Source organism: Caloenas nicobarica, chromosome 5, assembly GCF_036013445.1.
Source record: "Caloenas nicobarica isolate bCalNic1 chromosome 5, bCalNic1.hap1, whole genome shotgun sequence".
Lineage (NCBI taxonomy): Eukaryota > Metazoa > Chordata > Aves > Columbiformes > Columbidae > Caloenas > Caloenas nicobarica.
In genome coordinates, this window is record NC_088249.1 from 18,330,257 (window position 1) to 18,557,550 (window position 227,294).

At 38.4% G+C, this 227,294-nt stretch overlaps 2 protein-coding genes across 8 annotated transcripts; one reads left to right on the forward strand and one right to left on the reverse strand.

Annotated features, from left to right (window-relative positions):
• Positions 1 to 45,577: 45,577 nt before the first annotated feature.
• TTC8 (tetratricopeptide repeat domain 8) lies at positions 45,578 to 88,568 on the reverse strand. 2 transcript variants are annotated; one of them, XM_065635531.1, is made up of 15 exons: positions 88,336 to 88,568; positions 80,200 to 80,229; positions 75,658 to 75,778; positions 73,368 to 73,431; positions 73,054 to 73,213; positions 70,796 to 70,885; positions 67,002 to 67,046; positions 60,355 to 60,440; positions 58,723 to 58,810; positions 54,523 to 54,633; positions 52,374 to 52,513; positions 50,923 to 51,097; positions 49,474 to 49,596; positions 47,904 to 47,987; positions 45,578 to 46,257 (listed from the first exon to the last, which is right to left on the reverse strand). In XM_065635531.1, exons 1-15 carry the CDS (start codon positions 88,453 to 88,455, stop codon positions 46,141 to 46,143), a joined length of 1,554 nt encoding a protein of 517 aa, XP_065491603.1. In that variant the 5' UTR covers positions 88,456 to 88,568; the 3' UTR covers positions 45,578 to 46,140. The 2 variants fall into 2 exon arrangements, with proteins under 2 accessions (XP_065491603.1, XP_065491604.1); XM_065635532.1 differs by lacking the exon at positions 67,002 to 67,046.
• Positions 88,569 to 103,551: 14,983 nt separating this feature from the next.
• Positions 103,552 to 219,177, forward strand: EML5 (EMAP like 5). Of its 6 annotated transcripts, none has more exons than XM_065635382.1 (44): positions 103,552 to 103,748; positions 126,511 to 126,670; positions 130,302 to 130,400; positions 130,976 to 131,044; positions 133,670 to 133,855; positions 141,535 to 141,670; positions 145,606 to 145,807; positions 146,899 to 147,036; positions 147,797 to 148,053; positions 150,729 to 150,941; positions 152,744 to 152,911; positions 157,926 to 158,032; positions 158,416 to 158,534; positions 164,956 to 165,142; positions 166,984 to 167,089; positions 168,288 to 168,381; positions 170,295 to 170,395; positions 172,159 to 172,361; positions 173,449 to 173,560; positions 174,581 to 174,708; positions 175,448 to 175,589; positions 177,382 to 177,534; positions 178,381 to 178,512; positions 179,532 to 179,620; positions 180,451 to 180,627; positions 181,536 to 181,737; positions 183,344 to 183,470; positions 185,066 to 185,080; positions 192,084 to 192,092; positions 199,298 to 199,376; positions 200,508 to 200,637; positions 201,313 to 201,427; positions 205,877 to 205,881; positions 206,256 to 206,429; positions 207,875 to 208,083; positions 210,005 to 210,162; positions 212,475 to 212,589; positions 213,014 to 213,202; positions 213,385 to 213,557; positions 214,818 to 214,980; positions 215,767 to 215,870; positions 217,548 to 217,701; positions 218,532 to 218,632; positions 218,957 to 219,177. In XM_065635382.1, exons 1-44 carry the CDS (start codon positions 103,552 to 103,554, stop codon positions 218,991 to 218,993), a joined length of 5,934 nt encoding a protein of 1,977 aa, XP_065491454.1. In that variant the 3' UTR covers positions 218,994 to 219,177. The 6 variants fall into 6 exon arrangements, with proteins under 6 accessions (XP_065491454.1, XP_065491453.1, XP_065491452.1 ...); XM_065635381.1 differs by lacking the exon at positions 205,877 to 205,881 and adding an exon at positions 203,503 to 203,523 and having other exon boundaries at positions 201,313 to 201,411; XM_065635380.1 differs by lacking the exons at positions 192,084 to 192,092; positions 205,877 to 205,881 and adding an exon at positions 203,503 to 203,523 and having other exon boundaries at positions 201,313 to 201,411.
• The last annotated feature ends 8,117 nt before the right edge of the window (positions 219,178 to 227,294 follow it).

Genomic DNA, 227,294 nt, shown 5'->3' on the forward strand with positions numbered 1-227,294 from the left:
TGCAGTATTTTAATATTTCACTGTTCAGAATTAAGAAGGCTTATGAGATCTTGGATCATTTATTGGTATTCAGCATGGAGTTTCATTATTCCGGGGTGGATTATGGAGACACAAACTGTTATTCTAAGGGCTTCTTTGCAAGTGAGTAACGACGTCTTATCAGGGGCATTTTATGTAGCTGTACAGTGTGTTTAAAATAATACAATGCGGGGTGTGCGGTGGACAAGATACCAACATTTGTTTTATTTGTATTCTAGGACACAAGGGTATTAAGGAGAAATGAAATGGCAGCTGCAGCTGTTGTAGGCATTCCCCAGAGGGATAGCGCTAATAGGATATATATCTTCATCCACAGCTGAGTTAATTTTGAAAGCAGAGGATGAAAACTGAACCTAACCACATACGACAAAATCTTGGATAATGGGAGTGGGGAGAAAGTGGCCGCCCTCACTAATCTGTGACATCATTGTGATAAAAAAGGAAAATTTTCAACTAGAAATCCTAAAAGAAAAGGTTTTGTGAGGCAGCTGAAGTCTTAGTCCTTTTGAAAAAAAGAACACTTTGGGGAACTGTATGTCTAATGGATGGTGCTTAAAATCTTCTGCAAATGCTGTATATCTAGAGTACTGAAAAAGATTGCTCAAAACCAGAATAACTTTAAATCTTTTTTTAGGCCAGGCATTAAAGGCTGTATTTATGTTTATGCAGTAGACGAAATATGGTGATGGAAATACAAAGCCACAAAGTCTACGAGAGAAATTCAGCTTTTAGTCAGGCCCTAGCTTAATTCCAGCTAGATTTATATTCTGCATTTCTTCTAAAATGGTATCATTTTTTAAAAATGGAGCTGAATGTAGCTTTTCATTTTGTCTTTGAGAAGCTTTCAGCCTGTCTCTTAGATCTCGGGGTTTATTTCTCTCTGGAAATTAGCCAGTCACAATACTGTGGAGAAAAATGCCTCAGACCTTTATTTAATCTTGACTACCCAACCCAAAGAGCATGATTCACAGTAAAATGTCCTCACGTGCCATGATTTCTCCCCTACACACTGGTGGACTTGAACGTCTTAAAGCTGTGTCTTTGCTGACCATTCTCAAAAAAGAAAAATCTCCCAGAGGGGCAGATTCACAAGCAGTGTTGATGGCAGGGGTATTACATGGGCAAAGACTCTGATTTACCTCTTGGTAAGTTAATATTACACAGAACAGGTCTAGAAAAAGCATATCTCTCTACAGCCTGGCTCTCTGAGGCATAGTGGGCCTAACGCGCCGTTCTGTTTCCTGAGTGCTTTTTTTAAACAGACTGATACTTGAGGAGTACAGCAGCCTCATCCTCTAAGGTTTCTTGCTAAAGGATTTCCTTTTTATCTTCGTGGTCTGCCCCTATAAATGTATGGAAATGCATGTTATCAATGCTTGGGCCTTTACACAGAGCTGTCAAAGCAGTCTGAGGCAGAGTCTAAGCAACAGATGTGTTTCTAGAATCAAATGCTAGTTGATCATGTGAAATATCATCCTGCCTCAGTCATTACAGAGTTGTGCATGTGTCTCCAACCCAGTTTTAGGCTTTTTGAGGAGCTCGTGCAGGAAAACAGAGGTCTGTCTGAACTCTGTCCAACCCATGTATTCACGGTTGGTCTGACGCTATGGGAAAATATTATGTAACAATATGGATATGCCATGTTAAGTGTACCAAGACAATAGCAAGGACCTCATAGGAATGTCCTTTTATAGTGTAAGCGTCCTTGTCACTTCTGAGTGTGTCACAGCAGTGTAGGGTGCTTTGGAAAACAGGCTGCCAAGGCTTGGTTGTAGGACTCTTCAAATCTGTGAATACTTTCTTACCGCTTTTCCTTTTTTTTTTTTTTACATTGTTTAGCTCATGAGATATGCTTATAAAATTAAATGTCAGATGGCATATTTAATACGACTGAATTTGGTCAAAGGTGCTAGCTGTGCTCTCTCTACTATTCTTTACGTGCCTTGTTTTTTCTAGTTCCCACCATACCAGGATTTTCTTCCCAGCTTGTGTGTCATTAAGGACGACTGTCGCTTGCCCTTTCTCTGGTGCCACATCTGAGCAGGAGCACGGGCAGATTTGCATGTGTTCACAATTCTGTTGTGTTCACAGTTCCAGGTGAGGCCCCACTCCCTGGGTTCAGCATGGTGAGTGAATAGGTCTGTGTCATTTATATTAAAATAGGAGGTTGGGTCAAACTACAAAAGTCAAATTTGGTGTTTCAAACACCCATTAGCTGCTAAGATTCCGAAATTTCTCCTATTATGAACACTGAGGTTATTCATATTTTGTAAAATTTGAGTCTATTTTAGGGTCTACTTTTTCAGAATTTGCTGGTCTATAATACCATTAAAATTTGGGAAGCTGCTTATTTAAGTTTATTTTGTGCTAATTTTGGCTCAAACTAGAAGGAAAATATCTACCCATTTAAACCAATTACACCTAATAAAATCATTATTAGGCATAATAGAACATAAAATCAATTATGTTAATACGTAGAGCTTTTGAAAGTGATAAAAAGTCTTTGTTCTATACAATATATAATCTCAGTAGTGTACAAGAGTAAAGAAATCCTCTTTGTAAGGTTTAAAAGTATTCAAAGCAATAATTTTTTACGTCTTTTATGAGAAGTAGAGCAAGAATATAAGCTTTCACCTTTTAAGATAGCAACTGTTCATTTGCTGTGGTGAAGAAAAAATGTTTACTCATGCTCACTTGATCAAACTATTGTTTTTTGGTTTTTAATTTCCTTTTTCTGAAGCACACAGAATGGGTTGCATTGATTCAGTGGCCCTTTGGAGCTGTTTTCTTCTTCTGTTTAGTCCCTATGGAAGTAGTGTAGAAGCTGTTGCTAAGAGCTTGTGGAAACATAGGTGATGGTAGATTCTTTACTATTATCTAGGAAGCTCATATTTTCCTTGTTTTGATTCTGGGGACATACCATGTTTGTTAATAGGAAAGGTCTTCATGAATATAAACATTTTTCGTTTGTTTTATCTCTTCATCATTGTCACTTTCCCCATCAGTATAATTAGTTCTACTAATTACAATATAATTAGTTATACTAAGTTACATGTTAAACTCATGTATATTACCAACTGTTCTGCAGAAAAAAACAGAAAAGTGGTTTTCCTTCAGAGTAACCTCTGAAGATCTGAGGCAATATTCTGATGGATCAGCAGCTGCATAGCGGGACTTATCCAACGGAGAGCAGAGGGGTTTGTTTCTGATTTCACTGAGGGATGCTCGGTGCTGTTCCGCACCATGGAAATGCTTGTCTCAGTCCCTGCAGTGAAGCAGTGAAGGATGAGGTTGTGTAAGCGGCACAGATTATCTCTCCATCGGAGTGTGAGGTTGACTTTTTCAAGCCCAGTGCTCAAAGGCTGCAGTAGCTTGCTGTCAGCACTGGCTTCTGCAGAAATACTTAGCATTGCACAGGCAAACCCTCCCCCACATACACGCTTTCCAAGGTAACCACTTGTCTTTCTGCAGCTAAATCAAAGCTCTTTGCAGGGCAAGAAGGCAAACTGAGAGAAACAACACAGAGAAAGCAGTCAGCAATCCTGTAACACTTTTCTTGGAATCTGTGCTAAATTGCCTCTTGAGTTTAATGGGGCCAAGTCTGGGTTCTAGATAGTAAGGGAATTGTGCCCAGATATCTGAATGTAAAACTTGTTGTACAGATGATACTAATTTGGGGGCAACATTTCTTATCATGCTGCAATCTCTTTTCTGAAGCCTGCCTGTAACCTGGACCATCACATTCCTACTTAAAAAGAAGAGTATTTCAAGACCAATTACTGATATAGCACCCTGCTTGGTTTGAGTTATTCTTATATTAATTCATTGTAAAGAGATAATGTGAGATCATATGAAACCTAGCCACTTTTAGCACCTCAGGTGCTTTTGCCTGTCCTGATGGTGCATCACAGGTAATTGATAGTGACACAGCAGCGCCTTTGAACTGGGAGTTGCTCGTTCAGGTTCGAGCACTTTCCAGGTAAGGAATCCTTTGATAAATCCCACTAGCCTTGCAAATAGTACTTTGAAGTACAATAATCCATTTTTTTCCCCTTTTGGAGAATGGAGGAACTGTCCTGCTACACCCGCCTTGCTTCGTGCCTGGTGCCACTCTGCCTGTGTCAAGCGCTCAACACTGCAAGACTGGAACCAAAGTAATCTATGACTTTGTAGGGTAGAGGAAGAAAACTAATGTGGCAGAGAGTGATTTGGGCCTGAATGTGATCAGTCCTCTGCTTTCCTCCAGTAATTGCTGAATAATTTGAGTAAAGGTTTTAAGACATGGGGTATATTTTTGTCATTGGGTTTTATAAAATAACATTTATGGTTAAAGCAGTCAAGAAGTACTGTAGTCAAAATTCCTCTGCTCTGCCACTGGCTACTTATGTGATGGTGAGCAACACACACACTGAATACTTCAGGTTATTCATAATAATTACTGTCTTGGGAATCAGGGCAGAATATGCTATAGCTTGGAAATTATTAAGAACCAGCACTACTGAAAACAAGAACTGGTTCTTTACTCAAACAACATGCCTAATGAAGTAATCTTCATATTTTGTTCTGTTTAAGGTGCTAGCTGTTCTTTAAGGGAAAAATATAAGGGAAAATATTATGAAACCCTGTAATCGTGCAGATTTGTTTCTCTAATATATTTTATGATAGTATAAAAACTTCTATCTGTAACTTCAGTAGCTAGAATTTATCTTTGAGCTCATGGCAGGGAGAAACAGTAGTAGGTAAGCACATCAGCTACCTATTTTATCTAGTGCTTTTTCTGTGAAAACTTTTTCAAATGACAGTAACCTAGCATTTGAGATAATGATTGCCTTACCAAATAGTGCAGCATCATGAGAAGTGATGTTTAGAACAAAATTGCTGACGCTGTGGATCAGTTGTCCACACTATACACCTTTCGGGGCATTGCGCTCCAGACTGTTTCTAGATTGGTGTTGAGAACTGAGTTCCCATTAGTGGTTTATCTAATGATCTTGCAGTTTGGTTTAATTTGCAAAGAATCCAGGTCGTGTGTGCCAAGAGAGCTTTCTGGTGCGACCCAACGCACAGTGAAGTGAACATTACTAGGAGTTAACTCCCATAGTGCCCTCCTGATCTGAACTTAAACACTTGTGTAGATACACCCTTTGGTTGATGCTGCATTTTCAATAAGTATTTCTGGCTTCTAGCCATTAGAGGACTGCGCCTTCTTTGCTAAGTGCAGAGGAAGTATCGCCAAAAACAGCCTCTGTACTTTAAACCTCCCCTAAGGCCTGTGAAGTAGAGGAAATCTGCATTTATCTGTGATCTCAGTTAATTCAAACAGCCGTGATTTGGAGCAAATTGTAATCACTCCTTCCTGTAATGAATGCAAATATTCAAATTGCCAGATGGATTTGAGTGAGTGACAGCCTAATTTGGGTTTACAAAATTAATAACAAAAAACTTAAACTGCAATATTTCAGCCCCTCATCTACAGTTAGAGTTAAAAATTAACAACATATGGACATTTTTGGAGGAATAAGAGACCTCAGACCACTATAGAGCATTTAGGCCATGGATTCCACCACACAGATCCTTAATATGGTGCGGTGGAAGAGAAGGTGTATGCTGTAATCAATCGTGTGCATGTATGTTCAGTGTTTATACAGTTTCCCCAAATGACCTTTGACTTCAATAGCCTTAATCAAAAATACCTGCCTGTAGACTAGTATTTATATTCAAAACTCAGCGATTCTCAGAGTGATAAATAACCAAGAGTATTGACCTTGGAGTATGAAGTCTGACCCATTCCTAGCAAGTGAAGCTATAGTTGTAATAAGCAAAATGTTTTGGGATTAGCTAGAAATCTGCACAAAATCCAATATTACTAGTGGCTTTACACCTTCTGCTTCATTCATCTGATTTGACAGAGGGTTTATTTTCATTGCAAAGATGTCATTTCTTAGCTGTTTCCATTACTGTGCCTGCTTTAGGTGGAAAATATAGGGTTTGCTGGAAATTCTTTATTTTCTCTGAGAATTATCACACTCCAAGTCTGCAGCAAGAACAAGGGAAACATTCGTATTCACTATGGGATGTCTTTTCTGGTGAAGTTCTTGTGTCATAAGGTGAGAGCTGGAGAAAACCACTACAGACAACAGGCTGTTGAATATCCACTGCATCTTGTTGCACTGCAGAGGAGCCAGTGGGGACTTCAGAGAACCACAGATATTTTTGCTAGCTTGGTAAAAGTATTTTTCTGAGATCAAACTTCAGACTGATCCATCCAAGTAGGACAAGGCAATGCAAAGAGTGCAGTGAGACAGATTGAATATGCAAAGGTTGGGGTTTTTTGCAAATCAAGTACCTGTATCATTAATCAAAGGCAGTAAGTACATCTTCAAGGTGCTGTCCATAAGAAAGCTGTATCTAAACACAATACTGATGTCTATAGGATGTAGCTGTGCGTAAAAAATGAAATAATCTCTCCAAATTGTCAAGTGATTCTTGTTTCACTCTTGGCCATATTAACAATACAGAAGGTGTAGGCTAGAGAAAACTGCTGTTTCTGGATCACCCTGATGTGCTTCTGAAGAGGGGGAGCTTTCTTTGGTAGAGATATTGTCGCATGCTTGTCTCAGCAGACTGTCTTTCAAGCCTCAGTGAGCCCTAAGGCCACTCAGCAGGAAGGTGGCTGATGATAAAGCACTGGTTTCTAAGGAGAGTATTCTTTCTTGCTATCTTAGCTGCACATATTAATTGTCCCACCATTACGGGAATAATTCACTGTGGATAATTCAGTTTCAGGTACTGTCTAGGTATAAAAGGTGGCCGATGTATATGTAAAGAGATCAAAATGTCTTCTGTGTTATAAGACAGTAGAAAGAAATAATGAGTCATTGTTTGTCTTTTCTGCTAAATATAAATTAAAGAACTCCTCCATACCAATAGACTTCTGATCATGGGGAGACACAGAGAATCAAACATCTTAGCCTCTTTCTTCCTTTCTTTCTTCCTCTTTCTGTCCTAGTTGTGCGGCACACCCTTCATGCCACGAGCTCCTTCAAGTCTTTGTAAAACAGCTATAAAAGTATTGCAGTATAACTTTGCTCATCAACAAAAATCCTCCTCATCAGATAAACTGCTGCCTTGAACCTCAATGACAGCCAGCATCCTTGGAGCATGGGGAGGGGATGAGAAAGGCAAGACTGCCAGGACATTGGCAAGAGAGAGGGAAGAGTCTTCCTATCATCTGCCACCCCCCCGCCTTGCTAGCTTTGCCCTCTTCCTGCTGCAGTACCCAGCTCTACTGCAGTTCACCCGACATGGGATGCACTGTCTTGAGAGCCCCATGTCCTGAGGTCACAGGAGGGACAGACACAAACCAAGAGCTTGTGGTGTGCCTCTGCTGTGCTTCTCAGGGATGGAAACTTTTGCCACTAGAACTTTTCTGTAATACAGCTGTGTTTCAGCATCCTCAGGACAGTGCAAGGAAACGTGAAAATGCATTGTCTATGACCATAACCAAAACACAGGTGTCAGAGTAATTCTTAAAAATGATACATTTCACTAAATGATATACTTCATTCTAAGAATGCCTTCAAATAAGGAGATGGTCACGTTCCTCTCGCAGCTCTCCCCAGTTTGCCCGCCCTCAGGTGCAGCAGCTCAGGCCCACGCTCCTGCTTGCCAGCCCTCTTCCCTGCTGCCCCCGCCCCAACCCTGGAAAAGGAGCAAAGAGGACAAATGGGCTCAGCAGCTCTACTTGTCAGCTGTTTCTCAGTTTCAATTTGGGAGGTAAGAGAAGGGCAGAGGAAGGGGAGCCCTTATAAATGGATTGTGGTTGGCAGTGCCTGGGCAGGTTCTGCCAGCTCTTCCTGGGCTTTCTATCTCAGTGGTGAAAAATTCCTGAAGGTCATTGGAAAGCTAAGCCTGCAAGGGCAGAGTTTTAGCTGTGAGGGTGCAAAATGGTATTTGTCCATCTTTGAGAACTTTGTACTTTGAGGACTGTGTTTTAAAAATCCCTTAATTTTGAAAAGCTATAAGTGTGATTCCTTCTGATACTGGGCATCTCCACCCATTTCTAAATAACTTTGGAGAAGTGAAGCAGTATGTTATGACTCCTTCTCCAAGGTTAGGGCAATTTGACCCTGATTATTCATTTTAATTTTTAACACCATTTGCTATGTATACTGCGATGCCAGTTCAGGTTCACCAGCTGTTTCCCACCCAATGAACTGTAAGTTTCCTGACGTGGAAACATCTGTACTCTCCTCTAATAGGAATCATCTAAAAGGCAAGGCCCACTCTTGGGAAGGCTTTTGATAATGCCCATTCTAGCAGTTGAGGGAATACTGAGAAAAGTAGTTAAGACTTATTAGTCTCAAAGTCTTTAATGATGAGGAATATCTATTCCCTGCATCCCTCTACAAACCTATCATAAACTGAAAATGAAGATGCAGTAACAGTTATTGACTGTTTCACTGCATAACTTAATGTAACTGAAAAAAATATACTTCAGACACTTGGAATAATAAAAAATGCATGCAATTTATTAGCTATTTCAATGAGTCATGTTGCTATGAGGGTTCTGGAAAGACACATAATGTCTTCTGATTTAAAATTAAGTGTATTATCATATATGAGGGCTTGTTAGTATCCATCAGCATAGGATTTCCTTTTCATAGAGCAATTTGAAATGTTGAATCTTCATAAATTATCTACAAGGTAGGCTGATATTGTCAGTTACTCTGAAAGAAGGGAAACCGAGGAGCAAGGGAGCCATACCACTTGTTCATTTGCTAAAGCCTGAAGAGAATGACAGCACTTCCGCTTGCCAGTCTTGTGCTTTGACCACATGCAATTCCAGAAAATTTAAAGGATTACTGTTTGTGATATAGCCCACTAGCATTAAAGCCTTGACCTGTTTCTCAGGTCCAGGAGGTATCGAGTTAGGGCATGGAAATTCACCTACCAGGTTTACTCGTGGTTGAAGACTTGTGAAGCAGTTGTGGATCAACTTCTAGACCACTTGTCATCCTCATTCTAGAGCAGGTGAAACCTCTGCCTTGTACTGATAATGCACAGTCCTGGCCCTCTGAAGCAGCCATGCTCTTTTCCCCGTGCAATGGTGATGGGTAATGAAGAGAAAGAAATGAAGAGGCATGTAAGTGCATAGCTCCATATTATCAAAGGATCAGCTTTGTCCTGACCTGATTTTGTAAGGAATAGTTTTCCAGGAAGATGGTGCCAGGGCAGAAACCATACTTGACTGAAGACTCCAGACCAGTACTTATGGTAAGAAGGCGAGCCTGCTCAGCAGGTCAGATCATGGGATTTTATTTGTTACCCAATCTATACATCATAAAATGCTCACCAGAAATTTGCTAGATTAATTAGTAACTCAAGATGAGGCTGAAATTCTGCTGCCCTTTCTCAGTTGACGGACTCATGAGTGTTTCCAAGCCGCCACATTTGGGTGTGCACCCTGACTGTGTCTCAGCACCACCTCCAAGTGATCTTTCCTGGTTGTTTACCAGCAGCCTTCCTCAGGATTTCTGGGCAGCTTCAGCTGCAATCAATCCTCACCACCCTGGGTGAGAGGCCAAGCACAGGTTCCCTTGATTTCACCAACTGCTCTTTTTAATGCCTTCCTCTTAACTATCCAGGTTTCCTAATAAAGTAAGTAGAAGGTGTGAAGGATCAAACCATCTGCACTTTACGCCCTAGAGGTGGAGCCTATGTTAAGAATCATGTGCTTGGCATTTGGGTTTAATTCCAAACAAATACAAATTGCAGCCCAAATGATGCTGATAAGGTCATCACCGCTCCAGAAGGATTCTTGCAGAGATGGTTCCATTGAGGTGGGTTTCTCACCTGTGGAGACTTAGTATGACTATGCTGTAATTAAGAGGACACCTGCTGATCCAATGCTTATGAAATATAGAAACCTTCCATGAAAACAAAATTAACATCCAGGCAGGTGATTTTCCTACTCATAGATATGTTCTTGCCAAGTGTTGTTGCAATGCAGTCTGGGCCAAGATTTCTTTTTCTACAGATAACTAGAAATTAATGGCAATTACATTCATAGGACTGAAGATAAAATTAGAAATTTAGAATATTTCATTTGAATAGATCCAGATCAAGGTCCAAATTCTTAGCTAATTTATGCAAGGTTAACTTTGAGATTTGTCCTTTTAATGACTGTTCATCTCTATTATCACTTAAACCAAAGTATATTAAGTTATCCTGTTATTTAAAAAAAATCACTTAATTGGATCCATGTATCATTGCTCATCTTTGAGCAGCATCACACCTGAGACAGGCTTATCACACACACAGACTCACGTTATATCCACTTGATCTCAGCTTCAGCTTTATTTTATCCTCTCTGATGATTCTGCTGGGTTTAACAATCTTTTTCTATTTATTTTTTGTTTGTTTTTAGAAATGAAAATCCATCTCCCAACAGAAACAGACAAATAAACAAAAAGCAACAGCAACAACAAAAACACCCAACAAACCAATGATGAAACAAACCACAAACCCCATCATTTGGATTTAGGAAATAGCTTGCTTGTTTAAAAGCAGGTCTAAAGGAAATGTCAGCATATTATAGTGAAGAGTGTTCCTGCGGTGATTTCAGTCTCATTATTCAATTATGTGTTTATATAAATGCCTTAATATGGATATGACATCTGCATAAATGGAAATAAATTAGGTGGAAATGTCAGGCCATCCATTTCATGTATAAATTTCTAATCTATTCAAAGACTCTTTCCCATTGGGTTCTTATCTTTTCAAGCTTTAGCTGCTGCCAAAGACATGGTGCAGCTTAACCGTTACAGATAAATCTGTATGTCCGTGGGTAGGATTCCATGCCCTAGACTTAGATTCCTAATGCCACTTGACATTTCCTAGGAAATGCTGCCCGACCTCCATTTGGCACTGCAGACATGGTGCATGTTTTCCAGGGTCTGTAGATGTTTAGGCAACTGAATCCAGTGCTTCAGATGCAGGACACAAAGAAGTGCTGTTCGCGCTAGAGCCCGTGAGGGATAGGCCCTGTTGAAGGTATGGTTAAAAAAAAATAAATAAAAGCAGCTTTGTAGTGGCATCTGAAATATCAAGGACGAGGAAAGCAATTCTACCGGAACCACACCTAAAACTGCAGGGGTGAGTCAAATTAAGAAATTAGGAGGGGTATAGGTCAGATAGCCCTGAATGAAACTGTTCTAGTTAGCAGAATCACCCTCTGTGCTGTTCCTGCCCCTGCTTTGGAAGGACTTACCTTCCTGCCATGCAAATGTCCAGCGACAGTAAGAGTGTTGGCTTCTCCATCAGAAAGGACTGATAGCTCTTCCCTTGTTCCCTACAGGGAGCGCTTTTTGCTACAGTACCAGTGAGGAGAAAGGAAATTTGATTAAACCCTGTATAATTTTCATTCTTTGAAATTATAGGCAGTAAACAAGGTCTGAATTGAGTTAATCCCTTCTCTGGATGTAGCTGTTATTTGATTTAGGAGAAACAGAAACTCTGCTTTGTAACAGACCAGCTGGGAAACCCAAACTGCTAATTTCATGTTTCATGAACAGCTATGTGCTCCCTGGTGCCTGAACCAAAGCTTTGTCTCTCAGAATCACATTTCCCAATGTGTTTGCCATACTGAGGTGTCATGGAAGGGAAATCTTGAACCATGAATAGTTACTGAATGACAGGGCAGGAAATGAACAATAGAAAAACATATAAAATATTATTTTTATCCTTAAACACAGGACATGCTGTGACTGTCATTCAGGCCCTTGTGAGGGACACTCAGATGTACTATTTACTGCTTATGTCATCTCTGGCTCTTCTCCATACTCAAATGATCCTGCTTAAACATTATGGTTCATATGCCAGTTAGTTCTTATACTTTACTTACCTGTCTTGAAGCAGTGTCAACTGACATTATGGATGAATAATGCAAGAAACTTAAAACTACGCCCTCTGGAAAACAAAACCAAACAAAACAAACACACAAAACCAAACCAACCAAACAAAAAACCCCAACACAAACCCAAACCAAACCAACAAAACAAAAACAAAAACTAAAAACAACTTTCCAAAGCAAGTAGGATGAATGACAGATAACAATGTTAAAATTTTTTTAAAGTAAGCCTGAAACCACCCCTGCATAAGCTTCCTTTAGCAAATCAGAACCTATGGTAGGATTATGAAAGCTAAGTTCTTAAAATTCAATTATTTCTGTTATTTGAGTAGAGGACATCAAAATGACTTGTTAAAAAGTTCAGGAAAGAAACTAGGGAAAAACTGACATTAACTTAGGTCTTCATGACTACACCCTTGTTCCAGGACAGAGAGCTAAACAGCATGGCAACTTGGTGGCTCGTACTTTTTGGCAGTATGTTGATGGCCATGGGCATTGTCCAAGAATCCTAATGCCCCCATAAGCCTCTACTTTATATGCACATTTCTAAATGTGAGTCCTGGTGGTAGAGGATGCATTCTGCCAGGTATCAGACTTCACCTTAAAAACTGCAAGTGCTGAATTCATTTCTTTGATCTTGCCTTGCCTGACATCCTTGCAACTCCAAATAATCTGGTATGTTGTGGTTATGTGTAGGAGGAGAAAAATGAGACTACATGAGTGGATAGGCCTTTTTGATCACTGTATTTCTGAACGCCAAGAGCAGCAAATACCTTCTTTGTACTATGCACAGTCCTGCCTTTGTGGAAAGGAGGAAAGAAGATTCACCACAGCACCCACTTTAAAAGCTAAGCTTACTTCACTGTCAAGAATATTAAATTCATGACAATGTTATACAATCACATTAAGAAAAATATTGTTCCTATTTCAAAGACTGTCTTATGAGAGGACCAATTGTAGAATCCTGCCTGTCCCTGCAAGAAGGCAGAAGCAAGGCGTTAGCTGCACTAGTAGCTGCCTGCACTCATCTTGCATCCCTCCTGCTCTCTAGGGGTTGGAGCAGCCAGCAGTGGGGACCGTGGCTTTGCTCTGCTCTGCAGGGACAGTGAGCATGATGTGCCCACCTGGAAAAGCCATACCAGTTTGTATTTATACTTCAGAGAGATCTTCTTTTTCACCACGAAATTTTGACCAGGTTGCCTGATGTCTAGAAGTCATGGAGAAAATGTCTTTCTTGTCCTGAATACATAAGACATGCACAGTAATGTGCACATGTTGGGCAGTTCTATGGGTGCTACACAAAAGCTTCCTTTTCCCTTTGCAACCCAGATGAAGTGTGATGCTATTTAGCATGGGCAAAGGAATAGAAAATGATGATCTAAAAATGATTTGTCTCGTCCTGGCAGGGCAATACTTAACACGGTTGTAGCTGCTTCCACCAGCATGGAGAGCTGTCTACAAAAGTTGATACCAAACATACACTGAGTAATTGCATTTGTCTTTCTGTTGTGTATTACAGAAAACGGATGTTGAAAACCTATGTAGTTTGAATGCCTTTCTAGTGGTGAATATGATCCTGGATATATGCCAGGCAGTAGTGGTTTTACTGGAATTTTCTACACATGATATGATTTTTGAGAGTCTCAATTTGAAGTCAGTGACTGAAGCTGTTGTCAGGTTCCTTAGTGTGTTTCTGGCACAGTGAAAGGAAGGAACAGTATTTATTATTGATACTTGAAAGATCAAGGCTTTCCGCATGTTTTGACAGTCTCTTTGTATCTCTTTGGTGATGATGGTAAAAAGCACTGATGTAGATGGAAGTTCCAGCAATAAATATCAAATGTTCTTTATACCTTGCCCAAAAGAGAAGGTGAGTTCTAATGTTTTTCTTGAGGCATGCGAAAAGCACTTCTGTACATCACTAGTACCCATCATCATAAAGCTGCAGCTTTAGGCAGTACTTTATTCCTGATTATAATAATTCAAAGCTACAAAAAGTCTTTTTAGACTCTCTGAGAACAGCAGCAAAAGCTCAGCAGGAGGAGTAGCTCTAGATGCCCTAGGGCTTTCTTTTGAGTGGGAAATCAAGAAAGGTGTCGTGTCCTGTGCTCTCTGCATTTGGTGATTTGCCTGACTTCGTGACATTGTCCAAGGGAAGAAGTATCAGCACTTTCCATCTGCAAGACAGCACTTAGGGAAATACCAGGGCTATTTTTTTTACCAATGAGATATCTGGGATACAAATTCTTCTGATACTTATCAGTAGTAATGGTATATTCCAGTGATTCCACAACCTTTCTTCTGCCTAATTAAATAGGCATAATTTCTAGTACATGCAGACCAATGTGGGATGGGCCTTGTACCTTTTTTGAAAAGATATGCATTTTGCTTGAGTTGCTTTGGTGAGGCACAGTGCTTGTGCTGTTGGGACAGTGCTGAAGCAGTACTGTCCACTTTGTTACCCTTCCACTCCTGCCTCTGGGCTATCAGAACAAATTGATCTAATCAGCTAGGAGGGGTGTTGGGCCAGAGCCTTCTGGGAGGAAATGCATCTGCTCTGGAGCTGATTTCTTGTGAAATTTGCTGAGTCTCTTAACTGTTTAAAGTGCTATAGTGCTAAAGTGCTAAAAGTGGCAGTTGAAGGACCTCTCCACACCCTTCTATGGAGTTACTGTGCTGGAAGCAATGATTTCATCACTTCAACGGACTTCATCTAAGCAAAAGCTGTTCTTTTTCTTGTGTGTGTTTGGGGATGAGAGCTGTTCTGTTTTTTTCTGTCTATATTAGAAGAGGGTCAAAGCCAAATGACTGAGACCTGCACTACCTATTGAGCATGTCAGGTTGCATGTGGCAGCATTTGGAACATGACCACATTGCATTCACCCTCTGAATACTCCTCACTGTGCTCTTCTTTCTGCCTAGAACCAGCTAGAGGTAAATTTTTTTCCTCAGGTATTTGTTTGGTTTATGATACTGAAGTTATGTGGACAGTTGCTGAAAATGGTTTATTAAATCTGATTGCAGTGGGGCAATGACGCAGGTCTGTGTCAATGAGATAATGTGTACACAGTGCAGCTGCGGTTCAGCAGTGGAACAACATCCCCAAAAGCTGGAAGCCTAGGTACTCTGTGTTCTCCAGAATTTAGTTGTACTCCATATTACAATACTGAAGAAAGTGTTATCATAAAAGTAGGACGTAATTCCACACTCTCATATTTTCCCTTTTCAAGGACATTACAGGTGCCTGCTCTGCAGTCCTAGTTAAAAAACTATATATATGCATGACACCCAGAGAGCGAGAGCCTCCATCTCTGGGATTTTCATCCACAAAATGCAATTGAATATGCTGGGATCCTATCTCATGTCCCTGACAGCTCCACAGGCTAGGGACAGAGAAACAAGAGCTTGTTATGGGGTTGTCTCATTAGAGCACTCTCTGTCTTGTGTTTCACGATTGGTGATTCATGAGGTCTCTCCTGGTGGCATGGTTCTAATCTAGGGGTTCTAGATAAAACTAAAAATACTGACCTTTGGACAACTCATCGTATGAATGTAGGTGATAATTTCCAGTGACATGGCAGTAATTTCTAGCCGCTTCTCTCATTTGGAAACAAAGCACACATATATACAAGGTATGCATTCTTATACGGCCACAAAAGCCTTCAGAAACATGCCCAATATGACAGCAGTATCCAATGTGTTAAAATGGTCTGAATGGAAAAACTATTTTCCTTCTTTTCCAGAACTTGGCACAGATCCTATTCCCTAGTCCATTAGTCACATCAGCGTGTGCTACACGATGTGACGTGATGTACCTTGAGTGCAACTGACACAGCATTGCTTGTCCCCACCGCAGAGAGGTACGTTGGACTTCTGGGCAGCAACTGCTGCAGTTCTAAACCCTCTCTGATATCTGCAGTAAGGCGAGTGACCCATGCTCTGAAGCATTTGCATTTAATAGAAAATTGTTCTCTTTGTGCCAGCTTGGGGAAAGGGTTTCCTTACAGGGCATCTCCACTGCCCTTGGGTCAGAAAGTCATGTTGTTCTGTCTGCTGATGGCTGACACTCAGCAGATGCTTCAAAGACAATGCAGCAGTGACTTGGAGGAGCCTGAGCATACTAGGGCATGTGCCAGGTCATTCCCACTGAATGAGGCAGTTATATTCCGCCACAACAATATTTAAATGGTAAGCATAAAACCAGAAGCCTCATGGGTATCCGCAGGTATTGAGAGTTCTGCACTGACTTTTTAAACAATAATGTTAAACCATTGCAGGAAATAAATGTTGTGAAAACTGTGCTAAGAGGGCACCTTTCAAAAATAAAAAGTTTGAGAAACTCTTTGAGATAATGAACTCTAGGTGATTAAACCAATGACCTTCAAGGTCACCAGCAGGATTGCAGCCATGCTCTCATTATTTTAGATTATCTTATAGTTTTGTAGATCAATAATTTTTAGATTGTACGTTTTTTCTTTTATGTCTTCGTCTTGTTTGATGGTGTCTAGGACCTTGCCAGAAATCAAAGGTAGATGTTGTTCAGATAGGCAACAGGGAAGATTGTGCTTGCCCTGATCATTATGAGGGTATTTCCAGACTCTGTAAAATTTATTATTCTCTAATGATAATATGGGTGCTGAAGTGGAAAAAATACCAAGGCCTGATCCAAATCCTTTTTGACTCCATTGATGTTAGTGAATTTCAAGTGAAGATACTAGATTGTGTGGTCAGGCTAGGGGCCTCCCCAGACCTGTCCACAGAATTAAAGCCCCTAGTAACTAGGTTAAGAAATTTTGATTCTTTTATTTTTTTCAAAAGCCTTGATGTTGTCATCTCAACCCAAACAGTGCCTGCCCAGTGTGGTAGCCTGATGGCATCAATTTCAAGCCTTGCTTCTTTTGCTTTGAGCTTCTTGGAAGTGTATTGGAGAGCAGATTGCATGCCTGCTGCCCACTGGAACCAGCACAGTAACAGGACAGATATTTCATGAGGCCACTTTATGAATAACTGCATCAATAACATTCTGCTATAATGAAGGCTCAGGCAATAAAAGAACAAGAGGAAGCACACTGCATAATACAGGAGTCAAATGAAATTCAAAGTGGAAAGCACAGAAACACATCATATGTTGGGATGTAGAGTTGCCTGTTTCCTCATCATATTTGACACTTTGTTAGGAAGGGTCCGTTTTTGTGTCCTAACTCCATCACATCCCCTGGGAAAGACCAAACATCTTGCCAGGTGGGTGTAGGCTAGGGGAGGGAATTGAGGCTTGGGTAAAAGTGGGCTAGACTGGAAAATTCAGAAAAAGTTGCTCTTGCTGTTCTCAGGCCCCACGTGTGTGCCTCTCTAGGCAGCGTGTATGACTTGCGGTGCAGATCCCTGCTGCCAGCCTTGGTTTTGTGCTCTGGGGCTGATGAGACAATGCTGGTATTTTCCTAATCACGAGCACTAGGTCTGGAGCAGAGTGAAGACTGAGCTAGCAAGCAGCTGGAGAGCTAGTGTCAGGCTGCTGGGGTGGCTATGGTGACTATTTTGCATTGAAGCATGAACTGGAGCATCACAGTGGGAAGCTGAAAGGGGACTGTGGCTGGAGAGAGACAGAAGGGAACTGAGGTATCTGGCCTGGACGTTGTGGGCTGACAGCTGGATGTGCACATCCTTCTGCGGGTCACTGATGGCCAAGTCAGAGGGTTTAAAAGGAAGATTAAGGTGAAGCCTCAGGCTCAATATTTCCTCTATTATATTTGTGAACTGGCTCTTCTTATCTCTGTTGTTTAAGTAACTGAGTGCCTGTGTTCTGTGCTGGAGTCAGGAGGGCCATGCGAGTCCAGACTTCTTTCTTGCCATGTTTAGAAGCAGCAACAACAGGAGCACTTGGGCTCAAACCAGTAATGCCACGGCTAAGTACCTCTGCTCCCCTGAGAGGGACTTGCAAGTATTCGATCCATCAGACAGACAAGTTGCAACAAGAAGGTAAAAACCCCCAGGATACTGAATTGCTCTGAAAGCCTGGGGAGACCTTGTGACTGAACGTGCATATAAAGCAGGGTAATGCTGCAGTCTCCATGGCATCATCTCAAAATTGTACAGTAATACTTTGAAACGTAATATAAATTCTAATTTTTCAGTCTTAACCCATCAAATCAGTTTTACTATAAATATCCACACTATCCAGTCTCTGGAAGAACTAAAGCTGACAGTTATTTTAAGGTTGCCCAATCAAAGAGCTAAAAATGCAGTTTATATTCCCTCCCAAAACACGCTCCTTCAATTCAGAGAACAGAATGATTCTGATTTTTATTTTAGGCAGGCAAAACCAAGGAAATATCAAGGTTATGGGAGGAACGTGATCTGTACTTCCTCATATATCTGGAATATGGCAGCCTTCATTTGCCCAGCATCTGAAAACACTAGGGCTTTGTAGACAGATACACAGACATGGTTCTTACCATGAGTAGCTACACTATAGATCAACTACAACTATTATATGAAGGAAGGGAAAAAATACATACAATAGCCTAGGTTAGAGTGAAGCATTAAGTTCCTTTAATAAACGTTCACTCAGAGGCTCTGAGCAGTGCCCTTTGCAGCCACTGACAAATTTAAATAGGCTTGTTTGTCAAAACCAAACAAGACACCATATAAGCATCTTGTGAGATAAGTTACCCATGCATTGTAATGAGCTGGCAGATCCTCCAAGAGTTTTACCCTGTCCAGCTATCTCAGTTTTGCTGTCTGACAGATGGAGACACGCGGACAGGACCCACCTCGCCCAAGGTGCTCGGCTTTGGCCCCAAAGCTTTGTAACTGCAGGAACCTCACTTTCTGAGCTAGGCACCTGCCCAGGCTGGGTTAGCTGAAATTCCTTCTCCAGCTGAGAATGTCTGGCTCTAAACCTCAGTGGAGTCTTCAGGGAGGGTGGAACTAGCATTTTCCGGTCCTTGCTTTCCTTACCAAGTCCTAGAAGCCATTTCTGCACGACCTTGTGGGAGTGGTCTCTATGAGTGCCCATGTGTACGGTTGGAGAAATAGTTACCAGAGAACAGGCGGGTGAAAAGAGGCAACTTCACACTGAGAGGTAATGTGTGAAAGCCTCCCAAGAACTGACAAGTCCTGCAGACTTATGGTACTGTTGAATCCACAAGAACCAATAAACTCAGGATATGAAAAGGCTGCTGAATCTGACCAAGGCCACCAGCACACACCAGCATCCACCGCGGTGTATAACTCGGACCACATCCAAGAAGGTGGTGGCTGCTAATGCAGACAACAGCTACAGGCTTAAATACACACCTGTTGAAACAAGGGACCCCAAGGCCTCTGCTGAACCAACTCATGCCTCCAGGTCTGAGGAACCAGCTGGGGTCAGCCCTCCAGCAGTTGCTCCAAGCAGGAAACCAGGAGCGTGTGTGCACACTCAAGGCAGTAATTGAATGTGCTCTGTGCTGATTGTCTGGTCTCCATAATAACATCTGTATTCCATTCAAAATAACATCTTAGTTGAGAAAAAGTGTTCTAATGAATATCAGTTGTGATCTGTGTCTCCACCTGACTTTATCCTGTTTGGGAAATTCACAGTAATCTTACAAGAGCTGCTGAAAAGTTATCAGTGGAAAACATGCCCTTATTCTTCTGTGTGAGATGTAATTATTATGCAAAGAGCTGTAACTCATTTTGAAGTTATTTGCATTTGTGGTGTAGCTCTACAGATGATGTTAGGTCTGAAATATTTTTCTTAATCATTGTAGACCAGATTTTCTAACCCTACTGCTATTTTTGCCCCTATGTGCAGGCCACGTGGATGTCTGAACCCTGGACTGCTCTTGCAGATTGGATGCTTTGAAGCCCAGATGAGAAAAGTTTTGGACAAGACATAAAGTGGTGTCCACCATAAGCGCAGTCTTTTCCTCTGACAGAAAGCAATGGGCTACAATCTGTCAGTCAGGCATGACAGCTCTGACCCATGCTAGAAGCATTAATTAAAAAAAAAAAGTATATATGCGTATACATATACTTGTGGTCTTGGCAAGTTCTTTATTATCCTCTGTAGCAGCAGATATATTGCAGCCAGCATTTCTTTAGAAAATGAGAGTATTATATTCTTTCCAATACCTGCAGAAACATTCAGGTGTCGCTAGCAGCTTTGCTGCTAATTATGCTTAAAACCAAAGTGAAATTAAATAAATAAAGTATGAGATAATTACAAGGTGCTGAGAATGTCAGATAAATAAGAGAATAATCAATAAACAAATATTTCTAACAACTGTTTCTGTGGAAACTAGAGACTCTGATGATGAAGCAGAGATACCAGCTCAGTGACTCAGGTGCTGGGCCTGAGCCAAAGATCTGCCGAGTACTCACCACTTGTTCCCAGGGCCGTCAGTGCATATAGGATTATGCCCATTTGCGGAGTGATGCATTGGAATGCTTGCAATTAAATGAGGAAGTTGGATTTGGCAAATGCTCATCTATATGACATGTTTGGATTCATCTGGTATGAGGCTGCAGCCGTCTCTGGATAAAACGTGGCATCCGAGTAAGAAAGAACAAGATATTATACAATAGTTTGAAGACAGCACGGGACTCATTGCCCAAAGTCAGGAACCCAGTGCCAGTTCTGATACCCAAGGGGATCCCCTTTGACCTCTAGCTGCTCTTGCAAAGGTTGAGGATTCTCCCAGAGGTCCCATGTTACATCTGCTAGCCCTGTGCAGATGTTTCAGCTGCCTTGTATGTACAGTCAACATACACTGGGCAAAGCTAAATGCCAGTAGTCATTTTTTGGTCAAGTATCTTTCCATCATACCCACGGTCCTGCTGGTTTGCATGTGGTCACTCCTTTGGCCTTGCGTGTCAGTCTCCTGCAGCTCTCAGGTGCTCAATGCAAGTCTGAAATTGCTCCATCATTATCCTTCTGGTAGGTTGGAGAGCCTCAGAAGAAACCTGTGTGCCCAAGCTCTGTACAAGAGTAACAGACTGCTCCACCTCCGCCAGCCGTGGTGCAGACAGCAGGAGCGCCTCTGAGCAATTAGGGCTCACTTGCCTCCTCTTGTCTGTGGCCACATAGCGCACCCATTGCAGCTGCCACCATCCCCCTCGTGTCTGCGGTTGCTTTGTAAACACAAGGTCCCTTTCCCTTCCAGGCTAGATTTGACTTGGGAAGGTCTCCCCAAGGTTGGGTTTTATCTGCGTTTTTGCCCCCTCGCTTCAGCTGGAGCGAGCGGGCTGCACCGGGAGCAGCGCTTGCTCCCTCCTGCACCCAGTGCCGGTCCCCGCTGTGACACACAGCCCGGGCTCTGCCCATCTCCGGGCCACCAGCACCACGTCCCCAGGCTGCGGGCAAGGACACTGCGGGGCTGCAATGCCAGCCTGGGCTGAAAGGTGAAGGACAGCCTGATAACGAGGAGGTCACCCATAGAAACTTGTGGGCAGCACAGGTGATAACCAGCAGCACTGGCTGATAGCTTCTGCCTGAGGAGGAGGAAGAAAGCTCATGTTATTGCATTTAAATGCGAGCCAAATGCTCACCCACAGTCATTTTCAGGCAGAAAATTTAGGTGTGGTCTTCAGTTTTTTCTATTTGTATCACAGATTGTGAATACATTATCCAGCTTGTCCCATTTTTTAGCTGTGACTGCCTATGTTTTCTGCACAGGCTCCTCCGTTTGCAGAGACTCCCGGTGCAGGTGTTATTCTCCCCAAAACCTGAGCTGATCAGGAGTTCCAGTCACATGCCTAATGATGGAAAAATTGAGGAATGTTAGAAAGTGGGAAGGTCACAGTTTCAAAACCAACTCCCTATCTCTCCTGCTTCTTATAAGCTCTCTTTTTAAAATCATTCTCTCCAGGGGCTCATTCTGCCTTGTTATTTATACAGCATCTGGTATTATCAAATACAACTGTGGAATCCTTGGCATTACTGTTGTATAAATACTTTTAAAAAATGTTCTTGATTTAGGAGAAACGAGATTATTTCTATTTATGTTCCAAGATCATTTCTCTGACATTTTGTATAATTAAAATACATATAGTGGAATCACAGGAATGCATCCAGGCAAGTTTAAACAATGATTAATTAGAAAAAAAAATACATTTTTATGCATTTCTATATAAAACATGAAAAAATGTGCAAAGAGCAAAGATGTTTCACAGCTCCAGAAATAATTACAAGTACATATTTTTCCTTAATCTTCAGGTCAGTCTGGAGCATTAATATGGTCAGTCAGAAAGTTCAGTTGATCAAAGCAAACCTTAGCTGCCAGTTTAACATTAAAAACTAAAACACAGTGTGTTGCTTTAAAATTAGCAGACACACCCTTGAGGTAAATACAAAATGCCACAGTTTCATACAGGACTGAGTTTAGTATGATAATAACATGAAATGCGCTGCAGAAAAACATAAATAACAATAAAAACATCAAAATAATTTTCTAAAAAGTGCTGCCTGTTCCGTGTTTATACATATTTTAGAGAGAGATTTATTGCTCGCAAAAGAAAAGCTGTGAAAATATATTCAGGCTTTTAGATGTTAAAAGCACTGTGGAGAATTCAAGGGAGACAAATACGTGCTTTTTTTTGTCAGGGAGGGTGGCTTTTTTAACGTATGATTTAGGAGCCTTGGAGAGCTGTTTATTTTAGGGCAAGTCAAGGACTGACTCATGGAGAGTAATTTTTTATTCTACTGTACTCCACTTCTCCCTGGGCAGACGCCAGGACCTGCAGGACTCTGTTTTCTGGCTGGGGCTGCTCACTGCGTGTTCCCCTCGTTACACAACCCAGCCCCAGCCCCACAGTATAAGGTGTCGCCCACCAGGGCAGTCGGTGGAGAGCAGCTTGTTTCATCAGGCTTCCTAAATAATTCATGTTGCCTAAACGCCACGAATCCTCGTTTCCAGACACGAGCCATTTCAAGCGACTCCTCTGGGCACGTTGTGGCGGCAGTGTCGGTGCAGGTGCAGCCCCCGCGTCCCTGTGCCCTCTCTGCTGAGCAGGGAGTGAGGAGCTGGCACTCTCTCCATCTCTCCTCATCCCTCCCTGCCACAACCACCCTCCTTCCGTTTGCAAAACCTCTGACACCTCACGAGCGCCCATCTCTGCTGTCTTGCAGCTACTGCCAAGTACCCATGCTGGCCTGGGGAGGGGGAGCAGCTTCACACCCACAGCGCCATGGGCAGCGCAAGAAATTCCTCTTGCTTCCAGATCTGTACAGGCTTTCCTGGTGAAATCAATGAATGCGCATTGACCCCAAGTTTCCTACAGATCCAGGACTTCTGGCTCAAGTGGGCTTTGCATTTTCGGTGTGCATGGTCCTGGACTGGGCTTTGGACTCTGGGAACAGCCTGGAGACAATTGGCTGTATTTGGATTTCCGTGTCTCTGGTGGCAATGCAGCATTTAAGTATTAGTTTGTTCTGCATGAATTTGCACAGGAGGCAAACACAGAGGTCAGACTCTGCCACGTTGAATCATGAGGGCCTCTTAGTTCTGCCTGCCTGCTGATCAAGGTTAATGAGAGCTGGCAAGCTCCAGAGGCCCAGATACACTGATTGCTTTAAAATCTTTCAAAGGCCACATTGACTATCATGAGTAGAATCAACTGCGCTGATCTCACTGGAGTTATGTTTGCTTGCCCCAGTTGTCAGTTTATCTATTAAAGAGATGAACCCGCTGCTGAAATAAATCATCTTTCTTAGGTCAATATTTATTTAAGCTGAAATTGCCCTGAAATGGGAATTGAAAGTATTTGAATAAACAGACCAATAGAACATCTGATTGAATTGTAGATTCTATATTGCACTTTCAACATCTGCAGTGCAAAGGAAGTTTTGAAATCGAACGAAATCTCATTCTTCCGTGGTTGATACCAGACATGCCTGTGACATGACTGAAGAGATGAATTGCCATTTCACACTAAAGATGTTGCAAAAAAATCTATCATTAAACAGAATTCTTGCTGCATTAAATAAGTCTGTGTAGCACCTTCACTTTGGCTCAGAGAGGCAACCCTGTGCTTCATGCTGAGCTGACCTTCTCAAGTCTGCATTACTGAGCTGCAGCCCGAGGCCCGTATTCTCACAAGAATGAAGGCAGCATTCAAGTTCAAGAGCACTGCCCCATGACCATTGCCTGTGTCCTACACACTCGAAAGTCACAAGCCTCTAAGCTCTTGCTACTAGAGATCTTGGTGTTCTGCTATTGCCCATGCCTGAAATAGCTTCCTTATTGCATGGCTGGACATCTCTATGATTATCTTGCACTTTGATCAGAAATCAGAATCTCTTCAGCTTAATTCCACAGTCACCATGTAAGCACAGCTAGCACAGGTAAGTGCTGTCCTGAGTTCAGAATAAAATTTAAATGTGATTTCATTTCAAACCAGTAATGGTGTTGCTGAGGGAAGAATAGAGAGAGATCCATCCACTTTTTCTAGAGACTGTAAAGACGAATTTAATATTGTCTGTGCTTTAAAAGAGCAAGTCCGCTGCCCGTTCTGAAAAAGATGGAGCAGATGTTGAAATCCAAAGTGGGTACTGAGCTTTGAATACCAGGCTTACACAGGCACTAGTCTCAGGTTACAGAGACATGCCTGCATTCGGGGGTGAAAACAGGATTTGTGACACCTCTTTTCAACATTTCTGCCTTAGAGGACTCCCTCCTCAGCCCGCTGTCTGGCAGGAATCCTGTTTGGAGGTGGTTCAGAGCCCCAGCGCACCCCAGCAGAGCCCATCTATGTAAAGCCAGTCAGGTCCTGCATCCAGAAGACGGGGAAAGTGGCAGCAAAAATACTGTGTGGGAATTCCCAGCATAGTGCCCAAGGGCCAGCCACGCTCATCCTGACACCAAGGCAGGGTGGGGGGATAATCGTCTGGGCTACCTGAGGCTACGAGGCGTATTTTCAGCTGCTGAGCAGAACTAGCAGCACCCAGTGCTGGCAGAGCAGCGATGCTCTGGGGAGGGGGTTCGTGCCGCTGGGTTAGCTGCTCAGCATCAGCCCGCTCCCCCAGCCTGGACACTGCGCCGCCTTTTGGCTATCAAATAGTGATCTAAAAGAAGGCATATGTAACCCAAACTGCCTCACAGCCCAGCATTCACAGACTTTGCCATCACAGCAAACGCTCTGTGGGGATGTTTTGTTAATGAGAGCTCGCGTGGGAGGGAAGAGGATAGCGCTCTGAACTCAGTGCTAATGCTTTTGATTGAGCATAATCCAGCTGAAGATCTTTTCAACACAGCAGAGTTCGGTGGAAGACTAGCTGAGTGTGCTGGTTCTGAGGGCGCTAATACAATTGTGTGATTAATTTATGTCTGTGCTTTTGTTTGCTCCGAAGGCTGTTTTCAGTGGAGACAGGCAGCATAATACAGTCAGTCAGTCCTGCAGTGCTCAGTGTCCTCTGACAGAGACGAGTGCTGGCCCCTGCGAGCTGTCTCCTTCACAGCAAGGATGAGTCACTGCCCAAGGGTGAACAGGGTGTGCTGTGATGACACTCGCCATTGAAAGACAGTGAGGTGGAACAAACCAGGTAATTTCTTAATAAATATTTATTTCAAGGAAACGTATTGAGCTTAATCCTTCTTCCACTGGTGTTAATGAAAGTTTTGCATTGACAAAAGGTACTGCAGCATTTGTGATGTATGTTGACATCTGTGGATGAAAGGTACTAAATAATAGCTAAGGATTATGTATTCCTCAGTGGGAACATGACCTAGCCCGCTGGATAAATTAACAAACACATTGTTATTTTAAGTATGGTAAACTGCTTCTGATGCTTCATGCTTAAATTTGATATGTAGACAAAAGGAAGCTGAGGATTTGGTTTATTTCATTTCATTTTATCAAAATTTCATACTGGTAAGTCTTGCTTGAAATATCTCCAAGTGCTTTCAGTTTTAAGCCATTAAAACTCCAAACAGAAACAAATATTTTAGCTCTGTTTCACAGCTGCAGAAATTGAAGTATGCAAAAAGTCGCCGAGACTTTAATGTTGTGGGATCTGTGAACTAAAGGCTGAACCCCTGACCATCACAGAGATACAGGAAGAAGTATTAAAACATTCTCATCATACAAAAACCTCAAAATAGTCTCATGGAAAGAAAGGTATCTTCCTGGTGTAAAAATGTCAGAAAGTAGATGTTATTTGGCTTTAGATATTTAATATTGGCCAAGAAAATTTACCATGCAGTCATTGTGGTGTATTTTATATTGTACCCTAAATCTCACTGTGAAAGCTACAAGTGTGGAAAGGCCCAGATGAGTTTCCCTGCTGTGTGGGATATACCTACCTGTTTCTGGGCATTTCACTGTTAATTTCTCAAAGGTTCTTTAAAAAGTTTTTCTCATTTCTCCTCTCAGCTGAGTTTGCCATTGGAGACACCGCCCAGCATCACCAGCAGGTGCCAAAGCCTGTCCTCACACTCCAGGCCCAATGCTGCAGGTCTGCTAAGTGCCACTGTAATTAAGTCAAAGACTTTTCTTTCTCTCTTCTTTTTTTTAGACCACTGAATTTATTTTAAGCACTTGTACAGTGGTCCTCACTGTGACACTGGAGAATTTTTAAATACTAAACCTGATCTCAAAACTGAAATGTCTAGAACCTGAAAGTGATATCTAGTGATAACACAAACTCGAAGTCTGTTTTCAAGCATTAGACTACATGGTACATAAATGGTTGGTGTTTGCTACTAAATGCTAGACAGCCTAGTATGGAATATTTATAGCAAATTACAAAATATATCATGGAAGTGCTTCTGTTTTCCAGGTGCAGCCTACACCCTTCCTGCAAAGGAAGCCCACAGAAATGACTAAAAGTGAAATTAGTTATCACCAGGCAACTTGTAGTGCTCCTGGATTAGTCTGGTATGGTACTTTCTGCACCTCCAGCAACTCCACAATTATTCTTCTGGACACGGAAAAAGTAAAGGTTAAAAGATCACTTTCCTGTGGATGACAGTTTCCTTCAGACCTGAAGAAGGGTGGGTTTTGTTTTGTTTTGGTTTTTTTCCTTCAAATTTAGTGATTTGTACCTGAAAAAGTTTAGCATCCTGCCTGCTGTTTCTGGAGTCCTGATCTGCACAAACTACTTGGATATCTATGCCATAAGATGCCAGGTTTTTAAAGGCTTTTTTCATAATGGTGTTATACACATTGGATGTCCAAGTAAACCTTGTGATATTTCTTGCCATCGTGTTTTCTGTTCCACCTGAAAATTGTTACTGTTTTCCTGTGAGAATGAGTTTTGGCATGATTGTGCTATCTATCACTATGTCTCTCAGTATGCCTTCCAATTTCAGTGACATTTGGCAGAGAGGTAATGGTCTGGAGGAGATGATGTTTTCACAATTCTTATAAACACAGGTGGTTCTCTGCAGGAGGCTGACTCTGAGTGCTTTGTCTAGGAAGGAGCTGGACCAGGAATCTCACTCACTATTAGACAGCAGAGGATTCAAGTGATAAAGTCTTTTTATATACCAATCATAGATGAAACTCGATAATTTATACCTTCTTCTATACAAAAACAATCACCTCAGAAAAAATATCCTTGGGAAATAAGGTCTGCCTAGCCCTGGTGCTCAGGGATCTGCTTGTTCCCTGCCTTTTTGAAAAGTTTTATCCACTTAGATGACTCATGGGGACACAGACTGTCTCTTAATAGATGTCCATACCTGGCACAGTGAGTACCAGTCTCAGCTGAGTCAAGGGCTCTTCCACAGCGTTGGCAATTATGCTCTAATGGAACCTGCTTGCTATGAAGCAATAACACTCAGATCAATCAGGTCGATCGCTACTCTTCATTTTCTTCTCCTAGATACAGATAACGGAGATTCTGCCTTTCATTATTTCTCCAGTATTAGTAAGAAGAATTATTTATTACCACAGGAAATGAAAAAGCCCAAGATGAGAATGAAATTCATTCCAACATAGTGGAAACTTTGATTCTTCTTTAAGCCTCTCATACTGGAGACCTAATGCTCAAAGAAGGGGTGAAGTCAGTGTCATGGGCTGGCAGTTCTAGTTTGTAACACATTTGCTTGGAGGTAAGGGAGTACAAAAAACAAGAGTGGAAGAAAACCAGGCATCTCTCTGTCCTCTCTTTACAGGAGAGGGTCATGCATTCCCAAATGCACATTGTCCTTATTCCACCATCATGGTCATCGGTGTCAAAAGCTTTTCTTGTCAAGTTTTTTTGTGCGTGTGCAAAGAGTGTCTGGCCACTGTAGCAGCATTTGCAGCTGCTGTCGCAGGCAGCACAGCTGGAGTTGCCTCCTGGAGGTCACAGCCTCTGGGTTGCTGCAGACAGCTCAGGCCCCACTGCTGGGGTGTTTCTTAGCTTTTAAACAGCTACTCAGATTGGCGTAGGGTATTTCTCTCTGAAGACAAATACAGAAGAGAGCAGTGCTTCCCTCCTCATGGCACAGCAGCTGGTGTGCAACTTGCTTCCCTGCCTCACGCTCTCTTTCTCCCTTTCCAAAATAACTGCCGACAGAAAGCAATTACTAATGCAATATTGTTGATAGGATGATCTCTGTGCTACTGACCTTTTCCTAGTCCTGAGAGACCAAACAGGCCTTTTGTCTCCTGCTTAGCCGCCAAATGCAACATCTGCTTGTGTGAGACCAGTCTCTCATCACTAGCCAATGATCCTCCTTCACCATTATACATAAAATCATAGAATCATAGAATGGTTTGGGTTGGAAGAGACCTTAAAGCTCATATAATTTCAACCCCGCTGCCATGGGCAGGGACATCTTCCACCAGACCAGGTTGCTCAAAGCCCCATCCAACATGGCCTCAAACACTTCCAGGGATGGGGCATCCGCAGCTTCTCTGGGCAGCCTGTTCCAGTGCCTCACCACCCTCATGGGGAAGAATTTCTCCCTTATATCTACTCTAAATCTACCCTCTTCCAGTTTAAAGCCATTACCTCTTGTCCTATCACTACATGTCCTTGTAAAATGTCCCTCTCCAGCTTTCTTGTAGGCCCCCTTTAGGTACTCAAAGGCTGTAAACAGGTCTCCCTGGAGCCTTGTCTTCTCCAGGCTGAACAACCCCAATTCTCTCATCCTTTTTTCATAGGAGAGGTGCTCCAGCCCTCTGATCATCTTCGTGGCCCTCTTCTGGACTCTGTCCAGCAGGTCCATGTCCCTCTTATGCTGGGAGCCGCAGATCTGGACACAAGACTCCAGACGGGGTCTCACAAGAATGGAGTAGAGGGGCAGAATCACCTCCCTTGACGTGCTCGTCATGCTTCTTTTCATGCAGCCCAGGATAGGGTTGGCTTTCTGGGCTGCAAGCACACATTGTCAGGCCATGTTGAGCTTCTCATCAACCAACACCCCCAAGTCCTTCTCCTCGGGGCTGCTCTCTATCCATTCTCTGCCCAGCCTGTATTTGTGCTTGGGGTTGCCCTGACCCATGTGCAGGGTCTTGCACTTGGCCTTGTTGAACTTCATGAATCACACAGGCCCGTGCCTCCAGCCTGTCAAGGTCCCTCTGGATGTCATCCCTTCCCTCCAGCATGTTGACCATCCCACACCTCTTGGTGTTGTTGGCAAACTTGATGAGGGTGCACTCAGTCCCGCTGTCCATGTCATATTACCTCTCTTTCCCTCTGTTCCCCTCCTCCACATCCACCCCTCCCTCAGCAGCTCCTTTCCCCACCCAGGCCCCGGCCGGTCTCTCCCCACACGTGCTCCAGCTCTCCCCTTCCTGGCCCAGCTACTTCTTCCCCCCGGGCTGGTGCTCAGTGTGGCGGCTGCTGTGACCTTTCAAGAGCGTGTAGAGCTGTGTGTGCCACGAAAACACGCTCCCTCCACGTGTTGGCACAGCCTCTCCTGAACTTCTGACCCTTGCTCAGGCTCTGCGGTTCCCCTGCAGAAACAATGGCCGGGTTATAGCCGGGGTTTAGTTACCAGAGGCTGCAGACTGCCAGGGAGCACAACGTTGCAGCTCTGATTACACTTATGTGGGAGAAAAATACTCTTAAGGCAGCAGCTGCCATTTTCGTATTGTTTGCATTTGTTTTCCAGGCTGTTTTTCCTCATCTTTGATGTGCAGGGGGTTTTTCTATTTTTTGTTTTAAGATAGCTGCTCAGGACCCAGCTGCAAAAGGCTACATCCCTTGTAGTGACACAGCGTAGTGCTCTCGGGGCTGCGTAAGTCCCTGTTACGGGAGAAGGTAAGGGGGAGCACAGAGAGGGGTGGCAGCAGTCTCCAAAAGGAGAGTGGGGAGGAGGCAGAAACAGCAAGTCCATTTGTCTAAACTGGAGACTTAACAAAAGAAATTATGCCTTCCCTGATTCCAGGCAGCAGAAGAAAAATCCTTCCCCAGTAAAAGGCTGCACAGGATACTGTCTGCTGCTTTTTTTCCTACTGGCAATTAAATGAAAGTGGCTTTTCAATGAGCTCCAGTGCGACCTTCAGTGCTCTTATCAGTGCTTTGCTTTTCTTATTTTCAGCATATAATTCTCCCACTGCAGTTGTGTGCTAAACAATTTATAAACCTCAAAGCCTTGCTTAGAAAACATTTTCAAAAGGGTTATCCTTTCACATAGTTTATTTGTAATACAATACTTTTCAGCTCCTGCCACCTCGACTTCCTCAACTGCCAGTCTCAACTTCCCTTCTCAATTCCAGCTCTTAACTGTATGTTCCACCATTTCTTGCACCCTTTACAATGTCCATGTTATTTAAGTGAAAAATAGTTAAGAAATGGATGGTGTGCTCTAAAATATGTTGCACTGAGTGTACTCATACCGCAGAAGGGTTGGTTAAATGGCAAAAGGGCCACCCCTCAGCCATTACTTCCCTTATCTACACCAGTCTCGCTCAGGAAACAAAAATTGGACTGGTATTTCTCTAGTATTACCTTGCTTTGAATTTGATCATAAGTTTGAGCTGCTCCTCACATCATCTTGAGCAAACTCTTGAAGTTTTGGTGTGCTCCCTTTTACCCTCTTCTCCTCGTTCTTTCTCTCTTTAACCAGTGCATTCATGGCGAGGCCGAAGCCCAGATAAGTTCTTTCTCACTCTTTAACCAGTGCATTCATGGCGAGGCCGAAGCCCAGATAAGGAGCCCCTCTGCATCAAAGTCCTTGGTGTAGACCAAACTGATAGTGAGACAGAGCTTGCGGTTTCTTCCTCTCCAATTTATATCCTTCCTGCAAGCATCAGTTTGAGTACGTCTGCCAATAACAGAAAGCTTTTTAAATTGCTTCTTGGACTCTGGCACTGCTTTGCTTAAAACCCATTCTTTCTTAGCTGTTGTAGATGCTGCCAGGTGCCCTTGGGTGTGATTTTGTTGTGCCCTTCAGGTCGTGCCCCTTTTTTCTATCTGTACCTAGAGCATTGCTGAGGAAGAAGAGCTGGCCTCCTTGCTCTGCGGAAATAGAAGTGGCAAGACTCAGCAACTCTCATGGTTGTCTAAGTTGTCTCTATCTGAGTAGCCTGGATGGAGAAAGGCTAACAGCAACAAGTATGCTGCAGAATTTGCTTCGGGAATGCCCTTAGTGAGTGCATCTTTGTGAGGAAGGCTAAACCCAAGGAAGGACACACACGCTTCTTACCGGGGTTTAAAGCCTGGGTGGCCACCAGCTTCCCCTGTTCTGTGCCAGGCACAGCAAGCCGTAGTGCCCACAGGCTCAATGGTATTTTGGTCTTCCCATGGGGCTGCCATTTGCCCTCAATGAGAGAACAGGTTCAGATTTCATTTGAAGCCAAATCCACAGGACGTCCCTTGCTGTTACAGAAAAGACAGAAAGCTCCAGAATATCTAGAATAACATAGATCCAAAGTGCTTTATATTTGCAGTTGCTTGATTTTGGAGGTGAGGCTGACTCAAGACTTCCTGTGCTTGACTTGGCGAATTCCACCAGCTTTTCCCAGCCGGGCTGTGCCTCATGCCTCAGCCTCTGAATATCCGAGTATTCGTCTGCTTCACTCCAGACATGTGACCCTGCAATGCAGATTATAGGTAGGATACATTGTTACTTTTTTCTTTCCTACCTGGTAAAATATTTTCCCTTTGTATAGTTCAGTGTTATCTAAATAGTTACTGTCTTTTTGTGTCATTTTGAAACACAGGTTGATTGTGCAGACAGTGCAGCACACAGCATTCAATGTTTAAACTTTCTATTTAGCTCCATCCAGACACCATGGCCTTGAAATGAATGTGTTACGTCACAGTAATAATCCGTTGCAGAGAAATAAGACTGTTTCTAGTTACTGGATTTAACAGATTATGTTCACAAAGTAGCTATTTGATTCTTTTCATTTCTTGTCATATCCTATTCTGTTTAAAACTTGATATCCTATTTTTTAACAGAACAGGTGCTACAACCCTAATGACTGAGACACAGTATCTAACTATCAAAAAAAAAAGTTTGCAGCTTATTGTCAGTTTTCATAAGACAATTTGCAGACAGAGCAGGAAAGTGCAGTCAGGTTCAGGAACCTGATGAAGAATACAGACAAATGTTAAATAAATTATTAGTTATGCATTATTAAAAATAACATTCACACTCGTATAGCTCCTCTCAGACAATGAACTCAAAGACATTTATAATTAATTTCACAACTCCATGTAGGTGAAGGGACTATGCCACGTTGTTTTTATGAGCAAAGAGCTGAGACATTGAGAAGTGAAGTGTTTTAAGTCATGTAGACCCCCCCCTGAATAGCAGCAGGGAGTTTTTCCCAAAGGGCACTCCACCAGGTAACTAAGGTGAGCAGGCATCCTGAATGGTTTTCCAGGTTTTAGGCTCCTGGATCTGGGACCGTCTGTCTGTCCTGGATGTGGCTGGAGTCTGGCCCATCAGATTTTCCCACTGACTCACTGATCCAGCATCCCTAACTCTGTGGGATATGGGCTGTTCAACTCAGCATCCTGAAACCCGGAGTCACCAAAAAGACATCTCACAGCGCAATGCTGTGACAGGGCGCTGAGGGCTCCTGTCACTGTTATTGAAGCCTGAAAAATTGTAACGCTGCACAGAAGAGGAAAAAAACAGCTACAACTCACAAATGCTGGTTTAACTCATGGATGGGGGAGCTGGGACTGGAAATTATCGTGCCACGTGCTGGTGGGAGGCAGCAGGGCGGTGCTTGTGAGGATAGCATTCCTCTGCTGCTGAACCCAATGAGAAAATGAAAATCCTACCCAAAATAATTTTCTAACATGGCATATTCCCCTCCTCCCGCCCCCCCCAAAAAAGCAATGACATTTGCTGGCACACTGACAATAACAGAAACATTACATAGAAACACAACCAAGTATTTAATCAGAGCTGAAGTCAACTGTGCAGCCCAGATTACTTCCACTGTTGTAGATGGCGTTGCAGCGGGTGCTATGGGAAGCAGTATTTTGGGAAACAGCATGGTTAGAGAACCTGAGCCCTGTGAACCCAGGACAGTGTGACTTGCCCTCCTTTCCCCAGTGCTGCTTGGATTTGCAAATGGCTGATGTTTCTTTTTCCCAGCTTTCAGCCTTATTTTATTACTCATTGGAAATTGAGTCGAATTGCACTGCACCTGTGGTGTCCTAAGACTGTATTCCTTATCAGGCAAAGGCAATCTCCCTGTAAAACAACACATATTTCCTTACATCACCATCCTTGCCCAGATGAAGGTATCTTCTGCACCTGCTCACCGCGCCACACAGGGAGCAGCAGTGAGATCCTGAAGGCAGAAAATTATATTATTCGTTCTGTTCTTTAAATGTGCATATTTTTCCCCTCCTTCTAAAATTCTGTTCATTATCTAGTCGTGTTTCAAAGAGGCAATGAATTTCTGCATTTAAAACACTTCCCCAGAAAGTGTTGGGCTTTCTTGGTAAAGAGACAGGTAGGAAGAACCTGTTCCATTTCAAATCTCTGAAAATAAAGCTCCTGGCACATTATTGTTGCTTCCTTCTTGATTACCTTTTATTTAAGGTGTTCCAGGGGTTTGTTGCATCTGTATCTGGCAAGAGATGCGTGCAAGCTGCCTCCAGCATTGGGCTGTGAAAGGTCCAGAGAGTGCCAGGGAAGAGAACAATCATGACGAGCACCCACCTTCTACTGGGGCTGGTGGGCTCCCTCCAGGACGTGCGATTTGTATGGTGGAAACAGGTGATTTGCTATTCAGATAGCGGCAGAAAGGCTGCCAGGACTCCAGCAGCTGATGGATGAAAGAACATACTGGTTCTCAGGAGGGTTTGTGTATTTTGTGATCTTGAGTTTTATCTGCACTAAAGATTCGGTTTCCATCCTCAAAGCGCCATCCTTTTCACAGGAAATATTATGTTAGCACTTGTTCTGCAGCCTTCTACTGACTTAAGGGATAAATACGCTGCAAGGATTGCTCATAAAATTGGCTATGTGAGGATTTAATGAATATTGGGATATTCTTAATGTGGTGAATAGCTGACTTTTATCTGTGTGTTTGTGAAAGAGCATGAAGAGAGGAAATCTGTGATGAGCAATTGCCATATTAATAATTTATTTGACATAAAACTGTTTTGTATCTTGACAAAAATCTCTTATCCCTATGAAAGCAGAAGTTCCTGAGGCAATGCAGTTTGCCTCTAGAGCAATAGGCTTTTTTCTTATCTTCTTTTCTCATTTTTGAATAACAATCTTATTTATTCTATTAGACTTCATCATTAATCACCTGTTAGGAGTTTTCTGAGTCTACCAGTAATTATTCTACCATAAAGCACTACACATTTCCAGAGTTAACAGTAGACTACATATTCCCTAATTTGTAATAAAAAATGTGTCAAGAAAACATTTATGTTTTTGTGAATAAATAGAATGGATGTAAGATCTGAACAACAGAATGATGTACAGGTCTGGGATTTTATTGCATTTTTACCACATGAAAAAATGACGTTAGGATTAGAAGGAAAATATTTTCTGAAAATAAGAAAAGGTTACCTCAACTTTTTTGTAGTTACAAGACATTATTCAAATGAGATATTTTTATACCCATTAGGGAGCCGTCCAGGGTTTATGCAGATTTGACATTTTCTTCTTTCTTCTCTATTTGTATGTGGAGCCCAGGGTGAACAGCCTACTTTTTGTTTGCTCTCTCTAAATATCTTTGTCTGGGAAGCTGTTGATTCAGGCCCTGTGAATAAATAAAATGAAGAGGACCTCCTGCATGATTTAAAAAGAAATGCTACTTTCTGAAACTCGGCTTGCCATTTGTGGTGTTAGCATTATCTTACTTAGACAAACAAACGGCCTATTCTCCCTCCTCACAAACTTATTGGCTTTTCACTTGCAGAAGCTGCAGCAAGTGAACTTTGCTGACATTAATGGGGGGTGACGGCGGGCGAGGGAAGATGCTGCCTTTGTCCGAGAGGAGGAGAAGCTCTGTGAGCCCAGCACGCCCGCAGCGCTCCGGCTGCCTGCACGGCTTTCATTCCCCAAGTGTTTGTGAGTGTTACTGAGGGAAATCAAAGACAAAATCCTTTAAGACTTCGGTCCTGTCACCCCCCTGCTCGCTGCCTCTCGTCGTCGCTTAAGGTGGACTGTTCACACAAAAAAAAGCAGTGCTCACCCAGTGCACAAATTGAAAAAGGGGGTCAGCCGATAGAAAATGCATTAATTCATAAAAATAATAGCAACAACAATTCTATTAGCCTAATTTTGCACATATGGAAATGGAGGCATGAAAAAGCACAATGTGCTGAAGCTGGGAGCAGCAGCTGGGGCTGGGGCATGGACGCTCCCCTTTCCAGGTCTCTCTTCTGACAACTAGACTACTTTGTGCCATCCCAGCAGGTGATTGCTACCCAATATCCTTTATTTAGCATGACTATAACCTGTCAAGAGAGCCTCACACAGCTCTTTGAGGTATCTGCACTGACTCTCAGCCATGTTTGCGCTGCCTTTTGAGGAGAAACCAGGCAGTTTGGATGAACGATCCTCAGCTGGCAGCTCAGTGACTGTGTTTGTATGATCTAGCTCACCCGAGGCCTTTTTTACATCCCATTGACATGTTGAAGGCCACCATGCTAGCTGCACCCTGTACCGGTGTTTTAGCTCCCATTTCTTTCAGACAGTCCAAGCCTAGAGGGGAAGGGAGGCAAAAGGACAAAATCATAGAGACAATATGTCATGCTCCTGTGCAATGATAGGAAAAGTTAGATAAGGAAAGACACTAGTTATTTTGAGGTCGAAGGTGCTAAGTGTACCAGAAAAAGTGCTAAGCGTGTTCAGCATCTGTTGCTCTGAGCAGGAGCAGAGACACTCAGCCTCTCCTAGATGACACCATCAGGATCACCCTGATTATGAAATCCATGCTCCTTGGCTGGCAAAATGTAAGGAGACATGAGGAGAGCTGTCAAATAAAAAGTGGAACAGACACTGTGGCTTCACCAGATATGGAAGAAGCCTGGGAAACTCTACATTTTTATTTGAATCATACATACAAATGTGCTCTGTGAAAAATGCTGCCCTATGGCTGCAAAAGCCGAATGAGACACTGGAGCTCCAGTCTCCAGGTCTCATGTGGGTTGTCAGGGCTCCCACGGTGGGTGGCTGCTCTGTCACCCCTCCCTCCCACTCCAGCAGAGTGATGGTGTGTGTGTGCAATGCGAGAGCAAACCATTAAACTGGGAATCTTCACCACAATAATGTTTCAACAATCTCTTCAGAGCTCCCTATTCTATTAGCTTTTTGCCAGCTAAGAAGGATGTGCAAGTGATGGGGAGGTGAGGCTGCTGATTTTTAGGTAGATCTGGAAGGACTCTTGTGTTGACTGTGTCCTCATTAATGCTCTTGAGGGGCACACTTCTGGCACATCAAAGTATTTAAAGAAGTGTCACTTCAGTGCTATTTAGCACACATTCAATACTTGAAATTAGAAAGAAACTTTCAAATCCTGTCTCTGATCCAGGAGTTATTTGATGGAGTAATGTTATCACCTGACTTCTGTTCAGATCTCTCTGCTATTTTACCTTTCTCCAGCATTATCCAGGAGTTTGGTCCTCACAGTTTCTTCTTCTTCTACATGGCCCATGTGTATCTGCTCCCAGCACACTCCATCCCTTTCATGCTCCAACCTGGTCCTGCCAGAGGGAACTCATTGCCACGTGGTGTCCAGCAAGTCTTATTGCTCTAGCAGGAGCCCGAAGTACCTGTCGGTGGGTCTGCAGCTTCCCATAGTCAAATGAACATTTGATAGAACATGGAAATGACTTGTGAGGGTGACACCTAACATGGTTATCAAGACCCTACCTGTGAAGTTGCCAGTCCTATGTCCTATTTTCAGTACATTCCTTTTCTTCCTTTATTCTCTCAGCTCTTTCCGATACTGTCTATGATCTTTGTCCCCCAGCACATCCACAGCACGGTGCCACCTAGGATCCCATCTCCCCAGCATCACTTCCTCCGCAGTTCTTAACTGCTTCTTGGTGTGATGCACTCCCTGACTGCCAGCTGGCTTGTGTCTGTCTGCCTGCTGTCACGCAGGGCTACATAAGCAAAGTTCTGGCTACTGGTGCGGACCTTTCACCTTATCTGGGTCCGTTCATGCTGAGTCCAGCACAGCAGGGCCCGTGATGACAGTGTGAGCTCACGCAGTAGGAGCACAGGGTCCCCTTGGACGATGTAAGCTCCGCTGTAGGGTACAGATACACAACCTTGTACTTGTCCATGGATATCCTGTGCCATCCAAAGCTGGCTGGCTGGCCACTGATAAGTCCAGCTTTCTGTTTGTGACATGTAGGGACACAAAGTGGAAAGCTGTGGCACAGTGCTGTAATGCACAGTGAACACGCACTGCAGAGGAGATGGGTCTGCAAGGTGTACAAATAGCATGTCTCGTGCTTAGCAGGGGCGATTCAGCAGGGTTGCTGTGAACATCTTGGGGAAGATTATTCTAAGCAATCTCTGTTGTCACCATACATTTTAGAAATCCCAGAGAGAGACTGAAAATGTTTTGGAGTTTCCAGTGTGTTAGAGCAGGAGGCAGTGGAGACAAATAAAAGTGAATACTGCTCATGTCTGCTGTTGTCATCTTCTCCTAAACCTCCAGAAAACAGGAAAAGGACATCAGATTAAATACAATTTATCAGGCTGGAAAAGGATTAAATTCCTGTTAGTCAGCATAATCAATTAAAGGAAATTTAGTTTTCTTTCCAAATACACGCACAGGACAAACCCAAAGCATCCAGCTGACAAGCCCAACCAAAATGGACTGTTCTGCATTTCTCTTCAAGCAAATGGCAAATCTGAACCACTTCCAGAGATATTGGTGGCTGCGTGGCAAAGCCGGCCTGACGTGGTCACAGCTCAAGCAGATGCAGCTGAAGCTTGTCCGAGGAATGCATGTCTCTGGGAAAAGCCAGGCTTACGCAGTCAGCAGCTGGAGGAGGAAAGGAATGCTTTTGGGGTTGTGTAGACCGAACTGCCTGGAAACAGAACATGAAGTCAAGGACAGTGCAAGTGCAGCATGGCAGGATGAACACATCCTGAGAGAAAAGATTAAATTAGGTCATAAAAACTAAGAAAAGAGGAGAAACCACACTTACTCTTTATTAGTGATTCCTGGGTTGCTCGGTAGCCCATGTCAGGTGTCTGAACCAGAGACAGATTTCACAGCCATCAGAATTATCCCTATTTTCAGCTCATTTTTAAGAAAAAAACCCTTATTTTTTGCAAGTCTTATCACAGAAACTAAAGGTATTATGTAAGTTGTCATGTGCCAGCCTGCTCCACTGGCAAAGCTGGGCTGTAACTGCCAGCAAAGTGTCACAGGTCCCTTTCGTTCCCTCACTGGTGGCAGGTGTGCCAGCCAAGGGAGGTGGCAAGCAGCTCCCCATCCTTTGGGAGCATTCGAACCCCTGGGGCACGCATGTCTTCTCAACAACTTTCTTTTAAAGGTAAGACAAATCTTAGAACAACATCCCGAGATGTCTGTTGAGGTTTTTATCAAGTGAATGTTTAGCTTTATCAAAACCTGACTGGAGGTGCTATATGAAGGTTATCCTTGTAAGAGAGCAGCTCTGACTGCGGTTGGGAGCACCACGGGGTGGCTGGTTTCTTCTTGTCCGGTCAGATTTACTCAGCCCGGGAGTGCTCTCATTTCCCAGCAGCCATGAAGGTCTGTCATATCTACTGTTTCTCTGATGTAAGCGATTTCATGACCTAAGTAGGGATGAAAACTGGTACAGAACCCTGAAATCAGGACTGATGAAAAAAGTTGCTCTACTGCAGGTGTAATCGACTGATGGGAAGCACAATCACTGACTACCTGCTGTGTATGTGCGTGGAAAGACCGTGAAAGAAGCACTCCCCTTTCTTGTACCTAGCTCCTTTGCTGCTGTTAAAACTAATTGTTGTAGTCAGCATGTCTCGTGATGTGAACTCCTGAAAGGACAGAAAAATGCTATGCCCGTGCCTAGCCCTGGCTTCCAGGTGTGCATGGCGGCAAAGACAAGAGCAGCACTGCTCCCAGCAGTGTGGCAGCATGGCGTTCCCCCGCGCTCTCTGAACCCCTTAAAGGCCCACAGGTTTATGGTAAACCACAAACTATTCGAGGCCTGTTAAACTACCTGCTGCGCTGTTTTAAACCTGAGCTAAAGCGGGGCTTTCAGAGAGGGAAGGATAATTTTTCTTCTGTACATCTTGGAGTCCCATGTAACAAGAGCATTTATTTTTCCTCAGGGTGCTTGAGCAGACTTGTATGGGTAAAGTTTTTCTGTTTGCACATGGTTATAAATGTTATTGTGCTGCAACATAACTTAATCTTGGAAAAGTCAGTTATGTTGCCAGGGGAAAATCTCCAAGAGACCCAGAGGTGCCTCTTAGTATAACATAAGAATATTATTTCCAATCCAAAAAGACAGTTTGCAGGTTTTCTCTTATCCTTCCTCGTTCAAGAGGTTTGTGCCTGAATTACCTCTGTTTGCCCGGATAGGATAGGTATTTAGCCAGAAATAAATTTACTTACAATGTATGTTACTTTACATTGTTTCGTTTGCTTATGTTGCAGCACAGTAGGGTGCACCAAGATAACATGAAATGGAGTTACAGGTGATGATGTGTCATGAGTGATGAGACATCCCAAGAAACAACTCTCCTTCCCCTTCAAAATCAAATAGCAGTCATTACTCAGTCTTTGTTTCAAGTTTAAGTTATCATCTAACAGGAAAGGCATCTGTTGTGGTGGTGTTGGGTTTTTGCTTTTAAATGCACGGGGGAAATCTGAAGCTTCAGCTGAGTTGGAACCACTTTCTGAAGTTGCTGAGTCTGTCTAACTTTTTCTTTAAAGATGATGTTGTATTCTGGCAGACAGTATCAGATTTGTCACATAATGCCAGGCGTTTGAAAGTTTCTGAGCTTTGCTTGTAATTGCTTAAAAATTATTCTGTTCGATGAATATATACACAAGTGCTAATAACGATAATAAAGATTATCATAGGTATGGCTGCAAAGTATAAATGACCTAAGTCATTTATAAGTTGCCACATAATGTTTATTTACCATTAATTTTCTATATTTTGCAAATATCATCTACCCTTGCAAAACAGGCTTGCCCATTCCACCCACCTTTCCCAGCGTTCAGTTACACTGGGGTCTAAGGAACTCTTGGAGAGTTATTTCCTTCACTGCCTACAGCTACTGCCTGATTTGAAGACGGGGCTACTTGTGGATATCTTGCACATTTGTAGTAGTGGTATCGCTGTATTACACTGCAGACATTTTTGTTATATGACCTTGGCATGGCTTGTGGTCCTCTGTGTATTAGCCTGCCTTCCCAGGATTTGTGTTGGATTTCAAATCTTGTGTTCATCCAAGTATCTACCATTTAATACCATAATAAATAAATGCTTGGTAATGACACAGCATGTTAAGCCTATCCCTTAGACACTGCAGGATTGCAGGCAGAAGTCAGAAGCTTTGAAAGTTTTCCTACTGGGCCTCCCACATCAGCATCTCTGGAAGAACCAACAATGACATCCCTAAAAACGAAGACAGATACATGCATCTGTTTTTGTTCTAACAATTAAAAAAATATCAGTGATTATACATTTTAGATGATCATGGCTTTATCTGAACCTTGAACTGTTGGCTTATGGTAATTCACAGGAATAAAAATAGCCTTGGGATGTGTTCCTAAATTAGCTTTTCTGTGGTATCTCATGTACAAATAGACCCAAGTCTCTTGACTGATGGTTTTATGACCCTTGGTTAGGATGTTGTAAATTTCTTGTATGTAAGGATTAGTTAGTTCATGTGTAATAGCTTTAAATGTACTTGGCATTATTATAGGCAAAATATGGAACTGATAGTAGCATAAAATAATACCAAAGCTAAAATGTAAATTTTTGGCAATTGCTTTATGGTTATTTAAACTGAATAAGCTAAAAATGAGATTAAATTGCTGGGGTGGTCTACTTGCTGGAACCAAGTGTCTGACTCATAAAGTTTGCCCTTTCCATAGTGCTGAGCAAGGTTTGAATCCTGCTGTTTCTTCTTGCATCCCATTTCTAATGGCTCCAAGACTTACCTTTGAAGCAATACAATCAGTTTAACTGGCAGAAGATGGGGAAATAAACAACATTTTTATGTGCTGATATATTCACATCACAATTAAACTTAATGCATTATGTGTTTGAAAGAGAGCTTTTTACTAGAAACTCATTGATTGGATCTCTTTTTGTTTGTTTTGGGTTTTTTTTTTTGTTTGGTTGGTTTTTGACATTTTATACAGATACAATATCTACTGGGGAGTCTTTTTCAGCTAAACCTTTATGATCCTTTTGTAAACCAAACATAAGAAGGGAGAAATCTGTGCACTAAGCAACTGCTGTAACTGACCAACAGTTAAATATAGCACACGTACAGATCATTCAGTTATTCAGCGTAATTCAGGATATGTTTACTTGATAGTTTTGTGATAAAAACTGCTTTATCTGGTGGCATATCTCCCAGATTTAACCTGCTTACAGATGCTTCTGAGCATTTGCTGTGCCTGAGCACTCCTAAACTCTGAAAACGTCAACAGGGAAATCAGTAACAACTGTTATACCAGCACAGGAATTCAAATGCTACTGGGGAGTGACTGGAGATACAAGTCTGTCTACGACTTGAAGATCAGGGTTCCTTGGCTTTTGCTTCATTCACCTCCTAAGGCACAAAGACTTTTGGTTTTATTTATAGAGAAAGTGGCATTTTGCATTTACATTTGCCATCTGCTTGCTTATTCCCAGTGATGGGTGGGATATCGGTAAACTACGACTCTGCGGGCAGCAGAGCCCAGCGGTGAGAGTCACAATGTGTGTACACACGGGCACCTGCCGGGAACTGGCAGTCTGCAGCAACCCTGAACTTTAAATAAATTCCAACAGGCAGAGAAAATTGTGCGAGCTGCCTCTTGTCCCAGCCCTCTGAGGAAAACTTGCCCTTTCCTTGAGTCCGATTCCACCGTGGCTTCGTGCCCCATGTTTTATATTGCTGTGTGCAATATAAAATGCTTCTCATCTGCAAACATGCTAAAATGGCAATTCTGAGGCTTCCTCTGGAGTAGGCGAGGAACAGGGTGGGGTCTCAGAAAGCCTTTTATTTGGGTTATTTAGCTTCTCGGTAGGCAGCTGCTTTTCCCTTGGACTTATCTTGAACTGTTTTTTGACCTGCATGTCAGACTGTTGAGTTCTGTCCTTGCTGAAGGGGCATCGCTGGTACCTGCCGGTGGGTTTTTCACAGCAACCACTTGCTGTTTGGAGTAAAACAACATGTCCTGGTTTAGACAAACAAGTTGGTGCAAAGGGTTCTTCTAACCTCTGTATTTCATGTTCTCTGTGGTAGGGAAACTGTGTATTTGGTCAAAAATAACTGGCACAGGTGCCAGAGACAGCTCTGGTGACAGAGGGAAAGTAGGTATTGCCTAAAGGAGGCAAAATGGCCATGGTCCTACCCAACTGTAGCAGATCCTCATGATGGTTCAGCTGCTGGTGTGGGGGTACAATGAGTACCCACTGGTTGGGGGGCAGGTGAACGGGGGAAGACATGAATGAACTTGAAATCTTCCATCAGGAAGAAGACAAACATACAGTAGTGAGAGTGACTAGATACAAAATCTTTCATGGAAGATGCTGTTGCTTTTTTGTACCAAAACTTCCAGGTGCTCTGGCAGGTAACAGCTAGTCAAGCACAAACCGGGTTCATTGAAAAGGGCTCCTGGCTTAGAATGTTTGGCCTATGTCATATATCAGAGATGAGGCTGAATGACCGAAACCTCTCTCCCTCTAGCCTGCAAAGATATGAGGAAATCAAATTAAAAAGCTGCCACCACCAGCAACAACAAAATGGCATTGTTGTCTGAATTCTTACAGAGACTGAACTGGCATCTCACAGCAAACTGCTCCTGTCCTGCCCAACAACATCTGAGGACGCTTTTTGCAGCCAATATGATCCACAACTCCTGAATGCGAATTCTGATTAACTGCAGCCACAGTTTTGTGGCTGGTGCTTGGCTATTAACATCTGGCAAAACAATCAAGATCCGTTACTAACCTAACCCTTCATTAGCAACTTTTAAATGGATTCATCCATCAGAAAGAGGCCTGGCCTGAAGACTGACTGCAATTGGTGATAACAGCCATAAACCGTACAGACCTTTCCTGCTGGGACATAGAACCTTCAAGATCTCCCAGCAATTTGCTTTGAGCTTCCTTCCAGGCAGCATTGTAGACACCATCTCGCCTGTGGATTAAAAAATTGTTCGTGCTGGTTTTTACTTGTATTTTATTTTCTGCTCACAAGGGGCTTTATAAATGCTGGCTGGACATAGTGGAGCTGTGCTGCAGGTTAGAGGAAAAACTATTTCTATGCTACAGAAACGCTGCTTGCAATATTAAGGTCACACTGTCCTAACATGATCCTACAGCAGAGATGAATACAGATTCCGATGCATCGTGTTGTGCTGTGTCGTCCCCAATTAACTGAAGGCGGTTTGCCCCAGGGCCTGACGATTCATCTGTTCCTGGGAGCTTGCATCAACATACAACAAAATTGAAAGATTCTTCAACAACAAACAGCCTGCTCATTCATCTGTTGTTTCATTGTGGTGCTGTTCTTGTTACCACATTTGATGCAATTTGTATGTGTGCTAGTCATAAAATAAATTAGTCGGACCCTTGCTTCGGGACACAAAAGGTCAACAAAGCAAATAGGTGCTGCTTTTTGGGGCAACCAATATGCGCCATGTAAGATAAATTTGGATGCTATTCATTAGGGAGCTAAAAAGGTTTTAATCCTTATTTAGAACTTTGCATGTTTGTGTGGGGTTTTTTTCAGCTTTTATAATTAATTTGCACAAGCATCTTGTGTAAAGGGTTCCTCACCATACATGAGCCTTCTCCCTTTCAACCTCCACACATCCCTCAATATTAAAAAAATAATCATGTCAGATCTGTGTTCTGAAGAGTACTGCTTGCTGAAAAGAATTATTCAGATCATTTACTTGAGCAGTGATCATAGTTAAGTGGGATCTTACAAGCACCTATGAGGAAATCTTGAGCTGCCACACTGGATTAGAAGCTGAAGTTGTATTACTTGTTTGTTCCAGTTCATGAAGAAATAATCTTGTTTACTATGCAATTTAAAAAATACTTTGAGTTAATAATGCAACATTCGAAAATTCTCAAGAGTTGTGTTTAAACTGCTAAGACAAACATTTTCTTTTCTGGTAGCTTCCAAAGTTACACGCTGTCAACTGGAAAGAAGTAAGTACAGCAGATCAAAGGATGGCACTTCCCTACAAATTCTTCCTTTTTAGCAGAAAGTAAAATGTTATTTAGGTAATGAAAACTACTGATAACTAAAGTTCTCCCTTAATTAGTTTGTGACGCATTTCCAGCAATGTAAAGATGTGGAAAAATAAAATTTCCATTAAAGATGCTACCTCTGTTCAGCCAATAATGCGTCTGCATTTCATGTGATGTGACACCAGCTGACGGTGTTTCTGTCACCAACCGGCTGCCCCGTGGCGGAGCCCATGGACACGCTGCTCTCAGCGCCCCAGCATCTGCCTTCACCAACAACAGTCATACAGAGATGAGGGTGGGCAAGTAATGCATAGTAAAGAGACATAATATTCATAAGCATGTTTAGGGTTGCTCCCTAAGCCAAGATAATCCCTGGATATATCAGAGAAACAAGAAAATATTCTAAAGGCCTGTTTCAGGATGTGCTGTTTCAGAGAGCCTTAACATCCCACATTTCTTAAAGGTCTTTTAAAAAGGTCAAATCGTGAAATCATGCAAATTTTTCCCTTTTAGTTAGAACAGAAAGATATATGAGAGAGAAAGTGTTTATTTATTATTAGCAATATTCTTGTGGTTAGGATGATCCAAATATTTATTTAGCAACAGCGTTTATGTGGCAGCACAGGTAACCACCCAGTCAATGCCTAGTTCTCAATTATCAGTACTGAACTCCACAAGCCTCTAAATATCCTTTTCCCTCACTGAGAACAGGAATAAACTCTCCCTCCCGGGCAGAGAGGAGCACACATATTTACGTTATTTTGTACCAGTTCTGTGGAGGCCTTCAAAACACGTTAAGATCGCTGACTCTATTTTTCACAGCAATAAGGATCTAATTACATAAACAAATGAGACAAACCATACAAACTGGAATTTATTGAATTCATACAGCACAAGGAATATAAGAACTTCTGTTTTACATATGTATTTTAATTTTTCTTTAGGTATTTCAGTTTTAAACCAACATTCAGTAAGAAAGTATACTAACAAAAGCCAAGTTTGAAGACCAGTTAGGAAGTACTCTTACTCTGTGTTACTTGACAGACTGTCACATACGAATATTTAAAACCACTTTTTTCTGCAGAAAAGTCAGAAAAAAATCCTTTAAAATGTTCATTAACATGAAATGGAGACTTACTTGCTTATATACCAGACAACTATTGCAAAGTTGTCATACTGGCAGTATCCTGCCATTCCTGTAATTTCTCACGTACGTAGTTACAACATGTGTTGTAGCTGCATTTTAATAAGTGATATATTTGAAGACGACACAAGCGAATTAGGACTGCTAAATCTTTCCAGCTACTCAAAGTAACACGGGCTTTGCCACAGGAATGCGTTAAGTATAGTTTATCTCCCTAGAGCTAGTGTTTTCAAAAAGATGTACGAGATGTTAGCTCTGGCTAACTGTTTTTACATAATAAAAATATGCTCATTAGAGCACAGCAAAGTGCTGTTTTAACTGTTTGATGAGTTGTTGTGTATCAACATGGCCTGGAAATGCTTCTTCTGACTTCTTAGCAGCTGCGTAACTCCTCTGAAAATCTCCAACCTGTAAGAAACACACAAACTAATTCTGTAAATCCAAGCACTGCAGTATTTGCATCATGTGTTCTGTGCAGTACTTTTCTGCCGCTCACAAATGTTTAAACTTAGCTGGTCCTGAGAGTGAAGAAATAAAACAGAGTCAGTGTGGAAGGTTTTGAACTCAGGGTTATGCCCCCCCTACCACAAAGGGACGAGAAGAAAAAGACAGCAATATGATTTTAATGAGAGAGATGCTTCAAAACACTAACTTTATATCCAATTCCACCTGACTTCTTGGAGAATGGACACGGTACATCATGCCCAGTGCTTGAAGTGAGGAGGAATAAAAAAATGGAAGATTTATTTTTAAACTCCATAGAAGTGCTGTTGTATATACAGGCAAAACACAGCCAGTCAGCCCTGTGTAAGAGCCGCAACTCCGTGGGGTTTCCTGCTTCCTCGCAGAGGGACACAGCAGTGTTGGGGAACTGATGAGGCTCCTCTGCTGCTTTTACAAGAATGTTTCCACATTGTTCCCTACTTAGGGAACTTTATTTTCTCCTAAATAGCCATCGTTTTTTGGAAGGAGGAAGTGTACGTAAGGAGAGCATTTCCGAAAGTGGGTTCAGCAAAAAAGAACCCAAACGTTAGGGAACACATCTAGTAAAAGTGACTGCTCCTGGGTGGAAAGGAAGCAGCTGAGGAAAGCAGGAGGCCTCTGGTGCCCATGCATCAATCAACACAGAGCTGCAGTGCAGCAGAATTCTCTGAAGGGGAAGAAACCATGGTCCTGGCCAGAGAAGTTATGTTTTGTAAACCATGGCCTTTAAACTTCATTTCAGGATTTCATTACCACGCTGCATCAACAGCCACCTGTCTTGTCCCACAACCTATGCAGGTTCTTTGTGCGAAAGATACGTAACAAGACATTTGCAGACTAGGATTTACTCCCTAATCAGTAAGTACAGAATGCAATTATTCAAAACCATCTTATGTTTCACAATGGAGAGGATACGCTTACAAATTAATAGGTTGTTCCCTCCTTGACGCATGTACTTTAGAATCTGTAGGAGTTGGGCTGCCCACACAACACAGACTCAAAACAGAATCTTGAAGGTGTAGGCACAGGCAAAGGAGCAATTTTTTCTTGTGAAAAATGTAAGGACTTGTACAAGTTTCTCCTCATTAACAGCAATGTTGAACACACTGTTAATTCAGTTTCCAAGACTCTCCATATGAAAGAAATTATTAACACACAAAATTCAAAGGTTGTAAAGCTGAAGAACAGACTTTCCTTTTGAGACCAGTAGGATCATGGGAGGAATAAATGATATTCTTTCTATAATTACTGATAAATTATATGATACTATTTCACTTCATATTCTGAAAAAACCAACAACTGTAAAGACTATAGACTGAATTGTTAATAGACTGTTCATCTTCTGGGCATTCGGAAAATTACGAAGTTACTTTATAGCTAGTTGGCTTCATTTATTTTTACACACAAAGCTTCTGGGTATTAAAATGAAAGTGTTACTTTAGTTTTCCTTGAGTTTATGCACTCTGGATTATTTTGTCTTACCTATTTGGTATTCTCAGTAATAACAATAAAAAGCCAACTGCCCCACCAAGGCTCAATTTTTAGATTACAAGAATAGGATAGTGCATTACCTTCTCTGAGAGTATTGCGAAATTGAAATGGGGCTCATACATATGAGGTGCTAAAGATGAAGCAGTCTGCAGAAAAGCTCTTGCCTGTGTAGAGAAAGGAAAAAAAATACAATGAAACCTGTGAGGGAAGGTAACAAGAATCTGAAGCAATTTTCATCATTCTTAGAAGAAATCATCCTGTGTTTTATTCATAAGGCCTAAGAAAGCCATTTTCAACTATGTATGAGTTACGCCAATACAAAATTAAGGTCAACTTGTGAATGCTTTCACTAAAAAATGGAGAACTTAGGGGGAAAAAACAAACGTATCTGTAAACTGCTTGGGAAGGCAGAGTTAAGAACTTATTAACACTCCCTAAATCTGACAACTCTGAGTACATGTAATAGTACTTACGAAATGGCATTGTGAAATAAAATAAACCCAAGATAAGCAAAATATCTTCATATTTTTTATTCTTCTGTGCATAATTGTATTGCCATGATGATCCTGATTTTTAATTATACATATGATAAAAGAAGAAAACAGAACATTTTAAGCTAAATCCTAAAACATACATGAAACAATTAATTATAATGGAAAGGTTCTGCAGTGCTAATTATTAGCAATCACAACCTCCACAACTGGACGTAAGTTCCATCTGGGAATGAAATGTCTGTAAATTTAATGATGACAAAACTGAAAATAAACCCAAAGTTTATTTGTCACTGGAAACATCTAGTACTGGGTTCATTTCAGTTCTTCCATGGTAATTGCTAGGTTATCTGAAAAAAAAAGTTAACTTTGAGAATTTGCTCTTAAAAAAGGTATTTACAAGTCCTTATATTGTATTGTAGCTCTCTGATATATACTTGAATCCACCAAAGTAGGCGTGCTCCCACAAGGATTAAAACAAACCCACAGTAGTTCAAACTGTCCAACAAATGCATATTAATTTTCCCTGCATGTGCATAAAAAATGAAAGCAATTAATCCACTGTGCATCTCAATTACACATCAAAGTCCAATACAACTCAGTATACTCACGGTAGGCAAGACAAACCACCAAGCTTATGGATGCAAAAGTATTTATCAAGAACCTGCTGCTTTGACACAAAACTCTAAAGCAAACTCCTTGACAAAAAAAATCTTTTAAGAGCTGATCTGATTTCTGTCTTCTGCCACCCAACAAAAGTACAGTATTTACATTTGTATATATACATTTATTTTTATATATACATTTATAAACTGAATATATAGTCAAAGTTGTAATTTAAGTGACAATTACAGAGTAGATGGGTTTTGTTTCAGGTATCAATTTGGAAAAATGATCTCAACAATCGCAAAGCCCCTGTAAACCTTGTTTGTCCTTGAGGAACCATTTGAATATGCCTCAGGATGAGCAGTTTAATGGGAGATGGCACAACAACGTGGAGGTTACGCAGGAACATGCATAAAACTTACCCGTGTTCTCGGCCTGTAACAGTAAGCTAGATGTTCATATGACGCCTCCACCTCAGGGAAATGATACATTTCTTAAGTAGGAAAGCGCCAAAGGGAGCAGCATTCTGCTTAGGCTGAGATTCAACACCAACCTGTTCAATGTGACCTTTTCGCATTTCCAGCACAGCCAAGTTGTTGTAAGCTTCTGCATAGTTGTTATTGTTGACTAACGTTAGCTTGAAACACTGGTAAGCCAGATTCAGGTCTCCTATCCCCTAAAAGTAAGATTGTACTTTAATTTGTGAAAAGATTGGAAACAACATGCATCTGTTTTGTTGTCTGGAGTATCTTTTCACCCATATGCACTACCATGGAATACGAATTACAATAAAAACAGGCTGATCAGAACCATATGTGCTTTCTTCCCAGACTCTCTCATTTGCTTCTTATTCTTCCTTCAGACAGAATTGTTTTTCTCCAGCACAGACTTCCATGCTCCAAGTGATATTCACTTCATTTAACTTTTAGATGACTAAAGTGTCATCTAAAGACTACGCTATCTGTTACCATCTATAGTGCAGTATGAAAAACAGAGATGTCTCCAGAAAAGTCATCTTGCCCCTGTCTCTACATAGATTAAAAGAAAAAAAAAATCACATATAAGCCTAGTCTTTAGAAGATAAAATTAAAGGGAGATGAATCTCTTTGTATAGAGCAGCTGACTACCCTTCAATGCTCTAGTGTTATGACCAACACTGACACAGCATCAGAATAAGCATTTAAAGTGACTATCACTAAAAAAACCATGCGCATCCGTTCAAATGTCAATGTTTTAGGCAGTATAAATTAATGTCCTTATCCTAGCTGCAGTATAATCAAGTTGAACAGTTCAGTTTCTTTCTGACCTAAGTTAAATCACAATCCGCATTTGAAGACAACTCACAGTAGAAAGCTGTCAACAACTTTATTCAGTAGCCTTATTCTGGGCATGCAGCTAAAGAGAAATCTAACACAACTTCCGGAAGAACATCTGCAAAAATGGGCGATGAACCCAAATTAGTGTGGAAATTTAGCAAACTTTACCACATAATTACACAATATTTCTGTAACTGCCTATAAGACAGAAGGACACGCCTTCTTAACTGTGACATACATAGTCCTTTAGTGTCTGCTACATGTTGCTAAATAGGAATTTTTATGACAACAGAGTTGTTCCAATGCTCCATGTAACACAAATAACAGCTCAGAGAAAAATATCTTTAATTAAGTTTTTTTGCCAGATTAGCTTCTATTGCAGCAAAGGCCTCCAAGGGCTGGTATGTGTTGCAATTTTTTTAGAAAGAAGGGAAGGTTGAAGATAGTGGAGAGGGAGCACCTTTTAGCAGGAGGAAGCTACTTTCTGTGAAGATGTACAGAATGTTTTTCTTTTGCCTCTTCTTCTCTATTGAAATGCAAATAAACCTTTAATCTGTACTGCACTTTATCCTGTACATTATCAGGTTTCATATTTCAAAGTAGGGCAATGACTCCTTTCTAGTTAATCTTTTTCCAGTTTTTGTAAAATTAGATTTATTCAGAAAGGTTGTTAATATTTTTCATACCACAGCCACGTGTCCCAAGTTGTACCACACATCTGCTGCCTCCTCCTCATTTTCAGCCAAAAACAGTGCACGTTCAAATGAAGATAGTGTCATATCATATTGCTGGGCATAGAAGCAACAGAGGCCCAGATTGTTAAAAAGCTGGCAGTTATGAACACCCATCTGCAGGAGCCGTCTAGATTGAAAGAAAATATTTGTTCAATTTATTTTTTTAATGAATTTCAAACAAGAGTTCTATTTTAAATGACAAAGTTCTCTCCTTTCTCCCTATTCTGAGAAAATGTAATAACCAAGCGTTATAGTCTTACACTTGGTAAAGGTTTCATGAAGGGCAGTGCAGGGTATTTTTCATTAGTAGAATCAAAGCTGTGCACAACAGTCATCATGTAAATTAGATAACTTCTGACTTTTTGACTGTGCCACATGACCTGACTTTACTGTAAGACAGAGCTGTACGCAGACCTTTGCCATTCCCTCTGTCCAGTTCCTTAACCTCAATCAAAGTGTAATTTGTTGCAGTTACTTTTAATGACTCTTCAGACTTCAATTTTTCGCTTCATTCCTGTCCTTCAGCACTGCTCTAATCACTACTATCACATCTAGTATGTGAATCTGCATTAATCTTACATTTGAAGCATAACTCAGATTTTTATTAGATTGATGTTGTTTAATGTGTCTCTTAGCATGAAGATGTTTTATAAAAATTCTGTTTATTAATATTTATAGGACAACCAGATATGCGAAGAGGGCCAGGAAAAAAAGAGGGCTGCTGTCTGCTGCACGACTAGGAGTTTCTGAACCTAAAGCATAAAAGAGCTCAGGTCCAAGAAAAATGAGATGGCAGTGCTTATCTTGACTTAATCTGCTCTTAGACTTAAGAAAATGAGTCAGGTTCCTTTGCACTCTAACTGTATTGAAATAAAAAGCAAGCAGCATTGTTTAACACTGTATTTTTATTGCTTTCAGTAAAACATGGGAGAACCCCAGCCAACATTCAAGTAAGGAATTTTGTGGTCACAACTGCTCATGACTTCAGGTGGAGTTTTCCAAAGCCTACTTTTTTCAAAGGGCTAAATAGGAATTCCATTTGCTTCCTGAATGCAACTGGAGCTGAGAGTAAGGCCCAGTGTTCTCAAACTGCCTCATGCTGTGAAAGATCATTTCTTGGTTTTTAAATCAAATAATAACTGTTCTGATAATCTTTGTTGATACTTGTACATACCCCACATGTAATGATGACAGGTTTTTCTGAGAGAGATATAATTATTACTGGCAGAGAAGATACGTACGTTGGTATGCTGATTTTACGGTGATATTCGTCCAAATGCTCAATCATCCACCCATGCCAGTGCCCTAATATTCTTTTTTTGCTATCAGCATTACAAAAATCAACCCTTTATATTACCGTCGCACACATTCAGTTCCCCCTCCCTCGCCACAAGTGTATATACCTATAAAACCGCAGAGCTATCTCAGGTTGGTCTGAATAAAAATGGTTACTGCCAATGCATGCAATGGCTTCCACATGAGTATTATCTTGTTTTAAGACGTCTTTATAGTACTCTGCAGCCGTGGAGATATTGTTCATTTCCTATACAATTGGAAAAAATTCAGATTAATTCTACTTTCTATCACCATTTTTTACCATAAAACTTATTAAAATGTCAATCTACTGAGTGCTTTATCTATGCCCTGTACAGCACTTAACGAGGATTACTTCTGTATAATCTTACAGTTCTCTGATCATACAATGCAACATCACCATTTGGAATCATCACAAGCGACACACATCCATGAGAAGAATGCATATTCTTTTATCGGTACTAACGGTACCTGCCATTACCTCTATGCCATAGCTACAAAGAGAGATTTATTTTTTATTTTTTAGAAACATAGACTGGTCAGAAGCTTAGCATCTGCAATGGGCATTTGCTACTTTTTGCACAATGCCTTGTGATGCACCGTATTGTGCCATCGGTTTCCCAGTATGGGAACATACGGTAGACTGATTTCTCCAGTCAATGTCTCATTTATTTTCAATGCCTTGTAAGTCAATTCATTAATTGCTCTGAACATGAACGAAAATATAATTGCATATGAAGAATTATTAGGTGCCTTTGAAAAGTGGAATAATGGATTTATTACCAAAACTTGACTAGCTAGGATATGCCAGTCAAGAGAACTCTATTGTATAAAAATATATGCTTGGATGTATGCTACTTGGAAGATGAATTAGGGTGAACTCATTGTTGTAAACAATGTCACACTGTTTCTGAGGAGTGCAAGTCACCAGAGGACTCTGCCCCATATCAGAAAAAAACAAATTAAAAGACCAAAACACTCTTCTGTGTTTAGAGAGGAATAATTTCTACCTGTGTGCTGTAGATACACTGTACTCTCAATGTGACTAAAGAATAAGCTTTTATTTAACCTCAGCAGCATATTTAGCCATGAAAAAATGTACTTCCTGTGATTAAAGTAAACAGTACTAAAGCAGTCCCTTTAAAAATATTTTTTTGTAAAACAAAAAAGGTCTACAACTGTTTATACTGTCAAAAGTTAATGACAGGAGAAAGCTCTGATTAAGATGCCTGATGCAAATATTCCACTTGTAAGTCTACGTAATGGGAACAGCCCTGTGCTGCAGTACAAATCTTTGCTAATAAAGCTACAATCCTGCACTCAGGTGTCAGTGCAAAACTAGATCCTGTCAACTATATGCTGCTCTTTAATAATTCCTTAAAGGGTTATGCAACATTATGTATGGTTCTGCAAAATAATATCCCTATTAAAAACTGTTTAACAATTCAGAAAGACAAGCTTCCAAAAATTATGCAGTTGTTTTCTTCCTAGCTGAAGGACAAAAAGGATTTAATATGAAAATGGATTAATGCTTAGGGGTTAGATGAGAATGATGAGAACAGGAAAGAATGCCAAGTATGAGCGTAGGCAAAAAAAAATAATGCATGACTTTGTTTAAAACATTTTTTCTGGAATACCATCATTACCAACTTTCAGTGAAAAAACAATATTTAGTCCACTGTTTGACATGAAAATATGCACTTTCAAAATACAAAATACTTGGTTACCAAGCTAAAATGAAACTTTTAAAAAACTAATCCTGCTTAAAATAACGTCTGCTTTCTAAACTAGGAAACATTCATGTTCCAACTGTTCTCGCAGCCTTAAGAAACTAACAGTAACACAGAGTGCAAATAAAGACAACACTGACAAGTAGACTATTTTGCTGTTTAATGCTACTAGCGGGCTGTCGGCGACTTGAGCAGTTTTAGTACGATGAAACACATACAAAGTAGACATAGCTACACGGACAACATCTGGACCACTTGACAATGTGGACTTGCTTCTGTGTGTCAAGGGTAAACAGGATCTCACTAGTGTGATTAACCATTTAAACAAATAAGGCTCCCCTGATACTACTTTGGTGTCTGTGTAATGTTTCCTGCTTTGCATTAGTGATAGTGAAAATTAGCATAGTTCATTTTTGATGACCTGACAGTTATGTTCAACTATTGGCTCTTTTTTCTTGCTCAGGCAGCTAACCGTGGCCACAATAAGGATTGTACAGTGGGTACATACCTCATAAATTCTGGCAATTCCGCAAATTAGAGTCACTTCTCCAGGAAATCGATCTAACCCTTGCTTGAAAAGGTTCAAAGCTGTAACAGGCTGATCCAAGCGCAAATACACCTAAGCAAATAAAAAGTGTACATAAATGTCAAGTGTCTGGCTTTTATACTTGTACTGCTGTTTAACAAGGGAGATAAATAAAAGGGATGACACCTCCCTTTATGCAGTAAACCATTAGCTGAGATGGTGAATAGCAGTGGGAAGATAATGGAGTGAATACTGAATAAATCTCTGCAAAGAAGATAAAATAGGCTAATTAAGATAATTAAATTTAAAATTAAATCTACACATTATTAATTCATCTGGACATTACTAATTAACAAAAAAGTATCTTGCTATTTATCATCGTACCAAAATAATACACTTTGACACTGGGGTGATCACCTTGAATATTTTCCCGTTTAATATATTTTTTAAAACTTACAGTTAGGCTTGAAAGAACTGGATCTTCAGCTTGATAGTGCTGGAATACCCAAATACTTTACTCAGTCAAATAAGACTGCACTGCACAGAGCAGCGACACTTCCAAATTTCCTCATTGCTCTGCCAACTTCCCTGTCATAAACAACAACATCCCACAACAGAAAACGGGCAGTTTGGTCTCTGTGATTTTGGCTTCTGTGTTGATTAGGACAATGTGTGATGTGGATAACGTTGTGTGAGAATTGGACACAGGACACCAACATGTTGATAGAGACCACTTCTGCAGTTGTCTGAAAACACAACTGTAAAGCCCTCCTTTGAGAAGTCAGATGGCTAAGAGTGATTAATCTGTCTCTTGCCAAGTGGAAAAATGTTTTGAGTACTCCTGTTAGAGAAATATTACATTAAATAGTGCTAATACCTGATATGACTAAAAAAAGGGAAAGAATCCGTGACTGGTATCCTGACACAAACATTTTGTGATGCAATGTAAGAAAAATACAAACGTTAACTGAACACATGAGAAACCTCCAAACACATTTTCTGCTTCTGCCCTTGAGCTTCATGGACTTTTGAGTACCAACAACCAAAATATCAGTTAAAGTCATAAGTTCTTTATTTGCATCCCTGTAGATATATACTGCTGTAGATATTTGCACAGAAATCCTTATTATGACCACTCAAGTGACATTCTTAATTGTCAAAGAGCTGCTGACTGTGAGTGCCTTGCTAGTAACGGGATTGCCAATTCAAGTTGATCACTGGCAAAAAAAAAAAAAAAAATAGGCAATTTTTCCAGTCATTTTCCTAATGTCACTTGCATTTCCTGTATTAAGCCAGAAAACAAATTCCATCTTGTAAAAAGCAATAAAAGAGCAATTGGTTCGGGTTTTTTGGGGGGCGTGGTACTTCATAGACTAGGACTGCACTAATGACACCACCAAGGAACATGCTTTAAATCAACAGTTTATTCCTAATGCACTCTATCTGGGAATATGTCTGTATCTAAAACAGACTTCAAGTAATTTGTTATAGGTTTTCGTTGGTAAACCATGCAGCAGTTTCTGGTAAATTTTATGTCTGCATTAAATTTTAAACTTTAAAAAATAGTCTCTGTTGTGATTGTCATCCTCCTTATTTTCTTCAAGTAACAGTTTTCTACAACTGAATTACTCTAAAGGGTTTCAGTGGAAAGTACACAGATGAAAGAGAATACGCGATAGCTGGTTATAACTTCTTAATTAAGAAGAACCTTGGCTGGTTGTTTTATTTCTAAGTATCACCTATGTTAGTGACTTACACAATTTGTCTTAAATATGGGTAGTAAACCAGTGCACACTGCCGTACCAAAAATAATTTCATATTTTATTTGTTTGAACTTAGAGAAAATTTTAATTTGCTGTTTTTCTGTTTTGTTTGCTTGCTTGTTTTTTGACCTGATCTAGCTATGAAGCACAGATATCTTCATATTCTTAGGGTAAAAACTGCAAAATATGGAGGACAGGAAACTTCCCTAGATCTGCTGCCTTTTTATCTGTTTATGAAGTATGTTTTCTGAGCATTATAACTCAAGTCTGCTCTATTGCTTCATCTGGAGGTTCACTCCAAGGATGAACTCGCCACAGATCCTCTGTGCAAATATTAGGCTAAGGCAACACAGCCACAGTACTAAACCACGTAATTCCCACATCCAGCAGCACATCATGCTGTCCAATGTCTCTGCAGATGGCAGAGCTGCTGCCCAGATGAGTGCCAAAAGAAATGAAAAGACAGATGGGACAACGTCCACCTACTTGCAGCTGCTTTAGGGAGATCTGCTCTTTAAGAGTATTACAGCTATAGCCATTATGTTTTAGATGCTAACCACAGAATGACTCCGTTTTCTTTTTGGTATCTCTTATCTCTGGTATAAATATCCTATTTCCAGCTCTTCTGGGTCTTGAAATACTGTGTAACTTCTCAGCAGCTACGATGTCTTTAAAGACTCTTTATGTTTTCAGTTTTCTTTTGGTCTTTTATCTTTACATAAACTACATTTCAAAGGAGAGTTAACTTTCAGGAAAATATTTTTGTAAAAAAGTATAGCTGTTGTAATAATGAATATAAACAGAAAAGTAATTGGTACTGTAGTAGCGGTCTGTTGGCACAGAACTTGATGCAATCCTATTATTTTTTTAATGGCTGCTTACCTCAAGCCTTATTTTTTCAGTACTGTCAGGTTGAGCTATATCTCAGCACCCTACTCTATTGCCTGTACACACACAGTCACTAAATCATGTTGCGCGATGCTTTATACTTGAGCGAGCTGGTCTATGGAGTGGGAAGTGGAAGTTCAAATGCAGCTCCCACTTGAGGTAGTAATGATGCGGGGGGATGCACATCTCCCGTAACAAATCACTGTTTGTTAATCCAGTTACTCTGCCAACTTAACTCTGTGTAGCTCATGTGTTTTGCAGAATGACTCCTGGTAGTGACAGAAATCTAAAACTGCTAAGCTCAGTTGAGTAAACTAACTCCAACTCCACAAGTCTGATGAGGAGTAGCTGAGGGAACTGGGGATGTTTAGCCTGGAGAAAAGGAGGCTGAGGGGAGACATTGCTGTCTACAACTACCTGAAAGGAGGTTGCAGCATGGAGGGGGTTGGTCTCTTCTCCCAAGTAGCAAGAGATAGGACAAGAGGAAATGGCCTCAAGTTGCACCGGGGGAAGTTTAGATTGGATGTTAGGACAAAATTCTTCATGGAAAGGGTTGTCAGGCATTGGAACAGGCTGCCCAGGGAAGTGGTGGAGTCACCATCCCTGGAGGTGTTTAAAAGGTGTTCAGACAAGGTTCTTAGGGACGTGGTTTAGTGCTAGTTAGGTTAGGTTATGGTTGGACTCGATCCTGAGGGTCTCTTCCAACTGAAGTGATTCTATGATTCCAACTGCTATAGTGAAGACAAGTCTCCAGATAGCAATGACGATAATTTAAATACTAAATGTAAAGGTAAAGCAAGTATCATAATATGAATATCTGAATTATCCACTAGTAGTGATGACTTCTGGATAGGCCTGTGATAGCTGGCTTAAAGGGAGCTGATCAAGAGCAACTGATTGATTTCATCTCTTTCTAGGACAAGAAGAAGAAAAATGCTGTTTTAGTTTCTCACAGGCCAACTCTTCTTGAATGTCTTGGAAAATGTTTAGAACCTGATGCGTACCCTGGTAAACAAGTAATTCTGAGGCTTAGCTGTGCCGCTTTTTCTTTCAAAGCCTTTAATGCCTTTATTTTGACAGAACATTCTCTATTTCAAGGTCTCCAATTGCTTCCTTTAAGCTCACTTTGTTTTGATTTTGCTTGTGAAACCAGGATTTTGAGCTTCACTCTTCACTTACTGATCTATTGCATTAGTTTCCTAGGAGACCATATATAGCTACATTGCTCTTCATACTGGATCTCCAATAACTGTTTAGCTGTATAATCCTCATTGGCCTTTAGAGCAAAGACTACAGTAATGTAGCAGATTTTTTGTGTGTGTGTGTGAAATCTGGAAGCTCTACATCTTTCTGTAAACTACAGACTTCAATTTCAACTGTTGGCATGTATTACCTCAGGTCTATACAGAGACCACACACTATTAAACTTAATGGTGTATCAAGCTCAATACCCAGCTATTCTGGTGTATGAACTTCTCAGGGATAGCCTGGAATTTCACTTCATTCTTAAACAAGCAAACCTATGACTTACTTTCGCCAAATACAAGATTGTGTCAACCATGTCCTGTTGCTTGAGAGCTGACTTAAATTGTTTCTCGGCTTCACGATATAATCCTAACCTAAAGAGACAACAGATAAATATAGAAGGTTTGTTGTGTGTGTTGTTTATTTGCTTTTTAAGCTTATTAAATGATGAAGCAGTGCAGACGAAAGCAAACATGAACTGCCCAAACTCTAAGGTTATATATTTGCATGCAGGTTAACAAAAAACATGCTGTTAAATATATTAAAGTTACAAAGACAACCATTCAAAACTATGAAAAAGGAAAATTCATGAAATCTTAATTTGGCTTCCTCTTGTACACGCAGCCTTTTGCTGCTAACTGAATAATGATGTACTCATTTTCACAGGACTCCTTCCTGCTCCTTGTGCAGAATGGACAGTAGAAAACAAGCAATTAAAGTCATGCCTCAACCTCTACCCACATGACCGAGCATTCATGGAAAATATCATGTTGATACCCTCCACTGTAAACAGACTCTGTTTCATCTCAAAAGCATTTGTTTTGCAGTATTACTGTAGAATATTTTGCAGTAATCTGTAAATGCTATATAGACTATAAGATTAAGAGAACTGCATCATTTCGACAACAGCAAAAAGGTTCACTTTCATCTTGAAAGAGATGAAGGACCTCTAAGCTCAAAAAAAATAAAAATCAGTCTAATCTTCTAAAGAATGTCAAATAAAGGTTAAGGATAGTAAAAAATTTCATTAGTTTGAGCATCTAAAAAGAAGCAATAGTTTCAAAGCAAGATACAACATGGAATTTTAAAGGGCTAACTGCCTTGTGTTATCAGCCTGTTCATACAATAATTGCTTATAGAATTGTAACGACTGCAGATGATGTTTCAGTTTTTTAACAGCCAATACAGTATCCATATGTTTTGCATCCGCGGGACAGACACATTATAAAGAACGAAAGTACTTGTTTGAATTATGGGAAGCAGGGTTGTATCAAGTGGAATTTCACCTGATTTGGTAGAACGAGCTGTTACAATCATGGCTAGATCCTCAGCAATCACTCTAAACTGCTTTCAACAAGCTGTCCTCCCCACTGCTGTCACTCCTTCCTCAGAGCAGCACAGCAGGGGTGTCGCTAAGTAATTTCTATCAGATGCTCGGGTACCGGGTGCCAGTGCCGACGCCTTGGCATCTTTGGAACTCATGCTTCCTGGGCAACGTACTGCTGCCAAGAAGTGTCTAATGTGAATAGTTCATTTTTCATTATTTCATCAATCTGAAGCCCTCATTGACAGTTAATTTCTGAAGCTAATATTGTAATGTTCCTTTTGTGTGGTCTGTTTTAACAATAGTTCTTTGCATTTATTTATCGACTTTTCAAACAATGACTTTGAAACACATTAACAAACGTGAAGACGCAACTGATTCAGTTACTTAAAGGTACTCAGAGTTGATGCCCTTACCTCAAGCAGTAGAACATCACGTCCTTTTATATCAAACAAGATTTAACTGTAAGCGCAGCGCTCTTCAGCTAAACGCTTACTGAACTATTTTTCAGTGTTTGGCATTGCACAGCACACCCAGCAGTTCAGGTCCTGCCCTCGTACTCACTGATCACAGAAGAAGTGAACAACAGCTTACCTGTAGTAACACTTTCCAATTTGGACTTTCCACCACCAGTCCTTGAATTGTGCGTGCTCAGTGGCAAGGGCTGCCAAATCTAGAGCCTTCCAAAACAAACCCATCATCTTAACATTAATACCTTCGATGTTTACACAAAGAAAAAGAACACAAAGTGAAAAACATAAAGATTTTCGTGAAGAGAAACTTTTGAACAAAAAGTCCCGGTAAACTTGAGGTGGGGCCAGTGCTTTATGTTTACTATTTTTATACCTTATTGCATAGAGTAGCTGAAAGGATAATTTGTCCCTATAAGAACACATAATCCAAATAGCTGCTAGTAATTCAGAGAGAAAAAATAAAATTTGATTAGACTCCTGAAGTGCTGTTTCAGAATATATAGAATATTTGTGTAAGCCGACACACTTTTTCTAAGCTTTCCATCCTTGTTCACTAAAAGCTGTTAAAAACAAGTAAAAATATACTAAAATAAAGACAACAGTTCAGCCGTTTTGAAATACTGTAGAAATTGTAATCTCACTGCTAATATCAGGCTGCCTCCGCTTCTGGGAACTCTCAGATGTGTACCATAAGAAATATTTCTTCCTTTTTTAAAAAGTCTGTGATGTAAATAATTGTTTTATGACAGATAGGAAAAACAGATAAATATTCTAAGAAACAGATAGCTGCTGAAGAGAGTAGAAGTCTAAAATCTCTTTTATCTGGTGTATTGGAAATGTAGGTATGCTAATCAATGTGCTACCATCAGCCACCATAGACAGAATCTGTGGCTTTGCAAGTTTTAGCTATAATTTCAACATTTCTGTCAAAACAGATGTGTGTTCTGTACCAAAGCCCACCAAATAAGCAATTATTAGTGTTCCTTTTTTTTAAATTCCATTTTGTCTCAGAACAAATCAAAGCCATGCTACGTTAGTTACTTATACTTTAGGGATATCATAAGAAATAGTCTAAAAAGTCTTAATGCTGTATTTATATAACAAAGAACTGACCTTTTGTTTTGTTTTTGTAAACATTTTGCAGATCACAGACACCAGAAACTAGCTATTACTTAGGAACAATGTGGAAAAGTTCTGTGCACTGGCCACTCAGTAGCAGAAGAACCAATAATTTCCAGGAAAAAAAATAATCTGGATACTTGAAATATTAGAAGGAACCTAATTTAGGGGGTTGATTCCTGTTCTTCCTGCTAGCAAAATGAGGCTGCAAGTAATCAATGGGTATAGCACAGAAAAGCCAGTGGAGCTACAGCAACTTGGACAAGTTGCTTTCTTTTGGCTCTGTGAGAAAGAATAATTTGTTTTCTATAGCAATTCAGGCTAAGAAGTTGAGTTGATGGTGTCCTTGAAGAGAAAGAGACAGCTGTCATTCCCTGCCCCTGTGACAGGAGACAGAAAACTGAGGAACACTCACAACTCTGAAGCCACTAGTTCTTCAGTTTGGTGGAATCCTGGAAGACCTTGCGTGGCAGCTCTTACCTCAGTTGCCCTTTGTTTCTTAATGGTTTTGCAAATTGCATGCCAGGGCCTCTGGACCCTACAGCTATAACAGGGAAGAAGCTTGCTTCAAGACAGAAACTATAAGTTTCCCTTCCAGGCAAATTCTTTCATCTGAAGGTATATAAGCAATTTTGTCCCAGCGCTGGGAGAATTTGGGAAAGTAGCTAATGTTGAAACATCGGTTACTTCTGTTGCATTTACAAATATATAAACAACGTGTGTGTCTGTCAAATACCACACCTGCTTCTAATGCAGCATGAGCAGTCACCTAAAATGAGTAAGGATCCTACTGCAAATTATGTGCTTCAAAGAGCTTTCCACAGAGTGCTCTCATGACAAGTATTCAAGGAGAAGGACTGAATTTCAAAAAAAGGATCCCTTCTGTAGCTACACATTCAGCTTTCTTTCGGGTAGCCTAATTAATTCTGATAACTGTTTTATGAAAGGCTAACAATTCTGGCTGCTATTGGGAAATGGGAACTAAGACTGCCTCAGGCTTACACACACATCAGCAGTTTATCTCTCGGTGTAGATCCCTAACTGGTACTGGGATCTTATTACTAACATCAGGACGCAAAGCATGACTTCATTTTGAAGTTAGTTTCTGAAATTAAGTCCTGGTTTTATGTTTCCCTATTAAGGAAGTAGGAAAGGACTAGGAAAATCCTGTTTCTGATACTTTACAAGCAATCACAAAAACTTAATCCAAAAATACTACAAATGTTAGCAACATTTCTAAAAAGTGTTTGCCTGAAAAGGCTTTGTGCATATCAATAGCAGCTTTTTGCATGCTAGCAGTTAAATGTCCTGCTGGTATTACAACAAAATCTTTTGACAATGTGGCCTTTGAAATGTTATTAAATTGATTAAAAAAGACTTTTAAAAGTCAAAGCCTTGACCTTGACATGTTAATACCAACTGCTACCATATTTCATTTTCAGTTTTTTTAATTGCACAGTTTAGGTACAAATCAATGCTCAATTTGCACAGCATATTAATTTTAAACCAATCTATAATAGCAGTAGTAATTGTCACACCTGTCTGTGCACTCCTGAATGTTGGTGCAGTTGTATAAATAACCAGAAGGGAAAAATCACACAGATTGTGGACTGGCAGACACTGGCATGTGCTCTTAAGGATTTCTGCTTCTAATGTACCTATCAGAAAAAATTGGCACTGATTGTCCCCAAAGTTGTAATAAACTTATATCCTAAAGTCATTAGCTGGAAATACCGGTCAGGTGAAATTGTTACCCTATAGAGCACTTAGCATAGTTACTCATGTATGCAGGAGTCCATTTCAAGAAGACGTAAGCCCTGGGCAGCCTTTCAAAACAAATTTATTTTACTCTCGGTTCTCTTACTTGTGCAAATAAAAATACTAAAACCCTCTAACACTTAGTGGGTTTTCTGTCGGAAAAAAAAAAAAAGTTTTTCTTAAAGAGTGAATCAGAGCTGGTTTTAAATGAAAAAGAATGTAGATTCTTTAACTGCAACTGTATTTAGCATGATTCTGAGATTCAATTTTTTACCATTACTTTCCTTAGGTAAACTGTATTGTAACTAAGACTTCCAAATTGTCTACCAGCTCTAACTCAGTACAAAACAGCTTCTAGGATTGTGGTAATTTACTGTTATATTGCAAAATTAAATTGGTAAATGTACATTTGTTTGAAACTTTGTAATTTCATACACAGTATTGCACGCACTGAGAAATTAGATAGTTGGAAATGGCAGCAAGCTTCTACTGCTTCTTTCACATGCTGTTGAATGGCAGTAATTCTCCCAGCAACAGCTATTGACTAAAGACTTATTTGTAAACAAATCAACACAGGATAGTCTATAAGACAGCTGAGTAAATGACATTAGCCATAGCCAATTTAGCACAATTTATTTTGGTGAGTATCTTCCAGATTTCTATAGTTTGCAAATCTAACATAATTCCGCTACAAATAGATTTTAATCAGAGTATCTAAACTTCAGAGTGTTAGGAAGAACTAAGGAAATATCAGAGGTCATGACGTCTGGCCCCAAGTATATATTGTACGTTCATTGCTCTTCCTCAGGACCAGGGGTATGGTCATCGTTACCCACCTGTGAATAATGGCAGAATATGATGTCACAGTCTACTGCTGAAAAAAGTAGTTGCTGAACTATTTCTGGACAAGTCTTTTAAGCTGCTCTGCTCTTACAGCATTTAGTACATAAAACATCTTTTAGAAATAGCTCAAGGGGTACAGCAAGTCAGTCATTAAGTATATGTGTTCAAAAGGAAATAAGTCAAGAACAATAATGGATAGGGTAATAGTAATTTCTTCAGAGGAGTGTTTAATTTTTCATTAAGTAAGATAAAAGACTTTTGAATACATTTTCAAGTGCTGAAAAACCTCCGTGCTTCCCCCTTCTTGCATCCCCACATTTCTGATAATTGATAGACTGCAGATGTATTTACTTTTAATTCAAACCGAGTTCCTGGCATTATTTGTCCAGTTGAACGTACACTGATTAATGATACTTCTCAACCAAAATTGATGAGGCTCTTTTTTTTTTTTTTTTTCCCCGAGGTACTGGCTGAATACTAAACAGAAGATAAATAATAAAACTGCCTTTGCTTCTTAAATAATAATGCAGTTGACAACAGTACAGACTGTTCCAGATCAGCACAGTGACAAACGAAGGATATAGTCACTAGTTCTTCTGTGTTTTATTTGCAAAATGGCAGGAACTTTCCACTTCTACCCATGCAGAAAGCTCACAAGTAGAGGCTTTTCAGTCTATACAGTCACAAACTTAACATTTTTTAAGAATGTGCAACATCACACAGTAGCAGGTAATAGAAAAATGCAAGAGGTGTCAGTGGATGTTTTAATGGGTGATTAAGCAAGATCCAGCTGAACTTTTGAAACGTTAACCTAAGTGCTGTTTCTCTGCTGAATCCTAAGTGACCAAGTTCTTTTCATGGAGAAGTAGTGAAAATCCATTGACAGAAGAGATGAATAAACAGTGATGTAGCCAAGTTTAAGCAGAAGTTAAAGTATTTCCTTTTTTGTTTAAGAAAAATTAAAGCAGACGAAGTTCAAAAGGAAGGCAGGGCAGTGTGGAGAGTAGAATTATATTGAAAAGAGGAATGAAAACAAACAGGAGAAAGCAAACTTAACAGTTTAAAAGAAAAAGCTCCTCAGAGATACACATTACATTATAAAGGCACCTCATACCATGAAGTGTGACACAATTTTTTTTCCTACAAGATGTTACCATTAACCAAACATGTTGTTCTCCCTCTCATTACACAATAAACAGCGGTGACTAAGCTGACACTTTTGCTGACAGATATTTACTCAAATGGCTAGGGTGCATAAAAAAACATAGGCAAAATTTTTCCTGCAAGACAGTGATTCAGGATTCTCAGCAAGGATTTAAAAATGCAGGGTGTTTCAAAAAGATGGACCCAATTTGAAATGACTATATCTCTGCAACCACAAAGAGCCCATGAATGAAATTCTCACAGTCCATACAGTTGGTGGAGGGGACATAAACGATTTATAAAAAGGTCACTAAAACTTGATAACTCATTAAATAGTTTGTAAATTTTTGTTTAAGTATAACATGTTGGGTCTATCCATGTAGAAACATCTTACAATTTTTTTCTGGAGTGCTTGGAAAATTCCTCGCAGTATATGAAATTATCTCTAGGCTAGAGATCCTGCATGTCCTTAAAGTGTAGGTCACAGGCATGTGTGGCATCTTATCAAGTGACCCTTTTATTCTTAGTGAACTGAGCTCTCAGTAACGAACAACATAAATTTTAACTAACAGTGGCATAAAAATGAGGCACTTTCTTCTTATTCAGTATCAGAATATGTAAATGCTAATTGCTATTTCTCTCTGACATTTCTGACACTTGCACTTACTGTTTCAACCATGTTTTGGATTAAGAGCGCATGGCAATTCAATCCTCTTAAAAGGACGCTATGCAATAAATTGACAGTGTACAACTATAATCATTTGATACCAGATTAAAAAGCTTTACATAGCAGTACATTTGGAAATGGTTCTGACCTATGTGAACAACATTTTTTTTGTTATTAATTAACTGCAGAGTTTAACTTCAGATCCAACCACACACCAGTTAGTAGTATTGCAAAAAATTCAATAGCTGTTCAGTCAGCTATGCATTATCGACACAGGCAGTTCTTTCAAACAAACTTCAAGCAGAAATTGTTATTCCATTTCAACTGGGTGCATATATCTAACATAGTAAAGAAATAGTTTGACACTTTATTCATCGAAGAAATAAACTGTTTTCATAGGTGAACTGCCAAAAAAGTTCTGCAACCTTTATCTATTTCTGAAAGTTTAAACAATATGTAACCAAAAGGATCTTACACATTCAGTACAGCAACATAGGAAGAACCACAGAAGACAAATTTTGGATAGGGCAAGAGGGAAACTATTTAATTAGGAAAACCTTTGGAGAATAAATGTTATAGACAATTGTATGAACAATATAATTTTTCTCTTGAGGCCACAAAACACCTCAGCACTATGGAACTAAATTTCTAGAAGTGTCCAAAATCCTATTGATATTTTATTTTTCTGCAGTTTCTCCAAATATTTTTCCCTTCTATTCAACCAAATGCATAAACAATCATCTCAGTAGTTTAAAATGTCAAATGGTGTTCAATTCAATCACTAACTATTCTGTCAGATATTTCCACCTTCTTCTGTTAACAGACAGTTTTCCGTAACTTATTGCTTACTCTCAAGCCTCGGGAACTCTGAATTCCCAGGCAGTTTGGCTCCCTGACATGTAGTTTCAGCTACTGCTCAGGCTCCAGTAAATTCTGTTAACATGAAATCATTGGATACATGGACCTTACCATATTGATAGATGATGGACCTAGTTTTTTAAGCATTAGATTGTTTTGCTTCTCAAAAAAGAGAGCAATCCCTGTCTTGGTATTTGCAAATCATCATCCCTGATTATCACCCATGTAAGGAGGGATTTCTCTTTCAAATAACTTTTATTGCTTCACTTCTGTACTCAGATGTGATGTACTACCTGGATCCTTAGTTTAGCAGAATACTGACAGAAATAACTGAATGATACTTGACAAAAAATGGAAAATAGAACATATGAATTACTCACATTTTTTATGTCATTTTCATGGTGAAAAATATATTCAAACAATGCCTGCCAGGAGAATATTTAGAACATTGTCATATTTGAAGATAAAAACCAAAAATAATATTTTAGAGGAACACGGAATTTTGATTATGTTAGGCAGATATTACATGTGAACGCAATCACATTTACACATCACAATTGCTGACATTTACATTTAATTAAGACTTGAATAGACAAATACTATAGATGTGCTACATGGTCACTATAGAAAAGCATTTTAATTCTTAATTTCTTGCAAAAGATTAGCGGAATTGTCTCTTATCTTTGGTCTTTAAAGTCACTTAAAAAAAAAGGCAGCTATAATTTCAAAGTGAATACAGATTTGAAAACCTGGTACCATTTTCAAGACTTTTTAACAGGAAAATCAATAAGTGATCTAGCAAAGACTTTGCAATATATAGTTAGGTACTTAAGCAGTCCAAAATCTACTTAAATTAAACATGGGTTTATTAAGAATGAAGTTGAGAAAATTTTGCCTTAGGTAAAAAAAATTCTAAACTCTACAGAATTTTGCGATCTGTAAAGAAAAAACAACTCCTTTTTGTTTGTAAATGATAAATGCTAACGACATTTCACTTCTGAAACTCAAACACACCAAAGTTTAAAGAAGCTACATGCATCAGCTCTGCTGTGAGAACTGCTCAGAAGCCCACAATTCCATGGCAATGTAACTGTATCTTTGTTTCCTCCTATATAAAGCTAAAGGAGGTCGTACTACCTTGTAGCTGTTCTGCAGTATAACATAGAAGAGTAGATAACAGGTAATTGGGGGACGGGGGGGCAGGGAGGGAGGGTGCATTTTAAGTAAATAAAGTGATGTTTAAAGATACCAGATAACTAAAGGGAGGCTGGAAGGCTCCATTCCCAGATATGTAGTATGGGTGCAAGTAACACAAGGTTCAATTGAGTTGGACCTTCATCCTTTTCTGCACTCAAATCCCAGGTTTTAATTGCTTCAAAAGAACAGAACATTTTTCTAAATTCTCATTATTCATTATAGAAAACTCAAAGAAAATATTGCCCCATGAGGAAAGAAATAAAGAACAAGACAGCAGTCTTCTAAGGGCTTCCATGACTCTTCTGCCAGCTTTTCTTAAGACAAAATTCTTAGAAGACTTAACTTAAGGAAACTAGAGAATTACTAATGAATTGTCATGTCTGGTGAGGAAAGTAAACCACAACCTAGTTTTCTTCTACTTTTGGTCACAAAAGATTCTGAACAGATGATTAAAAGATATTAAAGGATTATAAATAAAACACATTTATAGGGAGATTAGAATAGGTGGATAACAAAAGAATAGAAAATAAAGAAGTAGCAGAACATTTCCTCCTTTAGTTCAATAACAGGGAAGCGTTCAGTAAAAGTGAATAAATCTAAAGTGATAAAAAAAGATATTTTCTTGCATGGCTGCCATGAGGAATTTACTGCTGTTATCTATAGGCCCCGACCTTCAAAAGGATTTAAATGACTGAACATCCACTTGGATAAAAATATCCAGAGTTATCTTAATAACTCTATTAAAAATCCACAAGCTAAAAAAGATAAAACTTCCTCTTTCGTGCCATAAGCCAGTTGTGAGCTGAGATTTCCCAGAGGCTCTCTCTGGCGACAGGTGTCACCTCGTGTCTGCTCTGGGCTTCCCTGCGCTAGTCCCTAATGTGGCTGATGGGAGTCAGAAAGAAGCCACATTCCTGTACACTTCAAAACATCAGAAGACCTAGTCATGCAATGAGAAGACAGATAATCTAACTTAAAAAAAGATGCAATGAGTATACTTTGCAAACACATAAGGAAGAAATACGTATGAGGAGTATACACCAACATGAATACACAGGCTAATTATGTGAATTTAATAGTTGCAAGATTTATCATCCTTTTGCACCTGGGAGAGGTGACAGCTCAAAGAGTTTTAAAAGTTTAATCAATGATTCTTAACACAGAGTGCTGTCTGCAGTCTCACCTCCTGCTTTGGCTTTAGCTTTACTGACATTTATTTGAAAAAATGTTATAAATCCATGTAGCTCCAAATTTATACTTAGATTTTACATTCCGCATGAAATGTTAAAGTCATAATGTATTAGCTTCATAATACTGACACACACACTTGCTGTTTATGGATGTTTCTGTGACTGTAGCTTTACATTTTTTGGCTTAAGCCTCTTTTCCTACAAAACTCAAGGAAGACAGAGGTACCCCATTGTCCCAGAAAATACTAATTAAAACCCAAAATTGTCAAAAATTTTTATGTTTCTCATTCCTGGGAGTTGTTGCCGAGAATAAATATTTCATCCGAAAGCAAACCTACCTACTTAAATAGTATATAGAGTTACCAAACACAATTAAAAGCTAGCTGTCTTCAAGCAGAAGAACTAAGCCCAGTTTCTAATGGATGTATCTTGTGTTTCTTAATCCTTCCCAGGTTTCTTACATTCTCCCTATTTTACAAACTGTGATGGATTTAAAATAAACTGTGCTGGCTGATTGCTGGCAAGGACATAATTGGACAAAAGGCCTGCAGTTTTTTCAGAACTGATAAAGAACTGACTCGTAACTGCCATCAGATCATAGTCTGGAAATCTTTCAATATCTTGCCAGACTAGAACTTACCATATTTGATATCTAATCTAGTTTGATATCTAAGTCTAGTTTGGTTAAGAGGCCAGGAGACAGAGATGTAAGGAGCGGGTGAAGAACACCGCACAATCACACAAAATTTATTTCCTCTGAAAACCACATTGAAAAGCCATGACCTACATCAGTCTAGATATCAGGTTTTAAAAAGCAAAGGAATTTGCTAGTTGTTTATGAAAAATTATTAACTAAAGTTTTGCACTGAAGGAGCTAATTTCCACCAGCAGATTATTAGGTACTGCTGGTCTTCTAACATTGTTCATCAGTACATTTCCCAAAATAGAATGACTGTGTATGGGTTCTTTCAACTCTAGGATGCTAACCAAACATAGCTCCAGAGAGCGTGTCTGACAGTCATTTAATAGCTTGTGCAAAATGAGTTGCTGGTGTCAGCCCAACAGCTGTTTTTTGTCAAGAAAGTGTGCACAGAAGACATCTTCACCTATACAGTTAACTGGTCGTGTTGGGGAAAGATTCAACTGAAATGCCACAGAGTGATAAATCATTACACAACTTTTAGGTCCCTTCCAGTCAGAGATGAAACCTGTAAGTTGGGCAGATAACATGGATAAACCTGTTCTATTGAGAGATTGACAGCCATTGAAAGTGAGACTATCATAAGAAAATGAAGAAGAATTCTGAACAAAACGATAAAATCTTTTTATCTAAAAAATGTTAACTCACGCCATAAAAATCTAAGGGAAAAGTCCAAACCATTTGACCATTTTTTGTCCAGAATTGCCACCTATTTGTATACAGAACCACATTTTCAGACACTATGGAGGGTACTGCTGTTTTTGTTTTCTTCCTGGCTTTATTTTAATTGCCCTTTGTCACTTTTAAGTGCACAGTTCAAAGTTATTTACCAATGGAATATTTTATTCTACATAAATGTTTTTTCCTGGATTATACTCTCAACATAAACTCCTCAGACATATTTTCAATTTCAAGTCTAGTAACCACTGTCAAAAAATAAGCAACATACTATTTTTTCTGAACTTTACATCTGTTATACAACAGAGTTCATAATTGTTTGTATCTTCAATCCCATGTACAGTTACATTAGAGTGATGCCAGAAAATAAGAAAAAGATATCACAACATTAACCAAAATAGTTACATACCTTTGCCAGTTTGGGTTTTTGAGCATATTTTGCTAAGTTCAGTCGAGACAGATTTATGAAAGGGCCATCTGGATTTGTTAGCATTGAAGCCTGAAGGGGAGAAAGACATTTTTAAGTGGGAAGATCCCCTACACTTTTCCTGAAAATTTTCAAACTATTAGTAGTATACAAAAAAACCCCACAAAAAACAAAACAAGAACAAAAAATTTAAACACCCCAACAAAGCATTTGTAGATGCATTGCTCTACTGTGCAGTACTGTGGTGGATGCACTTGACCCCCATCCCCAGCCAAACCAGCAGCAGTTTGGTCCAGGCTCCAGAGGAGGGAAGGGCCTGAGCCGCAGCCAGGCCAAGAACTCCTTCCAGGAGACCCACAGGGAAGCAGAACGGCAACTGAACGCCGGTAACTTGTGGGTGAAGGGAGTCTCGTGCATACTTTTCCTACTGTATGTGACTTGACTACGAGTCAACCACTTTATTCTATAAATACGATAGCCTGGATGAACCTACTTTGAGCTCTCCCTGCTAAGTAAGTGAGCTGTATGGCAATGGTTTTACTATTCACAGGTCAGTGGATGAGCCCAATTTAAGTCTAATATTAATCATGTAGCTTAAGTAGATGCACACTAAATGTAATGAATGTAAGAGATGTAAGGTTGTATGATTTTCAATATACACTTTGCTTCATGTTACTTGGTAAGCTAGATTTGCTAAAATTTTAAGCTGTAAAGTTCTGTTCATATCTACCAAAAGCAACTACAAACTACACTGGACACTTATAAGATAAGATCGGTTTTGCACTTCGCTGAGAAGAAAGGATTTATTCAGACAAAACAGCATCTGCAAGACTATGGATCATAAACAATGTCTACAGCTGAACAAAACAAAGGCCCACATGGAATCAGCGAAAAAGATCCAAGGAGAAGCAAGAAGATCCCAAAGTGAAATATTGCTGTTGGACTGAATCATGGTATGAATGGTCTGTAAAGATACAAAAGTTTGTAGTTTTCTATGCTTGGGCAGACCTCTGCACAGGTACCCAGCTCAAGCCAGCCCTCCTGCTATTCTACTCAATTTTTTTTTTTTCCCCTAAGAATTTTGCCTCCTGAAAGTCTGCTCTGTGTACAGTTATCAGGCCTCATCTGAAAGTTTGCCTCTGGAGTTCTAAAATACAGATTCCGGAGCAAACGGTTATCAGGGAGAGAAGAATCCTGAAAGTTCGCACCATGATGGATACAGGCCTCGCCTGAAAGTTTTTCTCCAGAGCTTCAAGACACAGACTCCAGAATGAACGGTTATCAAGGAGGGAAGCCACCTGCAAGTTTGCTTCATGAACGGGTATGGGCACCTGGAGAGAAGCTAAGCAGCATTCAGCTTGGCATATTTCCCCTATGCAGTAAACAACAGAGTGAACCCACCACCGAACTCCTTTAAGTCACACTTCTCTTTAAGAAATCTAAACATCGTTCTGCAGTAAGCAAAACCCTAAGTTACTCCCCCGCAACAAGTACAAACTCTTCTTCCTGCATTTCATCTTTTCTGAATTTCTCCTGCTGCCATGCAGACCCTGAAAGAGGCTGCATTAACTACCTTCTGGAACTACCTTTTTCTTCCCTCTCTCCACTATTTCCATAATGTGCCTAAGCGCGTAGCTTGGATGAACGGTTAGATGGACTGAAGTTATTTGGGAAACCTAACAAAAAACTCTCCAAGAAAGATTTAGGAAGATCAGTTCCTCCCTGTGATAGTAAGAAGATATCACATTTTGCCATTAATGTGATAACATATTCATGTTGGTTGCAGTTTATTAATTTTGCCAAAATAACAGGATAAAACTAGTATAGTCTGTTTTCCTTATCTTCTCAAGTGACAGACATTGAGAGATCAGTTATTGTTTTGTAGTAAACTGAGAAACTTGGAGAAAATTTCTACATACTTCTAGTGAAATCACGTCCTAATCTTTTCATGGCCTTCAGTGAATAAAAATGAGTCTCTCAGAACTTGTGAATTTGCCGTTTATGTGGATTTTCATGAAGCTGTGAATCTTTGTACATTTTTTAATATAAACAGACTACCAAACTAACAAGAAGTAATGTTTTCAAACTCTACTTTGAAAACAATTTAAATGTAGAATTTAAAATGCTCACCTCCCTTAAACTTGAGTTTAGATGCAGCTTTTAAGTCAACTACAGTGCCACTGTACCAGATACCATGACCAAGAAAACCATTATTCTGAGAACAGAGTCAAATAACTTACCGTCCCTAGCCTGCCGTATCTCCCAGAAGCACTAGTAACTGGACGAGCGGTGAGAGCTGTTCGAGGTGTTTTTATAGCCTGTTCCATAGTACTTGGCCGTCCACCTTGCGTGCCAGGTCTTACAAATCCTGTAATAGGTCTTCCTGATTGAGTTACTGGCCTGAAGATGTTAAGCACATTATCCTTATGTTGAGTGGCATTTATTGATAGAGAATTTAAATACTTATATGTAAGGCATTTGATTTTCAGAAGGTAAATTGAGGATTTACTCATTTGTAACTAGCCACATTTTTAAGCAATAAACAATGACATACCGAACAGCTGGGCTGGGGCCTCCACCTTGGCTAGTTCCAGGGAGTTTCAAAGATGTTCCTGGTCCTATAAAATAAGAGCACTTCTCAGTTCACAGGGAGATACTTCACCCTTGTCCAGGGGACTTGAAAAAATGATTGTGTCTTACAATAAACTGGAAATTTCTTTGTTCATACTGAGGAGACTTAGCACTAGACAAAGATGACAAAAATCAAATATTATCTAATAGTGCAAGACTGAGAGCAAAATCATTATTACGATAGTTTAATCTGGAAACTAAGACAAGGGAAGATGCAAAACTGAAATGGAAGTGTAACCGATGCAATAGGATTTGAACTGTTTGGTAAACAAAATACAGATAATACCAGTTGTAATATGTGAGGTATGACTACACATCTTCAAGTTTGTAAGCTATAATTATAGCAAGGGAGGATATTCTGGAAGACTTGCCACAGCAGAAGACCCTGAGTCAAGACCAACTACAGCTAACAAATTTTAACAACAAAAAAAAAGCCCACAGTCACCAAGCACCCATTTTTACTAAATCATGTGTAAAAGTAGAAGTAATCACAGAATCACAGAACAATTGATGTTGGAAGGGATGTCTGGAGGTTGTTTCATCCAATCCCCTGCTCAAGAAGGGTCACCTAAAGCCAGTTGCCTAGGACCCTGTCTAGATGGTTTCTGCATAGCTCTAAGGAGAGAGACTCCACCACCTCCCTGGACAACCCAGGCCAGTGCTCGGTCACCATCACAGTAAAAAAGTGTTTCCTGATGATCAGACGGAACTTCCTGTGTTTCAGTTTGTGCCCATCATCTCTGGTCCCATCACTGGGTACCACTGAAAAGAGACTGGTTTTGTCCTCTGCACCCTCCCTAGTTGTATCTGTGCTTACCTTTTAGATAAAAAGCGTAACTTGAGATACGTAAAGAAAGCAAAATCAAGCTGTAGAAGAAAAAAGTATATTCTATGTGTCAGTGGACTGTGGTCTGTTTTGATGACTACAACTGAAAAAGCATGTGGATAAATTGGAAAGGGTCGAGAAGAGAGTTTCAAGACTCGATTCAAAACTTAAAAGATATACCTCAAACTGAGAAGATTATTTGGCTTACCAAAGACAAGACCACTGGGTGATTTAATGACAGTTTTAACTATTTACTTTGGAAATAAAGACTTAATATCAGGCACAAAAAGTACACAAAGAAGCAACAGCTGGAGCTACAGTTGATAATTCCCACTAATGATGCACCATACACTGATAAAAGCTAGTAAATTTAATGATTTACTAAAGAGGGGGCTCTTTCTCTCTGAAAAGTTCTTATAGTTTATGAAAAACTATAAACTAGCTCAGGTACATCTAGCAGATTTGAAGCACAAACAGCAAAGTCTTATCTCAATTTAGGAGTGCAGGCTACACTATCATAATGATTTTCTTTGGCAATCTGTGACACGCTATCCAGAGAGTAATCTTTTTTCAGTTTAAATATAGTATGAATATATTTTTCCAAACTGTGCTATTTCTCAATAATATTAATCAAATTGTTTTTCTTGGCAGATGGTCACTACCACAGGGGGCGTAAAATCAAATAAAAGCTGAATTATATGATTATGCTGGTTTAAGACAGATAAGTGTAACTGGCACATCTGATACATAAAAATTCCTGTGTGGACTGTATTACAGAAACAAAGCAAAATAGAAATAATGCAAAAAAGTAGTGGAAGACTACTAATTCCTTCTCCCTTAGAAGGGAACTGATGAAGCTGAAGAGAGCTGCATACAAGAAACAATGACGGGGCCAAAGAACTGTCCTGGGAAGGATGAGTGGAAAAAGTAGAGAGAAATGGAAGAGAGAAAATCAGTTCAGAAAATCTTTACGGGAAACGGTACAAAAAGGTGATTTCAGATTTGGCCAGACTGTTGCCTATAGTATAGGCATACGGATGGGATTCACAGTACATTAAGGGCATATATTTTTCCCTAGTTTCCCACAGTGCCTAAATAAGCCAGAAAGGAGTGAAATAAATAAATGCACTGATGGAAAAGAACTAGGAGTACAGAGATGCAGATGAAAAGCTGACAAAACACTGTTTATCTGAACCCCCATCTGACAGACCCAAGCACTCCATGTGCTGTCCCTCAGCACTTCCTCACAACCAGAAACCAATCTAAAACTCCTCTTGTAGCAACAGCTAAAAGCCTCACCTCAGTACGTAATATTTTTTGCAAGCTGAAAATCCTGACCAAAGTAGCTCTTATTGCTTCAATGTATTTAAGTGAAAGTCATGCTTACGTGCGACTTGAGCAATGGCATTTTCATCCAGCATCATCTCTGCGATTCCTTCTTGATCCATATCAATTTCATCCACATACACCATTTCTGTCAAAGCTCGTGTTTTCAGGCTCCAGGCAGCCTGAATAAAGCAAAAAGACAAATATCTTCAAGACACAAAGTAAATAACCTAATCAGCAATTTTGCCTTTTTTTATTATTATTATTCCCTCCACAGTTTTAATAGGTTTGAATAAGGTATTGACTCATACAATTGCGTATATCTGAACATACCTAATATTGCTCTTAAAATCAGAGTTGCCTGACATGCAGGTCACAAGTGCAGGTTCAGGTGTGACCCCAAGTTGCTCAAGAAAGCAGGCTGAGAACACACATATTGTCCTAGACCCAGCAGGCTCATGATGGCAGCATGCTGGCGCTTCCCTGCTGCTCAAACCATCAGTTACCTGATGGAGGTGGAAAGGGGACCAAGACTTTGGGCAACCCTTTTGGAGTAGAACAGCTATAGTCATTGAGTTTGGAGGACAGAATTTCATGTCTCATGAAAAGTTATGACTAACTTAAGTCACAGGCAACTGTGTGAGATCTTGTGCTTTTGAAGAAATCCCCAGCTACCAGCGCCACTCAAAACCCATCACTGACAGACACCTTGCTTAAATTGGGATGTGAGACGAAGGTAAGTAAACCACTGTAATTCAAAGTAATGCCCCTCCCAGGCACCTGTAGAGAAAGAACAAATTCTTTTAACTAGCAGTTAAAAATACAGTAGATTACTACCCACAAGCAACAGTCTTTAGAAAGATAATCTACAACTCCTTTGTTGAAACCATCAGCTGTTAAAACAATGTGTAAACGTATAGATTAAGCATCTCAGATTGTGAGATTATTGGAGTACTGGTTAGTTAACTGATTCGCAAATTACTACATTAAATGTTTTGGAGGATTATGTGAGCACTGTGGAAAGGCAAGCATAATCCTGGATTGTGTGACAAGCTTTGTGTAGACTCTAGAGACACCAAATCAATGGGGAAAATAAAACCCAGTGGCAGCAATACAGAAGCACCAACAAAATAAATGCAGATCCAACCACTTTGATTACAATGTGCCTGTGATGCACTCACAGAGCTGGCATGATACAGGGAGCCACAAGCCCTGATCTTCCTTCAGATATTGAACAGATCATCATAAATTTTCCAGAGTAAAAATCATTACTAAAACAATCAGATTTGTTTCTTTTCTGACAGGGCGTACAGCAGTCTGCTGGAAAAGTATGTTTAATATTTGCTAAGGAGACATTTCAAAACAGAAACAGACTGACACTACTCTTAATAGAACTAAAGGTCAAACATATGGAAACATTTGTTCTTTAAATATGAGGCAGGAGAAGATCTGGACCTCAGGCTTATTTAATAATTTAAGTAGTCATTTAATAGGACACTTCTCATTCATCACATCTCAGATCATCTGAACTTCCCTCATATTTCTATGCAACTTTATAATTGTCGATCAAAAAGAAAGCATATCTAGAAATGCTGGAACATCTAACTGTCCTTTGTAAAAGTGATTTTTTCCAAGCAGAAGTAGGGATTTAGTCAGGCCATGCAACCACAATTAGAAACCTTTGTTCAATTTAGAAGAGAAAGGAACAGGGCAGGACAGTTTGAATCTAGGCCAGACAGACATAAGCCAGATCTGGTTTATTATCTCTTAGTTTCTTCTTACGGTGTAAGGTGACAGCCTCTAGTTAGCATTGATATTTGCAGTTAGATGTTCAACACCCTTAACTGTTTTTCATTATTCTATATAAGAATTTAGTTTGTTGAATTTTTAACACCTTCACCGTACTCTGCTTTTTTCAGACATATATGTTTGAAGTCAACATAACCATGTCTATATTTGGAATATAATGAAATTAGAGCTCTCAGTATAGCCACGCACAGGCTAATTTCCTAGCAGAGATAAGAAAAGCTGCCCACAGTAATGACCTTTCCCGGCAATTGAAAGTAGCAACTTCTCTGCACTAATTGCTAAAACTGAGGCCAGCTCTTAACATAGACATAGGTATATCACTGTGATCTTTCCAATAACAAATATAAGATAACGTGTTTTTAAAAGCAACGTGTCTCTTTGTCATTATTTGACCAGTATCTGTCATAAAAAAGATTCCTTAGGCTGCCCTTCCAGTCGTAAGGTCCTAGCCTGAGGCTTCACAGTCAACAAAAAATTTCAAATATTACATATTATTCTTTAATTAAACATCAGTCTGTAGATTAAAGAATTGCCTGCAGCAATGTTTGTTACAGGACTTCTGATCAAAACAGCAAGAGAGAGAAAAATGTCAAATACATTAGACTACAGAAAGATGACCTTTACCTCAGGAGACAAGAAGACAATTCACAATTCTTAGCTACTACTTACAAGATCCATATGAAACAGAAATATAATTTCTATGCATGCACACAGTTATGCTGAATATCTGAAAAATCAAGGCACTGGAAAAGGAATTAGAATGTATACTGACACACAAATACAAAGGAAGATATAGGAAAAAGATCTTTTCCAAAGCAATTAAATTAAATTTCTGACACCCTTTTCAATGTGCTACATAGTCATAAAAAGTCACATGGGACTTGACTAGAACTATGGCATATGACTACTGTCTAACTTTTTAAAAGAAGACATGTACATTTCTCTGTTAAAACACACCCTCCTCAACAAATTTTGATTTTATTGTTTTGTTCACAAAGTAAAGGTATCTTTTATTACCACATAAGACGTAAAACTCATGTAAGGTTCACAGAGTTTCTGAACAGCTCAGTAATTTCAACTCTTGCTGACTTTTTATAGAGAATTTGTAACAGTAGTCCTGGTATTTCCTATAGCTACTTTATGCTACTATGAAGCCTACTTTGTGTGTTGCAGTTTTTAGTTATCCAGAAAATAAATTAACAATTCTGTTCATAATAAAGTGCACAGTTTCAGTAATTTACCACAGTACAATGCACAGATTTTCCGCTCTAGCTGGAAAACTTCAGCTAAAATTAATAAGAGCAGCACAAATCCAGAAGAATCACACTGCCAACAGGGAGAGGAAGGCTCACTTATAGTCACAAAAAGCCATAAAAATAAATGCACACATTTCTGAGTAATCACATCACAATATTATTCACACCTCTACCTAGCACAAGTTTGTACACTCACACTGTTGCCTCAGATTCCATTTATATTATCTGCTATCTCTTTGTGGGATCAATAATTTTGTTTTGTGACATGCAACATGTCTGCTGTTTATTACGAAGACTTAGGTTTTTATGAAATGAGCACTTAGACAGTAGGAACAAGAAAGGGACAGCTCATTTCAGAAAGCCCACATATTCACAACATAGTAACAGATTTAGCTTGCTTAACTCATAACCAGCACAGAACTTTACAATAGCTGACGGCAATTAAAGAGGGAAGCAATATCTTAAGTATTCTAAGTAGAGAAATGTGATATAGTATTTCTTAAGCAGTCTTAAGAAGAAACTGCAGAAAGAAAAGTGACAGTGTTTTTCTCTTAGCTCCTGAGAACTGGTTTGTCACTGAATCGAATATCTTTCTCCTGCTCCTGAGAAGTCCAAAAACCAAATTACGAAAAAAACCAAACCAAACCAAACCAACAGCTTAAAATCTAGATCTAAATGTATTTTCTGAATCTGGTAACGCATATTTCTAAGAGGTTTTATTCTCCAATAATCCTCTCCATTATCGTAAATTTTATTCCACATACAATGAAAACCCCAGAATGCAACAACTACCTTGTGAAGCATAATCTTGAGAAGATATCTGCAGTATTTCACTAAGATCATTTTGTGTGCAAACAGCTTGCATGACTTCATTGCAACATAATTGGAGACTTTGAAAATGTTATTGAACTGTATTTAAAGATGCAATTTCACATCGCATTTAATCTCTTCTGACTGTGGGCTAGAGCCAAGCGATGCCACCACCTGCACATGACTATTCTTCCCATTGCAGTAATCTGTGCAAATGTAGACAGAGGGAAAACTAATCAATTACTCTCAGTCTTCAGTCACTTATGCAAAGCATCATGACGCAGCTTCAAGACCACCAGACTGTACACAAGGCAGACGGTGGAGTGAGCTGGAGGAGCAGGACGGGGATAGGTGACAGTCCCACCACTGCACCGCATTCCGTGAGCCCTGAGAGGGTCAACACTGGTCTGTGAAACACACATCAGCTTCCTCCTAATCTTATCAGCAGATGAAGGTCATTCAGTTCAAGATAGACTCAATTCAGCTTTTAGGAGGCACTAAGCTACTGAACTGCTGAATAAACCTACAGGAAATACATGAGAGAAAACTTCTATCAAATATAAAAGCTGTCTATTCAAAATGCCCCTTATCAAAGGTACTGCCTTACCAATGATGAAAAACAAATCTATGCCATTAAGGATATAACAACGAAACAAGTATTATTCAGTGTATCAGAAATTCTTCCTAATGATTGTATCTAATGATCACATTTATGAAAAGAACTTTACCTGGAACACAGTGTATTCAGAATCAGGCTCCTGAAAAGAGAGGAAATAGAAATTGAGGAATGGAAATGCCAAACAATAAAAAGAACAACAAAAAATGTAATTATACTCTGTGACCACTCCATTTTGCACAGACATTTTCTCTCTGATACATATATCCAAAGTTCCTTTTTATTAATTATCTCAACTTACGTTATGGAGCTAATCAGTGTTTTACACAATAAAAGCAGATTTGCAGTAAGTCCATTTTGCAGATGCTGTTTCCTTTTCTTGCTTCTGCTGGATCATGTAAAAAAAATTCTGCACTTGTTTTTTTGTACTTTTATGATGGAAATGATGTATTTATTGTATTCTGGACAGTAATGCTGTAAGTAGTATAAATGTCAAACTAATGGCTTATTGCACCATCCAATAAACAAAATGCCTGCCCGATGAAGTTTATTACAAGCCAAAAAGCAGGAACTTGCAACTGCTTGGAAACTTGAGGTAGAAGTGAATAAATACTAACAAGAGGAAATGTAGGCTTATTATAATTTATTGTGTAACTACCATGCTTATATAATATTTAAACTATCCTTCAGGACTTCTGCTGCTCGTTTCCAGGGACTGGGGATGAATTTTTGCTCTCTAAAGCATTACTTAGCTTTAGGGGGAAAGACAAGGAAGGTGAGAGATGGATGTTACTTTCTCTAAATCACTATTAGTCTTTTGTAGAGTCAGATCATTTCTGCTCCTAGAGGCAGTAGAGACACCTCTGGCCTTGTGTAAATCTATTACAGTTAAGCCAGCTATATTAGACTGATTATAGAACCTTAGACTAATTCACACAAGAAAGGGACTTTGGGAAGTCTCCAGTCCAAAGCCCTGCTCAGAGCAAGGTCAGCTAGGAGGTCAGATGAGGTTGCTCAGAGCTTTGTCTAATCGAGCCTTGAAAACTTCCAAGGATGGAGACCGTACAATTTGTTCCATTGCCTGGCTGCTCTTTCGGAGAAATGTTTTTCCTCATATCAAGCCAAAGCCTCCTTCATTTCAACATACATTCGCTGTCTGTCACTCCATGCACCAACATGAGGGGCCAAACTCCATCTTCTCAGCAACCTCCTTGCGCATATTTGAAGGCTGCTATTAGATCATAGTGTTTTCCCCAGCACGCTGCCAGCCCCCTGCGCAGCCTGGGCACACGGCTGGCTCGGGTGGCACCAAGATAAGGGTAACGTCAAACTCACTCGTTCCCTCTGTAGGAAGAGACATGGTCTGCTTCTTTCAATCTGAACATTTCTACTCTGCAAATTCCACAACAGCAGTGACCTGGAAGACTGGTGATGCTCTCGCATCTTCCTTCTGTAGTGCACTGGAAGTTCTGTGGCCTTTTAAGGACCATATTTCTTGTTCCCCAGTGTTAAAATGTTTAGAAGTTTATAAACTGAGTATTCTGCAGAACTAAATGTTAATTGAGGGATTGATCTCGGTTGTCTGTGATGTACCTGGGCTTGACTAAGGCACTGAAAATGCCTTTATATTTTATATCTATGATTAAATGAACTCCAACTTCTTTTAATGTTGTTTTATTTATAGTATTCATCTTCTAAAAAATAAACTGTTGTAGCTTTTTAAGTAATAAAGAAAAGGACATTGAGATATTTCAGCTTGCACTTTATGCACCTCATTGTGTCCAAGTGTTACAGCACATATGGTATACTAGAAAATGGTTTAAGAGCAGTAGGTGATCTTCCATACCATATGTGCTACAATAACTAATGAAGACAAGGTTAGGGCTATTACATCAATGCTAACTCAAAAATACCTTGATGTTACAGATGTGTATTTTACTTTAGGCACTGTTCGTTAGTTTAAAAAAAATATTTTTTTTAATTGCTTATGTAGGACCATTCATTACTAAAAAATTCAGAAATTACATCCCTCTACACTTTGGAAAAAAGTAGTTAACCAATAATATTTACTAAAAACATTGCTCTCTCATAATGGTGATAGTATGCATTGTTAATACACCCTAATATATTGTTTCAGGTTTTGACAAGAAGTAACTTAAGATTTTAAACAGCCCTCAAACACGTGATAGAACCCTCCCATTAAACACTAGTCTGGACCAACAAAAAATAACATTTAAATATAATATATTTTAACATGGGTGGATCCAGCAGTTGCTGCAGTTGCTACAGTTGCTACCCATGCAAATAATCCACTGGAACCAGATTCCAAATAAAGATTTCTTTGAGAAGATTAACAAAAAGCGCTGCCCTGTAAGCTTGTATCTCAAAACAAAATGTCAAATTTATTCTTCATTTACACATATAAAGCTCCTTTGAAATTAATAAGATTGTAAAAGCAATGAAGGATTTAACCCAGATGTCTAAATCCACTGAGGGCATCTTAATGTGTAAAGTCAGCTTCTTTGAAGACCAAAAATATTTAGAAAAATTAAGTGTTCTGATGCTTATAGCCTAGAAGAGGGAATGAAACAAGATTACGTACCTTCTATTCTAATAAAGCTTCATTCTACAATTGATTGCAGGCGAGTATGATTTAATACATCCAGAATATTAAAATTTGTATATTCTGAAAATGCTCTTCAAATGATTAAAAGCAGAAATACAGAAAAAACCACTACCCCAGAACAATTACTTCAATGTATGTATCACAAAATTTTATGCATAAATTTAATAATTACAGTCTCTTGAACCAATAACTGATTTCAGTTGAAGATGCGTTCCCAAATCAAGTTCCATGTACATAAACATATCTGTGATAACTTTATTATGACCTTACAAAAACCAGTATGCAAGTAATAGTAGCTGAGAGTTCACTGTGGGAGAAGAAAGGACAAATGAACAAAAGCAAATCCTCATAGCAATCAAGTTAAAGACAGGACAGCCACTGCACGTCTGCTAATTACATTAGGCATTTTTTTTTTATTGTTAAAGTACCGCAGGCCTCATACATCGGTGCTGGTTATTGCCTTGGATCTGACATATGGAACACAAAGAAGAGTAATCAGATTAGGTAACTAATCAGGATGATCAACAGAGACAGCCCTGGACTGTATTTCCTCTAGGTCATGCTATTACTACAAACATCGGAGACAACGCCTGTTTGCTTACAATAGGAAATAATTAAACTGAACATCAGTGCTTTGTGTGTTTGTATGCCCAAATGCTAGTCATGGAAAATATAGCTTCTATCTATCCTAAGACTGTCAGCATAGAAGTAAATGACATCAGTAAAATTTATATTCCTAATTCCTAAATGAAAAAATGCACAGGACATTTTAAAGGAAAAAATATTTAAGTCTTCCATAAAATCTAACTCAGTAGCACCTAATTATTCTTCTATCAAAACGTTCAGCATATTTTATTCATTAAGAACTCTTCAGGAAAACATAATTTATTTTAAAATGTTTTTATTTCATTCATGTGTTCTTTGAGAATTCAAGTTTATGGCATAGCATTTGATAGTGCTACATAAGAAAATTCCTGATTCATTTCCAGTTGACTAAAAGGTCAACACCATACCTTAAAAACCTCCTAGGGCTCACTGTATCTGGTCACAGGGTTCAAAGAGAGTTCTACACCAATTAAGATAGCTTCATGTAACTATTGATTGGATCATCAGTAAACTTATTTTTCAGACCTTCAAATCACCTTTTACCATGTTCTTAAAGGAGAACTTACACATCATTACACTTGTGATGAAAACATATTCAGAATACTAAGCTATACATACAGGGAGTGGTAAATTAAAAGATATATCAAGACATACTGGTCAAGAAAATTTCTTACTACATTTATCAGTGTGACTGGCAAAAATGCCTACTGCTGAGGCTACTGTAGAAAGCTGATTTCAGCTACCTATAGTTTTGCGACAATGTTGTGGATGCGATGGAGCAGCAGCGGTGCTATCATTTAGCAGCCCAGCTGACAGCCGGGAAAAACAGACAGGCTTTGAGACAAGCAAGGTGATCTCCTTCAGGCACGAAAACACTCTCAGATTATGCACTGTTAGTCTCCCCCTTTACTTACTTATTGCTATGTTACGTGTCTTAGCAGAGAGAATGGTAGTTGCCTGAGCATGAAAAAGCTCTGACCTGTAACAGTCATGATTTAACTCAACCATTCCTGAGCATCATTTTGAAGAACACCTGCGGCTCGCTTTTACATCATCTCCTGATGCACGCTGAGCAAAGAGGTGAATCTCCCAACAGCCACCAAGGCTACTGGTCTCACAAGACCCATCCTTCCCTGGCTGCAGGGGCTGGGAGGCACACGCTCTGCAGAATGTGGGACAAGAGGGTGAGAACAGATGGCACAGCGATTAGAGCAGTTGAGTATTCCCTTGTGCTGCACGGCAGCTCGCTTAATCCAAACCTTCCATAAGTGTTGTCATTTGTCTGTTTGCTTTCCTGGTGCTCAACGTGACATATCTTCAGCCTCATTTGCAGAAGAACCCCCCACTATGGGTTTGACTATCAAATGTTTTAGAATTGCTACGTGGTTTTTAGCATAATAAACCACGCATATTGGACTAGGTACCAAAATTGATACATATTTAATTTAGGTATTCTCCAGGTTATACTAAAATACTACTAATGTAATTCACATAGATGTAAGCACCATTTCCCGGTAGGTGGCTTAAGAAGAGGAAGTTCAATCAAAATATTTAGGAACCACTGATGTCATTAACACGCCACCTTCAAAAGTAAGACAGACTTCACGAATCAACAGGCAATCTGCCGGAGAATGGTCTTGGATTCTTAATTAACTTTTTTAAAAAAAGTAATAATAGATCACTTTTCTAGAATTCACAACTACAGCAACCTGATATGCTACCATTAGAATAAGTACAGAATAATGTAAAATAGTGTCAGACTATTAAAATAGACGAGGCAAACGAGGAGAATTAAGTAATATAGGTCATTTATTTGTGTTCTAATTATCTCAGTGTTCAGCCTTGGAGTTTAGTATCTTTCAAAGGTCTTATTAAAATAATGGTTTATTAAATGTAAAGTATATGTGCTGCAATATATAAACATGATCTGCTTTTTCATTCTGTTGTATTATGGAGGTTCAAAATAGTTTTCAAGATTTCAACTACATATAAAACACATTCTTGAGGCACATTACTATTTTGTTTACTCTGCCTGCAGTCTAGCGGGACAAATGTGACAGACTGGTACCTAAAAGCAGCAAGCGTTAGAAAGAAATGAGCTGAAAATGCAACAACATAGGTAGAGAAAAGACCTGCAAGGCTTTACAAATGAGAAGCAGAATAAAAAAATACAGGCTTATTTAGACATATAACCAGTAAATATTTTGTGTTATAAAGTGTAAAATCTAAAAGATCATGAGCACAGCTGACTGAAGAAGAGAAAACACATTCCACGTTAAGTCTGTCATGGATGTTAAAGCTGTGTTTTAACAAGGTAACTTGAAAATGTTTTACTTGAAGAGATTTTGAATGTTCAGTTGGTTTGAGTTTGGGTCAAGTTGCACTCTTGAAAGTTATTTAACCAATATTTTGGTTTCCCCAACCTGCTGTACCAAAATAAACAGGTGGTATAAAAAAAGGTACATCTTCTCTTGTCAGGAGCTGTGTTCTTTGTCTGGACTAACAGAGAGGAACAATGGAAAAAAAAGCTGTGTGGCCATCACATAATACACCATGAAGCACAAGTATACTCCATGATCCTTCTGAAGAAACATGCTGAATTGCCACTTAAGAACCACCTCTCTATTTATTTTTTTGAAAAATCTCTAAACTGTTACTCCACTTACATAAAGTACTTCTACAGTGTAAAATCCACTTGCTGGTGGCTGCAATCTTGTGATGTACTTTACTGGAACATTGCTCTATGTAATCTCTTTTCAGAGAAAGACTGAAACATTGTTCCATGCACTTTTAAAATGTTATAGAGGAAGACTTATATTTTCCATGCAAAAATAGATATCTTTTAAAATATTTTTAGAAGTCATTAATTCCTGCTTAAAAGAGTTCTTAATAAGGATTCCTCAAGACGATTATATGGGGCAAGAGCCAAATTAACCATATTTCAAGCTTGACTCTACAGAAAGCAAAGACATTTCTCTTCCATCTAAACTTTCAGGTAGGTTTGAAATATGCTGTTGATGAAGAGTAATTTTTTCACATAAAACTGTGAACAGGAATACAATTCTGAAATGAACATACTGAAGTGATAATGTCCAGTCCCTTGTAGGCAAGCATGACCTGGAAGTCCTTTCAAAACACTGAAGAAGCTCCATCTTAAAATGTAGAGACTTGTATAGGATCTCTGCTAAGAGCCTGTGATTTGATGTAGTATAGGCACCATTCATATGACCATCCTTCACTGTCTCTCAAAACATAATTATCTTAAGTGTTTTTACTCTTTCGTTCTTATAGAAGATGGAGCTTATAGGCTGGTGTGATCATCTCAAAGATTGAAGTGATTATTTGTCCCAACTTTATACAGTATTTGGAAAAACTGCTATATTGCTGGTATGTAAGGTCCTGGTTCTCTAAGATAAAGCTACACATTCTTCTAAGAAAACAATTTATACACTTAAATGTTTGCAGCATGTGTGATCAATATTTGGAAGAAAATTCTCTCATTGCTGTTTTGTTATTTTTCTCCTAAAAATTTTCCTCAGCCTTGTACACCTTCTGTACCTTACCCAATTTCTGTCAGTTGCAGATGTCTTCAGTGAGGCCCACAGTGCTACTGAAAACAGCACTGCAAAAGCTTAGATAAGTCAGGTGTAACAAAACAATTTTATACTTGAGCTTCAGCAGACATTAGAAACGCAGTTGTCTTTATATTTCCATGTTGAGATCACAGATTGGAAAATGTTTTACTAATTAAAAAATGTATAAATTAATAGCAAGAGAAGCACTATGATCTTTACGACTCTTATTTACTGTTATTATCTATACTATCTCAAGAGTTTCTGTTGTGAATCAAGTGCTGTACTTCCGTACACAAAATTACATGTATCACAACCCAATAATATAAATACACATAAATTATACAGGACTTGCACAGAACTTATACTCAATCCCATTCAGTGTTCAGGAACAGTTTTCTTGGAAAGTCTTCTCCGCTAAAAATGTTTCTGCTGATGCTCCCTGTTGGTGTCTTACCATATATAACACAAACAAAAGCACCTTTTAAATATTTATGCTAAACCAGTTTAAACAATTACAGTGCTTTACATTTATACAATTGTGTGACTGCAACCTTCTTTAAACACTTTTCTTCTATGATGAAAAGAACTGCCTTCAAGACTCTTAAAGTATGTAGCTACAGCATGCTTTGAGACACTTATTAATTTCCTGTAAAGTATTTATGATGAAGATGAAGTCCATTCAATTATTGTTTTCCAAATATGGCAGTACAAATGCTTACATGCATACAAATATTAATCCAGAAAAAAACATTCTCAAATCCTTCCTTACAGAAGGATGAGAAAATACGTAGGTATTGAACAACACGTGCCCAACATTTCCAGAGACCTTGCAGCTGGAGAGAGGAATGGAAACACCTTGTGTCCCAAGGTAATACTCGTAGGTAAGCTAAAACAGGCATCTCTTAACCTTATGGGGTTTAGTCCATACAGCAACTGTGATACCCGAACATCTCTATAAAATCAGCAGTAACAACCTTACGGAGACCCCATTTTTAGCCTTGGCTTTCCTTCCTGTACCTGCGCAAAATCTTGAGTTAAAATTCCTGTTGTGGGGAGTCGTGGACCCAACTCCAGTCACGGTTTCAGTCCCAGCAGCGCCACGTCCGTGCCGCACAGCTCCGCTCTCCCTGCACGGCCGGGGGAGCTGCCAGAGCGCCTGAGGAGCGGCCGCAGCCCCGCACTCACCGCCCCCACTCGCGGGAGAGCTTCAGGGAGTTGGGTGGGAAGGCGCTGCCTGGCCCTCCTCCTCATCGCCATCCCCACGGAGCACGGCGCGGCCCAGCCCTACCCGGCCCGCTAACGGGGGTCACACCGGGCCCCTCCGGCGGCTGCAACAGGTAGAGAGGCAGGCCGCTGGCGCTCGCCCTGCCGGGCTGCCGAGAAGCGGGGACGCGAACCGCTGCCGACCGACACCAGCGCCGTCCGCCCCGGCCCCCGCTACCTGCTCTCCGGGCGGCCTCTCCAGCAGCTGCGAGCAGAGATCCGAGCACTGCCGGAACTTCCTCCGCCTGAAGTAGCTCCAGGCCTGGAACAGCGGCTCCAGCTCCACCTCCAGCCCCATCCCGCCGGCGGGACCGCCGCAGCGGCTCCGGCTGGGCCCCCGGTGCCTGCGGACCCGCTGCCGGCCGAGTGGGCCCCGCGGCGGAGCGCGGGCGGCCGAGCGGCTGCCGCGGAAACGGGAGGAGAGGCCCCGCCAGGCCGAGGCGGGGCCTGCACGCCGCGCTGGGAGCCGCGGGGGCGGCAGCTGGGGCGGCTCCGCGGGGGCGGCAGCTGGGGCGGCTCCGCGGGGGCCTGCGGCCGGTGGCACCGAGCCGCGGCGCCGCTCTGGGCAGGGACTGCGGCCCCGCTCTTCGGTCGAGTCCCCTCCGGCAAAAGCCCCTCGTAGGCTGATACATTGATGACTGAAAACAAAGTTTGATCTGTAATACTGAAAACGGTAAATTCCAATAACCCCACTGTTTTTAACTGTGTGCTATGATCTGTCCTACTGTCAGGAGCCATTTCAAACTGTAACATATGCCTAAACAAGAAGAATACGGGCCTTTAATCCTTATTTGGGTAAAATGTTCTTTAGAGCCATAGTTGAGAAAGGTACAGATTGGTGTGAACAGCACTGTTCTCAGCCTTGCAGACTCCGTTAGTTCCTTTAGTTCATTAGTTCTTGCAGAAAAAATTATAAGACTGAGATATTTAGAGATGAAAAAAGCAGGAATACAACTACTCTTACTTTGTGTATATTGTAGGATGCTAATTGTAACCATCAGCCCAAGTAAAAGGAAGAAAAAAATCTCCAAGGATGCTTGGAGAAATAATGGAGTTTGTGATATGAAAACTTCTGGTGGATGAACATCAACATGATAGCTAAAATCGTGTCATTGGCATTTTAACAGATCATTCCAGTTTTATGGCTTCCATCTCACCTAAACTAGCAGTTTCCCCAAGATCCATAAAATGGATCATGCTAGCTTGGATGTCCACGTCAGGTGGAAAGATGGAGAAACAGTCGTGCCAGTCCCAGAGCTGTGCCTTATCCTAATACAGAAATAAGTGACTTGAACTGAAGTAGCAGCTACAGACAGATGGGTTTTGGTTGTCCCATGGAGACTACACAGGTGTATTGGGTTTGTGTGGCAAGGTTTTTCTAGTAGGCGGGCTACAGGGGTGGCATCTGTAAGAAGCTGATAGAAGCTTCCCCCATGTTTCATAGTGCCAGTGTCAGCTGGCTCCAAGATGGGCCCACCTCTGGTCAAGGCTGAGCCAACCAGCAACGGTGGTAGCGCCTCTGGCATAACATATTTAAGAAGGGAGAAAGAGCTGCTGTGGAACAGCAGCCAGAGAAATTACTGAGAATGTGTGAGAGAAACAACTCTGCAGACACCAAGGTCAGTGCAGAAGGAGGAGCAGGAGGCGCTCCAGGCGCTGGAGCAGAGATTCCCCTGCAGCCCGTGGCGCAGCCCATGGTGAGGCCGCTGTCCCCCTGCAGCCCAGAGAGGTCCGTGGTGGAGCAGAGATCCACCTGCAGCCCGGGGAGGACCCTGTGCCCAAGCAGGTGGGTACCTGAAGGAGGCTGTGACCTCGTAGGAAGCTCATCTGGGAGCAGGCTCCTGGCAGGACCTGTGGCCCCATGGAGAGAGGAGCCAAGGCTGGAGTAGGTTTGCCAGCAGGACTTGTGACCCCACAGGGACCCAACAGTGGAGCAGTCTGTTCCTCAAGGGCTTCACCCCATGGAAGGGACCCACGCTAGAGCAGTTTGTGAAGAATTGCAGCCTATGGGAAGGACCCACATTGGAGAAGTTCATGTAGGACTGTCTCACATGGGAGGGACCCCAAGCTGGAGCATGGGAAGAGTGTAAGGAGCCCTTCCCCCAAAAAGGAAGGAGCAATTGAGACAAGGTATGATGAACTGACCACAACCCCTATTCCCTGGCCTCTGTGCTGCTGGGGGGGAGAAGGCAGAGAAATCGGGAGTGAAGTTGAGCCCAGGAAGAAGGGAGGGATGGGGAGAAGGTGTTTTAAGATTTAGTTTTTATTGCTAATTATCGTACTCTGATTTGATTGGTAATAAATTAAGCTAATTTTCTCGAGTCTGTTTTACTGGCAACAGTAGTTGGTGAGTGATCTCTCCCTATCCTTATTTTGACCCACGAGCCTTTCATTATATTTTCTCTCCCCTGTCTGGCTGAGGAGGGGAGTGATAGAGCGGCTTTGGTGGGCACCTGGTGTCCAGCCAGAGTCAACCCACCACAATAGCAAAACAGTGATATGAGTGAAGTCTCTTCTGGATCTATGCCATTCCCAGTTAAGAAGAAGTTAAGAAGTTAAGTTAAGAAAGAAAATAGCACAATAGTTTCTGTCCCTTCTCTATTTTTAAGTCATTATGGGAGTCCTTCTGTGCTGCATTCCCACAAAACATGTAGGAGACTTGCACAAGGGGACTCATTGTGTATCCCAGGTTGGTCAGAATAGTGAACGATATTTCTTGTTGCGCTGTCAGACCCTCTGCTGTGATATTGCTATGCAGTCATACTACTGTGGCTGAGTAACTATTGAGCTATACGATATTATCCCAATTTGTTTACAAATTCTTTTAAATGGTAAATCCATCAGCATGTATTTTTATGGTCAGGCTCAGTATGATGAGCAGGATGTGCTATTCAGGGAGATTGTGAACATTCATCCAAAACTACAGACTTATTAAAAATCCTAACTTGAAGTTCCTCCGCTTTTGCGTACATTTATGAGATGATCTGTGGTTAAATGCTTTAAAGCTTGCTGCTATTATATCATGTTAGGTACTTCAGCACATCTGGGCTGCTACTTTTTTATAGAATATAATGTGAATGGCACTTTCAGTTTGTAGAGACACATTTTGAGGTCAGTACATTAGTTCCAAAGTTGTTACATTAAAATGCCAAACTGGTGTTAGCTGCTTTGCTGGAGACAAATAATGCTGGAATCCTTTAAAGGTGCTGTTTTTAAAAGGCAGCTTTCTTTTGTGAAGAGCCCACCACATCAGTTAAACACACCATTTATCTGCACAGGAAAACAGAGGAGATCAATAGTTCCTAAATTCTATTATTTCCAACACTACCATCTTAAAAAAACCTCATAACTAAAGGGCTGCATGAGATTTTTTCTTTGTGGACACCTATTTTAAACCTTAATATCTTAGTTACTACTTCCAGACTACAAAGTAAATTAGATGTTTAAGGATGCTGAGAATATTTGATTATAACTGTCTTTTTAATGATTTCCATTTTGAGATAGTCAATCAAAATGGAACACAATGAAGTGGTGATTGCTGGCAGACACAATGGATTAAGGTTTCCAAGTATCCTCTCAACCAGGGAACTGTGCATTCAGGTGAGCAAGTATTGGATTAATCATAGATATCATCAATGACTATGTGCTCTCGCTCACCTGAGGGTGTTTGGCTTGACAAGGAAACAGTGGTTTCTGTTTCATAGATAAAATAATGGATCTTCAAGGTGACTTGCCTCTCCAGCAGAAAGCAGTGGAGACCCAGAAAGAGGCATGAAGCTGTATGGTTTAGCTGGGGGATTAATTTGGAGCTCCTCTGATAAAAGTCAACTTTTAAGAAGGAAAAAACCAAGTACGGCTGTGTGACCAGAAACCAATGGAAATAAGTTGTGAATTATGTGAGCTGCCACTCTTTGGTCCCTGGTTATGGGAGGATGTCCCTGAAAGCAAGAAAAACAGAAAGTATTTCAAATAGCTCTCTTGGGAGGAGATGTGGAAAATGAATGTTGTGATTGCTCTGGTGATGTGGCCTTCCTGGATGTTAATGAGTCCAATCTGTCTGCTGAGGTATCTGGTACCAGCCCCTATTGCAAATGATGGTGCTTATCCCCAAAAAAGTGTACCATATGCATTTGACTGATGCCAACAGTAAAAGGAAAAAGCCCAGAAATTGCCTGTCTGCAGAGTTGAGGTGTATATAAAAGAACGAGTACAGGCAGCTGGTAGCAAAGCTGATGAGGTGCTGGCCTAGAATGCAATCTCCTGCTCCTGCCACTGCCTCTGGGCAGTTGCCACTCCTGATTCCTGAACATGGAAAAGGAACTTGCTCCTCTCATTTCCCACAAAGACAAATTCCTGTCTAGTGCATAGTTGTGCAGTTTACCACATACCCCATTTTTCTGAAGCCATTCTCCAAGTTGGACTGGGTGAGTCTGAGCCAAAGGTCAGTGGAAATTTGACTCTGCAAAAATATTCTACATCAAAGCTTTTTGCTCTCGGGGCTTCATGTGGTTGCAACTCTACATACTAGTCCTTTGTACATATGCCTTTCCATGCATGAAGTCAGCCACTGGTGACTTGTGAGTTAATCATAGTCATTTAAGCTATGTACACTAGATCTAAAAAGAATTCAACCAACGGGGCAGCAAATGAGTGTCCTATGTCTTCTGTACGTAGCTGTGCTACACAACTGGCCTGTAAATAAAATGACTCTGCCATTGAATTGTATCTGTCATCAGGCTGACAGAAGCCTGGAGAGCCTGTTTGGCTTCTCAGGAGATTTCTCACACAGGCTGCAGTGCATGAAATAATTCTCAGTTGCACTCAAATGGATGGTTGTTGTTGGGAGCCTGAACATGCTGGCCCTCCTCCACAAAAGCAAGAACACAGTATCTTTCAGACTCGGTCATTAATATCTGCAAGGTGTTAAGGAGTGGGTTTCAGCTCTGGAGCATTTCCTTTGTGATGTCATTTATTCAAATTTGTATCTGACTCTCCATTTGAGAGCTGGAAGTGTTATCTATCATAAGATCGCTACTCAGTGGCTTATGAGAAATTAGTGGTTGGTTTCAGTAAAAGGAGTAGTGCTTACATCTGCATGAAGAATAATTTTGAATATGTGTGGAAAGTGCTTAGTTTCTTTCCCATAGCTCAGGGCTAAGACACTGAGTAGCTTGCTAGAGCTACCTGCTGCTTTCACCCACTCTCTCCCAAAATGAGGAAAATTCTTTTTGTGGGAAGTTGGACAAAATAAATTTGCAGATTTATATTTCAAATATAGTTGATGTGTGGGAGAAGAACAAAATATAAATTTCCTGTTTAACATTGATAGAAAAAAATCATAATTTAGTAACAGCAACATCCTGGGAGTGATGGTCTAGGTGGAAGATGGGTTTCACTGTGTGAAATGCTACAAGCAGTGTTTGAAATGCTACAAGCAGTGTTTATGTGTTATATCATGAAAGGCTGAAGTTCCTTGGCTTGAGTGCAATATAGGCTTGTCTGCATTCTTTTTTCAAAAGTTTTTGTAGTCATAATACTCAAATGTCCTCCAAATATAATGAATCTCTCCATGTTCATTGTGTCAATGCTATCCTGGGACAATGATAGGTATGTGATATAACTATAGAAATCACTAGGGTTTATGAAAGAAAAGCCGCATGCTTGTTTTGTATAACTATGCTTGTTCGTTGTATTAGAACTGACCTGATCTTAGCTAGTATGTTTCGAGATACTATTCTCATCATCTGTGAAAGGACAGGAAATTTAGTGGTGCTGCTTTATTTACAGCCGGAGTACTGTGATGATATCACTGTCTCATGGGTAATTTGGACCTTGCCTGCATTTATTTGAATGAAAAACAGAAAATTCAGAAATCAGAAGTAAGAGACAGTTTGATTCCTCTTCTGTCTACGTTTTTTTTCTTCATTTGAAAACCAGATATCCCTGAAACAGGCTACAATGGAACCCTTATTATAATTATTTCTAAATGAAAATACTAGGGAGCTCTACTGAATATCAGGAATCCATTATTATTTATATTTATTCATAAAACACATGGGTTTGTGTAATTGCTTTTTATGAAATGTATGTTTTGTTGACATCTATATCTGTGTACTGGATTTCAGTTGTGTTTCAATTAATTATTCAATTACTTGTCAGGATCAAATGTTGCTTAGAGATTGAAATCTGCTTCACGTTTTCAGCTTTTATTTTAATACGGTTTTTTTCTTCCTACTGATAAGGCCACTTTAAACTGATCCTGAACACTGGCTCTGAAAAGTGTAGGTGTATTTAATGTTTTTCTCCTTTGCATATTCCTCCAGAATAAACCCTTGGTATGCCTAAAATGCTTTGCATTTTCCAAATGTTCTTATGACTCTTATGCATCAGCCTCTTAACATTTAAACCATGAGTATGAGATACATGAATTAGCTTCTTACAAAGCGCATATGGAAGAGGAGAATAGGATAGGACCCACTGATATCTAAGACCCCTTTCATTTTAAAAACAGAGATGCTATAGGCTGACTTTGCCCTTCTCTGGGAGTCTCCCATGGGGCTCTTCTGTGCATCAAGCAATCATACTTGGTTTTGAACTAGGAATGCCAATTCTTGGGCCTTATCTCTCATCATGAACTCATGTTCTTATGATAAAACCAGGAACAGAACCTAAAAGCGGTTCCTAAAATTCTGTTGATATCTTAAAATTTCTTACGCAGCTCTGTGGAGAAACATCCTGTATCCCTCAGCAGCTAAGTCATTCAGATGCAGGCTACTGCTTCCGTCAGTTATCCGTATCTCTCAAGATCTAAGAATATAGAAGAAAGATGTAATCTGCTGCTCAGTGCAATTAACAAAGTCTTGAAAATGAACATTGATGTTACCGCACACCTACCTGCAGATTGCCTCAGCTAGAGACATCTGGCTTGCCTTAGAACAAGATCTGGCATCATGACAGATGACATGTGAAAAGGGTTCATTCTAATGATTCAGATACACTTGATGTTGGGAGAACTGAAAGCGACAGAGCATGGAGTGAGTTTTGTTTTGTGTGCTTTGAATGAACCCGAACAGGGCCATGGCTCAGGCTGTGTCAAGTGCCTGCTTTTGGGGAAGGCACATAGTTGTGGCAGAAGAGCACAAAGACAAGTTCCCTCTTTACATGCTATTTTCAGCAAGGACCCTGCCATCTGAAGTTGAGTTCACATAATGTTTGCTTGTAGAACCCATTTCTTACTGACTGTGGAAAATTAGGAGAGGTCATGCAAATGAAATTGCATTAAGAGCAGAGTTTTGTGCTGAGGCTTGGATTCAGCGTCAGGGAAAATAACTTGTAGTAACAGCTGCAGGTTTCATTCTGTGACAAGCCAAGACAACAACATGCATCAATAGCAATTATTGCTATCATAAATAAGAATAATGCTGCTTCTTGCTGATCATACGTGGTTACCATGGTCTAGCTGGAAAGGGATGATCCACCAGTTGATAACAGAATTTAGATGGCAATACAGTTCAGGTCCTAAGCCATTAACTTTCACATGACTTTAGGTCTGCCCTTTGCTATTTACACATGGACTGAATACAATCTTTGTGATCAGATCCATACTTCCCACAGTGTACAGGATGAAAGAGATGTTTTTCAAGTGAGATTGTTACCTTCCTTTTTATCTTTAGTGTTTCATATGAGGCACTATTTCTTGTTTGATGCAGATGCTCAGTATGCTGCATTGAATATAGATTGGTGTTCATCACACCAGCAGGAATCAATGCAGCTATAAAAATCCCCAAAATCAGTGGTCTATGAAAAAGGCTGGTATGTTATTTCCATTTAAAGATAGGTTGCAAAAAATTGCAAAGGATCCACTGATGACTGGATGCTCACCTTAAAAAAACTGTGCTTGACCGTTTCCCTTTCTTTTCGAGTTTAGAGCAGCTAGACTAGCACACTTATTTGCACTGGATCCTAAATATTGAAGTAGGAACCCTAGTAATAATATTAAGTTAACAGTCGTATCTGAAAAGCTTGATGTAAATGGGTTGGGTCATATATATATATATATATATATATATGAAAGCAGTGGAGGGAGAATACAGATCTCCAGGTACTCAGTCTACTGTATTAATTACAGAGCCATTCCAGCATGATCATTTGTTATATACCTGTTAGTTTCCACAAAAAATGGTGTAGGTGCCCTACAAATCTACCTTCCTCCTTTTAGGAGTGTTAGTCTGTTTTATTATTAATTCATCATTTTTAGAGCCAAAAATGTGGGAAAAAGATCTATTTTCCTACTGTGAGGAGTGGCTATTTTGTAGAGGCTTGTGCACAGTAAGTCACACTAAAATGTTATTTCATGTAGCAGCTTTTTGCCCCTATTTTCTTTTACAATTGGAATCAGTTTAAATGAAGTATTTGCTATCCTTAAAGCCGGCTTACTTTCCTTTCCTTCAAATGGTAGACTGACTGACACGCAGGATGACTGTAGGGAACCAGCCTGCAGAACTAAGTAGCTAAATGAGAGAGTGATTTAAGTTAGAAGGGATCTTTGGAGACTGTCTAATTCAACCTCCTGCTCACACTAGGGTTAACTTAAAAATTGGATGAGGTTGCTCAGGGCCTTGTCCAGCTGAAATTAGAGAATATCTGAGAATGGCAAATCCACAGTCTCTTTGGACACCTATTCCAGTCCTTAACCAATCTGCTCCAGTGCTTATTCGAATCTGACAGTATGGAGTCATACAATGAAATGAATTGATTCGAGTTTTGCATTCCACTGCTGGCTTAATAGTTCTATGTTATTTTTTAAGTTCCTCAGCATTATGAGAGTTAATACTGTTCCTTTTTTGATGTTTGAATATTTTCTTTCCTTCAGTTCTCTGAATATTTATATTATCACTAGTAAATGATGTCATATTTGATAAACCCGCATTATTATATGTTGATTCTATGTAGTGACTTACGGCTAAGCTCTTTCATGATTCCTTTTGACAGCTAAGCTTCTTGAGAGCTTTTGCAAAGTCAGTACTGTGCATTATATTTTGAAAACCTTGTCAACTATTATGTAAACGGATGTCATCTTGACCTGACAATTTTTAATCTAATAATTAGCATCCACCAGCTGAAATATTAATTTGTACCCCAAAAAATATTAACAACATCCTTTGGGGTTGATCATCCTACACTATCCTAGTTTTAAAGAAAAAAGGGAAAACAGGTAGAAAAATTACTACTGCATGCAAACGAGGTGTTGCTTCACATTGTTTTTTATCATAAGAAGGAGCTAGAGATAGCTGTCACATAAGTAGAATTTAAAACACATTGTATTCTATATTTAGTTTTGTCAACAGTTGAAATAAGTTGATTTTTAGAGTTCAGAATCAGATTTTCGTCATAAGTCTATTGATAGAAATTGCATTGGGGTTTAATCAGCTGCTCTTTATGAGCCTCGTTTAAGCCTGTTTAGGTTGTCATATCAAGTGCTGGTGCTTGATGCAAGTTCTTCAAATCACCTAGATGAATGACTTCAGTACACATATAATTGTGCATAAAAACTGAAAAAACTGTTTAGATCCAAGTGTGTCTGTGGTGACTAGAGCCACGTTGTGTAAACACGGTGTCATTGCTGAAAGAAACTCAGTGGTCCACTGAGTGGCTTCAAAATGCATTCTGGTGTCATATTGTTGGCAGTCTGAAACTGTAGGTTTTTTCATTGTTTATAGAGTAAAAAGAATTTTTTTGAGTGAACTGTTCCTGTGTACTAACACAGATTTTAGAGTCAATTTTTAAAGTTTGTGAAAGACATTTTATGAAAAAATACGGATGTTAGTGCCTAACTTCTGAGACTAATATTAAACATCATTTTACTACAGCAACTTCAAATCTGGAACTAAATGTAGAAGTTCTTTTGCATTTGTTCAGAAAAAAAATGTGCTGTGACGGAAGTTCTTAGACTGAGATTTTTGACAATTAAATCATGGTAGAAACCCTTCTCTCAGTTTCAAAAGAGAGAGGATTTGAACTTTGGATTACAGAAGAGACCCTTAAACAAGATCTTTTGGTAAAAATGTCACAGTTAAGGAAGCCAGTATACAGTTGTCAGTAATTGTGTTCCCTCTGCAGTTTCAGCTGGTATTGTTTACTAATGAGCTTGCATCACTCTTTGTCCTAAACAGGTTTATTTCTGCTTTAGAACATCCAGAAGTTGTTGTTACTTTCTATACCAATGATGGATGAATTTAATTTCAATGGTATTTGTATCTTCTCCAGCTCTGTGTTAGGAAACCATTACATGAGGACATTTCTAAATCAAATTTCTGTGAATAAACAGATTGCAGCCCTAGTTGCTGTCTGCAGTGTCAAAATTACACATTCATTGTCTTTTCAATAGGGTGCCTATTTCTTCCAGTGCCCAGAACAAATGTTTACCAAATCAATACAATTCCTATATTTATCAAGGTGAAATTTACCTTGCAGAAGAAGGACAAATTAATGTCTGCAGTATTTAATTTCATACACATATAATTATTTTATTTTCATTACAAACATTGTATCTAGTTTATCAGTCAATACCAAAAGAAAATATATGGCTTTCTAGTTACCAAGTTTATAATATAACTTGTTTTTAAAACAGTTACAGTATTTGATGATGCTTCAAGACAGGACATGATTTTAAAGGACAATTGCATTTTTCTTTTCAGAGCAAGTCAATGAAAACATTTTTAAACTGTCAGAATTTTTGGAGGTACAGTATAATGTACTTATGGCTTGTTGCTCATTTTCCAGCACCTTATTATAAAGATATTTTCTTCTATGGTCATATCCTGTATGTGGTCCCATATTGTATTTCCCAGACACTTCTGTCTTGAGGAGAGATGTGAAGAAATCAATAACTACTTTTCTGTGCCATTTTCTTAACCTTAATTGGTTCCTTTACTTCTTGATGAAGAAGTAGACCTTCTGATTATTTTCAAGGCTTCCTATTTCTATTTTTTTTTTTTAAAATCTCTCTATTGTTAATTTAGTAATATATCTTAGTGCTTTAAAATTCCTTAATAACTTGCATCTTATGTGTTGGCTGATATGGTATAAAATGTCTTGTTAAATTTTCCATTTTTCTGAAGGAGGATAAATTCAAATAGTGTTTGATTTTGCAATGCTGTTTTTTTTCTTTGACTTCTTTTTTTTATCTAGTAGTAAACAGGCCTTTGTGATCCTTAGTGTTTGCGTCAGTACTATTAAATGGTAGCAGGTAATTCTCATTACTTTCTCTCTTAAATAGGTTTCTTAGTTTTGCGAAATATTATTTTCAGACATTGTGTTCCCATAATAGACTGAGACCTTTTTATCCCAAAGGATGTTGAAATGAATGTTGTCACCATTGCTCATCTGTTTCATATTATATAATTACTACTTGAACAAGCTACTCTGTATTACTTAGGACTTAACAGAGAATAATCCCTCATCTTGTGTGCTCTGGAATTAGCTGTTCCAAGAGCATTTGTTTAAGAAATCACTTCTTTAAGCCTTGTTCCATTGAGCAGAACATGGGATATATTGTAAATATATTTACAATATGATAGGAAATATAATATGTCTTCTAAGTATGTGTTGTGAAACACTAAAATGGCATTTATTTGATTTTATTTAGGGAAGTGATGTACTTGTGTCACTGTATACTAACAAAACATAGTTTACAGTGATGTATTATATCTGACATGACGGAAAGATATTAAACTCATGATAGCCAGCTGAGGCAAAACAGCTAAACACCATGTTTCACTTGTAAAATACCTTACTGGAAGCAGATAAAATGTCTTATTTAGCTAAAAGCTCGTTTCTTTGCCACTGTCTAATAAAGCACACCTTTCCCTCCCCTGCGAATACCGCCCGGCCTCACGGTGCCGCCTGCCGAGATCAGCACCCTGGACAGCGCCAGCCGCACTCGTCCCGCCGCGCTGGGCCCCGCGTCCTCGGCCCCGCCCGGCTGCGGGGGGGCGGGAGTGCGGGAAGGGGGTCACGGGCTTTGGGAGAGCTTGGAAGGGACACGCCACGCTCAGGTTGTACATCTAGCGAGAAAAAGAGCGGAGAGGGACTGGTGTCAGAGTTACCTGTGTATCGTACACAAGAATACAACAGTGACGGGGGGAATGTGATGGGTCCTGGCGGCTCCTGCAGCCATGACATCCCGGCTGGTGGAGTCCAAGCGAATTCTGTGTGACAGAGCTGGGTGAGAACGCCAGACACAGCAAGGGCAGAGGAAGGCGTTGTGATACTACACTGCTGGCAAAAATAGATGCTGGGTCTGTAAAGTTTCACTTGCACCCCTTGTGCATAGGCGTAAGGATAGCACACTACAACAATGAAGTTTCCCGCCCTTGGAATTTTCTCTCAGGCATTTCTTCATCTTTGTAGAGATGGTAGCCAATTCTAGAACAACCAAAAAGAAATATTGGCTGTTTGTGTGGTGTGTGACATGCAGCTGTTGCCATCCTCCTTGTACATAGTTTTTCTGACTATGGTTTTGGGATCACCTGTTCATTACAGGAAATATGATCTACAAGTTAAAAATAGTAACTCGTGTCAGTAGATACTAAAGTTTCTTCATGATTGCTGTTTTCTCTTGTCAGTTTTAGTGGGTAACAGTGTTTCTGGAACATGCAGCTGAAAACAGCCTATTCACTTTCACTAACCAAATACTCTCTTGTTCTAACTTCTGAGTTACGAATAAGACCACAAGATTAAAATTTTAGCTCCACTGAAGTTAATACCACACATTAGTGTTGATCATTAGCATTGATCTCAAAAGGTCCAGACTTTCACTTTAAGTAATAACCCAACAAAAGTGTGTATTTATATAGAGTAGCAGAAAGTAGAGAGGCCATAATTACATGGTTTTATACATTTATGTTTAAATATGCAATAAATGTGCAGCAAAGAGAAAATGAATATATTCTTAATTTATACCACAAAATACTCCCACTTTCAAATAAGCTTTCACAACAGCAGAAGTCAAATATGTATCAAATGCCTATGTCTGCTGACAATCAATCCAATTAACATTTAAAAGCTTGAAACAAGTTATTTCAGTCATCATGTCCATTCAGTATTTTTGAACCTACTTTCTCCTAAGCTTTGGCTTATGAAGGGAACAGTCTTCCAGTTGTGATATCTTATTTTTAGCCTCAATATATTTTTAACTTTATGGAACTGTACAAAATCTTACTAGCAGTTTGATTAAAAGTATATCAACATTCAAAACATTCTGTGGAAGGGGAAGCAATGCAGGAATGCAATTTTTTAATTTTTTGTTTTCTTTTTCAAAAGGAAGCCAGTATTGATTTATTTTCTGTATTATTTCCCGAGTGAGACTAAGCATCATTGTTATAGAATTTTTTTGTAACCACCTTTCCAATGAAAAGAGCTGGGACAGCAACATAGAACAGCTGTGCAGACTTAACATCAGATTAGAAAGAACAACACATTTTGTACTTCTAAGACAAGCTAGTTGGGAATTTTCGAATCTCTTTCCCTGGCCAGTCTCCCATCTTGGGGACTCCTGAGAAACTGTGACTACCCAAGTTCCAAAGTGCTCTGGCTATTTAGGAAGCAAAGAGAAGGGAAAAAGACTGCTTATGATTTTCGTCAAAGTAATATTTGCTTTACCTGTTGGTGGATACATATGACTTTTTCTCCTGATTAGGGATAAAAGCCCCTTTCTTTCTTAATTTCTTTCTTCCAAAAAATTTATTTTTTTTATGGAAGGGAAAGTTTCCTTGGCTATATATTTAAGTCAAGTTTCAGGCTGCATGAATATCTCTGCAGATTTGTTACGTGCCTTGTGTTGTTTTCAATTAATGTGTGGGACTGAGACCTGTGTCTGATCCTGGTGTCATGAAAATCCTCATTGTTAGAGCTTGAGAAAAATATCATCTCTTGGTGTTACAGACTGTGAAAATATGTTGTGATACAGCTAATTGACTAGAATGCTTAAATGCATGTTTTGACCAAAGAATTCTTTTTCTGGAACCATGAAAGGAATAATATAGTATTAAGTTTACTCAAGAAATATTTAAGAGGTAAAACACCCACTAATTAAAACATAAATAGAGTAGCATGGTAAAATGTCTCCAACATGAATAGTTAGAAGTTGATGTTTTCTGGAAGATATGTCTACATGACTAACGAGACAGTAGAAGGGAAATAAAGAAATGAAGATTTTAAAATAAATCCTGACAAAATACATACTCTTGAAAAGCCAAATCTGTGCTGAAAGTAATAGGAAAATGATAGATTTTCAATTGTCAAACCAGGCTAGTTATCCAGGAGCTTTTAGAACAAGTATTTTAGTTTATAGTACAAATCTGTTTGCATGATCATGTAATGCGCATTTATTTAGCCAGTAAGGTACTCCATAAGAGTGGCAAAGCTGGGAAGGAGCATGTTCCTGATGAAAATTTCGGATGTGGCGGGGGGCGGTGGGCCCTGCACTGCTGCTTCATGCAGCACAGAGAAGTCGCTTTCCCCTCTGTGAGCCAGGAAAATGGTGACTTTCCCTTGCAAAACGCTTTGAGATCTAAGGATGAACTTGGAGTTGTGCCGTGGGGAAACGAAGGCACGGATGGGGAAGTGACTTTTGTGTGCTGTATGAGGCAGGTGGGGAGGGTGCAGGGTTCAATATCAGTCATTAAAAATTGCAGCTGACATTTTCTTCTAGGATGAAACGGAGCTGGCGTGCCGCTGGGCCCCCGGGGGAGCGGGGTAGGTGGTTGCCACAGACGGCTGGGGGGCTCGAACCGCCCCAGCGGCTGCCGAGAGCCAGGCGGCAGCGGCTCGACGGAAAGGCAAGGAACCGGTATGTCCCCGGGAGGGGCAGTAAAAATATAAACCTGAATTTGGGGGAGGGGGAGAATACGCAGCCTCGCTGAAAAAGAAAAAAAAAACAAAATCAAAAAACCCCACACCATAATTGTAACTAAAAAGCCCCCCCCGAGAAGGCGCGATGGTGCAGCCGGTTACCTCCTGCCCCCGCCGCGCGCCGCCTCGGCCCGCGCCCACCGCCGCGCGCTCCCGCCCGGCCGCCTGACGGCGCTGCCCTCGGCGCAGGCGCAGAGCGGGGCGCGGGGGGGCCGGAGCGGCGCCGCGCCCTCGCTCCGCGTCCCGGGCGGTGTCTCAGCGCAGCCATGTCTGGCGGCGCGAGGCGGCGGGGTGGGCTCGGTCGGCGGCGCCCTCTGTGAGGCGGCGGCGGACGAGCGGCGGCGGCGGGCATTCATGTCGGCGGCCAGGGATTAGCGCGGCGGGCACTGAGCCGAGCGGAGGGGGCGGCCGACGCGTCGCCCCCTTCCCGCGGGGTCTCCGGCGGGAGAGAGCCGTACCCGGTTGGCGGGGGCGGGGGGACATGGCTGACCGGAGCGCGCCCAGCTGCCACCTGCGGCTGGAGTGGGTCTACGGTTACCGGGGTCACCAGTGCCGCAACAACCTCTACTACACGGCGGCCAAGGAGATCGTCTACTTCGTGGCGGGGGTCGGCGTGGTCTACAGCCCCCGGGAGCACCGGCAGAAATTCTACCTGGGGCACCAGGACGACATCATCAGGTACCGCTGCCGCGGGCCGCCGGGCCGCATCCCGCCGCCGACCGCGGGCCCCGGCCCCTGCAGGCGCCCCGGCCCCACAGCCCGGCTCGTCCTCCGGCCCGCTTCTCCCGCCCCCCTGCAGCGCAACGCGGGCATCCCCCGCCACCCCCCGGCCCAGGTGCCGTCCCGGGCTGCGCTGGCCTCCCGCAGCCGGTCCGCGCTGTGGGGATCCGGGGAGAGGATCGAAATAGATCAAGGACAGTCAGCGCTCCCTCGCCCCCTCCGCCCCCCGGCCCGGGCTTCGCCGTGGGTAGAAACAGCCGGGAAATGGCTTTTGGCTGTCGGGTTGAAGGGGCTGTGGCGTGTGCCCCCCGCCACCGGTGCGCGGTGCCGAAACTTGTGCGGGCGCTTGTGCGCCCGGCGGGGCAGCCCCAGGGTCGCTGCGCGGTCGCGGCCGCCGCTGAATGTCAGAGAGCCGGCGGGAGAAGGGGTAATCTCGTGTGTGCCCTCAAGTACTTGGGCTGCGGAGGAGGTTAATCTGCAGCAGGTAGACCTTTGGCTCACGTTTAAGAGGCGGCGATTACGTGGGGAGTTAGTGGCATGCCTGTAACTCATGCAACTTTTAGGGTGATCTTAAAAGATTGGCCTTTCTTGCAAAATTGAGGCTTCTCCTGTAGCTCAGTAGTTCACTTGGCAGTGAATGTTATCAGGTGCTGAACTTCATAAAAAAATAATTACAAGCCGATGTTGCAGAAGAAACATGCTGGTGTTATTTCTTACATGTATTTTCACTCTAAGGATGCATTTATAAGCCTAGTGGTGTGAGATCCATGAGAGAATTTGAGTATGAAGGGCAGATGTGAGCCTGAGTCATCAATCCTTCAGTTTCCAGTAGGTGTCATTGCGGATGGATTTTAAATTCTGATTTCTTTTGCTCTTTCTATTGGGGTAAGAGCTAGCAGTAGCCAATTTTGTAGGTAACTTGCAGCACAAAATCTGTTTTTATGATGCTTAGTGCTCCAATGCATACCTTCTGTATGTGTTACTCACATGAGTAACAGGTATTGCCTGTGTAGAGCGGAATAGATGCTGTGTCTTTCATTTAAGCTTTTAGAGACATTTGAAAACTTGATCATGATGGCCACTTTTTTCCTTGTTTAAATCTTCTTCTTGAAGAAATTCAAGTAGATTTGAAGTATGGCTGTGAAAGTCCCTTAGAAGGGTGCACATCTATACTATATTTCTTCTTGGTGCTAATAATGTGAAGAAAAAAGTAGGCAGACAGTGTGCCGTTATAGACCATTGTACTAAGGGTGTTGAATCAGAAGCTTGAATCACTGCCGTTTGCATCATTTAATGCTTTAACATTCTCATTTTAATCCAGGAAAAAAGTGTTTCTTAAGAACTGCTAGCCGACTGATGACAGGTATTGCAGGAAATCCAGATCAGCAACTTCCCACTGTGCTAAGGACGTGGTGGCTAATTACTAGTTCTAAGGTCCAAGGTTGCCGTAGTGTAATATTGCATGTTTAATACCATGTACTCATGAGTGCTTTCGAATGACACTGTTACACTGTTTCTTTCAGTAGCACTTCTCACAGCGTAAGAATTATGTAGTTTGTGCTACAGCTGGGAAAGTTGTTTATGTTTTTCTGTGGTAACAGTTTTTTGCTCCCTCTCTCTCAGTTTGTTACAGTGTGCTACATTTGGCCAAGATGTGACAGAACTCTTTATTCAGAATAGTACTAAACCCAAAAAATCCATCGAAATCAGCAAACCAGAGAGAAAGAATATAATGGCCTTATCAGATTTGTATGGGGATGTACTTTGATTTGTATGGTACCATGACCCAGCGTACTGGAGTTCATCCTGCTTTCAATTGTACTGATGTTGAGAGAATATAATTCTAAATATGTTAAAGCACTACAATTTTATGAAGTTAGAATTTTGCATGCTTGTTTGATTAAAAAGATATACAGAAATGTTTCTATGTTTAAGAAGAATGCTTGACTTAAAAGCAGCGTGGGTATTTCTAATAGTAAGATTAGACTTGCAGTGATCAGTGTTTCACTTTCTGCTTTTTCTAAAAGCTACATGGTACCATTTAAATGTTGTCATCCTGTACTTTTCCTGAATAAGCTTGGGTACCTAGACATGTTACTTCTCAATATTTAACGTACTCACAGTAGGAAAATCAAGTATTAAAAAAACGGATTTTTAAAATACCAGAAAACAGGTGCAAAGTGGCATTACATAATATAGTTATCGTTGTTACTATTTTTTTTCTCTGAAGACAGCAAACTCAACTATCGTATTGCAAAAAATGTGTATGTTTTGTGTTTTAATAGGCTCAGCAAGTACCATCTGAATGCTGAGGCATTTGTGATGCTTTTGTGAAAGCAATGAGAGGATTGAGTGTCTTTTTACAAGTATGGGATCTGATTTGTGAAAGCGTGTCTGAAAATCTTTTAAAGAGTCAAACTTCCATGAGTATGGCTCCATAGCTATGAAGACTAAGCAGTATATACTGCATGCTACATGATGGTATTATTAGTAGTCTTAATTATGAGAACTTTTATATCATTAGTATGCTTTGGATGACGTTCTGATTTTAAGCACGAGTCAGGAAAAGAGGAATTGCAATTTTTAAGTCAGAGACCGGTTCTTTATCTTTAGTAATAGAAAATTGCATTATATTAATGGACAGCTAGACAATATTTTCCTTCGGAAAATTGCTTTATAGCACTAGCAGTTAGTTTGTCTTCTGCTGTAAAGTTTTACCTCCTTTTATTAAACAAAAATCTGTAAACCCAATGTAAGATATTTTATACGATTAGGTGTTTTAACATAATTTATTTCCAGCATAAATGTCTAATCTCAGTTTCAATCACAGAGTGTCTGTCTGTGTCATTGTCCCCTCTCTCTAAGTTAACTGCGTACTGAAAATATGAGAGCTCTCTTTCAGTGTTTTGTCCCTCAGGTCTAATGAACAGTCTTTTGCGATAGAAGAGGGTAATTAGGATCACTTGGGGCATCTTTTGTTAGTCTGTTTTTTTAATTGAATAGTCTCAGTTATTCAGCTCCAATCTGTCTCTAAAAGGACTTTTCCTGCTTTCTGGTGAACTTTTATCATCTTTTGTTTTTCTATGTCTTCTGAGAATTACTTACCAGAATCAACCCACTATTCTGGAGGATAGAGAATATAATGTTTTTGATCTTATTTCTCTCACATTTCTTATGCATCTGCCCATTTTTACAGTTCAGGTCTGGAGTGTGTGCAGACACTTGTGAAACATTTCACTAAGAGGCCAAAGTGCTTCAGAAATTTACATGTTTTGAGAGTGCTGCTAACAGAGTGTTTTTTCTTGTGTTTTTGGGAGCATATATGGAGATAAATCTCGTACATGACAGGTGACTTGCTTTGATAGTGCTTTCCATTGCCAGCAGTGTATCTTGGAGGTCCTCTGTGTTTGCAGAAGATCCCCTATCCAGCATGAACTGTGTATATGTAGGAGACACTAATTTTAAATGAACATATGAATTATTCCTGCAAAGTTGCTGATTTAAAATGTGTTCTGTAGGATTTCATACATCACCAAATTAGCTTGTGTGGTGTAAATTGGTTTGCTTTACAGTGAAATGAAGAAATAAACTTACCAGCAGATTCAGTTATACTGTTAAGTGGCATTCTTTTATTGACAGTGCTGGGGAGCTCTGAGGATCATCCTCCATAAGTGCTCCAAAGACTGGATGCTCTTGTGTTGCTTATATTCACATAATTACTACGTATGCATTACAATTTTTTAAAATTTTGACATACAATACATCTATACTAAGAAATAATTGATGTTAGTTATAATTGTTTAGTTTCTTACTTACAATACATCTATTAATTATCAGTTAAATATAAACTAAGCACTCTGCTTCTAAACAATGTATCACTTAATCTTCTCTCTCCTCTCTCCCTCTTGTCATGCAGAAGGATCTAAAACTTGAAAAATATCCCCTCATTTTGCAGGTGGTCAGAAAGCATTTATCATGTCGATTGGTTAATGACGGATACGTCTTTTGTAACTTAATCACAGTATACATGAATTTGGCAGCTCCTCTAGAGGAGGAAGAAACAGTGTCTTGGTGTCTTCAGATGAGATCTTGCTGTTGTTCTCCCTTCATAATTTTAGCGTTTTAGAGGAGCATGGCTTATTTAATGTAGATTGTCCTTCCCTTGTCTGAGAGACCGTAGGGGGATCATCTTTAATTCTGATCTGTATAAAGATTTCAGAAGATGCTCCCTTATAGTATTAACTTAGTATTAACTATAGTAACTTAGTATTAACTATAGTATTAACTCGAAACCGATGCTCACGTTGAGGCTCCTTATTTGTCTGGGCTAGCTAAAGTGGGTTTATGTACCTTCTCTGGTAGAAGTTGAGAAAATTGGAAACCCTGAACTCATCTGCCTTTTTAATGACCATCAGCTGGCAAAAGCCTTTGATGTTACTGGGACCATTTTCTGCTGACATACTCCGAGGAGACTTTTATAATAATTTTTCCTTTTATTGATTTTTTTTTTTCCCCCCTTTCCCTCCTTTTCTTGATGCGAGCCCTGTGACAATCTTTTATTGCGAGCTTCAGAGTCTTGGAATTTTACTGAGAATTAACTTTTCACCTGGCATTGATGATGCAGTTGAAAAGCAAAAGCAAAACCTAAGATCAAACCAGTGCATCTTTTTGAGATCCTTTATTAGACTTGGGGAAAATGCATATTTTACTTTCCATGACTTCTTCAGTTAAAACTTTAGCACTCATTCTTAAGTCTCTCCCTGGGCACCATTATCTCTATGCTTGTGCAAAACAACTGCAGAATCATTCAAGTCAAAGAAAGAAGAGGAACTAAGTTTCTCTGTCAAAGGGACACAAATTAGGAAGACTTGTTATCTCTCTCCTACTTTTGTAATATCCATCATATGAGTTAGTGGGCAAATAATAGCGCTGTTGTATACTCTTTCTAGAACTTTATTACCAGTTAACTGTGACTACTTGATTATGATGTCTGTGATACATACAGGTTTTGTTGCCAAAGGTAGTTACTGGCACGTCTTTTGATAGAAAAAAATACTGATTTTCTTGTGACGATGGTGCCTCTAGCTCTGCTGTAGACCAGCCATAGGCTGTGTCTAGTAAGTTTGTTTCCCTGCTTGTCTAGAAATCTGTGTATTTTTCCTTGTCTCAGACTGAGATGGGGAAAAGAAATAATGCATCATCTGCCCCAGGACTCACGTGGAGTTCTGTTTTTAAGACAGGCATGACTTAAAAAATATTCAGAAAACATTAAAATTCTTTACTATTTGGAGTTCTAGTACCAGAAACTAACAGATCCCCCTCTACAAAGACACAGGGGAAAGAAATTTGTGCTACTTTCAGTTAAAACCAGCTGGTTCTTTCCCTCTTTGTGCCTCTCTGTATCCAAGACTGTGGAGAGGTTAATTGCATGCTTACAGAAAACAGGAGTATATGCAAGACAGGTACAAAGAATGACAAAGCATTTCTCTCTGTTCTAACAGAGATGGGACTTGGCCATTTTCAGCAAAATAGTTTACTTGTCTAAATCACAGTTTTTGTTAAGATGATCTTTCTTATTTGTTTCTGTGAACTCTGTAGGAATCATCTTGGACTTTGTTTCCCGAGGAAGAAAAATAAGCAGCCAAAACTCTTGCCACTCTGAACTGTGGTCTTTCTGGGTATGTCATTTGGGACTGTCATCTTTTTATGTTTCGGAATTTGACTCAATCTGCTAGACTTTGCCCTGCCTGACATTCTGTGATCTTGCTCCTGTATTCCAAGGCAAAATAAACCATTTCTGAGGTTCTAGTGAAAATCAAAATAACCAAAATCGTGTCTGCTCCCTGGTGATAGTGCTGTCCACCAAATATGCGTGAAGGAGATTTTTCTACCTATTGTTGCATTTTCCGCGTTAGTTTAACAGTTGGCATCTAAGAAATTGTTGAACTCTGTCCGCTGCTTTCTAAGACTGCTACTAGATAATGCTCTCCAGGAGGCAGGTCCAGGCCCTGTCTGTGTGGCTGTCACCTGTGGTTTGCAAACAGAAACTCTAGTAGTGCAATGAATAGTCACATCCTAGGTTTGCATGATGACTCTGGTCTTTTCCTTGTCTTTTCTTTTTGTTAGCTATGCATTGTTATGACTTTGGATGACTAGCTGCTGGACTTCTGTAAAGGTGCTGTGTATTTCTGCCACCTCATTATATCACTCTGTCTCTCTTTGTTTCATTTTCATTAGATCTATGCCACGAGAAAACCTTATGAAAGAAGAGAATATATTTTTCAGAAAAAGAGCCAAACAGAAGGTTTCACAAGAATGTCGAGGGAAATTATTTTATTTCCATCTTTTCTGTTCCTCCAGGAGACTGACACCCTAAGATCAATCCTAGTTCTCAAAAACCTCGACAAATAATTCAAATAATTGAAAGTTAGGGTATCTGCTGTCAGGTTTATTGTCATGTTCTTCTGTGGAGTAAATGGTGTGTCTCTCTGACCTAACTCCAGATGACAGTCAATCACGAATGTTAAGCAATAGATATTGTGCACAGGTACAAAATTTTATCAGATGGAATTCTATTAATTGACTTGGCAGCAGACCTATGAATTTTTACCAGGAATTTCACAATGAGTTGTGTATTTTGGATTCTTAGGAATGTAACTGAATAAACACCATGGTTCCACATAAGAAAAAAAATCTTAGTTGTCCATTACATGTGCAACATCTTCCATCTTTTGAATTAGTAATGTGATAGAGGAAAAACAAGATTCAGCATGTTCTGGTGAGAAATTCTTTGTATTCCCTCAATTTCTATGCAGTCCAGATCTTTCTTTCTGGAAGAGAACCCTGTGGCAGATGCTTTGTTAACCTCGTCTTCCCTCCAGCCCCCCCAGCTTTTCCCACTAAGGAGAGACGATAGGAGGAAAAGAGAGACAGACTAGCAAGTTGGAAAAAAAGTTAAAAATGTTTTACTAATGCTACTAATAAAACAGAGAAAATAATACAAAATATACAAAACCAGTCTTGAAAATCCCAGCAACTCAGCGCTGGCTGCTCTGGCAGCAGCAGAGCAGGTACCCGGAAGTCCTGGGTTGGACTCTACAGCAAACTGGAACTAGATTCAAGGATGCAGGGTCTGTCACTAGGGCTCAGATTTGCAGGGACGGCAGGCAGGGTGCTTCCCAGATGTTGGCCATAGTCTAAGAAGGAGAAAAAGGAACGAGACCTTTGTGATCTCCCACTTTTACATGAAGTATCACGTGAGTGGGGTGGAATAATTAGTTAGTCAGTTTTAGTCACCTGTTCAGTTCGCTCCTCCTTGCCCCTCTCACGGGACATGCATCCTTATCAGTGATCTTGCATTCCATTGCTATGTCTGCCAAAACATGTATCCAACTTCAGAAAAGTGCAGTTACTAAGAAGGGCTTAGCCGAAAGAAAAATTCACTAAAAGAGAAACTGGTCTTGTTTTTAACAAAACCAGGACAGTAACCAAATAGCTTTAATAATCTGTTTTCTGCAAAGAGCAGGCTTTGAAGCGTGTGCTGGTGTGTCCCTGCTCAAACATCACAACTGGAATTCATTCTTCATTTGCACTTGATGAGGAAACTACATTCTTACTTCAAAGGATAAAAGCAACATAATGCTGAAGTCATGTAATGTGTAGCATTCTAAGAGGTTTGTTGCAGGAACCCAAACAATTGAATAGATTAATTCACAAAGCTAATGTACTTCCTTGTGAATAAGGAGTTTTCCTCTTCTGAATACAATATTTTGAGGGACTGATTAGTTTTTATTTTTTGTTTTTCCCAAAAAAGTTTGGATTTGCAACTTAAAAATCAAGTATTCTCCTTATCTTGTTCTTAGGCTTATATGGTCCCATGCTGTCCCATCCCAACAGATGGGATGAGGGATGAGTTGACTCTGAACGTGACGTGCACCCTGACTCAACAGATGAGATCAGATGTGAGTTAGCTCTGGGTATTTCTGCGCAGTAAAGCAAAGTGAATGACAGGCAGTCACTCCAGTGGTCCAATTCAATTATGAATATACTAAAAGCACATGGTGTAATACAAATTACAGCAATTAGTGACTTGGCAAAAGTATGTTATCATATCACAAAACTTATCAATACATTGACAGCATGTGTTCAAGAAAAAGGAAAAGAGAGAGAGAGAGAAGGAAAACTAAGATATCAGAGAGAGAGAGAGTAAGATATCACCACTCCACAGGTACATTGGTCCCATGACAACCTCTGGAGTGGGGGGACGCGTTGAAGATTTATACACCATCACCTCATACCATGCGTGAGATCGTTTTATAAACCAGTTCATTTACATGCGAGATAGGAAAGGGCGATTCATCTCCTCCCTCTGTTTGCTCTTCGTGCTAATTAGGAAGACTCTTCTGGAAATGGGTCTGGGGTCTTCAAACTAGGGGAAAGTTCACAGTACTGACCAGAAGTGAATAGTTTAGCCCATCAAGGGTAGCTGTTGGTTCGTGGTTTCTTCTGGTAGTTCGTTGTCCACCAGATGGTTCATTTCTATCATCTCAATTAGGCTATGAGACCTTTCACAGCAACACTGTTGATTGCCTTTATCTTACAAGGTATCAGCCTCCATGGCCATAAAACCTTGGGAAAGATAAGACGAGGTGTCATCTATCTTTTCCTCCCAAAGCAACAAACCCCAGATGTTTAAGGCATACATAGCCCTTTGTTCTGCTAAGGATATAGGGAGTGCTTCAAGGTTGTCACACATGCTTGCTTTGTTTATACTAAAGATAAATCTGTCTACTCTCACTGTGTCATCTCCAGATATTCTTTAAGGGCATAGTCAGTGTATTAACCTACATTAAAGAACTCGTGACTTAATGGAACTTAAATTATGTCATAATTAAACTAATCAGTTCTCCTATGACCCTCTAGCTCAAGTATCTTTTGACTATCTATCACTCAAAATGGCATTTCTTACAGCAGAAGTAATTGCTAGGACAAGAAGTGCAATAATTACTGACCGCTGGATTTTATGCCATGGTTCACAAGGACAAGGTCACAGTTAAGCTCTGTCCAGCTTTTCATGTTAAGTGATCTCGCATTGTCAAATGCTTAACAGTCTGGAGGGAAGATGTGTGTTCCTACCTTAAATGGATGAGAGGAGAGAGAATGATCTGCTTTTTCCTTGAAGAAAACCAAGTATTCTTGGTAGTTCTAGAGCTGTTCTGGAACATGTGTTGTACCAGACAGGAGGATGTTCTGTGAGGGATTTATTGTCAAATTTTCATTATTGAGAGCTTTGTGTGTTATCTTATTTTAAAATATCTTTTGCTTGGATTTGGTTTGATAAAATGAAAATATTTTAGGAATACAGAAGAAAATATTTCCTGGATTCAGTTTTGAAATTTCACTAGAGTGTTCCTGGTGTTTAGTATGCCTGCATACCACTGAAAACTTTGTTTTTCCAAATAAGAACTACATGAATAGAAAGACCAAAGATATCCAACCAGAATTGAACACCTAAGACATACTAGAAGTTGATTAAAGTAGATCGACACAGCAAGGAGCTACAGGCTTATGAGCTTGCCTTCATGCATCATGCTTTCCATAGCCAGCAGTCACATCACCTAGCTGATCTGATTCTGTCAGCACTCACAGGCAGGGTCAGATCAGGTCAGTACTTAAATGGGAAAACATCTTGGTGCTGTGGGAAATGCTTCTCTTGATTTGGGGCTTGGCTCTTTTTCTCAGAACTAATGTGACAACATGAGCCTGTAGGACTATGTCAGAGAAGAACAGGAAATATAACCAAAGGCTTAATAATCTTTGATAATTAACATTTAAAAAATATTTTATATATAAATTTTGAGGACTGCCCTAATCGTTTAGCTTTTCCAAGTTGCAGTCAACACCATTATGTTTCTGATTACCTATATTTTCAATATTTTAATTTGTTAGTCATCCTTGTCATATAGATAGCAAAGTAGATTATGTTCCTGGCTGATTTTTAACAGCATTATGAAGTGAACTTATTATTCTGTTTACAATGTTATTATGACAGCGATATGCACTGTCTAGCAGTAGCTTATCATGTTTGAATAAAATAATTCTTTTGAAGGATTTGCCTGGTGTTTTTTTTTTTAAATTTATTTTTATTTTTTTATTGATGCAAAATTTAAAGTTCCCGTTAAGCCATAAAATAAACTTCAGGGGTTTAAAAGTTAATTATTTAAGAGCTGATTTATTTTTTTTCCCCGTAAGTGTTTTAGATTGAAAAACATAGTATGCCAGTTCTGTCTGACATATCAAAAAATTAGTTTAGATTTTACTGTAATTACTAACATGAGCACTGTAGGCTTTTCAAAAAACATGCATTGCTTGAAACAAAATCTGAAGTAATTATAAAACCTTCCCCAAACAACAAAAATTATAACAAGTTATTTCTAGTTTTATGTCATCTACAATTTTGAGTTTTTAAAGTTTAAGCAGACATTGACATAAGGCTAAAAAAGCTGGAGAATTTAGTTTTACGTTTTATAATATCTCAAGGGTTTTTTTTACTTAAAAGTGTAGTTTACCGAGTTTTTAAAAATATTATATCACTTACAGAGTTACGTTTGTGATTTAGTACAGCAATTCTGTCTAGCATCAAGGAATTTAAAAGAAAAATAATTTATTACTCAAAAGTGGCAAAACTGTCTAATCTGGACTGATAAGGATCAGTCATATGCTCAATTTAAAATTCAGCTTTCTTAAGATAGACTTAAAATTTTAATGCTGTTATAGTATTATCAATGAAATTGATTTATTCACAAGGTATTTGACTTGGAATAGCATGTTGCTTTTGGTATTTTCACCCGGTAGATAAAGTTAGTGAGCACGTGAAGTAACTTGAGAAGAAAAATAAATTTCCTTGAACTTATGTGGCAGAGTGTGAAAGTTCCCGTGGCCATCATAATAATTCAGTTGAATATTTACCCTAGATGCTACCGAATGTTCCCTTCAAAATACAAGATTTTCTGCACAGTGAGGTTCTGGTGTAAGTGCTGTATGGTGTAGGGTGAACTTTCCCTGATGGCATCAATGAAGCACCTTGCAGAATGCTATAGATACGTATAAATCACTTGCATTAGGGCGCACGTTGCTCTGATTATTCCCATGGCTACAAAGGACTTTCATTTCTACAAGAAATAACCAATATCATTATTTGTATTGCTGTTGTAGCTAATGTGGTAATAAAAGACTTTTAAAATGTACTGCTTGATTTGCAGAGAAAAGGTCAGAAACAGCGAAGTTTGCCTTAACTCTTAGTAACAAAAGAGGTGATTGAATTTTTAAGCCAGGTTTATGATACCTGTCAGTTATATATTGCAAAAGATAGGAACCATGAAGAATTCCAGTGCATGTACCATCTTGAGAACAAATCCCTGGAACGTTTTTGGGATTGACCACCTTTACTTTCGTTTCAAGTTTTTGTCTTTTTGCTTCAATTTTGGTCATGAAAATGATGAAAGTGATGTCAGCATTACTAAGAAAGTGGACAAACTTTGTTATTCTATAGTAGCTGATATCTGAGTTGAGTGAAATCACTCTTGGAGACATCTTCATTGGCCTGTGAATATGAAGATAATTGTCCTTTGAAGACCCCATCCTGACATACCTATTATTTTGGTGATAGGCGAGATATTCCACTTCTACGCTGCATTAAAAAAAAAAAAAAAAGATGTCTTTGTGTGACCATATCTGTTAGATAAGTAGTTTTTCTTGTTATTTAACCTAGCTGCTAGAGGATACTCATATTATTAAATCTCTAAAGAAATATTATATCTCTTCTGGAGAATAATTTTCCTTGGCCTAGTTGAAAAAGACTTTAACTGACAATTCTCATTGCCGCGGAGAGGCTTCCTGGCAGACTCCTTTTCTTTTGAATAGGATTTGTAAGCTGGTGCCTGATGCTTATCCTTCTGTGAAAGCCCTGGATATTCAGGTCTTACTTCAGAAGATATAGTGGACAATCCTTCCAGCTGTTTTCCAGGGTTTTCTAATTTCATATCACTGTGTGATCTTGTAAGGTTTTTCAGGGGAGCTTTCTGTATTGTGCCTATTGCTTTGGCCTGCAGACAGGATGGATGAAGATGTGTATCTGTATGCCAAGATCAGTCTGATTCTTTTACTTTAAAAACATACATTGCTTCCTCTCATTTTAGTGCCCCTCCTCCCCACGAATCCTTTCTTTTAATTCCCATCCTAACAGTGGTGTCCAACTTCTTTTTGCTTAAATATTCATGGGGTCATCCTTGACAAATATTTTTGGGGGCTCACTTTTTGGGAGGTATCTTGGTATTGTTTGTCTGTGGATTAGCATTGTTTTGCATCAGAATGTGCTGAAAAGCAATGAGTTCATACAAGGGGAGTAATAACTTCTCTTGAGCTGTGAACTGAAATGCCTCTTTTCCTGAGCTGAGGTAAAAGCCAGTTTGTTCACAGGAATTTTTTACTTTAGACCATCCAAATACAAACTGGATTACTGGGTTTTAAGATAGGTGTGTGGGAATAAAATAAACATATGCTTTAGATTAGTTCCAAGAGGTTTCTCTGTGTTCAGTTCAGCTTATGAACTGCTGGCATGCGTATCCAGTCTCAGAACCAGGACCCCCTCTTCAGAAAATCTTCACTTCCGCATCCTTTTAGAACAACCTGTGCCTAATCAGTGACTGGTGGGTAGGAATTGTGGCTGGCACAGGAGGACACCTGAGCAGACCCTGGCATTCTGTTCACTTGCAAACTTCTGTCTTCACAAGGATTGCTGTGACTTGAAGTTTCTTGGGGGGTTGAATTCAGGAGTCAAGAGAAATGTGCTGTAACTTTGGAGAGAATAATGACATTTTGATCAAAGTGATCAGCTTTATAGGTACCACAAGTGGTACTTGCGCTAATGGGTTAGCCGGATCTGTGACAGAAGACATGCAGGGAAATTTTTCATTTGCCTTTTACATTGTGTTGACTGTAGGATGTATTACAATTTAAGCTTCTGTTGGCTTCATACAAGTTAACATAAAATTAGATATTTAACATAAAGTTATATGTAAATCAAATGCTTGATTCAGGTTAAGAATTCAACTGAACAGAAGAGAAACAAAACTGAGGCAAAGGACCGGACATAATAACAAAGCAAATGTTTCCAAACTGAAAATCATATTTATGAAGTGCTCATAGTTTAGTAAAATAATTGTATTCTCTACTCTAGCTCACACTTTTCACTCCTGATTATGTATTGGGTTTTTTTTTTCTCTACCAGAATTGGAGAGAATTTGTATATATGACATAGTTTTATAAAGATGTTCTAAAGACTAGATGGAAAATAATCTCTTTATTGCTTTGCTTCTTTCTGTTTCAGTGGTACGTTTCTTCTGACTAAATCTAGTAGGATATAATGTTAAAAATGACAGCAACCCTTCAATTTTCTGAATTATAGGGTAACTTATTTTAATGCTAAAGCTCCTGAAAATGCCAGACTGTGATATAGGTTCATGCAAACATAATACATACATAAAATTGGGAAAAAAACCGCAAAATATACGTAAGGGTAAAAGTCACTTAAAAACATTTACACATTTTAGTCATTTAAGGTGAGTGGTAGTGAGATGTCTCCATTTTATCGAGACAGCATGTGCTCAGAATGAGTGGATTAATTCTATGTTTTGGTTAGCTGACAACTGTATAAACCCTCTTCTGACTTTTAGAACTGTGTTAATCCTCGTTCCCTGCTTATAATCCCTCTACAAGAGCAAGCAAGGTGAATGATGCTTTATCTTAGATCAAGACAAGGCATCTGACAGCATCTGGAAATTGCATGAAGATTTATTGCGGTGAGTGTGACATTCTAAGCTAAATAGTCTTCCAGAGTACTTAGGGAAATAGGAAAATTTGAAGAACTAGTAAATGTTTGGTTTACTGTTTTTTTTAGGTTGAAGTTGCACTTTAGATGATATTTGCATTTTAGTTATAGGTTCCTCTTTTACTTATTGCTTTACTAAGTGCTGTTTCTTCCACTATAGAAATACCATAAAAATGAATAGCCTTTGGAACATTATTCAGTAATAAATTAATTTACAAATAATTGTGATTTTATCTTACATAGGTTACAGAATATGCTTACGTTAATGAGTATACATTACCTTACCTCATTGGGAATAGTCAACTGGATCACTATTCTTAAGATAAATATAATTTGAGAGCAGAAGAGGTGTATTTTCTTCAAAGTGTTGCTCATGAATGCTCTTTATACATCTTCTCATTTTTAGTGGATTTTAATAACTAAGTTTGTGAGCCCACATGTGCAACAGCTTTCTCTGCCTACCAAATACACATTGACCTTGGAGTCCCTTTGCTATTCTTACAGTTTCCCATGCTTCTTTCCTGTTTTGTTTATGCGTCTGGTATATGTGGGGGTTTTGTTTGTTTTAGCAGACAGTCTTTCATGTAAATACTTATGTTCTGCAGCCTCCATCACATTTTTATATTAATAGTTTTTCTAAATGATGGTTTAGATATTGTCTGAACTTTAGGTGGTATCCTAGCTCATTTCACCTTTCAGGGCATGAAGTTAGATTCCGGGGTGGTAAATCTGAGACAAGTGTTACAGATGTCCTTGACTTTCCTTTTCTGTAGGAAAATACTTCTAACACCTGCAAAATACCTGTAGGCTTGGTGTTCTCAAGAGTTCAGGAAGAAATCTAGCTTATCTGCAGTCTCCAGGGTTGGCAAGATAAAGATTGTCTTGGTGCTTTCTTCTGGTCTAAAACTTCTTGGATTGGTAATGAAATACAATCCATTGAAGCACAGAATATTGTGTTTATCTCAGCTTATTTCACTAGCAGCTCTACCACTGCCCTCTTCCCACCATTCCTTATTTTAAGACAACTGCTAAATTTGTCAGGGTGACCTTACTACATAAAAGAAAAACCTTCCAAAAGCTGTTGCTATTCTGTGACTCCACTCTTGAACATTCAGATGATAAGTTCTCATGTATTCAGATGAGTTTTTCATAATATATCCCATAGGAGAGAAAACTCAATTGGTGTTTAAGCTACTTGTTCAGAAATATTAAAGAAAATTGTATAATCTGTGATTTTTTTTTTTTTTTTTGCTATGTAATACTAGAAGATCTAGTATAAATTTCAAGAATAATAGAAGGAAGATGAATCTAGTACATAAAAACTGTTGTAAATCTTTTATGGAGAAGAAGCAAACAGTAATGACTGGATGGAGAGTTGTTTAAAGGGTTTTACTATGATAGTGAAAGATTAGAAACAAGAAATTTTGTACCTCAAGCAAGTTTATTTACTTAATGTGTGAGGTCAGGAGCATCTCAAATAATTTCTTCTGGAAATAAATTTTGAACTTTTCCAAGCTAAAATATTTGGAGTAAATGCTTCTTTGACCTTAAATAATTTATTCTATACATTTCTAATTCAGGAAATGGTGCAATGAGTTTTTGTGAACTGAAAAATGGGAGTGATTACAACTATGATAATTTTTGTCATTCAGTTATGCTTCCTAGCCTGTGTATTGTTGAAAACTTTGTTTGAAATTAAATCTGTTCTGATTTTGTAGCCATACTTGTCTGTGTCCACAAAATTAAGTGGCTACAGCATGATAATCTGTACTTAAGCAAATTAAGTAGTTTCTTAGCTTGTAAACTGGTTAGAATGGAAAATCAGAATTTCTGCTTTAATTTTAGGCTGCCTCCGTTTTTTTTTAATCTATGATCATTTTGTACGTTTGTATACTTTTCAGCACTTGTATTCAGGAGTGAAGAACTCGTTTCTATCTTTGTGACTGACAGGTCCTAACCAAATCATTGAACAGTGTTTGCAGATTTGCTAAGAGATTCCTTTCAGGTCATCAAATGTAGTGATACAAAGGAGCTGAGGAGCTGGACTGCCTCCGTCTTCAGTTATTGACAGCTGATTGCAGTACCTCTCCTTTCTGCAGACCTTGCTCTTCTGTATTATTTTTCTCCTTTTTTCTTTTCCTGTTGCTGTTGCTAAAGAATGAGTCTTAAGACCTTGCAGTGTCCCATGAGGAAAGAAGGAAGTGGGATATTTTTTTAGGTGGGATTCCATTCCTTGGTTACCTTTAGGCTTTAGTATGCCTTGTTATTGTACCATTATAATCAGAATTGCTTCTTTCATATGAATAGCTAGTAAAAGATAAACATGCTAAGACAATGTCCTATTATCTCCAAATCATATTGTAGTATATGATATTTCTGACTTTTCTGTGAGAAGAAAAGTAGGTTTTTGGTAGGAAAATTCAAGTATATTTGCTGCCTTCTTTTTCAAGGGACGTGTTAGAAAATAAACTTTCCTCAGATAGTGAAAACCTGGCGATGAAAGTGTCAAGATCATGTAGAATTTGGAAAAATACCATCACCTCCTGCCCTGTCAAACACGAGTTCTCCTATTGGCACTGGAAGAATCATTCGTATTTGAAAAGAGTGGAATATATTTATTTTTAATCTCTTCTCTGGAGATGGTAACTCTTTTATTAGAATGCTTAAGCCAATCCCTTCCTTAGCAGTAGAGGACATGACTATGCAAGGCAAAAATAGGCATCTACGTAAACTGGCATATAGTTCCCAGAATCTTTTTCCTCAGTTTTCGTATCTGATGAGTTGGGAACTTTGCATCAGTGTTACTGTACTCACTCTCTAACTCTTTCATTTTCTTTGAAGTTCATCTGGTCTTTTTTTTTTTCTTCTTTTCCCTTCTACTGGGTTTTGGAACAGATAAGAGCCCAAAGCGATTTTCAGAATTCTCTATGTTGCTTATAAGCATTTATTTTTAATCTAAAAACATTCGGATGCAAGAGGAGAGAATATGGAATGGTGATAAGATAAGCTGCGTCTGGGAATAATCAATGTACAGTTTTAGTCCACCCTCCCTGTCTCCAGTTCAGACTTTCTTTCTTTGAAGCTGAATGCTTGTACAATTTAAGGAATCTTCAGAAAGCTGTATTTGACATTGTTAGTGCCATGACAATAACTATGTGGAAAGCCCAGTAGCGATACTCCATGATGAGTACTGCTTTGTTTTTTCCCTGGGAAGTAAGCATGTTCTGGCTTGTTCTATTTAAACTTTGATGAGAGATGTTTGCTGATTACAGCTCTTTCTGCTTTAACAACTTAATATGACAGAAATGGTTTGTAGTTTCCCCAGTTGTTTTTTCCGGGGAAATATGTATAAATGATAACAAATAAGAAAATGTCCACAACTATACATAAAAAGTCTGTAAACATACAATGAAAATATTCTTCTGTATTTATTCATAGAAAAAAATCAGTTAAAATTAACTCTTAATTAATACATATCTGAGATGTGGTTATTTTACTGCAGTATTCTTTTGTGCATTTTTACTGGTGCCCTAGATTTGTGAAGCTCGGGAGTAGTCACATGAATATATTCTTGGATTTTCATCCAATATTGTTGCTAAGGAAACATCGTCTTTAATACTGTATCCTTGTCTGCAGCTTGTCTGTATTAATCAATGCCTGTTAATGCTCAGCACAAACCAAGTAAAGATAGAAAAATCTTCATTTCTTTTCTAAACTAGTAGTTTATTGCAGACTATTCTCCTTCAGGATCCCCTGCTACTACAAACCTCACACAAATTGGAGGGTCATGGCCATGTCTCTGGTCTCTTCCCAGAGAGACACAGTATGGACAATTTTTACACTTTCTTTTCTTTTTCGTAGGCTGCCATTAATATTTAATATCATTAATCAAATATAGGTATTGTACAGTGCATGGATCTTGTCAAAATGGTGGGAATGCTTATGTGCTGCTCTACAAGGGAAAAATAACCTTTTCTGTTTGAATGCACTAAATTGAGAAACATTCTCCTTTTCAGTATACTGTTAAAACTGTAATACTGTATTTCAACCTGCTTTGAATATCTATCTAGGAAAAGACCTGTCATTCAGAGATAACAGTGGAAATGTCGGTTCTCTACAGGTACAGCTTTTTGGTTTTGTTGCAATAGTGGCAGGCAGATTTTTAGAGGTTTTTTTATAGCCAATTTCAAAATTAGCTTGACTTAGCAGTTTGTTAGCCTAATTCCTGCTTTGTTTCATGGTCACGTTTGCTGTTTGGACATTTTCTTTCATATCTGCTTCTTCAGAGACACTATATTAGTTCTAACATCTGTTCTTGAAGAGCCCGGATCAGAAAGGCCAGAGGCAAGCAAAAGGGCCTGAAGAACTTATCTTGTTAGGAATATTTGTTTCCTTTTTTGGACAAGCAGTGATATCTCATTCATCAGCTTAGTCATCCTTCAAGGAAGAAGAAAGCAATCAGGCACAAGTTTACAGTCTAGCTGTGTGGGCTAGATGCCAGCACAGTTTCAGCAGTCTAACCTGGATGGGTCATCCCAGCTTTTGTTACCAGGGCAGTAAAAGGAACATGAGTTCTCTCCTTCCGAGAGCTTCTTTCTACTAAGCCATCTCCCTAGGAGAAAAAATGCAAGAAGATCTGTGTTAGGAAGCATGGAAAGAGTCGAGGGACTGCTATTGCTATTACCATCACTAAGAAAAGGAACTGCCACACTTATTTACATGATTTTCATATGAACCGAGAATGATACCAAGATGCTTTTCCTTAATATTAAAGTCTTGGTTATTATTACACCCATGGGGTACCATGCAGAATTCCAGGTCTGAAATTTTGAGTTCCGATTGAAACTCAAGGATTAGACTCCAGTTATAAGCAATCTGGAGACCCTCTTCAGTTTTTGCTTTGGACTATGAGTGATTAAGCAATCTTTACAGGTATAGCAATTAATACAAAAATATAGTCTCTTGATCTAACCTCCAAAGTATTGATACAACTCACATTTTCAGGAACTTTCATTATTAAAACAGTCCTAAGCAATGCATTGTAAATAGCTTCTTAGTGCAGAAAGAAAAAATATAGCTAGAATGGGTACCCCGAAATGGATAACCATAAAGATTTGCTATCCAGGGTCTACGTTGATCATGGGCATGATGCAGTTAATGGAATCAAACAATGAGTGCAAGTTGTCTTTGGATACCCTGGATCAGATCTCCGAGACCCCTCTACGAGGTGTTACTAGTGTACAGCTATTGGGATGGTATTCAAAGTAGTTGCACACTATCCACCCAGTTGGGCCCTGAGGACAGGCGGAAAACCCTAAGTGTGCCTCAGCTCTTAAAACAGCTTCCAAATCTGTTGGTTTGGGCTCTGTGGATGAGTACGCTGACCCCATCTGTTGTGATAGCCAGTGAGATAAAATACTTGCAAGTAGTACCTTAACCTGTCCTTCACTCTTTGGCCTGGAAGAAATGGTGAGGGAAGGTGTTTTCAGGTAAGTGTTTACACAGCCACTGCCAACAGCTCCGCTGTTCAGTTCTCCCCAAATCCCTGCATATAGGCATTTAAAAAAAAGCTTCCTGTTTTAAAGTATTTACTGTATATTTATTTTCTTCTGCTTTCAATGACTCTCTGGAAAGGTTGTTCACAATTTACTATAGAAACTGAAGTGATAGGGGAACGGCATTGGTAACTGTACAGTGTTGTCTGTTATAATTAAAATACAGGTTTTGGATCTTAATTTGTGCTTCGTTATCCCATATCAAGGCAGAATTTGAGCTTAGTTGTTAAGACAGTATTTTATAACAAGATATAGAAAGAACTACTACGATATTGCTATTAGTTATTATTTGCCATTTATTAATTAGAAAAAGAAGAAACATTCTATATTCACCTAATACATTTTGAGTGGAATTAGTTGGCACACTTGGGCTGGGACAATGTTTTCCTGGGCCTTGGCAGGGTCTTCACCGTTGTCCCTTCCACCTCTGATGTGTTGCGTTTATCACTTCTGCTCGTTAGTTAAAAACACGCTAAGCTAATTTTTGGTTGCTGGGAAGCAGGGTGTGGCGTGGGGGGGCTTCTGCACATGTATGTGTCCAGGGTCGAGCCTGAGCATTTTCAAAGTTGCCGTTGTGGGTGGTTCTCACTTGCCTGAAACTGCACGATGCACTTAGAGCAGAGCAAAGTATGGGATTGAATAGCTCATGAACCAGTCATATGACAGCTGTGTTTTTACGTTTTCTCCTAGTTTCAGTCTCCATTTTTTTTTTCTTGTTCATTCTTTTAATTCCCTTTCTCTTTAATTTCTTTATTGTCCATGTGGTCTTATCTCTCTCTCTCTCTCTCTGTGGTGTCGTTGTAAAAATTAGATCCTTTCGAATGCAACATTTTGTCCCCTCCAGAGGCTTTTCCCTTTTCCCCATGCATACAGCATCTGCCTGTGTGTGCTCTGGGAAATGTGCAGGTGTCAGTCAGGATTAGGTGGCAGAACTGAAATGAAATGTGAGGTTTTGCCTACTGGATCCTTTCTGCATTGCTTTATAATTATGAAGTTGCTCTGTCAAATAAGGAGAGGTAGAACCAGAGAAATAACTCTGGAATTGACGAGAAGGAGGGAAATGTTGGTTGCTTGATCCTGGTATAGAGGATAATGCAGAGTAGTAAAGAGGAATTCCCACATAAAAGTTGAAAGGTCCAGAGGCTTTTAACCTTTTGTAGAAACTTTCAAGTGATGTTCCTCTCAGTGTTGTGCATGTAGAACTTGTCAAGCAATATCAACCAAAATGCTTTATTAAAACAGAAAAAATATAAAAGTGTATCGTGTGGTATAGTATGAGTTTATGAAATATTAAGCAACTTGTAACATGGTTTTCTCTTGCTCTTTTTGTATACAGAACATGTATACATCTGTTGAGTTAGATTTTTTTTTCTGTTAATTTCCTGATTATCTTGGTTATTTCTTCTGTGTTTCTAGACTTCCCTTGTCTCCACCCTTGAAAGTTCATGTATCAAAACCTGTGTACAAGTGTAGGATCATCTTACCATTTCAAAGTACTCAACCTTTCTCATTTCCAAGTGATGTTGAGAAGATGAATACATTTACTACATGTTGTTAGTGGTTCTGTTCACCAGTCTCTCTAGATCATTCCTCTGTGATTAGTTAGGGGAGAAAATGTTTTAGTCAAATAGCCAGCTTTTGGAATTTTATCTTCCTGACTCACATGTGGTATTTCTCACATTGTTTTGGCCTGCTGTACCTAGTCTGTGTAGAATGTCATCAAGTAGCTTGGTTAGTTTTCTATTAGAATATATTCTTCTTTACTTTTCTATATTATGAATTATGAATCTTCAGGCCTCATGTCCTCCCTTGCAGCTTGCTTGCATAAACAAAACAAAAAGCTTGCTTGCTGACTAACATGCTTTCTAGCTTGGTCCCAGATTTGACAGAACAGTTGTGATGATCTTCTATGGACTTTGAAAGACTCTGAAATATGAACTATAAGAAAACTCTCTGCAATGTTAACTGCTGCCTGGCAGAAAGGGATCTGGGGGTGTTGATTGACGGCCAGCTGAATATGAGCCAGCAGTGTGCCCAGGTGGCCAAAAAGGCCAACAGCATCCTGGCTTGTATCAGGAATAGTGTGGCCAGCAAGACAAGAGAAGTGATCGTCCCCCTGTACTTGGCACTGGTGAGGCCCTACCTTGATTCCTGTGTTCAGTTTTGGGCCCCTCATCATAAGAAGGACATTGAGGTGCTGGAGAGAGTGCAGAGGAGGCGACAAAGCCAGTGAGGGGTGTGGAACAAGTCTGATGAGGAGCAGCTGAGGGAACTGGGGCTGTTCAGCCTGGAGAAAAGGAGGCTGAGGGGAGACCTTATCGCTGTCTGCAACTACCTGAAAGGAGGTTGTAGCATGGAGGGTGTTCATCTCTTCTCTCAAGTAGCAAGTGACAGGACAAGAGGAAATGGCCTCAAGTGGTGCCAGGGAAGGTTTAGATTGGATGTTAGGAAAAAATTCTTCACGGAAAGGGTTGTCGGGCATTGGAACAGGCAGCCCAGGGAAGTGGTGGAGTCACCATCCCTGGAGGTGTTTAAAAGGCATTTAGATGATGTTCTTAGGGACATGGTTTAGTGCTAGAGTTAGGTTATGGTTGGACTCGATGATCCTGAGGGTCTTCTCCAACTGAAATGATTCTATGATTCAAAATCAACTATTCCCAGTTGTTTTACATTAAAGTTAAGACATTTAAGAGAGTCTTCATCTCGCTTCAGTTTAGTCATCTGAAGTCTAGTCATAACATGTAGTCTGGGATAGTCATGCTTTGGCTTGCAGTACCATCAGTGGAGAGAGAGCATCAGAAGGCTGTTCAGTCCTCTTGTAAAAAGGATGTCACATAGCACATGGAATGAAATACTTCTGGAGATGCATATCTCTCTCCATTGATGATAGATGTGTAGATAGCTAAACACTGACTTTTGTTGTCTGTCCTTTATGTTTTTAAATGTTAAGAAATAGGGAAAACAGGTATTTTTTTGTGCATGAAAATCTGACCTAATTTAACAAACTCTGTATTTGGGACAAGGGATTAATGACTGTTCTGCAATTAGTTTAATTGGAGAAGGCTTGAAGATTCAAATTCAAGAAAGGTGGTGGCATATACTGTATCAAGGGAATTTTACAGCTATTGTGGCATCTGTGGTACAGAATGACTTGTTAATATCTACTATCAATGGGAAAATATTGTAAAATCATTTTCTAAGGAAAAATATTAATGCAACCAGCTAGGCAAATGTAAAAGTTTCATGCAAAAATATTTTATATCTTTTTCTTTGGCAGCCTTGCTTTGCATCCTGAACGTGTGTTGGTGGCAACAGGTCAAGTTGGAAAAGAGCCATACATCTGCGTGTGGGACTCGTACACTGTGCAAACTGTATCTGTTCTGAAAGATGTTCACACACATGGTATAGCTTGCTTGGCTTTTGATTTAGATGGTCAGGTATGTAATTAATATTCTTTTTTCAAACACTTAAATATATTTATATTTGTTTTGTGTCAGAAATCTTGTTATGTAGCTTTTTCTTTTTTTTTTTTTTTTTTTTTTAAGGAATTGTATTTGCTCCGGTTTTATTTGGTTATTCTCAAGTTGAGGGGGAAAAAAGTTGGCATTAGTAGTGAATGACAAATATTCACATTTGGCAAGAAAAGTATAACTTCAAAGAGTTTTGAGTGAAGCTGAGGTGGTGCAGAGATTCTTGTGGTCTGTGGGGCACAGTTCAGGGTTACACCAAGCGGTTGGAGATAGCGGACCTCCTCGGTGCAGCGATGTGCCTTGTGCACAAAGTGATGGCAATCCTATTCTGTTACTGATCTTGACCTCTGAATGCCTTTAGGCAATATCCCCTTCTCTGTCATGCATTTTGCATGTGTTGGTGGCTCTCCACGTTTTGGTTGGTTGTTCAGACTCCTGTATCCTGGATTTAAGAGTCAAAAAGAAGGTTTTGTTGGATTATAATTTCGTTACTTTAAAACATTCTCTGAGTAGTAAATTGGTTCTCAGAGCTCCTACTTAGAAGGGAGATACTTTTTACCGGACACTTGGTTCTATGAGTAGAGAGGCTTTCTTGATTGATGTATTAGAAATGCAAAATACAAACTAGGTAGCAACTGAAGGGATATTAGCCATGGAAGTCCTCTCTGCAGTTATGCTCTCCTGGTCTTATGTAGCACTTCTTCCCCTCCCACTCAGCCTTGCAATGTGATATTCAGATTTAGCTATATTCTCGGTTCCTTTTGCTTGCTAAAAAGGTCAATGTCTATCGCTTACTATTGCTTTCTCAAGTGAGGATGTACTGTTGTAGACACCAGTTGCTGTCCTTATTAGGACAATATGAAATGGAGCTCTGTTGAACACAAATAGAGGAAAGCATAGCTGTAACTTGTTTCTATTAAAACATGCTGTAATTGTTGTAGGGAGGGTTTGAGCTTTTTGGGATGACCTGGAGATTTTATCATTTAGGTTTCTCATTGTTTAGGGAGTCAACTTGTAGAGTCAACTTCTTTCTAGAATATAATTTGTACTTGACAGGAATATGTTTCCTCACTTGAACAGCCTTAATAATTTAAGGTCAAAATATATCTAATCAGAATTGAAATCCCCTAGCTCTTTTTTAGAATGCAATTATGCATCCCCAGTGTATATTGAAGAGTGTAGATCTGTGATTTGTTCTAGGAATACCCAATACTGATTCTTATGTTGAAAGCCATAAATCATCAGAATTTAAGCTGTCCGAATTTAAGCTGTTGATCACCTTTTTTGTGGCATTTGTTATAATTTTTTGGTCTCAAAGGAAAGCTGGATATAGGTTTTTCAAGATCTGCGTCTCCAGAATTGTCTCCACATGGAAATAAAGTAAAACACAAATTCAATTTGGAAAGATCTGCACAATATGTTTGTTTACATCTTGCCTATCCTTTTAAATCCAGATTTGTCAGAGTGTCTGACCAGGTTATTTTAGAAGGTTTAATGTTTGATATTAAACATACTTATTTCGTATGTTTGTTGCTATATGGGTTTTTGATTTAGTACAGTGATACAGCAATATATTGAAATTACAACACAAGCAATTGCAATACAGAGATGAATCACAAGAAAAAAGTGTTTCCTATTACCGGTCTCTATATGATCAGTGTCACAGTGCTGGGCTTCTCCAGTCACTGGGAAGGAATATGTGGATTGAAGTGAGGCCAAGCTCCTTGCCCTCCTCAAAGTGGTGGGTTTTTTGGTGGGTTTGTCTCTTTGTGTGTGTTTGGTTTTCTGTTGTTTGTTTGTTTGTTTTAATTAGTTGTTCAGTTTTTACCCTTCATATTGGGCTGTGCCACATAACACACTCTCCTCCCCATGCCCAACTGGTCTGGCTAGCTCAGGAAGACATTCTTTATTCTTTGTTTATTATTCTTTGTTAATTAAGTTAACATAATGATGATTCGCTGGTGCAGCTGTGTTATCTAAACCCAGGGTTATCCTCCGGTCTGCTGGTGTTGAGAGGAGTTCAGCTTGCTTTATGGTACATTCTTCTCTGAGCTTGCTGGGTATTTTTGCTCTTCTCTGAGCTCTACTCCACTGTGGGGCGTGCTGGTTGTTAAAAAGATTTTCTAGTTCTTAGGAGAACCGAGAACATAATCTAATCTCCCTTTTTGAGAAATCAGTGTATTGGTTTATGTCTGGAAAGGCATCACCCAAATTTTTTGTGATAGGTATGCAGTAATTGCAAATCTGGTTTGCATTTACACCTCTCATTCTGCAGTAGAACTAGAATTGAACTGTGTGGAAGTCTAGCTGGAATTGAAACTGATGTTCTTTCCGAGAATGTTTTCAAAGATGGAATAAAAGGTTGGACTTCGCAGTATCTGAAGAATTTAAGTTGGCATTAATAAATAGGGAGCATGGATAGCAATTGTATTTAACTTGTTTCTTTTTCTTCTCGTAGTCTTGGAGTCAGACAGTAAAGAAATGATGTCATTTGAAATAGGTTTCTGTCTTTGGAAAGCTTTACTTAAGTTTAGAGTTTGCTTTTGATTTTAAAAACTCACTTTGATAATCTACACAGAAATTGAAACTAAATGTCTTTAATGTGTGAAGGTATTAACTGCTGAGCAGTGAAAAGAACTTTGTCGTAAAGATTTGGCAAGCTTTCATTTAACAAAATTGTCACAATTCATACATAAACTGAACAAGACGACTTAATTTTTTTTAAAAACAAAATTCAAAATGACTCAAGTTACTTTTCATCCAATCTTTAATGCTGTTAGGAATTCTCAATGGAAAGACTATAGGAAAAATAGCATTTAGACTGGGTACCAGATACAGTAAAAGTGGACTGTTGCTAATATGGTCAATTATTTCTGTCAAGAAATCTGTGCAAAATGTCTTCACAGTTGAAAATGAGACAGGCTGCAGAGCATAGGAAGATGTCGAACTTTTGTTTTTCTGTTTTTTCTTGGAACAATCTTTTTATCCTTCCCGGTATAATAGTTTAACTGGCTTCAGACTCTTTCTGAATATTAAAGACTTCGTGAAATTTGTATATTCAGAGTCCTGTTGGATTCTGGTTTGAGAAAGGCTTTAGAAAAGAATAGTTACTCATACATATTTTGAAGAATGAAGCAAAAGACTCTTAAAACTTTTAACTGTTTTTAATCTTTCGTTTCCAAGAAGATTGAAGAAAATATTTTTTCTTTGTATCTCTCGAACTTGCAAGAGAAATACTTAAATTCTGCAAGTTATATGTAATTAAAGGTAAATACATGTAGTTTCATTAACTTCAGTGAGATGATTCCTTTTTGCAAATGTCTTCCAAATGCTGCTTGCCATGTGTGCTATATATAATTATATATTAAACATTATAAATCAGAAATACATTGTTATCTGATAATGTCTTCTTTATGATCATGATGTCATAACTGAAGAGGAGCATCTATGGAAGCTTTGGCATAAGATGTATCTTTCATTTTCTTCTGTATCAAAATCTAACTATTGCTTCTAACTCAAATATGTTGTGAATTTGTTATTACTCAAAATTATGACCCTAACATATTGAGTTATTTTTACTTAATTTTGACTTTTTTAGCGTTTGGTCTCAGTTGGTTTGGATTCGAAAAACACAGTTTGTGTCTGGGACTGGAGAAAAGGAAAATTGTTATCAATGGCTCCTGGTCATACAGACAGAGTAAGTATAACTAAAGAACTGGAGTGTCAATGTAATTTGAGTTTGTTAAACCATGTCTGCTCTATGCTAGAGCTATGTTTGAACAAAAAACATTTCACATTTTAGAAAATGGATTTTCATAAAGCTTGGATATGTGTTAAGATATAGGAAGATATTTAAGATACATACGTTTATTTCTAAAAGAAAATGTGTAACTCTCTGTCTATTTGTGTATGCTGCTTTGAGACTGTAAGCATGTTGGTGGAGTACAAAATTAATGCACTTCCTGGACCCTAATCCCCATATGGGAAAGAAAAATGCAAATAATCTCTTAAATTTTTCTAGTTTGTAAATGAACCTTTATGTTGTTTTGTCAAGTGTTGTAACTACTCTAGGAAAAAAACCGCAAATGAACTAATATGAGCTATACATTGCAATTTCAGTATTGAATGAGGGGATAAAAAAAGTCATGCCAATAGTTCCGCTTAAAGCATTTCAGACTGTCTGTTAAGTTGCTTCAAGTTTTTTACTGTTTTAACTGTCCCATGCTAGAAGCACCATGTCTGGTGATTTTTTTTTTTTTTTTTTTAATGCAGATATTTGATATTTCTTGGGATCTGTACCAGCCAAACAAGCTTGTCAGCTGTGGCGTAAAACACATCAAGGTAATGAAATAAATATTAATTCATAAAATATTTAAGCTGCAGTAATTTATGCTCTAGAAAATATATAAAAATAGAATCTAAAAGGAATATATAATTATAATATGAAAGGTCCTATGATATATATAATAATAATAATATAATAGTAATATGAGAATATTACTGCTTCTTAGGAGCTGCAGTTATGGGTCATACGTGACTACACTAGACATTTTACAATATATATAGTGGAAAACACCATCTCTGCTCAAAAGAGCTCATGCTCTGACAGAAGGAACACAGAAAGAGTGAAACACTTGTAGCATTGTATGTAATGATTGTAATATAATTTAAAGTTTAGGTTGTCTAAAATATGCTGTTTGAAATCCCAAGTAGCATAAGGCAGAGTGCACGCATTTAAGGTGAGTACAGGTACTCAAGTTTCTGATTCTTTAACAATTAATGAATTGCTGCACTGCAGAGGTGAAATGAGTTGAAAATTGGTTTCTTACAGTTTGAGAGAATATGCTGATACAGTGGAAGGAGAAAGGAAAAAGCTTTTAAAATTATTTTCTTTTCCCTGCTGTTATTCCTACCTTTGTTGTTTGAGCACTCTACCTGTTACAGGATTTGTAATTTGGGCAGTTCATGTCTTTTTCATATTTTGTTTGATCTTAAGTGCCAGCTGCTATGCAGAAGCAGCTTATTTTTGTAGTTTAACTCTGTCAGCAGTATTATCAATACTTGACTGCCATCAAATAAGTTTCCTAAAGTCACTGCCTTCTCCCATGTGTTGTCTTCTGTGTTACCACATCACAGCAGCAGATGGCAGCTTGGAAGTTCCATATTGCTCTTATGTGTAGGATCCTTTGGTAGGAAAAATGTGTTGCTTTCCATACAATGAACTTTTAGATAAATATGTATTAATGGTTTCTTGGAAAAAGTGTTCTATGTGTTGGCTAGATTGCATATGTCTTCGATTTAGTGTAGTGTTCAGCATGTCATTTGCAGATTTCCATGAGCTTGATTAATAACAATCTTTTTTTCAGCTTCAAGATTTAAGAGGACCTTTATGCCAATAGTGAGCTGATATTTGTCAGCAGTGATTTAGGATATTTAAAGTAGCTTTATGATGTCAAAATATATCTATTTATATAAGCAAAGTGTATTTGAGCAACTGTTAAGGCTTTACAAAGCTTTCAAAATAACAAAACCAATTTAAAAATAATTGGTGTTTCCTTTGAGAAAACATTAACTAAAAATCTGAATCCTAAAAATTTATAGCCTTTTGGATCAAGCAAGAGTGTATTTTTTTTGTTCTTTCAGATATCATTAATTACTTTTATGTTTGTAATTCTATCATATTTTTCCTTACATTATATTTTTTGCGAATTGTAATACTACTTAATCAAGTTATGTAGATAATTCCAAGTGAACTGACAATAGGGAATGACTTTCCTTAGATATGGAATTACTTGGCTTAGAGATGTTACCTGCTTCTGTATTGGAGCTAGGTGTTTGATTTATGCAGTGATTGTGCAGTTACTTCTCAAGCAAGAACATAATCTATGACCTGTATACTTTGGTTAAATAAATACTAGTTAAGATAGACAGATTTGTCTAGTCAGTATATGGTTATTTCTCAGTTACAGTATTGCTGGTACAAAAATCTTTTCATTGTAACTGCTTACATTATCCTGTATTAATTGAAGTATCTGCTCAGAATTTTGAATAGATTATTGGTAACAGAGAGACTTGCTGTGAAATACAGTTTTGTAAACGTGTACAGGGAATTTGCTTAGACAATATAAGAGTAACCTGTCAGCAGTGATGACATTAACGCCTTCACATTTTGCGCTGGATTATTCCAGCAGTGTGTTGACTTTCCAGTGCACACTTATATTTGGACAGGAGGGTTTGAAGGGATTATGCAAGCACTGCTTCTTTGCAGAGATCTCAGAAACTAGAGCGTAGCTGGAGGTTTGGTTGGCAAGTATTGTGTGCTGACAAGCGACTTTGCATGTCTTTAGTGTAGGAGTCATAGTACACGTTGGATGACTTGGGAGGAAGTTCGCTTTCGTGATTGCTGTGATCAAGTGTGAAGGGTTTCTTAGAAGGTTCTCAAAAACGTCTGCGTTAGGTGACTACTTTGCATGGTCAGTATTTCTGATGAGAAGTGGCAAGTCTGTAATTAAACCAGCTGCTTTCAAACAGACCAAAAGGCAACTTTATCAGAAATCCACATGCTTAGATTACGTCTTTAAAGTCCTGAAGTAACATAAAGTCCAAATGCAGCATTTGCAAAGTACAAGACTTACATCAAAGAAAGGTCAAATAATTCTATTATGAAACACTTTTCTAAAATGACTGAAAATACAACTGACTCACAAGTTATAATTTGATAGAATTTCGGTTTGATTTAATACTGATACCCTGACACTCATTCCCAACTAGTCTGCTATGTTCATTATATGGAAAGATGAAGTTGGTTAATAACATAAAAAATTTTTACTATCTGGAGAAATAAAGTAGAAAAAGAATATGAATGATGATGCCTTTTGGATGTAAGGTACTTCTCTTTCAGAGGTACATATTAAATTATAGGATATTAGAGAAATATCAATTTTTCTAAATCCCTTTATCTTGCAGTTCTGGAGCTTGTGTGGCAATTCATTGACACCAAAACGTGGTGTTTTTGGCAAAACTGGTGATCTCCAAACTATATTGTGCCTAGCCTGTGCAAGGGATGAAGTGACATATTCTGGTGCACTGAATGGAGATATATATGTGTGGAAAGGAATTAACCTTGTACGGACAATACAGGGAGCACATGCTGTAAGTATATCTCTTTAAATCAATATAAAATGTTAAATAGATTTCTGGAGAGCTGGAGAGGGCAGTGCAAGATCATCTGGTCTGTGTTCCTAAACAATTTCAATGATAGAGACTCAGTATGTCTAATTTGAATATACTTTTTTTTTCCCTGTCCTTTCTGTTGCTTAAGGTTGCTGTCATTGTAGAAAGTGAATGCTAGATTGAGAAATACGTTTAGGTGTCTATTTATGTACTGTCTCCCATTATCATTGATGGGGAGCTGAGCAATCAATAGAGCCTGAAATGCATTTAAGTTTACCCTTAAGTAGACATCTATTACTGTGTTCAGTTACCCACGTGTGGGTATATATAGTGACATTTTATATACTGGAGTTGAGTATATAGCTGCCTCCCCCAAAGAATATGGATCTGCTTTATATGACTTGCTTTTGTCTGGTTAATCCAAAAGCATCTCGGAGGGCCTGGACTCCTATATTTAGACAATTGATGTTGAAACTAAGAAACAGGTCCCTGGAGATGCTGTGGAGTCTCCAGCCACATCTCCGTCCATTTGGAATACTCACAACACGGCTGGACACAGCCCTGAGCAACCTGCTGTTGCCTCACCCTGCTTTGATCAGGGGTTTAGACCAGAATGTCTCCAGACTTTTCCCCAAAGTTCAGCTATTCTGTTGTTCCGTGACTCTAGAGTCCATTGATTCTATGAGCTGTAATGGAAGCCCAAACACCCAGCTTGTTTGTAGACACGTGTGTTCAGTCATTTTAGCTTGACTCAGTCACTCTTCCTTGCCCTGTGTTGCTGCCTTTTATGGTATAAATTCAGCTTTTTAGAACGGTATATAGCTTTGAAAAGTGAAGACGTATCAGTGAAAGTTTAATGAAATTTTTCAGAAGTGCTTGGTAAGATTCTCATTTAATCAAGATTTTTAATGCAACTATGAAGTTATTATATTTTTGCTATGTAAGTTTTCATTGTATTTATGATTATTCTTTCAAAGCATACCGTAAGTCATATATGGTAATACAAGGCAAGATTTGACTTCTAACTTGTCCAAGTTTCATTTTAAAAACAAAGCAAATCAATTTCTGGTTGTTTTAACCTACGAGGCATGAAACTGCTAAGGTAACTTAATGAAGCTATTTTATTTGCTGGTTGAAGGTTGATTTTCATTTTGAAAAGCATTGTGCTTTCTAGAAGACAATAGATGTTGTTAACAATTTAAAATAGTGTGAAAACACAAGCATATGAGTTCGGAAATCCTAGATAAAAATCAATAACAGTTAATTATTCTTTCTTACAAGAATGTTTGTTTTAACTGGCAATATTGGACTGGATGGGATGATGTATGTAACTGAAGTATTAAAATCAGTCTTTATGATTTGATCAGGTAGAATGGAGGGGACAAAAAATGATGATTGATATGTATGTTAGAGAGTTTGCAGTCAGTCTGTAGTAAGGAGACTCTTGGTTTACTGGTGATTTAGAAATGTACTTTCTGGATGGCTGCAGCTTGTTGAATTAACTAATAATTTAAATTTTGCATTTTAATAATTTAAAGGATTGAACTGTGTATTCAGACAGCTACATAGTGACAGTGTATTTGATATGAACAAAAATAAAGTTATGAAGCATGTAAGTGTGGGAAACATATCTTAGACTATATTTTGCATTTGAGATTTCTTTATATACAAAAAAAATGTATGTATATTAAATATATATATGTACACACACACAGCCTCCTGTATGCATCTACAGAAACATTAAAAGTATTCAAGAAGGCCCAAATTAGAAACTAAAAAGTATGAGGGCATATTGTAGCCTTCAGTTATTCCCTGATTCTTACCCTGTACCTTCAGATCTGGTTTTAGTGCTCATATTTAGTGTTCAATAGTGTTCTACTCTATTATATTATACATGTTCATAAGGTCACGTGGACGTTTACTTTTTAATGTTGAAGTGAAATGAAATTTTTTAAATGCTTAGATTGCATATATAGGCCTGGATTCCCAGAGGAAAGGGTGCACTTTTCTCCTATCCAAAACTGATCAAGAAAACACCCTCCCATCTCCCATCCTGTCTAGTGCTGCAGGAGACAGCTGATAAACGCAGGATGATGAGGTCTGGTTGCTCCATTACCTTATGTGCTGTGTCAGTTCTTTGTTGACCACAAGATCAAATTTGAAGTGCTCTGCTCCTTATCTTCAGTAGTGTCAGTGGACAGAGCTCAGGTGACCTTGGAGTAGGTCTCATCTAGCCTTCTATTTTTGGCTCTGTTCTTTAGGCTTAATGGAACTGAACTTTGCAGTGCTGAAAAATAAGTAGAGGCACTAGTCCATGGCTTTGGAATTCATTTTCACAACTGATTAGAGCCACTACAAATCTCAACGAATTTCTGGGGAAAAAAACCCCAACAATAAAATCTCTTCTGGAAGTTTACTTTCCAACAAAATGAAAACTTGTTTTTCAATAAAATATTACTTTAAAGGATAATGTCATCAGACTACTGTAAACACAAAATATAGTAGCATGGAATCAGACTACATCTGCAGCCATACTAAACCATTGCCATATTTTACAGTTAGTTTGTACTTAACTTTATAAATCGTTTCCTTCTCGTCTATTCTTTTAAAAGAAAATGCAAATGTAAATGATAACTTTTGTACCGTGGATACATTGTTAAAAGCACAGTGTGCACAGAGTGGAGAATTGATATAAATTTCCGTTCAGTATGCTAGCGCTGGAATTGTCATCCCTGCATGCCTGTTTATCATCCCGCACCATTGCTCCTCAACAGACTTGAATTAAACTGAAAATTTATTCAAGGAAAATATGTCTCATTATTTGCATAGTGTACCATGTATTCTTTCCTTGCCACATGAACAGTAGGTATCTGAGATGCAGGAAAACAATTTTATAAGCACATTAGTGATGTGGGGATATAGTTGATCCAGTTGGCAGTGGTTCACATTAATATAGAAAATGAATTATTTTCAAAGTTTGACTATCTTTGTTACAGTTACCCTAGCTGAAAAGACATTTTTTATTTTAAGAATAATTCAATGTGAAAAAGATGCTGTCTCAGTATAAGCAACCGAGGAAACAGCAACTTTAACACTAGCAAGCAAAATAAGAATTCACAGCTAAGCCAGATTATCTGTCTTCTGTCACAGCAATACTAAGAACTGTAGACAAAAGGTAGAAGAGTTTCCAGCAGACTCCTATCTAAATTTGAGTAGAAACAAAAAATTGAAAGCAAATAGGTTGGAATGACTGGAGAATTAGTTGGAAGAGAACTGTAGAGTTCACTTAATGTCAAAGTAGTAGGAAAAGATGGAAATGAGCAGAGTTCAAGAGTAAAGGCACAGAGTTCATGTGCAGGGAACACTGGATGACAATAGGAAACTCAAATTCTAATTTTGCTGATCTCGCTTAAATAATAATACTAATAATAGAAGTTTGAAAAGGGAGAAAGAAAACAGAGCAACATGAAAGCATATGCAGGAGGTTATTTGTAAGCAGTGGATCCGATTCTAGAAAGTTAACATATATATATATATATATATATATATATATATATATATATATATATATATATATATACACATATACACACACACCTTGACTAAAATCAATCAATCAGTCTTTTGTTAGATACCACGTTTGTACCAGTGCAAAGAACAGATTATAGATTCTTCTAATTTATTTTATCATCTTACAAATTCTGAATTCAAACTAATCCATGACTAAGATATAGATATACAAGATGTTACTTGATATTAAAACAGAACAGTATGCTTATTTAAAAACACTCTATGTTTTAAAGATTCTTGTGTGCTATGCCTTTGTCTTGCATAGTAAATGTACATAAGATGCTTTCTCAGCACATGAATGATTTATTTTGAGATAGTCTTTCAGAGGGACACATTAAAGTTGTGTGGATTGATGTCAGAAACTGAGGTTAAATAACAGACTTGAGGTTAAATAACAGGCACCCTGTTAAAACTATTGCACGCCTATGTCAGTCGGCTGAACGCTAATTAAATATAGATGGAAACAATATAATGAACTTAAATGAATGGTTTTAAGCTGGTATCGTGTACCAACACATTGAGTCACGCAGTAGTTTTCTCCTACTGCTTAGTCTAGTCATGGGTTTGAAAGGTAACTGTCCACAGGTAACACCACAATGAGTGGTGTATAGACAACTGGGTTTATTTTTTTTATAGTAATATGGCCATTTTTAAACTATTTTATGGATTTTTTTTTTTTTTTTAGATAGGAAGATTAAATTTCACAATAGTGGCTCTCTACTGTAAACTTACTGACACCAGCCTTAAATGTTTGCAGCCTATTTCCTTGCTATGCAGTGTATATTGGGAGAGGCAATATCTTAGAATAAGTGCTCAACATATGTGTTGCTTTACATGTTAGCATCTATGTCTTGTATCTAGGAATAAAAAGGAGGCTTTGGAGTTCTTACTGAACTGGTGTGATGTCTCTGTTCTCCATATTGCTCAGTAGTAGTCGGTTTCTTCGGAAGTTTCCATATGATCTTTCAACCTTGGGCCTAGTTATAGCTAAATACAGTCATGTATTTTAGGAATTGCATAGTCAGAGTTAGTGTGGTGGGTTTTATATAAACAAATGCATTGAGGTAAATTAACACTTGATTTTTGTCCATTGGAGGAAAGGTAAGTGCAGCAGCAACAGAAAACCTGAAACTGCCTCACTATTGGAACCTTCTTGGATACAAGCAGTGGCAAAATATTCATGCAGTAGAGGCTTCTGTACTTCTCTAGCTTTCAGCTATCAATTCTAGTAGATCTGGGCATTTATTTCTTTGTTTGCTATCCTTTATTTTCTTTTTTTTTTTTTTTTCCAAATTTGGGGCAAAACAGATGTGATCGTGAGGTCCCTTCCAATCCCTAACATTCTGTGATTCTGTGATTCTGTGATACCAGCTGGTTACACTGGAAAAATACGAAATATCCTACATTCTGAGAAAACTGGTGGAGAATTTGAGATGTTATTTCCAGAATTTTCCTGTTCATTAGAAAGTGTAATGAAAAATTTGTAATAGAAGAATGCAGTCGATATGTCGAATTTTGTAACTTTTAAGATGGAAGGCTTGGATCTCCATGTTTTATTTTGATTCAGGAGCACAATCTATCTTTGTTGCTCACATTATTCAATTGGATCAAACAAAGTCAATGCAACTGTTTGCCTCTCATTACTGCTAAAAGGTTGTTGACCAACAAGAACCAAATTATGTTAAAGATATTTTTAGGATGAAGGATTAAGAGAAGCTTGCATACTCCGAAATTGATTTGCATTAACAATATTGGCAGTTCCTAAAAGGAAAGTTTCAGTGGAAAATTATGGCTGGCCAGACTACCAGAGTAAAGAATCTGTCTTTTCTCCAGTAAGCGTGGGCCTAACAATTATTTAATTGAAGAGTAGCTAAGCTCAGGTTCTTCCGATACTTACAGTCCCCATTAACAAGGGATCTTTTTTCTAGTTTTCATCCAATTCTTCTATTCCAATGGCACATGGTCTGAAATGAGGATGCCCTATTGCATTTCAAGAGATTGAATGAGCACAACATCTGCCAAATCTCCTTGACAACCAGTATGTCCTTTTCAACATAAGGATATTCTGTGAAATGGAAAACAGATTAATCCTGGATCCACTTGATCTTCAGAACATTCAGCCAGCTTCCCACATCACCAAATGTCTGTTTCTGTTTCTAATACTGACTAATTAAATCATGGATTTTGGAAGGAGTTAATTAGAGAAAAGAGAATAATTCTGTTATCAAGGTTGCATTCCTAAAAGAGCTTTAAAAGGCTTAAACATGCCAGAACTTGGGCAGAATTTGGTGTATGGTACGAAGTGAGCCAAAAATCCTTTAGCCTTTTATTTGCTCAATGATGCTAAAAGGTTAATGCAGTAAAACAGACAGACAGACACACACACAGAAACGAACACAGTTTGGGTTGTGTTTTTAGAAATCTCTAGGCTCTTAAAGAAACAGAGGATTTTCAGGATGTTGGAGATAATGGGAGTTAGCCTTCTAATCTGCTTATGACTTAAAAATTCCCCTACAATTCTGTTTAGGCATGTACTACTGAAAATACGGCTTGTCTTAAAAGTCAGTATCCTGAGGATGGATGTGACATGTCAAAAAATTTGAGTTCTGTCTCTCTAGTCTTTCGGTTTTGATTGTCATTTGGTGTTCTAGTAATAATAAATTGTTTTGTGTGTGTGAAAGCTGTTTTTTTTTGTTGTTTCTCAACTTGAAAAATTACATCCTTGTTACCTGATGCTAGAGAAGTAAACACAGTCCATATTTCATTATGATCAGTCCATTGTGATATTTTCTTTAGTTATAATTTAAGAAGAAAAAGCAGCTTGGTAGGAGAGAATTGTCACGAGTACCTGAGAATTTTCACAAGCCACAACACTAGATTTTAATTTGTTCTACAAGTGTACAGCTTTATTTTCCCCCAAAAGTCAATCCTTTGCAAATTGCTTTTACTTTGGGGGTTGAAGTGCTTCATTGCTGTAAAATCCAGACTCCAAACCAAAGAAACTATTGGAACTTTACTTTTGCTTCTTTACAAAACTGAAATTTCAGAATAATATTATAGAAGATATATGTCTGTAATTGGTTGTTCTGCCTTCTCTTTGGACAGGACTTACAGAGACAAATTTGCCCTTCCATTGTTTTTAATGCTCTCCTGTGTTGTGTTTTTTTTTTTTGTCATAGCTGAATATGAAATGTTTTCAATAAATATAGAACCCTTTTTTTTTTTTACCTTCTCATAGGCTTATTAGACAAAGTTGCCCTTTCGAGAGGTTTGGTTACTGAAATGCATGAGCTACTTTTGAAAATAAGACTAGTGAGTTGTGTAGGTACTTTTTAAAAAAAGTGTGTATGCTATTTAAAGAATATATGATGATTACTTCAAATATAATGGCTATGTGGATGCAGTATCTATTTTAATAATAGATATATCATCCTTGCCTCTTTGCTATCCTGAAGAAAACATGTCTTGAGTGAGTGAAAATGTGTTAGGTTTTGTTTCCCAATATCTACCTTAAAGAAAGAGCTTATGTTGGGTATTTTTAAATGGTGTAAAGTGATCACTGTTTTCCTTCTATTTTGCTTCTAAACTTAAATTTTACATCAATCTTCCTTAGCTTAAAATGTAAAAAAAATCCCAGATGTTTTTTGCCTGGTTGTGTAGAAGCTGAGTAATAGCAAGAAAGGCCCTGATCCAGGCCTCGGGGAGCTCGGTGGAGATCTTCTTACTGACATTTGTGAGAGTTGGACCAGGCCCTCAGGCAAGAGAATAGATATGAAACTAAACTCTTTCTAGGGATAAAAAGCAGCATCACTATGATCATCATCATCATCAGGATGAATGCAGTATTGCAACAATTACTTTACCGTTCGTCAGTGAATGTGAATTCTGCTCATTTAGAGTATATTTCCATTTCTGAATCCTTCATATTTGAAGGTTGTATTAGTTGCATATGTTTGTGCTATTTTCAACAGCACAACAGGTGGGAAGACAGGAAGACAATCAATACCATAATGGACAAGAGTTTCACTTCCCATATTGGCATCTCTGAACTGTGTGTATTGTTAAAAATAACTTTCTTCTCTCTTTAGGCAGGAATTTTCAGCATGAATGCATGTGAAGAGGGGTTTGCCACTGGTGGCAGGGATGGCTGTGTTCGCTTGTGGGACTTAAATTTCAAACCAATTACTGTGATTGATCTCAGGGAAACAGACCAGGGATATAAAGGTAAAAAGAAGTTTGTTATGTTTGATATACCAATAAAGTAGGGAATTTATCAGTGTTTTGAAGAAGAAAAGACTTTGAAAAACCAAAAAGGTTGTTTCATATATGTTACTGTGAGCCATTAGCTAGATAAGAAATTTGATCATGTCCAGTAGTTTGAAGGTAACGTAGTCTTTCAAAGTTACTGTAAAACATACTATGAAGTTGTAGACACAGAGATTTTTTTTTTTCTTTTAAACCAATAAAATGCACATCTTTTCAATAGCACAGCAGTTTTTAACAAGGAACAGTAATGCTGCAAGAGAACTTGGAAGAAACAGTGAAATCTACAATGTAAAACAGCAGAGTATAGGAATTGCATTTGCTAGTTATCCAAATTTTCATCAGAACTATTTGGAAATAATATACAGTTTGGTAGTGCGCAGAGCCCTGCTTACATATACCTCTGACTTAAATTACAGTCCAATTCATGCTAAAATTTTACATCTAGCAATCTATAGCATGTTTTGTCAGTGTTCTAGAGGTTGTTGCTTTAGTGATTCAGGAAAAGATGACAAACATAGACTAAAACACTGATGTTACTTACAATATTGCTTTTGTTGCAATTTCTATTTCTTTGCCCTCAGTCACTTCGTTATTTTCTAATATCTTGCCAAGATATCTCATGGCAGTCAGATATTCAGGGTCAATAAATAAGTAATTACAAGTTAAATCTTTGAATTCTGCAATTGACTTGGCGTTCCCACCGAGATTGTGAAATACTGCAACAAGATGGCATACATTACATTTTAAATGCTCTGGGGTACAGTGACTCTGTGACTTCAGTCTCAGATCAAGAGTCAAGTATGTCCATATTTATACTTCTCTTGCTTCACAGGAAGATTTTTTTTTTTATGCAATACATTTTAAAATCCACTCCTTACCTGACTTTTTTGGATAATTATTTTGGTTTCTGTCATGTCTGACAGACATTTGAAATCATTAAAATGAATGTAATTCATTATTTCTAAATATAATAATTACTATTATTCTGTTAAAAGTCTTAATTAATGTTTCATAGTAATGTATTTATAATTAAACTTGTCCCTCTGAATTAGAAAGATTGATCTAGCTTATAATACATCTAACACCTTAATACATTTTTCAAGAAAAAATGTTTGTATTTGAACAAAATTTCTGTCTTTCAGTACTTTAACCAATCTAATGTTCTTAAAATCTACTTACCAAACATATTTGGAGTGTCTCCTAAGTGAATTTGTACATTATCAAATACATTTTGAAGTGAAACTTTTCTGCTAATGTGTCTTGTATTCACAACACTACTAATATTGGTGCCTCTCTCATATCTACTATCCTTAATTTGTATTTCTTTTTTCAAAACAATCTACTTGTCAGTACCTTCTCTGTCCTCCTTACAGTGTTGTATTTAACTGTAGCCCCTTGAAGTCTGTAACAAAAATAGATGTTTTTTCATTTTAGCAACAAGAACAAATACCTAGTATAGCAGTGACCATTGTTATAAAATTGTGGAACACTTGTTGTAATATTTTCAGTTGTCTCTGGAATTTTTCTTTTCTTCTGAGAATACAAGTGTGTCTAGCTTCAATATAACTCTGGTGGTAAACACAGGCACCTTTGCCCTGTTAAAATGTCCTGTAATTTGAAGAGCATAGTTGATACCAATGACATGATATTTGCCAAGGAAATTACTCCAAAGAGAAAATGGTGATTTTTTTCATTGCTCTAAAGATCAGTCCTGATTTGGGAAAGATATAATTGGGGCAGGGGGAAGAGAAAGGGAGACATGTTGGCACATATATTAGAAATTTTGACTTGTAAATTTACTCAGCTGCTGTTTCTCAGCTCTGTTGCATGTAGTTGAAAGCTGTGTTTCCTTCCCCATTTCATTCTTTCAAACATGTTGTCCACTCAGATTGTCTCCTGTACTTTCGATGGAACAGACTTTTGCATGAACTGTTTTTTGGTTCTTCTTGATCAGTTATGTGAACTCCACCATCCTCATCTTTTTGATTTGTCAAATGCCCATGACAGAGCTAATAGCTTTTTAAAAATCCTATCTTTAATAAGTACGGTTTTCTGAATCTTTTCTGGTGTCTTTTGCTTTAGTGATTTATTTTTTCTTACTATATCTTTTTGAGGAATACCTTTATGACCTGTCCTTCTGCTAGTTTTCTTAATTGTATTTTCCGTTGCTCCTATGCCTTACCTCTTGGTAATTTTATCTGTGAACATGAACTCAAGTTCTGTGTCCCTGTGAATGGCTCAAAGAGCAATTAGTTGACTCTAAATATATCTCCAAATAGTCTTTTTTTTTTTTTAAAATATGTCTCTTCACCACAACAAGTTCCAAATTACTAAAATGGATGTCTTAATCATCCTTCATCAAAGATTCTGGTTGTTTCTTCCTTTATATTTTTATCACTGTAAATAATATAGCCATTCAGTGCCTAGTTTATAGGGCTGAATGGTAAAGGTGATTACATTCACCAGGGAAGCACAATAGGAACAAATCTGTAAAGCAAAGCTGTTGGTGCAGAGGGTTAGAGCAGCACAATGTGAGTGCACGTGGAGGGGTGTTGGAGAGGCGTTAGCTCTAGTCTGGTTCAGTGGGCTGAGCATCGTATTGCAGTTGGATGCACTGAGCGCACTCCTGGAGCACATCTTTCTGTTCTGTTTCATATGGAAGGAGGCTGATTTGTGAATTTGAAGGCTATCTTAGAAGGCAAAGCATGGTAAGCAGGCATGGCCAGGAGCTTTGCTTGGAAAGCTTGCTTTTTCAGAATTGAAACACTGGTGCAGATGCACCAGGCTGCCCTGCTAACCCACTCTTTCACTGTTTCCCAGTCTTTTTTTTTTTTTTTTTTTTCCCAGTGTAAATTTAATAACACAAGGCTCTTCCCTCTACATAGTTCAAATCAACTCATACCATTAAAATATTCCTTTCTCTCATCCAATAGATATAATTTTGTCTTGCATTATTTTTTCAAAGATCAGTCTTGAGCTACTCCTCACAAAAGTCAGTGTTTAGGCAAAGTGAATTAAGTTAGGCATTGCTACCATCTGGTTATCTACATCTGAAATGGGCAAAATTGAGTTGCACTATCAGAATATAATAAATACAGCCTGTTTTAAAAGGTGCATTTTCCTAAAATTGAGCACCTAAGGCTGAGTTCTCAGTGTACAACTGTCCTAACTTCAATTTTATTGTTCCCAACCTTATCCAGAAACAAGTGTACCCTGAGAGTGCTTAACTCCACTGTAAGCCTGGGAACTAATTCAGTTGTTAGAAATGCATGCTAAATTCCATCATAAACCCTTTTCAGCTCTTTAGATGTTGTTTCAATTTGATTAATTTTCTGTTTAGTGATTAAAAACAGTTCCAGATACTATTAAGATGTTACAAAGATTTGCTTTAGGGGGAGCATCTCAGAAACAAGCTGGGGAGAATGAGGCTCTTTGTCTTACATATAATGCATGTTCCACTGATGCTTCTGTCACTTATATAATTTATGTTTGTCTAGCTAGTACTGAGGTTCATGGTTTGATCTGAAACTGTAATTTATATTGTCTGCTACCTTTGTTGTAATTTAAAGACAATTAAATGCATCATTTCAGATGCAAACGTCAGTTTTATCTTTCTCCATCAGAGATGTTGTAGTACAAGAATTGGCTACATGTCCTTTATTAAAACAAGGCCCACATTTTATTTTAGAATATCTATAATACTAAGCTTGAAAAGTTAGTGTTCGAAGGGCAGTGTGTGTTATATGGAATAGATAAAAGGAATAAATGGAGGAATGAGAAAAGGTAAATGGATGTTTCCTGACATTTTCTTGCTTTTGTGTTTTGTCATGTGCTACATTACCTTGTTTCATAAATTCTCAGGATGTATCTCTCAGTGACAATCTTTTCTACAGGTCTGTCTGTAAGAAGTGTTTGCTGGAGAGGAGACCATATACTCGTCGGGACACAAGATAGTGAAATTTTTGAAATTGTGGTGCATGAGCGTAATAAGCCTTTCCTGATAATGCAGGGGCATTGTGAAGGAGAGCTGTGGGCTCTGGCTGTCCATCCTACAAAACCGCTCGCAATGACTGGAAGCGATGATCGATCTGTCAGGTTAAATCTTGTTTGTTTGCTTAACTGTGTACAGTTTTATACAAACAGCTCATTTTGTAGATAACCTAATGGAAATATATACGTTTTAAAGGTATTAAATTGTGGCATTGAAGTACTTCTGAACCAGTTAAGTTATGCATGAAATTAGAGCCCTCCAATAATAAAATGTAGTGCAAATGCGTATTTCACAAAAATGAAATTTACAAAATATGAACAAATTTCATTTTAGCCTAACATTAAGCACTGAAACACAAGTTCCTTGTGTTTCCTTTTCAGGCATTATGTTAGGTATTCACAGGTTACAATTTAAAAAATTGTAATAAAAACTTATAATTTTTACTCTTAACATAGTCACTTTTCGTATGCTAAGAATTAACTTTTAGTTTGGGAGTTTCGTCAAACTTAATGCATGCATAGTAAATAGAATCTGTATTCTGTGAAAATCCAGTAAATTACTCCCTCTTACCATTTCATCTCTCTCCCTTTTTTTTTTTTTTTTTGACAAAAACACCTTTTCTCATCTTTCTTAGGAGTTAAATGTGTTGGCATTTTTGTTGAATATCTTAAGTGTAACATGGTTGAGCAAAACAGTAGTTGAATTATAAATATTAAAATTCTGCTCTAGAATTCGAGATACATCTTATGATAGATACTGTAATGTATCTTGTAGTAAAAACTTACATTTTATAATATTATCTCATTATATGTAAGGAGTTATGAATAATGACTTCTTAATATGAAACAATATGTTTACAAAGTTTCTTCTTGGCTAAAATGAGTAAGAAAATTGTGGAATTTTCAGAGAGTGGTCTAAAAATATTTATTGTCCTATATTGTCATTCTTTTTATATTCAGAAAGTCAAACAAAATTAATCTGCCCCTGCATTTTGTCATTAGATATTTTCTCACTATTTTAAATATAAGAATATTCTTTGCTGTGTGCAAAACTCTTCTGTCTTAGATTTTCCTTGTGGGAAATTTTAAAACATGACAATACCATGTCCAGTGTTCTGCAGAAATGGCAGACTTCATGCTTTCTATGACACAGCCCCAAAGCACTCCACACATTTGTAATTATTACTTTATTTTAGAATTTGGAGTTTGATAGACCATGCTCTGATTGCCCGGTGTAATATGGAGGAACCCATTCGCTGTGCTGCAGTTAGTACTGATGGAATCCATCTTGCTCTTGGAATGAAGGATGGGTCTTTCACTGTGCTTCGAGTCAGGTATGTTACAAAAATTAAGAATAAATGTGTTATTAACTATTTCAAGCATGCTATCTAATTACTTTTATAAATCGTGTGTATATTGACACTGTAGTGACCATACATGAGGAGATCACTTCCGTTTCTGTTTTAAGTTACCGATCTTGAGGTTACTCAGATTTTTCAAATGTGTGTGCTATGATGGAAGAGACTTTCCATAACAACACATTTGAAAAAGTATATTAGTCTATTTGCAAACAAAGGCAGTGTTCTAGGAAGTGTTAGACTTTAGATTTTAGCTTTATTAATTATTCTTGAATTATTAAGAAATAAATTTTCATTACTTCCTAAATCGTTTGCACGTGTTGGAATGCTACTGTCAGCACATCACACATACAAAACCAGTGCTGCCTGGTTGCTGTGATCCCACAGTTCTAAAGGGAAAACGAGATCTGTGTCTCATGTCAGTGAGGTTTTCTTCCCTGAGTGAATAAAGATCTGGTAATCTGCCTGATTAATCATTTTTGTGAACCCAGCTTGAACAGTTCCTTTCGTTCACTGTCCCTTAGCACATTGCAGCACCTTCTTAGGTCACTGTTCCCTTTTCTTTTTTTTTTTTTTTTTGGCCATGCAGCCCTACCCAGCCCTAAAATAGCAGTGTTGGATTTGCACATAAAGTTCACTTCATCATCTCACAATTTTATCCATTTTTTACAAGTGGGAACATGGCAGTATGATAAGGCTCTTCTATACTTATGATATGCTTTCTTTCATACTACAGAGATATGACTGAGGTTGTTCATATCAAAGACAGGAAAGAAGCTATTCATGAACTGAAATATTCACCAGATGGGAATTTCCTAGCCGTTGGTTCTAATGACAGCTCTGTGGATATATATGGTGTTGTTCAGCGATACAAGAAAGTTGGGGAATGTATTGGATCTTTAAGTTTCATCACCCATATGGATTGGTCTTCAGACAGTAAATACTTACAGACCAATGATGGCAATGGGAAGAGACTTTTTTACAGGATGCCAAGTAAGATTGTGACTTGCCTTAATGATATTTGTTACTTATTACAGAAAGAATGTGTAGTAGTTTTGGAAAACAGCCAAATATAGATCCTTGTTCAAGACACTGGGTTATAGGAAATTTTTTTTCTAAGTTTGTACAAATATTTGCTATATTTGAACACGTGCAGCATTTTCTCGCAAAGTTACTTCAATGTTTTACCTTTAGATGTTTACTCTTCTTTATAAGCATCTTTTCATGGTTGACATGCTGGCTTATTTTTATTTTATTTCTCAAAACTGTATCTTTGCTCCCACTTTTTTAGAAAAAGAAAAATATTGCATTCCAATTCAATTTTGCAATAGCTTAATAGCTTTGTACTTACTGTTCTTGGATATTAAGTGGATTATCATTTGCTTGTACTGTATGTTTTCTAAAATGTGTGGAAAAATCAATGTATTGCATGTCAGAGGAGTCGTCTCATTTTCTAGAACCACGTTTGCAACAGAACTGAGGAATTCAACATAGAGAGCTTTTACAGTGATAAATTTGTAATAGAGACAATCAGAACACCTATGAATTTGGAAGTATAATGGGATTAGGTAACTGTAGAGAAAATAAAAGTACCTGATACAAGGATGCCAGAATGCTAGGAATTACTCATTGAAAACAAAATAAATGTTGAAGCAGTGATACATAAATGATTCAATTATGCAGCCTTCAAAAAGAATAAAAATATTAAAATGAAATTTACCCGGGCAGTCTACTGATAACACCAGTTCAAATGTGTCTTTTCTCTTTTATGGCAGGGAAGTATTAAAGAAAACTAGTGCATTACACAATATTAAAATATACTTTTCAGAGTTTGTGACAACCCAGTTATTGTAAATATTTTCAAGACAACACTGCCTTGAAAACTAGACTGAACTGTCCCATACTCTTGAAGCAGTTTTCATCAAGACAATTCCTTCTGCAGAGGACATACACATATAGTGCATTTGTTTTAAAGCTTCTGATTTAAGTAGTCCTGATTATATGTCAAGGGCAGCGTTTGTCACAAGATTTGACTTCTTTCTGCTGTGTATACACACTCTTTAAATGATATCATTCCATATTTTTCCCACTCATTGTATTTATAGTATTATCATCACCACTTACTATATTGTCCCTTCATTTGTTATGCAGTATTTAGTCTTTGCACTGTACATGGAGCTTTTTGTGATTCTCTTTGCTGAAGCATCTGATTCATTCTATGCACAAGTTTGATTTTGTGCATTGAATGAAACTGAAGAAATATAAGAAAAGATTGTGAGAATTTAAATAGACTGTAACAAATACGTACACACAGGAGGAGCAATTTGAGGTTAAATAGGCAGCTTTCAGCCTGGAGTTTCTTGATATATTAGAATGTGCGATTGTGAAAGCTTGTTTATTAATGAAGTTTAGCAAAGTCATTGAAGTTAGAGGATTCTCCTAAATATTTTAAAAGAATGATCAGAATCATATAACACTTGAAATTCCGCTATAAATGAATAAGGAACTTACAGATGCCTAATACAAGATCTGTAGGACTTAGTCATGGATAAAACCAGTATCAGTAGTCATCATTTACATGGATTAGTGATTGAAAGAGATTACAAGGTAAACCTTCTCAAAGGGTGCAGTTACTTTGTCAGAGCGGAAGGATCTTCAAACAGGGCACTTGAGCACTTGAGTTCTTTTCCTATTTTTGGAGGAGCATATAGTAGTTAAACTTTGCCTATAGTGTGATGTTTTTTTAAGTCTTCGTTTGTGATGGACATTCAGTTTTGCTTTATCTTTTCTCTGTGGCTGTTCTTTACTCTGTTTATTCCAGTGCACCTGAGTTCTCCTTTGCCCTGTCCCTCTGTTGAAAACTAACCTCCTTACAGTGCCGGAGGCTGCTCACCCCTATATCTCATCCCCTCCCACCACTCAGAATCCTATAACAGTAAGAAAACAGGGAAAAAAAAAAACCTTAGCCCTTCAGTGTCATTACCACTGAAGAGTGAGAGGCGAATTGTTGGCAGCATCCTGCTCAGGTTCTGCAGCTGCGTGCTGTCTGATTCACAACTCCTACATTTGTTGGCATTCTTCTTGTGCTGCTCCTGCACTGCTTCTGGCCATTCCTGAAGACACAGTATTTATTAAATGGACCTTTGCTCTGACTCAGTGCTTAAGCTCTTACACAAAACTTTGTGGGACTGGAACAATCTTATTACAGATAAAACTGATGTGAAATAATGTAACAAGGATCTAAGTATAAAATTGGTATTTTCAGTAGTTTACAGGAGTTGGATCTAAATGAGTTCTTCAGTTTTTGCTCTAAATAATCCAAGTTTCTAGAATAGTGCAGCAAGAGAATTTTTCCAAACTTTATCTTAGAATGACTACATGGGGGTCTTCTGTAAACATTTAAAAATTAACACAGCCTCAAGCAGATATCAAGAAATAATAAAAACTGTAAAGTACCAAAACTGTGATCTTCTGTTCAGTAGTCTTGAGAAGCCTTACTACTGATGCTATTGGTCATAATAGAGGATAACAAATCAGGACAGTTTTAGTATCTCTGTTTTTAATTCTGTGTCAGTTGGATTTGATTTCTGGAGAATTTTTAAAAATTCAACATTCTTTAAAATTGCACAAGTGAATATTGTAAAATAGCTTTTTATTTTTGTTCGTAGGTGGAAAAGAAGTAACAAACAAGGAGGAATTAAAAGGCATTCAGTGGGCATCATGGACCTGTGTTTCTGGTGTTGAAGTGAATGGAATCTGGCCCAAATATTCAGATATAAATGATATAAATTCCGTGGACGCAAATTTTATTGGGCAAGTTATGGTTACAGCTGATGATTATGGAATAGTAAAGCTCTTTCGATACCCATGTCTAAGAAAAGGTAGTACCTTTAAGTTCCATTAGAAACTTATATTTTTGAATTTTGGCTATTCAAGAAAAAGGTTTTAGAAAACTGGGTGTTTGAAAATTATACAAATGGCCAATATGTATTCTTAAAAGTTTAGTTTGAGCTCAGAGATGGGAAACCACAATAGGCTGTTGTATTGACAACTGTAATAGTAACAGTATTTTATTTGCATTTTGAATAGGATAGCTGAAAGCTTTACATATATTTTATTTTTAAAAATACATATTTTTTCATATAACTTCATGAGGTGATGCAATATCTACCCTTTTCTGAGATACATATCTTTAAGTATTTCACAGTGTTCTTTAAGTAGTTTTCTTACTTCCTCTAGATCTCTAAAGGAGATTTGGACCAGGAGCTAGAAAAAATAACTTTACTAAATGATTAGAGACTATAAATAAATGAACAGTAAATTGGTCCCGTAATTGGAGTATGCTACCGTATGTTATTTGAAGATTAAAAACTTTTCCAACTCATTTTTCCTCAAAATTTTACTAGCAACAAGTACAAATCTCGTGACATTCTCAAAACTGAAGCCTAAAACAGGGTATATAATTTTAAAGTTCACTGTTAAGGACTGAGTCAACAGGGGAACATCTTTTTAGATGAAAAAGGCTTCATTTTGTCAGAGCTCTTTGAAGAACTCCCTTCTAGACACCATTCAAGTTTAACTGTAACAAACTGTCAACAGCAGAGATCTCTGTCTTCAAGCTGGTAACATGGTGATCAGAGAAAGCCTGTGAAATGTTCCCCGGATTTTAAGAAAAGTCCTCTTAACTTAAAACTTTGCCAGGGGACTAGATCAAACACCTTATGTTTTGAAAGGGGAAACAAAAACTTGCACTGTTGCATCATTGCAATTTGCTGCATGGCATAATAAATGCTGGATACAACTGCATGATCTTTGTGATGAGACTTAGGGTGTCTTCGAGCAATACATTCTTAAAGAATATTTTTTTTTTAAATGGCTGACATTTGTCCATAGTTTTCTCAACTGTTTTTGTAAAAGGTGGTATTAAAAACCATGACATTTCAAACTTCCTGGTTTTATTTTTAAAGTGACAAGCCTATTATTAGTACCTGAGGTAATCCAAAAATATGTTATTGAAAACAGTCTTCTGTCCATTTGAAGAAGACAATTTATTCCCTTTTTGTCCCGTTTTACACTAGAATCTGTATAATGGAGTGCTGTTAGGAACTTCTTTTTAGTAACTGATCCAATGATTGTGTTGTAATTATGTAGTAGTCACTGAAAACATTAACTTGATGTAGTTATACTACTACTACTACTACTAATGGTGTAAGTCTATGAATTGCTTGAAGTGCTTAGCACTCAAATTACACAAACAGTGGGAACCAGTGCTATAAGAACACATGTGGGGGTGTTTTCACAGAGCTAAACATCACTTAACATTTAAATAACTGCGTCTTCTCAATGCAGAAATAATTGACAAAGTCTTGGCTTGTAAAAAATAAAATAAATTTAATACAATAAAATTTTACAAAGTCTTCCTTTAGTACACCTCATACAGCACTGTCATATGTCTTTTTTGTGTTTGACTTGCTAAAGATATGATATCCTGGAATCCAAATTTAAAAATATATCTTAAAGACAGATTAAAATTTGAGAATGCTGCAAAAGTTGCTGCTATTAATGAAAATATCACTAGTAATTAGAGTATCTTAATTAAACTATTACTTTCTCTGTGGTTTCTCGGGTGATTCTGAAACATTTATTCCACATATATTGAAAGTTACTTTTATTCTTGTTCTAGGAGCAAAGTTTAAAAAATATCTGGGTCATTCTGCTCACGTGACAAATGTCAGATGGTCACACGATCACCAGTGGGTTGTTTCCATTGGGGGAGCTGATCATTCTGTCTTTCAGTGGAAGTTTGTCCCTGATCGGAAATTGAAGGATTCTCTTCATATAGCACCCCAAGGTAAGTAAATTTAAAAAAAAAAAAAAAAAAAGGGTAGGAGAAGGGGAGGCTAAAAGAGAAGTAAAATTATTTTGTGCAGGTATAGAAATAAATATTCAGAATTGTCAATTGTTGTTCTTTAAACTTTGCAGCTGCCTGAAGTACCTGATAGTGGGTGGATAGTGGATAGTTGGGTGGATAGTGGGTGGATAGTGGATAGTTGGGTTCTTTGATAACGGCTGGTTTTATAAGACACCAGTCCGGTCAGTGATATGTGGGAAAGGTTTATCCCACAGGGGTAAAAAGATGCTGGGACATGAATTAGCAGGGCTCATTTGCAGGGCTTTAAACTAGATTTGAAGGGGGATGGGGTTGTAGCTGGGCTTGCATCAGTGGGGCAGCACACGGGAATCAATAAAGACCGGGAGGCCCCCCAGGCCCCTAGGGTGAAATCGGTGTACTCGGCTCGCTCCCTGAAATGCCTGTACACCAATGCGCGCAGCATGGGGAATAAGCAGGAGGAGTTAGAAACCTGCGTTCGGTCAGGAGATTATGATCTGGTGGCAATTACAGAGACATGGTGGGACAGCTCACATGACTGGAATGTGGTCATGGATGGCTATGCCCTTTTCAGGAAAGACAGGCCGGCCAGGCGAGGTGGTGGAGTTGCTCTTTACGTGAGAGAGCAACTGCAATGTATAGAGTACTGTCCAGGTGCGGTTGAGGAGCAAGTTGAGAGTCTGTGGGTGAGAATTAAGGGGCAGGCTGGCAGGGGTGACACTGTTGTGGGAGTCTATTACAGGCCACCAGATCAGGGTGAGGAAGTTGATGAGGCCTTCTACGGGCAGCTGAGCGTGGCCTCACAGTCACAGGCTCTGGTTGTTATGGGGGATTTTAACTACCCTGATGTTTGCTGGAAGGACTACTCAGCCAGCCAGCCTCAGTCTAGGAGGTTCCTCCAGTGCATTGACGATAACTTTCTGATGCAAATGGTGGAGGAGCCGACTAGAAGAGGTACGCTGCTGGATCTCGTCCTCGCTAACAAGGAGGGTCTGGTCGAAGCAGTAAAGGTGGGGGGCTGCCTTGGTTGCAGTGACCATGAGATGGTGGAGTTCAGAATCTCCTGTGGTGGGAGCAGAATACCGAGCAGAATTGCAACCCTGGACTTCAGCAGGGCCGACTTTGGCCTTTTCAAACAGTTGCTGGAGGAAATCCCGTGGGCAAGGCTGCTTGAGGGTAAAGGCGCCCAAGATAGTTGGTTAACTTTCAGGGACTGCTTCTACCAAGCTCAAGACCAGTGCATCCCGACGCGCAGGAAGTCAAGGAAGGGAGCCAGGAGACCTGCGTGGTTAAACAGGGAACTGCTGGGCAAACTCAAGTGGAAGAGGAGGGTTTACAAATCATGGAAGGAGGGGCTGGCCACTTGGGAAGAATATAAGGCTGTTGTCAGAGGATGTAGGGAGGCAACTAGGAAAGCTAAGGCCTCCTTAGAGTTAAACCTGGCGAGAGGGGTCAAGGACAACAGGAAGAGGTTCTTCAAATACATGGCAGATAAAACTAACACCAGAGGCAATGTAGGCCCACTGATGAACGGGGTGGGTGCCCTGGTGACAGAAGATACAGAGAAGGCAGAATTACTGAATGCCTTCTTTGTCTCTGTCTACTCTGCTGGAGGCTGTCCTGAGGAGCCCCGTACCCCTGAGGCCCCAGAGGAAGGCAGGGCAATGGAGGAGTCTGCCTCAGTTGATGAGGACTGGGTTAGGGAGCAATTAAGCAATCTGGACATCCATAAATCCATGGGTCCAGATGGGATGCACCCGAGGGTGCTGAGGGAGCTGGCTGAAGTCATTGCTGGACCGCTCTCCATCATCTTTGCCAAGTCTTGGGAAACGGGAGAGGTGCCTGAGGACTGGAGGAAAGCAAATGTCACTCCGGTCTTCAAAAAGGGCAAGAAGGAGGACCCGGGCAACTATAGACCGGTCAGCCTCACCTCCATCCCTGGGAAAGTGATGGAACACCTTATCCTTGGTGCCATCTTAAGACATATCAAGGATAAGAGGGTCATCAGGGACAGTCAACATGGCTTCACCAAGGGGAAGTCGTGTTTGACCAACCTCATAGCCTTTTATGAAGACGTAACAAGGTGGATTGACGATGGCAGAGCAGTGGATGTGGTCTACCTTGACTTCAGCAAAGCATTTGACACCGTCTCCCACAGCATCCTCACGGCAAAACTGAGGAAGAGTGGACTGGATGATCGGGTAGTGAGGTGGACTGCAAACTGGCTGAAGGAGAGAAGCCAGAGAGTTGTGATCAATGGGGCGGAGTCTGGTTGGAGGCCTGTATCTAGTGGAGTGCCTCAAGGGTCAGTTCTGGGACCAATACTGTTCAATATATTCATCAATGACTTGGATGAGGGAATTGAGTGTACTATCAGCAAGTTTGCTGATGACACCAAGCTGGGAGGAGTGGCTGACACGCCAGAGGGCTGTGCTGCCATCCAGCGAGATCTGGACAGGCTGGAGAGTTGGGCGGGGAAAAATTTAATGAAATATAACAAGGGGAAATGTAGAGTCTTGCATCTGGGCAGGAACAACCCCAGGTTCCAGTACAGGTTGGGGAATGACCTATTAGAGAGCAGTGTAGGGGAAAGGGACCTGGGGGTCCTGGTGGACAGCAGGATGACCATGAGCCAGCACTGTGCCCTTGTGGCCAAGAAGGCCAATGGCATCCTGGGGTGTATTAGAAGGGGGGTGGTTAGTAGGTCCAGAGAGGTTCTCCTTCCCCTCTACTCTGCCCTGGTGAGACCTCATCTGGAATATTGTGTCCAGTTCTGGGCCCCTCAGTTCAAGAAGGACAGGGAACTGCTGGAGAGAGTCCAGCGCAGGGCCACAAAGATGATTAAGGGAGTGGAGCATCTCCCTTATGAGGAAAGGCTGAGGGAGCTGGGTCTCTTTAGCTTGGAGAAGAGGAGACTGAGGGGTGACCTCATTAATGTTTATAAATATATAAAGGGTGGGTGTCACGAGGATGGAGCTAGGCTCTTCTCGGTGACAACCAACAGTAAGACAAGGGGTAATGGGTCCAAGCTGGAACACAAGAGGTTCCACTTAAATGTGAGAAGAAACTTCTTCTCAGTGAGGGTGACGGAACACTGGAACAGGCTGCCCAGGGGGGTTGTGGATTCTCCTTCTCTGGAGACATTCAAAACCCGCCTGGACGCCTTCCTGTGTAACCTCACCTAAGTTTTCCTGCTCTGGCAGGGGGATTGGACTAGATGATCTTTTGAGGTCCCTTCCAATCCCTAACATTCTGTGATTCTGTGATTCTGTGATAGTGTTGCCTAATACTTCCCTATACCCTGTATGCTTAGTTTTAGCAAGACTGTGGAAAAAAATCGCCACTGCATTCCTTGTGCAAAGAGAAAATTTAAAAGTTTGGATCATAGATATGAATTTATGAATTCTGTGCATATCATCCTTTACTAAATTGACAACAACTGGATGCCCAGATGTCACTGGAAAAAAAAACCATACTCATTTGATTAAAATTTTGAAGTATTTAGGCAATAATTTAAGCTTCGTGTGTGTTTTGTGGTTGGTTTGTTGTTGTTGTTGTTGTTTTTAAAGCAGACTATAGGTGTTTAATATTTGGAAAAAAATGTAGGTCATGTTTCCACCAGTGACTAATACAGCAATTGTTTTCATGACTTAGTTTCCCAAAATCAAACAATTAACTGAGTTCCTCACTTGGAAATTCCTAAAGGAATTTAGAGAGTCCTTTGGGGAAATAAGTATATAGAGTTACAATGAAATGGGCTGTTTGACCCTTTATTTGCTAAGGTCAGGTGAAGTTGTGTCACTGTGGACTCAGCTAATGGGGAAATGCTGATTCATTGCTGGCCTTGGTGCCAAATGCAGAAAGAAGCAATAGGTTCTCTTTATCTTCTTGAGCCTCCAAAAAGCCTTTAACTGGTTTGATCCTTCATGATATGAATTAATTTTCAACTAATTATTTCCCATGACCCAAATTTCTCATTATCTACTGCTTCCCAAGATAAAATTTCTGTATATTAAGTGTAGTTTAGATTCCTTGTTCCTGGATACATAACCTTACTTTTGGCTATCTAACAGTATGTGCAACATTCTTTTTTTTTTTTTGTCACATTATTGGTAATTATCCTGTTACTGGCTTTTCTAACTCTTCGATCTGCTACCTTTGTCAGTAGCAATGTTGTTTTTCTCTAGATCACTGATAAAAATGTTAAATACTATAGCTCCAAGGATGGCTCTTTATTACATATTTCTAGAAACATTTCTTACTGAGGGGTGATTCTGTCTTTGCATTTACATTTTGAGATCTTTCAAAATCCATTTGTGTTCTAGCTTGATTTCGTGTCTGGTTTCTTAATCAAAAAATGTGCAACATTCAGTCATAGGTTGCAGAGAGATCCAAATATGCTACCATTTATGAGCTGGAACATTCTTTTCAGTTTCTGTTGGAATTAAACTCTGTGCTACAACATTTATCTGGCTTTCCCGAGATGTAAAACATAAACATTAAATGATTACTTTTTTCTCCACAGTCACTGAAAATTTTACCACTTCCTTCCCATATACGATTTTTTTTCCTAATCCACCTGAAGAATTACTGCTTACATCAATGGCTCACGTAACCATAAGTTTCTCATTGAAGGCCTTTACTTCTCTTGTTAGTTTTCTGCAAGTCTTAGTTTCTCCTTTATGCTTGTTACTTCATTCTCTTCTTTCTTCCTTTTCTCCTAACATTAATGTTGATTAAATAATTTTAATTAATGAAAAATAACTTGCTCCCAAAACAAACAAACGAATTGGCTTATTTCTACTGTATCATAAGAATTGATCCCGTCAGCCTGTCAATTATTAGCAGTTTATGTTGTAGTTGATCTAAGCATTGCTTATCAAATTAGAAACATTAAGCAGTTATTATAGTTTAAACACTTTCTGCTCCGTGATTTAGGTTGCTTTATTTTCTGTTTCTGTTTCCTTGGTGGCAGAGAGTCTGGTTGATTCTAATAGTGATGAATCAGATTCTGATCAGTCTGATGTTCCAGAGCTGGACTCTGAAATTGAGCAAGAGACACAGATCACCTATCGTCGACAGGTAAAGGTTTTAGTTGGTATGGCAGTTGGAATGCTTCCCGGGGTTTAAGTTGGTGTTTTATGAAGACCTGTTGAAATCTGAAGACTGGGGAAACTGAGAGCTGAGCAGGAAGTGACCCAAACCTTTAGAATTGTTATTACCAATTATCAAAATATTAAGATATAATAGAGAAAAAAAAGGGATTACATGTGTTCCTAGCACGTTGTGTTAGAGTCCTGGTTGTAATTTAAAAACCAGTTACACTATACAATAACCAGCTACAATTATTTGAGGGTTTTTTTCAGCGATGTCAGTATAACACTTTTGTGGGTGAACTGTGGCTGAATTCTCAGAAACGTGCTTTTCTTATGAATCTCTAGTTATAAGTGTGCTCTTTCTTAAAGGTTTACAAAGAAGATCTACCTCAACTCAAAGAGCAATGCAAAGAAAAAAGAAAAAGTGCAGCTTCTAAGAGACGAGAGCGAGCTCCGGGGAACAGTATAAGATTACATTTTGTTCATGGGTATGAAAAGTAGGATTCTTTAAAATATACAAGCAGACTGTAATAAATCATATTTTGTTTTGTAGATTGGTGTTTATATTTTAATAATCTGATGAAAGACTTCTAGGTCAGTTGCTTTGTGATTTAGTTTTATTTAGTTCTGTAAAAATAAATTTAGACTAAATTAATAGAAAGCTTTGATGCCATGCTAGACTAATTCTGAACATGAATTCTGAAGTGAATTTGCACTGAAAATTCAGCTGATACTTATTATTGGAATATCCCCCATATTTTCCAGTATCCGGAAAGTAATAGTTTTCTTTGGTGTGTTATTTTGGAAGCTATGACAGAAACTTAGCATAGTTGAAGATGACTGAGTTTTCTACGAAGTGGTATTACTATCAATGTTTTATTAAAAAAAAAACCTATAAACTCTTTGGTTGTACCTAATCTGAAACAATTTACACACTCCTCTGTTCAGGAATTAAATTTAATTCTTAACAGGTCCAGTAAGTGTGTTAAAATCCAGTTTCATTCTTTTTGGTGGTAATGTGAGTAAGAAAATGATTTTCAGATGCATCCTTGAAATCTTATGATTTCATCTTTAGGATTGGTAGTCTCCCATAACTCGTCATAAGTGAAGACATTTTCGTCAGGACAAAGATGTGGAGTTTTAAAGAAAACTGGCAGTAGATGTTAGTATGTTAGATCAGAAATATAAATTCCCTTGATAAAAAGCAAAACCAAATCCTTTATTAAATTAACCAGGAAATCAGGTAATACTCTGTTTTCCTTTCAAATATACCTCTTTACAGGAATACACCTTCTTTTTAGAAACAACTAAATGCACAGATAAGTTGCTGATACTGTCTGTCTTTATAATGACACAGAGAGTTTTAGAAGGCCTCCACTTGGAGTGCTTAATAAATTATTTGGCGAAGAACAGTTAATCATTCAACTCAGCGATTTTGTCTGTAGAAGACACGGAGTCTGAGGAATAGCTTTGGAAATAATGGCAGCTGGGAAACTAGCTAGAGAGTTGGTTTTTTATTTCTATTTTTGGCTCTCCAGAATTTTCAGTTGAAGATTTTTATATCTGTGTAGAAATGCATTAAGGTGGCTAGCTGTATATAGTCTTTAAAATTTGGTCTAAGAATCAAACCAAATGATCCTGAAGAAGATGTAGCACAAGCAAGGGCCCTGGATCTTTGGGATTATTGTTATTTCCTTCACAACAGAAGTGAAGCTTGACCAGAATATCCAGGAATGACCAGAAGTAGAATGTCCAGTTGAGTTCTGTCTGGTTACCCAATGGGCATCAAGGAAACTAATGAAGAATCCATGCTGAACAACAGATTTTTCTCAATGTCCAGGCTGTTAACTTTAAAGTGATCCACATCCAAGTGAGTAATAGGCATATTCTCTGATTCAGGAAGTCTGCTTTGCTTCATCTTTCTTTAGCTGCAATGGAAATGTCTTGGATGTTCCTTGAAAGTGTGAAAAGTGGTGCTTTTTTGAACTAGGGGAGTAGGAAGCTCTTTTCCCTTTCTTTGTTTTTGAGCACATTGTTTTTGTGTTTTCAGTTTGTCAATTGCTTTGAAAGATGAACTTTTAAGAATCCTGCAGGAAATCTTTTAAACCTCTGGCTAATTTCTGTTTTGGAAAGGAATAAAAAAATAATGTTCAGTATGTGAGCCAGCCACTGACTAATATGGATGAGAAGGCAACTTGTATTAATCTTTAAGTGGATCTTTCTCTGAGATCTGATGCAGTCATGGTCAGAAATATATTAAAGTGCTGTGCTAACTTGGCCTCTTTTTGACTATTCCTCTATTTTCTTTTTGCTGTGTCTTTGACAGTGGTGGTGGTTCAGAAACATAAAAAAGATATATCTTTTGAGATATTTAGAGGAACTCCTTTCTCAGACTCAATGCTTGTAAGACTTTCTTTTTGCTGGCAGGGAATGAGGATGCAAATATAATATTTATGTCCTGTATTCTCTCAAATCTATGCTGCTGAAATCACAAGAATTTTTTTATTTTTTTTTTTTTTTTTAAATATTAAAAGGTTTTAAGCAAAATGTAGTTTGAGTTTCAGGATATTCATTGAAACGACCTTATCATAAGATGAAATTTCATTGTGGTTTCAAGATGACATGGGATTTCTCATGTTCTTAAATGAGAGTCTTGTGACACCTTGCATGGATTCCTACCAGAGGGCTACAAATACCATCTGAAGCGAGCAGGCTATGAGTGGACCCTGTTGAGAAAACGCTATTGCCATATGGAAATATTTAAAAAAAAAAAAAAAAAAAAATCACTACCTTTGTGCTAAAGACTCTGACCTCAACCATGTTTATTTTGACATGGATTCTTCTGGAGATTTTTGTAGGAGGGTTGCGCTACATTCATAAATTTCCCATATATACTTCAAAGAGTAACATACACATTTTGAAACACTTACAGCATCAGACAAACTATGGACATTGACTCTTTTCCCAGAGAGGACACTGCTTGTGAAGTTGCCTCTTAGTTATCTATGGATGTCTAGCTTGCAACTGTGGTTAGAATCCAGCTTTGGGTTAAAGAATTCACAATTGTGTGCCTAAAAGTAGGTGGGTTTATGCGTGTATCTCAACTTCTGTCACAGTCAGTGGTGATTGAGTCAGTAGTCAGTGGAGTATAAGGAGTGATTTGGCTCAAGTAAAATTCAATGCTGACTGGCTGGTCGGCTGAGTAACCCTGCAGGTTCCATTGACTGTATTGACCAGAACGCTGTTGATTAAAATATAGATGTTCATGTATCTGACACACATGTGAACACCTTAATCTCAAACTAAATCCAGTCTCTGCTCTTCATGACCTTGATCATGGCAAAATTGTTTTCCTACATAGCATTGAACTAGCTATCTTTTCTTCTTTAAGTTACTGTCATATTAACTTGAATCAGTCCTGGATCAATGGTTTGATTAGCTGTTGCTGAAGACCACTTGAAAAAATAAAATACTGCCGAATGCAGTGTTATGTTTATTGTGCCGCCTTATATATTATCCAGTAACTATGATGCAGAGCTTGCTTTCATTAGCATTTAGTTTCTAGTTGCTAATCAAGATGCCTAATAAGTTACTTCTGTGGTTTGTTTTCTGCTTGTTAAGAAGTTGTTTCTTTTTGTGTTTTTTTTTTTTTGTGAGATTAGCTAATAAGTTCTCAATTGGTTTAATAATATGGACATAAGTATTTTGGAACTGTGTAGCATATTCTCAGGGAATGATCTTTTACACTGAAACATGCTTCTTTTCATCTCTCCTTGGACTATCTAAGCCCATCACTTTATCCTTCTGGTGAAACACACCTATGTAGTCAGGCAGTCAATAAACCAGCATGTGGGAAAGACCAGATGTGTTTAACTGGGTTACAAAATGTCTTTGTTTGCACTGCTTGATACTTTGCAAAATATGTTTTATTTTAATTGTAAACAACTGATTGTACACCTCTTTTTTTTCTATAACTGGAGGAAGTGAACTAAAATCCAAACTGTGATATATGGTGTTAGCATATTCAGTTTCACTATACTTAACCTAGGGTATATAAGTAATTGTTACAACAAGAGCTGGGAAAATCCTCAATTTCTGGATTGCAGGTAGAAGAATCTAAGACCCTTTTGCTGTCTTAGTGCTTTTTACTTTTACAAGTGACTGCAAAGCTTATAAGAAATCGACCAATGTCCAGTACTTCTAAAGCATTATTTCTTTCAGCATATGTATTTTCATAGCTTCTTTTAAAAATATTATCATTTAGAGTGAATACTCAGCATTTTTTTATTATTCTACCCTTGCAAAAGAAATCCAGTCATCTTAACAGAGCACAGTGCAGAGTGAAGCACAGGAGAACGATGCCTGTGCCACGATAGTCCAGATACCTTCTTTGGCACCTTTATAGTCCCTGCCCCTCACAGAATGTTGTCATGCCTTTAAACTGTTCATGTTCCATACTGGGATAGGTTATTTTTGTTTTATTTCTTCATAGTTACTGTAGGTCATTGTGTATTATGTCCCTTTAGCAACTAGTGGTTGGACATCGAAGAAGGAAGCAGCCAAGCAGGGCAAGCAGGCTGCACCTTGGGTCAGGCAGAAATCAGCTTCAAAACGTCTGTATGTGTTGCTGCAGGGGGAAGGGTATGGGTGGAGGAAGAGCAAAGCATGACTGAAGAGTATGAACCTCTGTTGTGAGTGTACATTGTTGGCCACTTTGAGATGAGCAGGGAGCAGACATATAGCTGAGCCTCAGACCTAATGCAAATAGAGACCTTGAAGGGACAGTAAGTCAGGAGATGCTGAAAAGTTTCTGGACTGGGATCAAATGTGAATTTAAGAACCCACCTATGAGTACCAGTCTAAACAGTGGGAGGGAGACTTGCATACAAGCCTTTATTTCTGTGCTATCACACTTTTGCTGGTTTAAGAAGGTTACTTTGCTTGTTCGTGATCTAATGAGACCAAGCTTTGGACTTCACAGTATCACAGACAGTACAAAACTGGGAGGAGTAGCGGGTGCACCAGATGGTGGTACTGCCCTCGAGAGGGACCTGAGCAGGGAGGAATCTCAAAACTTCAGAAAGGAGAAATGCAGCATTCTGCATTTGGGGAGGAATGGACCTGGACCATCTGACGGTCTGTTTAAAAACTTTGTGAGATGATTTTAGCAATTTTTCTCTAATCACATATGATCTGAAAGAAGTACCTTTGCACATAGTTTAGGTGAGCCAACAGAAACACAGCATGTTCAAACCTGCTTCAGGTTATGTGCTGTGGTATTTTCCAGTAATGCAAAGGTCTAGTATTTGTGAACATGGATCCGTGGCTGGAGTTTTCAGAATAGTATCCATTAAGGTAATGTTGATCAGCTGTCTTAAAGATTCATTGCTTGACCAGTGCAAATGATTGCACTGTGTACATAAGGAAAGCTGTATATAATTTTATGAAAAACTTTTCTACCTGGACTGCATAATTTCTGTGTCATTTAAACCTTTGAAGTGTCTCATATGCAGTAATTGTCTTAATGCTATCCCACTTATTTTGCGTATGACAATTATTGATATTTGTACAGATGCATTTTTGTCTTGGTGATAAAGACCCGCACTGTTGGAAAAAGATCCTGCTTTTGTTTTCTTCTTAAAAATAATATCATTTGTTCTGATGATACATGCTTTTTATTAAGTAAATAAATTAATATAATAACAGACATTGGACGTTTCCGTTAGCTTGCAGTTGCTGATGGTGAAAGCTTAGTTATTTTGTTTGCCAAGAACGACTGGCTGTTCATCTTCAGCGCTTCTTTTTAACTATTTCAATCGGAAGTTGGGTGCAAAAATACTTAAGTAGAGCATTATGATCCCTAAATAAAGATAATTCATGGCCAGTTCAAACGTATTCAAGTGTCATTCCCTTCCTATCAATTTAACTATATATTTAGAAATATAACCAGACTTTGCCTGCATCTTTGTAAAATAATTACAGAGTTGGTTTAGTGAAGATCAGTAAGGACAAGGAACAGAAAGGGGTTAGCTGAGAAATTAATAGCACATAAAACAGGATGTGTCAGGAGTATATAGAGTATTGTTTATCAGAAGAAAGGAAGGAATTGATTTAAGTTATGCACTTTTAACTGTTATCTTCACTGACTGCCAAGGATAGCATTATAAAAACCACTAATTTAAAACTTGCTTGTTTGTTTAATGTTTTTTAGGTTTCTTGGCCTCTTAAATTATTTATGATGGTAGCACCTTGCCTTTTTGAAAATGCCACCATTGCTTTTTATGGTTTACTGAATCTTAATCACAGCTGGGAAGAAATGTGTGTGCTGTGATAGCGCAGACAGGCCTCAGCTGGGAATTGAGCTACTCATGCCACTTGGTGTACCAGTACAGAAAGGAGGCAGGTTTTCCTTCAAAAGAGAACCTGATCTGGAAGAAAGTTTATGCATTTGTTTTCTGTTAGCAAGTTTCCAGAAACTTTCAGTTTTATTATATCATATCTGTGTTGTTCACATTCTTGTGGAAACTTTTGCTGCCTGAGTTTTGAGCACTGAGAGATAGAAAATGTCCAAAGTATTAGTTACATGTTGCATGCCCAAATTCTCCATGTGGTCTGGAAAAATTACTAGCTATTGCTTCCTCTTCTAAACTAGTCACAGAGAGTAACTATTAAATAGCAGCCACTTTCAAACTAATGCTAATAGTACTGGTGTTTGAATAGTAAATGAAATTGGTAAATTGGTGTTTCTTTGGGAAAATATGTTAGTAATCTTAAACTACCAAAACAGTAATTGGTAAGTCATCTGAGTTCTTACATGTGTGTGCAACATGTGTCTTGCATAATTTTATCTCAAAGTTTCAGTTCATATCGTTATGACCTTGATGAACAAACTTTGTTTTCTTTAATTAGTTACAGAGGTTACGACTGTCGAAGCAATTTATTTTACACTCAGACGGGTGAAATTGTATACCATGTCGCAGCAGTGGGAGTGGTGTACAATCGACAGCAGAACACACAGCGCTTTTATCTAGGTCATGATGATGACATTCTTTGCCTTGCTATCCATCCCTTAAAGGACTATGTGGCAACAGGCCAGGTAGGATGTGTGTTTATCTGCAATAAGAATCTGAAGTTGTTACTGCTGAATTTAGAAAAGCCTGTTTTGGAGGATGGAAGTCCAGCCTTTGGTTATTCAGGTGAAGGACTGCATTTCTGTTGCAGATGGAATCTTGTTAAAAAATTCCCAATATACATGTTTTTTTCCAGTTCTTTATATTAATTCTGATGGGTCTTTAGTTGATAGATTTTTTTGAACCTATTTTTTATTTAAGAGTAGATTCATATTTTTTCTTCATCATTATGTTGCTTCTTCATGATAACAAGTGGAGAAAATGCACAATTAAAATATATTTTTTTAGTGTTTTAGTTGTGAAGTTAGCTATGTTACATTCATGTATTAATACATAACATGAAGTTAGTTGTTACTACATTCTGGCATTTCAGTTTCATGCATTATGTTTTTGGTTATTGCCTATGGCCAAACTATTTACTGTTTGTACACGTAACATGGGTATGGATCTTGCTAAAGTATTTATAATAGTCCATTTTATCTTTCACCAGACAGTATTCTTAGGTAAATTTTTTTTCACTCCTGTTTTCTGACAAACATATTTTCCCATTAATGTTTATATACCAGGACTTGGAAGATTTGATTTGATGTTTCAAGGGTTTAAAATTATTATTTTAATGTTATTATTATTAATAATGATAAGAATAATCATCATTATTATTGTTGTTATTATATAATAAATTGGAGAACATGTGAACTGCAATTTCTAACAGAAATAAACTTTCGCTTCTAATGCCCTTAATTTGTGTAAAATTGTTTGAGATTAACATAAATCTGCAGGTCAGTTTAGAGATTAAATACCTAAATTTAGGAATTGATTCTATTTAATTTTCGAGTAGTAAAAACTATGAATAAAAATGTGCCTGGATTTACTATATTGTAAAATAGCTTATGCTATCAACAGCAAGATGCACTCCACTGTATACTGGTTTATATATATACACTATGTTTTGATGTATACTGCATTACCTGCAGAAATTAGGTAATGCAGTAATCAAATACCCCGTGCAACACTGGTTCCGATTATCCTAATAGTGGATGATACCAAAAGCCATTGTCACATATAAAGTTTGTGGAAAAAAAAAAAAAGAAATTGATGCTAGTTTTCTTCAGTCCTGCCCCTGGTCTTAAACACAAGACAATGTTCTGGTTTTGCAGCCTCTTCTTGTGTAGTGAGGTACAAAACCTTTGGAATAGCAAATAATATTGTAACTATTGACTAATAATACTTGTACATAGCTGAAAAGAACAAGCCATATTTGATTTCTTACCAAGTTCTAGTTACCTGCATTAGTGCCATTCTAGTGGAGATGACTCCACTGGTGTCAATGACTTAGAATCTGACATGTGGGCACTTGTAATGACACCAGAGAGCAACAGAAGTCACCTTGATTTCTGAAATGTAGAGTAGCTTACATACTAGCAATAAAAATAACCTTTTATTTTTAGACAGGGAATGATTGATAGAGAATTGATGGAATAAATTTGCCACAGTGCAATCAATGAAGGTTGTTGGGGTTTTTTGGGGTTTTTTTTGTTAGAGAACTCTATTGTAAGTTTAGTTAACTGTGATTAATGTCCTTAAGTTCTCTGGGGGGAAGAATGAGCCAACTGAGGAATGGTATTTGTAAAGCAAGCAAAGGAATAATATATTGCTAGCCAAACAGGTAACACTAGGAAAATTTTATCACTGCAAATTTTTTCAAATACTTCTTAAAGTGTTTGCCAATATTTTACTTTTAAACAAAGTAAGTGTGTGAAGTAAGTGAGACATGAAGAAAAATGGTTATAAATATGTATACTTTCAGGTTGGTCGAGATTCCTCAATACACATTTGGGATACAGAAACAATAAAACCACTTTCAGTATTAAAGGGCTATCACCAGTACGGTGTTTGCGCTGTTGATTTTTCAGGTAATAAGTATTTATTTGTTTATTTATATACAATTTTCCTTTTATGTATGAAAATACAAGCTGATCAGTTCTAATGAGGAATTCGGAATTCCTTTACATTGAAGATTTTGTATTGAAAGTATTGTGCAATTATCAATGTCAAATGAGACTGTCTTAAAGTGCTCGTTCACTAAAAAGAGCCGTGGAGTCCTGTGCATCAGGAAAAGCAGGAAAAGGTTCTGTGCCATTTAGTAGCTGAGCTGATCACTTTGGAATTTCAATTGGTTGTATGAGGCAGGTGAACAGGTCTTGAGTGATATGTCTGCATTTACAATTGTGTTGGCAGATTTTTGAGCAAACTGCTCAGGTTTTTTTTTTTAATCCTGCAAGCCAGGTGGGTAGCACACTGATATATTCAGAAAGTCCCATTATGGAGTTGTTCTAGGCAGAAAATCAGCCTCTCTCTCCACCTTATACTAAGATAACAGACTGTCAGTTAAATCTTTTTGCACCCCAGACATGGAATTATTGTACCAGTTTTAAATTTACTCTTCTCCACTGGCTTCTACTCATTCTTTAATGGTTTGGATTTACTAGTTAGGATCTCTAACCTCACAATGAAGATGCATGATCACAAAGATGAGTAGTTTGGGGTCTTGGATGCTTCTTACCTCTTTTTGGTTCTCCTTTTTCAAGACACAGGTCTCAATTCCCAAATTGTGGCATGGATGCGTAGCAATTTCCAAGACGGGTACATGTCAGAAAGTTGTTGATCATGAGTGAGCACAAATAACTTCTTTCTTGGAGGTTAATGTGGGATACATGTCAAAACTCACGCTATTACTAACTTTAAGGGTGTTTCGTAAACTTCCTCGTATTGCTAAAGTGCTTTCCTGTTTAGAAATGAGCAGGGATTTTCAGTGTGAACAGAAAATTCTAAGTTTAGAACCAGGGATGGAGGTTTTTGTGCATCTATGTCAATTCAGCAACTAGCTGAACAAAGGATTTGATACAAACACAGAGTATCTAAGTGCAGTTTTCAGATGGAGTAACTTGAAGTCCTAAATTCCATCCACCACTCAGGTTTAAAAGCGAACAGATGACAGATGTCCCTCTAACACTCTAGACACATTGCCAGGGTCTGATATTCTTTAATATGGTTTCTTGTTATTGCAACATAATGTTATCTATTCTCTTAATCATACATTTATTTTTCTAGCGGATGGGAAGCGATTGGCTTCTGTTGGAATAGATGACAATCACACTATTGTACTCTGGGATTGGAAGAAAGGAGAAAAGCTTTCAGCAGTAAGGTAGGAATTTAACTTTGTTGTGAAATTTGTATCTAGATTAAATGACAGTATGCAAAACATATTCATTAAAGAATAATAGTTCTCTAATAAATAAGCAATTTCAATCACTTAAGTGATACAAGCGATACCATTTAGCACAGCCTTAAAACTTTCTTTGGAAGAAAATAAATGAAGTTCTAAAAGAATCAACAAGAATTATTACAGTGACAGCTCAACTGGTGAAGAAAGAAGACATAGAAGTCAAAGTTTATTTGCATTTTTTTGATGTATTCTGAAATAATTGCTTTAAAACTCTCTCCATGCACTTCTGTTGGCCCTCCCAGAGGTGCTGATGTATGCTCTGCTTTTCCAATCTTTTTTCATCAGAGTTCATCTCTTTCTTGGGATGGTAGTTTGCATTCTTTTTCACAGTTCTCTTTTCTTTAAGGTTCTTTCCTTTTCCTTTCTGAGTCCCAAGCAGCCTGATCTAACTTTGAAGTCAGCTCTGCTTTGAACAGGAAGTTGGACTAAATAACCTCCAAAGGTTAAATATTTTGGAAGTTTCTTTGGCTCTGCACAGATTATTTTGTATACATTTATTAAATAGAGTTTTAATCTACAAGATAGAATCTCATTTCTAATGTTGAGTAATGTTTTTGAAACCTTTGATTTTGTTGTTTCTAAGGATCTATTGCTCTAAATAGGGCACTAATGTGAGTGGGTTTCTCCCCCACTCTGTCTGGATTCAGTACGTATACTCTAAATATTGTTCTAAATAGGTTTGAAAGGGATTTATTATTCTCTGCAGATAAAATTTAAAAAACATCAATTACCTTTTTATCCCATAAGTTCATTATTGCTCTTCAATGATATTTACTCTCATGCTCTTTTTAAACGTCCTTTGAGTTTCTTATTCACTGAGGAATGAAAATCGTCAATAGATGATGTAGGTAAAGAGATGTACTCCCTTCCCAGTTATTTTTCAGAAGCCCAGTTAGCTTGGCTTCTCTGGAAATACTGGTTTGTGCCTCTCATTTTTTGGCTTTTCATGTTTGGGGTTTTTTTTTGGCGTGGTTTTTTGTTGTTGTTTTGTTTTGTGGGGGGAGGGGGTTTGTTGTTGTTTGTTTGGGGGTTTTGTTTGTTTTTTGTTTTTTGTGGTTTTGTTTTGTTTTGTTTTTTCCCTGCTTTTTGCTACTGGTTCATTTAGTGGTCTGAAAATGACAGAAGGTAAAAGATTATTGCCACTCCTGAACAGGGAGCAAAAATTAGGGATTAGAGGCTCTTCTGCATTTTAAAGAAAAAATACTAGTAAGCATTTCTTTCCTTGCATAGATAGCACATGTAGTTGAAAGCTGTTTTTCAGACCAAGGCATTGGTTTTATAGAAGCATAGTAAGCAATCTAAAACACACAACAGGTTTTAATGTTTTTAGAAATAAGGGAAATTTCCATTTAAAATTGATGTAGCAGCATATGTTTTATTCTAACAAGAAAAACAGAAAAATCAATTAAAAGGTGGATGAGAATGGCAATTTATTGTCAAATGAGAGACTTATCTTGTTTAAAAGATATACAGCTTCACACCTTTTAAGTTTTATTATGAGCTGTCAGAGATCTCAATGCCATATACCCAGACTCTGGACATCTATATTCTTTTGCGAAGAAACCTCCACCAATGGATTTCTGAAGTAACGGAATCAACTGCTTTGGAAACCGAAGGGTAATGAAACTACAAGAGGGCTCAGGATGTTAGTTCTTCGGCTTTCTTTCTCCTTATAATAAATTCTTGTTAATGATTTATAATAAGTTATTGTTAATGATTTGGAAGTAAGTGTTAGCAAGGTAGAGAAGGTATATGTTAGCAAAAAAACCCAAACCTATTTAAAAATATGAATAGTTATATTTTTATTTAAAATATTTTGCTTTACATTTCAGGGGAAGCAAAGATAAGATTTTTGTTGTTAAGATTAATCCTTATATACCTGATAAACTGATCACAGTTGGAATTAAACACATGAAATTCTGGCGTAGAGCAGGTAAGGAAACTTTTCAGAATTATAGCATTTTCTGTTACTTAAAGTACAAATACTATATCTTTTAAAGTCAGTTTCGTGCATCAAAAGCAAATGTTTCTCTGTCTATCTCTCTAAGGTAGCTTTGCCTTGGTAGAAATAACATTACTTGGCATTATGGCAGTAGTGGGAATTCTATTTGAGATCAGTTTGCCATGGAGCTGGAGCTACTCAAATAAAAAGGACCCTGGATTTCCTACTGTCAGTTTTTATATCTAATAATAATATAACACATCTGAAAATGTTACAGAGCTGCTCTAAAATCATAGAACCGTTTTTGGAAGAAAGACCTTTACTATATGTATGTTATGAAGAGACATGTGCCAGTTGAGACCTGTTTAGATACCTCTGAAGTTGACAATTAAAACCCAAGATAAGCATCTTGCTTTATCTGCTTGAAAAATTTTTGAAGAGTGAAAAATACATTACCTGATATTAGTGTAAACTTAATTATCTCAAACCTCAAAATGTATATAAAGGCGTATGTGATATGGAAGACTAGCTTATCTGCTAAGAATGTTCTAATTATTCATGCAGAATTTATTCCATCAACTCAGTCCCTGATAAAGATTGTGGAAAGTCCGTGACCAAAAAATGATGCTAGTTTTCTCAGTTCTGACTCCACTAGAAATTAATCAGGGTTGTCTGAGAGCAAGCTGTTGAAGTCTATATAAATTATTAATTTTAACAATTGTGCTTGCTGTCTATGGAAAGAACAAAGTGCGTCAGAATGCTTGCTGAATAAAGTACTATAATTTTTTTAGACAGAAATCTTAACTATGATAAAAGCCTGGAGATGGTGATTTTGAATACAGAAAGGAAATTGTTTAAAATGCTTATTTTCTCTGTGGCATTGCTCAGTCAGCAGGCGTCAGATTTCCCTGATGTTACAGCCCGTCTGTGCGAACCTGCCGTGGCGCCCTGGCCAGGCAGCCACGGTGTCAGTGTGAGGAGTAGTGTCTGTGCACCTGAACAAATGCCAGGGCACCGGAGCAGGTGCACTTGATGTGAGAAGTGACACCAAAGTATGTGCTTGGGACCAAATTTTCATCCATGCCAAGCGATGGCAAGCAGGTTCAGAGGCCTTGCCTCTGTAAGTATGAGAACAGGACGATGTGTCGGATCCTCTGGGGCTTCTGTGTTATATCACATGAAGTTTCTCTGAGGATTGTGAAAATAAGAATCTTACTTTCTAGTGAGAAGTTAGTATGTTTTATACCTGTCAAATGATTTTAGAGATGATATTTTGAAGAATTTTAAAGTGTATATAGCTGTAATATTTCTATTATCCAGAGGCAAATATAGCAAACCTCTAAAGTAAAATTACAAACACTGTCACTGGAAACATATGAAAACGACGGGATGTCAAGAATTAAACAAGTTAATTTCAGTAAGAATTTCTGTGAACTGTGTGGTAGATGTTAAGTTTTTTGTTTAGATGCAAGTTTACAAATGCACTTTCTCTTTGTTCTATGTCCATGTGGGTATATGTACATATTCAAATCCAGGTTCAAGCAGTAAGTTGTAAGTAAGGTTTGCTTGTTTTTTTTCTTGAAAGATGCCAAATAGTACAAACATTTTATTTTGTGAGAACTCTTCTCAGGCTCAATTTTTTTGAGATTGTGGGTAAACCAGAAGAAAATAACTTGTTGCTCTGAGTAAGGTTATATAGGTTTTGGAAAGTAATTCTAAGCGAACATCTGATGACTTGTTTTTGCTTGAAACAGGTGGAGGACTAATTGGGAGAAAGGGCTGCATAGGTGCATTGGGAAGAACCGATACAATGATGTGTGCAGTGTATGGCTGGACTGAAGAGATGGCGTTCTCTGGAACTTCCACGGGGGATGTGTGTATTTGGAGAGATGTGTTTCTCATAAAAACTGTCAAAGCACATGATGGTCCTGTGTTCAGCATGCACGCATTGGAAAAAGTAAATAAACTGCACATTGTTTTTTGATGACTGGACAAAAAAGTCTTTGAAGTTAGGCCTTTCCCAAACTCGGGAATTCATGACGTTATTTCCATAATAGAAAAGCCTTGTGAGGTCCAGATTCAAAATAGTGTTTTGTGCATGTCTCTATTTCTTGTTATGTAGCGTGCTGTTTCTCAAAACCTTGTGGTCCAATGGCATCTTATTCAGTAATTTTCATGACCTCTTACTAAAAAGTTAATAGTAACTCATGATAAGTAAAAGTACTTTTTGATTTAAACATCCATAACTTTAATGGATTATGTGAGCTTGTGAGAGAGGAAAGAAGATGATACTCTCACTCTGTTGTGCTGTATTTACCATCTACTTGCAGAAGCATTCAGTCTGTAGATCACCAAATACTCTGTCCTGATTCTCAACTTCTTTTGACTCAGGAAAGCCTTTAAGCATATGCTTAAACGGGAGAGGGTGTTCCAGTTAGATATTTGAAGTTGTGTATATGTTTGTGTTTTGCTGGGTCGGATCAAGTTATTCCACCTTCTGAGTTTCAGTATAGTAGCTTTGGACAAAGCATATGTTATTCATGTTGCACAAAGCAACTTCTCCAAAGGAAACTACTAATTATTTCAATAATAAGTATACTTGTTGCTTTATTAAATAGCTGTAAGTGATTTTTGAAGACAGAATGGCACAAATATGCATATATTTGAACAATTTAAGCAGTAACCAAGTTTTTGTGAGTGGTACTAAGTTTGGCTTGGAGTAATGAGGTGAAACGCCAGAGGGATATTGAGGCTAAATATCAGGAAAAACATTTCAGTATGTCAGTTAAATTATCTTTCTAATGTGGTAGAAGCTTATAGGTTAGAACTTTTAAATCCAGCCTGTGTACATGGACTGTGCTGCCTTTGTCAGGAAGAGAATTCAGTCACTTTGTTGCTCCTGATCTTTTCATCTTTAACATCTGTAGTTCTGTGCATTACAGTGTTGTATATAATCCATTTTTCAGTATTGCCAGAAATCACTGATAAATTAAGGAAGTATAATAATGGATTATGACTTTTTGTTTGTTTGGTTTTTTTTCAAGGGATTTGTCACTGGAGGAAAGGATGGGGTAGTAGCTCTCTGGGACGATACCTTTGAACGTTGTCTCAAAACCTATGCCATCAAAAGGGCTGCTTTGGCCCCTGGGTCTAAAGGTAATGCAGACTTTATCCTATTTTTTTTATTCTGTTTAAAATACTTTTTTTAGAAAACTCTATCTGTGGAATTGCTTTACCCAATAGGAGGAAGTCCACATTTGACATAACCAATAGCAATAATTACTTTGTTTTAAGCTTTATTGATTCTAAATAAGGAATTTTTCTGTCAGGAGCAGAATGGTATGTTGTAGAGTCCGTTTGCACATTTGGTGGGTGCAGATCGTATTTACTCTTTTATCTGCCTGAATTAATTTATTTAACCTTGAGTCTCTTACCACCGAGGTGTTATGTTGTTGTTGTTTGGTTTGTGGTTTGTTTTGGGGTTGGTTGGTTTGTTTGTTTGTTTGTTAAGTGTTAACCAAAGGACAGCAGAGATCCATCATGCGTGACAGTTACTTGGGAAGACAAATGCCATCAACTCGGAACATCCCCCCCTTCCTCCTTCTTCCCCCAAAATATATATTGAGTGTGATGTCACATGCTATAGAATATCCCTTTGGGTGGCGTGGCTCAGCTGTCCTGGCTGTGCCCCCCCCAGCTTCTTGTGCACATGGCACAGCGTAAGAAGCTGAAAAGTCATTTACTACTTAGCAACAACTAAAACATCAGTGTTTTACCAACATGCTTCTCATACTAATTCCAAAACACAGCACTATACTGGCTACCAGGAAGAAAATTAACTCTATGCCAGCCAAAAGCAGGACAACCATAAATGCCAGCAATATAGTACTATAGTTGATATTTCACGTGCACATTCTTTTCACCAAGATTGACAATGATTCAGGCTGGTTAAACTTCAAAGATACTTGATTGAGAAGAAAGATTAGTGTCAGCTGGGTAGTTGCTAAATACTCGCAAATGAATCCAAACATGTAAGTTCTTCCATGCAGGAGTATGTTTTTACTTGTTTACTACTGAGTATCTTTTTCTACAGTGAGAATGTAGTGTGCGTATGTATGAAAAATCCTCTCTAAGGCGTCTTTGAGAATCTTCTCTTCTAACATTTTAATGTTCTAGGTCTCCTCTTAGAAGATAATCCTTCTATACGTGCCATATCTTTAGGACATGGTCATATTTTAGTGGGCACAAAGAATGGTGAAATACTGGAGGTAGATAAAAGTGGACCAATAACTCTGCTGGTTCAGGTACATCTTTAAAATCTGTCAAATATTGCATACCACAAAGGCTATTTTATTCTTCAAGTAAAGACTGTTGTGAAATAACAGGCATTTTAATTACTAGTGAAGAAGTTACTTTCATTTCATAGATTTTTAATGCTAGAGTAGACCATTATGACTCCTTATTGAGAAAAACATATCACAGATTTTCATGTACTAATTTGTTCAGCAAGTTCATATTTTGAAACAGACCAAGGTCTTGCTTCTGTTTAAAAAAAAAAAGTGTGTGAAACAGTGGATCCTCCACCAAATTCCTTATTAACTTTTTCTGGGTATTAATTACTCTTATTCTTTTTACGAAACAGACTGCATTTCTTAACCTTGACCACAAAACGGGTTTTTTACATCATGCCATCTTATGATTTTCTTTTATATAACACTTAAATAAAATCCGTGGATCTTTAATTCACACTTCAGAGTGGCCAGTGCAATATGTAAAGGACTAGATGTTTTTAAAGAATGTTTTAGAACCTAAGGTAAAGGAACAAGTCTAGATGTGCATGAGGATTATTTCTCTGGTACTAACTACTGTAATTTGCGCTTATACTGTAAGTATCAGGGTGAGGTTTTCTCCTGGTGTTCTATGTTTTGATTAATATCTTTCTTTACATGGATGTTCTCTTTTTTTTTTTTTAACTTTCTTAAATGTATTATTTCATATTTCAGTTTAAAATACAAAGTCATCTGATTCGTTGTGTTTTTTCAGGGTCACATGGAGGGGGAAGTTTGGGGTCTAGCTACTCATCCTCATTTGCCTATTTGTGCCACTGTAAGTGATGACAAAACCTTAAGAATATGGGATTTATCTCCCAGCCATTGTATGTTAGCTGTTCGCAAATTGAAGAAGGGTAAGATGCTTAGTATAAAAAAAAGATTTAACCCAATTCAGTTGACATTTACTAACACTATGAATCTTTCAAAAGCAAGACTGAATAAATTTCATTGTTTGTACAAATTATTTATTGATGCTATGTTCATGAGTTATGTAGCCCTTGAAGTAATGAATCTGTATGAAAGATTTCTATGTAACATTGTTCTTAAGATTATATGCAGTTGTAACATATTTAAGTCAGTGAATTTAAAATAAAATTTGAGCCAATTGTTGTGTTGCTTATAGCATTGCAAACTTTTTTGAACAGCAGAGGACTTCAAATCTAGAAGTTTTTGGAAGAAATCTTAGACGTAATTATGAATTTATCCTCTTTGTGAACGTTAGAAGAAGAATCGAGAATGTCAAGGAAAGAACAGTAATCAAATTCTTACTCGTTCTATACTATATAAATAAATTCTATTTTGGCAGATGGAAAGTCTGTTGTGACATCGTATAAGGAAATGTTTTTTAGGATTAGACCAGAATGGCCTTAACAAGCTTTTAGTGATATATTTGCTTTGCTAGACAAAGAAATACAATAGGCTTCGTCTGTTTAGCGTTCAGCAAGGCATTTTCATCCAAACCTTATAGGAAGTTTAGCTGAAGATGATTTGGATTGATAAAGTAAATGTAGGAAGACTCATGAGCTGGCACAGGCAGGGATTAAACAAAGTTTCAAGCTGATGAAATCTGCTCAAGTCTTAAAGCTGATATTTCTTAATATTTGTAAGAGTAGTTTTGGCAGTAAAATAAGGTCGGTGATGACTTAATTTGCTGATGAGACACATTTGGAGATGCTTTGGTGAGCTTAAAAATCAGCTGCATACTGTACAGCAAGAGCTGGATACTTCTGCAGACTGCAGTAATGGAAATGAGATAATATTTGGTAATTAAAAAAGGCAAGACTCTGACTGTAAGAAAAATGTCTGTGTAGCCTGAGGAGCAGAAGGCTCAGCATATTCTGTTTGATTGCATAATGACAATTATGTGCAATAGTGAAGTATTTTTCCAGGACATATTGAAGTATTCGTGTAATTTACAAGAGACTAATGAGAATATTTGTGGCGTACACGTCTCATCTGTGTTCAGCCGAACAAAATTAAACTGAAAATTGAGTGTGGAGAAAGAGGAGCTGCAGGATAATGAATGAGAAGTTTTGTGATGGAGTTAGCTAAATAAAGGATTACTCTCCACAAGCTGATCAGAAGAAGAAATAGTAGGGAAAATATTTACGCTAATGGAAAAATCTGCCATGGAAACAAATCTATATAAGCTGATCAAAAATAAATTTAGATTAGAAATTTAACTGGTTTTCAAATGAAACTTGACATGTTCATTAAAGGGATTATATGACATAGTGACCATGACAGCAAACAACTGAATTTCTTGAGTCCAGAAGGTCTTTTACAGCTGTGTTCTCTTTACCAGACCAAATGGTAACACACAACTGGCACCAGATACTAAGCAGGAGAGCAAATTTAAAATTTATAGATGATAGTAATTAATCTATGTCACTAATTAAGAACAAATGTCAATTAATATGCAACTAAATGTAGTCTAAGATTCTGGAGTTGTGTACTTGTTGATTTGCCAATAGCTTCTGTGTGCTATCACAGGTGTAGGGTTTGTAAATGATCTTGGCAGCATCTAAAAATTTCATGAGACTATAAACTATAAGAATAGATTTCCTTTACTACTGGAAACATAAAGCTAAAAGAGGGATTATACACTGTGAATGTACCTGAATGCCATTTCTGTATTCCTCATAGGAGGTAGATGTTGCTGCTTTTCTCCTGATGGAAAAGCATTAGCCGTTGGTCTGAATGATGGAAGTTTTTTGATAGTTAATGCAGATACCCTGGAGGATCTAGTCTCTTTCCAGCACAGGAAAGATGTTATTTCAGAGATCCGATTTTCTCCCGGTAAGTGATTTAAAATTAAGATTTTCATATCAAGGGTTTTGAAGCCAGCTATATAACCTTTAAAAGATAAAAGAAGTAAAGATTTGTAGTACTCTTTCTTTCACATGTAACAAATAAGTCAGCAAGATTAATATTAACATTTTGAAAAATACCGGGTATGAAGTCCTGTGTTGCTTATTTAAGGATGAGATTATTGGAATAGGTTTGCTCACAGTAACCTGAATGCAGAAGTCAATTTTGAATCATGAACATCCAGCAGCCTCCCTGGGTCCCTCAGGTTCCACTTTGTGAGCTGTCTAAGTTTGGCTCCTCACTGAGGTTACTGTGAGCTGATGAGAATGCTTGAAACTGATGTGCCAGAAAGTTCTGGTGTCTTCTTTTTTCTTCTTTTCCCCTCTACGGTTCTTAGCACTCCTAGTGAGGCTGGTTTATTTCAAACAGTGCAGCTCTTACTTAGGAACTCAAATGTGTGGCCTAAACTAATACTACTACTTCAGTGAAAATACTCTTCTGTAGGAGAAATTTGATGCAAATAACTGATACCAGGTCTCATGCAACATTACTTTCTGGTTACCTAAGCCTTACCACTCTGAGTGCAATAAATGTTTAAAATTTCATCAAATAGTTTTATTGTTTGAGAATGTAACGATGTAACGGTTGTGTATTTAATACTGATTTTGATTGCGTGATAGGAACCTTAGTCTGTCGGGGACTATGTATAAATTAGCAAGCTCATTTCAAAGAAATCTGAGTTGCGTATAGCTAAATTCCAGAATGTACTTATGTTTTATATACAGAGCACTACAGGTTTTGAAAATGTCATGTGTTTCTGCTAATGTGTTTTAGGGGCTGGAAAGTACTTAGCCGTGGCATCCTGTGACAACTTTGTAGATATTTACAATGTAATGAGCAGTAAACGAGTAGGAATCTGCAAGGGAGCCTCCAGCTATATCACACATATGGACTGGGATGTAAGAGGTAAGTAGCATTCATCCTAAAATTCTGCTGGCAGATTGATTACATTATAGACTAAATACAGTACATCTACAGTATGGATTTATAGTATTGCTGACAGATTTGTTTCTTCAGTTTAGGAATATGCTTACAGCATCTGAATAAATACAAACCCATAGTTTTAACTGCTATTTATATTTCGAATTTGTGCAATTTGAAGTAAAGCAGGTTGTCTCTATAGATTAGTTCGTTTGGGGGTTTTTGTACATCTTCTGTGTTTATTGTTTGACTTCTACTCCTTGAATAATGTACTGAATAATGCAGTTGCATCCGTAGCTGAGGAATCTATATCCTTGTCAAAAATAGCAGAAAGACTGGTTTTCCTGTCTTCCTGGGTCTTAGTATGTGATCAATTTGAATACAAACTTTAGTCTGATTTCATACAAAAGCAAGACAGTGGATTTGTGCAGTCTATCAGTTTCTGCTCTTATTCCTCTACATAATCACTTTTGAAACTGTCCGATTTAACATTAATTTGCAAGAGTGTTGTAAGTTAGCTTCCTTGAAGAATTTTGAAAACAGGAAAAAGACAGAAACATGCATGAGAATTTACCTCACAAGAGAAGCAAGGGCAAGCAGAAGTCAGCTGCTTGGAAGCAGCCGTTGACCAGACAGCCTGTGGGCTTCTCAGTCCCAAGAACAGGTGCATACTGGTCAGCCAGTTGTCACAAGGAAGCTCTGAATTAGAGCCAGTACATTTTATCAACCATCTGATGGGACAACCACAAACAGGAGAGAAGAGCAATGCATTATGACAGTTTTTGAAGAGAGGAGGAAGGACTGTGAATGTAAGGGGTCAAAGGCCTCAGATCTTCAGAAGGCCATACTTCCAGATCCACTGTTTATATAGGCATCTTTCTCCAATGGAAACAATTTGTATAATGCTGTTAGCAAGAAAACTTTCAAACTACTTTTTTTTTTTTTTTTGGTAAAGTGGAATTTTCTATTTAATGTTAATATACAATATATAATGTGTTTTATAGGGAAGCTCTTGCAAGTCAACACTGGTGCTAAAGAGCAGTTGTTTTTTGAAGCTCCTCGTGGGAAAAAACAGACAATTCCTAGTTTGGAGGTGAGGCGATAGTCTGCCTTCTGAACTTGTTTGCAAATTAGAGTTATGATACAACCATCTATACCACATAAGAGGGAATGATATATAAGATTATAATTTTAACTGGTCTAATGAAGAAGCTTCTGTTTAGCCATTTGCTGTCCTTTATACTTTTTTGCAGCCTGTTCAATTAGGTAATGTAATCAGAATGAGAAAATACACAAGAGATACTGCATTTGTCTCTTTTGTTAAAAAATGGACATTGAGCTGACTTATGCACTCATAAAAATCTCACTGGGCTTCTGTATGCCTCTTTTGGTACCTAAACACCTTTGAAAACCTATTGCAAATTACTTAGCCCTAACCTTGCTGTGGAAGACGTCATGTCTATCTTTAGATAACAATACAATACAGTATATATAATATACATAGGCAAGGGTAGTATATTGCAGCTATGATATTGTTTTATTTTCTCAGTTGTAGAGCATTGTCATAGGGCAGAGAAGGAAAATGGATACTTTAAAAATCATATTTTCAGTGAGATTGAAAGGCAGTGTTGAAAAACGAAATTTATTTTCTGTAGCCTGAAAAGGCAGGTAAGATCAAAATTTTTTAAATATTTCCAGAGATTTTAGAACTGGAAGTTAATAGAGATAAAATTAAGGTTCTCGAATGAAATCTGAATAGTCAGAAAAAAGCGGTTAATATGTTAAAATGTTGGTTAATATGTTAAAATGTTTTCTTTTAGATGTGGTATGTCTTTCAGTGCAAGGTGTGGTTCTTGAAATCAGGTATGGAACAAAACTGACTGGGAAGCAGCATGCTCTGTCTCAAACAGGTTGTTTTTGTAGGTAGAGAAGATCGGCTGGGCATCATGGACAAGTGTTTTGGGCTCTTGCTGCGAAGGAATCTGGCCAATAATTGGTGAAGTCACAGATGTAACCGCTTCTTGCCTCACTAGTGATAGTAAAGTATTAGCCACAGGAGATGATTTTGGATTTGTGAAGCTATTTCGATACCCTGCCAAAGTAAGTAATTTTCAGCTGTTCATTTAGATGATTGGTTAATAAAACTGCCTTTTCAAAACCAGAAGTTAATCATTCAGAACAAAATAGTGCTTTTATACTTTTGTCCTTATGATCAAAGAAGGCATTCAATGTTATGCTGCAATTTGCAATGCATTGAACTTTCAGTTAGTAAGAATGATCCTTCCAGGTCAGACTAAAGTGCCATCTCAAGTACTGCGCTGTCACTGACTGTAGAAAATGCTTGCGAGTCGGACAGGCACTGTCTAATAATACCTTAGGCATTAATACCTTCAGTGTGGTTTTCATCAGTGTTGTTTTTAGCCACTTAAGCTCTTGTTTTGGAAGACAGTGAACATTTCTTCCTCAACTCATTTCATTCATGATTTTCTAGACCTTCAATCTCTCCAACCTCAGTCATTTTTCTCTAAGACAAAGAACTTTAATGTTGTTTACTCATGCATCATAGAAAAGCCATTCCAAAAGCACTTTATATTTTCACTGCTCCTCAGAACCTTTGTAATTTTCCTGCATGTTTATCAGTAAATATTTTGAATATTTTGCCATGCTAGGGATAGTAACAATGCACAAGTGTTTCCTCAAAATATTGTATGTGCATTTGATTCTTAATCTGTTAGATTATTTTCTCTCTTAGGAGAAATGATTCCATGTTTATTGCTGCAATCTGTTCATAAACAAATTCTTGCATGCTTGGTATGGAAATATGGTTAACATTTCATGAAGTTGCTATAGGAGAGGAACTTGACAAATCATGTGATACATACAAATGCAAAACAGCTAAAGCGTAAACTGTAAAGAAGTTAAGAACATGTTGTTGTGCACTGGCAACTTATTTCACTTTTATCTAGCTGACTGGTTAAATTTGATCTGTGCCTTTTCTCCTCCCTTAGGGAAAGTTTGGAAAATTTAAGAGGTATGTTGCTCACAGTACCCATGTAACAAATGTCCGTTGGACCTATGACGACAGTTTGTTGGTCACTGTTGGAGGAGCAGACACCTCTTTAATGCTGTGGACTTATGAGATGGAAGGACATCGGGACAGCAGGCAGTGTGACAGTGAAGAGTCTGATCTAGATTCTGAAGAAGATGGAGGTCAGTAATAATTTATAAAACTAGCTGGATTGTGCTATCTCAAGAAGACTTTATTTCTAAATTAGCAGCTTTCCATTAATAATCAGGTTTTATATATGGTTGTTTTAGTGAAATTTCTTTTTGCAGAAAGGACCGATAAACTGTTGTGAAGAAAATGATAATGAAGTGTTTGACTTGCTGCTTTGAGTCGGAGTGTATAAAAACACTCTTGACATTTTTAAATGAAAAAATACTAAGTGGCAATTATAGGTAACTTCCAAAAATCTATACAGAAAAATACATTCATGACAGTTTACATTTGGGCACTAATTCTAATGGAATTATGTTGAAATCTGTATAGTGTGAGATCATAGTTATCTTGATGTTACAGCATCTGTTTCCATAACATGAAAGCATAGTAGACTGAAGTAGACTGATATTCATATATGGAACAATCTCTTGCAAGATCATAATATCAGTAGTTATAAAGTGTTAATTACATTTCATATAATTAATTTCTGTTGGTTTTGCCATACTTAATATTTTCCTTTTCATGTTATAATTCTGAAGGCCTCCAAACTTGCTGTATCTGCTCCCAAGTGCAATTTTTCCTCCTTGTCAATTCTTGAGTCTTGAAGCATTCTTAAACTGTCACTGCTACTCTTTACATAGTTCTGTGTAATAAATTAACTTCAGTTTTCACTAAAATCTGCTAAACGACCAAAGAGATGCTTTAGATATTAGACGCATATTAAATATTCATTGGAGAAGAATTTTTATGCACTTACTGCTGAAAAGTATTGAAGATTACATCTGCTAAGTAATTTAATTGCCTGCAGGAGGACTTGGTCAGCTTCAGCTTTTGGAATCAAAAATAGCAGTCTTCAGACCTGTTAGCACATCTTTGCCCAATAACCTTCCTTAGGCTCTGGTACTTTACACAGAACCCTCTTAAGCTGTGTGTTCAAAAATTCTCTGAAAGAAAGAGAGGTCTGTTAAGCTTTGGAAGAAAAGACATTGACGTATTTTTCCACAGAAGTTTCTCTTCATCAATCCTATTAATTTCATCTAGAGTTAAGAACTATTTATAAAGTTGGCATTAGTAGTTTCGGTCTTTGAAAAAAAGATTGAAGGTAGATAACGACCCTGTCACTATTTAGCCTTTTTGGTATGTTGACTATAGTAAACATCATCTTGATGTGCCTGACTGTTCCTATGCATTGTGTAGGAACCCTGTGCAGACCTATAGATTCCATCCTAATGGATGGATTCTGAAATTGAGGACTACCTGGTGCTAAATCTTCCGGAACTTAACAGCAGGGCCTTTGTTAGTGACCCCGAGTTAAGGCCAACCAGGCAGAAATGGCGTAGCTTTGAATGTCCCTTGAATCTTTGTTAATAATTTTTTCCACAAAGTTACTGCAGAGAATTTTTTTCTTAAAATGTCTTTTATTAACAATGTTCATGATTCCCAGTTGCTTTCTTTCTGTTTTCTATTGATGTTACTAATAATACATGGTATAATTGCTCTTGTGCTCCAGTACAATGTTGAAAGCTGCACAAATTATGATTTAATTTTTTTTCTGCTATCTTATTTTTTTTTGATACTGTTTACTCATTTTGTTAGGTTATGACAGTGATGTGACAAGGGAAAATGAAATTAATTACACCATCAAAGCCTTATCAACAAACATTAGACCAATGTTTGGAATTAAGCCTCATCTGCAACAAAAGGAGCCAACTTTAGATGAAAGGTAATTGCTAAATTACAGTTCTAGCCAAGAAAGCAATCTGAAAAGATGATTAACAGTAAGACATAATTATATTGGAATATTTATACATCTTTAAAGTGTATGTGTAAAAAGAGTGGAAATATTTATTTGAGAAAAACAAACAAGCAAACAAACTTAAGAGAAGCCTTGCCTAAGGACTAGGCTGTACCTCTTTTTCAGAGACCACAAAAACTATGAATGATATATGTATATGAGTATGTTTGGGGAATTTCTTGAGGTAATTGAGTTCTTTGCTGTTATTTGATAATATATTCTTTTTGAAACTTAAATACTGAGTCGTGTCTAGTGGTGTCATTGTAGACACGAACGTGTACATTTGTTTTGTTGAAAGACAACTCTCAATTGTTTGCTTCTGCTAACAAGCTAATCTGACTAATTCATCTGTAAATGCTCCTTGCATTGTTTCTGCCTCCAGATAAGTTATACCTTCCTTTGAAAAATTCTGTCCACAGTGGTTCTGCAGTTTCTATTAATGAGTCTTAGAAAATGAGGTTGATTGCTTTGCAGTGTTAGTTGTATTGCTTGGTTCACTGTCATATGCTTTCGAAGAGAAGAGGATGGGGAACAAAGTAGAATAAGACCAGCTGGTAGAGTAGATGTGAAATAAGAAAAAGAAGTTATAGCCACGAGAACATAATCTGTTGCAGAATCTGCAACTGAGCATGGGACCCTGGAAGTTGTTTGTTGTCAGCAAAATCCATGTGGACAGTGTAGGTGAGAGAAAAGGGAAGAAGGATTCCTAACACAATACATGGCAATTGAGGAACGCTGGTATTAAAGAGCAGGCAGAGAGGAAAACACAACACAGTATAGTCAGGAGTAAGGATATAGAGAAATAGCAGATTGGAAACTTCCTGCAGAGATGTGAGGAATTCCATCTACAATGCACATGCTTCTTTCCGCAGCCAAGCTGGCAAATCTGTGATGCCTTTGTTCAGAAACGCAGCCTGACCTTTGTGGTAGTTTTGTTGTTGTCTTTCGATTTTAGGCTGTGGTGCTGAAGGAGAGAATGGATGCCTGCAGATATAGCTGTGGCTCCCTATCTTGCATTTAGAATGAGAAATGGTCTTTCTACTTAATAATTAAATGTATTCGATGTGGAAATCAAAGAGGAATTATATGCATGGTATCAACAATTTGGATTTATATTTACTCTTGTTAATGAAAGCTGTGATTAAAGACTTTTTTAAAAATGAAATTCTAAACCTCTTTTATTTCTTTCAGTAATTTTTTCTGGAATCAGAGTGATTTGTTTTTCAGTTTCAAATAAAATATTAAAGAAAATTAATTCTATAGTAAGGTAACTACGTTCAAAATACATTAAAGTTCAGGAAAAGATTTCATTGCCTGCATTGTTTAAAGGTTTGGGGCCTTAAAACTTCCAAGAAAACTTTTAATGAAGAATAAGAACAGAAACTGGTTATGGTGTGCATTTTAACTTCTGTTCTGCCCAAGTTAATATTGTGTAAGTTTGGTAAATGTTTTAGTAGTTCTACTTTAATAGATATTAATTTCTATTTTATTTTTATTTCCCTTTCTTTTTGCTTCATATGAAGGCAGGGGGTAGTGAGGTAAGTTCATTTACACCATGTCCAGATCAAACGCGTTTTAATAACTTACGCCGCTTGGGAAAGTAGTTATATTTTGAAATAGAAGTGAAGCCTTTGACTCTTTACTATTCAATAGTAGTTTGTTAATGAGTAGAAAAGGGATAAGAGACAAAGAGTAAGCCCTGTTCTCAGTCTGAATAGACATGAGTGAATCCTAAATAGAGTATTTGGGAGGAGGTGATTAAATCTCATCCTCTTTTCCTCAGTAATTTGAAATGGCTAAGGAACAGCTTGACTTAAGTATAGTCATAGAGCTTTCCTAACTTCTTGTGAACTTCTGTAAGACTATATTTCAGTGTTGGTGTAGAGGTCCAACATGGAATGAAAAGCGCAGGGGGGACATTGCAGAGATGCCTGAAGTGGCTATACGAGCAGTACCACCACGTCTGCACCACTGTGCTTGAGCTAATGAAGCTTCAGGGACAAGAGGACCGTAACTGATTTGGCAGCAGCATTTTAGCAACGCACCTGTACTACTTAAGGATCCGAGCTGTGAGATCTGCAGAGCATTAATATGACATGCAGAGTCGCTAGCTCAGGCGCCTGCATTAGATTTTGCACATACTCATTTTGGAATATATGCATACTCAAAACCATGCTCTTACGTTTGTAGGACAGCACATCCTTAGGCTGTAGGCCACCCTTTAGACTTGTAGACTGAGCTGCCAGGTCACTTGGACCTACACTGGTTAAGAAAGAGAACCCCTCTTGTACCTACCTGGACCCTGTTTCTGCTGTGATGGCAGATGATGGAATTGTGTTGATCTCTGTGTATCCTCATGCAGACAACTTGACGTAATCAAGAAAGCCACCATCTTCATCTAAATTTTAGATCATACCACTAGCAACCTTTATCAAATTAATTCTGGTTCTGGGCTTTTAAAAAAATGCATATCTGTAAAGTCAGTGTTTCCGTGTAAGTTATATAGAGCATGTATAACCTATACAGACTTTTCTTCTGTGTTTGTTCATTTACAGGTATTTGGGTGTACTGCTCAAAGTATGGGTAGTACATCTGTGTCATTCTGTGTTAAGCATAGGCTTGTTATAGTGACTGCCAAACATTAGAAGAGATACATTTCTTGTATTAATAGCAACTTTATTGGAGTCCATGTATTCTCAGGATCACAGGTACACACCAGGGTAGAATGTGCTTCTGAGAATGTCTTTCAATTTTCACTTTTTTTATCAAGGATATTCCTTACCGGAAAGTATCTGAACATCTTTTACTGTTGAGTGTAAGAAGTTTAATTCTCCATAGGAGAAAATGGAGATATTAATAAAAGCTACCAGATAACTGAACTGTAAGACTACGTATAAAGGCCTTAAAGACCACATCTAAAACATAGTTAATACTTAAGATTGTTGTACCTGGCAGCTGAAGTGGAATTCATAAACCCTAGCTGACTTGTGAAGTTCCCTCTATATAGAAGGAATATGATTTTTTGGTATCCAGAGTATTAAATGAGATAAGCAAGAGAACACTAAAGGAAGAAGCCTACCTGAGATCTCATCTGTTTTGTACTTCTGTCTCACAGAAGCTCCTCTATGAGGCCAGGAGTTGTAGTCTAAGACTGTGGCCTGGATATAGAGTCAGAAATTACTCAACTATGTACCAAAAATTGATCCACTGGAATTATTTTGATTCTAATATTATCAGAAAGGTGAAGTTGATCTCACCTTTTATGTTTTAAGTATTAAGATGATGTAGGAAATAATAGTTTTAGGCCACTTAATCTATCAAAAATTCAAACACACATCAAATACACAGGTGGGTCAAAACAGCACCACTCCTTTTTACTAAAGCAGAAAAGAATGAAAGGATTCCTGGGGTTAGAAAGGGAGAATAAGCAGAAGAGGGTGCAAAACACTGCAGTCTGGTGGGTAGGTAACTTCTGTGTGAAGTATGGAACATGAGATTCTGCTTTGGTGTAGCATAATAATTTCCTTCCAGTGACCCTTAATTCAGAATGTAAATGCAATTCCCAGAACACGAATCTGAACAAAGGACTATTTTTGCTCTCTGACAGAGGTAGTGTCCTCCTCTCAGTTTTCTGGTTTTGCTCATAAACTACTTTTCCTTGCAATAGCAGAACTTTTTTAAAAAAAATGTTCTCCCCTTCACAATAGCACAGTTTTACTAGGATCAGGGGACATTTCTGTTCCTTAATCATTTTCATGGCTAACACATTAACTTGAGATGATTTACATCAATTCATGTTTGTAGGCAGCACTGCCTTTATTTTTTCCTTCAGGATAAACATGATTTTCCCCACTTTTTCTGTGACCCTTTTAAAAAATTATTATTTCTGTAACAATCTCAATAATTCAGTATTCAAAAGAAAATAATAAGGTAAACATTTTTAAGCCTTAAATATTTAGGTCTGTTTTATCTACTGCTTGAGACAGTCGGAGAAGAGAACAATACATGTTGTAAAGAAGGATTTAGAAATAGTTGGCTGCACACCAAGCCCCAACTTCCAGGCATAACCATTTGCAGTTTTATTGCATGGTTCCTATAATGAAAAAGCAACTGGATTAGTGTGCTCTAGTACTAGAGAGCATACCTGACCAGACGATGCAAGCTATAAAAGGATACAGCTGGCAGTAAGTTCATTCTAATATGGCCCATTCATGCTGCGAATGAGGGAAAATGGTAGCATGGCAGTGGTAGTTGTTCAGTCTTTGTTTTAGGACAGAAAGGAAAAATAGAGATGGAAGACCTACAAGACTGCACTAGCTTCAAAGCTGTTTCAGCTTGCTTTTGATTGTGTATTTGAAAACAGTTATTTTTATTTGCTTTCGTAGGTTCCCATACAAGAATTTTCGCTTTATTAGAAGTTTTTAAATTAAAAGAGATCGCTTTAGACACTTTATTTTCAAGTCTTAAATCAGCATTACTTGAACTTATTATATCATGTAATGAAGGAATCATCAGACAGTGGCTTAGACTTAATAAGTCTGAATGTTACTTCTAGCTTTCTTTTAGAAGTTAGTGAGACAGGAATTTTTTGAAAATAAGACATGCTAGTGCTGTAAAAGTCAATATGCTGAACAAAAATACGTTGAAGCCTTAAATTTCAGGCATGTTTTTTGAAAAACCTGTGGATACTAGAACTCAAGATTTTGTTCAGATTCAGTTGGTTTAAGGTGTCCTTGCAGTGTAGTTTAAGGCCACCTCTGCTAATGATACACCATTCTCTAGTAGTGAAATTACCATAATGTATCTTTGACATTGGAATACTTACATTCCCTTGTAACGAAAACACAAAATGGCATTATCTGTGAGGCAGCACTTACTCTGTAATTTGAATAGTAATATTAAAAGGTAATATTTTTATGTGAAAAGATGTCTACTCTGTGTCTAATATGAGTGCTTAATAGCTTTATGGATATTCAGCAGCACACGATAAATTGGAAAACTGTTTTATCCTTTACTGAAAGTTCTTTCCTAGTATGTTTTTGTGCTAGGTAAATTGCTCAGAAGGAAAATCCATCATGGATTTTGAAAACGGTTCTGGCTCAGCTACTCGCTGAACTGTGAATCACTAGAGGTTGGGAGAAGAATCTGGAGAATATCACTCCATTTCTATTCTGTTCTTACACTCCCTGAAGAGCTCACTATTTGTCACTGTCAAAAGGAGGATGCTGTGATTAATGTACCTTAGATAAGAATAACTGTACCAAGAGATCTCATAACTAAACAACCAGGAATTCTGGTTTAATTTTTCGCCATAAATTTACCATACTAAAGATTTGCAAGCAACTAAGAGCTCTGAAAGAGTTTGTCTCTTGTACTTATCACTATCCTCTTTCCTTTATACATACCATTACTCAGTCTACATGCTGAGATCTCTTGTATGGGAAAATTCTTTAGATGCTCAGCATCTGCTCCCAGATGCAATTCAAAACCAGGCATCATGGAAAAATTGCTTCAAATATATAGATTTTTTTTGTCTTGAGGATTTCTTTGTGTGTGTGTAAGAACATATGCAAAAGTACATAACCTATTTTAGATCCTTGTGTATTCATAATGGGAAGGGAACTAACAGACTATTTACAAACTAGTGCTTTACTGATCCAGAAGTGAAGAATTTTTTTTACTTGATACAGACAGTAAATAAATGTAAATTGTACTTCCAAGGGGGTCAGGGATGCAGGAAGCTACTGAAATGAGCTTTCCTTTTTCTGAACCTCACAGTAATCACCTTGTCATTGGCAGTGAACGAGAAATTCAGAGATTTTATACAAATATCCTACATATGTTTTGCATAAATGGATGGAATGCAATTAGATTTTTCTGCTTGCCAGTCTAATGACTTGTGATATGAACATATAAATAGCAGAAATTCCAAAGTTGTTTTAGTAGAAGATCAGCTTTGTCCTCTCCTTTCGCTCTGTCAACTTGTGTGATTTGAGAGAGGGGAGAAGCCAGGACACAAATTTTCTATTAGCAGCTCCTTCTCTCTGTTCATGCTGTTTGCAGAATAAATTAGGTTACAGAAAAGTTTAAATTTTAAGTTAACTATTTTTTTAACAGTTTAGAATTAAAGCAGGGCTTTTTCAAGCTAACCTCTCTGTGTATCAGCTTTTGCACATGGGAATGTACATTAGTGCAGGACATTAACCTTGAGATTGAAAACCCCGAAATTTCTAGAGATTTCATTCTTCACATGCAAGAATGTAATTATCTTTATTTACATGTATTACTGTGTCTCTGAGCCCTAGTGATTGACTAGAACGACATTATGGAAACTCCCTTTACCAGTTTGAGGTAATTATTTTTCCTCCCATAGCTGACCGGACTCATGTCTTTGAGGAAAACAAAAAGCAAATTACCAAAGTATCAAGGTTTACCAAATAATCTCTAGTTTTGAATGCAAGGAAAAAAAACCTGTTCATTTTGCAACTAAAATAATCAGATGTGGTCAGGAAACAAATGTCTAGAGGAACAATTGCATGGCCGAGCGATGCTGGTTGGAAGATTTGTATTTGAGTTATGATCTATGTAGACTGACTTGATAACAGAATGCAAGAAGTTATGTGAACCATATGCATTTATCAAAGACCCCCAAGAAAAGGATAGCTGAAACACAGGCATATTGTGATACAGGTTGAATATAGAATCATAGAATCATTTAGGTTGGAAAAGACTTCTGAGGTCATTGCATCCAACCATTAACCTAACACTGCCAAGTCCACCTCTAAACCATGTCCTTAAGAACCTCACCTGCATGTCTTTTAAACACCTCCAGGGATGGTGACTCCACCACTTCCTTGGGCAGCCTGTTCCAGTGCTTGACAAACCGTTCCATTTTCCCTAATATCCGATATAAACCTCCCCCAGTGCAACTTGAGGCTGTGTCCTCTTGTTCTGTTGCTTGTTACTTGGGAGAAGAAACCAACACCTTCCATGCTACAACCTCCTTTCAGGTAGTTGTAGACAGTGATAAGGTCTCCCCTCAGCCTCCTTTTCTCCAGGTTAAAGAACCCCAGTTCCAAATAAGTCTTGTATACTTCAGCGATGAAGACGGCACAAAAGCCTTTTATGCGATCTGCCTTGTACCAATTATGCGTCCTACCATGTCTCCATATCTGTAAACATTTACCAGCTAAAAATTAGATATGTCACATGTGGCCCATGTGGAAAATCTTGTTCCATACTTAAGTCATGAGATTGAAAAGTAGAATTGGAGATTAAAGAATTGAAACTGCCAAATAAAAGCTAAAAATTTTCCTCTGACGATATGAACATTTGGTTCAGCGTACTCCGAAAAATTATAAAGGAAATCTGTGCTCCATTCCTGGAGAAACTCTCATGTCTCCTGCATAGTGCCTATTCTGAAAAATATTTGAATTCTGTGGTGCTTGAAGAATTGCATGTTATTGACGTAAAACCTTTTCAAAATGCATTTGAATTTTATTGGAAGAAAAGACTTAGTAGTTTCCTGTATGAAGAAACAATGCATCAGTCATGCATTGCAGAATAAAGTTGGAACTAATTAGAAGAGATTCCGTAAAACAGATTATTTTCAATAGGGGAAAAAAATAGATTTATAAGTTAGTAACACTATTTTCTTAATTTTCTGGAAAGTTTTCCCTAACAGATAAGAGAAAAATTATTTCTGCTTCACCTATAAGTAAAGACTGAAAACTAGTATCTGTGCTGCAGTGGAATTGCTTGGTAGTTCTTAAAAGAAAAGCAAATTTAAAAAAAGACAGTGTACCTGCTAATTAGCCTAAGTGCCCATGCATAGTACAAGTATTAGGAAATAATGCATACGCCCATATTTTCCAGTGGATAATAATGATTTTTTGCTAGTCAAAGTATAGGAGTATGTATCATATGTGACTGAGAAAACCCATCCAGTGCAACACATTTGTGAAACAGATGCCCAAATATCATCAGTCAACATGAACTGAATTAAATAATAATGAAAAAACAGTATATATCAGCAGTGCTCAGTACCCTGCACATTTTGACTAGCTGAGATAATTTATTTTAGTATAACTGAATGTCGTTTTATGTATGAACTTAACATCTGTCTTTAATAGTGAGTTGACTGTTCTACCCATCAGCTCATTTCAGGCACTTAAACCTGCACAATGTTTCTTTGAGTAGTTCAGGTGTTGTGTTTGTCAACTCTTTAAACATTTTACATACTTCAGAGGTTTTTGGTCTGATTCTGCTTTCTTTCTCTCTTTGCAGTAGGAATCATTCCTAAGAATTAGATTCTTATGCCAACACAGGTTCATTGTTCCCATTAAATGAATAGGAGTTTTCTGTACACAAACAGTAGATTTACATAATCTGTGAAGTTGTGAGTAATCCCTTTGTTGTTAAAAGAAGTAAACAAATCAACAAGTCAATAATAATTCTATCTACTAATAATTTACTGACACTTAGCTTTCAGCAAAACCTATATAAGTAATCGTTTTCTCTTTCCCACCTGCTGCTGAAAAGAGGTTCCAGGTAATGCTTTTATTTTGCTATCTAGTCCATATTTTACTGTCATCTCCCATTTTTCTTAAGAGAAGCCATCTGTCATGTTGGGTGCTATACCGTGCACCTATTACTCTTCAGACTATTGCTGTATTACAAATTTTAAATTTATATGTATTCATTGTAGTTCTGTTCCATACAATAAGCTAGATATTTATTTACCTACCAACAAAAAATTAACTACATGGACCATTAAACTTCCCTATGTTTTACAAATAATATTTTTCAATAATATGTATTAAAGTACAGAGAGTAGCGCTCTCTTCAGTCCCTAATGGACGGCTATCCACCTCAAAGGTGGATTGTTTTACATTTGATGGGACAGTCTTGCCTGAGATGTCAAGGTGTACATGTTGCTAAATTATTTAAGTATTAGATTACCCATATCAACATTGGTGTGTACAAAATGGCACTTACTGCTCATAGGACACATGAAAATAATTATGACTAATCATTCTCAAGAAGCAGTATTTAAAAATGACCAAGTTTCATTATCTTCTACTGGAAATCAGACCTCTACAGTTTGACAAGTGACTTTGAAAATCTTACAAAGAGTGAATGGAGAGAACTCCTGCTTACTTTTTAAATGAATTCTCTACTTCATGCTTGCCAGCGCCTTTTGGGGAGGGCATTGAAAGTCGCTTCATGCTGAAAGCTGGTGCAAAATCAACTGCTGTGTTCTCTGTAAGTCGCCCAAAGTTCGGGTTGCAGCTGTGGGGACCCTCACAGGAAGGGACTTTTGTACCAACAGCTATAGTTTGCTTTATGAAATCATGCCCGAAATAACACTTGGGTTTTTAAAACAGAAATAAATATTGTAATTTACATTGTCATAAGTTACCGTGGAACTCAAAGAATTGATGGCAGTTTGTATTAACCACAGAAGACCATCCCTTGTTCTGTTAATAACTTTCAAAACTTAGTATCAATAATAAAAATAGGGAGTGAAATACAACAACATCATACAAGACAACATGGGTAGCAGTATCAATAATATTGAAACTATGTCTAAAAGCATAAACATGAAACGTTTCAAAATGTTTGAATTCTATTTTCATGTTGAAAATAAAGTGCCAATATTAAGGTATTTATTTCCCCTATGATAGATGGCTGGAACTCTCCTTCCACATGTTCAAACTGACCCCATCCATGTGTGTATTCACCCCAAAATGTTATTCATGCTCTTCTTCGCATCTTTTGCACACAGTGTTTGTTATACGTGCAGGTATATGACCACTGGGTGTTGTATATGCCGTTAGTCACTTTCCCTCACTTTAAATAGCAAATGGAAAATATATTCAGATTTTCCAGCTTTAAAAAATGCACTTGCAAAATGTATTCTGATGTCCTTCAACATTCCTGCTTTTAAATGCATAAGTTGTCATCTTGAAACTTAATTGGGAAAAAATACATACGTGCTTGTAATTTGTATTTCAGTTCCACTGCTCTGAATCAATATTGAGTTAGTCTTTTCATAGGTGGGTACTTGTATAAATTATTTAGGTGACCTGTGAGATAATACAGCTGAGTATAAATTGTCAAGTCATGTTTTATTGACCAATGTACATTCACTTTATACTTTCTTATGGCAATGTACAAATGTAAATGTACTCTGATGATTGGCTAAGGATGAATATCAACCTGTATTTGTGTTTGTTTATCTGTACAGCCTTTAGGTATAATGGTCTTTTCAAGTGATTGTATGATGTGAGATTGTTTTACCTCTTCTCCCATTCTATAACAAGGGATCAGCAGGCAGCAAATGTTATAAAAATGCCACATTCTAGGTCCAAGCAGCAGAGAAATCTGAACTTCCAGTCAGTTCAGTTCCAGCAACATAGACCTGTGCCAGAACCATGTCCTTTCAGTTTTTACTGCTTTCGTGAAACTTTTGATAGGCTTTTCTGCTCTATGTAATTTTTCTGCCTTTTTTTTTCTCTAACTCACTTTTTCGTCTATCATTCCTGTACATAAATGAAATAAGAGGTGGAGGGGAAAGGGAGAGAAACAAGCTTGAGTGCTCTGTGTCAAATGTGATGGTGACAAGTGGAAGAAGGGCTCTTTATGCTGTGTTCTTTCCATTTCCAGAGCAACAGCAATGAGACTGTTGCTGGATTGTCCATGACAGATGAGGAATTAAAAATATAACATAGCTGGTAGCATGCTGGAGTGAGCAGGAGGTGGACTGGGCAGTTTTGCTCAATCTTCCCTCACTCCTATCTGTAAAGCAGGACTGACCTCCAGTGATGGATCGCACAGCCCTTGGGTGCTGCCTGCTCAGCACCAGCCTCGCCACTCGCTGCTGCTCCAGGGCTGTCTGGATGATCTGTCGTCATTGAGTTTCCTACTGCTTCTAAGCTTGCTTTGGTGTTGGGGGTTGTTGTGGGTTTGTTGTTGTTTGGTTTTGGTTTGTTTTTGTTTTTCTCTCCAGGGAAAATCCCGTTGAATCTACTTTTCACTTTCTTTACCTCAAATATGTAATTACAGGGATCTCCTCTGCTGTTTTAGATGTATCCTTTTTATTTCTTTGAGTCTCCTTTGACCTATGCAGTCCTCCCTCGGTCTCTGGTTTTTATAAATCTTTGCAACAGCAGTCAAATAGCACTGCTCTCTGACAACTGATAAACATACAAAATAACGCTTCTGAGAGTGCCTTTTTTCCTTCTTAGAAGCTCTAAACCAAGATGGGCATGAAAATATTTTTATGGATAGATTGTTAGGAATTGTCTTTAGAATTGGATTCAGTTCCCTACAGTTTGGACTTCATGCTTCAGATCAGGTGGGGTGTTTTTGATGGTAATCAATAGTAGTCTTTGATCCGAAATCTTCCTTTGCTCTTGTGCTATTTTTCATAAGCTTTTTTTTTTTTTAAAAAAAAAAAAAAAAGAGTAGCCTTAGTTACTGATATGCTTCTTAGTCTGCTGTTCAAAGTAACAGAGAAATTTATGCCGGGTTACTAGATCTGGAACCCGACTTTCTTGTTCCATGTGCTGGCTGCAATGTAATCCAAAGGAAGCTACATTTAAAGATTTCCTTGGTGTCTGAAAAGCATCAGAAATTATGCCTCTCAGCTAGGAAGTCTCTCTGGAACTGTGTATCTTTTTCTACTTTCCTTTTTTCAAGGAGGTTTGGATTTTTCTCTGCTGGTGTGTGTGAAGGCTAGCAATCATATCTTGGGTGTTGATGCTTCACAGTTGAGTAAGGTGGCATTGTGATTTTCTTTGTAGTTGTCCATATGTCATTGACAGCTGGATTTCTTTTTCTCCAGAAGCTTTTTTGAGTTCTACAACATGCCAGTAGAAGCAGCATGCACAGCAACCAGCATGCCAGTCTCACATTTCTGCAATACTCCCTTGCTGTTTGATTTTACAGATGCTGCATGGGATGAGAGAAGAGGTAACACGACAGTGGAAAACTAGTGAATGTTGATACTATTTTTTATAGGTTCTTCATTTTTTTCCCACTCTCTGATTTTTGGGGAGACTAATAGTTAGGACCAACAGAATCACCAGTTATACACTCTTGTAATTTTCAGGATTTCAGCATTATTCCTGATTTCCATGTTTAAAAAGAGAAAGGCACATGTTGTGTTTGCTTAATTTAAAAAAGGATTTAAAGTCAATGTTATGTAAGTGGGTTTTAGGGAACCACTTTTGTCTAAGTGTTTTTTAAGGATCATCTTGTGTTTGTAAGTGTGCTCCTAGTTACCTTATAGATGAGCAGCAATTATGAGGTGTCAAAGGAATTAAGGAACTGCAATTATAATTCAGAGTAATAAACTGTATGTAGGAAAAAATTAGTTAGCAACTCTTAGTGTCATTAGCATGTTACACAAATCAGGTATTAGATATATTTCAATAACTATAATTCTTAGCCATAAAGCAACAGGATATGTATTATCATGGGTATGTGCAATTCATTTAACTTGCTAACTCTGTTCATTCTTCAAAGGCTTTTGATTGCACAGGCAGATAAGTGGTTATTATTTTTCCATTTAACTTCAGAGATTGGAAGCACTAGAATTTGCTCAGTTTTAAACACTACTTATATGCAGAAAAAACAAACACCAGTCCAAAACCCAAACAAAGCTTTGTTTGTTAATGTTTTGAAAGGTCAGTATGACCATTCCAAAAATTATATTGGGAAAAAAAAAGTTGTTCTTTACCAGAGAAGAGGGAATCTCAATGTTAATTTACCACAGATGTTTGATGAAGCTGATTCCATGCCCACCTCCCCAACAAATTTTAATTGGACCTGGGCTGTATTAGTTTCTTTCTTTCTCTGTATCTTCATTTACTTGAATATGTAAAGGAAGCTTTTTATTCTCTGTGTCACTTAAAGTACTTTCAGAAAGCAAATTCCTGATACCAAATCTGTGCCTTTCAATTTTTGTTCATGCATTTCTGTGGTTTTACTTGATTGGATCTAATCAATTTGAGTAGCACACAGTGGCAGAAAGGATTCTATAGCACTGAGAAAAATCTGTTACCTCTTGAACAGTGAATTTGTAACTGAAATTGCTCATCTACTGTGAAGGTGGGGAAAAATATGGTAAAAGACTTTTTTCCTCTGCAAAACTTTAGATGGCCTCTCTCCATATATACTTAATATGATAAACATTGTGTTGAGAATTTAGAAACTTCTAAATAAAAGTGTAGTTTCTTTATTTCTTAAGATTCAAAACTGAGCATTTTAATCATACTTGGCAATACTATTGTAATATGACAGGGTAGATGAGAAGATGCTAGGAGTCAGTGGTGGCAGGACAGAAGAGAAGAAAGGACCTGGAAAATAGCTGGACAGGCTAGGAGTGTTGCATCAAGTAGGAAACCTGGAAGGCTGATTGAGAGACATTAATGGTTCAAGAATGGTCATGAAATGGGGTGTTGGGATTGCTGAGAGAAATCAGATGTATCCCTTGCTTCCTATGCTGGCCAATATGCTTGCATAGACCATGTGGGCAGCCCAGACCATGCTTGGTATGCTTTTCCTTCTCTTTTTTTCCAAAAGTCAGGAGAATACTGACTAAGGGAGAGGAAGCTATGGCTGTGAGCGAGGTCCAGGCTGTAACTGAAAAAAAACCCAAAACGTGAAAATGCCTTGGTTTTCTGTCTTGAGGTATATGTGAATTCCTTCTAACCAGAGACCTCAGAGAGAAAAAAGAGACCTGTAACTGAGTACCTTTGAGAATTAAGTCTGGGAATACATTCCCACCAGACCTATTTCAAGCAGGACTGAAAGCGTATTTAAATGCTACGCTTTCAATATTTGTCTCTAAGCAAGGAGACTTTTAGTGCATGTCTACATTGGACTCCTTTTCTGACCTGGATTGCTACGTACGATAGATGTCCCCAGATTTTTCTTGTACTGCCAGTTTATTAGAAGTCTGTTTTCCAAGAGTGAGAGTTTTGTAGTAGCAAAAAATGTGTTAGACTACAGTTCTTTGTGTAATTATAAACATCCTTCTGCATACTTCAGTTAGCATTCTCTGTTTTAATTTGCACTTATTTGTGAATGATTATTAAATATGAGCCTTAGTTATTTTCCTTCATGCCTTGAATTTTCTTTTGAACTTTAAATTATTATTTCATACTTTGATCTGGTAAGAATTTGTTTAATACAGCTCATATTGCCTCCCTGTGAAAAGACTAACTGGGTTAACTATCTGATGTAAAGTAGCAATATTTCTTCTTAGATCTGGATTTGGATTTTCTATTGTAAAGATTTTACATTTCATAAAATCTAGATTTCTGATGCTGAATTAAATATTTCAAGTACCTTCCTCTGGCCCTGTCTAACACAGTAGTCAGTTGTAATAAACTTGATCATGTTTGGGTGATCCAGGCATTTGACAGACTTCTTTACCAGGTAGAAATTTTTCATCATCTGTTTTTCTATTGTATTTCTTTTTCCGTAGGTACTTTAGAGGTTTCTAAGCGTAGGGAAGGTAACAGAGGTATCTCAGAACACAGTTCATACTTCGCATAATAATACATACAAATCTTTTGACTGGTGATATGACATGAATCTATAAATTGTACTAAAAATAGGCAGGGAAAACAGAGGAATAAAGCTCAGAAAAAGGTGTTTTATTTGAATAACTGAAAAAATACTTTTCAAATGTAGTTCAAAATGTACACTCTGCAGACAAATCATAGTCTAGTGTTCTTAAAAAAGACGGGGTGATTATTTTCCATCAAAGTCATCATTCAAGAGATGGAATTAAAGTACTTTGTACTAGAAAGGGAACATGAAAGAGAACTGACCTGTTGCTTTATGTGCGATATTAGTTTGTTACACCACCTACTGCATTAAATCATCTAGACGTCATTGAATCTGCACATAGAATTTATTTTTAAATGAATTGTTCCTCTTGAGGATCAAACTTACGGGTTTCTTTTCATGGCCACATATGCTGTATATATAGAATCAATAACTAATGCTCCTGCAGGTTACTAGAAATAATTCCAGAATTTTGATAAATAATATGTATTTGTATGCTTCTTTGTATGTGAACAGTTGAGCATAATCTGAAAGATATGTTACAGATATTTATCAAGCGTATCTAGTTGAGATTTCTTAATTAAATCTGGACTATTCAGATCAGTGGAACATAAGTTATGGCTGATTTTCATGTATTTGCATGGCAATGGGTTTACTTCCAACAAAGTGTTGATCAATAACTTGGTTCTGTTGATGTAAAAGTGAATGTGCAGATGTACCTGGAGTTTCTTACAAACCATTACAAAAATAAGAACAGTTAGGGCCTCCTGAAGGCGTGTGGGAACAGGAATTGTTATTTCAAGTGTTTAGATTAATCAGGTAAGCCTTTAAAGTTTATGTAATAAAAATTGCTGCAGGGAAGGTGGAGTTACCTTAACGATATAGCATGAAAAAGCTAAGAATATTCTGTTAGTGGTCATTCATTGTAAAACAAGCTTTTGCATGAACCTCATGGAGTTGAAGAATTGTCAGAAAACCTAGTATGTTAAGCAAAGGTGTGTTGGGTTTTTCTTTTCCTTTGACAGAGGTATTTCTTTTAAAGATGAACACAAATATCAGTTAAACAGGATGGGGCTATAAGTTTTCCATATGCAGTAGCAGGTTGGAAGGTACTGTGTTAGTATGGAATGGGTGACGGACAGCCTTCTCTTATTCACAGTTCTTTATTTCAGACCATCAGTTAGTAGGGCATTGCCACAGCCTGAGAAACTTCAGACAAATAACGTTGGGAAAAAAAAGAGACCTATAGAGGTAAGAAGAAAACTGATCTTCTCTTCCTTTCCTTTTAGGATTTGTTTTGTTTTGTTTTGCCAGAAATTGATGCATTTGTGGACACACTAAATGATTGTTTCATTGTAAATGTATCAAAGATGGAAATATTGAATACTGAGTAAATAGCAAAAAAGTGGGAGATAATTTTTTTTTTTTGTAAATCCAAAAAAGCCTGATATTACTTTTTTCTGCAAACAAAATGGAGCACAACTTAATTCTTAGTAACAATAAAACCTTTTAAATGTGGTGTTTAGAAAGCAGTATGTCCCTTTTAGATAACTGGATTGTTAATGCCTGTGTTATCACTAAATAACTAAGCATCTTTTACTGCAAATTTTAAAAAGATGTATTTTAAGACTTTGTTTAAAATTCATTCTTGTGAACAGTTTTTAAATTTTTTTAAAGAATTTATTAATGGTATGTTTAGCAGCCATCTGTTTTGGGTTTTTTGGTTTGGGGTTTTTTGTTTGTTTGTTTGGGTTTTTTGTTTGTGTGTGTGTTGTTTTTTTTTTTTTCTGGCCAAAGCAAATAAATATACTCACTTTTGACTAATCTGAAGTGGAAATTTCATCTAAGCTTGAAAAATGCAGTTCTTCATATCAGCTGAAGTATCTTCTATGATATGAAACAAAGTGTTTGGTGTAGCATAATAAACAGCCCTTTGCCATCAGTGTTCTAGAAGTTTTAGGTTGCGATTCGGCTTTCTTAATTGCCAGCTGGAATTAAATTATGAACCAATGTTTGTCATCCTTTGCTTCTTAGTATCTTCTGCATCAAAAAAGATCTATGCTCTTCTTGGCTCACTGTGATTTATTTGTTTAGATGCATGTGTCTGTTGTTTTCCATGTATAGATACATGTGTGTAAACATCCTCCAGCATCCACCAAAGAGAGGTGACAGGGTGACATGACTGTGTATGGCAAGACTGAGCAGCAATGGCAGCTGGCAGGGAAGGCAGGATCTCAGCTTCTGTTGCTTTGGGACATCATTAAACTCTTTTCCTTTACTGCATAAGGAGATATTTGGAAAAAAAAGAATCCTGGAAAACACTGTGAAGTTCATAATTGCTTTAAGGCTTTGAGTATCTAATAGATGTAAATGTCTTTTTAGGACTTAATTTTGGAGCTGGTATTTGGATACCGAGGCAAGGACTGCAGAAACAATGTGCACTATTTGAATGACGGTGCTGATGTAATATATCATACTGCATCTATTGGGATCTTGTATAATGTGGCAACAGGTAGGAGAAAACCCACTTGAGGAAAAATGTTTCTTCACACACACGGAGTTACACTTTATGAAGTAACTGGTATGCTTTAAATCTTACAGAAGTATGTGGGAAAATTATTAGCTGAAAATTCAGTCTGTAGAGATGATTCCTAATAGCTGCATAAGCAAACTAAATATATTGAAATGTTTCTGGTCACTGACTTTTGAAGGAAGTAAATATTTGATTGATTTTCTATTAGCTTTCTGAAATTGCTTGTTAAAATGATCAGAAACTATTAAAACATCTGAACAGTGGGGTCATTGTAGTTAATGTTTTTTCTAAGACTAAGTTATTTTTTTATTTGGTTTTCTTTTCAGTCTACCATATCACATACATTCATTCCCAATAACCAATTTAGTTTAGATTACTTAGACCTTTTAAGGAGCAGCACAATGCCATTTGTTTCTATGATGTTTAAGCAGAAGTAGAAAGCACAAGTAGAAAACTTCATGGAGTAGTTTGGAGTTATTGAGTGCTATATGTTAAGGTAAAAAATTAGGACTTTCTGTTTGCTGGTTTTGAGCTCCAAACTGCAACATCACCATAATGCTGTTTTCTAACAAATATTATAAAATTTTCAAACATTAACCATGTCCGTATCTGTATAAATGTTTTAATTGAAGTTGGACTTTTGGATTTTTTTAGGCTCTCAGTCTTTTTACCAGGAACACAATGATGATATTTTGTGCCTCACTGTAAATCAGCACCCCAAGTTTACCAACATAGTGGCAACTGGCCAAGTAGGTATGTTTGTATTTTTGTAAAAAGAAATTAACATAAGAGCATGCAATTAGGGCCTTGTGAGTTCACGATAAATCACAAAAATATTTTATTATGCTACCTCTGTTTGTATGAGTGTTACTCAGTTACCTGTCCTCTTTATTTGTTTCTTTGAGTGTAATTTAATAAAGTTGAAAAATACCAACCATTTAGGCATGAAAGAAGTTTAAGCTTATCTTTTGTTTGGAGTGTTATCAAAAGTATTTTGTAGAAATCTGAAGCCCCATGAAATTAGTCTGGTTTTAATTTAACTGTTAGCTTGTGCTAGGCCTTCCAAGGAAGCTTTATTGAGCTTTCACTTCTATATGGACTAACCTCAGAATTCTTAAAATAGATGTCACTTTACGTAGGTTTTATCTCATTAGACAGATTCATAATATCTGCTTGGTGCTTTGATAATAAATAGTTGTAATATTCTAGGCAGAACTAAAACTCTAATGGTGTTTTCCTACAGATGAATTTAGATATAGGGGGGAAATATATATGTTTCATAGTAATATTAAAATTGATCTATGAACTACTGAGGTTTAAAAAAAAAAGAAAAGAAAATTTTAAAAATCCACTGTACATCTGCATAGCTGAACTAATACTGCTGTTTCTAAATTTTGCAGAATAGTGTAATTTTTGTAGTCCCATAAACCAATTGCACTTTTCATACCTTCAGTTGTTTTTCAGCAGATTCGAATCCCCATTGTTTTCCTTAGTGCATAGAATACAAAAAACCTTTGTTTATTTTAGCCAGAATAGCCTTTTTTTTTTCCCCACTGTAGGTTCAGTTTAGATGTTTCATCTAAATATGATCAGTTTTTCAGAGTTTATTATCTGCTCCCCTGTCTCTTTTGGATATTTAGGTACATGTCTCAAACATTGACTCATAGATAGTAGTAACTGTTTAGCTAAGATAGCTTTATTTCTTGGCGAATTTCTTGCCTCACAACAATTTAAAGAAACCATTAATGGATATTATTTAAATAGAAAAAATTATCAGCATATTTTTGCCTATAGTGTGATTGCAAAGAACATTTGCAGGAATTACAGACCTTTGATTGTCTTTAGGAATTTGCTTTTTCAGTGTATTTCTTAATCTAGGCCTGTTTGCCTTTCCATATGATAGAATATATGGGAGGAATGTAGGAATAATGTGAAAATTTGTTCTTTGCGTGGATTTTCTTCAGTGTTCATCTTACCCGAGAAGAAACACATGACCCTTAATGCTTTTTTATTTCATAATCATTTCTACATCAACTAGCAGCAGAACAATTTTAAGTGTTTTGTAACGTGGATTAAGGCATACAAATCAGGAGCAGATGACACTTAAACTACAAAACATACTTTTAAGGAGAGAATTAAATCTGAAAAATGAGCCGTAAGCAAAGTGTCTTCAAACTACACTTATTTTTAGATTCTGAACAGGTGTTAAGGAGAACATTCTCCATAAAGAACATACTTAACTGCTGCTACTTTTCCTACTGATATGACTGGCACAAACACGGCTTCACCATTGTGATTTAAATCTTCAAGATATTTACAGAAACATTATTTCAAGTATTTTTAAACTCTGTTGCTGTTGTGCAGAGTCTCGGTAATACTTCCCAGTACCTGAAACTTTATAATCCTGGTTTCTCAGTGCTCCTGTAGAAGACCATTGGTTGTATTTGCCATTCGTCAAGATCAGACTCAAGCATTCTCCTTCTTAGCAGAACAACAATCAGCATTTTTTTTCACTTTATTTGTTAAAATATCAGTAGCAGGTAAAATGTGGTTTTTATTTAGTTTGGCAGAGAGAGACGTAACATACACCAAAACTAGACTTTTGTGTTGTAACTCAAAATGGAAATCAAACTAAATTCATTCTGTGAATTTTTATTTCTGGTGTGACCACCTTTTATCAGTAATTGTCCATCTTTAACACTAAAAGCAGTATTGGTGTTGCTGCAATGCAGAGAGATGACATCAAGGTGTGTGTTAAGGAATTACACTAAATGTGCCATATATTTTTTTTAGCACTTATCTTACTTCTGGTCTAATTATTTTTCTGCTGCTTTTCCATTACAGGAGACTCAGCAGATATGTCAGGTAAGGGAAATAAAATTTTAACATCTTCAGGTGTAGTTAGCTTATCTAGTAGCTGTCTACAGCTTTATAGAACAATAAATGACGTAAATTCATTTTTAGTTTATTAAACCCTGTATCAGTGAAATTACTGTCAGCACTGAATATAAACCACAGCAGCTCAGCAAATTGTAAATATAGAAACAATTAAAATGTTAGACCACACTTAAAAACTACTTTTGTTGTAACACATTCCCTTCTTGCTGTCCAGTGATTAGTGAGTTCTAATCCATACTGCTACTGTAGATTCCTATGTACACTTGCAGGTTTTATAGACATGTTGGGGCTGACAATTAACATTTATTTTAGACACTCAATTGAATAGAATTTTTAATATGCATTTCTAAAGTAAATTCCATTGAGGAGGCCTAGGTGACTGAGTGAAAAAAACAATCACCTTTCACATCTATGTATGATTGTCATGCAGTTATTACCACTGATTTAAAATGCTTGATATGACATCGGTTTAATTTTTTCTGTATCATTCTGGGTCTTTGACAGTTTGAGAGTCATGACTGAGCTCTTTTTTATTATTTATTTTTTATTATTATTGTTTTTTCAACTGTAATCTTAAAAATTCATCACCATCATGTGTGAGTGAGTTCATTGTTGAGTAGCCATAATTGTCTTGTGACACATCTTCAGAGATGCATAAATGTGTGTTCATTTGTACCTAGAAAGTATAACAATCTTCATGAGGATCTAAAGCTTATTCTGTGAAGAACAAATGTACTATGGCATTTTTAATGTGTGTCAACTTCTTTTAAATATGCCAAATTGTGCTTGCTCTAAGGATGAGAGGAAGAATATAGGTACATTTTCCCACAATTTTAAACTGTATAAAAGAAGCAATGATGATATGGTTGTTTATATCAAAGAACATCTCTAGTCCTGCATATAATGCCTGGAGACTTTCCCTCTTTCACTTGCCTTCTTCCTACTGCAACTTTAGTTTGAGCTTGTGTATATTACTAAATTCTGTTGCCACTGCCTGAAACCAACACTTCATTTTTTTTTCTTCTTTATGGAACCATGAGTCTGGAATCCAAGCTGCTGCCTGCCTTCGTTAGAAAGTCGCACAGTTTCACTTAAAATTTATCAGTGGCTATTTGGCACCTTTCTTACTGACAACTTTTGCTTTTCTAGTTCCAGTTTTCTGTTGCCTACAGTGATGTAGGAGTTCTTGAAAAAGTAATGTTTGTAACAGGCTGGAAGGGCAAATTAAGTTTGATAATGACTTGGTTTAGACTTGCTTCACCTTACTGAAGCTATTTTTTGTCTGGCTAGCCCATGGTAGCTTTATCTAACTTCTCCCAGAAGGATATGACATGTTAAAAAATCCCTCTTGTGAAAGCAGATGTTGAGCAGCTGGAATACTTCACAGGAGGACTTTTAGAGAGACACCGTCAAGTAGGAGGACTCAAGAGTCCACATTCTCCATCCTGCAAATCTTGCTCTGAAAGATTTTGTCAGTTCTTACTCATGGAATCTAGGTGACAGTTTGTTTGCCACCCACCCAAAAGAAAAATTTTGGCCAAGGTTATAGAGGAGGTGCACAGGAAAAACCAGTTCAGAGCCATAATAAAGCTTTCTCTTCCCTCAACTTTCCGTAAGGACAGCAAGGTGTTTACTTAGAATCTTGAGATGTGCCAGTTGTTGCCAACCGCTGCCCTTTCCGTTTGAATGGCAGGTCTAATGGTGCCATGAGAGGAAATTCCAATGGGAAACAGAAGAAATTAGGAAGATTGTTCTAAAGACTGTTTTGGAACAGCTCTGAAATTGTGCACAAAAACTTAGTTTAATGTGTCTAAAATTTTACCTAGGTCTCTGTGCCTACTGTTTCCTGTCATGTATGCCTTTGAGGGACTAAATTTAGCTGGTTAGTAACACAAAGCATGGAGCTGAAATAGATTTTAGTTTATGTGAATCTGGGTCTATGACAATAACCGGTAATTGCCAGACTTTGCAGTCAGATTTACTAGAGATCAGAAGTAAAGAAATTTGAGAGAGAATCTTACTATTCTGGAAATGCCCTAGATGCTATTTAGAGGTTGCAAAGTGTGCATGGATGCCATATCTTTGGAGAAGGCATTGCATTTGGAAAAAAAAATAGCTGTCATCATAACAGAAATAATCATGTGTATTAGTAGCATGGAAAGACGGTTCTTACTGCAAGAGCTTGCAGTCTAGACAATGCAAACTAAATTAAATACCTTAGTTCACCTGCATCAGTAAGCAAGCTGATTATTCAGCTGACGTTCTCCTAAGAGAGCATGCATTTCAGACAGATGGCTGTTTGCTGTCAGTTGTCCAAAAGCCCATGTAGAAATTACTTTCTTGATGATCTACTCAATATCTATGAAGGCTTTTGAGTTAGCATGCTGAGCTGAGTTTTACTGGGAGAAAAACAGAAGACAGTTTGCTTTCAGACCTTCTGCTGTGCTTCAGAAGTCTGCTACCAGGTTAAGCAAAGTTTTCACCTCCAGTAGTGTAATGACGCTAACTTCTTAGTCCTACTTAATGATCGTGTTTGCTCTAAATTGGTTTCCAAAGGGAGGCCAAAATCTCCTTTCTTTTTTTTTTCCGTCTGACCAGAACACTTTTTTGTTGTACTAAAAAATATTCACTGCTTCAGTAAGGAAATCATTAGACTTTTTCGAAGCATATGCTAATTACATGTTTTTATATTTGTGTAGCTACAGCTCCTTCTATTCATGTGTGGGATGCAATGAACAAACAGACGCTGTCGGTGCTGCGGTGCTACCACTCCAAGGGCGTTTGCTCAGTTAGTTTCAGTGCCACTGGCAAACTGCTGCTCTCCGTCGGGCTGGACCCCGAACACACCATTACTATTTGGAAGTGGCAGGAAGGTAGGAAAGCGATTGTTTTTGTAGAATGTGTTTATATTGTTAGAGGTATGTTGGCTGGAGTCAAGACCAATTGTAACTTAAAAATATCAGCAGATCGAAAATGATCACAATAAATGCTGTGCACTATGCACTGTATAAGAGGAGGTGAAATAAATGTGCTTACCCAATCTAGTAACTACTAAATGCATCTCCTTTGGAACTGTTGTGTGAAGATCAAGATAGTTCACTGATTTCCAGTTAGAATAATTAAAGAAAATTGTAGTCTTCATCCTTTTTTTGTTTATTTCAGTCATTTCTTTGCTTCTTGGTAAAACTTTTATAAAAAACTTTTTTGCTCACAGAATAAATTTTCTATCCTTCTCTGTTCTTATTCTTCTTTAAAGTCTGATTACTGACTAGGTGGTTGCACTTCTAAAATTATCCCCCCAAAATCACAAATTGCAGAAATGTGATGCGAGTACAGCTCCTCTACGTAGCTATGTAATTGGTGTCCTAAGCTGTACTACATGTTTTCAGATTGGCTTTGATCTGAGTTCAGGATTTAGGCTAAAGCGACTCAGTCCACTCCTTTTCTCACGTCCTTTCTGTCCAGCAAAGCCATGCCCAGGTTATAAAACTGATTCTCTAGTCTTAGGGCTTTATTTCCACTCCCTTTGGAGATTTCCGTCGATCAACTAGTGTATCTCAGAAGTTTAAAGATCAGCTGTAAGGTTAATAAGAGCAGATCCTTCACAGCCTGTCTGCTAGAACCTGTGGAGGTGGATGCGATGTCAAATGTGCATTTGTATAGTCTTGGGCAGGATGAAGGCTGTGTGGGAACAGCCCAGGCAGCAGTTCACTGCTGTGTCATGCAGAACGTGCCTGTGCTCGTTCCTAAGTGTCAACAGAGATTCAACACAGCAGCCGGGGGTCCACATCAAGGAATCTTCATATGGGTCAAAACGTCTGATTTTAACACCCCTGAAGGGACTGGAAAAGCATTACCTGTGAATCTAAGACCGTATGTAACAAAGTCAGTTTCTGCATTTTCTGCAGAAAAAAAAATGAAGTTTTCTAACTGGAGAAAATTTGCAGAGGAGTCATTAATTAGTCTCTTGTAATTTGTCCAGAGTTTGGGATTTTCAGAGGAGTTGTAGGAATTTAAGAGGAAATGGAAAATTACTTGGATCTGAGCTCCTAACTCTTTTATACTTCTGAGGAAAATGGAAATTATAAGTAGATGGCACCTTCATTAGGAACTACACTTTGCTACTGGGTCTTATTAAATGATCTGGTTTTTTAAACTTCATCTTAGTTTAGTTTTAATTTAGGAGCAGTTTGTGCTTTTCTTCTTGATCTGTGTGATCTTGGATCACCCATCATTCTCCATAATTTTAATTTATTTTTTTAACCATAAATGTCTGTTTTTCTCAGCGAATTCACAATGTCCATTTTCTTTCTGCCAGGTGCCAAAATTGCCAGCCGAGCTGGTCATAACCAGCGTATATTTGTAGCAGAATTCAGACCAGATTCAGATACCCAGTTTGTTTCTGTGGGAGTAAAACATGTGAGGTTCTGGACACTGGCTGGAAGGGCTCTTCTCAGTAAAAAAGGGCTGCTGAGCTCCATAGAAGATGCTCGAATGCAGACGATGCTGTCTGTAGCTTTTGGAGCGGTATGTACCTTAACAAACTATTTTAAAACGTATACAAACAAAATTATTTTTACTCTTGTGCCTTATTCAGTTCAATTAGACTTTTCCAACATGCTAATGAGTATGCCAGTTGTTTTATTAAACTCAGTTTAGCATTTCTAATATATGGCTGCTAGTTAAAATTAGTAGCAGCTTTCTTTAGAACAGAAAAGAAAAAATAATATGGATTTGTATGCTTTAAAAATAAACAAATGTAGGTGCTTTAGAGTGATAATATGCTGCTTGGTATTTAATCTAGGTAAAACAAAGCTGACTCCAGACCGCAGGAACCAGACAGTAGAAATAAGGCTAATTTTACACCCACCTGGGAGTGATTTTATTATAATCTGTATGCATTACTTCTGAGTGATCTGAGAGCAGCGTTGTCCTGGGGCATTCATGAACATCTATGACTTAGACGACCGCAGTAGGGTTTTGTTTTGCATTGGGTTTTGTTTCACAGATGCAGACCTCCTTGCTAAGTTCCACGGCTTTGCCAGTTGCTCTGTATGAGCCACAGATTTCTCTGGTGAAGTGGTGCCTCTTTCCTATTGCGTGCATCACTGTCCTGCTTGCTGATCTGCCTGTTGAGTTCAGACTGAACTTACACTGTTGATTTTTGAAACTGTAACTGGCCTGGGGTATCATTTTTTTCATGAGACTATCTCTTTTCGAGAGTGGTGTCTCTCTCTCAGGTGCATCTGATTTAAGAGGAAGTCCTACAAAGCAACAAGATACCTTATCCAATGCTGACTGTTAGAGATGCACAGCCCAGGCGTGAGTCTGGTTTGGGAAACCTCTGTGGACTTTCTTGTGGAGAGATAGATTCTTAGCGTGAGAATGAGGCTGTATGCTGAATGTCCTGGAGGATGGAATGAGGTTGGTTGAGGATGCAGAGCTCGCAGAGGCTTTGTAAAAACCCATATAAACTGGATAAAGCCAAACCTGGTGTGTTCTCTGTACTTTTTGTAGGGAGCAGTTCTGGGAGTGCTTTTCTTCCTTGATTTTGACTCAGAAGGAGCTAGTTGAGATGCTCCTAAACAGGAATTAGAAACAGCCCAACAGCTGTGAGGATGATCAGAGGATCTGCTCCCAAGTTCATTTCCAGTCCTCTTTTATTTAGTCATTTATTAGGGCACCCCCTCACACACCCCTTTGAAAAAAGAATGTAGAACATCAACCCATCTCAATCAAGGACAGTGTTCTCGCCAAATCTATACATGAGTACTGGTACTCTAAAATGCTACAGATGATTCTGAATTTTAGGATTGTTCACAGAAGTTACTAAAACAGTTTTGCTCAATAACCAGTTCCTGTTGGTTTTAAATGTATCCTAATAAATTGCCTTTAAATTTCAGAAGTAATTAAATTTATTTTTATTACCTTTCAAAAACAAGAAGCAGAAGTAAAGAACAGGCAGCTTTTAGTTCTGAGTTAAGTCAAACTGTTTTCTTCATAAACTAATAGTTAATGTAATTGGGTGAGTACGTTCAGCTAACAACAAAATGACGGCAAGCATGATGTACATAGCAAGGGGGTGCAAATTGCCTATTTGTTTGAAACGTCAAAACCGTTCTTGGCTTTTTAGTTTTTTACCACAGTTTGCACACCTGATAGGCTGAAACCATAGATAACCTTACGGCTGAAGCTTACGTCATTGCATTTCTTTTTGCCGTGCAAAGCCTGTTAGCTACAAGGATGCACATTTGAGGCTTCAAGAGAGAATAGTAGCTCATTGTTCTGTCTCTGCAGGTTCTTATTATCCCTTCCACAATTTCCTCTTCTACAACAGCAAATAAAAGCAATCTAGCCTAAATGCAAATGGTGACGATCTTTATTTCTGAATGTTTTTCTGCCTGCCTCACTCAGAATCAGATGATGAGCTTATTTTTCCCCTTTTCAGAATAACTTGACATTTACAGGTACTATCAGTGGAGATGTTTGTGTTTGGAAAGATCATGTGTTGATACGAATTGTGGCCAAAGCTCACAATGGACCTGTTTTCACAATGTATACCACATTGAGAGATGGTTTGATCGTTACAGGAGGCAAAGAAAGGCCGTGAGTCTTCTTTTTTCCTTTTTCTGCCTGCACATGTTTTCATTAAAAATGGCTTGGATTTGTGCCATCTAACACCTAGGCAGTTGAGACATCAAAGCCAGAAGAGCAGTTGGTTTTGGATCCCTAAATAGGTGGTAGGAAAAAAAGTAGACACCACCTCCAAAGTGTGGGTAAACCCCCATGAGCTTCAAGTACCTATTTTTTTTTCCATTGATTGATTGTAAGATAAAACCTAGAGTTGCTTGGATCCTGGCCTGTGTGCCTTGCTTAAGTACCTAAAGTCAAGGGAGATGAATCAGAATCTAAATGCTGTACAAGTAGTTCTTCATAATTATAACTTCTAGATAATAGTCATCTTTCTAAATCACACGTGCAAGCTTATTCAGACATTTTATGATGACTTTACATTATTTTGGTTAAAAATAATAGGCAAGTGTAAAATAATTTATGTGAATGGATTATCAATTAAATTGCATTATCGATTATGCTGCATATTACATCAGTCAGGTAATGTTCTCCAAGTACAAATACACAATTATCCAAGAGCTGATACAGTTCACTCTCCTTAAGCCGAAAAGTGCTGAACTATTACAGTGAAAAGTAGTCTTGAAACCACATTATCGTGTTACTAAATGGTTCAATGGTATTTATCACTACAGTAGTATTTTCGAGAGAAGGCAAGAACATTTAGTTTGAAATATAACTAAGCATTAAAAAGTTACCTTGTCCTTGGTAGATTACTTCCTTTTCTGAAGTTGAACTGAGGTTGCTAATCCAAGTAATTTGCACAATTGTGACTAGATAAATGGATGATAAATACTATAACAGCAGAATGCACAGCTTCTTTTAAAGGAAGGATCTGTTTAGTTATGATGACAGAGGCAAACTGTCTTCTCTCAAATCTAAGGTGCAGCAAAATCCTTTGTTTCTGGGCTTGTAAGCAAAATATCTCTTCGAGCATTTTAATTTTTTCTTATAGCCTTGCTAATGAGAAAAGAAAAAAATCATGCTTCAGCTGCAATCTGAATCTGCAATCCATCTGTTGGCACAATAGTGCCCCATTTTGCAGGACACAGGCCACTTACCTCTTTAAACAGTCCTTAAAGATCCTGGTTGATATAAAGATCCAACTGAAAACTTATTTATTCCTGTGCTTGAAAAATTTTCTTCTACTATTTATAAAACATCACCGTGATTTTATTGGCAGAAAGTTCTCCATACCATTTAGCTTCAGAGCCTCTTAACAATTAGTGTTTGACATGAAAGAAATAGTAGCAAGTAACAGTAAGAAGCAATAGTTCATCTTTTGTGGGAAAATGGCAGTATTGAAAGTATACAAACTAAATTGTACATTTAGGAAAATTGCATGTTTGCTTCTGTTTGGCATTCTTAATTGCAGTTCAACGCCTCTTTTGATAAAATCTTTTTGCTGAGTATGAAGACCAATCATATGTCAAAACAGTGCTATGAGGAAGCAAAGAATATTGCATTGGAAGGACTGGAAATTTAGAATGCATTACAGTTCTTTTAGTAATAATAGTACAAAAGCAGTAATTGTGTTTAAACTTTATGGAGTTCTTTGTCAGGGTTTGTTCAGTAATCAAAGTTGTAACACTGGCAGGTCAGTATTGTGGGACATGATATTTTATTTCGGGGAAGATTCTTTTCTCTTTGAAGACAGTTAAAATACGTCCCAGCTCAACTAGAAATGCCAGTTTTGTTTATAACTGGTTCATTAAACATTATCTCCTTTTTAGAAACTTCTTTTTAATGTGCTCTTTAATGAAATACCAGTTCTCTTGAAAGTGGGAAAATGGAAATACTTAGTGCTTTCATGATTGTTACTTATTAGTTGGGTATTTTGTGCAATTAACATTGTGTGATTTTTCTCCTGTATCTTTGTCATTTATTTCACAGTAGTAAAATACATCTTTCCTGTTTCCCCCAACTGTATTTTGGTAATCTCTGCCCGTCTTTATAGTAACATGGCAGTTTGTTCACACACTTAAGTGTTCCTTTGACTAGACAAATTACCGAAGAGCTACTAATTCAGAATAAGCTTAGCAGTGACCCTCTTTCAACTGGTTCTGTAAAGCAGTACAATGAGGAGTTTGAATCAGTATTTCTTGCTTAGCTTGGAGGCTCAGCATATTAACATCGCCTGTTCAGTAAAAACAAATGGAAACTTTAATGATTTAAAATATACTAAAATATCTCCTTTACATTACATTAAATAATATAGTCCTTTCATACATTAATTGTCTTTTTTGTGCCAGCCATTATACTCATGGTTGTTCCTGATTTCTTCGTAGTTCAAAGGAAGGAGGAGCAGTTAAGCTTTGGGATCAAGAGCTGAAACGATGCCGTGCCTTCAGACTAGAGACAGGACAAATGACGGACTGTGTTCGTTCTGTTTGTAGAGGCAAGGTAAAGTAATCATGTCTTTAAAAGAAAGCTTATAATTTGTGGATTGATCTATAGCAATAAATATATGATAAATTGCTTCCTCTTTCTCTTATACAGCAGAAAAAAAATCTACTTCAATATCCCAAAGTCTTACTTAGGGCAACATCTATGTATTTTTTTTTTATTAAAGCCTAAGGATTTCTATTTTCTTTTCACACTTCAAATATCTGACTTACAAACAATAGCTCAACCAGCATCATGATTTATATACAGCTTTCTACTTCAATAAGTCATAGAGGATTTAAAAAATAAATTATCTTTGATTATTTGGTTACTTGAGTGCAGCAAACCTTCTTCACAGAACTATTGCTTTGGATTATATCTTCATTACTGTTCATCACGTTAATGTATTATATCAGAGATAATTCTTTCACTGTTGTTCAAGGGGAAAATTCTCGTTGGGACAAGAAATGCTGAAATAATTGAAGTTGGAGAGAAAAATGCTGCATGTAACATTCTAATTAATGGTCATATGGATGGACCAATCTGGGGCCTAGCAACGCATCCTTCCAGAGACTTTTTCCTTTCTGCTGCAGAGGATGGCACAGTGAGACTCTGGGATATTGCTGAAAAGGTAAGTGTTGGAGACAAGTTGTTGTTTAGGAATAAGATGTAGTGGTTTTGAGGACTTGAAAATTGTTTTCTAATGTGTTTGGAGACTAGTGCATCAGATGGTGGCAAACTGTTAGCATAAGGTAGTTTTGAAATATGAACAAATAGAAAAATTTACTCTTCTGGGTTTTTATTTCTTCACAGAAGATGCTAAACAAAGTCAGCTTAGGACACGCAGCGCGTACTGTTTGTTACAGCCCAGAAGGTGACATGGTAGCTATTGGCATGAAAAACGGAGAATTTATTATCTTGCTTGTGACCTCTTTAAAAATTTGGGGGAAAAAAAGGGACAGAAGATCAGCGATTCAAGATATCAGGTCAGAAAATATAATACCTTTGTCTGTTATAGTATACTTTTGATTTTTAAAAATACAATTTTGTGTTCTGAGGAGCATGATTATTTTAGAGAGCTGGAATCAATGAGTGAATTGTGGAGTGTGCATGATTACTCTGATAGTAGGAATAAAAAGGAAGGAGGAAGGAGGTACGTGAAGATGAGAGACAGCAATCAGTCAAAAAACAGACAGTACCATAGGGGGAGCGTCAGATGATATTGCCAAGGATTCGTTAAAAATGCAGGATGAGTGGAGAAGTAAATGGACAATAGGGGAAGAGACCATCATGATCAGGGGGCAGATGAGAAGGTGTGAAAAGGAACAGGGTGAGATGCTGTGTAGGAGGTAAAATGAGATCAGAACTTTATAGGTGAAGACCAGATTGTGAGAGATGGTGGAAATACCTGTCTGACAGTTTACCCTTTGTTGGGTTTTGTTAGAAAGGAGTTAGCAGAAGTAAAATCTTGTTTCTGTTTCCTGAGTGAAGGACAAAACTGTTCCTTCTGTGAGATAAATTGATGGTGGTGGGCCAAGGGAAGCTTGTGGAGAGCAAAGTGGAATGAATGGGAGGAATAAGAGCAGACAGGGACCTTGCTGCAGGAAGGCAGGAGAGTCCTGCCAGGAGTTGGAGGCTTGTTGGAATCAGGAAGCTGTTGCACGGTATGTCTCAGAGATAATCGAAATAAAGAAACTTTTCTAGTAACACAAAAAGAGCTGCGAGGAATTTGTTCAGCTCATGAAGCTACTAACTAGAAAGGAAAACTGGAGGAAATAAACCACTGTGCAAAGATACATTGGGCAGATGAAAGCTTTGATTTAACATCTTTTTATTCAGTACATTTCATCTAGAAGGTCTGGCTTTTCTTCATTTACAGAATTTTATTTTTCTAGTTTGTAGCCTTGTAAGTACAGTGTTAGAGAGTCAAAGTCGTTGGGGGCATCTCACAAAGTTGTTGGGCCATTGAGATGATAATGGGATCAGATAATGAACAGAGTTATTCAGAGATGTTCCCAGTTCACTTATATGTGACAGCTGTACCAAAATTATTGCCGCCTTCTACTGCATATCCATTCCCTGAAATTTTTGTTTCAAAGTTATTTTGCTTAGCAGACAAAATACTCTGCCTCCTTCTTTAGTTCTGGACAGCAGATAACTTGAAATGCAAATTTATCTGTGCTCCTCAAGTATTAGAATCTGTTTTAAGTGCCAACGTGTGTTCATAAACCATTTTATCTGTTCAGGTTTAGCCCAGATTCTCGTTACTTAGCAGTCGGCTCCAGTGAGAATGCGGTGGATTTTTATGATCTGACGTTGGGTCCCACGCTAAATCGAGTCAGCTATTGCAAAGATATCCCAAGTTTTGTGATCCAGATGGACTTCTCTGCGGATAGCTCTTATCTCCAGGTATCAGTCATCAATTGTTCAAGATACTGAATGGAAGATGCACTCATGACAGATACATTGCACGTATTCTCCTTTGGCAACTGCTAAATTTTGTAAGGAAATGTTGCAGTAGTAGGTTGCTGATACTAGACTGTTACTTAGTTGTAGTGAGAAATGGATGATGCAAATAGTTATTCTGGGTACTAAACACCAGAAATAAGCATAGGAATGAGAAACAAATTTCAAAATCACTGTAACGTGTCTCCCTGCGTTCTAACCTCTGTGATGCTGATGGGCCGTGTTAAAAGAGGAAGGAGTGCAGACTGTCATTCTGTGAGCCCCAGGGACCTGTGAGTTCTTCACATCCCTGACCAGAATGGCAGCATCACACATCATTTCAGTGCCAGCCTTCTTAGAGCAGCACCAAAATTGTGGTGTTACACCTCCCAGCCACAGGGCTCAAGACATTTCTTAAAATAGAGTAGGCATACTTATATTTCTATATTTTATTCACATCTGAGAGGAGGAGTAAGTATCTCTCACTGTCAAATCAACATCTACAGGCTGAGATTAATACATTTGTTTCAGCTTTTTAAAATTTAAGATTTCTTATGCCTTCTCACTGTTGCTTTGTTTGTATGTATTTTTGAGAATTTTCAACTCATTGAGCAAGTTTTATTAATAGTTAAGTTACTTGTAGACTAGAAGATAAGGATCAAGAAAGTGCTTTTCAAAGCCCTTTAGAATTGTATTTTCATCTTTTCAAACAAGTTCATGTATTTTAAATTCTCTGTGGTCATCTCAAAGGTCTCTACTGGGTCTTACAAAAGGCAAGTCTATGAAGTGCCTTCAGGAAAACAGCTTGTGGACCAGGCTGTGATCGACAGAATAACATGGGCTACTTGGACAAGGTAAGTGATTCACGCATTTACACCCGTTAAAACACTTGTAACTTCCAGGAGAAGCACCTACTGTTTAAAAGCATATTTCTTCTCTTCAGTCAGATGTTTGCTTTTAACACACCTACCTGCTCTGGCAACAGATCAGGTAAGTACAGTACAGCAAAAGAAAGCACATAGCAGATTCCCTCAGTAGAACGTGAGCTGGATGACTGGTGAGGACACCTGATAAAAACTGATGTCTCTGATGTGTGCCTTTCTATCCACCGTGGATCTCTGGTTTCATATCTCGAGTAACCTCTGTTGTTTTAGTTGCACTGTGCAATTTACCTGGAATACTGCATTATTTACTTCAAAATAGCGATTTGAGGATAAGAGTACAGGGAAAATTAAAACATATCAAAATATTAAAAGACAATACAAGACTACGATAATTCAAATTTTATTTACAGTATTACACTAATGGTATCTGTGTATTAAAGTTGTTATTAACATTTGCATATTAAAAGGTATATAAAAGTACTTTAAAATACCTTAAAGTTATTACTATGTTTCATTCAAAACAGACTTAGAAATTACATGAAGAATGATACCATATTTTATTTTTATTTCGCATTTAAATAATGTATTTTATATTCTATGCAAATTTTATTTTCTGTGCCTTATTTCAGGCCACTTTGCCTGCTTTCAATTTTTGTCCTCTGAATAGCACCCTTGGACAAAAAATGAGAATGAATACATGAACATTTTCCACATATGAACCACTTTAACCAGTAATAATCCTGACTATTTGCTGCAAGACACACTAAAACTAGAAGCTTTTCAGAGGGCTCTGAAAAATTTGTTTTGCTAACTTTCTGTTTTCTGTTCGGGTAATCCATGTTTGCCACCTCTGATATGAAACCAAGAAACTCGTGTTTTCTGACCCAATTCAGTATATCTGAAATAAATCATTCCTTTTTGAACGTAGTGTACTGTGCTCTGATTTGGGGGGAAAGAATCACAGAAAAATTCCCAAATAATTCACGTATTAACAACTGAGATAGTGCTTGTTTCTGTGCATTCTTGGAAGTATGCATTTACATTTTAAGCAAAGCTGAATAAAAAGCAACTTTTCACAAAGCTTTCCAAAGGAAATTTTTAATAAATGTTTTGTTTGAAATCTTAAGATAATTATTTTTTCTGTTTAGGACAATTTCTCTCTATCTGATTATAGTGAAGAATCTTCACCGGGCTCAAGGAAGCTTTTAATCTAATTGATATGAAAATGTTACAGAATCAACAAAACATAGTTATGAGAATATACATATTTTAATTTTCCAAAAGCTGGAATGTACTCATGTAATGCTTATGCTGTGAGGTTCTATTTTTAATTGTCCTTTCTTTATTCAGTTTTTGGCAAGTGCCTTACTGGACAATATTAGGACTATTGATTTTACCTCTGCTTCTTAGTGTTGTCCTGGGCCAAGTTATTGTGGGAATTATGTCACTGAATCAGTGTCAGAGGCAATTATGGAATGATACAAAAATTAAATACAGAATAAAACCTATATGAGATGTGTATGTGTAAGAATAAAATGTAAAAATTACATTTTTATAAAACCAGTTACGATATGAGGGCTGCGGAGTACTGCCTTACTCTATGGTTTTTGCTGTAGTTTTCAAGAGTCTCTCGTTGTTCTGTTTCAGTGTTCTAGGGGACGAAGTCATTGGAATCTGGTCCAGGCATGCTGAAAAAGCTGATGTGAACTGTGCCTGTGTCTCTCACTCGGGAATCAATCTTGTAACAGGCGATGATTTTGGCATGGTCAAACTGTTTGACTTTCCATGTCCTGAAAAATTTGTAAGAACTTGTTTTTGCGTCATTACAACAAGTAGTGTTGATATTATGTTCTTGAATTGTATCTCTAGAAGACATAGGATGAAAATATTTCCTTCTCTAAATTTGTAGCTGTTAATGAGTCTGTGTAACTTTAGCTCTGTAGTCTGATAAGCGTGCTTCACCTCAGAGTTTTCCTACCATTTTGTGCAGTAGCTCCTGCTATATGCTTTCGTAGATGTTAATAGTGTGTGCCAGTCTGAATTCGCATAGTGCCTTCATACTGAAAATCTCAAAGCCCTTAGTTTTATTTATCTACATCTCCAATCTCCATTTGACAGATGAGGAACACAGCTGGTAATTTTAGTCCCATCTGTGTGTTTCCATGGATGAAGAGTTTACAGATTTTTCACTAACACTAGCACTGTTAATTTTCAAGATTTGAGACTGCAGAGTGTAAACTGCTTACAGACATATAATGACACTAATTTTTGCAGTGTTAGGAAATCTACACAAAATGTAGGAGTTAATCACGTGACAAGATATGTTTCATTTTATTGCATTAGCTTGAGTATTGTTCCCAATTTGCAGGTGCCGTCTCATTTGCTGACAATTTATTCTGCATTGCAGCTTAATAGTAGTTCCCCTTCAGGAGATCTTGCATGTTTGAAAAACCTGTATAATATTCTGAATGATATAAATAAGTGATGCAATAAAAAAAGGTAGATAAAAGCATGCATGCCCTGTTTGATTTAGGAGGCCACAGAGTATTTCGACTCTCTCATTTTATTGTTGTTTTGGTTTCGTTTTGTTTCATTTTTGGTTTGTTTCATTTTTTTGTTTATTTTTTTCAGGCAAAACACAAACGATTTTTAGGTCACTCTGCCCACTTAACTAATATTCGATTTACAAGTGGAGATAGATATGTGGTCAGTGCTGGAGGGGATGACTGCAGGTATGTATCCTTTCCATTACTGTCAAAAAGTACACGGCAGTGGACAGTCCATAACAGTATAAATATAAAGCTCAAGTTCAGAGTCTTCAAATTCTGTGTGCTTGCTTTTCTGTTTGTACAGAAAGAAATGGATATCTGCAATAAAATAAATAGCCCAGATATTAATATGAGCAGTTAAGATTTAAAATATTATAATATGTTTACATCTGTGTTCAGAGCATCATATTTGCAACTGATTTTTTTTCTTTTGACTGTATTAGCCATTTCTTTTAACAACATTGTAGTCTTTTATATCTCCTACTTAATGTCTTTCTGAAAACACAGCTTATTTGTTTGGAAATGTGTGCATATGCCTCATTGAGAGAGACATGGAGATTTGCGAAGGGGACACTGCATGAAGTACCAGGCATGAAATACCCAGGATTGCAATGTGACATTCTGCTGTGCCCTGCATGCGTAAGGAACGGTGCTGATCCCAGAGGCAGAGCAACCTGTCTCTGAACGACAACTGGAGTCTATCGGAAGGATGGACTGCAACAAATACAATGAGGCCGTTAGGGTTGCCTCAGTATCGGATAATCCGGGTTTGTATTTTCACTCACTGCCAGATGTTGAAAATGAAATATACAGATAAAAGGAAGAAGTGAATTGTTAATCAATGTACAGGTTCACAGTAAGATCCTAGCGTTTTAATCAAAAGATGCTATTTCTGACCTAGTGCTGTACATTGATCTATTTTCAGCATGAATGTTTCTCCTTTAAGTTTTGGGGTCTCAGTATCACTGAAAAAGAGTATTCCCTATTTTACTACTGAAAGAGATCATATATATTAACTCTTAAATATATAGTATTTTAATAAATCTTTAATTATTCTAATGGAAATTTCTATGACTGATCAAAAGGAAACATCATCTGGTGAAGCAGAAGATAAGAGAGCTGATTCCTTAGGATTTCGGTATTTCTGTGTTTAGAGGCCTGGGTCACAGTCATGTCTGGTGAAAGCTGTTTGATATGCATGATCTTCATGGCTAATTTAGTGTTTTTGTTGCACTTAAACATTAAATTAGTTCTGTGAGCAAAAATAGATTTGCTCTCTTTGCGAGTGCCTTGCCCACAACCTAGAAGTCTAACTCCAATTTTTGCCTTGTGAATAAAAGTATTCTCAGTGGAAGAGAGATCATTGCTGTGTTACTTGACTGGGCTGTTAGCCTCTGTGCTGGAAATGTGGACTAGGGTGAGGATTTTATAGTCTTCATAATCGATAAAGCTTGGGATGCCACCAGTTGCAAAAATAGAATTTCATAGCAATATGAATTGATTTTATTTTCTCAGCATCACAGGGGGGATTCAGAGAGAATATAAACTTTCCAAACGTTATATTTTGTACATTTGAACTTTTTAACAGAGTTAGAACTAGCTGGGAGAGGTCTCTATTCAGCTTTATGTCGCTATTGTAAAAAAATGGCCAATCATATGCTTCTTTAAACGGACCTGCTGTCACCTCTGGTGTAAGTGCATTTATTCTATCCTGCAACATAACTGAGACTCTAAGTTGAAAAGTCATTTCAGTGATAATGAAAACCTGAACAAAGCTGTATTTGGGGTACAAGTGAGGAAGATTTCATCAGCTGTTTGTCTAAATCATGTCATAAGGATGCATTGCAGACAACCTGTTTTTTAATCGGTGCAGTTAATTTTCATGCAACATAGAAGGGAACAGAAGTCACTAATTATCAGCATTACTCTCATAATGACATTCTGCTGTGAATGTAAAGCTCGTTTTCTCCATGCAAGCCAGCACTGCTTTTAACAATGGCATTTGTTTAGGTCCCTCAGTAGGCTTTGATATTATTCTACCCTTGCATTCTCTTATGCTAGATAAAACTAAAAAAGAAATAAATCTGATCTCTTCATGTAAGCATCTTGTGTGCATGCTGGTTATAGAGGGAATGGGAGGGTTTCTATGTAGAAGAGAAGGGGTAGAAAAGTTGATAAGCCAGACTGCCATGCTCTCTAGGTCCAAAAATGCAAAAATGCTTGTTATATGCTATACAGAGCTAGTTGCCCAATGGTCTTAGATAATATATTTTATATATAAAGGTCTAACAAATGTTTATTTTAAAGAAGCTGACGAACTAAAAAATTACGAGGTTTCTCAGGATGGTGGTTCTTAGCAAAGTCTTGCCAGTCACGCAGCTGCTATTTGACAGGGGCAAAGGCTCCGTGGATTTGCTCGTAAGTGTATGGGGAGATCTTGCCGGTAACGTTTTTTACTTAAGGGGAGTTGCATTTGAGAATTGAGATTAGACCTGATCTGTCTCATAACCTTGTTGCCTGCCTACCTGTTTTATGTGAAAATTAGTATCTGGCATTTAAATCTCATCTATGCCAGCGAAATCAGTTGCAGAATGCTATTCCATAGCTGTGATTCTATCCCGTATTAAACACATCTGTGCAGGACTTCTTGACTTGAAGTAAGTCCTGCCTCTGTTTTAAAGTTGCCTTTTGTTGGTTCAAGTTGGGTGGCTGTTAAGAGCTCCCTCATAGTCCATCCTACTCAGATTACCAGGTCAAAGTCCAAATTTTTCTGCCTCTTTGAGTTTTCCCCTGAAAATCCCAGTCCCAGTGTCTCCCAGCCTGATAATCTCCTGTAGGCCTTCCCCCAATGAAAGAGCTGTGTGGACTATTACGAGGTTTGTTCCTCGGATCCCCGTCACTGGCCACGTCCTCATCTCCTCCCACCCCTTCGTTAACGCTGTGCCTCTCCATGGATAATGAGTCCATTGGTGCTTTTGCCCTGAGGAGCCCCGAAGGCCGCGCCAGCGAGGCCGCCCGAGCGGGAGCTGCAGCGCGGCTGCCCTGGGGCGCGGGGCTGGTGGCTGCAGCGGGGCGCTCTGAGCGTCCACGTGCTCCTCCCAACCTCACCCCTGCTGTGGAGTGTGGGGATGGCAGCTGGAAGCTGAGGAGCTCTTGCAGAACAGAACTACCAGCCTTGTTCCTCCTACGGCAGCCAGCATTGGTAGCGTTTTCCCTGGCAAACCGCTCGGTGGCTTGCCAGGTAAAATGGGGTCAGCCAGCTGGGAATGGTCATGGATGCTGGGGAGTGAGTGGAGCCTCAGGTGCTGCTTTCTTCCTGAGCACATTTTGTAGGACAAGCCGCGATTCTGTCCTGAAGAGAACAGCTGGCTGTAAGCATGGTTAGCGACGGCAGCTCTGTGGTCTTTTGGTCTTTTTGCGTGTGATGGTGCTTGGTACTGTGCCTCATTTGCTGTTTACATGAAATGCTACTGTAGTAATTTCCTAATTGTTGCCACCCGTGCTTGAAGCACATGTAGATGGAACAGGCTGCTGGTTTCTGTAGGCGGTGGGAGCTGGTGGCTGGTTGCAGAGAAGCAGAGAAGTCAGGATGACATAACCCCATAGGACGGGTCGGGGAAGAAGCTGGAATGTGGAGGGACTGGTGACAGCCTTTTGTTTGGAAGAATCAGAGAGAAGATGAGTGGGCAGGAGGACTCTGTCCGAAGCTGGAGAAAGCCTCTTCTGTGGTTATACAGGCCCAAGGAAGGGGAAGCGAAAGTTCTGTGTATAATTTCATCACTCATAGTGAATGATTTCATTCTCTAGCTTTATTGTCTTTCTAACTCTTTCTGGCTAGCAACAAACATATATTTAGGCTTTTTAAAGTCAGCAGCATTTTTTGTAATAAAAGAAGTAAGCTAGAGAATCAATTCAATAAAAGCAAAATGACATTTCACGTAAAAAAAAAAAAAAAGCCCCCTTGAAAGCTGTTTAAATCTGCTTAGAAAAAAAGAGAATGACAGAAGGAAAATCCAGCTCCTAGGAGCAAACAAAAATTAAAAATAAACACATTTAGAACTGAAAATTTCCATAGTGTAGGAACTGAGGAATACAGTTGAGATTAGGACAGATAGAACAAATTAGCCAAACGTATTGAATCATCTAGACTTGAAATCTTAATTTTTTTCATTCTGAAGGAGACAGTCATTGTAAATGACTTTCTCATCTTGATAGGGAATGCAAGAGATGGTGTAAAACTAAAGATTAGGAAAGCCTTTCAGAAAATTAAGGCTACTTTATCACTTCTGTTGACAGCTGAGGGAAAGCACGCATTCCAAGTAATTTCTGACTTCGCTCAATATCAGCATTTCAATATTAGCAAGATTCATTTCAGAATAGCTCTGAACTTCATACAGGTCAGGTTAATGCTGACCTGGAATTGTACCAGCAGAAAGCAGACACATTGCAGACAACTTCTCTCCCAGATCTGGGAACCAGATCAAAATAAAGCACTTGAACGCCCAGAGCGGGACTGTGACGGTGTTCAGGCGCGGCTGGGTTTCAACCCGTGGTGCACGGCTCTCAGCTGCTGCCCGAGCGCCGCTGCTGGGGCTGCGGGTTTGCCGAGGCAGGCGGTGCCGTCCCTGCCGCAGCCCCTGGGGTGGAGGCTGCGCCTGCCCCGGGCTGCAGCCCAGACCGCGCTGCCGTCCCGCACTGGCCTTGCTGTGCCACAGCGGAGGATCTTGGTTTCAAACACGATTCTTACCTGGGCAAGGTGACATGTTTCCTTCTTTCATTAGCAGTGTCACAGATGCGACAAGCCTTAATCCTTAAAGATTTTTTTCTTTAAATTCCATTAGCGTAAGCTATAGACAAATGTCAATGATTTGGACAAAGTGAATCATCCTGTAGACTGCAGACAAGGAAATAATATGGCAAGTCACAAAATAAATTGCCACATCAGCGATTTTAACATCATTAGCTGTATTGCAATTGCATACTCTTTTCTTCTCATGGTTTTCTTATGCTTCCTTGCAATCTTCTCTGTTTTCCCTAAGTTTATAGCACCATTCGATTTTTGCTCATGTGGACAGATCCATGAGCTTGCCAAAGCCTGCCACGCTTTCTTCACACCAGTCACGGGGGTGTGTTACACCAAGCCCGTCCCCTTGGTTGTCCAGCTTCTGCTCTTCAGTTAACTTTGACTTCAGACTTAGGCTCTGCATATCTCATTTTGGAAAAAAAAAAATAGTTTTAGGTGTATAATATGCATAAAAGCCACAATAGGTTTCTCTGCAAAAATAATTCATAAGTAAAAATTAGTAGGTGGGCAGAACAGGTGACCACTTACTGTCCCCTTCTCGGATCAGCAACAGCACACAGTCATAACCTTCATCTGGTCTTTTGGTAACTGATAAACCAGCAATTCACTTTTTCTTTGGGAAAAAGAAAAAAAAAAAAGGCATGGAACATGTGTTCTGTTTTCCCCACTAGTGTAAAACAACAAGAAAAACTGTAAGGTCTGAGCACGGTGAAATAGGCAACTCTCATAATTTCCACTTCTTTTTGAAAGGATGGAACGTAGGATGGAGGAAACAGTGACAGGAAACCTGTAACTATAACTTGGAGAAAAGGAGAAAGGAAGGAGAACAGGAAAACAGAGGAAGGAAATCTCCTCACTGGGCAAAGGCAAGACCAGAGACCCAGCGCGGTGCTGGGTGCGGGGTCCATACTGGCAGACACGGTGTTCCCATGGGCCATGTTTGGGGGAGAGGAGAGGAGGAGAGGTTCGAGGAGAAGCTGCAGGCGGCTCCGCTCGCTCTGCTTTTGGGAAGGTGCAGCTGCTTCTGTTTGGCGTTCCTCCCACTCGGGTACCCACAGGACAGCCCCTCCGCTGCGGTACAGCGGGTAACACCGAGATCCGCTGCTGCAGCATATGCGTGTTGGTAACAAGGAAAATACTGTAAATATAAAAATGCTACGTGGTACTGAGAGCTCAGGTAAAAGTTTAAGGATGTATTTTAAAATGCTGCTCATCTTTCCCACGTAAACCAAACATGGTTTTTTTTTTTTTTAATAAGCTTCTTCTGATTTATCCATATTTTCAGCTTCCTGTGCAACTGGGCCTAAATGTGTTCTTTAAACAAAAAATATTAAACCAAAGGAATTACTTCAAGAAACTCTCCATAACCAAGCAGTCTCAATTACTGCCGCTTTCATTTCTTTCCTACTGAAGCATTATTCACCAGTTCTTGGGTCTGTTCCCAGACGTGCCCAACATTTAAGATGACAGACATTAAAGCTACGGCCTGTATTTGTTCCGTTTAACTGGAGGTGTGACGGACACAGGTATCTGCAGAAGGAATTCAGATCATACGGGAGCAGGATTTTCCTTCCTTGCTTCCTTCCCTTAGGCCTCCAAATGTGGGTGTGATAAAGTCAGGGACAGTGAATGTAATGTAAGCCTATGACTTCATATGAGTAGAAATAAACTAGTGAAGTTCTTGATTTTATCCCGTAATAAACAAGTACAAAATAAGGAAATAATTGACTTAAGGTAAACTTTATGTTAAAAAAATTCCCAACTCATTACAGATGCCGCTCGGACCACTGAACCGGGCTTTTACCTGTAGTAATTCTTGGTAAGAAACAAAATCTTTGCAGAAATAGCTGGACTGATGCTTCTCCACCTGCCAGAGGACGGCAGAGTTTGGGACGTGAGATGCCATATGTTCCTGTCACTCGGTGTGTTTGGATTTCTCTTCTAAAAGCCAAAATACGAGTTTCCTGAGTTTCTGTTGCATGTTGTGGGGTAACCTCAAGACCCTAAAGTGATTTTGCCCTTACTAGTATGTCTTGCTCACCTTGAGTACAGATGTCATTTGAAAGCTCATTTAAAAACAAGCAAACAAACAAAGAATCCCAAACCAACCAACCTCAAACTTTTTTTGTTCTTTTAAAAATATCCCCAAAATTATTGCCATATTTGTTCCAGTGATGTGCAGTTGTGTCTGACCCACACCACTCTGCATCTTTCAAAGCAAGCTGGTTGTACCTGCTTAACTGTTAGTGCCCCCCCCTAGAACAGATGTTTTAAACTACAGGATTAATGTTTTTTGTGCTTTACCCGTGTTTCGTAAGAGGAATTCTGCTTTCACAGGGGACAAGCGCTGCTGTCCCATCCCTGCACCAACTGCAGCTTTCAGAAAGCTGGTGCCATCCTTGGCTGGGCTCAGCAGGGCCGAGGCAGGAGACGAGTGTTTAAGGAAAAAAATGTAGATTATTGAAATGAGGGTTGCATTGGTGAGTTCTCAGAAAGGGAGGTGCTAGGGCTGGTTTAGTTTCAATCCTCTGCAGGCGTATAAGTCTTTTGGGGGGAAAAAAAAAATCATACCCTCCAATTATTCATTTATTAGCTTTTGCCATTACTCTTCTTTTTCCTTCCCACAGAAGCCCTTAACCCAACTCCCCCCCGCTCCGAAGTAAATATTTTTTCAAATGTAGTAGCTGCGAGAGCTCAGCCAACTTCAACCACAGCCTCCCTGTCACTACAGTGGCTTCAATACAAAGCCAATGCGTTGCTGAAAATGGATTTCCTATTAACTTAGTTGTAGACCCTTGGGATTGGGGACATTGGGAGGGATCTTTCCATGCCCAGCAGGTAGAAGTCAGGTATTTATTCTTCCCAAGCAGCAAAGCAGTTAAATACCTTTTTCCAGCACATTACTTAAAATCTGAGTATGTGATGTTCAGCTGTGGAGCTGTAAATGGTACTTCCACAACTCCATGAATTTTTCAAACATTATATTCTTTGGGAATTTAATGAATATACTTTCAAACAAAACTCCAAGCATGAACACAGGCACAAATTGCATGAAAAAAAATTGTTCTCTGTACTTTTGTGAAATACTGGTGCTGTTGGCTAGTACTTTCCACATTGCTGGTCTATTTTTCCTTTACTTGCAACTATTTATCATTGTGTTGTGCTTTTAGGTGCAAAATACATTTGTGTGGGGTTTTTTTCTTAAAGCAGTATCTGGTAATTATAAGCTTGTTTATGCTTTTTAGTTCAGTTATGCTTATACAGCATATTATATTCAGTAATGGAAAAGCTGCATTACCAATTTGTGAGGAAAGATAATGCATTTTTAATGTAAAATTTCACATAATACACTCAAGACCACAATGATCACTTAAAATAATGTAACAATCTAAGTAATGCATTAGAACCATTCCCTTTAAAATACATGCACTTTTAGCTTTGTGGCTTGGTTTATTCACTTTTTAATTTTTTTTTAGCAGAGAAAAAGCAGCAGCTTGCCTTATGCTCAAACATTGTACAGTAGGCTCTGAAACATCAAAGCTGTTGAAATTCAGGAATGGAGGTGGTAGCAGTAGCTTTCTGCCACCCTTACGGATTATTCTCATCTCACACCGAAAGGGAAAATGGCTTCGTGGTGGCAGCTGTTTCTGAAAGGGACGGCTAATGGAGGCATTGGAAAATTCTATACAAAAAATAATGTAATTTGCAGTCTTTCACCTGGGAATGCGTTTCAGCATCGCTCTGCACAACGTGAGCGCCCGCCCGCCCGCTCCTCCCCTCCGTCAGGGCACCTTAAGAAAATACGATACCGTAGTTCTTTAAGCTTAAAATCCAGTTGTCTGTTCAGGTTCTTTGTGTTTCATTATGGAGTGTGTCAGATAATCCCTCTTGCATTAACCAAAAAAAAAAAAAGAAAAAAAAAAAGAAAAAAGAGGAAAAAAAGAAAAAAAAAAGGTATTTTAAACTAGTCCAAAGGTATGGTCACGTATTACTGTACTAAGGGTCCTGATTTCTGTGTACTCCGTTTTGGTTTCCACCATG

What these genes read in the sequence shown, in the direction of transcription:
- EML5 (XM_065635382.1), top strand. Translation starts at nt 103,552, where the DNA reads ATGGCTGACCGGAGCGCGCCCAGCTGCCACCTGCGGCTGGAGTGGGTC. An exon ending in ATACCCATGTCTAAGAAAAG is followed by an intron (nt 150,942 to 152,743) that starts GTAGTACCTTTA and finishes TTCTTGTTCTAG; the next exon opens with GAGCAAAGTTTAAAAAATAT. An exon ending in TTGCGCTGTTGATTTTTCAG is followed by an intron (nt 167,090 to 168,287) that starts GTAATAAGTATT and finishes TTATTTTTCTAG; the next exon opens with CGGATGGGAAGCGATTGGCT.
- TTC8 (XM_065635531.1), bottom strand. Translation starts at nt 88,455, where the DNA reads ATGGGGCTGGAGGTGGAGCTGGAGCCGCTGTTCCAGGCCTGGAGCTAC. An exon ending in ATGAAAATGACATAAAAAAT is followed by an intron (nt 60,441 to 67,001) that starts GTGAGTAATTCA and finishes TTGTTTTGGAAG; the next exon opens with GCTCTAGATTTGGCAGCCCT. An exon ending in CAATCTTGTATTTGGCGAAA is followed by an intron (nt 54,634 to 58,722) that starts GTAAGTCATAGG and finishes TTATTTGCTTAG; the next exon opens with GTGTATTTGCGCTTGGATCA.